Source organism: Anopheles merus, chromosome 2R (genome assembly GCF_017562075.2).
Source record: "Anopheles merus strain MAF chromosome 2R, AmerM5.1, whole genome shotgun sequence".
In the NCBI taxonomy this organism is placed as follows: domain Eukaryota; kingdom Metazoa; phylum Arthropoda; class Insecta; order Diptera; family Culicidae; genus Anopheles; species Anopheles merus.
The window spans coordinates 10673822-10933290 of NC_054082.1; the positions used below are offsets into that span (position 1 = coordinate 10673822).

A 259469-nucleotide genomic window follows, 5' to 3' on the forward strand; every position below is an offset into this window, starting at 1 on the left:
CTGACTAAAGAGCGAACAAGAGTTACATCATCCAGTGCATTTGGCCATTCCTACCAAACGCCCGGCAGGGGCAAAGTAATCCTTCGCTTGACTCAACCGCCCATCCGAACGTGATCAAATGCGGGATGGGATCGTTCGGTTTGTTGCCTTCGGATTGTCGGATTATCGGTTGCGTTCGAGCATTACGTAGCGCGTCTATAGCGGCCTAGCCAGGAAACGGCATAAAACAGACTCTGTTCTTCTCGAAATGCCGCCTAGCCGATGGTGATAAGCCTGTTACAGCTGTTACACTGTACGCGGTTGTGGAGAATGGGAAAATAATGGGGAAGAAGACAAAAAAACATAATAGCCGACAGGTCCGGGGCTGGAAGCTCCGGAAGAGGACCTTGACCTTCGACCCGTCGGAAGCTACGCCACGCTCCGGGTGGAATGTACCAGATGACGAATCGAAGGGTCGTTGGAACTACACGCCTGCCAATGAAGTACGCGGCACGTACGATTCCAGGCAAAGAGCAAACAAAAAAGGACTAGGAATCATTGTGACGTTTACATTTAAGGTTTAATGTCGCATTATCAAAAATTTGGTAATAAAAAAGATGCGAATGACGTAGTTAACGCGTGATGGAACACCTTACATACAATGCCTCTTGACCATACAATGAAAACGACAAATTGATTGTTTTAGGTGCAACCAAACTTTTCAGAAATAGTTTACGTAAATTGATAATTTTGTGATATTTTATATTGCATCAATGTTTCCGCTGCCTTGCTTTATGTTTCCATGCCTGTAATGTCAAGCATATGGTGCACGAATGCCAGTAATCTAAATGACCACCACAAACAGTTTGTTTAAAATCAAATACACGTTGTTTATTTATTGTCCAGATGCTTACAAACAAGCTCACGTATACAAAGCTTCCTCGCCACTAATCTCAGCAATGCAAATAGTCATCAATGTCATCCCGCTGCACGGGATGCAACGATGCGTGATCAACAAACGGCCCTTACCGCTGGGCCCTAACCGTAAACATTAGCCGGGGCTGAGTAAATGTCCCACCGCGTTACATCATCTTTCGACAGTAGCGATCTTCACCCGATTCCAGATGCATTGGAAAACCTGCACCCGAACCGGATACGATCGAATCGAGATCGGCACACGTGCCCAAGCTATCAGATTTCCGGCTTTTGCGCGTGCCCTTGCTGAGACAACACGTGACGCAGCGACCAATTCTCGGACCCGGTGCAATAACTCTACTATTTGCTACGATAGCGTCTAATAATCAGAATAAATAATGCCATCGGCTTCCGGCGTTGGCGTTTGTCCGAGTGTGGAAAATCACAGCGATGCGACGGATCGGAAAACAATCCGTTCTGCTACTGCCACCGGGGCCCTCTACGACGTCGGTTGGTTCAGCAGGGTAAACACGATCGAAGAGGGCGGCGTGCTTACAGCACCGTCCGCCACGAGCGGAATAGCGTTGGTGCTGATGCTGAGGTCGGCCGGGCCGAGAGACGTTCCGTTGTTCGTCAGCGGCGTAAGGCAGACGTCGTGCTGCAGCGCATCCGCCGCAATGTACAGCGAGATGGCGAGCGCGATCAGACATACGATCCAGCAGGTAGCAAAGCAACAGTACCGCATCTTGATCCACCAGGGGTCGTCAATGTACTTATTCAGCTCATCCTTCGTCAGTGCGTAGCTGTCGCTGAAAGAGAACGCAGAGAAAACAGGTTAGTTTATTTAAAGAGATTTTTTCGGAAAATAATTTCTGCCAATCGTACTGCAAGCAGGGGACACACTTCAACACGGGCTCCATCGTTGCTATTAATTTAACGCCAGTGGTTGCTACGACTGTTACGCATTTGCTCTCTGCTGTCGTTTGAGTAACCATCGGGTAACGCTATAAGCGTTGCAAGCGTTACAGGCGTTACGATAAGCTTAAACTCGGTGCTTATGTGCTTTCAGAAGCATAGCGACAGTGTATCTAATCGATAAGGCTTTCGACCCTAATGATACTATCCTTGCCTTTACTTTCATCGAATAATAAGGTTAATCTATTTGCTGTACATCACCGTATGGATAGCAATCTACAAACAGTGAGCGGAAATCCGGGTGGCGCACTAGAGCTGAAGTGGGCATAGCAGAAGTATACACACACACACACACACACGCACAGTTTAATGGGGCCATATCAACGAGGCGGTATTGCAAATCAATCTACCAGAGATAGGCTAATTGACACGAAAGGTAATACAACGACCGCCGTTACGCTGTTTACCTGTCGTATCATTGCCGCCGTTCATCGATAACGATCGACAAATGGTGCTTGCAATGGGGCGTGGTGGCAATGCGATTGTCGAAGCAAGGCGTGGGCATGTACCTCACCACACTTTGGTGTAAGCATAAGTGGTACAAGCGGTAGATCGTATCGAACGGTCATAACTACAAAGTAGCAACTGTTTTCACCGATATGATGCCGGCACCGCACCGGCTTGGAGTGCTGCCAGGCTGTTACCTAGGGATACTTACTACTCGCATAGTACGCCATTGTCGTCGGTGATGTTGCTGACATTGTTGTTCAGATCGTCCTGCGGGATGGCGATGCTGTACGTCTTCTGGTACTCCTTCGGCAGCAGCGTCGTACGCTCGTTGATCGTCATTTTGTTTGGTGTTGCTTTTGGTGTTTTTTTTTTCGTTTTCGGTAACGCTTCACACTGCCTTTTGGGTGCTTTTGTTTTGTACCGAACGAGCGTGCACCAATTTGTTGGAGACAAACCAACACGAACAACTGCACGATCGAACGAGAAACACACAGAGATGCTACGCTGCTGGTATAGTACCGGGCACTCGTAGCACACGACGCTTACGGGGACACGCTACGCTGCTGGCGCTGGTTACGATTCACACATGTCTACTGTGGAGCGGTAGGATCGACGCACTTTCATTTATAATAAGAATGAGGCACCCGCTCGATCGCTTGATTGCTCTCCAGGAAGAGAAAAACATGAAGAGAGAAAGAGAGAGAGAGATGAAGAGAGAAAGAGAGTGTGTGCATGGGAAAGATTGTTCCATTTGCGTGCAGCATCATCTCACGCTCGGTGCGTTATTACGTTGATAGCGGAGGAGAGCCGAAGCCCACATCTCGCGAGAACACAAACGACGCGATAAGAGCAAGCAAAACGACGCATGCCGAAGGGTTTTTTTACCGGCATGTACGGCGAACGCTTAAAACTGTCACTGATAACGACGCTGCGCAGACGCTCTCGTAGCGGAAGTTAGAAGGTGATCCTCGAAATTGTGCGCGTTTCAGGGTCACGATCGCTGGCGCGCACGTTTGCGCGTTCTTCCGCGTACACGGTGCAGCAGGGGGTGATAAAAGCTTTTCTTTTTTCTTTTTTTACAAGCCGATCGATTGTAACACGCGATTTGTTTGCCAATGCTTATCAGTCGGTTGACGTTTTTTTTGTTGGTTCTTCCCAGGTTGAGAATACTCGAGCAACGTACGTTGTAAGTGTTTTACAACCTGGAAAATTACACAATTGCGTACGGCTCAACTGGACCCATCGTCTGCTTGCGGGGATGCAATATGGTACGCGAAAATGTTTAAATTGGTAATGAATAAAAATGTCATAACAAATGTTGGAATTACGAAAGATTTTAGAACGTATTGATATTGTATTGCAATAAAGTGGAACAATTTATCTCTCGCTTTTCACAATATCGTGTTAAATCTCTTTCTCTCTGAAACATGACTCCTTTATTTATTTATTATTTTGTTTTATTCAGGGAAATGGTTCCATTTGTAGCAATACAATTGATTCATATTATAGTTTTTATTCTTTTACATTTGCATATTTTTATTATAGACTTTCTTTCAATTTGAAGTTTACCTCTACAAAGGATCTAAAGTGCAACTTAAAAAAATGTATGCAATTTAAAAAAATGCAATATTATTATACAACTTTATCAAAACTATTTTAAACGTAGTTGGACGAAATTGGCCAATACTAATAAAAGATAATATCTAATAATGCAGAAAGGGACAAAAAAACTTAATATCCACTAAGGTCTGTCTTGGCACGAGTCGAAACGAATCTACTCGAAGTCGAAGAGAATACTGTAATCGCAGCTGTTGTGTAATATATATTTGAGCATTTTGTTTGAGCTCTGAGAGATTACAACTTCCACACTACCTCAATTTGATGGAATCACGACGTTTGACGTAAAATGTTAGGGAAAAAATTGGATGGGATTGTTACTAAGCATATTCTAATCATCAGTCACTGTACTTTTTTTCCACTTCTTCTCAACTAAATCATCTACACTCCACGGTGCAACGCTCGCTGGGCTTATCAATGGCGAGGGGAGTAGAGCCAAGGTTCGTACGTTCAGCAACCAGTTCATCCCTTCAACTAACGTTCGCAGTCCACGCAATTTGCCAAATTACGCTGATAACCTTCAGCTATTCGAGTTGACACGGTCGCAGGTTTGGTGGTGTAGAAATGTTCATTTTTCTATTGCAGTGCAATAACGATGAGCGCACAACCACCACTGATCGTTGAGGGAATTAGTTTACGGCTGTTAATTTTCACCCGCCAATTCAGACAGACCCTTCCTAAACGATTGGATGTCGTTTGTGGCAAACAGTGGGGCAAAAATAGAGCCTAGCCTACACCTGATGATGAGCTCAAAACACTGTCAATGGTGAGTGGGACTGCTGCTATCACAATGGAATGGATGAATATCAAATACTTCTCTTGCAAACAGCTTAGTACTGTTCCCGCCCGGTTGAAACGCTCTCCATTGATTCACGAGCAATCATCGCCGTAGCGAAAATGTTATTTCCTTTGCAATTTTGCGTGACCAAACAAATTGCAAAGGTGCAAACAAGCAGTGCAATTTCGACCAAACACCGCCTTATCGCTTTTGTCCACCTTTAACGGATGTGCTGCAACAGTATCAGGAAAGGCCATAAATAAAAATCAGCGTTATTTTATGGCACGCTGTACTGGTGCCTCCTCTCGCATCGTGCCCAGTGGCAGTGTGTGTGTGTGTGTTTGTGTGTGTGAAAAGTGATGCCCAACCACTGTTTTTCGTACTAGAATTTAAAGCCAAGTGCAACACCAAACTCTTGCAGTGATATAATATTGCTATCGATTAGCAATAGCCACTCGATCGTAGGCCGAGCCACAACTCTTCAGAAACGCACCAGCTGGCTCGCCTATGATTGCACCGTGCCGCTAGCAATAACTGGGACACGTTGCAGCTGTGGGGAGGGTTTTACATTTTTTATCAGCTTCTCATCAAAATCCGGGTTGTACCCGTTGCCGTGTCCCGCAAAGTGATGATGCATTCGCGGTGCTCTACGCGCTGGATGGATCGATTTTGCGCGCCAGGGACGCGGAACCAAGGTTGCCCGGTTCGACCCGGTACTGTCGTTAGGGTTCCCACCTACTGCAAAAGTCCCTGTGACACCGTTCAGGGCCCTCGTGTGTCATCCAGGCCGCATACACGTACGGAGCAATATGGGAGATAAGACTAGCAAAAAGAAAAAAAAGGGGGCGAAACGCGCTTAAACGCATTTCGCGACATCTGTGCGACGGATGTGCGGGCGGTGTTCTAGGCTTTTGTTCTGTAACGCGACGGGCAGGGGTTTGGGTATAGGAAGAGTGGCCGATTCTCACAACCAACCTGCACTTTCTTCTCCCCCCTGTGACGGCAATGACTTTCGTCGGGCTTTATCTTAGACAGCGGAGCGAGAGCTTAGTCGTGAGTTTGATATCGGGAAATTGGAGGTTGGCGAATGTAACACCTCTTCAAAAGCCGCCTATCAATCGGGACCTGGCCGCAGTGTACTAGTGGCTGGCACGGCAGCAAGGTGCCTCTTTTGCTGGGTTGGTAAGGTTTTCCCTTTGAGTGATAGAGATCGGCGAGGCGTGTGGATTTCGTGCGTGATGGATCTTCTTCGTGCCGTGGTGTTGGCCGCCCTGGCCGTGGGAATGGTGACGAGTGGGCCGGTAAATGATGTGAGGTGAGGTTGACAAGCGTGTACCTGGGATCGTTCAAGGTCTCAAGGTGGTGGTGGATCGTTCTGGTGCGTAGACTAATGTGAAGTTTCGTTGTTGTTTTTGGATCGCTCGCTGGAAATTAGGAGTGGACCGATAATTATCGATGCTCAATTAGCAGCAGCAGCAAAGGAAGGTCATTTGATGTACGACGATGGTACGGTGCAAGCAGACGATGGTAATCTTTTTTGTTTTTGTTTTATTGAATGTTTTTCAAGATCGATTGTGCGCGTGGTTAGCAAGAAACAATTGTCTTTGAATGTAATCATGGTTGTTTATGTGCCGTTTGCATTGTTACAGGGTCGGTAGCAAACACTCCAGAAATAGGGTTTGACGATACACCTAGCACGACGACTGAGGAGAATCCTACTACGACGACGGAAATTACTACGACCGTCGACCCAACAACAACGACTCTTGAGCAGACCACTACTGATCTAACAACGACTCTTGAGCAGACTACTACGACAGCACAGCCAACTACGACTCTGGAGCCGACAACCACGACAACAGAGCTAACTACAACTACTGAGCCAGTTACTACAACAACTGTGCCAACTACTGAGCTAACCACTACTACTACTACTGAGCAGACAACCACGACAATAGAGTCAACTACAACAACTGAGCCAACTACTACTACTACTACTACTACTGCCGAGCAGACAACCACCACAACGGAGGAGGCTACAACGACGGGTGCGCAGAGTACCACCACAGCTGCCACAACTACGACCGCTCAGCCTGCCACGACTACCACAGCTGTACCGACAACGACTGTCGCGCAAACTACTACCACCACCGCCGAGCCTACTACGACGTCTACAGAAGCGGCTCCGTCGACGACGACCACTGCAGCCAGCACGACATCGACCACATCCGAGCCATCGTCGACGACTACCGACGCGCCGGTAACCGATGCACCGACCACTACCACCATCGAACCGGAAACGACAACGCAGGGCGCCAGCTCGGTTGCATCCTTCGGCGCTGCACTGCTGACTGCCGTTGCGCTAGCGAACGCGCTACGACTGCACTAGGTTGGCGGGTTACGGTTTCCAGGCAGGCAAAGTTGTTGTGTGAAGTGTAAACCGATATATTCATTAAGTGTTTTATGAGTGTGTGGGGGGTGCGAATACCGGCAGATGTGTATAGTGAGTGTGTGTTCTTTCTGTTTTTTTTTTTTTAAATGATTTGCTTAAAACAGACTAGAGCAGCAAAATAGTTATAGCAAAGTTTGGTGTATGCATCAAAGAGTATGAATTTGAATAGATTTACTTTTGCGAAGAGTGCGCTTTAGTTGTACACGTGTTGCGGATGAAGGTGGAAGAACGTACCAATACAGCGCTTTGAAGCCAAATATTGTAATATAATACAGCGAAAAGACAAATAAACGCGTTTGTTTGCCGTATCTCATACCGGATGCATGTGTGCTCAACGACTTTTGCTATACTTTTCTTCAAAATAAATGTGAAATTATAAAGGTGTTTTAAATATTATCGATCACTTTACTGGAATTTTATCTTAATTTTCAACATGTTTTACTCAAAAGAATAAAATAAAATAAATAAACAAAAGCTAATTAAAAAAAAAACAATCCAAAGAGACGTGTATTTTTTTTTAAATAATCATTTTTATTTACCTTTCATCTTACATTCAACGATTTGCATTAAATGTTCGCACTCCTAGTCCGCATTAATTATCGGTAATGCAGCACAACGAATCGTTTAGCACGTTCTCCTCAAGCAATGCCACTGTTGACATTGCCACTTAGTAAGTGCGTGTGGGTGTGTTCTTTTTTTCTCCATTTTTTGTTTCGCCTTTACACCTGCTTCTAGCGAAAAACATTCACAAAAAAACCTTCGTTTTTTCATAACAGAAAACTTTAACAGATTGTTATACACTTTAACTTTTTCTCTCTCCCTCTCCCTCTTTTTCTTTTGTTCTTTTTCGCTTGCTCTTTCTTGCATGCAATTTCTGCTATACTGGTTCTGGGGCACCTAAAACACACACACACAAACACAGAGACACACGTACACACGTACACACTGCCACCACCATCAACATCCTCGCTCTTCCAATCCTGCAACTTCTCTTTCCTACTTCCCCTGGGATGGTCGTTTCTTCAGGACGGCCATCTCTCTATCCGCTCCTTTCCTACATTTTGTGATGTACATGTTTATAACAGTGCAGAAAGGATTTGGTTGATTGTTTGTTTGTTTGTTTGTTTGTTTTATTCTTCTGGCACCGAGGACGCGTAACCGAGCAACAGAGTGTTGGTGAGATTTGGGAAGCAGGAAAGAAGCTGCCTCTTGCCGTGTTCGTTTCTGTGTGTTTGTGAGTGTGCGTGCATTTTGCTTTTTTCCGCTCAAGTGGCTCAATTTTCCGTGAGTCACACGCAAAACACACACACACACGCACGTGCACTGTGGAATTGTGTGTAATAAATACAGTTTTTAGTGCTTTGTTTTTGCATCCTGATTTTTCTTTCCTTCCCTTTATACAATTGCCTGCTGTACTGTTTGCCGTTTTGTGATTTGTGATCTTTGTTCTGCGGTAGCGAAAGAGTGCAATTCCATCCACACAGTCGTGTCTATTTTTGGTATCTATCCCTCTTTTTTTGTTCTTTGTTGGTTTTGCTTTTGCATCTTTTTGCACGCCTTTTTGTTTTCTAAATTGGTTTCTCTTTCCATTGAAATTGTTACGAGCACTACACAAAGAGAAAAAGGGTCGAAAAAGTGGGAGGGGAATAGTACAATCGCGTACAATAGTGCTAGCAAATAGTAGCAATGCAGCTGCTGTAGTAGTAGTTGTAGTAGTAGTGGTAGTGATAGTGGTAATGATAGTATGTAGTAGTTGCTGTAGATGTAATAGGAGTAATTCTAGTAGCAGTATTAATAGTATTTGTTTGTTTTGCCGCTTGTAAAGTGGTTGTGTGAGAAGCAGTTGTGAAAGCTAAAGTTCATTTCCGTTGCATGTGGTTTTGTTCCTCTTTTGTTTGTTCTGTTTTCTTGTGTCTTTTTTTTCAATTCTTTTTGCTCTTTTTCTTTCTTTACATTTCTCTCTCTCTCTCTCTCTCTCTCTCTCAATAATATCCAGACTTTCACGTTTCTTTATGTTCGATTTAAATTTTTAGTTTCATGTTTTTTTTTGATCCACATTTTCGTTTGTTTGTTTTTTGTTCGTTTTTTATATCTTTCTCTACTCTTCATATCTCTCTCTCTCTCTCTCTTGCTCTGTCTCTCCCGATTGGTCTTACGTTTAAAGATTTGCCTAGTGTGTGTACGTTGATATAAAGGGAGGGTAAGATTTCGATTCGAAAGATGGCCGAAAGAGTAAATAGTGGTAGCAAAGTACAAAGATGTAAGTAGATTGTTGAGTTAGTTTTAAATTTTGTTTTGGTTTTTTTTCTTTTCTACTACAGTTCGATTTATTCGTCCTCTGTTAAAGTTTGTTTGTTTGTTTTTTTTTGTTTCTAGACACATTTTTCAACATCGAATAGTACACTGGAAGATATTAATGCACGCTTGCTGTAGGTGTGAGTATGGGGACGTGTAAAGAGTGTAAATCGCGACACTTAGCTAGATGTAGTGGTATGATTTTTCATGCTTAATTCCCCCCCCCCCCACGTCACTAAGTGCTAGTTCGATGCCACACGTCTATCTAACGTAATGCAATATACCATACATCGCTCGTAATGGTCGTGGCGGTTGTTTTTTGTTGTCTCAAAACAGCACCATCCTTGAACGGCTTTCGGCTCAATTGGTGATTAAGGATTGGAGCAGGAAATTTTGATATGGGAGCTAGTGATAGAGCTAGTGAATAGATGGGGGAGGAGACTTGAAGGATTGGTACCGTTTCCCGTCGCTTACATCTACTAACGTCGAGCTTTCTACACATGTAAACTATTACTATTATGCACACGGTTGTGTTTCTCTCGTCTGTTCGTTGTTCTTTAATTTAAGCACATCAACAAACACACACACAATGTTTCTCTCTCCCTCTCTCTTTATGTCTCTCTCTCCATTCATATACTCACAACATAACATATTTCTCTTTCACATGGCGGGATGAGTATTGCGATCATCTTAACACCCAACGTGGCGAAAAACGTTTTGGTGGCTTAACTCTCTTAGTGTCTCACTTCCTGCTGCATCGACGGATGAAGACACATACACACGCGCACACACACGCGCGCACACACACACGCGCACACACACACACACACACACACGTACAAACACACAAAATTGGATGATGGTTGGTTGTTGCAACGAGCTTTATTTGTGTTTTGTTCAAAAACCCCCCTTTACCGCATCACTACACCGCGACGTTCCTCTCTACACGTCGCTTGTTCGCACACACTACCTACTACTGGCTAGCCCAGTCTTATTAGCTTAAACGCACCTGTCGCTATCTTTATGAAACGTCTTTTGTTGTCGTTCTGGGATTTTTGTGTCGTTAGCTAATTTTGCCATTATTTGTTTTGGTGGCTTTGTCTAGATAAACAAAAAAAAAAATCAAACCAATTCCCTGTTTGAAACGGCACCAGTACTGGCACTAGTACTGAGCAAACGGAGTTCGGACCTGTTGATTTGCTACCGATCGTATGGTGTTATTGTTTATTATACTATGAACCTGTACGAGTGGGTTGTATGTTTTGTTTGTTTGTTTTGATTAACACAATTTTCAACCTTTCTCTGTTGTGTGGTCGGCAATTTGGGCTTGATCGTACAACGCATCCACCCTTCCTAGAGGCGGATGTTGTGCTCCAATACAGCGGAAGGAAGGATTACTCACGCTGTAGACTAATGCAGTGTGTAGTTGAATGGTTTGTGTGAAGTAACATAAAAACAACGCCAAAACTAAAAACCCCTTCTCAAGCTCAACGGCCCGGGCTGGAAGGATCGTGGTGACGGGTGGCCTGCTCAAAATGATCGCTGATTAACGGCTAACACGAGGCTTACGAGGCTACAATTTAAATACCCCTAAAAACGAGACTTACGCGGTATTAGAGTCTAAGTAAATTCTTAAGTTTGTATGTAGGTTTTTGTTTGTTTTGTTTGGTTTGGTTTGAAATGGAAGAATGGTTTTTGCTTGCTGTGCCCGGTCGACCCGGTTGACCGGGCACCGTCGTTATGGGTTGCTGGGTAGTGGGCGGCTTTCTCGCGTGCGTAACGGCGCAACAGCTAATGCCGATGGGTGATCTTCCTTGCGAAGGAAGTCGAAAACGGAGCTAGAACTAGAATAACGCGGGGGCTTACAATTCGGTCGGGTGCGTCTCTAGTATCAAACATGTGTCAATGAGTATTGGTAGTACCTTGTTATTCTTTTCGTTTTGCTTTAACAAACCGCATCAACGCTTTTCTTGTTCTAAGAAGGTTTCGTACCTTTGTTTTGCTGTTTTGCTATAATGTTCTTTAAAATAAAAGATAAATAGAAACAATTTATTACCCTAATCGTAAGAGGAAGAAACGTTTCAGTTGCATTATCTAAACCCTAAAGCGATAGGAAACCATGGAGCTGGTGTGTATGATGAGTCTGACTTTGGTTTTTGCTAGACACACACAGACAGCCAAGGGGTGGCGTGAAATGGAAACCTGTGAACGAAACATCTTCTCTCTGCGTCGGTGTATAGAAAGAAAAACAACACGAGAAGCACGAGGGTTGGTGCATCCGTGCTGCTCTGGTCCGCTGCGACTGCTACTGAGAGCGATATGTTTTGCGTTGCGCTTTGAATACGCCCAAAGAGCAGCGTACCACTTGCGCGAGTTCGTACGCCCTGCGTTGGTTGGTGGGCTGGGAGGCCAGTGATTTGCAACCATGCAACCCGGAAGCGACACGTGTGCCTGTGTTTTAGTTACTCATGTTAAGCCACTCTGGTTAGTTGGCTTTCCGGCTGGGCGATAGGGCAGTAGCGATTATGCTACCGATCGAGCCATGCGTTCCCCGAGCGGTCGAGTCATCCGGGGAAAACAACAGGATACAAGTATGAAGGAAAAGTAAACGTAAATTCTTTGTAGAAGCGAAAAAAGAAGATCCTCACTGAATGGCAATTGTAACGAGTTCAACTAAGCGATTGTCCTGTAACCTGGCTCTGTGTTGGCGATCTACCGATCTCATCCGATCGTGTTCCTATTCGTGTTGGTGTTATTTTCTTCATTCCTCCATCGCGTCTCATTGCGTTCATCCCCTCCCCGTCCCTTACTGGGTTGTTAAAATATCATTATGTACAATAAAGCCCTTGCACCCCTTTCTTCTACTGGGAGTGCATAATCGCACTCGATTGCGAACGAAAAGCTAAACTTGAGCAAACACACTTGAACTGCTGGGGATCTTTGGTTAAACCGGGAGCTTGGGAGCTGTCGTTCGTGTTCGCTACCTCTGCCTCCGTTAAATACTACTAAATTAGGCTACTCGCTCCCCGCTGACCGTCGTAGTTTGTAATTAAAAACAGTTTTTCCAGCCCACTTGCCCCTGCCTCAGGCTTCGTTCGAATCGGAGCACTCTATAATACATCCACACGGTGACTAGAATCGGTTTCGAGGCGGATCTGTGCTTTCTTTGTGTGGAGCGGCATGGGCATGGTGTTGTGTGGTTTGTGTGAGAGTTTGTATGAAAACAATAAACTACTACTCTTACCAATTCCACGTTTTTCCCCGCAGCTTTTAAACTATTTGCCCCTTTCTCGCTGTTTTATTTTTGTGCATCGGCGTACCGATGGCTGCGGGATCGTGATCGTGTTCAAGATGCGCCCTTGAGGTGGTACAGCACGAAGCGTTTAATATTGCCTTCGCTCCCTCTCGATCTGGCTCTTGCTCAGTAAATATACCCTGCTAAATGTAACATATCCATTCCATGCCACGGAAACCCTTTACGGCTACTCACTCCTCTGTAACGCGTAACGCTCGTAACGCTGTGAAATGAACAATTGTGAAAATCAACATCAAACGCGCTCGCGCATCTGCTCTCGCCTTCGGTGAAACACGCGCTTATTTCTACCTTTGTGTCTGTGTGTTTAAATGTGTGTGTATGTGTGTGTGTTTAAATGTGTGTGTGTTTGTGTCTCGTTTATATGTATATAGATATACTCTATGTAACTAAGTTTCAACAAATTTGGCATATTGTATTCCGTGGTAGTTAAGTTAAGTAGAGCTTTGCTCGCCGCTACACTCTTTTCCCCTTTCGCTTGCTTTCTTTATCTGTACGGGTCATCCTAACCGTTTTATTTGTTTGTTTGTTTTTTTCTGGCGTCATATTTTTCTTTCATCTTCCATTTTCTCACCATGCCCACTTGCGCGTCGTACATCTGTACCGTGTCGTACTCCTTGTTCGCACCCATTCGATACTAGCGCGGCGCGGGTTTGCGGAGTTTAAATGGTTTTTTTTCTCGCTTTTTTTCTGTTGGTTTGCATTTTTCTCTTCCGTTTGTTTGCTTGTTTTTAGCTTTTCTCTTAACAACAACTAACTCGCCGTGTAATGTATAATAATTAGCTATCTCTAGTAAATATGCTCGCTAACGCTGCTCCGCTTGTCTAGCTCCTGCGGGTTGTTGCTTTTTTTCCTAACGCTTTTAAAACAAAATAATAATAATAAAAATAAGAAACATTTACAAACAAATAACCTAACACGCTGATCGTCTACAGCTCGAAGGAAGAGCTTTGTTTGTAACAGTGACACCGCAAACAAATCGAATAGAATTTCAACTAAAACAACATCAACAACAAAAAAAAACCCGTCATACAGATGATGTAGCTAAAAGCGATCGCGGAAAACAGATTTACTGGAAAGCAACAACATTTACGAATTACAAAACAAGCAAACAAAAATTACTGCATCAAACACCGAGGCTCAGCGGAGTGGTGAGTAGGAAGAGGAACGCTTTCGCATTTAAACCTTAAAATTGTCTTCATGGGTTTTGTTTTGCTTTGCAATTATTATTTTCTTTTTCGCAGTTTGTTTGCTTCAACTAGACGCCCCGTGACGCCTCTGAACGAACTTTTGTCGGTGAGTGTGTGCTTATTGTTTGCACCATTGTGTCCTGCGGGGAGGGGTGTCTCACCCCAAGCACACTTTCACACGCACACACACACACACACACACACACGCGCGCACGTGTTCTGCTTTTTTTTCTATCATACACTCGATACGTAAGCAGCTTAGTTGGCAGGACGCTGGCGCCACGCGTTGTCCTGCTGGGGGGGCGGGGGGGATTGGCAAAGTGCTTTGGTTGTGTTTGTTGGTACGGTCGGTCGGTGGCGACCCGCTTAGAAACCCTTGATGATACCGTAAGCCTCCAAGCTGCTGATCAGCAGGTACACGATCCACAGGGAGAAGAGGAAGATTGAGGTAACGATTTTGGCCTTCTTGGGGCCGCCGAGCTCGCCGCCGATTCTGGGATTTCTTCGGACCATCAGCACAATGATCGCGACTAACGCTTCCGTACAGAACAGCGTTACGGAGAAAGCCAACCTAGGAAATGGGTGTAGAGAGGGGGGTGGCGGTACCACGATTAGGTTGAATGCAAACCAAACAAACAAACGCGCCCATCCGGTAGCTGAAACCACACTTACGTGCCCGGCTCGACGTCGAACGACCGTCCGTGGAAGCTGTGATAGCAGGCGGCAATCGTCCAGGCGACACCGATACCCAGAAACACGTTGACCGCATTACTGCCCGTCACGTTGCCGACACTCGCATCGGCGTACTTGTCCTGTATGGCAGCGACCTTACTGGCGAACGTATCTGAGGAAAAAACAAAAATGAATGGGCCATCGCCCAATGTTAGTACCAGGTTTTTTATTTTTGGTTGGGCGCCATGTTTCGACCCTCTCGTACCTGGTATACTCGTTCCCAGGGCAACGAAGATAATGGCAGTGACTGAATCCTTGATGCCGAGCGTACAGCCGAAATGGGACGCCACATCGCCGATGATGGCCGTCACGACACCGATGCAGAAGATGGATACGACGAAGCAGAGATATCCTCCGGACATGTCTGGAATTAAGTAGGATGTGGCGTGGACAAAATGTAAAGCATGTAAGTAACAAAAAAAAAAACACACACACACACAGAAAACTGAAGCACCTTCACCGTTGCGCAAGCAGCAGCATAATCGCCCCGTGCCGTGCCGTGGAGGAAAGTCGGTCAAGTGTTTACAATGTTCAAAAGATCCCTAGTCAGCGTACGTCCGCTGGGGACAGCTTCGTTATGCTAATGCAACGAGAAAGGTGCGTGCATTGGCATATAGGAAGGACAAGGTTTTGTTCCTTGTCTTTTTTCCCCCTGCCCTCCTTTTGTTTGATTGCTGCTGTTGGTCATGTAAGCACTCTGGCAAACATTATCCTTTAGAGCACCCATGTCTTACTCCATGTCCTGTCCACTTGTGTGCGTTGTGTGTTGAGTCAATGATTGCAATCCTACAGCCAACACTTCTGCTCGAGTACTTTATTGGCTTGTAAAAGTCATCTTTTAACAGTGGTTTGTTTTATCATTTCTTACTATGGCAACCAGTTTCTATCAGGCCAACGATGCTTTTCGAAAACCACCAGCCCTGAAACACCTGTTCGTCAGCCGTGCAAAAGTGCATTATCACACTAGAGTGACACCATTTCCTCGGCATACATTGCCCCTCAATACAGCCCAGACCGTCTCCCGCGGGAAAGGTGACGCACTTTTGTTGTTCTTTTAGATAGCTTTTATTATCCTGATTCGATGTGGGAAGAGTCATCGTGCGAGAGAGAGGGAGCGAGTGCGAGCGAGAAACTCGGGAAGATTGATGCATTGTTAGGGTGCCACTGTGGAATGATTGATGGAGGACATTAATCCGTACCGTTAGATGGGAACTTTGTCACATTGAAGGATTATCTCCCGGTGGAAGGCAAACCGGATGCGGGATGCAGTTTGGCCGGAATGCAGCAAGACGATGATAATAATAATATTATTACCGATAAGCTGATAGCATGCCTCAGTTGGCACTTGGCTAGGTTATTGAAACTGGAAACACGCCGAGCTGGCAAAAGCTGGCGTGCGGATGATGATGAAGGAAGCTTCCGTTCGCTTGTTCGATTGTTCATCGTACATCCACACACTGGTGGTGAGCGGTGAGTGAAGGGGATGGGAGTAGTATGTGAGCTACGTCCTGTGATCCAAAACGACAATCAAGCCCAAAGACCGACTTGCTGTCGGCTACTGGAGAGCGAAATGCAAACCACATTGTGCGGTGTGCCGTAGTGCTACAGCCAGCAGCGCTAAGGGAATATCCATAAATTACGCAATGCTTCAGAAATTTCATATTTGTTTTTAAATGGATTCCAATTCCATTGCTGCGACAGTAGTTCGTGCACAAAGCATATACTGAAGAAAAAAAAGCTTGATTTCTTTGTTTATAAAATTCATCATTATTGAAAATACAAGTTATCTTTATTTTTTGACACCATTGTGGTGAAAAATTGTGAAATTAAAAATAAATAAATAAATGAAACAATATTTAATTAAAAAATGCTTGTGCATTGCATCAAAACCCTTTGTTTGGCGTTACGTTATTTATGGACGGTCCCTCGAGTGGTTCCGCTTGAAGTTCCTGTTCTGTTGCCACATGCATGTAAATCGTTTGCAAACATCGTTCGTTGCTCGTTGTCAACCTGATGTACCGTTTGCAATCCCTTTCCCTCCCCCTCCCCCCCCCCGCCACCCCTCAATGCTCTAAAACCAAGTGGCAATTTAACATTCCATTCTGGGCTGCAGTGCCTTCCCGTGCAAGGTGCATGATGCAGCTCCCACAGAGCTCGTGTGGAGCGGCAGTCGCACCACCACAGCATGATAAAGTAGTAATCCCACTTCTGGGGATCGTTTGTGCCGCTGGGCCAGTGGCAGGTTCACATTTCTGCCTTCCCTCGCGGGTGGTGGTTGCCGGTTGCACCAGACTGTGACTTTTGAAAAGTGTCCAGTGACAGAGTTTTGCCGCACAAACACGATACCTGCCCGGTGGTTTGGGTTTCGGTACCGGGCGTGGTTGTGGAATGCATATATCACTTTTCGTCCACATTTTCGTCCATTACAATTGAATTTTCTGTGTAATGGCCGTTCGAGCTAGTCCGGGAAACGTCTGGGCTATGCTGTAGCGTATTAGGTAGAAACACTTTAATGGACTGTTTGATTTCTATGTTGCTGCTTGTATGTAACGTGACGTTCATGGGAGGCAGCGTGGTTGAGGAATAATTCTGGGAATGATAATAACCTCCCTTTACGGCTCATAGGAGTGTGTAAAATTGAGATACAAGAATTATGAGGTTTTGTTTCCATGCTCCACGCTCACAAGTACATATGAGTGTGCAATATGTGCCAAGTGCTAGTTGTCAAACGTTTTTGCTGCAGCTTTTCAACCGAACTTTAACAATGCCTGGAATAGAAGATATGGATCCGTTTCTCGATGATAAATTCCACTGGCATTCTCGGTTGCTTCGCCAGAAAACTGTCCAATCGCACGCTTGAGTACAAACACACCGTTGCTAGTGAGTGGGTGTGTACTCGGAGGAAAGGAATTCTATTACGGAAGTAAATTCCTGCGTCCGTAGGTAGGAGTGCCGTACGCGACCACATCCAAACCAACTTCGGGTCACTGAGTTCCTGTGAAGTACCACAGGATGCAACATTCTTTTCCACCGCGCGATGGAGGAGTAGGCTTGATGAGTACAGCGAAGCGCTTCCTTAACATTATTATACACATACTTTGGTAACGATGGCATTCGGTGAAAGTTTGGCAAATATGGTTAACATGTCTGCCTTTCAACACTTCCCTATCCCCCCTTGTGTGTATTACTGAGCAGCTTTAACGAGACGGAATAGGGGTTTTTATGTACAAACGTTCTTGATTTGTTTGTAAACTGAATCTCTGTTTCCATTTATATTGATTTACTACAAATTATGAGATTCGAGGAAGTTTACAATATGGTTTGCCAACTTTGGTAATGCTATTTGGTGAGTTATGCTAGCTGTTTGTTGCGGCGACGTACGTACAATGTTTGGCGCTAGCTTTGCATTTGCTTGAACAAAAGCCATCCATTTATGAGGCTTTATTGGCGAGCAGAAAAGAGAAGACATGTCATTTTTTTTACAGCCCAACCATAACATATGGAACGTAAAATGTATGTTCCTTCCCCCATGTCGTGTTACTGCACCTTTAATACGTACACTTTACGAACCTAGTTCCATGTGAAAAATGACCCAGTTAGGCTGCCGAAACCCTTCCTGCCTTTCCAAACCCCTTTTGGGTATAATTAAGTTTCCCGGGCAATCAAAAGTTTTAATCAGAAAAGTGGGACCAAAGCTTTGCAAGCTTACTACAAGTTATGGCTGAGTGTGTGTGTGGGTTTTTTGCATGCATTCAGTTGTGCCGGATTATGTGTCTATGGGAAATAACACGAAGAGACGCAGCTCAACAGGACCCCACTTTGCTTTATTGCACTGCTTGCCACCGCTCATAAGCAATACTGCTGTGGGTAAACAGGAAGTGACGCAATCAAAACTTACCGGTTGGTGGAATAAAGGCAAAGATAATCTTCCAGAACAGGGTGACAAAGTGCATGATGTAGTCCATGCAGCTGGGCGTCGGTGGATCTTCACCTTCGTTCTCGCCATCATCGTCACCTGGTACAGGACACCCAACAACCGATTAGTGGGTCGTTTATGATGAGGGTTTTTTGGATTGTTGTCGCTTGCTAGCAACCATACTTACCGGCGCTGACAGTGAGTGCCTCAACGAACTGTTCCTTCCATGACGAGGTACCGATCAGGATGGAGGCATTTGCACGCTGTACTAACTTATCTACGGTGTTCTGCAAAGGGTAGACGAAGAAAGATGAAATGTTAATAGACGGACGGATAAATGAATATGAAGCGAAAATGTTTACTCCAATCGCAAAAAAAAAGCTTTGATCCTTGTTTGAGTGAGCGGAGTGAGTGAATGAGACTTACTAACTGTGGCGCCTAAATGTAGGCAATCCGCTCTACACTGACAGCGAGATTCAAACGCGATGGGACATTACACCACCACCAAACGCGAGTTAGGTGATGTACTTATGCTGCTTACGATACGTAAAAGCTATCTGCATCTGGCCGCCTACACAACACGGGAGCCAGCTTAAGAATGGCCCAATATTATCATTGGCGCAAAACAAACGACACACACACGTACAGCGTACATCGAAGGCTACACGCGTCTAGACGCGTCGAGAACTGGACCTCTGGCTCGCTAATTATGTTACGAATCGCGTCAACAGTACGCAAAACAAAGCCCCAAGGTCCACCACGACCATGTCGGCTGAGGCGGAGATGGTGGTCTAAGCCCGATAAGTCGTCCAAGATTGCATCCATTGACCCGATACGCTTCCGCTATCGATCGTACCGGGGCCCAATGGGGTGGCACACTAAGATAAGCAGCTTGGCAAGGCAACCAAGCCACCGCAGAGGGAGCACATTATTTCGGCCCGCAGTGCCCGTTCGTTATGGTCGCGTTTACGTGGGTGCTGGTGTTGGGTACGATTGTGCTGACCGGTGTCGCGGTTCGCGTGTTTCTGCGTAGACGCCAAACGTTCTGGCAGCGGCACGGCATACCGGCGGCTCGCCATCCCCACCCGCTGTACGGCAATGTGGCCGGGCTGGTGACGAAGCACCACACTGCCACGGTGCTGCAGCGGCTGTATCGGGAGTTCCGCGAGCGCAAGCTACCGGCCGGTGGATTCAACCTGTACTTCTCGCCCGTGCTGCTCGTCGTCGATCGGCAGCTGATCGAGCGGGTGCTGGTGAACGATTTCGCCCAGTTTCAAAACCGTGGCCTGTACGCGAGCGCCACGGTGAATCCGCTGAGCAGTGAGACGCTCTTCTCGGTGGCGGGCGAACGATGGCACCGCATGCGACAGCAGCTGCGGCCGGCGCTTGGGTCGAGCAGTGTGCGCACCATGTTCGCCACGACGGCGCGCATCGCCCAGACGCTGGCGGTGTACATTGGGGCGCAGAGCCGCCGGCGGGATCTGGAGTGGACCGATCTGATGGCACGGTACGCGACGGACGTGATCGGCAGCTGCGCGTTCGGTATCGACTGCCGGACGATACGCGACCCGGGCTCGGAGTTCCGGGCGATGGGACACCGTGCGTTCCGGTGCAGCTTGCGGCGGATGTGGAAGCTGCGGTTCGGGTACGCCTGCCGGCGGATTGCCGACGCAATGCGGCTGTGCGTGAGTGAGCCATCGGTGGAGCAGTTCTTCCTGCAGCTCTGCCAGTCGACGGTGCTGCACCGCGAGAGCTACCAGGTGGTGAGGCGCGACTTTCTGCAGCAGCTGCTGGAGATGAGGGCGAACGGGGCGCTCGACATGCGGCAGGTGGCTGGCCAGTGCTATTCGTTCTTCATAGCCGGGTTCGAGACGTGCGCCAGCCTGCTCAGCTTCTGTCTGTACGAGCTGGCCAAGCATGGGGCGGTGCAGGACAGGCTGCGTGGCAGCATTGTGGCAGCACTGGACGAAACCGACGGTCAGCTGAGCTACGATATGGTGATGGCGCTTGGCTATCTCGATCAGGTGGTGAATGGTAAGTGTACGGTGCAGATTGAATGTCCCTTCGCAGTGAGATAACACCTCCTCTTATCCCTCCTAACCCAGAAACACTGCGAATGTATCCACCGGTTGATTTCCTGTTCCGTGTCGCCAGCAATGACTATCCCATTGACGGGTTTGGGACCATCCCGCAGGGTACACTGTTGGTCGTTCCCGTCCACGCGCTACACCGTGATCCCGCCTACTATCCTCAGCCGGACGTGTTCAATCCGGATCGGTTTGCCACCGGTTCCAAGCTATTCGGCGCGTCGAAAAATCGCGCACCCTTTATGCCGTTCGGACTCGGGCCGCGGCACTGTATCGGGAACACCTTCGGGCTGATGCTGGTGAAGGTCGGCCTGGTGGCAATGGTGCGATCGTTCCGCTTCACGCTGGACGTGGATCGTACGCCGGAAAACGTTACATTTAAGCCGCGTTCGCTTGTCCTCGCCGCTGGCAGCGGTATGTACCTGAACGTGGAGAGAGTTTGACCGGCTGAGCGATAAGACGTGGGGGCGGTAAACCCGCTTTGCGGTAAAGCAGATAACGGGTGGGTCTTTGGATTGAGATAACTACCATGGCATCGATTATCGTATCACAGGTGTACGTACGGCAAAGTTGTGTGCCAACTCATCGTGTTTTTGTGGCCTTTTATCTGCCGTCAGAATAGGGTGGCAGCAATAGATATTAAAGTATGGGAGCTTGGGGCAATATTCTATGCAATTGGCCCTTCCCGTTTAAGACAAGAGAGAAGCTTAGCATGGGACACAAAGGGCAGAGCACTAGTACCCGCATGTGCAGCTGGATTTGAACCTAAAATAAAACTCTCTTGTACCTCAAGGATTTACTTCAACGAATGTAAGTGGCCCTTTGCCAAATTGTTATGCTTGGCAAAATGGATATAGCATCGGGGCAATGTATGCTATACGGAACAATTGTTTGATGGTAACCCTTGTACTCAATAAAGTTTTTTTTATAGCTATTTCGTATAATTTATGTGTAGAGCTCGCCTCAATTATGTTTTAATTATTGTTATTGTTATTATTGTTTTGATAAAAAATTGAAGAAAAATGACAAAAGTGCAACATCTCTTCATGTGTCACCTGCTAGAAAAATTTGACCATTTTGTCCAAAATTTAAATGTCTATATTGTCCCATACGAAGGCTTTTTTTAATGTCCGAGTGAAACATTTATAAAATGCATTTTATTTCATGGATCATTTACAGCGAATTACAAAATATCTTTACCGTCTGGATGATGCTTAAAGGAGCACCATATGTCGGCAAAATCTTGATTTGAATTTTCTTGATTATTAAGAGCAAATCCAGACCATTTAATGTACACGGTTTTGATATTACAATGCAAACATTTCAAACCTTTGGGTTCATTTTACCGATGGCAAAAGTGCCACAAGTATGTGTGTCCATTGTGCCCCATATTCCCCTATGTGTAATAGAAGTGTTTACGTGAGCATTGTTGTGAAAAAACACACACACATCGCTTCTATCCAAAGGTTAGCTTGTGCGCGACCGTTTAATATCACTGTTAGATTGGAGGAGGATGAGTTTGTGAATGAAATCATCATGTACCACTACCTCCCCGATCACGTCAGTTCAATCTGTGCAAGCGTGTATGTGTGTTGGGGCGTGCGATGGAGTCGTTAGCCCTTCCTAAAAGCATTATCTCTCTTATTCTATCTCTCAAACATCTAGTCTCTCAATTTCGTTGTCTCCCACCCGCGAAACGCACTAAAGTTGGCAAGTAGTAGAGCGGTCTGCTCAGTAACGTGTTAGCCGGTAACCAAGCAACACCTATCGAGCATGGAGCTCTTGACCTTGACTTTGTCGTTGCTGGTCGCGCTCGCGACCGGGCTGTATCTGTTTGTGCGCAACCGGTACAATTACTGGAGCAACCGTCAGTTTCCCACCCTGCCCAACCAAAAGCTACTGTTTGGCCACGTGAAGGGTATTAATACGGAGCGGCACGCTTCGTACGTCTCGAGTGAAATCTATCGCGAGTTTAAGAAGCGCGGTGATGCATTTGGCGGATTCAACATGTTCGTCATACCGGCGGTAATGGCGATCGATCCGGAGTTCATCAAAACGATACTCGTGAAAGATTTTCACATCTTTCACGACCGAGGCCTGTTCAGCGATCCCGAGATAGATCCACTGTCCGGCACGCTGTTCGCGCTGCAGGGCAAGGCGTGGAAGATCCTGCGCCAGAAGCTCACGCCCACCTTCACGTCCGGCAAGATGAAGCAAATGTTTGCCACGGTGCTGGAGGTGGCCGAGCGGTTGGGCCAGCACGTTGCCGCGCACCCCGGACAGATGGAGATGAAGGACGTGCTGGCCCGCTACACGACCGATGTGATCGGGACGTGCGCGTTCGGCATCGAGTGCAATACGCTGCGCAATCCGGACTCGGACTTTCTCAAGTACGGCAACAAAGTGTTCGAGCAGAAGGTGTTCACCATGATCAAGATCATTTTGGTGCTGATGGGGCGAAAGATTTCGAGCAAGTTTACGCTCAAAATTACCGACGCCGATGTGGAAACGTTCTTTATGAATCTGGTGCGCGAAACGGTCGAGTACCGGGAGCGGAACAATGTGAAGCGCAACGATTTCCTGAACCTGCTGCTACAGATCAAAAACACTGGCAAGCTGTGGGAAGGGGAGGAGGAGCACATTGGCAAAGGGGAGGTCGGCATGACGATGAGCGAGCTGGCGGCGCAGGTGTTTATCTTCTTTTTGGCCGGCTTCGAGACGTCCTCGACCACGATGAACTTCTGTCTGTACGAGCTGGCCAAGCACCCGGACATCCAGGAGCGGTTGAGGCGGGAAATCGAGCGTGCGGTGGAGGAGAACGGCGGCGAGCTGACGTACGATGTTGTGATGGGAACGGAGTACCTCAACTGGGTCGTGGATGGTAGGTGACGGCCTGGCTGCTAGCCCAATCCAATCACTGCTTAATCGAATGGGTTTTTAATGGATCCGTTTTAGAAACGCTGCGCAAGTATCCACCGCTGGAAACGGTTACGCGTGCGCCCGAGCATGATTACACCGTCCCCGGCACGGCGCACGTCATCCCGAAGGGCACGATGATACAGATACCGATCTACGCGCTGCACCACGACGCCCAGTACTATCCCGACCCGGAACGGTTCGATCCGGAGCGGTTCCGGCCGGAGGTAGCGAATGCACGGCCCGCGTACGTGTACATGCCGTTCGGCGAGGGGCCGCGCATCTGTATCGGGCTGCGCTTTGGTATGATGCAGACGAAGGTGGGCCTGATCACGCTGCTGCGTCAGTTCCGATTTTCGCCGACGGAGAAAACGCCCGACCGTATCCGGTTTATGCCGAACGTGTTTGTGCTGTCGCCGGACAGTGGGAACTATCTGGAGGTGGAGAAGCTTTGAAGCAGATGGCGTGTGGTGTCTTCTTTTTAACCAAATGCAGACGGTTGCTGCTGCCGTTTGATGGTGAAAAAACCGAGCTGTATTATATTTATAGCATGAATGTATGTGAAGTTTTCCCTTCCGACGATCGGCTGTCGAAACCTGAGCAGCGGAACGCGCGCGACCATTGCGTCATCGGTAGCAAATAGTATATGGCGCGCGTAACGCACTCCATATGGTGGATTGTTTATGTGAATAAAAGCACTTTTGGCGTTGGGAAACGATCCCGAACGTACACGTATCGAGCTGGTTGCTAGAATGTTAATGGCTTGTTTACACGAGATAGACCGACTCGCGAGAGTGTTGGGGATCGGGCAGCGTTCGGTTCCCGAACACCGCAACACAGTCCGATGCGCTGGGCGCATCAGTCTTTCCACGGCGCTTGTTGCGGTCAAACTTTTTCCGCCATGTCACTGCTCGGCGTGCTGCTGCTCGGTGTGGTGTTGCTCTTATCGCTTGCGTATCTGTTTCTGCGCAGCAAGCACAACTACTGGCGCAGCCGAGGCTTCCCCTGCAAGCCCAGCCCGAGCCTGCTGTACGGGCAGATGCAGGGCAACGGAACCACCCGGCATGCGGCGTACGTGACGCAGGAAATCTACCGCTACGCCCAGGACCGCGGCGAACGCTACATGGGCTACAGCTTTTTCTTCATGCCGATAGTGCTGGTGTGCGATATCGAGCTGGTAAAGACGGTGCTGGTGAAGGATTTCGCCGTGTTTCACGATCGCGGCATGTACAGCAACCCGCAGGCGGACCCAATGTCCGGCAATCTGTTCTCGCTGGAAGGACACGAGTGGCGTGCGCTGAGGCAGAAGCTCACGCCGACGTTCACGTCCGGCCGGATGAAGCAGATGTTCGGCACCATGCTGCAGGTGGCGACGGAACTCCACCGCCATCTGCTCGGGCAGGTCGACCGGGAGCTGGAGATGAAGGCGGTGCTGGCCCGCTTCACCACGGACGTGATCGGGACGTGCGCGTTCGGCATCGAGTGCAATACGCTGCGCAACCCGGAGGACTCGGACTTTCTCAAGTACGGGCGGCGGGTGTTCGAGCACCGCATGCTGGCGATGGTGAAGATGACCTTTGCGATGCTGTTCCGGGCGCAGGCCGTGAAGCTGGGCGTCAAGGTGACAGACGATGATGTGGAAGCGTTCTTCACGAACCTCGTCCACGACACGGTGGAACACCGGGAGAGGAACGGTGTGCAGCGGAACGATTTCCTGAACCTGCTGCTGCAGATCAAGAACAAGGGCTGCCTGGAGGAGCAGGAACAGGATGGGTCGGCGTCGGCCGACCGCACCGGGATGACGATGAACGAGCTGGCCGCGCAGGTGTTTATCTTTTTCGTCGCCGGCTTCGAAACGTCCTCGACCGTGATGAACTTCTGTCTGTACGAGCTGGCGAAGCATCCGCACATCCAGGAGCGGCTGCGGGACGAGCTGAACCGTTCAATCGATGCGAATGGGGCCGAGCTGACGTACGACATGGTGATGGGCCACGAGTATCTCGGACAGGTGGTGAACGGTAGGTCAGATATTATGGGAATGCTTTCAGCCAAGCACTCACTCAATTCCTCTTTTGCTTTCCTTTTTTCCGCTCCCAGAAACCCTGCGCAAGTATCCGCCGCTCGAAACGACGCTGCGCGTTGCGGGACAGGATTACACCATACCAGGCACCCGGCACGTCATACCGCGCCATGTCGGGGTGCAGATCCCGGTGTACGCCATACATCACGACCCTGCCCACTATCCCGAGCCGGAGTGCTTCGATCCGGACCGCTTCTCGGCGGAAGCGTGCCGGAACCGGACACCGTACAAGTTTCTGCCATTCGGCGAGGGGCCCCGAGTGTGCATCGGTATGCGGTTCGGCATGATGCAGGTGAAGGTGGGGCTGGTGAGCATGCTGCGTGCGTTCCGCTTCCTCCCAACGGCACACACACCGGACCGCATCGTGTTCGATCCGAAATCGTTCATACTCTCACCTGCGGGGGGTAATTATTTGCGCATCGAGCAGGTGTGAAGCGCAGCGCGAGTGCTTTGTTTTTGTGCGCGATAATAAAGAATGAGTTTGGTGCTTCGGTTGCAGGAAGTGAATTGTAACCGTCCGTCCATATATGATCGTTTCTTATCCAGCTGATTGTCCGTATATGGAAAGTGGATGTTTATCATGGTTGTGATAAGCTACACGCGCCTTCACAAATTATCACATTGATAGTGAGTCACCATTCTGGCAATGGGGTTAGATGATAGCAAGTTCCTTATTTGGAGCTCACCATTGCCGACAAATACTCCGCAGCTCATACTCGCTCATCGCCCTAGGTCAGGAACGCCCCTGCGCAAGATATCGTAAGCTAGCGTGCGGTAACATAATCGATTCTGTATGTGTGTTGGTATATGTTGTGCGATTTCTACAGATAGCCAAAAAAACACAAATCTACCGCAGACCGAAAACCGCAAGTCATCGTTCGCGAGCGGATTGCACTCACACCATCAAGTAGTCGCGGGTTGGGCGAACGAAAGCTAGGGATGGAGTCATAAACGGTACGCGAACGGCGATTGGCTCCATTCAGTTGCGTGGCATCGGCGAGAGCAGCAAGATGGATCTGTTAAGCTACGTGTTGACCGCGTTCGTGTTCGTCGTCTCGATTGCGTACCTATACCTGCGCAGTCGGCACAACTATTGGCGTGATCGGTGCTTTCCCTACACGCGCCAGAAGCCGCACCTGCTGTACGGGCACATGGAGCAGTTCCAGTCCAAGCACGCATCGTACATCAACGAGGAGCTGTACTGGGAGTTTAAGAACCGCGGCGAACCGATCGGTGGCATGAGCATGTTCTTCCTGCCCGGCCTGATCGTGGCCGATCCGGAGCTGGTGAAGTCGATCCTGGTGAAGGACTTTAGCGTGTTCCACGATCGGGGCGTGTTTAACGATGCCAAAGCGGACCCGCTGTCGGCCCATCTGTTCGCGCTGGAGGGTCACGAGTGGCGCGTGCTGCGCCAGAAGCTTACGCCAACGTTCACCTCCGGTCGGATGAAACAAATGTTCGGCACGATACAGCAGGTGGCGGGCGAGTTCCTGAAGTATATGAACGAGCACTGCCACCGCGAGATTGAGATGAAGGATGTGCTGGCCCGCTTCACCACGGACGTGATCGGGACGTGCGCGTTCGGCATCGAGTGCAACACGCTGAAGAATCCGGACTCGGACTTCCGCAAGTACGGCAACAAGGTGTTCGAGCAGGACACGCTGCTGATGCTGAAGTTTATGTTTGCGACCACGTTCAAGGGTTTGGCGAAGCGCATCGGCATGAAGCTGACCGACGAGGGTGTGGAGCGGTTCTTCCTGCAGGTTGTGCGCGAGACGGTGGAGTACCGCGAGATGAACAACGTGCAGCGGAACGACTTCATGAACCTGCTGCTGCAGATCAAGAACACGGGCTCGCTGGACGGTGGCGATGTGCCGATCAAGGGGGCGGCGGGCCTGACGATGAACGAGCTGGCCGCGCAGGTGTTTGTGTTCTTCCTGGCCGGCTTCGAGACGTCCTCGACCACGATGAACTTCTGTCTGTACGAGCTGGCCAAGAACCCGGACATTCAGGACCGTCTGCGGGAGGAAATCGAGCGTGCGGTGGAGGAGAACGGCGGCGAGGTGACCTACGACATGGTGATGAACGTGCAATATCTGGACAACGTTATCAATGGTAAGCATTCGGAGCGGGTGGCATATGTTTGTGGAACCTGCTTTGCTTACTTACTCCTTTCGTTGTAGAAACCCTGCGCAAGTACCCGCCGATCGAGTCACTTTCGCGCGTACCGATGCGTGATTACACCGTGCCCGGGACCAAGCACGTGATACCGAAGGACACATTCATCCAGATACCCGTGTACGCGCTGCACCGCGATCCCGAGTTCTACCCCGAGCCGGAGCAGTTCAACCCGGACCGCTTCCTGCCGGAGGAGGTGAAAAAGCGACACCCGTACGTGTTTTTGCCGTTCGGCGAGGGGCCACGCATCTGTATCGGGCTGCGGTTTGGCGTAATGCAGGCAAAGATTGGGCTGATTACGCTGCTGCGAAACTTCCGCTTCACGCCCTCATCGCAAACGCCGGCCAAAATCGTGTTTGACCCAAAGTCCTTCATATTATCACCGTCCACCGGTAATTATCTGAAGGTTGATAAGATATAGTGCCTGCGTGCAAGAGGGGAGAACTCATTTTTAAGGGGAGAAATGAGAGGTTTTTATAATATTTTACACCTCGATTTAGATAACTTGATTGCAATCATCCCGAAGGAATTGTAAGTGTACTGTTTGTGCGTTTAGAATTAAGACAATGTTTTGGGTGAGACAAATAAAACGAACACCTTTAAAAGAGAATGCGATATCCTTTTATGGGTCTTGGGAACTAAAATGTTAAATGTTTAATATATCACTGAACGGTTTATAATATCTCTTTGCCAGGGGCAGATTCAAAGAGTTCTTGTAAACATTGCATGTCGATCTTTAAAACACCAACAAGATATAAAGTTCTTTTTCCATGTGCAATAACAAACATTTTCGTTAAAATGGTTTTTTAACTTTCCAATGTTTTGAATCCCAAATGCATCCAGTTCACTGTTTGAAATATAACATATCAAAATACAAACAAACGATCATCTTTGATCGTTCAACCTTGAGTAAACAAAGATGTTTGTTGTATAGGTGAATATTGGAAACAGTGTAGTTTACCACTTTCATGTCATTGCACTGTGGATTTAATTTCACATCCACTTGCTAAAACATGAAGCTAATCTTCTGAAACGTGACAAACATATCGAAATCAGCATAGTCATTGCGTCAGTCATGAATACGCGTTGCGCCAAATTCCTCCAAGCTTACGTTGCATGTGCAAATGTTTATCTGACAGATGGGATTAGCCATCAATTTCATTTAGGCTATCGGTTCACGTGAGAATACTTTTGGTACGGACAGATTACAGCTTTACACAGTAAGTGATGAATAATGCTAACCATTGCTGCAGGTTGCATCATACGATGCAAAGCATCAGAGGCATACGCCGATACAACACAAATTTCATCATTCCATTTCAATAATTGGGGTTCATTGATGTGTGTATGTGTGTTGGTCCCTTCTTGTCGAGTATTTGCTGATCTACAACAAATGGATGTTATTCCGTTTGAAATGTTGCGTGGGATTTCAAGATTTTATCCTAGAGGGTGAAGAGTATGCCAAACTTTGTTGATATGTTTCTTACAATAAGAATTTTTTTACAGGGTTTCCCACGATTTATTGGTCAGTTCCCATGATTTTTTGGTGCGTTCCCACGATTTTTGACCGTATCCCATAGATTTTTGGTTCGTTCCCATAATTTATTGGTATTTTCCGATTGGATATCAATACAATTGGACCACAAAATTCTGGTAAACGGCCAAAAAATCGTGGGAACGCACCAAAAAAATATGAGAACCCACCAAAAAATGATGGGAACCAACCAATAAATCGTGGGAAACCCTGTAAACCAAGAAATTGTTCCTATTTCTACAACATATCAATACCATTGTTTGAAAGCATTTGAAGTCAAAGCCCCACTGTCGCTTGTGAGCGGGGGGGCAGGGTTTATGGCAACACGATCGATTTCACCAATACAACAGCAACGAATATTTCGGCACATGAGACAGTTTCGGGTGAGCTAGGGCGAAGCTTTCGTCAAGTCATCTCATCGATGGCAAGGTGTGTATGTACAACTCGGTGCTACGCACATTATCTATGCTTCAGCGCTTCGCTGCGGGTTATATATAGTGGACAGTGGCGGCCCGAAGCACGCTCAGTTTCGGTAGAACTGTAAAAACGTTAAGGCCAGCTGTGTCCGCAATGGAGCCCGTTACGATAGTGTTGACGGCCTTTATTTTCGTGGTCTCGATCGTGTATCTGTTTGTGCGCAGCAAGCACAACTTTTGGAAGGACCAGGGCGTACCGTACGCACCGAAGCCACACCTGTTCTACGGGCACGTGAAGGGACAGTCCCGGACGCGCCATGGTGCCGACATTAATCAGGAGCTGTACCGATACTTCAAGCAGCGCGGTGTACCGTACGGTGGCATCAGTCTCTTCATTATGCCGTCGCTGATCGTGGTCGATCCGGAGCTGGTGAAGACGATTCTGGTGAAAGACTTCAACGTGTTTCACGATCGGGGCGTGTATTCCAATCCGCGAGATGACCCATTCACGGGCAATCTGTTCGGGCTCGAGGGAACACCGTGGCGATTGTTGCGTCAGAAGCTTACGCCGACGTTCACCTCGGGCCGGATGAAGCAAATGTTCGGCACCATCTGGGCGGTAGCGCTTGAGTTGGAAAAGTATATGGAGGAGAACTACAACCAGCCGGAGGTGGAGATGAAGGATGTGCTGGGACGGTTTACGACCGATGTGATCGGGACGTGCGCGTTCGGCATCGAGTGTAACACGCTCAAGACGCCGGACTCGGACTTCCGCAAGTACGGCAACAAGGCGTTCGAGCTGGACCCGATAACGTTGACAAAGTTTTTCTTTGCCACCTCGTACCCGCAGCTGGCACGTAAGCTACACGTCCGAACGACGCAGCAGGACGTGGAAGACTTTTTCATGAAAATTGTGCGCGAAACGGTCGACTATCGTGAGACGAACAACGTGCAGCGGAACGACTTTATGAATCTGCTGCTGCAGATCAAGAACAAGGGCAAGCTGGACGATCACGGTACGGTTGTTGGGAAGGGCGAGGTTGGGTTAACGCACAATGAGCTAGCGGCCCAAGTGCTGATCTTTTTCCTGGCCGGCTTCGAGACGTCCTCAACCACGCAAAGCTTCTGTCTGTACGAGCTGGCCAAGAACCCGGACATTCAGGATCGCTTGCGGGAGGAGATCAACCGTGCGATCGAGGAGAACGGCGGCGAGGTGACGTACGATGTGGCGATGAACATACAGTATTTGGACAACGTAATCAACGGTTAGTATGAAGTGTTTGTGTAGGCGTGACCATGTTGGTAGTCGTAATACGAAGTGCCATAATTTCGTTTGTTTACTCTTCCCGTTGTTGTACAGAAACGTTACGCAAATATCCTCCGGTTGAAACGCTCACACGCAAACCGTCGAGTGATTATGTGATACCCGGCACCAGGCACATCGTACCGAAGGACACGGTCGTACAGATACCGATCTACGCGATCCAGCGCGATGCGGACCACTATCCCGATCCGGAACGGTTCGATCCCGACCGTTTCCTGCCGGAGGAGGTGAAAAAACGACACCCGTACGTGTTTTTGCCGTTCGGCGAGGGACCACGCATCTGCATCGGGTTGCGGTTCGGCATGATGCAGACGAAGGTGGGCCTGATAAACCTGCTGCGTCGGTTCCGCTTCTCGCCGTCCGCACGGACACCGGAGCGGGTTGTATACGATCCGAAGATGTTTACGCTGTCCCCTATCGGTGGGAACTATCTGAAGGTGGATAAGATTGCGTAGCTGCTATCATGAGGCGGCCGTGTGTTCTTCAACACACTTTTACTATAAGTCGCACTTTTACGAGATCAAATACATCTTTTTTTACGTAGTTTAAACCAACTATTGTTTGGATTATTTGTCTTCTCTGGGCGGCAAGAAACTTTATGGCTTAAAGGGCTGATTTGTGAAATAAAAGATGCTTTTTTAATGAGGACCAGACGTTATTATACTGTGCGTTTATGACGAGCTTGACAAAATGTGAATAGAATAAAATGCATGCGGAGACCGTGGAAACCTGTTCTGTAGCTGGTTTCAATCATTAGTATGTCTTTCACACACACGCCTCCAACGATACCGTGAATGGTGTAAGGTAACTCAGCCAGAATACTTCACACATTGAAATTTTTGATTCCGTTTTATGTATTTTTGAAAACAAAATTTATCCTACCAACGTTTTCCGTCGTGGATAATAAAATTTAATTAAACGTTCAAAGTCACCTGCAGCAAACGCGTGCCCAGCGCACAAAAAGGCACGTTTTTTTATTTAGCCAGTGTTAAGTCATTGCACTCAGCACTTTCTTCTAATGACCTGCCTGCCTACATCACGCTGTTGCAAAAAAGGCGAAAAAACCACGCACGCGCTGATACCAACACACTGGAAGTTGTTTGTAAATATTGCCTACCGATGACTAGTACAAATTATGCTTAGGAACATCTCAACGAATTCACGGCACCACACACAAACACACTGACAGCGTGTGCTGATTTATCTGCTGGCCACCGCATTTCGGGTAGGCGAGTCCGATTGCCTAGCAGTCTATATAACTTGCCGAGCAGCACCCGTACCTGCTCAGTTTGTCCCGGTGGCTCGAATTAGGCAAACGATGGAGCTAATTAACGCGGTGCTGGCCGCGTTCATCTTCGCAGTGTCGATCGTGTATCTGTTCATACGCAATAAGCATAACTATTGGAAGGACAATGGGTTTCCGTACGCGCCGAATCCACACTTTCTGTTCGGGCATGCGAAGGGCCAGGCCCAGACACGGCACGGCGCCGACATCCATCAGGAGCTGTACCGATACTTCAAGCAGCGGGGCGAACGGTACGGCGGCATCAGCCAGTTTATCGTGCCCTCGGTGCTGGTGATCGACCCGGAGCTGGCGAAGACGATCCTGGTGAAGGATTTTAACGTGTTTCACGATCACGGCGTGTTTACCAATGCAAAGGACGACCCGCTCACGGGACATCTGTTCGCACTGGAGGGCCAACCGTGGCGGTTGATGCGCCAGAAGCTTACGCCGACGTTCACCTCGGGCCGGATGAAGCAAATGTTCGGCACCATCTGGGACGTGGGGCTTGAGCTGGAAAAGTGTATGGAGCAAAGCTACAACCAGCCGGAGGTGGAGATGAAGGATATTCTGGGCCGTTTTACGACCGATGTGATCGGGACGTGCGCGTTCGGCATCGAGTGCAACACGCTGAAGACGTCCGACTCGGAGTTCCGCAAGTACGGCAACAAGGCGTTCGAGTTGAATACGATGATCATGATGAAGACTTTCCTCGCGTCGTCCTACCCGACGCTGGTGCGCAATCTGCACATGAAGGTCACGTACAACGATGTGGAGCGGTTCTTCCTGGACATCGTGAAAGAAACGGTCGAATACCGGGAGGCGAACAACGTGAAGCGGAACGACTTCATGAACCTGATGCTGCAGATCAAGAACAAGGGCAAGCTGGACGATAGTGACGACGGTAGTGTGGGCAAGGGAGAGGTCGGCATGACACAGAACGAGCTGGCGGCCCAGGCGTTTGTGTTTTTCCTGGCCGGTTTTGAGACGTCGTCCACCACACAAAGCTTCTGTCTGTACGAGCTGGCAAAGAACCCGGACATCCAGGAGCGGCTGAGAGAGGAAATTAATCGCGCTATTGCGGAGAACGGTGGAGAGGTGACGTACGACGTGGTCATGAACATAAAGTATTTGGACAATGCGATTGACGGTAAAAATCTTAGCTTAAGCCTAATAGTATTTTGTATGCCGGGACTGGGTGCTTATTGGCAGCTGTTTTCTTGTCTATTGCAGAAACCCTTCGGAAGTACCCACCGGTGGAATCGTTAACCCGTGTACCGTCTGTGGACTATCTCATCCCCGGCACGAAGCATGTGATCCCGAAGCGAACACTGGTGCAAATTCCAGCCTACGCGATTCAGCGCGATCCGGACCACTATCCCGACCCGGAACGGTTCAATCCTGATCGATTCCTACCGGAGGAGGTGAAAAAACGACACCCGTTCACGTTCATCCCATTCGGCGAGGGGCCACGCATCTGCATTGGGCTGCGGTTTGGCTTGATGCAAACCAAGGTGGGATTGATTACGCTGCTGAGAAAGTTCCGCTTCTCGCCGTCCGCACGTACGCCCGAACGGGTGGAATACGATCCGAAAATGATAACCATAGCGCCGAAAGCGGGCAACTACTTAAAGGTGGAAAAGTTGTAGTCCGCTATCAGTGCAAGCGTTTCGTTCGTTTGGGTGCTGAAGCTCTCCCGGGTTTATAGTTTTGTGTTGCAATAAAAGCAAAACAAAGCATCGCTAACATAGAGGCACAAAAAAGATACGCGCGAATGAGTGACAGTTTTAGCTGACAGAACGATGACGGACAGCTTTCGTGAAGAGTTGAAACAACAAAATACTCCAGATAAGATACTGCAATTGGGGACCATCGAGAGTGGCAAGCGAATGAAACAATCGACGCAAAAGGCATGCGCTTGAAGCTTAATTAAAGTTGTGGAATTCTAACACAAGTACACGCATACCCACACATCTGCGCAGATCTGCGAGAGAGATGATAAATGAAGGAAAAGAAGAGCGCTGCAAATCTTCCATGACTGTGCAAATCTTGGGGAATCTTTTGTTAAACGGGGGTTAAGGCCGGGAGAAGAACAGGGAACACTCTGAAAGGGGCAAGAGTACGACCAGATTTGGAAGCATCAGTTTTGGAGGGGTGTTAGCGTTTCAACACCGCTCGCACATACACGCCTGACAGCTCATATTCGGTCAAGCATCAACCGGTGACCTTCATCGTTGGATGAGAGGTGATTCCGGTTGTGCGCGATGGTGGCGGTGGGGTTGGTTTACAAACTGTGGATCTAATTTGATGCTCGAACGTTTTGTTGCTCTCGGCGACCTGCCTGCGAGGTAATATTGACGCTGGGGATGCTGGAGAAGCTAACGGGTGGTGCCCGTTCCCGACGTTGAGTATCTAAAGAGCGGTTCTTGTCTTGCCTATGAATATTGATGATGATTTTATGAGGCCAAGCAGAATGAGAAGTTATTGCTGGATACATGACTCATTCGATTCTATTTGTGCAGCAGTTTAAAAAAAATCTTATATCACAAATTTCGATGTGTTTTAGATCAAGCAGAACTTGTCATAATAGGAATTACGTTGGAAATTCGTGTGATCTTATTGTACCTGCATTTAAAAACGTGTGCATGGAATTTTACCTTTGGAAGGTAAGTTATCAAAAAGGTATCAAACATTGAATGTGCTACAACGGTATACATGAAGGTTTCTGAGCTATGATCCTAAATAATTAGGTGCCAAGTTCCCATTCTACCTACATTTCGAACCGTTAACCAATACGTTTTGTGAACAGAGCTCTACCCATGGTAAGGGTAATGGACTCTTATAGACTTGCCCGGACAGTGGTTCTAGAACCTTCGCCGAGTCCGGTCACATAATGAGAGCCGACAGAAACGATCCAGAACATTCCAATGGCAGCAACTAGAGAGGATTTCCCTGCATTTTGATCGAGAACATTCCGGCAATTTTGTAAAAAAGGTATTTTCCCTGGATAATAGAAGGCTGTAATTTGATTTATTCTCGAAGGCGAGGAAGCCTTCCCTTCAGCTAACTAGGCGTTCTGCAATGCGTGGTATTGCAGCGATTGATTCAACGAAAACCGAAGATCCACTGGGAGTTCATATGCGGACTTTCGGAAACTCAGTAGGCATAATATTCCATAGGTCAAACGATTGACGATCGAGGAATGAAGATAAAATTTCATCTGATCATATAGGGCTCAATACTATCACTACTTAGAATATTGCTTTAGCAACAGCGAAACTATAGAAGATCGAGATGTTAATGTAAGAAGTAGATCTGGGAATGGTCTATGAAAAGATTGGATTCATAATCTTTCGCTCATACCACGAGCCGCAGCTAAGAGAATTGCAAGTGGGTGGCGATAATTTGACGACAAACTCAATTCGGCATTGTAATTAAATTCAGTTGTAATGAGATGAGTTTACTACATAACATGTAAAGCTTGAACGAAAAATGATGGAAGAACAACAAACGTGTCACTATATAGCATCTCACCGTAGCGATGGTATTAGCGAAGACCCTCACCTCAAGCGTCACCACGGAAAGAAAAACCGCTTTTCTTGGAGGGGAATGAATGGGACTCATTCAACCATTAATAATGGACACGTTTAGTAGGTTCCCGTCCAGTTAACAAAAAAGAGAGTGATCAAAAGAAAATTGAGGAGACTAATGTTTGATTGAATATAGATAGAGTTAGGCCTACTAGATATCGGTGTCTGTGTCATAATCTTATCACAGAACTCCAAGCTAACCAAAGTGATGCTAATCGACCCACCAAAGGGCTCGACTTAGGTAGAGTTGTCTCGTGCTTCCCCCTCCAAAATTATGCAACACGCTTCTTATCGGCTTCCCTCTGGAACGATGATAACAAAAAAGAGTTCTTTCGAAATCTTCCCTCAGCGCTTCGTAACTTTCTCGAACCAAACTAATACCGTACCGGTTTCAGTGCCACATTATCAGATTGATGTCTATCTAGTCCGTCAGTTGTAAATTGTGTCTCGGTATAGTCCTACACCGGCAACATGCCGATCGTGGAGTTTTGGATCGCCCTCGGTACGACGGTACTGCTGACCGGCGCCTTTGGGTTGTGCCTGATCCTGGACAAACGGCGATCGCTTTGGGTGGATCGTCGCTTTCCCAGCACCGGACGAACCAGTGTACTGTACGGAGACTATGGAGCCGCTGGGCGTACCGAGCATCGTATATACACAACACAACGGCTGTATCGTGAGTTTAAGAGCAAACAATGGCCCATCGGTGGGGCGCTGATGTACCTGACGCCGTGTGTGATACCGACCGATCCGCATCTGATTGAGGTTTTGCTCAGCGAAGAGTTTGTGAAAAACAAGAAGAGCAGCATCGCTGGGAGTTCAATCTTCCGAAAACGGTGGAGTTCGTTCGAGGACGAGCACTACAACTCACTGGTTAACGTGGCTACGGAAGAAAGCGCAAAAGTAGTGGAGATGTTGTGCGCGTCGAAACAGCCTGTTGATGTGAAAGTGATCGCCGAGCTGTACGCAGTACGAATGATAGCAAGATGTGTTTTTGGGAAGCGTTGCACCGAAGAAAGTCACAACTTTCCCATCACGGAGAAACTGGCCAGCCAACCGGGTGGCATTGTTTGGGACGTATTTTCGACCGCTTTTCCTGGCGCAACATTTACCGCCACGCTGCGGAAACTGTTGGATCACTTTCAAAAACATCCCGCTCTTCTGGACGAGCTCGTTAGTTCATTTTTGACCGAACGGACCGCAGATGTGAACTTCTTGCAGCATTTAAAGCTTACGGAACAACGTGCGAAAGCGAACGAACGTATAGAGTTCGGTAATACAAGAGCGCTCATGCTCGAGTTAGTCCAAAATGTGTTCTTTGTAGCGTCGGGCACAATAATTGCTTGTCTGTTTGAGATGGGCCATAACGGAGGCATACAGAAAGGTCTGCATGAGACATTGAAACGATCGAATCCGTTTGCGGTCGATACACTGGAGAACGTGATCAGTGGTAAGCGAGATCGTTTGGCACCCCTGTGAACGTGACCTTCACCGTTTGTGACGCTCTTTTCAGAAACGCTGCGGAAATATCCACCAGTGGGTGAGATATCGTTTGTTACCGGTGCCAATACTAGGCTACCGAGCGGGGAGTTGGTCGTGCCGAAAAATACGAGAGTGGTTGTACCGATCTACGCTCTCCAGCGTGATGCTGAGCACTATCCCGACCCGGAGCGATTCAACCCGGAGCGATCTATTTTCAGCTCGATCGAACAGTCCGTGCTCTATCGACCGCTCGGAGTCGAGCCGCTTCCTATTGGATCCAGCTTGGGGCTGCTGATGGTGCGTGTAGCGTTGAGCAACATATTGGGCAAGTGCGCTGTGAGGTTGACTCCCGAAAGCCCGGCCACTTTGAAGATATCGCCAAATCAAGCGATGCCCTACCCTAGCGGTCGGGTTGAGTTGCTGATAAGCCGTGCATCGTAAACTGGGGCGAAATTCAATGGGGATATGGTAAGGAATTTGGGTGAGGAAACTTATCAGTGGAAGGATTATTGGCAGTGGAACAGATAACGTGCAAAAGGTAAGCAACATCTAAAGGTACTGATTATTTTACAAAAGATATGAAAGTTTAAAGCTAAATTTAAAATAAAAGTGAACTATGACGCGACAATGAGACACGTTTTTAAAGTATAATTTTGAAGTGCCGTTCAATGTTGAATACTACACAGTAATTTAGAACATAATAAAATGGAAATTTCTTTGTAAAACAAATGAATATCATATGATACGCCACCAAGAACCTTACTCTATTGATGGTACTTCCCCAGCGATTTTCGTCATTGCCTGCACGTGATTGTAGGGATACGACGAGCGATTGTGTTCCCAAACCATAACAGTGACCGTTTGGTCAATAAATATATCTCGATTAGAGTTGTAAAAATAAACCGTTCAGTATCTAATCGGAAAACTTCCGAAAACAATTACCCACCAACCGCAAGCGTATAAAAGCTTCTGCAATACGCTCCCGTGTGGAAAGACAGTTTACGCCGAAGTTTACGTTGCGCAACATGTGGTTCCAGCGTGCCCCATGGCTTTTGCTGCTGGCACTGGCCAGTGCCCGCGGCCAAAGTGCGGTAGGTTGTGGAACGCTCCAATGCTGGGTGTGGCCCAGTGTAACAAGCACGCAATACGCAATTTGTTCAACTCTCTGTAGGATCGTCCCATTATTGGCACCTCCAGCGGACAGGTACAGGGCACGACCGAAGATTGCGGCATATTCTGTACGTACTACTCCTTCAAGGGTATCCCGTACGCGGAGCAACCAGTCGGTGGCTTGCGCTTCGCCGATCCGGTACCACGGGCCGCCTGGACGGGTGTGCGCGATGCTAGCCAGCACGGAAGCAGTTGCCCGACGCCCGATGCACTACCGACCGAGGCAGAGGATTGCCTTTATCTCAACGTGTACAGCCCCTCGCTGGTGGGCACTCGGCCCGTGATGGTGTTCGTACACGGCGGCGCTTACGTTGGCGGCTCGGGCGATGACGCGCTGTACGGGGCGCGCCACTTTATGCCGGAAAATGTGGTCATTGTAACGCTCAACTATCGGCTCGGTGTGCTGGGATTCCTCGGTACGGGCGATCGGAGTGCATCGGGCAACTGGGCCATCAAGGATTGCGTTGAGGCGTTGCGCTGGGTACAGCGGAACATCGGTGCGTTCGGTGGCGATGCTGGCCGCGTAACCATCTTCGGCCAGTCGGCTGGCGGTGCGTTGGTACACTTCCTCACGCTGTCCCCGCTGGCGGTGGGATTGTTCGAGCGTGCCATCACCCACAGCGGATCGGCCCTTAACTCCTGGTCGCTGCAGCCAAACCCACGCCAGCAGGCGGAAAGGATAGCAGCCGAACTGGGCATTCACACAACCGACACGGCCACGCTGGTGTCGGCGCTGCGTCAGGTTCCGTACCGTGACCTGATCAAGCCCGATCTGCCCACACTGGATAAACTGATGATACCGTTGGAGTTCGGTCCCGTCGTCGAACCGGCCGATGCACCGGGCCAAGTTGCGCTCGATCGGCTGCCGATCGAACTGATCGAGAGTGGATCGTACCGGGCCGTACCGCTGATGGCGGGCTTTACCGATATGGATGCGCTGCTGTTTAGCGCCGTTGAGATGGTCACCAATCCGGGCATCTTCGATACGTTCAACAACAATCCGCACCTGCTCGTACCGTTCGTGTGGAACATTCCGGCGGGCAGTGCCGCGTCGAACGCGGTGAGCCAAGCCTTCCGGCAGTACTACTGGCAGGGTCAACCGTTAAGCCCGGCGCTGCTGGCTCAGTTCAGCGTGTATCTTACCGATCTTCAGTTCGCGTACCCGCAGCTTGAAATGGCCAAACGGCACGCCAGCCGGTCGCCCGTCTACCTGTACCAGTTTAAGTACGACGGTGACCTGAACTTGGTGAAACAGTTCGCTGGCATCCCGCTGCCGGGAGCAGTTCATGGAGACGACCTTTGCTATCTGTTCGATACGAAACAGTTTGGCGGAGGTGAGCTTCCGATCACTAGCCACGCTGCAACGGTGCGCCAACGTATGTTGCGATTGTGGACCAACTTTGCCAGAGATGGGTAAGCTGTTTTCCCGGTTGTTTGTTGCTGTGTCATTAATGCTGGTTTATGCGTTTCCCAAATAGAACTCCTACTCCTGCAACTGACGCCCTCTTGCAGGGAACCTTGTGGAGACCGCTCAGTCCGGGGATGATCGATGCGACGCTAAACATAGGGCATGATCTCACCATGGAGGTGAACCCGATTGCAAGCCGCTACAGCCAGTGGCTAGATCTGGCAGAGCGGTATGCAAACAATATTTTCCGAATTTAGGTTCGTTACCGACGTACTTTAAAATTGCAAAAGGAATATGGAACGAATAAAGGTATAAAGGCTTAACTTTCGTTGACTATACCCGTGTTAGATAATGATTGTGAGCAGCAAACGGTTATTAAAACAACGGCATGCTTCTGCGCACGAAACGTTGTAGCTGTTGATAGTAAAAAAGAACCACAACGCATATGCCCGGCGACGCCGTTAGATTGAGCGTCGGTCAGTGTTGAGCTAAGCTCTCCCTCGCTCACGGTGGGCACTCGTCACATTCTCGCGCGTTAGCTGTCGTTCGCTTTTAACGTTCGCGTGACTAGTCTTGTTTGAACGGTCGCTTAGTACGCATCGCCATTTTCGTCACGTTTTCGGTGTTCGCGCAGAATGACAGTGTGGTTGTTGTTGGTGGTGGTGGTAGCAACGCTACTCTATTATTACGTATGGCGCCGCTACCGCTACTGGAGAGACAGAGGCATTGCCGAACTCGACCCATCCTTTCCGCTCGGCGACATGAAGGGTGTGGGAACGACGCGCGGCTTTATCGACATGCTCGATGAAGCGTACGGGCGAGTGCGGGGCAAATCGGCAGCAGTCGGGGTATACTTTCTCATCAGCCCGATACTGATCGTGGCCGATCTCGACCTCGCCAAGCAGATACTGGTGAAAGATTTTCACCTGTTCCACGATCGCGGCATGTACGTGAACGAGCGGGACGATCCCCTGTCCGGGCATCTGTTCTCGATCGGCGGCGAACGGTGGCGCTACCTGCGCAACAAGCTCAGCCCCACGTTCACGTCCGGCAAGATCAAATCAATGTTTGTTACGATACGTGAAATTGGAGACGAGCTGCTCGCTTCCTTCGACAAGTATATTGATTGCGGGGACCCGATCGATATCAAGTTACTGTGCCAGTGCTTTACCTGCGACGTGGTAGGCTCGTGCGCCTTTGGGCTGCAGTGCAACTCGCTCAAAAACGGAGGCTCCAAGCTGCTCGAGATCGGCGACAAGGTGTTCCGGGCAAGCCCAATGCGTATGGTGTACTCTGTGGCGATCGGGATCTTTCCGCGGCTTTCGCGAGCCCTCCGACTGCCCGCCCTGCCCGGTGATGTGTCGGCGTTCTTCAGACCACTGGTACAGTCCACGGTGGAGCATAGGGAGCGAAATGCGATCGAACGTCCCGATTTTCTCAATCTGCTGATACAGCTCAAAAACAAAGGTACGGTGGAGGACGAAGAAACAGAAGAACTGCAAAAGCTGACGCTCGACGAGGTGGCAGCGCAGGCGTTCGTGTTCTTCTTCGCCGGGTTCGAAACGTCCTCGACAACGCTCTCGTTCGCACTGTTCGAGTTGGCCAACAATCCCGACATTCAGGAGCGAGTGCGGGCGGAGGTGCTGGAAATGCTTCAGCTCCACGACGGCAAGATCACGTACGACGCACTGAAGGAGATGACGTACCTCGATCAGGTCATCAATGGTAAGCAACCGCCTCGAACCGATTGAGAAGCGCGTCGCACTAACTTTTTCTTGTATTACAGAAACGCTTCGCTTGTACACACCAGTTCCTCATCTGTTCCGAGTGACGAACGAGTCGTACCATCTGCCGTCGCTAAATGTTACGCTAGAGAAGGGCACGATGGTGCTGATACCGGTCCATTCGTACCATCACGATCCGGCCCTGTTTCCCGAACCGTACCGCTTCGATCCGGATCGGTTTACAGCGGACGCGATCAAGGCGCGCCACAGCCACGCGTTTCTGCCGTTCGGTGATGGGCCACGGAATTGCATCGGCATGCGGTTCGGGCTGCTGGAGGTGAAGTTTGGTTTGGTGCAGGTTCTACACAAGCTGCGCCTGACCGTTAACGAGCGTACCGCACTGCCACTGCGAATGTCTAAGCGATCGGGCTTCCCGGAGGCGGAAGGGGGCATCTGGTTAAATGCGGCGCGGTTGTGAGCGTTTTTATTGAACTTGTGCACATGTTTAGGCATGCAGTTGTATCGTGCATTGCATTGGAGCTGCTCTCTAGGAAGTGTGTAAAGCACAAACGAACATATAAACGAACCAATAGTGAGCAAAAGGAATATACGTTCAATTCATCTTTCAAGAGCTCATGACGCGCGTCAAGCTGATGTGCTAACAATGACTTGCAGCAAATGGATCATATAGCGATTGTTGTTGTTGTATCGTGCAAACCTGAAATTGGGTGTGGTCGCCGAAAATTCAAATAAAACCAAAGTCTTCTCGGTGGCAGCGTTCGTTTCAAATTGAGCCAAAAGATTAAAATTAGTTCCGCGATAAGCGTGTCCAAAAATATCGAGCGATCTGCGCAGTGGCAATCGCGTTTTTTTTTCATTATGTTATATATGTCGTACACACATGTATTCGTACGTAGCTGTGGGTGGTTTGGTGTGCTGTTAGGGGACGAGATTCTGAATTTATCAGCAGTGGGGGAAGAAACTACTTGACCCAACCAGCGTGTTAGATAGCTTCGCACCAGTACAGAAGCGTTGAAAGATAAATGCGTTGGATGTGGTTGTGTGTTGGTGTGGTTGAAGCTGATGCCCATTAATGGTTTCTCCGACGCTCTGCGTTGAATAGAGAATATCGGAGCGTTCAGTTGGTTCCTGCCGGCGGTCGGGAGCAGATCGTATTGTGCTACTAAACTTCATCGCGTCCAGGCAACAATCTGTGCGCCATGGGTTACGTCAGTGTTGTGTTATTTCTGGTGGTCCCCGCGCTCACCCTGCTTTACATCTACTTGAAGCAGCACTACCGTCATTGGGCAAATCGGAACCTACCCCAGCTGGAAGCGTCCTTCCCGCTGGGCAACATGAAGGGCGTTGGGTCCGAGATTCACTTCAACGATGTGCTGAACGAAGCGTACGCCAAAGGTAAAGCACAGTCGGCCCCGCTCGTCGGGCTGTACTTTATGCTCAAGCCCATACTGATCGTAACCGAGCTGGACATGGTGAAGCGCATACTGGTGAAAGACTTTAGCAGCTTCCACGACCGTGGCCTGTACGTGAACGAGCGGGACGACCCCCTGTCCGGGCATCTGTTTGCGCTGGACGGTGAGCGGTGGCGCTACCTGCGCAACAAGCTCAGCCCCACGTTCACGTCCGGCAAGATTAAGCTGATGTTCAACACGATTTGCGAGATCGGTGACGAGTTTCTGGCCACGGTGAATCGGTTCGTCGAGCGGGATGAGCCGTTGGATGTGAAGCTGCTGTCACAGTGCTTCACCTGCGACGTGGTAGGCTCGTGCGCGTTCGGACTGCAGTGCAACTCGCTCAAAAACGGAGGCTCCAAGCTGCTCGAGATCGGCGACAAGGTGTTTAAACCTCCCGCGTGGCGAAATATGCTGGTGTTTGCGCTCATCTCGTTTAAGAAGCTGGCGAAACGATTGCGCCTACCCGTGCTACCGGGCGAGGTGACGTCATTCTTTATGCCGCTTGTCACCGAGACGGTGGCGGATCGGGAACGGAACTCGATCGAACGGCCCGATTTTCTCAATCTGCTGATACAGCTCAAGAACAAAGGTACGGTGGAGGACGAAACAACGGAGGGACTGCAAAAGCTGACGCTCGACGAGGTGGCAGCGCAGGCGTTCGTGTTCTTCTTCGCCGGGTTCGAAACGTCCTCGACAACGCTCTCGTTCGCACTGTTCGAGTTGGCCAACAATCCCGACATTCAGCAGCGAGTGCGGACGGAGGTGCTGGAAAAGCTTCAACTCCACGACGGCAAGATAACGTACGACGCACTGAAAGAGATGACGTACCTCGATCAGGTCATCAATGGTAAATAGTGGCCAGCCCCGGCAGTGACTGAATGGCACTCAGAGCCAACTCGACTGGAGTATCGTTCTCATTTAACCACTGTGTGTGCATTTTTTTGCAGAGACACTTCGTATGTATCCGCCAGTTCCGCAGCTGATACGCGTCACCACTCAACCGTACCAGGTGGAGGGAGCGAACGTAACGCTCGAGCCCGACACGATGCTGATGATACCGATCTACGCGATACATCACGATGCCAGCATCTACCCCGACCCGGAACGCTTCGATCCGGATCGGTTTGCACTGGCCGCGACGCACGCAAGGCACACTCACGCGTTCCTGCCGTTCGGCGATGGGCCGCGGAATTGCATCGGCATGCGCTTTGGGCTGCTGGAGGTGAAGTTTGGCATCGTGCAGATGGTGAGCAAGCTGCGGTTCACCGTCAGCGAGCGTATGCAGATGCCGCTCCGGATGTCAAAAACGGCCTCCATACTGGAGGCGGAAGGAGGCATTTGGCTTAACGCAGCGAAACTGTAAAGCTGTGCCAAGCTGTGCTGACCTATCGCGTCGGTCAATGTTTGATATCTGATCGGAATGACATGTCTATTTGGAGTCAGGGTTTCGCTTTGCCAAACAACTGTGGCCATATTTTGCTTACTCTTTTAGGTTACTTACTGCTGCAATGATCCCGTCAATATTAGACTGTTTGCAACCGAAGTAAAAAATAAGAAAACTGATAAAACTTCATGGAAATGAACAGGAATTACTAATCGACATAAAAGTGCAATGCTACGAAGCGAAGACAATTTCACAATTAAGGTGCAATGTACGATGCATATGGACATATGATCGCAATAAACAACCTAATCCATTACCAGTACGCTACGTTTGCGTGTGCTTAAGCAATTGTGATTTTTTTGTAGTAATTATAGTAAGCTTCTATTGTTTACATTTGGCGAAAGCATTGCCACACATCATATTTCATCTATTGCACATCGAAACGGCGGCAAAGATTAGAGAAGCTCGCTTAACCGCCTTCCCTTAAGCATCGGGAGGTTACTAATGTCTCGTCGTGTCAGCGTCTCCATTGTCAGCGTTTCGCGTTCGTCTGGCATGCTCGTAAATCAACAATCCCAAGCAATATGTTAATGGCCGCGCCAGCAGCCCACTAGGAAGTGACCTTTGCTCCGAAATCCACCGAGTGCCAGCTATAAGTGATGAGCATCACCTGTGCTCGCAAGTTCGGCGTTGTTTGGCGATTGTTTGAACGGGCAATAAATTACAATTAATTTCCCAGATCCCGTCCTATCGTCCCAACCCTGCTCACTCACTGTGCGGCCATTGTGTGTGTGTGTGTGTCTCACCGGAAGAAGAGAAGCCTATTGTTGCGGGGGAGAAAGCTATCTGAATAAAGGACATGACGTATGTCATTCGCTAGCGTGGGAGCGCAACGTTTGACAAATGGTGGAAAAGCGGCAAGAAAGGTCGAACCGCTAGAACAGGTGTGCGCTCGCGCTTTCCAATAGACCAGCAGAGCGCGATAAATTTGCCAAAATCAATGGCGTGGAGCGAGACAGCGTACTGGTGGAGGGATGTTCTTTGTCAGTATTCTATTTTGCTGACGGGAAATGACTTTCCATTCATTGTAGCGCCCTTCAGACACCTTGGGTCGACTGTTTGGTGGGGGAAAATTTGCAATCGGCATTAGAATGAAAGTAATATTTCTTGCTCCCTATTGTTAACGAATTCTATGCCTCTACGGCGGTGTGTGTATATATGTGTGTGTGCATGTGGCCGTTTCAGTTTCTATTAGCAACGGTAGAACAGCACCACGTTGAAACGGCATACCGAAATTGAATTAAATTTTATTCCTATACACGGTAGTTTGCGGTTCCGGCCTTCCGTTACCTCACTGTCCCCATTCAGCCCACCTAGCAGCTACCGTTTACATTTGTTTTTCCACTTTTTTTCATTCAATGCTACACAACCGAAAGTACATGATAAAGTTCGCTTACGGTGCCATTTAGCGTGCTGGGTCTATGGTTTATTCACTTGCGCTTTGTGTGTGGCCGCGCAATTCGGCACCGTTACCGGTCCGTCGTGCGGAAAGCATACATTTGGGCGCACACGCACCTCGGAACGTTTGCCCTCTCGTTCATCGATTCCGAGCCAGCAGGCGACGAACCGTTGCTCGGCGATTGTGTCGTAAAACAATAGTACAACAATTTGGCATTTGATTTGCTTGCTGGCGAAAATCACCGTGCCGCTACATCTGCTCTCCTTCCACATCCCCATTCCTATCGTAAAAAGTTGATGTGTTTGTTGGCTGTACGCGTACATCGTAGCATCGCGCAGTACCAGCACTGGAGTGCGGGTTTTGGCAGTGCTTACCGACCGAAAAAGCTGGACGTTTGACGGCCAACTGGCAGTGCCAGGATGGAAGTTTAACAGGTATCAGTTCGAAGGGGCCACAACGTAAATGAAACGAAACCATTCTGCCACCGGTGACGCTAAATGGTCCGTTTAATTACGCACAATTGATCAATTACGGTTGTTGTTTGCGTGGCGAAAGATACGCAAATAAACCGGCGAGCGTACCGGGGGGAAAACGTGCGTTGTTTGTTATGTAAATGAGGCACAGCACGTGAGACCGATGCCATTTGCTTTGCGGCTTAAAGAAGTACACAAAGTGAACAAAATGTTAAATTCCAAGTACAGTGCTATACGACCATATTAAATTTCATGTAAGGCACGAGCCCATAAGACTTTGTTTAATATCAGTGACCATATATTTTACATCTTGTTTTCCTTCTTACACACCAACGAAAAAAAAACACTGATCGACGTCTTAGGCTAGTGTGAAAATTCATAAATCATGTACCCTTCTGCCCGTCTGCCATATCCGTTCAATGGATGGAAAATTCGTCAACCATTCAATGCTCGATGCACCCATCCATCTATCCGTTCCCTGTGGCGCCATAAAAACCTTACTCGGCAAATCAAACCTGAGAAAGCAAACGCAAAAGGAGAGAGAGAGAGAACAACAACAACAAAAAACCTCGACACAAATATGTCGTCTACGCCGTTAAGCACAAATCATAAAGCTCTCGCATTTATCACAACAGCCAACCCCGTGACATTGTCGTTTTACGGAGATTGCACCCGGAAGCATGTCCCATCGCGTAGTAAAGGTTTCCCATTTTCATGCCAGCGTTTTACTGTGTATGTGTGTGTGTGTGTGACAGGTATGGTAGCTCAACAGTGTGAGGCCCTTGCGTAAGCCTTTCAAAAGCTTCATTGACAAAATAAACGTCTTCGTGGTTGTGGTGCTACTGCCGTCCGTGTACTGCTAGCAAGGTAGCCAAGCGGTTCACTCGTGCGCCGTTGTTTGAATTCGCTTATCGACATAGGACCGGTACATGGGGCGTACACCGGTACGCCATTAGATTGCCAATAAAGCTTTAATGTCATTACAGGTATCGTATGATGGAATATGTGCCCATATTTCCACGCGAAATGAATCACGCTAAATGATGCAACATTGGGGAACGGGAAAACGGAAGTATCATAAAGTTCGTTTTCGTTAGAGCAGATTTGAAAACTACTATTTACGAGAAATGTTATTTCGTGTGTCTTTTTGCTGCGTTTAATGCTTCAAAAGCAGATATTCTTTCCCCCACACGCAATCAACACAAAGCGGGAACATGTCAAACATCGCGGACAAATATTTGCAAAAGGCTTAGCTTGTGTCACAATGCAAACATCGCAAACGCCTAGCGTCGAAATTTTCGAAACACATTTTAAAAGAAACGACAAAACGTCTCGATCCATACAGATACGAATCCCAACGAGGGTACAAGATAAGCCAACGACACGGTTCGCAAGAGAGGCACGGCAAATGGACGCCCAATGGCTTACGAGATTGTGTCGAAAGAAAGTGGGAGCGAAACATAAACACAGAAATGAGCGACAAACGCCATCAGCCGAGCCATCAGGGTTTATTGAATTCGTTGCCATAAATATAACTTTGTTATCGAGTGGTTGCCGAAAGGCGAAGGTCTAGAAGTGAATGGAAAGGGTGTGCGTATTTTGTTGTTGTTGAGCGCTTTGCTTTCGGTGTGGGCACCGAGGTGGACGAAAAATTCGACTACCGAAAGAAGAGAGAAAAAAGGTAATATGGGGATTTATACTGCAATACCCGTCGAAGTTTGCCGACCGAGGTATGGAGATTGTTTTGTTTTTTTTTCTCGGCAGCAACCATCAAGCTTGGCCGGATTATCTGATGCAGGGACTTGAAGGCTGCTCCGACCCGAAGATCGTAACCGAGGCAAACAAAGAGACAAATACTCAACTTAACAATATCAATCTTTCCATTCTTCTGGCCCACTTGTGAACAAGGTCAAAATTGAAGCCGATGGATGAGCATATAAAATCGAAGCTACGGCACAGGGAATCCCTCGAGAGAGGGTTGCCGGAGATGGATGGCACAAGCGGGAGCGAAAATGACCATAAAGCTAACCTTTCGGTTGAGGTTAGGTTGAGGTTTATTCTGTTTCCCTCTGTCCGGTGCTGTCCTAGGGACAGTATCTCCTTCCGCTGTCCAGCAATGGGACCACATTGATTGGGACCAGTGACCCGTAAGATTAAAGTTTGAGAATTTTTCGTTTTTGGGCGCACAATTTGATGAAATTTAACATTTTGGTACGAGCGTTTATATAGCTAAAAGAGTAACGTTTTCTAAAAAAAAAAGTAATGCGGCACGATACGTTGTGGACTCACCCAAAGCTCCGCTGATAAAAAGGATCATAGCATACATTCGTGCAGATTAGTGTGTGAAGGTGAGTAATGGTGGTGCTTACCTGAAAAACGAGGAAAAGTACATTAGTCAGAAGGTAGTGGAAACCCCGTTAAAGAAGAAGTCAGCGACAGATGGAAGTTGCTTTACAGCAATATTAGTATTACAATGAAGTTCACTTTGCCTTTCGTGTTACTTTTTGCTCAGCAACGTTTTCCCCCCTACCAAACACACATTGCATGCTAATTTCATGTCTCGGAAGTGTAATAAACGTATCATCGTCTTTTACAAAGCATAATTTCGATTGCACTACTCCCTCTCCTGTCAGCCGGATGGCTTTTCATTGAATTAAACTTTCAAACGAGCACTTGTGGTGGTGGAAAATGGGTAGCTTCCACCTGTAACCGTTGACCTTGGGAGCTCAACCACGCGGTGCAAATATAATCCGAAAGCTCGCATTCCCTCTCACCTTAGCCACACCATGCCACAATACCTGGCAGAATGCCAGCCACCGGCACTGGGAAAACGGGAAAGTTTTAATGAGCAATGAAATGTTTTATTTCACTACCTCGCTCCTGCATCCAAAAACTCTCCTCCAGCAAAACCTTCCCCATGCAGTGGTCGAATCAGGTTTGTTGCGAGAAAATGGACGGCTTAGGAGTTGAATGTTAATTTGCGGTATCCGTTGCGTTTTCGGGGGACCGCTCGCATCGACACTTGCACGCACCAGAGGCGCAGAAGCATGGTCGCGTAAACAGTGGACTGTTTCAGATTCACTTGGACACTGCGTGACGATGACCGATTGCTACGGCACGGGCTTGGTTGGAGGTCGACTTAAATGGATGTATGTTAATTTCACTGGTTTTGCCTCATGGACAGCACGACCGATGGTTTGAGCGTGGAGAGTGCAGGAAGTCAACACGCTGTGGTGGTGATTTTTGTTTTTAAACAGGGAGACTCAATGTGAAGTTAGTTCGAAAGTTCTTTAAAAGAATTGATGGTTGGATAGGAAATGACTGCACACACTTGCCAGATAGATTTGGTGTTACTAATAAACGGTCAAACGAATCTGCAAGGCTTCCTGTCACACAAAAATCTTCCTGTGAACGAATTAATCCAATTACAGAAGATTTTATGAATGCAAAGCTTTCAGTGTGTGGCTCAACGCTCAACGCTGCCCTCAAAAGCTAGCGCTGAACGGAACGTTGATGGCAAACGGAGGCAAAACTTTTGACTAATTTATAAACGACATTTGAATTTCCATACTAATTAAGAGGATTATCTACTTAATCCGAATGAATGATGGATCGATTCGGGGACAGGTGTTTCCCGTTTGTTGTACGCTTCCCCTTGAATATTATTTAAACTTTAATTTGAACACCATTTGCGTCGTATCAGGACGTTCCATTGCCTCGGAACGTGCGGCAAGCTACCTGCCGTGCCGTCGCTTGTAAAAATATCATTTCCATACCTCTAATCCAATTTGCAGTGCCATCATTTTAAAGACCCCTCTGAAAGGTAAGACCCGTAAAGAGCTGCGCTTTCCCTTCAGCATCAAAGTTTACGACCGTGGGAAGCGTTCGCCCGGATGCCATTCCTTGCATGGTTCGAGCGTTCGCTTCCTTCCTCCTGGAAAAGACAACGTTCCACATAATGAAGCGGAAAAGCGCCATACAAGGAACCACCCATAGCGGTGCAGATCAAAAGCTGTCCTCTTCATCATCATCATCATCGTCATCATCTTTTTCTTCGTTGTCGTTGTCGTCGTTCGATTGCCATGCCCACAGTAATGCTTCCGCACATTCCGGAACAGACTTGCGCTCGGGAGAGGGGAGGGGCTTTGGTCGGGAAAAACCGCAGTAAAATTCCTGCTGACGGGAACATTCTCTGACATCGGCTACGACGAAGCGCCGAACGAAGCGGAATAACCACAGACAGTAAAATTACTTATCCATTGCAACGGTCAGTTCAGGCTGGTTGTGGTTTCCCTTTTTTTGCCCAAATCCAAGCCCGATGGGATGACTAGCCCGTTTTGCTGGCTTACCGCTCGTCTTGTTTCCGATTTCATTTGTATTTGTAGCTTGCTCGTTGGCCTTTGGTTGGAATCGAATTTTGCTGTGCAAGCGAGGCAAAAAGCACATTTTATTTACCTCAATCGCAAAGAACCTTTGTAATTCGAGTGGAACTGTCCGCATTGAAATTGCCAAATGAACCATGGTGTAGGAGCGAGAGAGTAAATACAAAAAATCTGCCTGCCAACCGCATGAAAAACCGTCCGTGGACTTCATTATTGCCATTATTGATTTCGAGGAGAGGCTTCTGAGGCTGTGTTTTTAAAGAGCTTTTCTGGTATCAACATTGTTCAGCGAAACGATTGCAAATGAAATAACGTGCTGCTTTTGGGTGGTGTAAAATCAGGGCGGGTTCTTTTTGTTGAAGCACGATCAAAAGCAGACACGACAAATACGGCACCAAAGCTGGTAAGTTGGATTTTCCCTTTCAACAGGCTGCGAGGTAGGTGAAGTGGAACGTGGTTCACTTTCCCATACCACTCCTAAGTGGCACGATTGGAAAACATCGTTTAAATTAGGTCATCTTGGGCGTTGGGTGACCCGTTCCCGTTAACGGTTGAGGGTGTGCGGTGGTTGGCAACATCCCACTAACGACAGCTCGCGGCTGCAGACAGTGCGAGGCGTCTATATTCCTAGCACTACCCCCTTTGCAGCGTCCTCAGCCCAACTGCATCCTCACCCCCGGGTCAAGTAAATTATCATCCCCAGCAGTACATCGACCCTTCGGCAAGGGTTTTGCGCTGTAGATGGAAAGATTTCAAATATTTTATTGACTTTTTCGACGCCTGCAAAGTCACTTCGGTTGAACGGTCCGCCGCGGGCTTGCCGGCAGCGTTCCGGATGATGATGCTGCTGCTGACATGGTGATGGTGCCTCCGTACCCTGCCACGAGTTTGGCTATTCATTTTCCAACTACTGGATGACGGCAATCGACCGTTCGCGAAGCTGACAGTCGCTGGAAAGTGTCTGCCACTTGGGGCTGTGTGTGGCAAGATGTTGACGATAAAGAAGGACCATTCGTAGTGGAGGGCTCTGATGAGAATTTGATGGTTTGTTTGTTTGTGCTTTGCCCTGCTCGAGCTGCTGCCAGTGTGCTGCGTTGAATGTAACTCCGCTGGAGTTTATTGGGCAAATTCGTAGGATGGAGGCGGGATGGTTGGCAAATAGTGATCGACAGTGCAGCATGCTGCACCGAGGGCTGCCAATCCCGACACCCGGAGTGTCAAGCAATCTGCCAGTGATTGTAGTTTTATCCGTTTGTATTAATGGATCTTTTAGCACTGTCATCGCAGCCGCGATTGCTTCATTTCAGGGTGAAGTTATTACCGCTCGTGAAACTGTTTAACATTAACCTACAATTGTCAAGAGGGCAAAGACTTACTCAGACGCAAAGATAGCGTACATTTGAAATGTACTGATTAAGATGCTGAGCGACTCAAAATTGATCACCCAAAGACGACTGTACTATTAGTTAATTTCGCACCCTTCAAGCAAATTGAACGAGGCGTGTAGCGTGAAATGAACTGACAGTCAAATGATGTCACTGCTCAATGCAACTGAAGATGCAAGCAAAATTGCTCTTGCATTATGATTCCCATTATTCGATACTCTTATAGTATTAACATCGAAAAGATTCAATAAATAAAAATAGATAATAAACGCCAAATAATAAGTGAACTTACCTTAAATTCTTTACTTTCTTTTATCCTAAGTTGTGCCCTAACAATATCACCAGCCTTCGGCCGACCGAGCAGTGCCATTTTGTCTTCTTCCGTCAGCTCTTCGGGAGCTTTTCGTTCCGCGGCCTCAATGATGCCTGTTACGTGGTCATCTGTGCGTGTCCGAAGCCGAATCGCCATCGATGGGGAGCAATAGGAGTACAAGAAAACGAATTAGAATCTAATCGAAGGTATCACTTTTTTTGCTTCTTCAAAAGGATGACTGAAAAAGTAGTTTAAAGTTTAAAAGAAAATGGAAACATATACATAAAAACTAACAACAGTAAATAAAACAAAATTTTGACAAAACTTATGAAAGTAAACAAATAAACAAAACAAAACAAAATAAATGTGGAAAAAAGGATTTTGAATAAAAACAAAATCAAAACACCTTATTCAAAGCCAAAATAAATGAATGAAACCAATTTATAAAAGGAACAATAAAACTTTCAAAAAATAACAGAAAGTACAATCACCATCATACAAAAAGAAAACAGAAATTTAGACAAATGATTTCACGCATGAACTTTGCAAGGTACATGGGACAGACGTATATAATCTAGGAGACAAAAAAACAGGAGCACAATGATCTGAAAAGTGAAACGATAGCTTGAGCGTATTTTTCGCAGTTATTGGTTGCTTTTGGCACAGAGTGTACGAAGGACACAATGGGGGTTTGGTTCGGGACAGAACACGGGAGCATTTGCATTTGCTTGCTGTGGCCGTGGCTGGTTGTCAACGAGATGGGCATAGGGTTGGTGGAAATTGTACTTGCAGTTTGCTTGTTCGCTAGACATATACGCTTTGCCTAAGAATAGCAAAACTCCGTTACGTGGCAATAGAGCGCCCGGGGACAGTGGTTGTATGCGAAACGTAAAACGTGAAGGTTGCAGTGGTTTTGTTTTAAAATGTTCGTCCCCAAACTGAGTTTGGAGTTTTTGGAGCCGTTTGTGCCGTTGGTGTTGTGATGGGAATGAACGAGGAGAATGCGGCTGTGTTTGTGTGTGTATGTGTGTGTGTATATATGTTTTCAATGTGGTAAGGTTGGTTGCATACAAGGTACAACTTCTGCTTGTCACTCGGACGTAGAAAGGACGTACCGGTCGTACATTGCAAATGAGTATCAATGCAAAACATACAATCGGGTGGAGGGGAACTCCCCTTGGTGCCATGCTAGAGGTTGTAGTTTTGTATGTTTTGTGGTTTTTCCCGTGCGGTGCAAGCGGCAGACAAGCAGTGCAGAACCAACATGTTTTAGAAACCCCCCGTTGAACGGCAGAAGGCAAGGAGAAAATTGTTGTACCATGTTTGCGTGGGGTTTAAATGCATTTTCTGTGTGCGTGTGTGGTGGTATGTGTATATGGGCAACCAGAGATGAAAAAAAAGCAAGACACGCCGAGTTGGTGGAATGTGGGATTTTGGATAAGCTCAGAATTGTGTGTCAGAAAAACGGCCAGCGTGGATTTTTGTTGATTTTTCTGATAAGCAAAGCAATTTGTTGCAACGACAGCGGGGAGAATGAAGAGAAGCGATAATATGTAAAAAAATGCAAACTCAAAAAGGAACGTATCTAAAGAGGGCAAAAAACGGATTCTTTAAAATTGCTCAAGCATTGAGCTAGGGCGGCCAAATGAAATGCAAAGGCTGGCACGGTTGCGTACCATGCAACGGGACCGTTTATGGTGGTTCGAAGCGGCTACTAACATTTGTGGTTAGTTTTTGTGACTCTTGTATTTACAAATGTTGAATAAATGAATAATTAAATAATAGAAATTTTCAAAAACCAACAAATCCGCACAACGGTACAAAATGAGCGAAAAACAACACAAAGCAGCGTACAACTGGAAACCAACAAAAAGCAAACCACAGCCAATCATGGCACCTTAAACTATTTACACGCGCGGTGTGGCTAAGCGGATGCGGTGCTGATGAGACACGTAAGCAGAATAAATTAATAAACGTTACCAGCTTCACGCTGTAACCGATTGCTTAAAAGTGTAAGCCAACCAAATTTACTAAGTTAAATTACAAGCTACATTAAATGCACATTTACTACGAGATACGCTTGGAACGTGCCGGCAAACAACAATAGTGCGGTCGGGTTTTAATATCAAAGGAGAAGGAACGTCATTTACCTGGGTTGTGATGGTGACTTTTAACATTCGTTTGTTTCGGAATTAAAAACTAATAGGCACTTTAAAAGTATGGATTTAGTAAGCAAGATATTCCACGAGAGGTGAAAAGTGCGCAAAATAGTGCGGCTGTGCATGTATTATTGATTTTAGGTCATCAAACGACCGGGCGTCTCCATTTACTAAGGCGTCTTAAAATAACTAGGCGTCTCCATTAAACTAAAATGTCCTCCAAATAATATGTAAACCATTATCAGACTGAATCCGTACTTCAAGAGCTTAGATGTTATAATAGTTGATTAAAATTTACCTATTGATTAAATACTATTTTCACTCTGGAGAAACGGCCCAACTATTAGACATGAATTGATTTTTTGAATACATTTATGGTAGCATTGCATTTCAAAATTTAATTTCTCTTTTAAACACGGTATGACAATCCCATAGAACTATTATACAATTGAACGTTTTATATGAAATAAACCGAACTTGAAACCTTTGCTTTACTTTAAAAAAGTTTGTTTTTTCTTTGCTTTGGCTTGTCATCCTGCTTCTTACACAAAGCTAAACATTAAGCTGCAACTAGCGATGATAATCATGATTAAGCTCAAAAAGAATGAAAAAAAAAAAAACATTGCAAAGATAAGGAATCAGTGCATTGTGAACGTAAAGGTTCGTGTTCGAGCTGGACTCCTAGGTCCACCGGGTGCTCGATATATAAGCCATCCTCAAAACAGGTGCTTGCGGCAAACAAGGAAGCGATAAACGTTCGTGCAGAAACGGTGCATCCGTACGGAAGAAGCTCAAAAATAAATGGCAAATAGGTAACGAAAAAAAAAAACAAATGAAAGACAGTATTACTTACAAAAAAACACGCCATCCATCAACATTGCGCGCACAGTGACAATATGTTTTGCGTACACATTTGTGTTCGAATTTGCAGTTTGTTTGTTTTTGTTTTGGTTTGAATGTTTTGCATTCAACAACATCGACACGTAAGCGATAGAATCCGAATTTCATCAAATTTGTGGATTTGTCATGTTTGGTTTTGTTTTCGGTGTTTGGGTGGCGCCCATCAAACATCGTTGATCGTTCGTTATCGGCATTCGTTCGGTGTTTAGGTTCGCGTTCGTGTTCGAAACCAATTGAATTACCATTACGGTGGTGGATTGGTAAAGATTTGGGTGGGGCACGTTGTGTTTAATTGTTCGTTGGAAAGGATTTTCGCATGTCCAACCCATTCCCAAGTCGAAAAAAATCATTCGGAAGGATTTGTTGAGCAACCACCGGAGTCATTTGTACATGCGTTGCGTTACAGAAGATGATGCCGGATTCAGATGCAGATGTCGTCGAATGGTTGCGTTTACCGTAGACATGTGGCCGATCATTATACAGTACAAGTTTTGGGTAAAGAAATTAAAGTACGTGCACAAATTGAAGTGATAATCGCATCGCATCAGTTTGATATTGTACCGAGGTAAAGCCGTAAGCAAAACAACAAGAAAGAATGAAATTAAGGTAAAGTAAGTACAAGACGGCGCAAGTGCAAAGATCAATCATTAGCATCGAGAACAGCCAGTGGATGTTTTATGTTAAGAGTAATGAAAAAGGATGTATCGTTTTAACAAACGAAATATTATTAATTAGTAAAAGCGTAATACAAAGTGAAGCATAAAGTATTGAAAGAACAGATTGAAAGTTGAATGAGACAATCATTAGTGAGAATGTTATTAGCAGCGATAGAATTTAAAAGAACCGCATAGCGGCCATCAGAGAAGTAACGTCCATGAGGTAGTTAAGTACGGTAGCAGTACAAACAGAGCAGCGTTAGTAGAATATCATTGGTACATATGTAAAAGAAAGAAAAAGAAAAAGAAAGAGAAAGAGAGGAAACCATATAATACGAAATCAACATTAATAAACAACGTATACTACGAAACAACGAAACAACGGTTAAGCCATACGAACTCTATCGTAAACACATATTATAAAGTAAAGTCAACTACGCGGGACATTATTGCCTACTCGCATCGGTACTACGTTTGAAGTAGATTGACTGTCGTCCTAGCGGGCTTGGCACATGTACATGTTCTGCTAGGTTGAAGGCTGAACTCTAACAAAACAGCAGCAACAACAACAACAATAACGAAAAAATCCAACAACAAACTCGAAACTACTTCTACGCGCCTAACGAACTACTAATGATGGGGGAAAACTATGGTAGAGCGCAATAGCGGGTACGAGCAGAGCGCAAATGTTGAGCCAAAGTACTCCCTGCGTAATCTAACCTACACCAAGAACTCGAGGAATCATTCTAGCTGCTGCTGCATTTTTCCGAGCACTCAACAGGGCAAACACGGTGGATGATGAAGACGGTCATGGTGGTAAAAGGGGATGAGACCTAACAAACGTTCACCTGGGCTACCTACTAGAATGGCAGTTCAGAAGGGTGTACTCTTTAGAAGGCAGGCGTTTTGTGCCGTAGCCGTAGGGTTTGACAACGGCTGTAAGCTTTTGTAAACAGAGCGAGCCCATGTTGGTTTTCTGTCCTTATTGTTGAGGCTGAGCCTGAGCAGGAGCCTGGAGCCTGGAGCCCGGATATGTGCCGATGACTCGATTCCGGCTCTAAAAAGAACGCTTAGCGCAAATCTGGGTGCGACAATTGACGTTGCTTGTTGATGAGATTTAGCGTTGTGTTAGCATGAGTGGAAGATTTTTGTTTAAATGTAACATAAATAAACATTGCTCATGTTTGGCTCCATCTCCATCACTTCCAGCCATCTCAGAAAGTTATATGCCGAAGCAGAGCCCACAATGTACGTGGCTAGACCATAGAAACGGGAAAAAATCGAAACACAAAACATGCTTGCGTAGTGTTTGCTTCGCAGTTAAAATTTATCACCCGTAACTATCACTTGAATCGATAAAAACCCAAATAAACACATTGTTGTATCGAATGTGTGCATCGAACGCCCACCGAGCACCGAGCAACTGCCACCCAACCTCGCCAACATCGTCAGCGATCAGATTGAGAAAATTGGTACAATCTCTCGTTAGCAGCTCCGTGCTACCAAAGGCAACGGTGTTTGTTTAGATTGTTTAAAAAAATTTTATGAAGTGATTATTTTCACAATCCTCCCTTTCCGCTGGATCCGCGAGGGTGAAATAAGCGAGATAGAGGGTGGATGTGGAGTTTTTTTTTCGCCGCTTGAAATCTCCGGCGAACACCGGGTGAGAGAAAGCGAGCAAAGATTATACATTTGATAGTGGAAGAGTTATGGGATGTTTATCTCTTCGCGAGGGAGCGTCGATTGAATTTTGAGAGTTATTTACAACGCCCTGGCCCTGTGCTGTTGGACGGTTGCAGTGAATTAACGTGAGGAGAGAAAGAGGATGGATAAGGGTAAAATTAATAGCATGCTTTGTTTACAATTGAACGGAACAATAACTCAATTGTTTGCTCGCGCAGGAAAAGGAAACAAGATTGATTTCCCGCACCGAGTTGTAGTGCGGTGGAATTTATTTAGCAAAAATGGCTCATCTTTATTATTGCTTAGAGAGAAACATTTTCTAATAAGAAAAAAAGAAATAGCCTGGATTGCTCACTAGCAACCTGTTGCCATAATTTCGATTCATCTATTTTCTGGTAAATAAATACAATAAAGAAACCGTCACAGTAAGAGTCCTATCGATCAATAATATGAGCGCTTCTTTTACTACGCAATTCACGGTCACAAAACGCACCTGCTTTCGTGGGGGGCTTCATGGCAATAGAATTTGATGACCCAACACCGTGACGGAAGGACATCTTTCAATCTATTGTTCAATCCAATCAAGACGTAGAATCAAGGCAGTATCCCGATCCTTCCAGCCCGAGCACACCGTGGGCAGGTGTGCTGGGTTTAATGAAGTTGTCTTCATGCGGTGAGCGGCCAAAGGAGATGAGCTATGCTTTCCACATGTATGTCACACCGAAGCGATCCATTTGACTCCCCGGCGAGGTGCCTGGGAGTGTTGGGTCGACGGTGGTATGGGAGGGGCAAAAATTACCATTCCATGCACGTCGTCCTCTTATCCACGCGAGGGTACGCCAGCCGTGAGTGTGTGTTTCGTAAGACTGGCAGTAGGGACGGGATGTTGCTTCTTTTGTGTCGACTAACGAACAAGAACGCCTTGGACGACATGGGATGTTTGTCCAGTGCCGAAACAGGTACACAACGGCCGTTTGGTACAGGGCACGTCCAATGTCTTGTCAACCGAAGCTCACCCACTTGCGCTGTGGTGGTACGGGATGAAGGAGGAAGTGGGGCTGGGGATAATGTATTCATAGCAAAACGATCCACGGCCAGCGTGTGAGATATGCCATGTCAAACATTCGAATGAGATCAGCAAGCAAGCCGGCAAAGTCAGTCGAAGAGAAAGGCATTTGCAACGCAAAATTTTACCATACGAATGTTTGCACGGGTAGCGACTTTTGTTGGGGCGCGGTTTTGGGTCTCGTCACATCTTTGGGACGTTGAGTTTTTGTGGAGAAAATCCTTTCCTAGACGGGAAGGCTTCGCTTGAAGATGGCTGTAATAATTCCGTGAGCCAGTGCCGGAAGAATTGATCCGTTTTGCTCACTGCACCAGTTGTGGCTGGTAACGAATCATATTGCATGCGGTGTTGCTAAGGCGAATTGAAACGTTTTTTCCGAAATGGACGCATGAAATGCAAAGCATATGTTTCGACTGTGCCTCAGGGCGCCTGGTGGAGTGATTTCTGATGAGGCAGCAAAGTGCCATGCCTTCTAATCGAGTACATTCTGATCCGCAGCGAACAACCGAGGAGCATGTTTAGAGCGGAGAGAAGTAAGAGCCAAACGGGGGGACTACAACTCTAATTTGATTCCAAAACCCTCTCAAACTCTAACTAGCCGTCGTGTATCTGTTCTAGCTGAACCGAGCAATATTAACGTACCGATAAGATCAACACAAGAGTAACAACAATACACCGAAGTAGCAGAAGAAACGAAGAGCATATTTCACACAGAGAAGATACAACAGAGACAGAGTGAGAAACAGAGGTAAAGGGGAAAACGAATGTTGCATTTCGGTTCGCGATACCGAGTGAAATCGAGAAGAGGGAAACCAGTCAAACGGTTAGACGATCAGGACTAACAAAAAAAAAGACGCAGAACAAGAGAGACAGAGGGAGAGAGTGAGAGAGAGAGAGACAGGGAGAGCGAGAGTCAAGAACCGAAAAACCGATGCCGAGCAGTGGGATCGAGCGACGAGCCATTTACCTCCGATTTGTTGCGGTTCGCCCAGGTTGACGTACAGCAGGACATCCTTCTCGTAGCTGCCCTCCTCAATGATGATGAGTTGGATAACTTTCCTGCGAAAAAAAAGTTGAAGAAAGGGGTATGTGTTAAATTGAAGGAGTGAAGTGAATTTAATTGCTTGTGGTACAAGTTGAAAAAAAAACACAACGTTTGATCAATTTAGACGTTAAATTGACTAGAAAGCAAACATTTTCAAAGGTTGTCTCAAAACATTTCTATATTTTGCTCAAACTTGTACACTGTAGTTCTTTAATTCTTGTCAACCCTCTCAAGTGACGTCACCCTACAGATTTTGAATGTTTTAAGCTTGTTATCAACCTGTTTGAAAAAAGGCAAAACCATACACCTTTTCCACTCCTCGGTGAAGGAGCCAAAAGATAAGACCAAAGTTTACGCACAATCAAATCACGAAAGCATGAAAACTTTCACGCCACAAAATAAATTATGAAACGAATTCGCAACTTCAATGTACTAAGGTTACGGACAGGCAAGGCACAAAAAGTGCGCAACTTCACACCACAAGTAAGCGGAGCCGGCAAGCAAGATGTGGGTTGTTTTAAGGCCGTTATTCCTTCGGTTGGCAAGTTGTGTTGATCATGATGCCCTAAAGGTAAGGACAGCACCAGTGTAATTTCCATCCCTTCTACATTCTTTCCCCGCTGCCCCTTGAATGTGCAAGCCATAACGCCAAAACCATGATCTGATGAACTGGCTTGTTTGTGATGCGAACCCAAGCTATGTTCCGACCGACGGAACCGGAACGGGTAGTTGGGAAACTTTTCCCCGTGCGCTTCCCAGAACACCGTTCATTGAAAATAAAATCATGTCATTCGGGCAGCAGAGAATCCATCCGTACCCTCAAGGCGATTGTGTTTGCTCGTTGGGGGTGTGATTGGGTCAGTAAATCCGCCATGTCCGAAAGCATGTCGATTAGCACATACCACGCGCCGAGACAGTGTGTTTGGAGATGGGTGGTTTTCACTGTAAACAAGCAACGCCCGTGCTGCGTGCACCCTGTTACGTGCTGTCGGACGTGATGTGTCTTCGGTTGTCAAAAGTGTAGCCGTAATGTTGCGACCACAGTAACCCAGAAGTTGAAATGATGATGATGATGATGATGGTGGTGGTGGTAGTGTTAGGTAAGCCGGAAGGCAGAAAAACAGGCATCAACTACCACGAACGCCGGACGCCGGACGGACAGGGTGGATGCTGTGTTGCTTGCGGTTGAATCGTTACCTCCTGGCCGGAACCTGGCGTTGCATATTTAAACAGATCCATCCATCGGTGTGGTCCATAAACACCGCAAACTAGCGAGGTTTGGTACAGAGAGCGCTTCCGCTTTCCCATCCGCACTGTCTGATGGATGGTGATGATGGTGCTGATGAGGAGGAAGCAAAATGCTGACGATGTCCGTTGAAAACCCATCGCAACCATCCGTTGCGCTGGGTGTTGCAAAACAGACATCGCAGAGGTTCGCGGGTCTGTATGCAGGAAAATGCAAGCAGCAAGGTGATGTTTGGACTTTACGATTTCATGCACCGCTAATGGGGTTTGGTGGGTTTCATCTCGCATTAATTTGGTTGATTGAATTAAATTCATAAAATCAAGCAGGACGAGATGGGTGAGAGGCTAATGAAGCGTTTAAACAGAGCAGTTGTGTAACAATCAATCTAGGTCACATTTTGTGTGTATAATTGTTGATACAAAGTAAATGAAATTTGCGGAGCCACAGAGTATATCCAAACGACGCTATGTCTCCTTTTAAGAGACGCTTCAAATAATAATCATCATTGTATTTTATACAATTCTACTCAAGTTGACCATTTGGTGACTTCATCGCCAAACCCTTCAATAGCTATAAACGACTTGCAATATAATGTTTTGCTGCTGGACCAAATAAAAACCACCGCCAACCAGCTGCTCATAGACGGATAGTAAATGTGTAGTAAAAAACGCACCAACTCGCCGGGCAGGAGATGCTGCAACCTGCACACTCATATGACCATCGCGGGTATCGTTATTAAACTTTGTGATCCAGGCACCATACACAAAGTATGGTCCAATGAAGCGAAACATTCGTGCCCGGCGGAACTGCACGCTTGTGACGTTTTGAGCTGGAGCTTACCCCATAACTTACCCCGTCGCGAATGCGAATGCAGTGCAATGAAGGAGCGTCAGTGGGAAAATAAAGACGTTAAACTGGTTTATGACAGCCGGAGCGGGCATTCGCGATCGTTGGGAGAATTATGATTCGAGTGCAGCCAGCATTGCATTAGTGTTGCCGACTACTGGGCAGCAAATACCATTACACTAGAAGCGTAATAAAAATTGCGGATCTTGTGATGATAAACTGCAGGTTATTTTGTTAGATTGTTTGGAGTGGTAAAAAGGAATTTAGTTTCATTATGCCATTTTCATCAATTTTAAAGTTTTTAAATGGACATAATTCAATATTATGCTTAGTCGGTATGCAGTAAATGGGTACGTTTGTGCTTTTCGTTAAGTTAGCAATTAAAATTAAAACTATCCAACGTGGTATGCCTTGACAAAACTCACAGTCTATATTTAATGTCCCTGGAAGGTTAGTTTTCTGCAGACTTACACGCTAAAATATTCACGAGCTCAAGGGGATGTTGGGTTGCCTTCGGTTAACCATCGTTTGCACATTAGGATTGCAACGATTGTTTTGTGCTTGGCTGCAGCAGCTCTAACTATCTTCTGCAATCAACGGTAAGGAGCGAAACGTATCACTTGTATTTCTAGAGCCAGGACAACAACAATTTGAGTTGTACTTTCCTTGGTGGTTGTAATTATACTCCACCAGCTCCAGCTGAAGCGACCCTACTATCTATGTTTTCAACCCAACCACCTAGCTCATTTATCATGTCTAATCGTTTTGGAAATTTGGCCCTTAATCGCTAGGACATCGTCGACCTGCTCAAAGAATGTTTCATGATCTTGATAAAATCATTAGACACCCAGGGAGTAAACGAAAACATTCAACGTTGTTGGACGCCAAAATACCCTCCGCTAAGTAAGTGGAGTGCACCGGACGCGTCGACGTGGCAACAATGCTAACAGCGACACAGCAGCGCACAAAGCTGACAGTGCCGTGACCAATAAATTTATAATGCTGATCGTTCCACGAAGATTTGCATTCGTGCGTGGTCTTTTGTTCGTACCGTCCAAGGAATGGTGGCATTTTAACTGCGCTTGCTTTTATTGTCACCATCCGCTTCCGGTTCGGTGAACAATTTTTAAGTAGGACAATAAATGATTTCTATTACCCGTGGCGGAAAAGCGGTGCTGGTTTTGGTTTGGCTGAATGCTTTCGGCAGCTGGAGCACTCGCTTAGCTCGGACGGTGTGAAATAAATGTGCTTCAGATTTGTCTTTTGTTTGGCCGTGGGAGAGAAGTGAAGTTATGCTTGAAAACGTAATCTTTGTGAAAAGAAAGCATGGAAATGAAACAATTTTTACTACTTTATGTACTATCGGTCATTTGAATGCAAAACGCCATTATTGGTCTGAGCACGTGTCACAAAGCTCAAACGAGTCATACTGGAGCTTAAAAATACATCACGCTTTCTCTCCCCGGGATGTCTTTTTCCACGCTAAACTGACTTTCAAGAAACGTAATTAATGCACCGCTAACTGACAGTGGCACTTCCACTCGCGTACAGCACCTACAAAAATCCTGCTGTTTCTATCGCAACACGGTCCATTAAATAAGTTATTTCTACCGAAGCAAATCGTCCCCGAGCAACTTCCGGCCGGACCTCCAACCATGGTCCAACCGTGCATTTAAACTCACTTTCACACCACGGGTTTAGCGGCATTTGTAAGCAGCACCTGGACGGAAATGCCTTCACCGGGTTGGTGGTGACTTTACGCGAAAATGTGCGCCCAAGCATCGCCGAAGCAGATAGGTGCGGACGATTCGGCGGCCCCAGACACCGACGGTGCCAGTTCCTGTCCTATGGGGGAATGAATTTTCTAGTCCATAAATTATAGGAAAACATCAGACAGCTGTCGGATTTTTCGCTTTTGTTTTGTTCGCTCGTAGCCTCGGCCACAGCATTATCGTGGGAGCGGAACTTGGCGTGAACTTGGCCCCGTATACGCGGTTACACTTCTCCGGAAGCTTTGACGTGTTCATCGTCGTGTTTTCGGCGCTGCTAAACCTACTGCTCTCGCGTAACACAAGCCAGCCAGGTATTGTTCACGCGATGTTTGGTCCTTTTGGGGAGGTAAATCCGTCGCCCGAAATTTGACGGAGCAGCCGGAGAAATATGAAGACGTGTAGCAAAAGTTTATAGTTGAGCTGTTGTTGCTTAAGCTAGCTCGGTGAAACTTCTCGGCTTTCGGTTGGAGGAGACTGAAGTTGGAGGGAAACGTGCCAAATACTTTTATTTTATGCCAAAGCCGGATAGCTTCAGTGTTTTTGAAAGTTTTTATTCGCTTACGTTTTTAACACAACCTGTGTAAGGTGAGATAATAAGTGAGTTTAAAGCACAAATAAGTCCAGGGAAAAAAGGCCAAACCTTCATTTCAATTTCAATGCAGCTCGCCACAATTTGGCTTCCATTTTGTAATCTCTTTTTGCAACAGGGAAAGTTTGCGCGTTAAAGAGGAAGCGAGCACATTATTTCTGGGAAGAAAATCAGGTCGCAAGGAAGGCGGGATGATCGCTCAAGGTAACCTGTCGGCTGCAACTTATCTTAATTTATTATTTCATTTAATATGATTACCAAGCGGAAAGAAACCCATCCACGACGAAGCGTGTAATTCAAGGGGCGTAAGGGAAAGAGAAAAAGGCACACAAAAAATAAGCACAGTATATGCAAGCGAACAAATGGAACCAACGCGGGGTGTGAAAAGAAAAATCAAAAGTAAGCTAACCAGTCACAACGAGTCTCTGTGTCTCGCTTTCTCTCTCCCTTTCTTTCTCGTTTCCTTTCGGACACATACACAGTGCGATACGGAAGGTCAAGACAAGGTTTTTTGGGCGTAAGGAACAAAAAAAAGGTCCCAGTCAAAGTGGAGCTGCTTGAAAAGGGAAATTTATGATACCGTGGCATGTTTTGAGTAGGAAAGGCCGGAAATAATAACGAGCCAGGCGGTAACAAAAGAAGCAAAATGTTGTAAGGTATAAATGGTATGACTCGAGCCACGTATACACTTCAAAGCCAACCCCCCCCCCTCCCTCTCCCTCACACTTTCTCTCTGGGCCTCTTCTTTATCTGCCATCTACCATATCATGCTGGGCACGGGGGAAAAGGAGTAAACTGCTAAGCCTCTAAATGGTTTGCACGATTCGGTGGATTTGTTGAACAGAGGAGACTGGGACTGTTTGTTTATTCATTTTCCTTTCCTGCTAATACCCGAAAGATTAGGATTAAGTTCGTCAAGAAAGAAGTGCAACAATAACAGCGACAGCGAGCAAGAAAAAAAGCCCACCGTACTAAGCATCAGTAAGACCGGCCGCATTGATTTCCTGACGAGTGTAATCGTGCGCTGTGTTTATTGTTTTTCCTTTGTTGTGACGTATTAACGAAGGGGAAAGTTTGCGTCTGCCGTTCTCTGGGGAGAAGGCTGCCACGGCTGCCGGCCACGGCTGTATCTGTAGCGGGCCGTTTTTAGGAAGCTGATAATTGTGCCGCACACAGCCCGCAGGCTGTGTAATCTCATTAATCATCGGCGGTTAATAAAAGCTTCGGTCGATCAGTCCAACTAATGAACTGGCTGTTTGGTCCCCGGGGGAAGATGAGATGGGAAAGAAAACACGCTCAACAAAAGCAGAGGATGATGATTTTCTCGATGCTTCTCGGGAGCTGAAACAAGGCGGCCCGTGTGTATTGGAACAACTTTATCCTTTTTATGGTGGATGATTGATACATGGATTGATCGAGCTGCTGAAGGGTGGCTGAAGGAGAAGTTTTGTCTTAAAGAGAGAAAAAGAGTGAGCTAAACTATTGCCAAAAATGGATAATAGATTTTTTTTATGGGAAAACTTGGGGCTCAATTGAATAAAGAGTTGCTGGAAGTTTGATAGTAGTGAAAGAAAATTTCAAAAAGCATTTTTAACTGTTTTAATATCTATTTGAGTAGTGTAGGTTCAACTTTTTTTTCCTAGATCATTTTTATTTTGTTTTTTATTTATAATAACCTTTATTATTTATGAGAAAAATAAAGCAATTTGTAAAACTTTAATCCTATGACTATATTTCAAACCACATGTAGAGATAAGAAAGTTTTTTTTGGCCTTTTTCTTCTTGGTATTGCATGGCTACTCTTGCTCACAAAAAAGTTTGAGTTAGGCTCTACTTTCCAAGTTCCATTATCCTGGTCACTTCCATTTGATGCAACATTTAGCGACAGTTCCAGCAGCAGCACGTGCACGTATTAACGCCTTGCACTTTCCCCAGCGTGTTACTTTGACTGTTGCTTCGACAGTGAACGAATTCTTATTACAAAACGTTCTCGTTTTATGCACACCACCCCAGCATTGAGCCAGCATCTTCTTCCTCTGCCGAGCAAAAAGAGCACCAAAGGAAGCGCAAAACGAAAAACAAAAACAAAAAAAGAAACCATCCCGATTTGGTACAATCTCATCATTGCCCAACAGTTCAGGCGGTGCCCGTTTTCGGTCTGCTGAATGTCATTATAGGTTCGGCCATCCCGGCGTTTTCCCATGGGTGTGTTTCCTTCGATACAGCTCCCCCACCGACCGTACCGGAACGGAAGAGGCAGATGGCCTCTTGTCGGGAATCGAAATCGAATGCCAGCCAAACAAAACACGTGCACCGTGTACGCTTTATTGGCAGAATATTCGATTCTCAGCCGGAACTGATCCTACCGTACCGACGATATGCACGATACGCGCTATCGATTGCAATTTCGCCCTGTCCCGTTATCCACCCTGCCCTGTTACTTCTCGGTTTTTTGTCGTAAAAAGTGATCACTTTTCGGGACAACTCTGCATGTGGCGGTATGTGGCTGTGCGGATACGGGGGGGCTGATGGAAAAGTTCGGATCGATAGCCGAAATAGGACACCGTCCCGGAAGCGTCGTGGGGCGTAAAGTCAAATTTTACTTGATGGAAAAGTTTTCCACCAACCAGCCGGCACGCCCGTGAAGTTCCGTGTCGTTGTTACCTGTTCAGAGGGTTTTGTTGGGGTTTTTGTTCGTTAGAATATTATTATCAATTCCATTCCGTACCGGAGAAGGGGCAGCGCACAACAATGCCAAACCCTGCCAATTTGTCAATGGCAATGCGGCAATCCTCCTGCGGTGTACTCTACCTTGCCACACCGTAACGGCGTGGCATGAGCGGTACCGAGGGCTAGAAAAGAAGTGGCCAATAATTACTGCTAATTACAGTGACCGGTACGGTTTCTGACTAATTATCGTCACCAGCGGATGGATGAATACTGTACGCCGGCCAGGCTGCCGCTTGTTGATTTGTCCCGGATTTCCGTTCAACCGTTCGGCTCGGCTCTGAAAGTGAATATGTTTGTTTTGCCTCTGAGCCGGCAGCATTGCATGCAGCACGCGATCGATGAATGATTAGCATGAACGATCCGAGCATGAGGGCAGTTGCTTTTTGTTTTGTGGTCCTCGCGGTCCTCGCGGTCCCGCCGATGGATGTGTTTGCTGTGTTCTGCGCTTTTTTTGTTTGTTTGTTTCGTAGGTACCTCCACCCCAAACAACTTACGACGGCTGGTCCAGCTTAAACGCTACCTTGTAAGTGGTAACAAGCGCTGCGTAACGTGACTGTCACTGTCGTTCGCACTTTCTCCTGCTACATCCTGGGGGAGGGAAAAAAAGGGGCGTGTTGGGAAGTGTATATGTGTGTCGCGCTATGGTGTAATCCTTTGACAGAGACATTTCCGATTTCCGGGTCAGGGACACTGCAAGCAACTCCAGTGCAAGGGGTGGAAAGGTTCTGTTTTGCTCCGTTCCCGCCTGCTCTGCAGCACTTTCTTGGGTGCGTTTTCGTTCTCAATTACAATCCGAACGATGAAATGTGTAATCTGATTATCACGAACAGGGGAAGCAAGGGAGCAGGAGGACGAAGAAGGGTTGCTGGATGGAGGAGTAATGAAAGGGTGAGTGGGACAAATTTAATTTGCATACATCTATTTCAGACTGCATTGGTGGGCGCGTGGGCAAACGAGCCATATTTTTTTTTGTTCTTATATTTTAAACAGCCCAGCCCTGTATGTGTATGCCTTGCCGCACTGACTGCGAGTATGGAAAATCAAGTTCAGCATGAAAAGCGCATGTAGCGATAATAGGTTCCACTAATTGGCTGCACGTGTGAGTGCGAGGATTTAATTGTTACTCTGTCGGTTGCATTGATTTATTAATGAAATCAATTTTAATTTCATGTAGATGTAAATAAATGTCGCTGTTTTTATTGTCAACTGCGATCCTAGCATATGCAACGTGTCAGTTTGTAATTTGGTTCATTGATTGTCTGATAAATTGAGTAAATCGCATATGCAAAGTATTCCCAGGTATTTGCTATTTTTTACTCTACTGACTGTTTTCTCTTTTGTTTCAGTTTTCTCGCAGATATATCATAGGTAGAATAGAGATTTATTCCAGGAACTCTCCCCTTTTGTGGTACCAATTGCTCGCTGACGAAAGTTTGATTACACTTTCAGGCCGGTTCACTTTCGTTTACTGTTTGCAAAAACTAAAACGATTGCCAGAAAGCACAGCGAAATGTTCATTTTTATGTTCACTTTCCTTTCTTGGCAACGAATCGCACCACTTTCACCACCCAACAAGGACGAAACCCCTTTGGATTGGGTACTTTCGCTCTAGCCTCGGATTTCCCAGTGCCACACAGGATCGAAATCACGTAGAGGACGAAGAAATTATTGCACCCGGAGGCACGTCCGCTCGGGCCCTGTCGGGTAGTGTCGCTTCCGTTCGATGCTTAAGTGAGCTGTCCCGAAACGGATGGCCAGTTTTTCCTGACAATAGGGATGAGTGGGAGTAAGTAAGTGGGAATAGGCCACAGTACAATCAACGTACCTCCCAAATGTACAAACACTTAGAGAACGATTCATTTTCAAGCTCCTTTTTCAAACTTTGACCCTTGGTGTACGAATGGTAAAGGCAACAGAAATGAGATTTTTTAGTTGGATTGTTTTTACGCCAAACTTTACTTAAAAGAAGTATCAAGAGGTTGAATCTTATCGAACCTGATTGTGCTGCTCATCTAAAGCGCTTTCATTTGCACACCTCCGGTGGTATTAAGGCGTTAAATGCATGTTTCCCTTTAAATGTTTTGTCCTTTCAAAAAGTGCGATGAAACCACTTAAATTTTGAACGGTCGTTTGTATTGTTTTGTCTTTCACTATCTGATTGGGTCGAGTTTCGGGTATGTTTCGCCCCTAGCCAAAGCAAAAAGACCCAACCACAATCACAACCGGAAATCGCTTGCAGAAATCTTGAAACCGTTCTCACTCCGAGTTTACAATGACAGCCAGCGCTAGACTTTTGCAAAGTTTTCCGTCCGGTTTGAACCAATGCTTAAAGGAAACCCCGGAGTAAAACAATATGGTACCACTTTGAAGCATGTTTCGCTCATTAAAACTACTGCAAGACGGTTGGGGTTTATCTTTCATCGAAATTATTCTACTTATTGGCAAGCCCATCAACGACCACATCCGGTTTTGGGGTGAGGCAGCCGAACGTGCCACCAGAAATAGAATACAGTTTCAGTTTTTGTTTTATAACACGAAAAACCCTCCATTTTCATTGGTCCGCTACGGAAGCGTTCGTATCGCTGACAAAGCGTTTGAATTTAACTGCAAAAAAAAACAAAGGCTGCCAAGCAAATGGCGAAGCTGTTGCGCTCAATATCCGGGCAATTCATGAAAAGAGGCTTTCAGCTCGCGGTCGATTAAAGATTCAAACGCGAGAAAAGTGGAACAATCGCTTCCGTGCGCTGCTGTGCCGCCGAGGTTAAAGCCACCCAGTGGATTGGAGATTGGTTTTTTCTTCCTACATTTTCATTCCCCTTTGTGCTTGTCGCGTCCCAAGAGCGGAAAGTTTATTTAATTTGATGAAACAGGATTAATTTCTTGAGCGTGGCAGGCTGCTTGACCCTCCTTTGTGCGACGTTGTGGTTTCCTGGCCTGGCTGACGGGCTTTCGCAGCGAATGGATCCGTAGAATCCGACACAAAAGCCCTCTTCACCCCATTCACTACCGACACCAGTTAAACGAAGAGGATAAGCCTTGCGCATCTGGAAGCGCTTTTGCGCTTAGTCGGGGAGTTTCCGTTCCTTGGACCGTTGGCCGTAGCTGTCCTGCTAATGTTTCTAGCTCCAGGAATACCTTCCCCGCACCGTATGCTGGGTATGCAAACAAACGCAAATTTCCTGAAAATTGGACACTAATAGCCGCAAACGCAATCACACCATCTTCGATCGGGATGGGAAGAGGCCACGACCAGTTACAGTTGCGGAGCGAGAGTGTGTCGTTGGGTTGGGCCTCCCTGCACAGTGTGCACGGTTTTTGTATGCGGAGAGTTTTCTCTGCCGACGAAGAAGCTGTCCTTGAATGGGTCGAAAAGTACCGAAAGGAGCGAAAGGTGAAATGTTTACCTTTAGCTTGACAGCAGAGGCGACGGCTTGATCGTCCATTTAGGGAACCATTTGTCTGCGCTAACGAAGGTGCAGTTGTTTTCGGAGGCGTCCGAAACACTGGTCGTTAGGTGGTGTGAAAAGGCTGCCACTTCACCACATACACACACATACGCACACTTTCTGGCCGGTCGGATCAATATCACTTTGAGCAGGTGGGTTTTGAGGTTTTATTTTTGCTGGATACGATGTGTGTACGATCCATTCGTGTATGTGCTGGGAAGGCAGTAGAAAGCTCAGGAAGTTTCTTTAGGGGGCACTGTTTACTTCGGTTTACACTGTACGGGAGATGTCACAGGCATAATTTATGTGTTTTAATTAGGATTATGAAGGGCCCACAGGGGTTGAAGCGTATGTGTGTTGACTTGTGTAAGCCATTGCAAATATGCCCTTTTGAGGTTAGAGCTATATGGCGTTGAGATTACACTCAAAATATGTGTAAAAGTCGATTAACATTGCTTAAATATTTATTTTTATACAATATTTCTACAATTAGTGCATCTGTTTTTGGATGAATCAAGCAAATAAAAGTGTACCACAGCTACCAACACACCACCAGTAAAGGGCACGAATCAAAATAGCCCTTTTTGCTCATTGCTATGGCTGTCCTCTCATTAGCATTCATCACTGCAAGGGGTATGATAATTTGCAGCAACCGATTGTAGCCGCCCGGGAGCGTCCTCCAATTAACCGTCTCATTTATTTCACGAACTGGCCGCCGGGTGGTCGGAAGTGTCGATTTTGGTTTGAGCACTGTGTGTAGCTGTGTGTTTTCACGATGGTCACGATCGAGCAATTAATCATTGTGATGAAACAATCGAAGATTGCACGCCCCATCCACGCTTTTTTCCTTTGCTTTCTATCTTGCTCTCTCTCTCTCTCTCTCTCTCTCTCTCTCTCTCTCTATCTCTCTCTGTTCTGCAGCCATGGAAGCCATTCATTCGAACACTCAGCTGTTGATGATGGGTAAATTTATGAGCTCCCGGACAACAGGGCGTGATGGGCGTTGTCGGCTGTCACAAAAATACGGCCACCGTAGTAAGCAATGACACAATCCACCGTTTTCCATGGTTGGGGATTGGTTGTTTGTGGTGCTGCTGTTATTGCTAGTGTTTGGTTCGGTCTCGCCACCATCGAACACTAATGATCTGTGTGGTGCCGTGGTTCGGTTTGGAGAACCGCGTTGCAGGGCTGGAGGAACGATAAGCGTATAAAAATGTCATCTGTATGAGCCGTTTATTGTGCGCCATGATTGAATGCACCGCCCATGCTGTATGAGCTTGAGGTCAGTGGTCAGGTTGCCAGTGGCAGCTCGTAATGGAAAGCAGTTTCATTAGTGTGGCTGCAGCCGAAGCTTCCAGGTAGAAGCGGGTAGATGTGTGACGAGCGGCGTTTATTGCCTTTTTTTCATCACGTGTTAAGCTTCATAAATTATTCATAGTGCCAACGAAAATATGTTTAGCGGGTGTTTGGAATACCGGCACGCACGGCACGGTTCCGGGAAACGATTTTCAAATGTAATGGATTGTTAAATAGATTTTGGTGACATTTCTTACATGCTGCAGTGCAATGGACTGGCAGCTAGCGCTTTATCGTAGCACCAATTGAATTTTGTCTACATCTATACTGAGACGTCAATAAAACTCATAGCTATAGCTTGAATGAGCCCATTAGCATCGTCGTAAACCCATATCAAATTTGAAGCGTTGTTGGTAGAAAACAAAGAATTCCACTCCGCTCGAAGGGTTTGAAAAACTATTTCCGTGGCAATAAAAACAACAGCAGCTCTTCACTATCGGAAAGTTACAAACGAAAATCGCATAAATTCTAGCCACACATTAAAGTTTGCCACGGTCTTTATCGATCGCCAGTGGTAGTGTGGTAAGCGACCATTAAAATACTTTCGATGCGGTTTTTCCCGATCACTTTCCACTTTCTCCCCTCTACCGGGGCTTTCGATTTTTGCACACGAACGGGTTGAGTGCTTCAAATATGTAAATAAATTCGATTAAATGAAAACCATAGCGCCCCCTTCCCCCGGGGGCTTTTGATAATCGCAAGCTAGCAGACTAAAGCCCGCAAATACTTCAACGTGTATCCCGGTACGGTACGAGTGGTTGCGTTTTAGCTCGCTTTCGAGAAAGGGATATCCGTCTCGGTTGTGCTGTTCCGATGCGACTTTAAATGAAGCATGGATTTGCTTTTGCCAGTTTTGTGCATAATTCGCAGCGTAACAACTCAACCGATAAACCGTGCTACACCGTACCGCGAACGGAGGACGGTTTACGGTTCACACGGAAAAGCCTGCTCATGCATAGCAATGTGGTAGGATCGTGGTGCGGTGTGCGGTATGCTTTTTTCTTCCTTCCGAGACAAAAGTAGTACGGTTCATACACCGAGAGGCAAGCAGCGCTCGTGGGGAGTGGTCGTCTTTTCATGTTTACACTCAAAACAGTCGCCTACGCAAAATGCATCTTCTCCGAGAAGAAGGGGGGGGAGTCTTAAAAGTCGGGCTAGCTTTACAGAAGAGCTGTTCAGCAGAGCGACAAAACATGGCATGTTTTTCTTTCGCTTTTGTTTATATGCACACATACACACACATACACACACACACACGGGCGCGCTTGTACACGGCTTAACAATCTGTGTCGAACTGACGACACGCTGGAGCGGCAAAGGTCGCCGAAGGTGGTCCGGCGGTATGGCCGTCCCACCGTGAGTGGTACCTTCGAGCCGTGTCGAACTAATCATATGTAAATAAATGCCGCGCCAAAGTGAGGAACTAACCTACATTCGGTGCCCACACGCGCCCCGGTGTGGGGCGCGCGGAGTGGAGCGTGGTGCGCCGCACTCGCGACGGCACTGCGGACGACCCGCGGCTTCCGGTGATTTCCTGCGTGCACCATTCCGGAAGGAAGTGGGATTAACGGGGCATCCCCGTCGTGTGTTGGCCTCGTCTGAAAGGTTGTGGGCCACTTCCGGCAGCGGCTTGCTTACACGTACCACCTGCGTCAGACGCGGCCCAACACTGCCCCGAGTGTCCGGCACTGTTTAGAGCGGCGGATGTGAGGTAGATGTGAAGTGTTTGCTTTCTTCTTGCATGTTGGATGGAGCAATTTACGGCAAACGAAAGGACGAGTGGGTCATTCTCCCATGCAAGCACTGTTTCTTTCTCTTGTGAAACGAGCACTTTCGACGTGCAACAACGGTCAAGTGGTAAGTGACGAAGAAAAATAAAACACACACACACACTAAAACACAATCCCACAACGTGCAATGCCTGTTAAGCTCGGAAGGAGGAACAACTTTGGGAAGGGGTTTTTGTTCGTTCGTTCGTTCGTTCGTTTGGAGCGGGTGGAAAATAATCTATTTGCGGAAATCTACCATAAAACGTAAAATTTCCATACAACCAAAACAGGGAAGGAAAACTGCTGGACGGAACCATTACTGGTATCGCCTTTCAATGTAAGACTTTGGTGAAGAAGCTATAAACCTTACGAAGTAAGCTTCTGCGCGGAAACCTTTCAAGTTTGGGCTTGGTGGCGGAATACTACCGGTGTGTACCTGTGCTTACCTCCCTGCAGTGGTTTCTCCCCTCTCCCCCCCCCCTCCCTTACGGTTCGCTCATTTGGATGTGACAGTTTTCCGACCCGTGTGTCAGTGTGTTGTCTCCTTGGGCGCGCTTGGCTGAACAAATTACGAACATTTTGCTCTAATATATTGTATAATAATACTCCGGTAAAGTTTCAACACACAACCCTCCGCCGAAGCACCTTTTTCCCTCCCCTCCTGACGGGAACAACATTCGTTTCGCATTCATTACCGTTGCGGATGGGAGGGGTAAATCGAAACGCCCGGTCAACCAGGGCGAGGGTGTGCGAGGAAAACTTTCCGCATGCTGAAAGTTTACCGTACGGATAGCATTTTGTCCGTGGTAAGCCTTGACCTTGTTCACCTATACTATTGGACACGCTGTTCCTCTGTGGGTGTTGCTAGAACTGCCCCTTCAGGTGGTGCACATTCGGGGCTGGAAGACGGTGGCCGCATGCAGAGTGTTTGAGTCGTGTACATCCAACGGTGCTAACGAGAAAAGCCCATTAATTGTGCTGATCAATCTTGGAGGATGCCTGTTTTTGATACTTTGCGTTTATCACGGTGGAAGAGGGAACATGTTGTATACACCAAATAGGGGAAAGAGATAAATCGCAACGTTCGAGAGCATGGAACATACATTTAAGATATCTTGAAAGTTTCCATTTCTTGGCGCTTTTGTATTGAAAAAATTGCAAAACAATGAGTGACTAAAACACGAAATATCTGAATCAATACACAAAGGCTTTAAACAACTTCGGTCTTTAGCGATTGACGTGTTTGCTTATCCCCCTTTGTTCCCTCTTTCGAACAAAAAGCGTTTCCTTTCCATTCTAGAAGACGATTAAATGTCCTACAAAAACACGGATTGGTCAACTCAACCGAATGCCACTTGGGACGATCCGGTCCAATGTCCAACGAGCCATCTGTGCAGCGAAAGACAAACATACCGATCGCTCATTGTGGTATTAAAACGCAGTTTGATTGTTCCTTTTAACAAAGCGTACAGCAGAAGAGATTGAAATGGTATTTCAAACAGTGCTTTTAAATGTTCATGAACGTGCGTACGCAACCGGCGAATGCGAAATAATCTGACGCACTCGCCATGGAAATATTGAAGCTGATGAATGTTGCAACTGAAGATTCGATCCGATCGAAATGAAATTGAAATGAGCAGTTGCAAAAGCAAACTCACCCGAAGTGCTTTCCACCTCGTCCGATTAGTTCCCAGTGGAACGAAAAGACATTGGCAAATGGAAAACGGTTGCGCTTTTTGTTGTTGTCATTGCTGTTCTTCTGCAACTTCCTAAGATGGTTGGCTGGTGAAGCAAGTGGCACAGCGATACACGTAAAGGAAATAACGTTTTATGAGCCACCGAGTCGGGGGACGGTTTTTTTCCGCTCTCATGGGAGGAGTATTGCAAAAGCTGGCAGCGTAACCGATTGCTTCAGCAAAAGCTCTCAGGAAGCAAATTTTCCTTTCGAGCACAAGCCGCCTTTTTTACGACCTGTACCTGCTCGCCACCGCGCAGATGGAACTACTTTGGCAGGAGTGATGGAATTGGTCCGTTGGTTTTAGTGTCCTTTTTTTCTTCTTTCCTCTGCTTCGTTCTGTTTCGTGGTGTGCTTCACCGTTCTGTAATCGTGATTGAACGGCATTCATTTACCCGGTGCACGTTCGTGTGTAGGAGGATCGCAAAAATGCGTGCCATCCTTTGCGACGAGAAGTGATTTAGGCTTTATTTACTTCAAATCGGACGGGCTTGAAATGAGCGAAGTGTGGATGAAACAATAAGCAATAAATCAACGGCGCGATAATGGGGACGCGCAGCCTGGCAACCGCTTTAGTATCTCTCTCAAGGGATACTAGGAAATAAAGCGGAATGTTCACACAAATTTGCAGTTAAAAACGTAAACCGTCCCAGTGCGCAAGGGGGCCAGTGGTACAATAAATCTTACCGGAGGCTATTTTTCATTTGGGGTTCATTATACTTTTTTCTTTGGCAAATAAAAGAGTACAACAAATAACAGTCGGATACAATTGCCCAAAGAGGAATTTTCTCGACAACCCTTTTTTTTGCTAGCCTACACTTATAGCTTGTCAAGGAAAGGTAAAAAAATGAGTCTGCCCTTCATTTTCGATGCAAGGATTGGGATTTTTCCAATCTCTTCCTTTGCCCGGCCAACGCATCGCTTACGCCACATTTAATACACTTAAGCGGTGAGTTGCTCGAAACATGATCATCCGCTTGCTGTTATGCTGCGCTTCGCACTACCCCGACATCGGGATCGGTTACGACCGGGGATGGCTTCTAATTAGCTTAATGCTTCACTGTTGGTTTCGCGGTATTTCAAAGTTAAAACTTTATCCAGCCCGCTCGTGCGGTTGGTAAGCGCTGCGTACTAGCTCTGCCCAAGGTGCGGAAAAGTTTGTACAGCATGGTTGTAATTTCCACCAGCCAGTAGCGGCAGGAAGCCCGGCGTAGTCAGTTAAAAAGCGGGTTGGCAAACTGCCAACGCAAACAGGACGTGTTGTGAGTGTTGCGAAGCGGCTGGCTGGATTGCACGGTGTGTTGAGCGCGGTTGGCGCAACAATGCGGCCCTAACGAACCGGGCCGGGGCTGAGCCGAACACATTCCAACGTGGCGTGCAAGGTGTGCGTGTTTGCACAAACATAAGTGTTGAGGTTCACGTCATGCCGTCTACAAGCGGTGCACTACAAGTTTCGATGAGGTTGAGTGAAAAGGGTCGAGATTGTTAACATTGGTGTGTGAATTCATATTTAGGTGGCGTGCGTACATTAAAATATGCCTTTGTACCTGGAGCTTCGAGGAAGGGCAGATTAATCTTTATCCTCAACGATTTTCCAATTAAATAGGCGCTATGCCTCAGCGATAAACTTACCTGTAATGAAAAAAGAGAAAACAATAGCGGTTTAGTTTTAAGTTGAGTTGAATATGTAAGTTTAAGATGGTACATAAACGTTCCAAATACTTTATGAATCACCCACTGTAAATGTGAGCAGCTTGTGGTGAGTATGTTTTCTGTACATTTCTCACGAATTATTTCTCCTGGCCATTGTCAGCTGACCAGGTATTAGATCAGATTTAACGGCAACCACAAAAGCTCATTCGCTTCGCAATGGTGCAACCGCAAAATTAGTAAACCGCAGCACAGTTTCACTGCCCCACGGGCACAGTTTGCCTTGTGGTGATTTAGACTAATTGCAAACAGGGAAACAGTACCCCGTTCATCATTTGCGGATGATTGATTGAAGGTAAAACCGCAGAACGACGCCCCAACCGCTGGGCGAAACGGAAGGAACCCTGCCCCATCGATTCGGCTGGTGCATGAACTGTGGCAAAAACGATAGCCACCCTTTGCAGCCGGATGCGCTAAATTAATGTAGTGCAAATTATTCATCATCGTGATGTCAATCAATCACACCCATTATGGAAGGCGATACATTTACACTTCGCTCGTCCGCCAGGCGGCCAGATTGACAGAACAAAGAGGTTTATGTGTTTTCAGATATGAGGAATATGAGTTATAACTTGAGATATTTGTATAAAGGTGTGATATTGAGGTTGTTGAAATAACCATGAATGTGTTGTTTGTGTTTTAAATCGAAAACGAAAAATCTTGGTTTTTAATAAATAATGGAAAACACATTCCCAGGTTACTTTTGGTCAAAAATTTTATTTTAGTTGGGTTTGTTACTACATAAACATAAGTTTTAACAAGAAAAAGGGACGATTGGTACTTGATTTGTTTGTAACCCACCATGCGCCTCCATGTCACCCAACAAAAATCATTAATCAATAACATTAAACATAGAATTCGTGCAACAACGATGGTTGCAATTTAATGAAATAAAAACAAACATGTGATTTAAAATTTCCGGACATAACCTTCATTCTTGGATGGAATCTGTCAACAGTCATTCGGGAAATATTTTGTTTGTTGATCTGTTAGGTACCATGCGCCTCCATGTTTGACTTGAAGCTAAATACTATTTTTATTATTTATTTTCAAGCAAGAAATTCAGTCAGACTACCTGCATCGGTCCATATGAAGTTTGAGCCAATGCCGGGCATGTGGTTAACTCGTGCGAGTCAAAGACTGCACCACGTAACTGGTAGCTCCTGTCTAACTTTTCAAAAAAATATCATCGACCTGACATCACAACAATATGCACATGCTTCGAACGCAAATGTGCGTGTCGTGAAAGCACGCATGTGTTTGTTAATCCTACATTTGAATGATAACACTCCCTGCTTTACATCGAAATACGCAAACCAACTCCCGTACTTTTCGTTCCACGAAAATATCGCATTCAACAGGTCGCCCGTGAATCGTGCCGAACGGATTTCATATTTTATTCAACACATCCGTTTTGGTGGGCAGCGGCGGTGTGCTTTATTAAAATATGTTTGTTTGTCCCTTTTCCCACCACCGACGGCCACCTGTCGGATTGCTGCACGAGCCGGGTAGCAAGGCAGAAGCCAAAACACCCCTTCTCAACCCTAATTATACTCATTGGTCGCATTAACCGTTAGCGCACCTAACGTGACCCCATCGTCAGTCGGGGTTTGTAAACCTTCCTACTTCCACTGTTGATGATCGTTGTTTTCATCGATACAGTTTGCAGCAGCCTGGCAGCGATGGTACCCGTTCCGAGCAACAGGTTTCAATTTGTGGTGTTTGTGTTTTTCTAGAAGTCTTCATCGATATCAGCGTTCAGTTCAGTGTTATGTGTTTTTAATGCAACTCATTCAATAAGCAGCTTTTGCAACAAAAAAGAAACGCTGACACCGGTAATCGAAACGTGCTGGCAACGCTGTTTAATACACTTTAAAGACATAAGCTATCGTCCTCTTTCATCGACACAGTACCGTGAAGGTAAATTTCCGCCTCAACCGAAGCATCACAGCGATGATGATGATCTGAGGTGACTGATGATGTACCGGGAAATAAAACGACTGATTAAACACGATGCGTTGCAAAAAGGCGAATCCAGCTGGAGAGGAAGATGCGAAGGAACAACCTCAAACGTGCTTAAATCTTCAAATAGACTTCCCACGAGCTACGTTTGTATTGCTTCATGATGATCTCTCACTCCTTTCCATCGCACTTTACCATTTCATCGACTTGTTACTCTTTCCCGCAGATGATAGCGATTCTAAACCCTGGTTCTGCCACGACCACGGTACTAGACGGTACCGCCCAACCCACACACACACACACACTGTCAACGATGGTGACGGCGACAGCGACAACGATGTTCGCTTCCGGCTGTTTCCGGCGAGAAAGTTAGATTACCTTTTGCAGAATCACGCGCAAACTTGACGAACTTACGAGGCAGAAGCAGATGAAAGTGCCCGTCGGCAAGACAGCGGCAAGGCTTCTTGGGAGAAGGAAATTTGCCAAACAGCATCAGCTTGGGCAGAGCGCTTGAAAAAGGTTTGCTGCGAACTTGGCATTGGCGTCACAAGCCTGTCGACTGGAACGTTGACACCTTCACAGCATTTACACACGGTACCATCGAGCAATGCCTCGAGCTGTAGGCCGAGCACATAAAACGAAACATTCGGTGACGGTGTAATCTGCCTTCCAGGAGTGGATAGTGACTGGCAACGGGTGGGATTGGAACGTAAGTTGAATTATGCTGCACGTAATTACAAAAGTGACAAATAGCGACACCTTATCGGAATGATGAACTTTTATTTGGGAAGGAAGATACTTAACGTACAGGTACGGAAAGTATTTTTCCATTGAATTAGTCCACAAAAAAGAGACGTTAAATGTTTCCTCTAACTTATTGTGGAATGTTCTATCCACCTTCAGTAGAGAGCTTTGCTAGCGCAAGGATAAACATCACCTGCAATTAACGTTAACAGCCTCCCACTGGAACGCTGGACAGAAAATCTGCACCAATCCGGAGTAGTGTGTAACATCAAAGGATATGTGCTGTAGAGAGCATGAGGCAAAGTAAATCCAACGTTTGCTCACTAAGTGAAGCAGGCTCATGCGTGTCCAACACGAACAAGTATAAGCAAGCTGAGAGATAGTCAGTACTAAACGCAACACCAGAAGATTAGAAAGCACAGCATACCTTCCTATCACCTACGGTTAGTTTTCCGTAATCACTTTACCCACCTTTCCACCTTTCTACTCGCACAGTGTGAAGCTATTAGGAGTGCTTTTCTACACTATTTGATTAACTATTTAACCGTTCGAGAAAGTGAATCAATGAATCAATGAATGGTAGCGACGGCGGCAATCAAAGCCTTATCGAATCCACGCTTTCCAGCCGACAGGCATGTGTCTGTGTCGCTCCGTCTGTGTCGATTGGGCGGCGTTATCGATAGCTAGCACCAGCTGGCGCACCTACTCGCTGTGCCGTGTGCCGTGTCCGTCTGGACTGATGAATATTTTATGCACGTGAGAGAATCCATTGGCCCGTTGGCAGCACGATACTTCTCGCACCGCTTTCGATGTTTGGCTCGATTTACCATCGTTCAATTATGCAGCCTGATGCTATCACCTGCCACCCTGGGATGGGTCGGAAGCGAGTGGATTGCAGAACAGAACCGTAAACTGGTGGAAGCAGCTCCCCACTGACCTACTGTCAGTGAGAGAGTGTCTTTTTCGATTTCGACCAAAGGAAATCCGATTAGGTAAGCATGACGCATCGGAGGGCCGGTCTATTTCCCGTTGCATCGAGTGCCAAAGAAATTGAGATACGTTTCCTTCCATTGCACATTGCATTGAACGTGTGAGGCCGTGATGCTTGAAATTAAATCGGAATGACTCGCTAAGTAACAGCTGGAGGAACATGAATTACTAATGAACTGGTAGATAGAAAACGGTGGTGAGTAAATTCTGCCACGAAAGTAACAGTTCGCTTACTGTTTGAAAAGATGCTTTTAAAAACAGGGCGTAACAACAAATGCCCCGATTGTGACAGTTATTTAGCATTTAAACTTTCGTTTTCAATTACAATCAACTGTGCTGTCTGCTTCTCTGCAAAAGTAAATAAACCCTTTTCCAAATCCAACCTAACACTCGCACCAACACTATCAACGCAAATGTGTTAATTCTATTCCCGGTAAAACTTACCCGAAAAGTCAACCATCGCACCACAACCACCTTTCTATTGAGGTCGAATATTGCGATGCAGCACCAGAGGAAATGGTCGTCAAATCAAAATGCCAACGCAGGCAAGTAATTAAACCACATCCAAATCGCAATGTGCAATGCTGATGTGCGTTGCCGTGCCGTGCTGCTAGTGCCGAGCAGCCATCACTACCAAAACCAACCCATTCACCCAGCCCAGGGCAGGCGGCACTTAGGTAAATTACTTCTGCACCGACCACCGGTAAACGAGACGAGGTCGCCTTGCAGGGTTTCAATAAAATGCCAATCAATGTCCTTCCGTTTGGCCTTTGCGGCGCGCTTTTGGTAGGCTGACAAATGGCGCCTCTGTTGGTAATGTTTGGATCAGGTCAGGTTAGGTATTTTATTAATACGCTCGAAGGGTTTGTTTGATCTCAAGGATGGGATTAATATTGTATAAGTATATTTTTTTATAATAACTATGCATTACAATACTTAGCTACACCACAATTGCATTCCAATGTTGCAAAACCCAAATTGCTGAAACAAGTGTCTAGTGAGCAGGGAGTTGAAAATGGTAATTTAATTTTCATTAGTGCCCAAACGACACCACCATCGGTGGTAGAAAACATTCGAACCTATGTAAATTGGTCTTTGACCAGGGGAAGGGAGCGCAAGGGAGAGCAGCATAGTTTTGCACCCTTTAACGTTCGTTAAGCGGCTAGAAAATGTTCGTGCTCCCTCGCCAGCAAACGGCAGCATTAAAAACTAATGACTTTTCTCAGCTAATTTTAACTGCCCTCCCCAAAAATTAAGCCCCCCGCGCTCTACCTCTTTCTTCGGTTTCCACAAATACTAGCGCGTTTCGATCTCGGGATCTAATGTCTGCTCTGGCCTCACCATCGTTGCCGCGGCTGTTCTCATTCTATCCCACCGTATGCAGCCGCAGACAATTTCGCTTTTGCGCTGGCACAAGTTTCTACTCCACCAGCAGTTGGTGGCGGCGGTGAGGTGCTGTCGGGAGTCGGGGGGGAAATTTCTCTCCCAGCACACTGTCGCTTGCCAGTGAAAGAAGCATCAGTGCGCCATCAGTGCTGAAAGACGTACGCCGCACGCTGGCCAGGTGCCATGTCGCGCAGTGGATCATCGCGCACGGTCGGGTCGGAGGTAGACGGCGGTAGAACAGCACCGAAAGGGTTACAACATCGCATTGGCGCCTCGAGCAGAGGCTGAGAAGCGTCACTTACAGGTTGGTTTAATCTCCGTTCGAAGCAGCACGCTATCGTCCGCCGCAACGATCGTTCTGTGATCGAGAGGTCAGCGGGGCGCATAAATCAGTTTCAGCTACAACATCGCACACGAGTACGACCATACACGTGTACGGTGTTGTGAAGCAACGAAACGAAGCCGTTTCGAAACAAAAGGATCGCATACACCGCGAGAACAAAGCGGACTAAAGATGCATTATACCTGCAAGAGTGTGTGTGTGTGTGTGTGGTAGAGAAAAGGAGAACTTAAAAAGAAACAAACCCCGCTTCGAACCACAAACTGTTACACATTCGCTCGCACATGGTCACCTTCCCCATGCGAAAGGTCAGCCAGCTCACCGACAACGAATTTTTTCACACCGCTTTGGCGCTACACCATTCGTTTAATGTTTTCGAAGTGACATGACGTTTCAATGGAAACGATGGGGTTACCGCTTCGCACCCCCATATCCGTGGCATGATCGTGCAGTGTGGGAGTGCGAAGCTGCGGATAACACACGGCACATAAGAAGGACCGGCAACGACACCGCACCAAAAAGAGACGCAGCGCTAGCGCTGGGTGGTAACCGTCAATGTCAGCGAGCTGATTGATGATTAGCATCTGATAGGCAGGGGAGAAGAAAGTGAGATCAGTCTGTACGGGTTCGCAGAAGAATGAATGTGTGGTAAGACGAGGTTCAAGGGCACTGGTTGTGTGGGTGGTGGTTACTGTTGCCGTTACGTTACGGAAAATTAGACGAACACGAAAACCCCAGGATCGTCCGGTGAGGGCTCCTCGTTATTTATAGAAAGGAGAAACCAGCGCGACCACCACGATCGCACCATGCTGCGTTTTCAAAGGCCGTTGGCGGCATGAAGCGAGCCGTGCGATGTCTGCTTAAACGGCGTGCCCAGAAACAACTCGGAAGGCAGCCGTTATGACAGGCGGCAACTGTGCAGCATGCAGCTCGGATTTTCACCCGCGAAGTAGGATGGTGTGTAGTGCCTTTTAACCAAACCCACACCACACAAGTGACGCTTCCTCCTAACCTGGCGCCTGCTTATGAACGCAAACTGTTCTCTGCGCCAAGCCCAAGCCCTCGGGAACTTCTCGGGGCTGCGAGATTGAAAATCACCTCTCGAGTATGTGAACGGGTATGCACTTTAGTCTCGCAATTGTGTGTTTCGACGATAATATATGAACCCCCTACACAGCCGCTATCGTACGACCGTGTTGCTGAAATTGCCCGGCACAGCATCATTTCCTTTTCGGAGCGGAAGCTGCAACTCTTGCTTCCTCCCAAACAGTAAGTGCACATCGGTCCATTTTGTAAAAAAATGTATACCGCGAGTGCACCAGCTAGTGCTATGTTTTCGTGTATGTCTGCGTATGTGTGAGTGTTACTAGTTTAGTACAGATGATGCTTCCTGCGATGCTTCTACCGATGGCTTCAGGGTAATGGATTTCGCAGCTGGGTGGCGTTAAAAGTTTTCCTTTTCGCTTCACGACAACAGCTGTGCCTTCACAAACTAGCACATCTGTACTTACTGCTAGTTGTATGTCGGACAACGTGTGTGCCTGAATTGCTGTAAATGAGTGTTACTTAACTGAAGTTAATTGACGACTAAAAAATGTAATATGAGTTCATTACAATTATTTAAATTTTTGACAAACGTGAATAAATCTTGCATTCATTTTGTTTACCAGTCGCGTGCGTTCGAAATATTGTTGTTAATAAGCTACTTTTAGGCTGCTGAAACGAACTGAATTGGATTTCATTACAAAAATCGAACACGTTTCAATTGTAGCTCTTCCCTGTAGCTGCAGAATAACAAATTCATAAAAGCTCATAAACCTTCTGTTCTCATTAAAACATTCCATCCGCCGCTGCGATGGGACTAAACAAGATTCGTCCTTTTATCTTACCCTTCCCCCAATCCTCTCTTCCTTCCATAAGCTTCCCCCAAGCATGGAATCGATCCTTGTCAGCCAAAGGATCCATCCCGGGTTCGATGGCCGCGGCCCAAAGTTCTGAGCGCTTCTCATTTTAGGCGATCGATACGTTTAACCGCAGCCGCATACCCAACGCAGGACACGTTTCGACGGCATTGGGGTACCGCTTTTTCTCCGAGCGGATGAACCAGGCTGGCTGGCTGGTGGTTACAATAAGAATGCCTAATTTTCACATCCTTTTTCCACGAAGATGCTGCCATCCTCTCCCCTTCTCTTCGTATACACCTACCGGAACCGGCAATGGCATCGCCTTCTTAGATGTGGCAGCGGTTCGAATTCTTATTTTCACGCTCCATCCTCTAGTGAGGACTTTTCGCTTCACGTTTCCTAGGAGCCGCAGGTCGAGACAGTTTGGCTAAGAAGCAGCACAGGACGGCTACGTACGCACAGCGGGGAGCAGTAAACACACTTTTGCTGATTAAATATCGATTGCCAGCGGAGCGAACGCGGTGGCCCGATTGCAAGGCCCTGTGCCGAGCGATACGCCGGCATGCGGATCTTGCTAGCGTGCGAATTTACTTCCGATTCCGGTGGTTAGGAAATGGCGCTATTGCTGCTGCTCTCCTTCGCTATCCGTTCGCTCGCTCGGTTTGTTTGGTTTGCTTGGTGTTGCGGGGTCAAAGTATGCCATTAGACTGCGGCCCAACATCGTCGGCCCAGTAATTTATGCCGATGTTTCCAGCGACCCCGACCGGAAGCCGGAAAACTTATTGCACCCATCACGCGGCGTTCGGCGAGCTCTTCGCTTGATAACCAGTCTGCCCGACGGGCGAAGAGTTCAAAGTGGTACTCCATCTTGCTCTTGCCTTTTCCAAAAAGCTTGTTTGTGTGCGTGTGTGCGTGCTTGTGCGAGAGAGTATGTGATTTAAATTGATATTTATGCGAGTCGGAATGGCGAGGAACGCATATCGTGCATCGATTTCTTTTCCTCCGCTCAACATTTGCCCTTGGGATGTTCCATCCCACATTTGCGATGGATTTCCATACAAACGGCCAGCGTAGGCTGGATGTGGTTGGATTTAGGCAAGCCTGATCAGTTTTGGGAGCTGCCGCGCCACGAACGGTCCCATCGTCTGCAAACGAGCCACGTTTAGCTGCTTTTAGGCTCATAAAAATTTATCACCACGCGTCTCCCGCTAGCGATAAGATTCATGCTGGCAGCCGACTGGCGAATGAACTCTGGTTCGGGTTCGTCATCGGGCCGAGCTAGCCAAGGAGCCTGGCCACAGCCGCCTTGACAACAGCTGTTCGGTGTGATCGGGGATTGGCAAGTGCGATGATTTCAGAGCGATTTTTTTTTCTTTCATTCTGTTTCAGATTTTACAGATAGCACGATAATGTCATAAAACACATCTTTTTCTCCATTTTGGTCTGCTCTCCCTTTGATGCTGCTTCTTCAACAAACGGTAAATGGTTTTCTCACGCCTGGTGGTTGATTGAGGGGCAGGGGTAGGGCATACATTAAGATAAATATTTAATGCTAATGCCGTTCGATTTACTGCGTGACAGAATCTTTGATTTTGACTTTCGCCTGAAGGGAATCATTTTGACTCGTAAGCGTGTCTATGTAAGCTTTAGGTCATGTTTGATTAGAATTAAATCCTTTTAATAAAAAGCAAGAATTCGTTGCATATTTAATGGTTTGATAGTGATTTTTACTGAATGCTTCGTTATTGTGTAATAATAAAACATACAGCTTAACTGAATCTGATCATAAAGTTTAAATAGCTTTGCGACGTAAAATAGCTATTATCGTGCTATAGGGTGAAGATGCCCAAAGAAAAACAGAAAAAACTGAAAATATCTTTTGCTCGTTAGGCTCGAGTACGCGACGCCAGAAATATAAACCGATGTTGATTAGATGCCAGCCATTGTCTGTCCCGCAGGCTTGCCCCGTTAACGATTGCGCCCACATATCGTCCTGACCAAGCAGCGGCACTGGCAGCCACACTGGCAGCATCCAGCATTAAGCAGTGGCGGCAGTAAACGCATACCAGTCTTAAAGTTTATCTCCGACCGAAATGCCTTTGACCTTCCATGTATACGTATACGCACACAGAGAGGAGAAATAAAACGCTACCACCGGTGAAGACAGCACGACGCGTACATTGGACGCCATAAAAAACGTAAGCTCATTTATGAGCGAGCCTAAATGGATAAAACCTATCTGGCTGCCGCTGTTTGCCTTCAGTTCGCTGCGTTTCGTTTCGAAAGCGCCCAAAAGCTCTCGACCACGCACCGGGCACCATGCGCCTCCATCGATGGCTGAACGCTGCGGATCGATTTTGGTGAGTTTGGTGTCGATTTCAATCCTTTTTTTGGGGTTAGTTTCGATCTACACCCGTTTCCGTACATCTGTGGAATGGCAGTGGTGGAATTAATCACGCATCCATTAAATGTATTGTTGGGTTGTGGTATTTTAAGAAAATGCTATCACACGCTCATAATGCTGAGCATCGTTAAAGTCATTCCAACGCCATCGGAAACCAGCTTTCACTGAAACAGCGCACAGCAACGCAGCACTGATAGACTTGAAAGGTGTACGAACAACCAGAAAAAAGTAAGTGTTTCTATAACAATATCCATAAAGCTCCCGAAGGGAAAAGCGCTTAGTAGTAATGAATTGATTTCACCATACTAATAGGACAATCTCCGTTTCAAATAGACTTTCCCCGATACAAAAAGTCAGTTCCCGGGCGCAGGAATGTTTACCCATTTCCCTCCACTGTTAGCAATCGCAATCTTGTCAATGGGAGCAACAACCAAAAGAAAAAAAACATCCCTCAAGAAAGTGATTCACTAAGCCATCGTTCGCAGAACACAACATCCATCCGAAACCAGCCTTCGAACGTTCGTTCTGTGAAGCAGCCGACACTCCGCTACTAAAGCCGTTGGCAATGGAAACGGCAAAACAGGGAGCGAGCAACCCAGTGATGACTTTCGGCGAAACCAGAAGCTCAGAAAATTGGGAAACATTTTTTTTCCCTCGTTTTGGAAAAGAGAAGCCCCCTTAGGCCGGTGCTTTTTTTATTCCTAATTCCTAAGCTTTGGTTTCCATCGCTGTTGCTGCTTCTGCTGCTGCTGCACCATTTCGAAGCGGTGCCGAAGAATGAGATGGGTTTTTATTTAGAAGATAAACACGGCGACGGCAAATAAAGCGAATGCCGAGGCGAGCGAATAACAGAGAAGGCCAAACTAGCTGATCGGCATCGGCACGACCTGGGAAAAGGTTTCGAAAACGATTGAATGTTATTTAATCTTTTAAGTGACTAAGACTCAAATCCACTTTAGGGAAGATTTTTTGCACTGTCAATCCGCTTGCCCGGGCGTGCGAGAATCAATCGAAATCCTTTGATGGGTAATATTTTAATGGGATGGAGCGAGGAAGGCGGCAAAAGGTTAAATGGGATTTTATAGCGCCGGTTTTGAGATTGAGTAGCCATATTGATGTTAAACAAGAGGAGTGAACGATGGCCAGGTGAGGTGGGCACTTTATACGATTATTTTATTTTATGAAGGCTTTAAACCAACGCCAAGAAAATGTATTAAAAAGAAAGATGTTCTCATGTACAGCAACAGGGTAAGAATGCAACGTTCTGATACTGCTTCCACAAATTGGTCCCGTTCGATATCTGCCTAAGAGACGACAGTCAATCAAAACGGTATTAGATACAGTTTGCTTTCCACTGTTGTCACACAGCTACAGCCAACCTATTCATTGATCGTTTACGATGTCAATGATTGAAGAAAAGGGAATTATGCTACCTTCAATTTGTTCCATCTGTTCGCCGCTGCCTCTTGAGCGTCCGACCGTCCGCCTCTCTACAGTGCGGAAGCGAACAATCGAAAAAAAAGGGAACTACAGCGGGCGGGGAGTAGAAAATCGATTTGAAACCAATTTAATAAGGATGATGTGTAACTGGACGATATGCAAGACGTCAGCGAACGTAGAACTGACACACACACAGAAATGGAAACAAACCCATTCCCCTTCGTTTCGTGCATGCTTTGTGACGCTCGGCCCACGGAAAGTGCCAGTGCAAGTAAGTTTATCCGGTCGATACGAGGGTCGCTACGTCAGTTTGAAATTCAATAGCGTTTTCAGTTTATTGTCTTCTGGTACTGGTCCTTCCCGAACGGCTTAATTCGATTTCCGACTCTGCCCCATCGCGCCGAGCAACTGTTTTCGCTCTCTCTCGCCCACACACTTTCTGTTTCTCCTGCTCTTCCTGCCTTCGTTGTTATTAGCTGACATTGTGTTTGCATCAGTGTCATTTCGCAGAAACTCCACTCAAACCGGGAACCGGAGTGTGGGCATTGTACCCATTGAATTGATGCTCATCTTTTGCCAAGCTCAACCCTCCAGGGCAGCGCTGTAAAGAGTCTTTCGATTGGCGTTTCCGAGCAACTCTACAGGGCCGCCGAATCCACCCGGTTGAATTGGAACCATATTGTGTGACAACTGCTCACAGTTGACACAATTGCGACGAAGTGCTGTTATCGTTTTCACCAGAACCCGTTTTTCCGCTTCGTTTTTTTTTCGATCCACCACTTTTGATCTCTTTTTGAGTGCGAGTTGCTTCAGTCATAACAGGTAAGCTCTTTGCCCTAACAACCAAACCTCTCCGTTAAAGTCAAAAGAAAGAAATCGAAAATTAATCATCCTGCACATTACGCACGAAAACGCAATTCGATCCGCACGCTGAATGTTTCGTTCATCCGTTTGTTTCGGGGGAGTATTTTTTTCGTTAGGACAAACCCATGACTCGACACATTGCAGGTGTGTCTGTGTGTGTGTGTGCTCTCGCGCTTGTGCGAAAAACCCATTAGCAAAGCCGGCAAGGAACCGTTTATTGGCAATATCGGTGCGTACTCGGTGGGCTTAGGTCACGTTCCCGAGAGAGAGAGAGAGAGAGACAAATGATTTGCTGCGAAAGTTCGTTCGTGTGGCATATCACGCGAAAGGTGCTTTGATTTCACACCCCATCGGCGGCGGTGGTGGTCGACCTTGCGTCAGCACCGGACCGGAACGATAATGTTGGAATTAACAGCCGAAAGGCGGGCTTTTGCTGACGACCGCGGTCGACGCTGTCGACGACAAAGGATATTTAATCGGGCGCACGGTAAAGCGAAATATAATGATGTTGGATGAGTTTCGAAACGTTGACATTTTCGGCTCGGGTCATGTTTGTGAGCGAACGGGAAATTGTTATTTCATAATCAGTTACGCGAATGAAAGGCGTTGGGGGGGGGGGATGGAATGGAACCATGCCGTGAAAGAATTTAAGACAAAGTGTACTTGTGGATGTACCCAGCCAACGCTAGCAGTGAGTGTGCAAATTGTGTAGTGTACAGCAATGCATAAATCTTGTTTTTATGTACTCCCGTTTACCGAGATGCATCCCACAGGTTCATGAGTTGCCCATCCCAAAAGGTAAACAAACAAGCTGCCACCAGCATGATCTCATCCGCCACAGCCGTACCTGTGGCTCCTGTGCAATACACTTACTGCGCCCAAAATTATGTCACGCATATTCATGAACCTGTTGTCCCGGTGAGCAAGTATTTTCGCAAATTAAACCCAAGAAACAAAACAACAGCTCGCCCCGCTCAACAAACACGAATACATCACCCTTAAAAAGGCTTTGCTGATTCATTCACTCCCGCACGGTATGGCGGCCCGATCGGCTCGGACACTCGTTCGCAGGCTAAAGAAAATGGTCACTCCCGGCCACCCACGGTACCGGATCCATTACCGTGGCGATTCCAAATACGTGGGTGTGTTTGTTTACGCTTGCGAAAGCGCCGGACTAGCGGACGAATTTTCCGACCCCGGTCCATCCCCTAGCTGATGAGCCTTTCTCCCTTTTTACTTGCTGTTGCTGCAACCCGTCCGCGTGAAGCCGTTCATTAACCGTGACGCTGTGGGGTCGTCAATTATGACGCCTAATGCTACTAATAAATATGGTTTATTTGATCGTCAAATGAAAGCGCCCGATCAAGGTTAGTGAAAATGGTGAAATGTTTCCGTGGACCGTGAAATGGACAGCAGAGAAGTTGATTGATAAACAGGCTTGATGCGGTTCAAGCACTTTCGATTAGAAAGGCGGCGTGGAAAAAGGACGACAAGTGGAAGGTTTAACGAGAACGGTTAGGGGGTAGCCCAAAGGCGAGGGAGAGGAGTGGAAATTGTACGCAGCATGCACGTGGCGGCCGGGTAAGCACGTCACCGAGGCGGTTGCGCTTCCGTCATTGCTTGCGCTAACGTCGTTAATAATCTCATTAAGACGGTTCGCCACCGAGGGCAAACGAAACAAACGAGCAAACAAGTCAGTCTATAAATGTGTGTGTGTGTTTATTAGAGAGTAAGAGAGAGAGAGTAAGAGAGAGAGAGAGAGAGAGAGAGAGAGAGAGAGAGAGAATAAAATAGAGCAACGGTTTTACAACGTATCTTCGTTACATCCTCGACGACAACCGTGATGAAGGTGAACAGGTATCGGTGAAGGATTCGTTCACGAGCGAACGACGTCAACGATTGCCTTGTGATCGGGCAGCGCTTGTAGTATGAAAACACGAGTTCAGGAAAATCGTACAGTAGGCAGTAGGTTCTTAAGGAACGGCCTCGTAAATTATCGATGACCCCGTTTTTTTTTTCGTGGGGAAACCACTCCCGCTGCAGGCGCACTAACGACCGATCCTTCAAGCGAAAGGTGGAAAATCGGCGGTGGCCATTTTAACGACCATTTAATGTCACGGTCGTTTACGTCGGGCGGAGCAGCTTCCAACCCACGTTCCTAAACAGCTGAGTGCTGGTGCTGCTGGTGATGTGTTTAGTTTTCCTTCGATAAATATTTTATAAACCTGCGTTTTATCACTTCATCGCATCAGGGCGGGGGAATATGGGAAAGGGCTCGCTGAGACTCGAGCTGGAGCACCGCCAACAAATCAACCACGCACGCGTAACATAATAAATCCAAATCCACGGGGCTCACATGGGGCTGTTTGGAGCTGCCGAGGAGGGGGGTGCGCTCATCAGATAAATCGCACTGCACCGTGCATCGATTCCAGATGACCGGTTGACTTCATTTTTGCACGTGCTTGCCCCAACAGGGAAGGTTTGGGCCCGTAGTTGTTCGATCCTTTGGTTAAATAGCGTGAAAAAGATAACATACCAGGGAACGTTGTTTTTCATCGCGTTCCGGCCGCGCTGTCGGTTGTTTTGGCATTGGTGTTTTGCTTTCCTTGTAGCTCCGACACCCTCCGAGATGCTTTCACCTTCAGTTAGGTTAATCGATTTTGCTTACACACACTAGCTGTGATGCAGTGAAACTCAACGGTGGTGGGGGGGGGGGGGGGAGACGTAATTATGGTGTTTAAAATATTCAAAAACTATTTTGCTGGAATGCGTACACAACCGCCGTGCAAGTGTGCAAAAGTGGGTATGCGCAAACGCTGGTAGCAATTACCGAGGCGAACGATGGAACGAGAAAAGTGCTCGGAACAGTGTGCACGGAGGCACAATTTGTTTCGTTAAAGTCATCGTACATAATTTGATGTAATTGTGCGATAAAAGTGTGATAAAGTGGAAGGTGCACGAAGGCTGAAAGGAATTACACTGAAATATAAAGTCAATACTCCTTATGAACGCGCTAGAGTGCTCCCATTTACTCATAACTGATCCTTGTATTACGGTGTGCGGTAATGTGGGTAAAAGCCACCCACATACTTTAGATTGTCCTTTATCAAATAACATGATATAAGCTGTTATTGCTTCCATCACCACTGCCAGTCACACAAGCTGACATTTAAATCAAATTTAGCGCATCCACCCAACCGCACAGCATTCAATTTATCGTTTAATTAACACGGGCGCGTTATTTACAATTAAAAGGCAACCGAAATGACGCCCATAAAATCCACTGACCTTAAATCAGCACACCAAGCGAACCCCATGCTGCTGCTGCATTCGACCGCATTTTATTGCACCTGATCGAGCGTAAAGTTATCCCGAACGTCCCAAATATCAGCACAGCCGGCGCGGCCACTTTCTCGGGCGCCACTGACTCAGCTAGGTCTATTTTCAAATTCGGTCGTTTGCACCCATTGTGCGGAAGGATGCACACACACACACACACACACACACACACACACACACACACACACACAATGGACAATTCGTTCGCTTAGTCAGTCAGCTTAGTCATGGGTTCGCTTAGTCAGTCAGCTGCATGCATTTTTGCATCATAAACTATTGGCCGGCACGAGCAACGGGTTCGGTTGGGTTTCGTTTTTCGGCTGCCCTCCCTTTGTGGCTGCCCGCCCGTAACCGGTAATCTTACACTTTCCAACGGAATGCACGTTAATTAAATGATCACTTCAAAACCGCATACAACACCGCCGAATGCCGGATGCCAGGAAGGTTGGCGTGTTGGTTGGTGTGCCAAAAAAACAAAAACGGCAAGCAAACCCCGTAAAAGCAATCGTAAAATATCGTGGCCGCGGTAAACTGTTGACGCCAAAGTGGCAAGCGGGCAAAAAATAGTACCACTGCAGTTGGAGTACTTTGGGCCGGTAAAAAAAGGGGTGGCTTGGGAGTGGGGTCTGGTTTAGGGTAGAGTGTTTCTCGAAAGTTTCTCCCATCAGGGTTTTCTAAAGGTGTGCATCGTTTAGTGAGCCTGTTTTTTGGTCGATGGCCTTGCAAACCGAGCGGAAGTGCCTTGGGACGTTTAAATGGAGGTTTCAATTATTCACTTTAATAAAATGATCGTTTGTGTTCCATTATTTTGCGTACCAACCGCAACCGTTGATAAGCCACATGACGTACCGCTGTATGTTTTTGGTCAGATTGCATTTAAAATCGGTAAATACACTCAACCAACCCTTGTCCAACCGTTGGACACACAAAATCACCACAAAACATACCCCACATTCCGTGATAAACTGTGGACACCGCAACATAAATAAATTCAAACCCATCACACACGCACCCTTAATTGTCCCGCTAAAACCAATACACCAATACGGGTGCGTGTCAATAAGTAAGCGACAACACTCTGCGAAACTCGCGCTGTTGCATCGTGTTTTCCATCCGTTTCCCCAGGGTGTGCTGGAGCGCGAGGTGGAAAAACGCTTTGCCAGCGAGCAAAAGCGTTACGTGAAAAATTGGATTTATATTTTATTCACTCGTGTGGTGCGGTGGTGATTCGGCAATCGTTCTCGTTTGGCATTGAGAACCCCTCGGTAACGGCCTTGACCTACCCGTTTTGCTCTTGAAAAAGGGGTCTAACTATCATCATCGTTGCGTACGTCCGGAGGCTTGGTTTTGTGACAGTAGTTAAGGTTAATGTATTTTTATTTGCTTAATGGAAGACACATTTTCGGTGTCCATGCATTGGTTCGTGCGGGTCGAACGAGGGAGAGAAAAAAAAAACGCCTGAACGGAAACCCTTCAGCTAGGTTCGCAACTGCTTGCAACAATAGTCCGTCGTCATTGTCTATAATTATCCCCGAAATGCTTTTTCCTCCGCGCGTGTGTGTGTGTGTGTGTATGTCGTTCGCTCGAGCAAATGGAGCACGGTAGCTGATCCCCGCGGCAGCACATTATCGGCCTAACGATGCCGACAGACAGACAGCCAGACGGGGCCCAAGATGACAGTTATAAAGGTGGATCCGATAAAGGGGAGTTTTCCCTTTTTTTTATTTTTTATTTTTTCGTTGTGATGAGTACAAGTATTTGTATGCGGCGGGAGGGTTAATTCGCTTGCCATAGCTCGCACTCGAACCCCGAGCATTGGCATCGGTGGTTGCGTTGACTGTGCATTATGAAACAGACCAAATCGATCGGATCGGAGGGCGGATCAAGCCCAGCCCGTGGGAAACCGGGGTATTGTTTTCGTGATTGGGAAAGCAAATGACAGTAATTTGCTCCAGAAGCGTATTGTGGAGTGGAAAATTGATCGTCCGATCGGTAGATAAAATGTGAATGTAAATTAATTTGGAACAAATTGACTGTAGAAGCAAACGTATTTTTTTTCCTACTGGATTCGTCTTGGAATTGCCACGAGCTTTAAGACAACAAAACCTTTAACGACCTTTACCGACGCTTCCCTGCCGGTGTAATAAAGTGGTAGCAAGCGATCCAGCATAAGTCTAACAATACCTTCGTCCCATTTTGACGCCTAAAGGAGCTTCCGAGCAACGGTTGCAAGCATGATTGTAATGTGATAACAATGCAGCATTAGTGCTAGTACATGGTGGTCGCGCGTGTGTGTGCGTGTGTGCACCTTATGCGGGTGAATTATGTAATGAAATTAAATTCTACCCCATCCAAAGCCCTACCACACCTGCCTGGTCGGCATCACATCCGCGCACCCAAACCGCAAATCCTCCTGGCGCTTGTCTCGTTCGGTTACGTTCCTGTCTGTTACCAACACTTTGGGATGTTACCCACCACTTATCTGGGCGAGGGGGACCTAAGGAAGGTGTAAAATGTTCAACCCACACCAATGAAAACGAGGCGCAAGGGGGAAGAAAATTTGGAAAATTTACCACACACACACACTCACACGCAGGGGAACGTGCCGGTGGAACCAGTTTCGCGCACGCCTAGCGTCTTCTATGCCTTGAAGAGCAGGGACGGGGACGGGGCGCGTTGCGATAGGCGCGAGGGATGGAAAATGAGCAAGAACAATTTCTTTCCATTGAAAACAGTGTATTGCGAATGGGTGTGTGACGGCTCGTGTGCTACGTGAGCTAGACTCGTTACGACGATGTTTCGCTGGTGGGCAAATCGAGCCATCGAGCGAGCATCCCCGGCGAGCGGTCGGAAAAACGGAGAGCAGAAAATTAAATTTAATACCGCGCATGATAGAGCCGTGGCAGGAGCCGGTCGAAGGAGCGCTGGCAAAACGGGAGGAGAGTTTGGTAGAATTTAATTAATCTTTACATTGCAAGATAATTCGTTAATTGCTTTGAAACGGAGGCGACGTTGTAATGAGTGTAAAAGCGGGAAGAATTTTGGGGGGCAGATTTAATCGTGCTGCTACTAGGCAATATTTGCACTTAATCATGTGTTCCTGAGGAGCGCCTGCGCTATTTTTAAACGCACAAAATGTTCAACTAAATGAGGTCGAATTTCTCAGCTTGTTCTCCGCCATTCCGCAGCGGCTTGATGCATCATGTTCCACAAACACTAAACCTCCATTTTAAGAGAATAATGTAACGCCTTTTCATCGAACATCCCTGAAAACAAGATACCAACCAAAGTTATCGACCACACACACACACACAGACACAAACAAGCAATCCAACGGGCTCGTGGCAAACAACTTACGACGCACCCGTTTTGCTACGCCCGTCCGCCCGATGGATGTAGCAAATTGATTTTGAAGAGTCTTTCCGCACCGTACCGTTGCGCCACCGACACCGCGCTGCACCACCTTGCCTCCATCCGGGCAACGGCCTAACCTCATTTAATCACTGATTAGTCGGTCGTCGGTCGATGGATCGTTTCCATTGAAGCGCGTCAGAGCGTACGGCTCCCGGCCTGGAACGGCGAGAGGAGCTCATGAGGATGAATTACTACCACGCGTGCTCCCCTACAACTGCTACGTCGCCGAATGTGTTCCCCATATGCCACCCCTAAATCCCACCAGCTCCACATTAAAACGTGCTGGTGTGTGCGTGGGACTATGGGTGTGTGTTTGAGAGAGAGAGAGAATAATTCCTGCTGTACGCTTAACGCCCGAAGGGCTTTCCGAAATGGCACACAGGCTTACGGATTACGGATAGGGCTTGGGCTTTGGCAGCGAGGGAGGGAGGTATGTGGCGTGTGTAGTCGTTAAGAATTGTCGGGCTGGCCTCGATTGGACACGGCACGGTCGGAGACGATCGATATCCTTACCGAATGTAAGAAAGTGGAGGTCGCAACCTCTTCCCGCTCCTGTTTTTTTCCCAGCCCTCGCCTCGAACGAACCCTGTCAGCCCCGGCATAAACGCCCAGGGCTCCAGGGAGGATGTACACCGTCTTACTTGCGGTGTTTTGCGGGCAAAACCGGGCAACATAAGGACTTGTTATGTCGGGTTCGTAGAATATACGACATCACCAATACACCGCTGCCCCTTGGAGCAATTTACGTTGAGCAGCGCATGGGAAAAAACAAGCGAGAGAGAACAGAGAAAGAGAGCGAAACAAAGAGAACATATTCCGATCCAAAGCAAAGTGTACCAAAGTGGTAGCGGCTACGGTGACCCCCTTAGAGATTCCGCCACAACAACAAAACAGTCCAAAGGGCATCGTCAAAAGTCCCCTGTGGTTCCGCCGGACCTGCCCTACCCTGGCAAGTATTTCGCCCACTTCCGGAGGCGTAAAATGCACTGTTCACCGGTGACGAAGGAAATGTCGCTGACCTCCAACTGTCCAGGGGGGGGGGGGGGGGGGGTGCAGCCGGTTGACCGGTACCGGGGGAAAGAAAAATGACCCCGCAGGAAGATGGGGGAAAATGAAGAAAAATGAACATAAACATGTCATAGTACATTTGCGGTTCACACCGTTCCGGTGCCTGTTCTGTTTTTTTTGTTTCTACTTCCCCAGGGGAAGAAGCCAGCCGAGAAAGTTGGGTGGCCAAAAGCAGGCGAGGAGGAATTTTCGGATAGAACAAGGTGCAAAACTGAATATTTAGATAAAAGTCAATCGGTCGACTATTGCAAGCGACAGCAAAGGTCCCAAAAATGTTGGATCAAGTACCTAAACAAGGCTCATAAACGGATGAATACGATCCCGGAGCAATAAATAGTAAAAACAGTACATGTAAAACAACAATCGTGCGCTCGCGTGATAACGTATCAGCGCAGCGCACATTCAACAGGTCCACGTTGACACCGCGCCAAAAGGTTAAATTAGGGTGAGAAACTCACCAAGGGCCCGTGGTGTGCATGGAACCCCCATTAACCGAAACAATCCGTATCATTTCACACCCTATTCACACCGGGTCGGTCACAATAAACCATTTAGCGGAGGAAACCTGTTCCCTGCTCAATCGAACGAGCCCCAATCGTGTAGTGTAGAGGCCGCCAGGGCCAGAAATTGGACCGGGAATGAATAAAACATGAGCTTCGTCGCTAAGCTCAAGCTGAATTATAATCCCACACACACACACACACACCCAGGACATCCAATTGATGGGCTCTATAGCAAGGGGAATAGTTAACGAACAATAATCGAAGGGAGATACTCAGACCGGAGCTGTTTATTTTGAGCGCACGTTGTTCGGGATACGATGTGATTGAGCCTTTTTGGCTTTTAATAATTCATTAGTGGCAGTACCACACGCTGGAGGACTGGGCCAGACAGAATGTCTGAGTGGTGGTGTTCACATAAATATCATTACGCAGCGTGTTTTGTTCTGACTTGCTTGCTGTGATAGCCGTTAACGAACCGTAAAATGTGGCCAGAAAAAAAAAACCAGGAACGTTACCAAAAGAAAGCGAAAAGATATCCACAGCCACACGAGCGCGTGCAGTAAAAGTAACGCCTGCCAGCAGTGCGAGACCCTGTTACCGGGGAGGGGTCTGCCCCACTGTACATAATTATGCTTTATTTTTATCAAATTGAATTAGTTCCGCCCGAGCGCCCGGCAACGATGCTAACGATTCACCTAAATAAGGGGACCGACGTCACTGAGGGGACATTTCCGCAGCAAAGTTAGCTTGCCGTTCCCCTGTGGAAACCCCGTGCATCGGCATAAGTGGGGGCTGAGTGCTGAGGACGCCGTTCGGTAATCCCGAACGTCCTCCAGTCCGTTTCACCCTGCACGTCAATATTTACAAGCGCGACAATTGTGCCTAGCTGTGTGTATGAGTGTGTTGGTGTGGACACGCTGAACATTAGGACGGTTTGGAGGATGCACAAGACCTCCGCCACCGACATAAACTAACCCACCCATGCTGTCCCTCGCTCATCGCTTCGCTCGTAATGAACGGAACGTTCTGCCCCGGGACGCGGTCTTGTTTGGCGGCAAGGAACACCGTACTGGCACACTGCCTGGTGCCTGCCTGCTTTGGTCTGTGTGGTCTACGTGTGGTCTGCCGGAAATCGTCGAGGAATGTGCGACCTCGAGAAAAAGACCCTGGCACGGTGGAATTTGTATCGATTTTCCGGTTTTTTAGGCCTCCGTATGGCCTCCGAGCAGCGCGTCGCGGCGGCGGTTGATAAAACATTCAATCTGTGCCACCGCACACAAAACGCAGGTCAGACACAAACACAAACCCCCGTCGTAGTTCGTGCCACTAACCCACTACCCGCTACCACCAATCGATACCGCGGGTAAGTTGATTTACTGTGCGTGCGTGGGTTAAGCGATCGTCACGGCTTCGGGAGGGACATCGATTAGTGCGACAGTGGCCCGGCGGGCGACACTGTTCGCCAAACAGCAAGACAAACAATGGAACAATGTGGGGTGGAGGTGTTTGACGTTTGATGTATACATTTTTTTTTAAATCCCGGTACACCCTCCTGCCCCACGCTCACGATCGCGTTGCTGCGGCCGCTCGGATGAATGGAATGTTCAATGAATTTTGCTAAACGCGCCCGGCCAGCGACGGTCGACCTACCGAACCCGTCGCTTCCTGTTTTGCCGTACTGCAGGAAGAGTGTGACCGTGGACCGAACTACCTGTCCATCCCACCCTCCCCACTTGCGGGCTATATTTAGTTGTCGAAGTTTGTTATTTTTATCAACACGTTCTTCGACCCACGCGCGAAACGAGCGTCGGCGGACAGTGTGTGAAAGACCACCCCCACCGCTGCAGCCAAATATCTTCGAACGTCTTCGAACATACGTAAACAAAGTGACGCCGACGACGACGACGACGATGCAGGCACGAACAGCGATAAGAGTTGTCGCATTCGTCATGTCGGTTTCACGGAATATCGGTGCGGCAGGGTTAGCTGCGGGGTGTTATCTCGCTGCAGTATTTTCGGTCGCTTTTCCTGATTTCAAGCCCGGCAGCGTCATTGATCATCATCAAGGGCGGCAGAGCGTTGTCTGCAGCAACGCGCAACGTGTCGTAAATCGGTGCGTTACCGTTTGGTTATCTGCGTTTGGCAGTGCAGCTTTATGAAGCGATGGGGCAGGAAGTGGTTTGTAAGATATCGCCCTGTCAGCGGCAATATAAATCAAGCAAAAGCACCCTCCCCATGCAGTGCAATGCTCACGCAAACATTTCCCCCCAAAAGGGTGGCCGTTTAAGACGTCTAGAAGGTAGGCGAAAAGGGAACGCCACCGTTCGTACCTTACTGTCCTAAAGAGTCAGATTCAACATACAACGCTTCGTACTTACTCAATTTCGTTGTTCTCGAAGATGAGCTCGCCGGACAGGGCCTCGTAGTCCTTGCCCGCCTTGGCCGTACCGTCCTCGGTCCAGAAGGGGACGCGCACGTGGCCGCGGGCCCCACTGTACCGCTGCACCTTCAGCTCGTACGTGCCGATCGACTCGACCAGCTCGTGGTCGCGGCTGGTGAGCGCAAAGATGCCGCTGTGATCGTCGTCCAGTATCATCACGGTCGCGACCTTCGGCGTCGATAGGGAGGCCGGCTCGGACGCGTTGCTCAGCCGGATGTAGAAGTGCTCGTCCTGCTCGAACACGTCGTCGTCGATCACCTGGATCTGGAAGCGCTGCTCGTCCACGCCCGGCGCGAACGTGAGCGTACCCTTCGCCCCGATGTAGTCCGAGCCGGCCTCGGCCGAACCGTCCTCCGTCTCGTAGTCGACCGTGACCGTGGCCGCCAGGTCGCCGCGGCGCACCACCCGCACCTCGAACTCGCCGACCGACTCCATCACCGTGTAGTGGCCCGGCTCGAAGAACACCCGGCAGGCGGCGTCCTCCTCGATCGGCTCGTCGACGTCGACGCGCTGCAGTTCCGCCTTCACCTCGCTCAGGTCGGACTGGGCGCGTTCGGAGATTTTTCTCATAATGTTACCACTACCCATCATCTTGCGCGTCGCCTGGATGCGGTAGAAGGCGCGCGATTTGGGTCCCTTGTTCATCAGCTGCTCCTGCGCCATGATCTCGAGCTGCTCCAGATCGTGCTGGGGGTACTTTTTGCGCAGATCCTTCAGGGCGGAGATGTACTCGCGCCGGCTCTCCTCGAAATCGCGCACCTCCTCCGTGATGCCGCCGTTCTCATCGATAGTATTCAGTTTCTCGTCCCGATTATTCATCTCCATCGCCGACTCGGCCTCGACCTGCACGATCACGCCCCGCCGGTTCATCCGGTACTGCTTGCTGATGTACTTGTACACCAGCAGGCGCCGGTCGGCCACGTACGCCGTGATGACGGTGGCGGGGAAGAACAGGAAGGTGAGGAAGCCCTCCCACATGTCGACCCGGCCGGGCGTGATCTGGGCGAGGATCAGGTACAGCCAGATGTACGCGAACACCGACCAGGTGGCGGTGACGAAAAACACGCGCAGATGCTTGATCTTGCGCACCTCCCCATCCGGTATAACCAGGACGCAAATTGCCATGATAACGAAGAGATTGTAGGCGGCCGAGCCGACGATCGTGCCCGGGCCGAGATCGCCGGCGTTAAAGTTTTTCGCGACGATTTCGATGATCGACAACAGAATCTCCGGCGCGCTGGACCCGAGCGCCATCAGCGTTAGGTTGGCAACCGTTTCGTTCCAGACGCGGACGACGACGATTTGCTCCTCGCCGCCCGCCTTCCGCACGCGCACCTCCTTCTCCTTCGAGGTTATAACTTCAATAGCCGCCATAAAACGATCGCTCACGATCGACACACCGATGAATAGGTACAGCAGTGAGAAGAAGTACACGAGACCGCGCGCGATTCGGTCGCCGGTGGTCAGATTGTCCTCCGGCTGCCAGACCGACAGTAACAGCCCATCTTGACACTTGGTATCCGAGTGGTGTCCAGCGGTCTGTATCGATCTATTGGCTGGTGAGGTCGCACCGTTAGTTACGGAAGCTGTTGTCATTGATAACGCGACTGATAGGAGGACGAACGTGCCCATCGCCAGCTTCGGTCGGAAATTCGTTGTCGACGCCATGGTGCGTGAGGGAGAGGGGGGTTGTTTTGGTTTTGTTTTTGTTTTGTGATGATGGTGGATGCGAAATTGGCGTTCTTTTGCCGGTGGATATGGTGTGCGTCTGTGAGCTTTACGAAACAAAATTTACTACAAGCTGGTGGTTTGTGTACTGTTTTCTAATTCAAATGTTGTTAACTTGGCCGGCTGCCTGGGCGGGGGCTAGCAGTGTTAGTGGTCCAGATTCGCGGCTTCACTACTTATTACAGCGTCCGACAGGGTGTGTCGCTAATGCAAATATGATCGAATCGAAGTTGCGTGCGTCCAATATTGATTTGTGTTGTAATTTGTTTTGCTTTTTAGTTTTTTTAAATTATTTTTGGGTTGTATTTTGACGTCGGTGTGCCTTAGATAGATGGGTGCAACTATGTTAGCGTGGCGAATTTGGCGTAGCTACTGGTTACTGGTCGCTCAAGGTGATCGTTGAAGATGTGGAGGGCGTGGATGGATGGAAAACGAACACTTTACACACGGCGATCTTTGACGTGCGGGTGGCAGGGGGCGGAAGAGATGTTTGGGAACAGACCAGACGCATATGCAGTGCGCCGTCCCGTTCGGTGTTAGCTGGCTTTTGATGGGACTGGGGAGGCAAACGTGTAGCCTGCACAAACGTGGTTCGCGTGGCACTGTGTCTAGCGCACGGGCGCTACTCTACACAGAACGTTTGGCACGTGGATTGTTAGTGTTTTTCGTATCGCAGTGGCAGAGAATGGGGCTTTGCTGATGATTCTAGCAGCTTCTACTATCGACAAGCACAACACACACACACACGCAATGGTGCTACGGATGTACAGAACTACGGGTGAAACGTGCGTTCGGCGCTCCTTCTTTCACGGCGCTCGCTCGATGCGGAGGGCAGTGTGTGGTGTTAGGCTGCAGCTACAACCGGAAGCTCTCGTCACTAGGCGGAGGGTTAGGAGGGCGATTGCCCCTACGGACGCTCACTTTGCAGCCGGAGTGGCAGGAGAGGATGAGCTAGCGGTCGTACACTCAACAAAAACACAAAAAAATATTGCTGATCGGATCTATCGGTTGGCAGCAAGCATCCAAGCTCGTGAACGCAAGGGACCTGGCGTAGCCAAAAAAAAAACCAAAATCTACTCAAATCTACTGCTCTATGCTCTTCTACCGGCACAAAGTACTACGCTAACGTCCGCACGGCGGATAGCAGCACATAAATTACAGCAGCACAAGGTGTAGGTGGAGGTTCTTATGAGTGCCAAAGCTAGGTACCGGTGCTGGTTCTCAGGTGGTTGTGAAAAAATCTCCACAGTCCGTAATTGCACCAGGAAGGCGGACTGCAGTGGTGTGCTGCGGGGCGCCGACACCTGCCGACACCCAGATCGAGAAGACCGGAACCGCCTGACCGGTTTGCGACGTTCCTGTAGAGAGCCGGGCCTGCTGCTGCTGCTGCCAGTACACGGTGAGTGGAGAGACGCGATACGCCGCGCACAAACGAACCGAACCGAAGGGCACGAAGCTGCGAAACACACGAGCACGATCACGATCACCACGGGGATTGGCGGTTCCACTGCCGGCGGCGGCTTAACGGGACAACCCGCATGGACACTTCGTCCCGTGCACACTTCTCCGTCGACGAAAGCACGTGCACGTTGTTGGTTAGATTGCGCTTTGCCGGCTTGCTCGGAAGTTTTTCCTTTTGGGGCTGCTTTTGCTTTGCTTTGCGGTGCGGTTTGCTCACTCGGACACAATGTATAATCACTGACACACACACACACACGCACAAACACACACGCACTTACACACGGACGCAGATCACGTTTCGTACGCGCAGGGTGCGTACTGTTTCGTTTGGAGCGCTGCTGCTAACTGCTGCTAGCGTCGAATCCGTTCCACCACTGGGCGCACCGTGGCCGGCTTAATTCCATATCTCGCACACAGCGCTGATAGCGCAGGAGTGAAGGGGTTGATCACACTCACGAACCAGAGCGAAACAAACTCACTCACGCACACTAACACACACACACAGACACAAATGCGCCGGTCCGATATGGACGCACGCCGCACGCACTTGTTTTCGTTTGACCGCGGGGTTTTTTTTTTTGCTACCGGTCAGCGGACACTGTGCGGCACGGGAGATTTCCCCGATCGGGTGTTACGGTGCACTTTGGCTAGCGCCCGTCGCAGGGCAGCTCGATAGGAGGCGGAAGTGTAGCGCGCACATAGAGAGCCTTGGCGTTGGCTTTGCTGGACACTTGCCTAATTGGGAATGAGAATGAAAATTAGCTACAAAACTGGAATTGATGAAATAATTGCAAGATTGTTGAACAATCTATCACGCACAGACACACAGGGAAACACATCACACTTTTGTGAGGAACAGTCATACCGTCACATGTATCGTCTAATGTCTAGCCGTGCAGTGGCGGACACATCACACTACACAAACTCTCACATGCTCGTTTCATTTCACTCACACGCACTCTTGCTGTCTTCATATCGGGGGGGATCATTATTCGCCTTTTCACACACACACAAAAGAACACTCTTTCCCACCCGCAAATTCCTGCGAGCATCTTCTTCACTCCAACCACCAGTACAGCCGGAACCGTTTTAAATGGCAATTCGCTTCGGTAATGTTAAGCTTTTAAAAAGACGCCACCCCGACCACACCACTCCTTCGGACGTACGTCTTTTGCAAAACGGGTAGGGTAGGTAAAGATCAAACGGTTTCCTGGCGGTGCCAGCCCGCGCCGGGGGTAAGCAGCACCAACAAAAAGGACGATCTTTCACTCCCCACTCGCCCCGCAAGATGAAACACAAAGCACAGACACGCCGGATTGAACGCTGCTCTAATGCCGGACACACTATTATTAGACCGGGGGGTTTCGGGTACGGTGCGCTTCACTTATTTACATTCTCCTTTCACACGCACACACACACACACACACATACACGTAGCAACGCGCACGCACGCGAGCGGTTTACACACATTTCGCAAGGGACACAAGTGTAGATGCGGACCATTTTCCCATCCCGATGTCCACCTGTTTTCGGTGCTCGCAAAACCCAAATCTCCGCCCGCCGTTGCTTGAATTTCTTTCGACACAGATACGGAACGGCGCGGCGCGGCGGTGATTGAAACGGGGGGGAGGAGAGATTTCGGGCAGCTCGAGGGTTTTGGTGACTTGGTGAAACACATGCAGAGGAGCACGCGCAAGCGAGAGAGAATGAGAGAGAGAGAAAGCAAGAGCGAGAGGGCAGCATAGATGTTCGGTTGGACAGGTGGTGCTCAGCTCAGGACCCCGGCCCCAGACTCGCACCAGACGCCAGACGAGCCAAGGGAGCGAAAGTAAAAATAAAAGGAAAGGACTTCTTGCGCTCACTGAGACACTTTCCGTGCGATCGGGTCACTGTTTCACAACACCATTTTGGAATGCTTTAACTTCGTCTTCCCATTTGCAAGATCCCGCTCGCTGGGACACGGATAAAACTAAAGGATAGAACCCCAGCCCCACCTAGGATCAAACCGTCAGCCGTAAGCTCTCCCAACACTTCACACGACGCACTAGCTCGTTTCTAGTTCCTCACTATCGACACCAAACGGGACAGAAGGCAGAAAGCAGCTCCAAATGGTAACTTCTTTTTGTTGCCTCGAGCCCGCGAACACGTTTTCTTTCGTTTTTTTGCTGAGGGCAATAATGCGCGGACACACACACACACAGACCAGGCGACACCATACACGGCGACGGACGACGACACTTCCTCACTCGACAGCACCTCGGGGTCGACTAAAAATAAAGTCTAAAAGAAGCTGCAGCGGAAGTTGTCTGTGTCGCGCGCGCGCTGGCCGCGCATGCCCCGAGCGCTCTCGTCGCCGGCTCGAGCCGGATTCTCTTCGGACCGGCCATCGGCGACCGGCACTGCACGGGAGAGAGCGATGTTAATAATAACCAGCGCCACCCGGCCAGCCAAGCCAAGCCAAGCCAACCAGCCAACCCCATCGCATTGGCGTCCTCCCGGGGCTTCGTTTCAAGGGGGGAAGCCAGTGTGGCCAGCCAAAACCAGCTGGTCGTGATCATCGCTACTGACTCTCTCAGTATCTCTTCATCTCTTTCTCTTTCTCTCTCTCTCTGTTTTCTCTCTCTCTCTCTCTATATATCTCTCTGACTCGCGTTCGATCTCACGATCAGCTCGATCGCGTTTTCCCATGGTCGTTGTAGACGCACACGCAGCACCGATCGATCCCTGCGTCTGCAAGGGGGAGAATAGAAGAAACATCCTCTCGCCTGTCTGTCTGGCAGGCAGGGTTGAAGATGCTTCACTGGGGGGGGGGGGGGGAGTATAGTGCCGGAGCAGTGAGCCTGTGCGAAGGGAGGCACAGATGTAAAACAAACCAGCGCCCGCACCGTCCGCCCCAGCCTCGGTCGGCCGATCGATAAATGTCAGCCTGTGGCAAGATTTTTCGAATCGGAAATTTATAGACATTCCTTCCGACGCGCCCCGCGTATGCCGCCTCGTGGTGTATCAGGTGTAGCTCGACCGCCGCGGTGTGCACGGGGTGAGCCCCTTCGGCGGTTTTGTAAAGTTCAACTCCGCTCCGCCCGTCCGCCCGTTCGCAAGGATAATGTTTTGCCGCCCCTAAACCGATGCGATGATGATTTATTGGCGGTGGCTACCAAAATAACGAAATATCAATATTGGGATGGTAGAAAATCACACCGCTCGCTGCTCCTGAACGGCATCCAGGTCCTGTCTCAACCGATTCAAGGTAACTTCGGGTAATTATATGCATGCGGCCGGTTGGGTTTTGCGGACCGCGTTTTAATTATCACAGGTTGTTATTTAAGCTTGTTTCGCTTCTTTTTTTCCGCTTACTTTCCAGGTATGTACAATTTCTTTGCTTTTACAGATTTTTGTTGACGTTTCCCGTAGCAAGGCAATGTTTCTGTTTTTTTTGGTCACTAATTTTAGATTAACGTGATCTTTAGCGGGCTAAATGGAGTCACATTTCACTCTGCCCAAATGTGTGTCGGTCGACGCGAAGGGCACACGATGGCCAATTAAGGGTGAGCGTTGTAGTTAAAATTAGAGGAGAAAGTTAAATATAGACTTCAAATTGGTGCCTTTTTTTTCGCGGTATCGTCGATAACAGCTCTTATTGAGACGGGCAGTCTTATGGCACTGATAAGCATCGGCGAAGGAGCTCGAAGAATCGCAATGCGCACATTTTCCAGTAAGAGCTGTAAATGATCGAAATTGAATCCCTTGAAGCTATTTACCAGCCACTACACCGCTCGCCAACGACGATCAAGTCTCGGTAAAAGCTTTCCCCCCCCCCCCCCAAAAAGACGAACCAAATAAAGAATTTTGTTTAATTTTATCCAACCTCCCCGTCCAACATCATCACTTCCGATGAACTGGCTACTGGAAACAAGGCTATTCACCAAAGTTGTACCATTTTCTCAAGAGATATTTGTCCTCCTCGGGGAAAGTGTGTTTCGCGTCATTTACACGCGAACTTGAAGTGCGTTTGGTTAATAGAGTGAGAAAGATAGAGACAGAGACAGAGACAGAGAGAGAGAGAGAGAGAGAGAGAGAGAGAGAGAGAGAGAGAGCGAGTAGAGTGTGCGCGCTCGTACAAACAATTCCAAACAACGGCGTGTTGTGGAGTGGCCTATTTCACTGCTTGGGGCCACTTCAAAATCGTCAAGAGGATTTCGATGGCTTCGGCGAAACAAAGGGCATTTCTTCCAATACTCCCTCCTCCTACCTACTGCCTACCTACCCCTAAAAGCCGAAAGCCAAACTTTTCGCATTAACGCACACTTCCAGCGGCAAAAGGACGCAAGAAAGGGAAAAAAGAACGCGAACTAAAGGTAAAGAAACATCCTTCTACCAAAGGCCTGTTGTTATTGTTCCACGAAAACCAATAAATTCGGCCCAATGCAAAAAAGTTTGCCCACCAGCGGAGCAACAACTGCAATGCATCGATTTTCGCCAATGGTTTGCTCTTTTATCTCCTGCTTTCATCTCGCTCTCTCGGGCAGGGCATCAACGTCGCTAATGCTTGCATTGCGTTCTTGTTTCCCATCCGTTCTCACCGATAGCCGCCAGCTGGTCGAACCCACGATCGAGCTCCCGCACTCCACCGATCCTGCGAACCGTAATTCAATTAACACTAATCAATCAACGATCGACGGTTGGTACGAGGGACGCCACTGCACTGGCGTTCGTCTCGCCATTCTCACGTGTTTGACTGGAACGGTGGGGCTGGGCTGAAGCACGCTGGATGAGGAGAAGCGAGTTTTTTTCTCCTCTTCCATGCCGTGTGGCAGATAATTGGACGTGGTCAGACGTGAACCAATTGAACTTCGGACGGTAAGTTTTATCATTAATAAAAAAACACACACAGAAAACATCTGCTGCTGATGCGGCTCAAAGTCGAGATGGAAGGGCTGGGTGGAGACTCTGTCTTAGAAACAGGGAGCAGCGGGACAGACGGTGGTCTAGAACACAACGAACACATGGTTTCGGCCATGAGTGATGACCACAGCGACAAACCCAGGACGCATTTGTGGCGCTGACGATTTTTAACGAGCCCTCAGGCACGCCGAAACGCCATACGCACGATAAACAGCGCGAAGCCGCAAACCCGGCACTGACCGCACGTTTACGCGCTGGGTGGCGTTGCGTGGTAAAGACGACCACTAAAACGTGGACCACCGGACGGACAGGATTTACAGCGGGGCGAAGCTGGTGCTGATGATGATGAAAGCGCTACAAAAGCACAGCAAATCCTACGCAAAGGCACACATGAAGATAAGATTTGGCTGCTGTTGCTGTCTACAGAGTGAAGGTTTCTACTATCCGTATCCGTATCCGTATCCGTATCCTATCTGTATCGTTTTAGACGCTTGAAATGATGAGCGGGTGATAAAGCTAGTGGACGCAGCCATCGCGCACACTGCCCACATTGCGTTTGGTTTGTATTTTGCAAACACGTGGCGCACGCGCATACCTCAAAAACCCCCCCCTTCGGACTTCAGCAGAACCGCATGGACGACGCATGGTGCTGGTAGCAGTATTTTGAAAAATGTCTATTTTTACCATTTACACCGAAGGCAGACGGAAGGTTGGCTACGCCGTGCGATCGTTTCGCTTATTTCGGGACTCGATGGGTTTGCTTCTTCTTTTTTTGTTTGCGGTAAGGAAAGTCCCAGCATCAGCGGGGACCCTTACGTTGACCATGCCGGTGTGTGTGTGTGTGTGTGCTGGGGCTCAGGCCGGACACTGCCGGGGCCCAGGGATCGCTGAGTGTGCAATATTTTCCGACCTCATCAGAACGCGCAGCGTCGTCATCGTCATCATCGCCGTCGTCGTCTGAAGCGTGAGGAATTTAGAAACTCGTAAAACACACCACCTCCCTCTCTCTCCCCGCTACGCCGAGCGTTTGGAGTAGATCACGTTAAAACAAATGAGCTCCCACGATGAGCAGAGGTGTTTATGTGTGTGGGTAAACCTTTCATCGGTGGCCCGTACGAGATGATTAAATAGTGCTGCTTACCTAGTTGGCGGTTAATTGTTTGCGCTGGTACTGAGCCGTCCTGACGTGAAAGCGTGAACCCGGAGTTGGGGGTAAAAGAGTTATATATCCCACCGACAGCTAGAAAGAATGGACTGCACTCTTGCTGTGACGCTGGTTCGTATCCGCATCGTGCCCGAGAGATATGCCAAGAGCAACCCACTCACAAAACTGGAGGGAAAGGTGCAGAAAACGCCAAACCTTACCAAACGGCCTGAATGGAGCAGTTCCAGTACGCTCAATGATATGTGTACGCTGTCTCTCAGTCTCGTGGACAGAGCGCTAGAGTAGGATTAGCAGGGGATCGGTTTTTGTCATAAGATAAGCACGCCGCGAACAATCGCACACTGCAGCATAGCCGGTGCGCGGGACAGTGAACGGTATGCGAACCGTTTATCGGTTTTGCTTCAGTGCTTATGCGCCAAAAAAAAAAAGTTATGATCGATAAGCTCTGTGACGCCCCTGGAGTGTGATTGATTGCCAGGGGACAGGGTAGCAGGTGACAGGCGTGTAAGGCTTATGTCATAATTGTGGCGTATCGTTTTTGGGTGTGGTATAGGCTACTTATGACCTTCTCTTAATCAGCGCTGGAAGGATGGGAGCGGAACCGAGAAGCACGTGTTTATAACATTGTGTGTAGGCGCCAACCTCGGTTACAGTTACAGCAACGGCATTAACCTTACAGGGGCTTTTATTTTATCTAAATTTTGGTGACGCTCGAGAATGACATTTTCCTATCGGATGCCTTAAGTTAACGACAAAAGAGTCGTTAGCAGGGAAAAGCGTCTCGATTGTAACACACATTAACCTTTGAAAACAGCGCCTGAAGTTAGGCAATAAGATACATTAATGGGTTAAAATAGTGTTTTTGCTTTTTTGCATTGGAAGATAACACTTGTCACAGAATGACAGGTATATAAGGAAGACAACTAGCCAGAGGTTCCTTTTCTCGCGTAGAGATGATGCCCATCTGTTTGTTGCGTTTATTAATAAAGCGACAAGATTTTCTTTACAGCGCCTAAAGCTATGCAATTACATACTTTGGTCGCTTAAATACTAGTTGGGAGGCAGCTTCAGACAGCTTATTGCAAAAATAACCGCTGACAGTGCAAAGTAAGCACGAACAAACGGCCTAGCATAAAGAACCTGAGTGCTACGCGGGATTGCGTGGCCATGCACCCCCTCTGGATACGGTAGCCAAGGAGTAAAAATATTACATCTGCAACCTGCTCACCCGAAACCACGTCACTACGCACTGCACAATAACGGGAAACTGTAACAATAATACCACAGTTAATCCCGCTTCTATTAAGTTTCCCTCCCCCAAAAGTACTGAACCGAAACGATCGTCTGTCAGGGCGTAGGGCTTTCCCGAAACCACAATCAGTAACCGTGTCGTGTGGCCTTGCGGTAAGCGTCCGTTGACACACGCGAGCCCAAAGCAAGAACGATACATGCACACCAACACACAAGGCATCCGAAGGCGGTGGGCAAAGCCGGTAAAGATGAAAATAAATCCGACGCACTATCATCGCAGGATTTAGGTGAGATTGCCATTGCCCCAAATGGGGATGCGAAAAGCGAAACACACAAACCATACGATAGGGGAATTAATGGGAATTGAAACGCTTAAAGCTGCGACACTGTCTTGCGCAGCCCAGCGTCTCGCTCCACTCGGCACTGGCCCTGGAACGGCAGTCAGTACACAAGCGGTACAAATCGAGGCTTACTGCACAAATACACACCACCACCCAGGCAAGGGAATCCTTCATCTGCCAAGTGGACCCATCCCACCCACAGCCTCCGGCATCTCGACCACCGACGCTGCCACGCGGGTTAGCGAGTGTCGCGCGAATAAAATTAAACTATTTAATTAACTGCTCTAGGGGGTGGTGCGGGCAAACGCTTCCGAGTCGACTGGCATTTCAATTGTTCCCTCACTCGTTGGCTCGCTTCTTTCACAATTTTATGAGGCAAACAGTCCCCATTTAGCAATCGTGTTCTGCCGCAGAGAGCGTTTTCTTTTCGTTCTTGTTCCGTTCGTTTGTTTGTTGCTGAGCTTCGCTCGTGTGCTGTTTGCAACATTATTTTTGTGCACCTTCTTCACCACGTTTGCTTTCCGGGGGCAGGGTGGGGGTTTTTTTTTTTCGCACCGTCAGCCAACCCAAAGCATACGTGCAACACATCTCCGTATCCGTATGTACCTTTTACCACACGATACTACAAAAAAAAACAGAAAAGGGACAAAGCACGACCCAAGTACAAACGATTCTTCGACCAACGCGTACGGGGTGCTCAGCGATCCGGTTCCGCACCGTGTGGGGATTTTACAGCTTTGCCAGAGTAAATCTGATTAAAAGCGGTCGTAGCCGCTTCGTACAGCTACTGGGCTGGGAGGGGGAACTTTTGTCACAACGATAAACCAGAGCAATCGGGGGGTGGGGAATGTACTCCCTGTGCAGTAATGATGGTGCGTGTGCCGTGGAATTTACCACCACGCGAAATCCCATTTAATTGCTAAAGCGCACCAGATCAGCGGATGGAATCCAACCCCGAGCCCCAACAGGGACAGATCGTGCCGCGGAATGATTAACTCCACTGTTGTGACGGAGCAGACGGCAACGTCATTGCATTGCTTGCGTTGCCCTTTGTGAGATGTGGATGGCATCGGCACTGTAAGCTTTGTCGGATAAAAGTGCACTGATAATGAAGCTGGAATGGTTGATGAGGGAAGGGGGGTTTAAAGGGCAAACAACTGGGTGGACATTTAATCCCCCGCAGACGTAAACACGTCGCAGATTACTCACAGCCTCACGGCGGCAATTTCATCTGCTATGGCTTTAAGCCAAAGCGTCACTTTGCACCGAGTTTGACTGTCTTTAAATTAAATTAGTTTAAATTACAAATTCATTTTAACTAAAGATAGGCTTTGTGAAATGTAATATTGAAATGTTTTCAATAAAATACATGCCAACAAAAGCACACCTCCACTAAGAAGACGCTTGGGTAACGCGATCCAAGCCCCATGCTGAACAAGCAATAAACACGACATCATCCTCATCCCTTACACTTTCACATTTTGAATTCGGCTGCGCGTCGTTACAGCACACGGTGTGCCAATTTTATTGGGATCACCACACACACAAACACACCCAGAGCACCGTTTCCCATTAGCAAGGTGACGATCTCATAATCGGCCCGCAATAAATCTTCCTGTTTTGGCCGCAATCTGTCGTCGCACCGATGTTTGGTGTGATAAAGTTTTGAGCCTGTTCAGGAACATTGTAACATCAAACTTCGCTGTTGCTATTGTTTATTTGCTTACAGCGACAGCGGAAATAGCAACAGCCGTTGTTTTTGATACAAGCTGAAGATCTCTGCCGAAAGAGATACATGTCGTCTCTTCGTTTCGTGCGATGGTAATTGAGGCAGCAATAAACGCAACAAACAATCATTTACCCGATTAGCTACACGTTCCATGCGTTCATCCTACATCCCGTTGATAAAGATACTCATGGTAACTAAAGAGCTCGGTCCCTTTGGGTTAAGATCGCAATCGTCAATCGTCACGTTTTTCGCCGTGCCAGCTGTACCGGCTGTACCGACGATCTCGGGCGGATTTTATTGGACAAATATTGACTCGGGCCTCGGGATGGTTGGTGTTGGTGTTTGCTGCTGTCTAGCGGACTAGCGATTTATGCATTCCGCGAGCGAAACTGTCCAACGGTCCCGGCCAGAAAGGGAGTATATAATTACATCGTCTCAATTCGCGCCAGACGCGCGACGAAACGAGCGGCTTAACTCGACACCAAAGCAAGTTAACTAGCTGCTTGGGACGTTGCTGCGGTGTATCTGCCTGCAGTGATGGGCAAGTGGAATTAAACGGTACACACTAGTACAATTTGTTGCGGACTGCACAACTATCGGTCGCCAGTGGTCGGCAACTTCTGCGTGGAGTTAGGTGCTCATAGGGAGTGTCTAATTTAAGCTACATCAAATTTTATATACTTCAGAGCTTTTTATTTCCAATGAACTTAAGACTTGGCATCGTCAAAACAGTTGTTGCAAATTAAAACAACAATGTGTTTCAAATTCAACGTAATCTAGTGAAAGAATGATCTGAAACCAAAGAAACTGAATCGGCACAAAACCGTGAAGCATAAGAATTTGTCATCCAAGCAGTCGAGAATTCACTACCAATGGGTTGGCCAATCTCTGGCCCTGGCATTGATGGTGCCCGGGACCGACCATCCGTAACCGTGGTGTGGCCGTGCACCATCGCCACCGACCTGCGTCAGAGTGTGGCGGATCGCCGGTGAAGGCGTTGCGAGCCGACGAGCGGCAATTAATTTAAATCTACAAGAAAAGTGACGATTTACTTTCAGGCGGCAAGATGTGGGGAAGGGCAGCAAAAATAAAACAAACACGTACGCACACTCGCGGAACGGGTTGACCGCGCACATAACCGCGCCTCGAAAACGGCGAAAGCAAACGACCTGCTCCGGGAAGAGGGCAGATAAAAATACACAATAATGGGTTCGGTCGTGTTGCGCCCCGGTGTTGCGCCGGTGTACGATGGTGCGAACCGAGTGACACAAGATCTGCCACAAAATGTGGCCGACTAGCGCACTAGGAGGCGGCCACAATCTTTCTCCTGACGCTCGACGGCACGCTTGGCACAGCTGGTGTGTACGGAGCGAATTTTGTAATTTTATCAACCATTTACGGGAGGTACGGGTTAAAGGAAGTCTCGGTCGCAGGTGTCCTTGCCATATTGCTGACAACAACAACAACAGCAACAACATGCACGACACAGCCTCCACCCGAAGGGGATGTACGTCAAGTAGCGACGGGAAAGGATAGCGTTACACGGGGTCTCAGCTCATCAATACGCTCTGGCGGCGTGGTGATCCTCGTAGGTAAATGAGCACCAAATGTCAACCGTACGTCAACGGGCGATGTTGGAGTTTTGTGTGTGTGTGTGTGTATGAGAGAGAGAGATACAGAGAGAGATAAAGAGTATATTAGAATGTGTCCGTGAACATCAAAACCAACCACGATTTTCTCGATACGCTGTCATTTTGATAATGTGTATGCATACATCACAGTGTGGGCATGGTGCAGAGGGTGGCAGGGGAGGACAGGCTCCAATTTTAGCCACATGCTGCCCGAAGAACGCTACACCACCACCATGCCATGGATACATAATTATCCACCAAACGGATCAGTGTGTCACGCTACCTTTGATTTGTTTGCTACATCAGTGCGTCTGGCCTCTGCTGCCTTACCCACGACCGTTAGCTGTTCGCGTGATAATTACACAACAAAGACGCGCTCAAGCGCGTTTCAGTGATTTGTTTTAGATTTCACTTTGTCACGAAAACAAAATGCTCTCTCGCTCGGTGTGTGCTAGTATTTTTGGCAGCACTAATATTCTACCACCGCTGCTGACAGGGAACGGTGTGCTGTGGATGGGACGGAGAACCGTTTCCCGGAGGGGGGCGGGGTGGTTTTAATTGCTAAATTAAACTTGCGACTTTTTCGTAATGCTGGCTTGTTCATCATGCGCTGAGCGGTGTGTGCGTGTGTGTGAGAGAGAGAAATGGCTATATTTGTTTGAGAAAAATTGCAAACACAACTGCTCAAATACTGACGGGCTTTCTTTTGTAGTGACATTAGCAAATAATGCAGAATAGTACGAACAACTATTTGGATCACTTAAGCTGCAGCCGGTCTCATGGTACAGTCGTCAACTCGTACGACTTAACAACATGCCGTCATGGGTTCAAGCCCAAATAGACCGTGCCGCCATACGTAGGACTGACTATCCTGCTATGGGGGGAAATCAATAAGTCACTGAAAGTCAACCCCACAAGTGTGTTGGCAGGCCTTGACCGGCATCGGTTGTTGAGCCAAAGAAAAAAAAAAAAAAAGCTGCATACAATCAAATCAACGAGTCAGCTTGATCGGTTCAATTATGATCACAATTTACTTTTAGCTACCCATTTACTCTTACCAGTGGCTCTCAAATGTGTGCTCTGTGTCAAAAGTGGTGCTTCGCGACCAGCGTACTAGTGGCGTAAATGTAGAATGAAATAATTATCACAACATGATTAGCTCGTTAGCTACCAACCGGACGCGTACTTCGAAAGGGTTTCAAACCCCCAAATCACGACCATAAATATCAACTCGGTGCTGCGGAAAGCGGATGGGGATTGCGTGGGGGGTACGCGGCTGCTCCTTGACGAGAGCACATTAATCTATCCCATTTCATCTTCAACTCCCATCCACGCAGACACCTTGTGGCGGCGAGAGCAGCGAGAGCGATCCATTGGTCGGTGAAACTAAATTTATCTTCACTACATTACTTTCTCATACACACACTCACACAAACACTGATGACATCAAAGCCAGTTTGGCTTAAAAATGTCCGAACCCACTCATGGTGCTGCGCTATTATGCTGCTCTATGCTGGGCGTCTTGCTCATCGCGCACCTTTCCTTCCTTCCCTCCCGAAGGTTGTCCTTTTCGGTGCGCTGAATGTGATGGTGGTGGCATTTGACAAATATTTCCGAATTACTCTCCCCAGCAACACCTTCAATCTTCGATCGTCCCTTCTAGTGACTCAAGCACCACGCAAAAAATAAGAAAAAAGAACATCGGGCATAAATTATGCAGCCAGACCAACGTTCGTCATCAAGGTTAATGTTGTGTGGCAGATTATTTCTTGTATCCCTCTCCCAAGTGGAAACATTCTTTAGTAATTGGTTGTAAAATACTGGGAATAACCAATTGTCATTTGATGTGTTATAAAGATGTTGATTGAATTCATACTGTTTATGGTGAAATTTGTTAACACACAAACAGGTGCCTTACAACGCATGCTCAAATGTCGAGTCGTTGCTCGGTGTGTGATGCTAAAGGCTCAGTATGTGGGACCAGAAAATCCATTCCCTCCTCAAAACGTTGACCCATCCTGAGTGACAGTTGGTAGATCGGTTACAGCGTTTGACAGCACGCTGCGGAACCAGACCAATATTTGGCCACCCTTTCCCCCGGGGGGGGTAAAGCAGTTGCCCAACAGGGGGAAGGAATGCGCGTTAACCACTCGGTGCGTTCAGCTGTTTGATCGTAAATCTCGCTCACCACTCTCAACCTTGAGACGAGTGAGGACGTTTCGGCAAACGTCCGGTTCAGCTTTTTCCGACCATGTGCTCTTGATGTGGTTCGCGCGTTCGCGTACTGATACCAGCGCGCCAAACCACGTGGTCAGGGATTAGCAATGCTGAAGGGAAACGGGGCTAATGGTAATGTTATTTATTTTCACACTCCAACCTTACACAAGTCAACCCTCCGGGGGCACCAAAGATTTGGAACAAAAAATAAAAATCACAGTGACACTCGAAATCTCGCAATGTCTGCCGGAGCGATTGCGACCTGACAGCATGCCAATGTCACAGCATCAATCGGGCACTGTCGTATCCTTCTCACAATTCTTAAATACCCATACACCGGACCGAACGTTCCTTCGGAGGATCGACGGGAGTGGGAGTGGACAACCGCCGGCGAAAGCACAGCCGTTCTGAGAAGTCCACCGCCACAACACAAGCTCCTCGCCGAACGGACGTGACGAGCACACATACACACACGCACACACACACAAGCTCCATCGCAGATGCGAAGAGCGAAGGAAAACGACCGTGCAAACAAATTATCCCTTTTTTCCCGAGGAACGAGACTGGTTTAATGGTCCATTTTGGAGAAATTGGTTCGTGTCACCCCGGAAGCTCGTGCCCACCGGAAACGTTTACCACGTACACTTGGCCCCATATTTGCTCCCTCCTGCCCAACGGGTTGTGCACGCCATCTGGTGGATTGGCCAACGAAAACGAAGAACAAAAAAATACAAACGCTCACAAACGTCAAACGAGGCGGCCCCCGCCTGAACTGGTGGACTCGTAAAATGGGCAGTTTTTCATCCACCATTTGCCGGCCCGCAGTAGGCGGAGGGTTCAGCGAATCACGAGCTATATCCCATTTCCATGGTCCCATTTCTCACCACTGTACGGTATGAGACAAAGGCAAGGCGGAAACTCGGCCACCCACCACCCTCGCCAAGTTGGGTTTGAGGTTCGGCGGAATGCTCCCAAGGTAAATGGTGCATAGCATAGAGTCAGAACAAAACAACAAAAAAAACTTTCTTGCGGCATCAAAAATGAAGCAAAACGGGCAGCCGACGACCCCTTTAACGTGTTTGAAGACGTGACAAAAATCAACATCGCTCGAAAGGGTGGGCTCTGTTCCGCAGGTCCATTCACAGCTGGCTCGATGAAAGTGATGACTTGCGCAAGGAGGCTGGGTAAACGGACCGCACAGTGGAACGCGGGCCTACCGATTTAATAGTAGGCTCACGTGTGTTTCGTGCGGGCGGATACCGGATATAGGAATAATTTGTTTGTCGTACAAGTTTTTGCCCTTCCTTTGTGGGCGCGTAGGAGCAGCATCGGAAGGATTTTCGGGTGGTTGTTGGACAATGTTTTACATCTACTAAACCACGTTTTGATGGCGGTAAAAATCGTTGTTTAAGCGGTGTTTAAGATCGAATACACTCCTTTTAACACCGATCAAATGTGTACCTTTCTGGCGCCTTTACATGCTTCTTTGCTTCTTGGCGTGTTTGATATTGAGTTATGGGATTTTGTTTTAAATCTTGTTGCAAATAAATGATCCCATCGCATGATGCGGTCAGTAATGAAGCGGTCGCTCCATTTTATAGCACAACTTTACGAATTAATTAGTTTCTGATGACCCGCCACATTAATGCTAGATTTGCGTTCGAATGATGAAATCATAATTTAAAATGTTGTAAATCCCTTCCCTCCGGTTATTAGCTTCGGGCCGTTGGGCAGTGTGATGTAATGATAATGTTTTAATGATTATTTAATTAAACTAATAAGACCCCGCAGCTCATAAAGTGTCCTAGATGGCATGGGTTTATAGATTGCTGGTTTAGGTGTTGCCCCCAAAAGTATTGCAATTGCAATCGTACTACTTCCCATGCAGTCTACTCGTTTGTAGGTTTATTACATCTCATCATTTTTTTGATAATTTGCTTCCCCAAACCTTTGTTTGCTTAGCGTCGACGTTGGCCAATATTACATTCCCACAGCAACTCCTCTCCGCATGGGCTCCGCTCCCTTTCGCGTGGCTTTCTTTGCGCGTGCGTTACAGTTTGCCCGTGATGTGACCGTCGCAAAACAATCAATCTACTGTGAGCAATGTACATGGAACATACCAGACACATATTGTGCACTGCGCCTCCGCGATCGGATTTTTTATGTTAAACTAATTTCCTTATATTTTTTAAATATTTTGCAATCACTTCATCCCTTTACATACGTCTGAGTATTGAGGAGAATATCAACAGTATAATAAATATTTATATAAATATAAATATTGGATATTCAATATCAAAATTCCACTTTCAAAGCGACCTTAACCATTGAACAAACCTGATGAAAATTGCATACATTCGAGCTTATAAGATAAAAGATGAATACTCAATGTTAAAATTATTCCATCCACCCTGTAGCGGGTTCGTGCGGCAGCTTACAAAAAAAAGATCGCATACCTACATTTACTCTCCATAATTGAGCCACTACCACTATACACCACTGCACCCAACCAACCCATCACTTCTATCCGGTGCATCAATGTTGTCACAGTGGCCGCACCATCAGCGTCGATCATCGTCGATATTGCGCGCGAGATATGCACGACGTCACCGGCACAACAGGGCGAGCGAATAAATAAAACAAAAACCTGTTTCCACCGTGTATCCATAGCAACGGTGCATCTACACCGGTGCATCCGAACGCATCAATTAGGGCGAATGAAACGGTTCGCTTTTGTTTGGCTTTATGCGCTGAGCTGAACTGGTCACTTTTGTAGTTGTTGTTGTTGTTGTTGTGACCCTGTGCTGCAACCACACCACACGTGCTAATGGCATCTTTCCGTGCGGTGCATATTTCCACCACATCTGACCGACCGGCCACGATGGCACAGAGTCGAGAGATCGAGAAATACAACGCAAAGTAAACAAACAAAAAAAAAAGCGATGACGATGAATTTAAGCAACCATGAAAAGCCATACCCATTTGCAGCCCTGGGGGGGTGGGGGAGGGTGGCCCATGGTGTGCACGTGGCCCTCGGTGTATGTGCGCGTGTGGGAGCTGGAGCTGTCGATGCCATGTTCGCTCTCTTCCCACTTTGCAGTGGCAATTTACTGGGGCCGTCCCTTCCATCGATTTCGACTGCGTGCGATTCTTCTTGCATGCCCAAAGCGGCCGTGTGCAAGGGGCCCGCGTACACGGAGCAGCCTCGGTGCAGACGGTGCCCCAGCAGGCTTATTTCCCTCTAAGAAGGTTCAGCCACCGAAGGCATTCGCCCTTGTTACACTTTCATTGGCAGCCAGGTCGTCGTGTGGCGTTGCTTCTTGCTTCTCTTTACCATCGCGACCAAGAAATGACTTTAAGGCTTGTGCTTGTGCTTGTGTGTGTGTCATAAAACGAGTCTAGACACTTGACTGTGCGATACTTTCATTCGCTCGCCTGTGCAGGGGGTAATTTGGCGATCGGTAATCTACATTGCATTGTCTCGTAATGAGCGGGTATCAAAATAATTCCCTTTAAAATATTGCAATTATAAAACCCTTTGCTCCATCAAACACCCTTTTAAGCGAAAAAACGGCTCCAGAGATCCATTTCCTTCTTATTTTGCAAAAAAAAAACACACACTGTTTTACCATAAATGTACCATAAATTTGCAGTTAATGGAGACACTAACGCTGCTGTATCACTTGCAGCGTGGCAAGCGTGGCCTCTCTTGCATCAGCGTGGCAAGAGAGCGGTTTGCTCTGGCGGCGAGGAAACCGCCACAAAACGTGCCCATCCAGCTCGGTACACCTTATTTACACAATCTATCTACGCTTCAGCCTCAACATCATCATCATCATCCTCGTCCTCATCGGCTGCTTAAGCGATGGCACCGAGGCACACGGTAACCAGAGATGCAGCATAAAACGTTGGCGTTGGTGGTACACAAATTTGCTCAACCGCTCCTCAGGTGTTTAGCGCGCGGGGAACCCGGTGCGTCCCAAACTGGTCGTTTGCGGCAAGGGCTCGAGATACGCCGGGACGGCCACAAACACATCCTTGCCAATGGGCCCTTGGATGATGACGTTATTCCCGGTGGAAGAGCCGGTCGTGAGGTTGTATTGCTTTTTCGTGTTTTTTTGTTTCATTTCGTTCCAGCGTGTTCATCGTTATCGTTAAGGACACACACCGCAATCACCAACCACGCAGGGCGAAGACATACATGTGTACGCAGACGACCTGCAGCCGTGACTGCTCGTTCGTACAATAATTACAAGACGCTTAAGTGTGTGAGTGTGAGGTTTCGTTTAAAAAAATCATGTTCAGCCGGGAAGAACCCCGGCTCCAGGTTCCCAGTGCAGAAGCGACAGCGCCAGACGGCTCGGTTGCTTTCATCTTTGGCCTGGGACAGCCGGCAGTGTTGATGGGAGTGCGGTGGAGGGTAAATGGATCTTAAGAATCGTTTTTATTTCCACTGCTGCATCACATCTGTTCTGAGCTTGTGGGGCAGATGAGGGGGGGAGTTCGCGCTTTTAAGAGCCGTGCATTTGATTGTCGACGGGGAAATGGTTCCATCGGCGGATGTTATTAGAAAAGTTTGAGCTCGCGAGCACAATAAAAGTGAAATTGATGTGGGTGTGAAATTTGCTTCGCCGGACAGCTTTATGGTTGACTTTTTCGCTTTGGGCCAGCGGAACCGTTGCCTAATTAATTTTGAATGTTATTCCATCAGCTAAAACGTATTAATTTCTACTATTAAAAAAACAGATTATGCTAAATTCACACTTTAATGGCCTGAACTTTTTTTTAATGATTTGACATTTGAACTAGTGATGGGAAAACACAAATTTTCGTCGAAATCGATGCCGGCTAGCTTCGTAGTTTTATGGAGTCGATTCCAAACAGTATATTCGGAAGCAGTTTCCGGAATCAATTCCGAAATCGGCTATGGAATTGGTTCCAGGAATCGGCTCAGGAATCGGAATCGGATCGAGAATCGGCTTTGGAATCGAAATCGGTTCCGGAATTGGCTCAGCAGTCGGCTCCGGAATCCAAATCGGTTTCGGAATTGCAAACGGATCCGGAATCGAAATCGCCTCCGGAATCGGGAATTGGCTCCAAAACCAGAATCGGCTTCGAAATCGGAGTCAGTTTCAGCATCTCCATAAGAATAGGCGTTTGGTTCCAATGATACTACGTATTGATAGACGCAAAGAATCCAATTTTACTAGTAAACGATCTATTCTCATGGTAATTCCCGGACTGATTTCGCTTTTGAAGTTTCTTTCTTCAATTCAAGAACTGATTCTCATTTCGGAGCTAATTTCAACACTGGAGTCAATTATGATTCCGTTTTCGGAACAAATTGTGATTATTAGGTTGATTCCGAATGCGGACTTCAAACTTTATGTTTTTTACATATTTTTTTAAATTAATGTACGTGAATGGCATACATAAATGCGTAGTCCAAATGAACTAAGCATGATATTAGACCAATAAAAGATATGAAATTTCATAAACCATATCTTTTATGTTTTTTATGTGCCTATTGGCTTTATTCATATGTCAGAACATATCCAAAAATATGTTTGAGTAACACTTTATTGAAAAGTTAGTTACATGAGGAAAGCTTATAAAGATTAGGCAGATATCATGATAAGATAATAAGCCTATATAATGGATCTGTGAAACGATTAAAAGATGTCTTCAAAAAACAAGTATGTGGAATCTTTCTAAAACTTGTTTAACTAATTCTCAGAAAATCTTAAGCAACACTTATAACAAAATGCACTGTCGCTTACAGATATCAAAAGTGTAAAATTGTTTAATAACAATTCAGCTCCCAATCAACACTTGCGAGCCAACTTTCTGATAATTTGAACTCTACATCTGCCAAGCAAATCGTGCAATGGTCACAGCCGCATTTGCAAACACCATCAGCCCAGCCAGTCCCGAAAGTCTACACCACCGGAGCAAAACCTTTCCCGCATCAACTTGGATAAACAAATAAATACTGTTCCGCTCATCTGCATCTGCATCCGACCGGTCTGATGATCTCTACGCTGCCGGTTCGACGCCTGCACGCTGCCCGCTGATGCTTTCCTGTTGCATCGGAAAGTGATTTAATTACAATCAACTGTTCGGGCCCCACCCACACCAGCACAGCCAACACCAGAGTGCCATCAAATCCCATGCTCATTCTTCTATTTCTTGCTCTCTCTCTCTGTGTGTGTTTGGGGGATAGCATGATAAGCTTAAAGTGGGCAGTAGCATCGGTCTGTTCCCCGCTTGTAGCGTAAACCCGGCTCGAAGGCTTAACTTTAAGCCGCCTTTGCTGTTGAGTATTGAGTCATCACCTCACAGAGAGAGAGAGAGAGAGAGAGAGGAGAGAGAGAGAGAGAGAGAGAAAGAGAGAGAGAGAGAGCTAAACTATCAGAATATGATTTATTTTACTAGTAGCAGCACACTTCCCGCTGTCGTACGATTTACGTATCGATCAGAGCAGAGGAAATAAAGCAAAATGTCCATTCGCTTCCTCGTCGGCCCCCGCGGCCGGATGCTCAATAATGCACCTACCTACCCTAATGGCGAGTGCCGAAGAGTGTGCCTTTCGAGTGGAATGTGAAACGAGCCATTGCGAGTGACTTTTCTTAGTAAAGTTTAAGCTCGATTTAAAATTAACATGTCAACCTTTTGTTTCTTCACACGGCACTCGGCCTGCCAGATGGGCATTACAAGAAATGTTAAAACTTTCTCCTCCCCTGCTTCACCTGTGTTGCCAACAAGTTTTTCGGTTGTTTTTGGGAAGGAAAAATTGCACCTTTGAATTTGCCCCGCCTCCCCATTGCTGGGCCTTTCTTGCACGGCTCTGCGCCGAACGCTGCCAATAGCAATGTTGGAAGCTGACACTGCGTAGCCCGTTCGCAAAAGGTTTCCCTAGCAAGTAGTAGCAGTGCAAAACCCACCGCCGGGTTTCCGTGGTGCCATCCGTCTCCCTAATTGTGACAAGTGTCTTAAGGGAACGGGTGACAAACTGACAATGCTCGGGACAATGCTCGATACCAGGAAAAGGAAACACTACTCTGGCAGGGCTTTTCCTGTCAATCATCATTGTTTTGTGTTTGGTGGCCCTTGGATACGTGCGATGGGGAAGGAGCGAGGAGGGATGGTGGTGATGAGAAAGTGGAGGAAAGACACGATGGGGCGGAAAACCCGTTCGGAGAACAGAGCAGCAACTTGATCGTGCTTGTTGGTTGGGGAAAATATGTATAAAGTCTTGGTCACGCTTGACTTTGTGCAGATATTGTGATCAATTTGATATTTGTATGTTCGACTCTCTATAATGATCTCTCTCTCTCCCTTTCTCTATTTTTTTCAAAACATCAAAATTAAAATAAAACTTGTGTAATTCAATCAACTTTACGCAAAAATTGAACCACTTTTCGCACACTTTCAGAGGCTTTTTTTTCTATCAAGAACCATGTACTACCGTTTTCCATTCTCGTTGTCTTCACATTCGCTAAGACGCTTGTACACCCACGGTCACTGGCAAAAGCTTTCACACACACATACACACTGTACAGAGGTAATAACGAAACCAGCAAGCAAAAAAAAAGGAACTACCGCACCACAATTCGTCTCGTTCCACCTCATGTTCCAAAGAAACCCGTCCGTCACGTTTCTTGCACTTGCTCGACAGAACACACACACACACACGCGCGCACACAGAAAGCCTAGCAAATACCCTTCGATATTGGACGCCGTTCCCGCGCTTCCTCTAATTACATTAACGAGATTAGCGAACCTCGGGCTTTGTCGCACTGTTTCTTCACTTTCTTTCGACTTCCTCTAGGTGTATGTCAGTGTGGTGGGTGGAGTGCGGGGTTGGAGGATTTGTGTCATAAAAGTGCTGGTGGGGGGGGGGGGGTCAGCTAGTATCGATACTCCTTTTCCACACACACACGCACACACGGCACAGGTGAAATCGATGGATTGCAGTTTACATCACAGCGGATCGCCAAACAAGATCGCTTCACTGTCGGCCTGCCTACTGGCCCGGGTTTCCATGGCGACGTATCTCGTTTGGCGTGTCGTACGGAAAGGCGCATTTAACACATCCCCCCGCCCCACTTTCCCACATACCGCACACCGCTACAGTTCACCGGCTGGAAAGGGGTTGCACTAGCGAGGCTGTAAAAATCGAACCAAGAAGGCACACAAACTCACCCGACAGGCGGGGGGGGGGGGGTGAGCTAGATAAGCGAACTTTTGGAAAGGAAACGTTCTCTGCACTCTTCCGTACAGTGCGCGTTCTTATCGTAAATGTAAACGGCCAGCGTTACTTGCAGCCCGAAACTGCAGCAGAACGGAGGGAACCACACACACACGCACACACACACGAACGATTCACACAGCACACGTTTGTCTTATTCGATAGTGAAAGTGAACTGTGATTGTGTACGCCCGAAGCATGTTTGATCTCCCCCGCCCCACACAGACACAGTGCTCCGCACACACAATCAAAAACAAAACAAAGCCCGTATCAATGGCCCGTCTCAATCGCGTATCGGGTCTTCCCTTTCGCTTGACAGTTTACTATCTGATTGACAGCGCGGGCCTACTTAGACTCGTTAGCAGTGCTGTTTGCATGTAAGCGTGCAGCACGGGTGTATGTGTGTGTGCGTGTGTTTTATTACAGCGTGTCCACCGGTGGTAACGCACGGTCGATACAGATGATCGATAGGCATTAGACGGAGCGATTGGGAGCGTTCGAGAATTTTGTGGCTAGTTCGGGGCAGCGCGGTTTTTGTGTGCCACGCGGTTTTTGTCAAAACACGTTCCGGTTGTTCGGTGAAGAGCGGTGCACTAACAACCCACCCAGCCACTAGACGCACCTCTTTCCACGGGGCTTGCGGCCGGATGTCGGGCTGGAATGGCCACTTGCGGTCCAGGCACACCAGCTTCCCAGCGGAACGAAAAACCCACAACGAGTACAACAGCCTCTGGCCTCTGGCTGGGGCTGCCACGAAGGAAAGAGCGGAAGGACACAGACTGACTGGTCGCCGTCGTCGACACGACACGCACAGAATAGATCGGGGGAGGAAAAAACAACGGAAAGAAACCGCACCGCGGGTAACGACGCCAAAACGCACTGTCGCACACACACGGTCGCTTCGAGCACTAGCACCAAACTGTCGGCTGCCGCGAGCGCGCTGACGGCGCGGGCCCCCATCATCATACGGCACCCGAGAGGGGGGGTTGTTGTAGTGGAAGGACGGCGGCCCCTCCGTTAGCCATTGTTATTGCCACTGTGCCACGGCCCGGCCCCGGTCGCTCGCTTCACCCGACACTCGGCAAGCCCGAGTCGGAAGCCGAAGTTCGCAAAACCCGAACCCAGCAGCAGCCGTTGGGAGTGCCGAAGCGGGCCCGATTCTCCGTCGGTCGTCTTCCGTGGCGGCATGGCATCATCGGCACCCATGTGTTTCCCATACGCATGTGTATCCATACACTGTGGAGCGGCTGGCCCCACCGTCCGCCTATCGTTCATCCGCTCGTGCGAAACACTAACACAACCACCGTACAAGCATGAGAGATAGCATTGGTGTGGGAGAGCGAGAGAGAAAGAGAGCTCCAAGGGCTCTTCGATGCGTGAAGTCATCGTCGTCGGCTTTGTGTTGTAAGAAAAGGGGTGAGTTTTGGGGGATTTTGCGAGAGGTTACTTCGGTTGGGGAACCACGACATGGCTCTCGCTCTCTCACGTACACACGCACACACACGCACACACATTGTTTTATCTCAATCTTTGCTTGGATTGCTTTTGCCATGTTTTCTTTCGCTTTTTTGTCTGCCTTCTTCGCATCGCAAGGCGGTTCCTTTTTGGGGAGGGGGGGGGGTTCGATCGCGGATCGTACTTTGGCGCACGGTGGCGAAATGTTGGCTAGTTGGCTCTTCCCAGTGATTCACGGTATCGAGCATCCTCGTACCGCGCCCGTCTCAAGCGTCCTTTTTTGTCGTCCCACCCGTCGTCGTTCTTCCCGCTCTTCCGTCGGCTCAAAAACAATAAACAACAACCGTCGGGGGTGAAGTTGGACGGCATGCGGTTTCACACAGGCCCTTTTTCGCATATTTTCCTTTCTGGCACGTCTGGCGGCCCGTCGCTCCCTTTAGCTTGGTGCGGCTCGGGTCTTGACTTTTCCGTCGCTGGCGCTGGGTGTGCGAAGGTATTAGCCGAAAACATTTGCTTGAACTATTTTGTGGAATAAATGTTTGCTTTGTCTATTTCCGTACCAGCTGTAATAGTTCTTGTTGGTTAAATTCATATATTACGTTCTTTCTTCTTATCTGTTATTTACTTTCTTTCTTTAGTTTGCACATAATACACACAGAAATGACTGTGTTACATTTTGGGGCGTTACTAGTTATGTGTGAACGAAGCACTCCCAGCCATCAACTAAAACCAATTTCGCATAAATTTGGCTTCGTGCGGTTGTAGTGAAGCCTTAATCTCCCACACTCTCCGCCTAGACGCAGCACGTGCCCAAGTGGCCGAAAATCGAAACCGTCGAGTCTCGCGCCAAACGGCGACACACCTGTATGAATTCCTCTCCCCTGTGCGCGCTTTCTCCATTCATTGTGTGTGTGTGAATACGTACTGTGGCTGTGTAGCTCGGTGTGGCACCGTTTGCCAAAATTCCTTTGCATTGAACCGTTGAAATGAAACCGAAAGCCTTCGCCTAGCGCCTTCGGGAAACGGCTGCTGCTTGCGCACGCTTTTCCACGCGACTCTCTAGCGAAACCGAGCACGATTTCCACGCGAAAGGCAACACTCTTCTCTCCCTCCTCTCTTTCACGAAGGTGGTCCCACAGGAGCACGCGATGGTACGGTTGCTACCGTACCGTTTGTGTGTCTGCGTAAGCTGTAGGGATTGGGCGATTGTCACCATTTGCCATTCACCGTTTCGAATGTCCTGTCGGAGCAATCCTATACATACATACACACTCACACACACCACCCATAAATGTATGCTATTGTGTGCGTCTGTGTACGTGTGTGTCTCTTGTGACATCGTCAGGCTCTCCGTTTGGGAGAAAGTGATCCCGCTGCTGCTGCTCGGCAGTGGGAAAATATGCGTAAAATTCGGCTCATCCGTTGGCGACATTCGAGCGTTCCTAGCGTTTTCACTTTCACAGCATATTTCAGTGTGTGCCGCCACCAATACTAACGGTGGCAAGCGACCTAGACAAAGGGGGAATGAGTCGCAGCATCAAACCGTATGAGTCAGCTCTTCGCCAGTGACTCTTCTCTCTCTCTCACTCTCTCTCTCTCTTTCTCTCTCTCTTTCTCTCTCTCTTTCTTTCTCTCACTATTATTCTATTATTATTCGGTAGGGTGCCACAACACGACCCTTCGCAAAACCCGTGTGAAGATGTCCTTGGTCAATGGTTGGTAAAGGGATAAGGCAGACTTTTCATTTTTGGCAATGAATACACATTTTTTTGCGTTGTAATATTTCTTAACAACAAAAGACAAGTGGACGAAGGGTCGTCGCTATTGTGCAGCGCTCGTCTGCAGACGGAAGTAGCGCAAAGGGGTTGTTGAGCTCGTACTCGCTTTCAAAGCGATGGGCGCACCAATCGATTTACGATGTGTGCATTTTAATATTTCTAAGAATTTACCAGAATAAACTGTTTTTGATTTCTTGAAGAGTATTGTTTTTGTGCGATCCTAAATAAATTGTACGACACTGTTATTGTAATAATTATAAAGCAATTGTTGAAATTGTAGAAATAATGGTCTGCAGCAGCTAAGCAGCGTTTGGTTTCTTCGTTGCCCCAAGCGCCTGTTAGTATGCAATGCTAAAAACGCACACGCAAACCAAGCGTTACAGTAAAGCGTTACACACCCTTGGAGGCGCAGTGGCGTAGACGTGGATCGATCGAAAATGTTTCTGATTTTTTGGTAAAACTTCAGTATTTTTACACAGTTTGGCGTTTTGATTTGCTTTTTGTATGCAAGTGCATTGCAATGAATGTGCTAAAACGAGCAGCTATAGAGTGAAAATTCCTCCTTCGGAAATTCCTACACCCTTATTATCGCTGCTACTGACCAATAGATGGCGCTAGTAAGCGTTACTCCTGGTCGGTTTGCGTACAGAATGAACGAGTGATGCGCTGCTCCGTTTTTTTTACCTTCTGTGCTTTTAATTTCCATTTTGTATCCTTCTCGTGATCCATTTAAATTAAAAATATATTTTCTTTCTTTTGAAGTAATACCTGCACATCTCTTAATGTGAAAAGTTTCAACAATCATCGCAGCTCGTTCTTTCTTTCCCGCTCGTTCAATACACACAGAAAAATCGTCGGCTTTGTGGTTTTGTATTTTTTTTTCAATACTATTTCTCTGTTTTATTTGACAAATCTTTCAGGTTCTTAATTTTCGTTTATTCATTCAGAAACTATAGTCCATTCGGTATATGATGGTTCTTTGTCGCAGTTGGTATCGGCCTCCTCGTACACGGTGCTACGTACTGCTACGTTTCACTGCCGTCACCCGATACACTGTCTCGCTTTCTTTCCTTCATGCTCTCTTGCTCTCACACTCCTCCTCCTCCTCATTCGCCCTTTGATCCTTCCCCACACGCCCAGAGTCCGTCTGGCCAGTTCCACCATGATGCTCGTGGATCGGATCGGATCACTTCCCCCCGGGATCGCTGCTGTCACACGGCCACAACGCAACAAACACCATTCCGTCGTTTCCCAGTAACCTTCATTCGGCGGCTGCGGCTTTACCGTTCAACTGGATTTTCTTACAATTTAGCTTGTTTTAGTAATTTAAACTCTGCATTCTACATAATCAGCATACATGATCGGCTTCGGCTCTGTTTTTTTTTTGGTTTCCTTTCATCGTTTCTTATTTCTTAAACTTGTTCACAATCTGCGCTTCTCTTTCTAGTTCTTTTTCCTTTTCCTTTTCTTCTTCTTCTTCTTCTTCTTCTTCTTCTTATCTCCGCTATCTCTTTATCCATCTTTTCCCCTTTTCTTGCTCTCTTTCGTCATCGCTTTACTTAACTTTCATGTCATTTATGTGGTTCATTGGTTACGTGTTACTCTTCCATTTTGGTTTTATATTAAACGTTGTTTTTTTATCTTTTAACATGTGTGAGTTTGTATGTTTGCTTTCTTTGTTTGTTTCTTTGTTTGTGTTACTTACTTTCGTACAAGAGCTTGCTGCAAATTTTAGCTAATAATAGTTTGTTTTGTCTTATGCTTTACTTTAACATTTCTTCGTTTTCCATTTTCTGTCTCGTGTTTACTTCGTTACATGTTTTACTTCCCTTTAATTTGCTGATTTCTGGATTTTTTTCCTCACGTTCCTGTGTTTGGCGTGTACTTGTGTGTGTGTGTGTCTCTCTGTGCGTGTCGTTGTGTTTGTGATAGAGAGAAAGTATGGTTTACGGCAGCAGTGGCGAATGGCAGCGAATGGCGGCGGCTATAGGACTGGCAATCTTCTATCTCCTTTTCTCGCTCCATCTCTTTCTCTCCTTAAGTCTACAGCTGTGTCTGTGTGAAAACCAACGGGTAACAAAACCTCGGCCTGCGTTGGGCACGTGCGTCCCACTACTGGACTTAAGGTAGGGTGCTGTTTATGAAAGTGTGTAAGTGAATATGTGTTTATTAATTGCATCTGTTTGTAATGTTCCGATTGATGTTTGCAAACAAATCCGCACAAAGAGATGTTTGGAAAGTTAATATCTAACAAAATATAGACTCATCATCATCATCATCAAAATGGTTGCATCGAATGTGTTTTTATTTTTATAATAATTGCTCACGACATAGTCGCATCCATGTTTTTCTTTTCAAACTACCCGGTTCCTATTCAGGACACCTGATTAAGAGCTTAAGCAGGAGCGATTTCGCAGTGTAATAGAGTGTTTGCTGTGTTTCGTTTGTTTAATCGTCTTTTAAATTACTTAATTACCTTTTTTTCATTTATTTTTACGAGCACTCGGTTGATTTGGTACCGGTTTTTTTTAATTTTATTTTTCCTTTACTATACTATTTAATCGCTCGCGTGTTTCCGTGTTTACTGTCCCACCGGAGCGAGTGACACACGCACACACATACACAGTGCAATAATGTAAGGGTTGTTTGTTTGTTTTTTGTTACTTTTATTTGTATTCTCTTTTATTAATATATCCATTCGCCGTTTTGTTTGTGGTAGTATCGCGTTATGAATCTTTATTATATAATTATTTATTCTTCATTTACAACAATCGGGCAGTTTTATGTGACGCGTTGCTTGTAGGGATGTGTGTGTGTCGGTGTATGAGCTTTAATGTGTGTTGGCGTGTGTGTATGGATTTATGATATAAATCTTGTTATTTCTCTTCAATTGGACTTATTTTCATTGACGTTTGAATCCGTCATTTCTATCATAGTCCTCCTCTATTGCGATAATATTTGCGATACACTCCTCACACTACGCACTCTGTCAAACATGTTTGCTGACGTTCACGTCTTGATTTGATTTCTTCGCTTTGCTTCTTAACTGTCTCTGTTTCTGCGCTCGTTTTAACGTTCGTTTGATCGTTTGATAATCAATTTCATAACACTCATAACAAGACTTAGGCTGATTGATTTACTAATTCTTTGTTTGGTTTCTCTTTTTTTTGCAGCAACACTTCAACGTTCCCTCCATAGTTATACTTACTCTCTCGCTTTACAAGCGACCAAAAGAAAGGGGGCAAAGAAAATGTAATGATAAAATGAAACTCTTAGGGAGACATTTTGCAACACGATACAATATGATCAATCTTCGTTTGGGGTTTCTTTTTCCTGGTGTCCTGATGACATTGCATATTTTGTTTACCACCAGTTTGTTGTAGAAAATTAACAAACAATTTCCAATTTGTTATAGAAATTAACAAACAATTGGTAAATTAACAACTGGAGTGCTAAAATATAGAAGGCAATTAAACGAGAAATGGTGAATAATTACTGTTCACAAGAAAGGGAAAATATGTTTCAGAACGCGTTACACAAAGAAAAACACATTACATTACATAAGTAGAAAATAAAACATATAAAAACGATTGTGACCATGGCGTATGAAGCAAACAATGAACTAATACAGATCCGCGTTTTTTGTTTGTTTATTTAATTCTCTACTTTTAACGTTATCTTCTCTCGGAGCCATCATCTCAACCTGCGCTCGCTCTCTCGCTTCCTCTCTCTCTCTCTCTCTCTCTCTCTCTCTCTCTCTCTCTCTCTCTCTCTCTCTCTGCACTGCCTTTGCATGTGTGTGAGTTTACTTCCTTGTGTGTGTATGTGTGTGTTTTTCGCCTTATTAACATAACAAAGTTACTGTTTTTTTCTGTTTCTTTTATTTGTATCTATTTGTAGCATTATTTCTGTTTTTTTTTGCTTGTTTGTTTGTTTGACTGTTTTAGCGCCGCTATCTGTCTAGCATTAATCGTTTTGTTGCATTTGCTTTGCTCCGTCCATTCCTACACCTTCTTGATCATCATTATTCATAGACTATTTCGCTTCTACCGGTGTGTTTGTGTGGGTGTGTATTTTGTGATTTTTTTTCTTCTCTTTTCTGTTTGCTCCGTAAAGATGTCAATGTCTGCATCCATCCTTGCCCGTATAACACATTATGCTGCTACCTAGTCGGCGCCTGTCTTACTTTATTCCTTACTGCTCCTTACTTATTTGTTCCGCGGGTGGGTAATTCTGTCGGCTTCTCGAACATTAGTTGTTTGCATCCTTCCAACACATATCTACCATCGAGTATGTTCCCGAGCGTATGTGAGGGTGTGTATGTGTGTGTGTGTGTGTGCGTTTTAAGTGAAGAGGACTTCCTTGCATCGACCAGAACGACGACGACGATGACGACGAAGACGACGACAGCGAATACCAAACCAAGATGATGACTTATCAGTTGTGTGTGTTCGTGTTCCATCCACAATTTCGCAATCTTTTCTCATCTACACACACACGCACATACATACATACATACAACATCAGCAGACAGTTCTTTTTGTTTGTTTTTGTGTTGTTTTTTTTTTTCTTTATTCTAGTACTATGGGTTTTTATTTCATTTTTAAATTATGTTCCGAGCGTATTATTTACTTTATTACCTTTTTTTTGTTTTCTTCATCTTCTTATGCTTCAACTTCTCTTCAGTAACTAACAACGAATTGATTTCAATCATTTTGCATCGTGTGGTTCTTCTTATGTTTTGTTTGTGTGTGTAATTTTCGCACGCGCGCGCCTAACTCGTGTGAAGTGTGACTCGGTGTGTAACGCACGCGCTGGGGGTGTGTTGTGGCGGGTACTATTATTCTTCGCTTTCTTCCTTTAAATGAGTGGCATGCGTATATTGTTGCTATGTTGCTTGCGCGCGCTGTTCTCTAGTTATTTTAATCATAAATAGAAAAAGAATTTGTCGGCCGACTGTTCTGCCGTGCGGCATTTTCTCCGCGTGTGGTTTGGAAAAGCGTTGGAAACACAACACAACACCGTCCCCTTCTTACCGTGGTTTGTGCGTCCCAACTGTCCCCCAATTGCCACTGCTCCCTATCTCTCCCCACGCCCCCTAAGTTTGATGTTGCGATAATGATTACTGGCTGGAGAAGGGTAGGGGAGGGAGGGAGGCTGAATATTTAAAATGGCGTACTGGTTGTATTGCTTGTAACGAAGCGATACGTTTATGCATTGCTAAGAATTTACCGCCTCGCGTCGAGGGGGTTCAAACCGGGTGGGTGCATGGGGCATCGCCCTCCCTCTCTCTCTCTAGCATAAGCAGCTGCTTCCCGCACTACTACACAACAGCAACATGGCCACGTGCTGAAACACCGCCTACCATTCGAGGAAGGTGTTGGAGAAAACGGATGGCTTTTCATGGCATGCTGGTAGGGAAACGTAGAAGAGAAACGCATTGCTACCAGCGTAATCACACGCAAACAAACGCACACACACTCACACACACACACGCTACTAAATCATGACACCGCAAATGTTGTGAATCGACAATCGACCATTCATAGAATAACATTAAAAACAATAGTAAAAAAAAAACAAACCACCAACCACACCTCCGGCTCCCCGTATATTGCACCCGCACTACAACAGACACTCATAACGCACCACACACACACACACACACACACACTGCTGGTTTACTCGTATTATACTCTAAACGGCTTGCTCTTAGCTTTACAACGCCTACAACGGAACGGTCAGCGGAAAAGCTTTTGAGAATTAATAGTTCATAATGAAACGGTATAGAAAAAAACTAACAAACAAAACAATCTTCTGGCAGGTAGTGGTACCAGTGGGGTAGGGAAAGTGCAACAGTTGAACTGTGTTCTTCCATCTTCCTGCCCCTCCTCTCTACACCACCTATACAACCAGGCCCACCAGTGTGTATGTATGTGTGCGTTTGTGCTCTTTTCAATAGAGTTCTTAAATCGCATTTTGCTTAACGACACATACACGCACACACAACGGCAATCAGGTGGTTTAATTTTGTTATCTCCTCTACTCTGCCCTCTCCTTCCTCAACATGATGTATATGTGTGTGTGTGCAGCATGGAGAGGATGTTTCGATTTAGATAAATGTTAATAATAATTTTCGCTGCTCGCTCTCTCTCTGCGTTTCTTTTTTTTTTTTAAACTTGCGCGGACTTCGTTCTGCGCATTGTGTGTGAAAGAAGCATGCGATTTGTTCTGCCGCACAGAACTGTGAGTTTTGTTGCTGTTTGTTTATGCTCAACGCAAATGGGGTTGGTGTTGCTGTGGTTTGAATATTATCCTTACTACAAGTATCCTAAAACACGCATACACACACACACCCACGCACACACAGACAGAATATTCGCGCGTGTTTGCTTCTATGGTGCCACCTGTCTTACTCTATTCCGCCGCTTCGGCGATCAAGGAGCCTGTGGTTTCGTGATTTTGCAACGAAGTGCGTGCACACACTCACACACAACCAAACACACGCACACACACACACAGACACCCTTACATGCAATGTTTTAAACATTCAGAATTGAATGCGAGCCAGGAAAACCTGCGCGCCGACGAAGGAGTTTTTTTGTTTTTTTTTTTTGCCGGTACGAAAATCGGCACGAAAAAATGTAACTTCCTGCATTGCGAATGGCAGTAGTGGCAGAGTGTGTAGCAACGAACGACAAACGACAAAGCAAACAAGACAACAACCAGCAGCAAAAACCAAACCTGCGACGCCGAACGTCGGCCGCGAAACAACAACAGATCTACAGCTTCCGTTCTCAACTATGTGTGTCACACCTTTGTTTTTGTTGCTCTCTCGCTCTCTCTCTCTCTCTCCCACATTTGTCAAAGCGTCGAATCGTGTGCGTGGTGGTGTGTTTCCGTCCCGCAAACACAGTGTTTATTAAGCGCCAGTGTGGCCAAAGCAAGGATGCCTCCGTTGTTTGTTTGTTTTTTTTTAAATGTTTTTTGATGTTTTACACTCGGGCGCGCGCTCTCGGGCCGGTACACATATACGGGGGACGACGACGACGACCCTACATTGCGCACTTTGTGCCTGTCTGTCTGACTGTCTGTCTGGCTGGCCACTTCGCACCACCCACTACCACTACCACCACCACCACCACCCACTCCGATTCCATCCGCTCACAGCGAGCACCAGAGCGCTCCGCTCTGCTTGCCGCACGCGCCACCGCTCTCCTGTGCAGGTGGGATTTGGAGCGGGCGCGGTTCCGGCGGAACCGGGAATGCCGCTTTACTGGTCTGCTTCGTGTCTCGTGTTACACTATGGGGCGGGTGGGGAGGATTGAGGTGAAAGTGGGGGCTAGCTAGCGTTCTCCTACCACTTTTTCTTTTCCTTTTGCTATTCCCTACCGCGTGCTCGTCCGGTGCTAAAACTTCACCTTAACCGTCGTACTACTTATATTCGTTTCGTATTAATGCTTATGCTTTAATCTGGGTTTTTTGTTTGTTTTGCTTTGCGCTTCGAGCTTGGTTTTTTGCTCGCAAACTCGGCCCCCACGGTCGGGGTTTTTTCTTCTTTATATTGGATTTATTATAATGTGTGTGTGTATTTGTGTGTGTGTGTGTGTGTGGGGATGGTGTTGTTGTAGTTGTTGCATCGGTACTAAATCGCTCATGCTCTCTCTCTATGTAGTGGCGGCGCTCGCACAATCTTTCTCCCTTCATCCGACCAGGCTCCTGGTGGTTCGTGGAGTGTTATTGTGTGTGTGAGGCTTGTGTTTCTGGGATTGCACATAATGTTTATGTGTATGTGTGTGTGTATGGTTGTTTATGTATAGAGTATGCATGTGTTTCCGTGTCCGTGTATTGTGTACGTGTCTGTGTGTTTGTTTGTGTGTGTGTGTGCAGGGGGCGGGGGAGTTGGTTTTTGTTGGTTTTGTTTTAATTAATCTTTTTAAATATAAATTTGTTGACCTAATAGTACGTTTCTTGCTCTAGCCAGCCGCCTGGATTGCGTCTCAAGTAGAAGCGACGAATTTCGTCATACACGAAGATGGACAAGCTGAACGGTAAAGCTGGTAGCCACCAAACGAATCTGCAGAGGAGGGCAGGGGGAGAAAAGGAAAAGACACAATTAGCACAAAACCGAACAGCTGCACCAGGTGTAAGGAGTGTACTTACTTCAGTGGGTACATGCGCAGACCCTTGTCCATGCCCGGCGTGTAGGACAGGATGGCAGCCAGCACCGTTTCGAACACGAGACCAAAGTTGAGGGCCCAGTTTCTCATGCCCTGGTGGAAAATCGAGTTACGGCGAGTCTTACAGATGATCAAATCGGCCCACTGTACGACGACGATCGACACGAAGAACGCGGTGTGGCAGGTGAACTCGAGGGTCTTGCGATCGCGGTAGGTCTGCGCGAAGGGGGGGATGAGATAAAGAACGGATTAGATTCGAGCGTTGCGCAAACAACTCTAAGCATTCACGGTTTGCCCATATAGTTCTGCTTACCCATTCCTGACCGTACGAGTCGGTGAGATCGTTGATGGCTTTCGAGTCCCAGCTCTTGCGGAGACCGAACAGCTTCAGCGGCAGGAATCCGTTCTCAGCCATGATGACGAAGTACACGAAGAAACCGGCCGCAGCCTGAATCATACCGATCTGACCGTAAGCCATCGAGATAAGTCTGCAGAGGCGAGGAGGCAGCGGCGGCAGCGTTGGTGGGGGGGAAGATAGAAATTGTGCACACGGCAAGGGTGGGAAGGAGTACAGGGAGGGCGGAGAAAGGGGAAGGAAAGAAAATCATTATTAACGATATGATCTTTACTCTTGCACGATCAATTAGTGTTTATGTATACGGATGAGTTATACGGTTACTACTAATGTTAGTGATCAAATGTAACGACAAGTTTACACCCCCGAATACTCAACTTGTAGGCGCGCGTGTGAAGTGCATTGAAAATGGAATGTTAGTTGCTTTTTTCTATTTCTTTTTTAGCCACTTTGCGCCCTATCAGTGAGTACTCGAGAGTGTTAAGCAAGACCGATCGTCCCATAAAGCCCCCGTAATTAGTGTAAGCATCATACAAGAGAGTACTGTGTTAGAGGTACTGAGAAAGCGGTACTTAAAGTTAGCTTAAAAATAATACTACTAATAATACCGTAACCACTACAAACTAACCACTACCAACAAAAGCAGCGCGTGCAACGGCATCAATAGTAAAAGCGGATTAATGTACATTACCAATATATCTACAAGCGTAAGCCACCACTCCGGACGCTTGCGGTAAGGTGTTTCGCAGGCGTGGCCTTTACAGTACATTGGTAGAGTAATAAGATTAAATAACGAACATGCAGACGGTTTTTTTTTATATAGGGATAGTATTGGAAAGCAATCAAAATGTTGGCAGTAAAATAAGCCAAGGAAGATATTATAAGAGATATAAGAAAATGCTCGAGAAGAAGGAAAAGAGATAAGTGGGGATAGAGAGAGAGAGAGAATAAATAGAATAGAAAGCAAATAGATAGTCTCCGCAGTATTTATTTTGAAAGCATCCAGAGAGAGAGATAGAGAGAAAATGTATAAGAAAAAAGGGCAGTAGAGTTGTTGGAAAGATAGAAAAAGAGTAAGAGAAAAGTAAAACGGAAACAAACACACACACAAAGACAACTTTTCTCATACCACATACTCACTGTTTTTGATCTGGATACATTTACTGTTTGTAATATATTCTGAGCATACAAGGAGAAGGGTTCAGGGTTCAGGTGGCATGGGGTTAGGTATGAATGAGAGGTGGATGTAGGTGGGTTGGTGGCCGAGTGGCAATATTTCCGGTTGACGAAGACGAAGCCATCCGATGCAGGATGGAGAGGGGCAAAATGGTGGTTTAGGGAAGGTTTATTCTTTGTTGGATGGTCTATAAGACACGATTGGAAAAATGTGTGGGGACATGTTTTTGCTCCAAAGACACGGTGGCACTGGTTATGACATCAACAAAACTGTTGCTTGAATGTCAGCGCAAAAATATACAATGGGATATAAAGATCGAAGGCGAAGGACGGACCATTCGGAGAAAAAACCGGAACCAAAGAAAAAAACAAAAACTTTGCGTAAAAATAAAAACATTTTCTAGAGAACAAGTGCGCTAACGGAGCTATAGGTACAGCTATAGAGTGTTTTCAAACTCACGCTACAACTAGTACGGCAAATGGAGTGGAAGCAGACTTTTGTTAATCTCCAATAGACATAATTTCTAGATCATTCTTCATCCAATATTGTCCTTTTTTTTTAAAAAAAAAACTCAACTAACAAACAGATAAAGGATTGGGTGCATTCAAACTTTTGCGTTCTGCACTTTCGCTGGAGGAGAAAAGGAGGAGTGTTCGTGGAGTATACAATCTAAGATATCACAACTAATGCTATATTATTTCAACACTGGCAGCTGCATTATCTAACAATACATAAACTCACATACAAACAAACACACATACACAACGAGAGAAAGGGACATACACACAACGAATAGATTACATTAATCGGGTGGATGAGCGCAATCATTGGGCAGACTGCAACGTTCTCGAAGGAAAAACACACACACAGCGCAACATTACATCTAAAGCGAAGGAACCAAACATCGCAAGGGATATGTGTCTATATATATATATGGATTTAACATGTTGCAGGAGGAAGGTATGTTTAGTTTATCGGGATTTTATCTCAAACCATTTCTCCCTTTCAAATGGAGGCTTCGTGGTTGAGTGTGGAAGTAAAATCAAATTCACACCAATTCCACGGTGCAGCATTCGGCCAAATAGTTGCACACCGTGACAATTCATTTGTGAAGAGTTTTTTTGGAGGGTTTGATTTGATTTTCAATTCCATCGGACCTAACACGTGCGATCAGCTAGAGATCTATTACGTGGCGAATCTTTAGTGTGACTAGAGGTGTGAAACTAGGAATATGGGGAGGGGAGCAGGGGCATGGTGAACCAAATCGCCCCTGGTTGCGAACAATGCTGCTATAAAGAAAATCATTCCAAAATTGTTGTTCTAACAAAACAAACGTGTTGTCGCAAACTCTACTCTTACTCAGCTCAGCTAAAACACAACATCTAGAGTGTATAGGTTCATGTGAAACAACGTACGTGAGAGCACTAAATCAAAAATCAAACAATCACTTTCAGAAACTCGAAAAAAAAAAAACGGTTTGACTTGGAACAGAAAAGAAAAGTGTTACAGAAGAAACAAAACGGAGAGTTAAGAGAAATAAAATTTCGAACACTATTTTCAAAAAGACTAGCAAAAGGACACACAAACACACCAACACAGAGATACTCCGGACAGTGCCGGCACTGTGTTGCAATAGAATAGTGTCGATAGAATAGGAAAGGAGAAAGATATACTAAAAGACTCGTTACTAATTGAGATCACACTATGGTGATGCATTCTAGGACGGCAAGCTCAACGCTAGTGATGGATAGAGAGAGAGAGAGAGAGAGAGAGTGTGGAAAGAGAGTATGAGAGAAAATAGAGAGATAGGAAGAGTAAAAGAGAGAAGAAATTCGGAGACAAAACTGGTTGTCACTTTGCACACAAACGCACAGTTTCGGCAACATTCGGGATAATCTTAGCGAAGAACGGATCCTTTTTCGTGTGGCAGTAGAGATTTTGGTTTTATCAACCAAAGTGCCTCCTAAGTATGTGTCCGTAGTTAATCTTCTTCTTTTACTTTTAGTGACATTATCAACATGTTACCTTCGAACAGGTTCAAGTGAGAAGGGCACACACAAACGTAAACACATACGGAGCACCAAAACGGATGTAAAGGTACATGGGAAATGCTTTTGCAAAAGCATTTTGAACGATGTACTAAAGTGTACTAAAAACACACAAACATGGAAGATCTTGTTACTTGGTACAACACTTTTCACAGGGAAGAGTTAGCGAGGGTGTCCTGGGGATTTTGTTTTAGATTTATCACAAACAAAGTTAAACAATACAAATATTTATTGCTTGGTTGGTACAGAAAACATGAAAACACAAACATCGATGTAAACGATTGTGAAAATGTTGTTCGATAACAAATAAGAAACAAACAACAAAACATAACAAACAACAAAAAACAGAAACATACAAAATAACAACAAAAAAACAGGAACATAGTGTTTCAATGAAAGCAGCAGTTAAAGCTACCTCACCATCGCAACACCATACACGCGCGCCGCCCATCGACTGAGCCGCGCACGCGCACGCGTGGTACGAGCAGAACAGAACCACAAGAAATGAAACAAAAAACAGAAAACACAAAAGAGCCGCAGCAAACATGTAACAGAAAAAAAACAGTTGTTTTGTTTGAAAACGTGTACATTATCATATTAATATATGTATATAAATATATAGATGAGTGTTGATGTTGTGATTGTTTTGGTGTCAATCAAAAAGGTACAAAAAAACACACGAGATGATGAGATTCGATTCGGTGGAACGTTTATACAAGAACAAACGAAGGTAAACGTATCCTGACCTGCGGTTGACCAAGTTGTCACGGTAAGGATCTCTCGGTCGGCGCTTCATAATGTCACTCTCCGGTGCTTCGTAGGCGAGCGAAATGGCCGGTACCTATTGGAACAGACGCGCACACGCACGACGGGTGTTGGGTGGGAGCGCAGTAGTGGGAGTTGCGCATCGCATGCACACACACACGCACACACACGCACACACAAATGGGCGGGAGGAGGGAAATGAAGTGAAGTTGAAAATTGCACATGTAGTAATTAGTATGGGATTCAGCTAGAACGTTACAAATTCTTAAGGTTAAGAGAGCAATAGACGACTGCAGCACTCGTTGATGGCGGCGTGCACATTCTGCACAAATGAGCGTTTTAGATTAGGCGATTTATGCGCGCGCTGATTGCAGTGAATGCCAGTTAATTATCGCGATGGCGATGATCGGAAGGTTTCAGAGGCTGCTAGCGATGGTAACTCATGATGTAACGTAACAAATCACACACCACACTCTCGCATTCATTAGGTGTTGCTTTGGCAAACTAGTACAGCACACGTCGCCCTACTGGTGGTCAGTTTTTATTTGCAGTTGTGTTAGCTAGCTCGTGTAGTTGGGTACTGTACTAATACTATCTGTAGAGCAGTCGTGCGCTAATAGATCGTTTTAGAGCCAGATAGAATAAGAGAACGAAACTATTTTGCTACACAGTAATAAAGTCCACTATTGGAACTAGCGGCCAGTAGTGTTGTATGAAAGACGAGAAGAGAAGGTGAACGCATACAGAGGATCACTTCAGGCTTGCACTGTTATACTCTTAGTATCGATAAAGTTTCGAAAATACTAGCAAAAGTTGAGTAAATATTGCAATCAATAGCGATCAAGAGAACGATCGGAGCAAAACAGAGTGACGTAGAGAAAGATATTTAGAAGGTATAGAGGCTGTGAGGTGTAAAGGAGCTCATTCAAATCTATTCTAGCACTCCGGATGCAACTAGAAAACACAAAAAAAAACTAGACAAACATATTGAACAGAAGAATTACAAATAAAACCGAAACCAAGTGTGTGTTTGTGGACTAATGGTTCACGTTCCAGCTATTTATGCGGGCAAGTGGAAATTCACGTGACCCAGACACACCCCGGACAGTCTTAAGAAGATCGAAACGGGCGGTGGAAATGTTCAAAGAAACGGGAACACACCAGATTCGCGGTGCCACGATCGCTCGCGGATAAAAGAACGATCAGGCAAACGTCCTCACACACAATCGTCGAACGCTGAGTGGTTGGGAGCAAACTGTATTGTGTACTTGAGTAAGCAGGATGATTGTTGTTTCTTAGGAGCGGAAAGGCGAAATATGTGTGAAGCTAGTTAGTGAGTATATGGCAGGACGAGGGGCGAGAGCTTTGGGACGAAACACATGAACGATCGATGAAGATGGCAAATGAAGGAGATGGACTGCTGAACTCTCCACTGACAAAGAGAACGACATGTCATGTGAGAGAAAGAGTGTAGAAACCAAGTAATCATGTAAACGGTGAACGGCTTTTTTTGTTTCAACGAACCCTGAGCAGCCATTTGGCATTGACATGAGATGTGGGGAGAGGGATGTACTGGGAAAGGGATCCAACTTACCTTCATGGTGGATTTATGGGTTGGTTCTAATCTAATTGAATCGCACCATTCAGCGATATGTTTTTTTTTTTTTTTTTTGCAAACTTTACTTTGTTTTCAATTGAAAAATATTACAAAGCGAATCAGAATAAGAAAGTAGTGTCCAAGGAGTGAACTTATCGAGAAAAGAGTGAGTTACGGTAATGTAAGGAAAAAGTTGAATAATATAATGAGAAATAGAGAAGAAAACAGAGCACTAGCAAAAGGTTCAAGAATAAAAAGAGTAGTGCACCGAAAAACAATCAACGATAGACGCAACATCGAACACACACACACGCACACAGACGTCCATTTTCATTGATTGTTCTTTGGCGGTACACAGGGCAAGATGGTTAGAGCTTGGAGCGAGGAAAAACTAAAAGTACGTTCAAATAGTAGTATCAAAAATCAAAACGGGGCTAGCCAATGTCTAAGTTTCAAACGATATCAAAATCAAACGCCCAACACCGGAATAGAAAATACGATCGACAAATTCGGATACGAGAAAGGATAGTAGTAGTAGTAGTAGTAGTAGCAAGAAGGATTATTACAAAACAACACGCGCACACACGAAAACAGACAGACACGCACACATAATATTAGACAGAGATAGAAAGATGGGATACAGAGAGATAGAGAGAGAGAGAGAGCGATTCAAATCTAGATAGGTAGGTTGGCTATTGCCTTAAGTAAGTCAACCGGTAACGGTAGACACCAAGATTATAGGACAATCAGTATACAAACAACACAAAAACACAAGAGATCACGATGGTATTTTATAACAGACACACCAAAGGATATGTTTACGAGAACACAAAAAGAAGTTGTAGTGATAGTAGTACTAGAAGAAGAAGTGATCGATACGACTGGCAAGCGTGCGCGTCATGAAACCCCGGCTGCATCTGCCTCCATCCCTCGGCTTTGTCAGCGTCAGAATCAGGTCCAGAATTGCGGCCCGAGCAACGCCAGCACGCTTGGCAGTGTAAATATACGCATATTTCGTGATTTGGGAGGAGAGGTTTTGTATGTTTGCATTTGCTTTTTTTGTTTTGTTTGGCGTGATTTACCAAGGGAAGAAGGGCACAATGGATTACCTTTCGTTGACCAATTTATCAGTGAACGGGTTACGGGGCTGGCGTTTCATGATATCGGATTCGGCTTCCTCGTAGGCAAGTGAAATAGCGGGTACCTGTGTACATGACATACACGAACACGCACACACACGCACACAAATTATAGTACAAGGACATCGTAGTGTGTGGTTAAGGGGTGGTGGATTAGTGCATGTGAGCGATGTGTCGTTTGACATTGGATGGCGGTGTGTATATTATGATCGCATATTCCAAGCCGAATGATGATGAGCAGTTCATCGGGCACAAAATGTTGGTTGTTTTTTGGAGCATGGGACAGCAGTTTGTGTTTTTTAGCACGATCGTACACATACACACACACATACACGCACAGGTACCGGACACGGGGGAAGGGCGCAGCGAATGTTAGCGCAGGAACGTACGGATGCCGATGATGCACAGGAATTAGGGTTTTGAAGGTACGTTTCATCATTGATTGGTTAGGTTTTAGAGGTGAATGATAGCGCGAAACGCAAAGTGTGTATGTGTAACGTTGAAGGATCGAAGTACGATTTTGCACGATTTTTAAACACATTTGCATGGTTAGTTAGTGGTTGATAAGAAAAGAAGAAGAAAAAGATGGTTTGATTACTAAGCAGGTTTTAGAAGGGAAACACGGTAACATGTTTAAAAAAATTGTCGACAGAGAAGAAGGACGACCACCACAGGACGGCGACGAGGACGGCGACAAAAAGGGAAAGAAGCTGTTGCTGTCATTGAAGCATACATATTTGTTTTTCTTTTTTCTTTTGGCGGAGGTTAAAGAATGCAAAACAAAACACGTTCACAAAAACGTGACATTTGAGGAATAATTAAAGCATAGAAACCGAGACTGGACACAGTACAACAGTGGGTTCATCGCTTGGACACCTTTTTTTCTGTGGAGAGAGGGTACCAATGTTCACCGCTTTCGAGAAGCTAAAGCGAAAGGCCAGACGAAGATGAGGTCCAAATGGTAGAGGACCAAACTCATGGTACAATGGTGTGCACATGATTGTGAGAAGGTTGTCTTGCAAGAAAGATGGATGGTATAATAATGGCTCTTGGTCTGGAACAATGAGTTCAAGCGAATGCGCGAATGATCAATAGCTGATTGGTTTGAATGAATAGGTTTGGCAGGACAGAGTTCGAGGGACGTTTGCAGGATAAAGAATAGAGTGCTTGTCTGTCATGATGTTGTTTGTGTGTTATAGAGTAGTGAGTGATTACTGAAGGAGGGGGTTTGCACTGTAAATCGAACGCACCACCATTGCATGGCGTTTCGAGAGTTGGACTAACACCGTTGTATGGTACATCTTCTTAGCTTAGGCATACGTTTTAGGGCCATATCTTATCAATACTATCTAAACCATCTTACGGACTAGAAGTTAATAAGATGCTTCTTAACTAATAACAGCATTCACAGCCCACCAGCTCCCTTACCAGCCGGGGGAAAAAATTAGCTTCCCAAGGGATAATAAATATTATGCCAGTCTTAAATTACTTTCCCGTTTTTTTTTTGTTTCTCGAGGAGGTGCAAAGCTTCGTTAGTAGAAGATTTAAAGTGCATTCTCAGTTGCGTTGGTAGGTGCGCTGCGGGTTCAATGTTATTTGGCGGCAGCTCATTCGGGGATAAGATCGTTACAGTTTAGTATGGGAAGATTATAAATTAAACCCAAGTTAAAGAAAAATTATAATCATAAGAAAAAACAAATAAGAACCTCTCATTGACAAGTTTATCGTTGAAGGGATCACGGGGTGGTCGTTTCATGATATCGGACTCTGCATGTTCGTAGGCTAGCGAAATGGCAGGTACCTAGAATAGGGTGGGCGCGTATTTTATCACAACAGTGGTACGACGGATGGACAAAAAACAGTTTAAGATATTAAACAAAATAGCCGGTAGAAGCTATGGTTGCGTTACATCCTTACATCGTATTCATTCTACAATATAGCAACGATCTATTACGTAAAACAAAATCAAAGAGACAGTGTCTTCTAGCGATTAAAATCGTCTTCCCGTTTGAAAAACTCCTCTAATCATCGACGCGTTGTTTGCTAATTGTAAAAATGCAAGTTTTCTACAAATGCTCCTCGTACAACGTACCTGCGGTTTGTTACATCGACCAACAGTCAACTAGCCTACACAACGGATGCTAGTTCCCCTGCTATGTATATGTTTCGAAAGCATTTCAAGAGCTTTGCTAGCATCTGGCTTGCATCATTGTTTACTACTTGGTGTTAGATAAGTTGTAGAATGCATGACATTTGTTCAATAGTAAAAATAGATAATAGTAGATATTGAAATGAAAAAGAGCAATAAAATAAGTGTACTCATAGCAGCAGAGCTTGATATTGAATAGAAATATATGTAAAGAAATTGTTTGAAAAAGTAGTAATAGTAGAGAGTGAGAAGAAGAAGGAAAGTAAGAAAAAGTGAGATAAAAAAATATACCCCGTATCGGTAGAGATCAAGGGTGTAAGTAAAAATAGTAGATATTATGAAGAGCAGAACAAAATGCACCACTAGCACTGTGACGCCAGGTAGCTCATTAAACTAATTGATTAACTACGTAAGTAAAAAAAAAAGAATTGTAAATACTTCGAAACAATACAGAAACAAAAAAGCAGAATAAAGAGACTTGAAAAAAAGAAATGAATCAAATTATTACGCAACCAACGTTGGTTACCTCTCGTTCACCAGCTTGTCTTGATAAGGATTACGAGGTCGTCGTTTCATAATATCGGACTCGGACTCTTCGTAAGCCAGCGATATGGCCGGTATCTAGCAAAACAGTAAGCGCACGTCGGTTTCGAGTTGGGGGGGAAGACACGTTGATTAAATTATTCAGTTGGTATAACGATTGCAGATTTTTCCCCCACGAAGGCAAAATGGAGGGGAGAAATGAAAATGTACAGAAAAGAATGAAACGTTAAACATGTCTCTTGATGTCGAGGCCTGGTTATACAAACAGCAACGCTATCGAGAGCCAAAGAACGCGCTTAACAAACCCGTCCTGTGTTGGAAGATAGGCTAGTGGTGAAGAAATGCTGAAGTACAAACTCAATGCTATTAGCCGTAACTGCCAACGCCGTGCATCGACGCAGCAAAACACTGGTCGACGACGCTATGCGAACATCATCACCTTTCATTGGAAGTGCTGCGCAATACAATTTGCAACACTTCATTGTTACACAACCACGCAGTCGCTATGTTGTAACGTTTAGTTCAAGTTTGATGGAATAAAGTGATCCAACAGTCACGGGGGGACGTTGGAATCGAGCAAACTTACCATGTCCGTGCCCAAATCGATACACAGAATAGTGACAGTGCCGAGCGGTAGCGGAATGTCGCACAAGATGAATGCCAGGAAGGGCGAGATTTCCGGAATGTTAGATGTCAGCGTGTAGGCGATCGATTTCTTCAAGTTATCGAAAATCAGACGACCTTCCTCGACACCAGTAACAATCGAAGCGAAGTTATCATCAAGCAGAATCATGTCAGCAGCCTAAAATGGGAAATGGGAACGTACGTAGATGTGAGCAAACTCCACGCTAACCCGAAGCATCGGCAAAACGGATGCACAGTAGAGAGGTGACAGTACCTGCTTCGACACATCCGAACCGGCAATACCCATAGCAACACCAATGTCAGCCTTCTTCAAGGCGGGCGAATCGTTCACACCGTCACCAGTTACAGCCACAATGGCACCCATGCGCTGGCAACCTTCCACGATGATCAGCTTCTGCTGCGGGGAGGTACGAGCAAACACAATTTCCGTATGGTAGCGCAGAATCTCATCCAGCTGGTCCGACGACAGATCGCGCAGCTCCGAACCGTGCACGACGGCGGCCTTCGCCTCACGCGGGTTCACTTCCGACACCGGGATGTTCAGACGCTGGGCAATGTCCTCCACGGTTTCGTTGCCCTCCGAGATGATACCGACCGACTTGGCGATAGCCTTGGCCGTGATCGGGTGATCACCAGTAACCATGATAACCTTGATACCGGCCGAACGGCACTTGGCCACGGCATCCGGGACAGCGGCACGAGGCGGATCAATCATGGACATCAGACCGACGAAGCGCAGATTATCGACCTGGAAGTTCACGTCGTCCGAGTTGAACTTGAAGCCGACCGGGTACTTGTCCGAAGGCAGCATGAAGTCACAGAATCCGAGCACACGCTCGCCGAGACCGCCCAGCTCCAGGTAGGCATTGTTGAACGCTTCCTTCATCTCTTCGTCCATCAGCTTCTCCTTGCCGTTGATGAAGATGGTCGAGCAGCGCTCCAAGATACGCTCCGGGGCACCCTTCATGACCAGCAGGTAGCGCGGATCGCTGGGATCCTCCGTCTCGTGGATCGACACCTGGTACTTGTTGGTGGAGTTGAACGGAATTTCGCAAACCTTCTTGTTGCGCTTGCGGATGCTCAACACGTCGCCGAGGGCCAGTTCCATACACTTGAGCAGAGCAGCTTCCGAGGCATCGCCGCTAACTTCCTTCTTCAGAATTGGAACACCATCCTGGCCGCCCTTGAATTCGGCACGGTTGCAGAGCGAAGCGATGCGCGACAGAGCCTTGAAACCGGGGCTGGTGCGGTCGTACTGCACGCCGCTCTGATCCTCAGTGGTATCGGCTTCGATGATCTGGTTGTCGAACCACATATGCGCGACAGTCATGCGGTTCTGCGTCAGCGTACCGGTCTTATCCGAGCAGATGGTGGAGGTCGAGCCGAGCGTCTCGACGGCTTCCAGATTCTTGACCAGACAGTTCTTCGAGGCCATACGTTTGGCAGTGAGCGTCAGACACACGGTGACGGTGGCCAGCAGACCCTCCGGCACGTTGGCGACAATGATACCGATCAGGAAGATGACAGCATCCAGCCAGTGATATCCGAGGATGAACGCGATGACGAAGAAGGTCACACCGAGGAACACAGCGACACCCGTGATCAGATGAATGAAATGGTGAATTTCCTTAGCGATTGGAGTCTCTCCAGTGTCCAGACCCGAGGCCAAACCAGCAATACGTCCCATGACGGTGAAATCACCGCAGCTGATGACAACACCCTTAGCAGTTCCTTCCACGGCGTTGGTCGAGAAGAAGGCCAAATTCTTGGTTTCCAGCGGGTTTTCATGGGTGAAATCGGGTCCACGGGACTGCGGCTCGGATTCACCAGTCAGGGAAGAGTTGTCCACCTGGGTGATGCATGGAATTGGAAATAAAAGGGCACATTAGTACTGCTCTCACACTTCTGAGGGACGTAATGCAATATGGGTCAGCACAAGGACACCAATCCAGAACCAGAAACTCTCTATCTACTATTATTCCATCTATTCGAACTGTGCATGTAGCTGTCCGTTTCAAATAAAAAAGCAATATTTTTTCTTGTTTCATACGACCCGTGCTGCAATTGCTACCAGTGCAAATAAACATTCAGCGCATACCATTTCTTTCCATTTTTTTTGCAATAGCTAACATCCCTCTTCACTCGCATTAACCAGCTGGATCCTGCCTCAATGCAAACCCTCGTACAGCCAAATCGTGGGGTCGCAGTGAGTATGTGCGTCCGTTGCACAATCAACTCATTTCGGTATGCACGATTCAGTGTGCGCTCTTCATTCATTCAACGGATTGGATTGACCATGCTCGCATGTGCGATACATCAAACAGAAAGGCAAGGCGAGGTGACGAAACCGCGGTGAAACCAATCAAAACGAATCATCATAAAACCCGACAATCGGGGTTTGCTGCCACTACAACACAATGACGTCCACCCTTACCCCCTCGATTTGTTAGGCACGCACGCACACAGCGCAGTCCCAACAGAGGCAGCTTCGTTCCTACCCTTCCGCGCGGTGTTGTCGAGAGCATCGCTTCAATTATTTTGTGCTCCACATAGTTTCCTAGCATGATTGGAACGTTTCGCGAATGCCGCAATTGAACAACTAACCTCCTCGCCGCCGCTTCCGAGTGTGCTGTACCCTTTCCATTCTTACTCACTATCCATTCTCTCTCACTCTCGTTCGTTTGTACCGAGGACAAATACGCATTCACTTGTTCTTCCTAACTTCCCATCCTTCACGAAAAATGGCCTCAATTCAAAGGAATTAAATTTCATTATTAACGAACGCGACTCGTCGGATAGATAAGTTCACCCGCAGCCTGTCATGTTACTTCATCGCACCGAAACTCGCGACGGTCTCTCATGGTCATCGCGTTTCGAATGGGGCCCCAAAGCCGACATCCAACCATCGTGTGACCTTTATGTGCTGACTGCCGGCGGTAGCTATTGTGCAACGATTTTACCTTGAAGTTACGCGCTTCGATGATGCGAATATCAGCCGGTATCCTGTCGCCGAACTTGACCTCTACGACGTCACCGATGACCAGATCTTCGGCGCGCAGCGTCAGCTTCTCACCCTCGCGCAGAACGGTAGCGAACTGGGGTACCATGTTCTTGAACGATTCCATGATTTTCGAACTTTTCGATTCCTGTAATAGATGCAAAATGAGTTAAGAACAACCGTGGCACACAGAGGGAACACTATGCACAGCTATTCATCGCCATTCCATACGAACCTGGTAGTATGAGAAGATGCCGGTAACTATCACGACAGCGGCCAGCACGATTCCGAGATACAGGTTATCGTCGGCCGGTTCCTCGACGGTACTGGCCTGGATCGAGTAAGCGATGAAACACAGGATGGCACCGATCCACAGGAGCAGAGCGAAACCGCCGAAGAGATTCTTACAGAACTTGACCCATTCGGGCGTCTGTTTGGGTGGGGTCAGGGCGTTTGGTCCATCGCGTTCCAAATTCTCCTTGGCTTTTGCGTGACTCAGACCCTGTTGCAAAAAAGGTATCAAATAAAAGCAGATTAGAAATAAAGAAACAGTAAAATAAACGATGCGTTTCAGCGTAATTTTCTGGTTAAGAAGTACTAATGCAATTATAATCAGCAGATTTAACGTCGCATGGTTACTACAGCAATCACGGTCGACCGGAGAAGTATCTTCTTCCTATCTAGTGCACGATAATGGCAGTCACCGCTCGTTGTAAAGCGGATGTTTAATGCAACAGGCTGTTATCTAAATGACCGGCAGTGTGTCTTGGGCGGCTTCTTCCCCAACGGTTTCACACGTACCGAGTGCGCCCAGTGACAACACATATTGAGATTTTACTGCAATTTCCGAGATAATCTAGTTTGTTTCCGCTTTCGGCCGGTTGACAAGGATTCTTACTGCCATTAACCAGGTGAAACTTGGTCCCTATCAAACACCGGATAGATTTGAGATAGGTATGACGGTTAAGATCGATGGAACACAGCAGTGGTTCGGTATGCTGGAGATAAGATGTTTTATACACAGCACACATAATTCAGTTTCGAGGTAGATCTTATATGCCATTTGTATACAATTTTTTTGTAGAAACTATCGGAACAATTCCTGTCGTCTTGTATATATTTGTCATCTTTTAGCGTATTATGTATCCTCAATCGACATGCAATTAAAGCATGAAAGTGGCTAACCTATACAGCCGATTATAATTGCACTTGATTGCTTTCTTAGTACATGTCCGATACCATGTCCTAAACACGGTTAGAAGGTTTTTCAGGGGCTCTCACTGCTGTGGGATACTTTTTGGCTTCTTAGTTCTTAGTGGAAATGAACTTTATAATAGGATGGGAATTTGGATTTGGATGGAATCTTTGGCACCCTTTGGACAGCTTATTGGGAATTCCTATTGGAATTGTTCAAAAAAGATGCTATAGAGTCCAATTCCTTGCACATAAAGTTCATTTCCTGTAAGAAAGAGTCATGAAAGTATCCCAAAAGTATGAGAACCCCTGGAAACCCCTGTATTGGTTCAATGTACTTACATTTTCCGGATGTGTCTGTAGTCGCTGGTACAGTTCCTCCGGTGTGATCTTGTGGTAATCGATGTCAAGCTCCTGCTTCAGATCATCTAAATCAGTTTTCTTTTTTGGCGGCATTTTGCGTCTTGACTGTTGGGTGAACCGGTTGGGTAAAGAGAAACGGGGAAAAAGATGGAAAAACAAATATTAGCACGGAACGTTCATTTACTAACACACTGATTTTTTTTTATAAATTCGATCGGTCCACAACACTGGTCTAAAGGGTAAATGGTGTGCGCTGATGCTGAACGGTACCAGTGATATTCTTGACCGATCGAACGCTGGCTCCGGACTGACGGTGTGCGAAGTGGTTCCGCACAGTCGTTACCATCCGGCGACAAGCATCATTAGCGCACGATAACCCTCCACAGATAGTTGCTCGTAAGATCGATAAGATACCGGGTGTGTCAATCAAGTTCATACGGTAGAAAGGCGTTAACGAGTCAAGCAGATCCGGGGAAGAAGTGGCAGCGATGGAGCTAGATTCCATGCGCCCTACTTACGCTTTCCAGCACCACCTATCTACACACCATTGATAATACTGCTACTAATACCACTACCACCGTTACTACAGTTACTCTTATGTATTAAACGATAGAAAGGAAGATTGGAGTGATACAAAATATAGAACACTTAAAATGAAACCATTTTTATACTGATGCAGATGTTATTTTGCATCGACAATTACGCATATTGTTAGATGTCTCCTGGGCCGCTGGGTAGCAAACAAGGAGTGACCCTTAATTAGCATGCCATCATTCGCGGGAGCTAGGTTCGCGAATTACGTCACACGACATGCCTTTGCAAAGAGCATTCTACCAAACGCCACCACCAACGAAATCCCCGCGGTGGCCTTAATGCTCGCAATGCTACAACACAACTAGCTCATCGGTACAGTTTTATACTACACTCTCCGCATACCACTACGCCTCCTCCTCTATCGTCGCATCATAAATGCAAAAAAAAAAACGCTCGTTAATGGATAGTGTGGTTCTAGGCGCAGGCCAGTTTGCACCGCGCTCTAGTTTCCCACTTTAGCTGCCACCGGCCACCGGGCCACGGCTCGATGGAAAAGAGTTATTTTCTGTTGCTCGTGTGCTCGGCGGCGCACCACTAATCCCATCATTTGCGTCTACACGTATCGGTAGCCTGCATGTACGTGGAAAGTGTACGGGTGCCGCCGTCGTTCGACTATTTCAAGGACTTTGGAGTGATGTTTACACCCTCTCCTCACGAGATACACGCTCGACGGCGAGACACCAATGAACTAGAACACACCGTGTTCATCGCACAGCGCGTGTGTTTGTGGGCCTGTGTGCACACGAATGGATAAGTGGCCACGAGCAGTGTGCAAAGACTGAAAACAAACTACCAAACACGTATTAGATTATTGACAGTAGAGAGTCCGCACTGTGAAGCGCTCTGTGAACTCATTACTTGATACGGCTGGCTGCGGGTCTGATAACAATTCCCGCAAGGTAACAATGGTTCAATGCGAACGGTACGTACACCACACTTTGGCAGTACACGGTTTACTTTCGAGTGTGTCCGCACTATCGCCATCGGCTCAAGTGGCTTTTTGACTTGAAACTAGACGGCAAATAAAACGATTGCAAAATTATAGGTAAGTGTTTGCACAGAAAAAAAAGACATACTTTGAAGGCTTCGTTACCGATACAACCTACTCTATATACTCTTACCATATACTCTTACCTGTTACATTGCTGAACATGCACAAACACACAACATTGAAGACGATAGACAATAGCACAAAAGTACACCAGCATGCATATGGTCAAATGATACTCTTTATGATTCATGCATGTATGAATGGAATGATGGAAAAGGGTTTAGTAACTAATATTAACGTCCATCACACACCGCTATGATAAGTCAGTAAAGAGAACAAAAAAAAAACAACAAAACAATGTCCAAGGGGTATGTTTTATCACGTTGAAAACGGCCAAATACGACAAGCGAGTGTCATTGAGAGAACCTTTGGTCGAATTTATAAATTACTCGCCCGAATTACAGATAATATAAACTTCTGATTGTTAGCCTAATCAAACACACTCGACCGGTCGGGTTCAATGGGCGGCCAAATTTAACGAGATGACTGGGCTGAATGAAGCCGGCGGCGGTGCCGTTTTGTCAAGCGTGACGTATTTGGACAAGGGCGATTGTTCGCGTTCAGTCGCGCTGCTGGGAATGTTTTATTACTATCATTACCCATTCAACCAGGTGCAGTAGAGTGTACTGGGAGGGCGCATGCACGAAAATGAACTCCGTACGAATAAATGAACCTACGTCATCAATGTCATTATAGGAAGAGGAAGTCTTCCACCACACATACACACACACCCCCCGAACACCGATGATGGGCACAGGGAAGGAAAAAAATACTCCATAAAATTGGCAGTATCATTGACGGTTATATAACTATCGCACATCGTCGCCACATTTATGGATGCCCAATTCATTGGGATTATATGTGCCTGTGTCAAACCTGTGCCCGTCGGCACGATAAAAGCGAGACAAGCAAAACCGATGTAATGTGCCAAACCTTACCGGTAGAGCGGCGCATTCATTTGTAACGTGTTAGACTTTATTTTTTTGTCTCGCTTTTTTGAGTTCCAAGTCCTAAGCCCTTCCACGAGCCGATGGAAAATGCATGGAGGGGGGTCGCATGTACACGATTAGGCACAAGCTGCCAGCATTTTGTGGCATTTTGTTACCAAGCCATGGTATCATGTTTTGGGGAGAAGTTTTTGGCACAGGAAAAAAACAAACAAGGGCACCAAACCAACTGGACAGTCGAACTTATCTTCCGCACAGCGCGAAACGGACCTGGTTCTTGGGGAAGGCATATGTGCTGAAGTACGTCGGGCGGCTTTGATGGACCCCATTGTGCAATGCATCATTGTATTACACATCGGTGGTAAGCACATTAGTTGAGCAAAAAGTGTTGTTGTGTGGAGTGGTGTCGTAACCAATGTGTTGAACAGATTCTTCGATTTTTTAAAGGTTGTTAGAGATAATGTTAGATATTAATTCTACTACAGCAAAAATGTATTGTTAGTATCCAGAGGGAACGATTAGTGTCAATGATACGATTAGTGTCAGCGTTTTTGTTTTGCAGCAAAAAGATTAAAGTTATGGTCGTAAAAAAATAAAACAAAATGTCGGTACTACCTTAAACTGGCCATCGGCTGTGCGATTGTCATCCTTAAGTGGGGCCACCGTGGCCACACGGTACGAGTCCGTCCTACCGGTCTGCACATGGGATTCGTGGAGGAGGATGATGATGATGATGATGTGTTTGTTGGTGTGTTTTTGTTTTGTTTGATCGTAAATATGAATACATAAAAAAGGATGCGCGTGTGCGTTTGATTTTATCCGTGCCACACGGCGTCAAACAGAAAAGGAAAAAAATTGATTGGAATATTGCGTGCACACACACATTTTTTTAACGATACACATAACAGAAGGAAATGTGTACAATGGACGCATGGTTTGGATGGACAAACGGTTTCAATTAGCAATGGCAAACAGATATGCAAACAAAAATGAGAACGAAATTTACACAACACACACACACACAACATCGATCGAAAATGGAATCATGCACACACGCACGCACGGTATCGCAGCATACGCAGAGATCATATACACGGGTACACACACGATATCCGCGAATGCGCATGCAATTTTTCGTTGCGAGTGTGTCGAAACGAATCGGGCAGGCATAAATTATTGGATGTACAGTAAACACACACACATAAACAAAATGAAGAAAAAAATGAAAAATAAAACATGATTAGCATACATTGAACGGCGAGGCACGGCACACTCTGGAAGCATGCACGACGAGCTGGCTGTACAATCGGAGAGAGCCTTACTGTTGGAGGAGACGCGGCGTTAAGAAAATTCTGAAAACCCCCAATGGAGGAGCTCGCCTGCTCTTTCCAATTCAACGAACATAAACGAACGAACCAAACAATACTTTGTTAGCGCATTTTCATGCTGAGATGAATTAGTAGAGAATCGATAAACAATTTATTTTACGCGCCAGTAGCAGCATTTTGCGCTAGCAATCAGCCTTGAGAAAATGTAACAAATTTTCGTTTTGGATCTCGCCTCTTAGGTCGCCTCTAAGGCCCCACAAGGGTGGGGGCTATTTGTGTAAATGTTTTTTTCTTTCTTCTTTTCTTTCGCGAATGGTTAAAGATACAAAAACTTCCTTTGACATTACTCTCTTCCTACTCCATTTATAGCTGAGTGCCGCAGTCACGTAATGTAACAATGATGTGCGGCCATGGGCGCTACGTACCATCATTGTTCTAGTGTCCACACATGCTCCATCGATGGAACGATAAATGCAGTCCCCGTAACTATGTGGCTATGCTTTTTTGTTTGGTTTCGTTCGACAAAAGCTGCATAGTAATAATTATAACCGCCATCGATCTCCCACTTGGAACTCACGCGCACCAGCAGGGTGAGCGGCTGAACGATTGGCACGAGTGTTTATGCGGTACCCCACCAGCTGCTCCACTTTTTCACTCGGTAGCGTTGGAATAGGAGAGAGGGAAGGAGGTTCGCGCTCGACCAAAAACAGGGCAAACAGGGCAAAATTTTCCGAGAGAACCCAAATTACAAATCGCTCTACATAACAAATAGGAGGCAACAACAAAAAATACAACAAGAAGACACACTAATACAGCTTACGTGCTCTGCTGCGCCTGCAAGAGAGAGGACATGCGCAGTCAGGATTTTCACGTTATATAATCGGGAGCAGTTTTTCTTCGATCGTTTAGCTGTGGCGGTCGAAATCGAATTTTCCCCTGGTGGAAATGTGGTACGAACCGCATGTAGACTATAAGCTACAACTGCGCTCCTTATGGAAAGGGAGCCACCAAGTAGGAAATATTTTGTAAAGTTCATGTACATATCTAAAGCTGAAGTGGGTAGGCTCTAGAGAAAAGAATCTTCTGTTAGCGGTGACCTTAGACAGGAAGGGAAACGATAAGGTACAACTAAGCGAAAGAAAGAAAGTACGAGCGAGAGCGCGTTCCAAAGAAAAAGTGACACCAAGGACAACCTCCACCACCTAGCTAAGGCTAATAGTTTTAAGCTCCTTAGGGGATGATGTTGTATAGCAAGTGACACTACTGGGAATAATATTTCACCATAAATCGTAAAATATCGGGTTGTGTTTTTCAACGCTAGCACGTGTCGCCAGAAAACAAGCCGTTGGTAGAGAGCGTCGTGAAAGACAGTATTAACGCTACGTACCGTTATATAACACACAATCGTGTGGTATAAAACATCAACTTACAGTAAACCTCATGCTTCAACAAACCATCGCACACACAAAAAAAAATACGAAAATGTTTCATAAGTTTGGTAATGCGATTCAATCGCACGGCGAGCGAAACGGGTTCTTCACAACCACTAATATTAGACACCTCACAACTACGTCCAAAGAGCAGCGCTTAAGGTCAGTGTCGTAAACCCCTTGCCGAACAGATGCACGGTTGAAAAATAAATAATAATAAAACAGCACACAGGTCTTCATGACCACTGCGCCGCGCAGCACTGTGGTGGGGTGGTGGCTAGATAGATGGGACCGATCTGTTTTGATTTCGTCTTGCTGTGCCGGACGACACACTTTGAAGCGAAGCTGCGGCAAAAAATCCATCCCTCACGACACGATCTTAATATCGGCTGATCGCGTGATGGCCTTTCACGGACTTACGGAACATGTTACGGAAAATGTGTGGCATGGGAGGTTTGACGAGTTTTACGACGACCACGAGACGGCGTCCGGGCAGGGAGGGGAGGGGTTGGGACCGATTGGCCAGGTGCCAAACGCACGGTTAGCGTACTAACAGCACTGGTACGGCGATGAAGAGGCGCACGAAAACAACCCCTCGCTCATTTCGAGCACGGAAAATTGTTTTCTTCTAATAATAAACACCATCAAAAGGGGGGATTTAAGCAGCACAGAATACGGCCGTACATTCTATAGTGTTTAGTTATGATTTATGAAGAGGTTTAATCATCCATTTATTCAATGACACATTTTGCGCGAGATATTGTTGATATCTGGCTCGTTTTTTTGATGGAGACGCCCAGTTTCTCATAACCGTTTGACGTTATGAACAAAATATCTTGCATGCTAGCTTAATTAGTGGTTCTGATAAATGGTACACGCACTGTTTGGCCAACTTCCCGAACCAATGTTTCCAATTTTAAAAGGAGAACCCTCGACCACGTTTAGCATGAGCTTTCCACCCATTTAACATCTTTCGCTGATTAACTTCCCGGATAAAGAGCCCCCCACTGTCAACAAACAGCAATTTACCCAACCGGTTGCAAACGGACGGGAGGGGGGGGTGGGGTGCTAATCCAAACGACAAGCAAATGGCAGAGCAGCATTTATATATAAATACCCACACACACCTCAAATGTACCGTGCAGGTCGCTGCTGTTGCTTCCCTTCGCTAAAGCCGGTTCATCAAAACAGACTCGCCCGTTGTCAAGTGCCAAACCCGGCCACACAAAAACCAACTCGACCCAGTTTAAGGGTAGGTGAGCTGTGTACGCTCCATGAGCTGCGCACGCGATGAATTTACGATGGGATTTCGCTCTTTGCCGCTCTAAATCTTTACGAGCACCACAAACAACCACACACACACGCGGACGGCCAGAGATTGATAAGAACACGCTTTCTCAACTAGACTCAAAATCTTCCGGGGCAAACCCTGACAGGCTGTCATATAAACTCTCTTTTCTTTTCCGCTCTACAGTCTTCTCCCCACCAAAGTGTCAGTATCAGACAGTATGGACGAGAAAGAGAAAGAAAGAGAGAGAGGGACAGCGAAGGAGGGAGATAACACTTTGCTATCACCGAGCACGATCAGCTTCTTGATCAGTGCTCTGGCGCGATCTTTGCTAAACCGGACGATGACTATTTGCCGCGCACGAGTACGTTCTTGTTTATGTTTCCTGGGTGCGGGTATTTCAACTGTGTGTTGGCGTTAATCGTGCAACGAACACACCGGCGACGAAGGGAGCACACGGGAGAGAGGTTGAAGCTTTAAAAATCACGTTGAAACCATAGGCCTCCATCAATCAATGGCCACGTGTGGAGCGGATTGTGCTGATTATTTACATTCTGTCGAATGTTTTCCATACAGCACTTGCCGGTTTAATGGCAGAGCTTTGGTGCCGCCCACACATTGTTGAGCTGCTCCCAGCCCAACCGCGGAGACGACAGCCAGACGAAAAGCCAGATGATCGGTGGCGTAATGTTTGGCGCGCGCGCGCATTGCTTACCCCACTTTTGGTAGCAATCCTCGCATCAGTTTCTGTCAGAAAAGCGACCTACGGACGCGCGAAATGCTCTTTCAACGCGCACTCCTGGGGGGGAGGAGCGGTTTTAAGATTAACTCCACTTGCGCCCGCCGATCGTTTGTTTGTTTTCCCATTTCACTAATAAAACCCTGAACACGCCACCGTTCAACGCCAGCAGCTTCGTTAATGAACTCCCCGGCGCGTTGTGTTTGGCCTGAAACAGTGCTCTGTTTCGCGCGATTTTCCTGTTTGAAATCCCAGAATTTGTCTTACGCAGAACGTGCAGACCGCGCCGAAGTGTGTTAATAGTGGGGAGGATCGTCCAGCCAGAACAAAACATCAATCAACTATTTTGCACGGGCGTTGAAACTTTAAACAAATTACTCTTAAGAATCGCGCAGTGTAAGATTTAATTCAAAAAGATTCCACTTCCTGTTACACTGTGTTTTTGCTCTTTGTTGGATCTGGCCAATCGACAGTTTTCGTGTACAAGAGCTGCAGCCTTGCAGCTGCCAAATTCTAACGTTTTCACATTTCGGCATTTCCTGTTCGCAACCGCAACAACGGTTTAGTGTTACGGCAAAAGTGACTGCAGGAAATTCCTCTTGAGGTCAGCGGAAACAGGAAGAAAAGAATTGAAGGGGAATCATTTCTCTGAATTGCTTGCTTCCAAACAGGAACTGCTAGGCAGATCCAACACCAGATATTTGGTTTGTCGAGTGGGTGGTGCACACAATATTAAACCGACTGAAGAGCAAAAGAAGTGCCCGAACGGAAGTCCGTTTTCAATCTGTTCTCTTTGGTTATTGACACACCTCAGTGTTTCAGCTAAACCGCTCTTAAAGGGAGTGTCATAGGTTTCCTTTCGCCCGCAAGCGAAAAGAGACTAAAATTTGAATGAACGCAACCTTTCGGAACACGCTCTCCTTCCGCTGCTCCAGCACTCAATCCAACTTCCGGAGGCACCATTAGTCCATTAGTTAAGTTTGAAGGAGAGTACAAGTATGTCAATATTGGAACAACTATTGCCACTGGATAGGCGAACACACCCATCGCACGAGAATAACTTCCAATATGCTCCTTCTCTCGCGTTATACGAAATGCAAAATTGAGCCAACCAACCGCGTACGCGGACTAAAACGAAGCGCGAAACCGCCGTATCACGTACAAATAAAATGCTACTTTTTATTGCCTTCTCCGGCTTGTCTCGGAGGGCTGTGTAATTACTTGCATCTGTCACCAACATCCCCGGTTCAGGTAAGTCCAATTGGAAAGGGGGTAGATATACCCGTGCACAAAAGTGTAAACGTGACAGTCAAAACGGGAGCGATAAACGCTCCCTCCTCTCAGCCACGGAATGGGATGGCCGGCGGCGAGCGTGGCGGTACTGTTTGTTCGGAAATAATACCACTTGGAACTGACAAACAGAAATTTTCCATTACCAACCCTCACACTTGGCCGGTGATTTACACCAAGTGTGAATAAAAGAAGGTGGAGAACCATTTCAAGATGATGCCACTAGCTAGATATCTCATACAGTACTTCTACTTTTGAAGCCTTCAAATAAGGCTCATCGGATCTATCGCGTGAGTATGGCATTCGCTTACAGTGCACAGCTGAAACGGTGTCACATAATATCACAATATATGATTCTTGTGCCGTGTTTAATAGCATCTGGTAAAACATTTACAATCCCAATCAATTATTCGCATGGGCAACGAGGGCAACAGCGGCCTCATTGCCACACGCCGTTAATACTTCATCCACAGTCCGCGTCAAGCGGTGCACATTTGAATAAACATGAGCGCGCGCGCGCGCGAGAGAGCGAGACAGAGGCTCAAATCTCGCAAACTAGTTTACTAGCTCCCCCCCTCCCCCTCTCGGCCGTTGTGTTTAGCAGGGCAAGGGAAGCAAGCTAACTGGCACCTTCCAGTGCGGCTAAGGCTCGGGGTGCTGCTCAGCTCAACAAACAAGATCAAGTTCAGATCAAGATCACCGACCAAGCCCCGTCGCGTACTGTAGGTTTATCCACACATCGCTCGGAATGGGTAGGGGTAAAAAATGGAAATCAAGCGAGCTGATCGTTTTAATGAAACCCAGACGCCATAAATAAAAAAAAGCCTCCTACTGCAACGCCAATGCACGCACATCCTTCAGCCAGCCGGATGCGGTGCAGTCCGATCCAATCTAGCACCATGCCCGTGTCGCCTTGGCTCGATTACATCGGAGGTAACAAAACCACATTCCGGGTGCAAAGCATACGTTCGTTGCAGCCACCACCCGCCTGCCCCACTTGGTGCAGCAGTTCGTCAGCATGTTCCTCCGCCAGCCACACGTGCCCAAAGGCCGGTTAGAAAAACCCGTGAGGTACGCGCGCATGGTTTACATCAAACCGGCGTCGAAACGTTACGAACGTATCCCACGCTGTCACATCTTCAAAGTGTGCACCCCAACACAAACGGGCAAATTTGTGAAATCGTAAATCTTTTTAAACCCCTCCAAATGCTCGGTGTGTATGTGCGCGTTTCAAACGCTAAAATGTATTAAAAAAGTGTTTGCTTTTGCAGCCACAGCCGGCATCGCTCAAACTAGCAGCCGCGGTGTTCTGGAGAGAGCGGGGCTCCTTCGTTTGTACGCAGTTCACTTTTCGGCAGTTACCCGTGCCGTGTCCTTCAGCAATTTTTTAGGCAATGTTTGAAGGGTGAAATTGTTCGATAATTTTGCTGCCACCGACCGTTTTGTGAGCGATGCTTTTGTGCGACTGCGGACCGCCGAAACGAAACGATTCGCGCTGTACGCGACGACACCGTGCTCGTTTATTCTACCACCACCACCACCACATCATTGACCCACAATCAAGCGAGAAGAGGAGGCCTCGACGTGACTGTGGGGACGGACGGGTAGAGGGGCGGGGGGGGGGGGGGGGGGAGACGGGCGCATCGTGTTACACAGTCCAATCAATGTCCATCGAATCGTAGCATCGTGGATCGTTTTGGCGAGTCGAAGGTGATTGATTTATTTCTGCTGGAATGTTGTACCTCCCCGCTGCGCCCGTTCGTTCCGTCGGCAGAGTTGATTTGCGTAGGCACACACACACACACACACACACACACACACTTGACACCATGAATGGGTATTTTTGTCCAACGCGAATATATGTATAAACAACGCCGTTAGCAAGGCTTTCGTGCATGTGTGCGGGGGTTTAGTGGATGTCTATGTATCGTGCGGTTGCAATTATTGCTTACTGTAAGGCACAACATCACAGCAGTCGCAACAGAACAACCACGTAGAAGTTCGACACAGCAGCAGCAGCACGTTTGAAAATCAATAATGTACCCCCTCCTCCATTTGCGACCTTTGGTACACGAGCGAAATACACAACACAGTGTAAAAAAAAACTCTTGTGTATAAATTCTCAATTTGTCGTAATAGAATTGTTCTCACTACTATTATATACTCAAAGCAATGAAAGCAGAGTAACTATATACCATAGGAATGCTTCAGGTGATTACGTTTTGTCGCATGATTATGTAACACTCGGGAAAAAAACATAAAAGGGCCGACCCCGATGGAAGCATTGAAAGCTTTCGCATCAACAATGCCGGAACTGAATTGTCCATAAAAAGGAAGAAAAAATATTCTCATAATAATGTTTTTGCATTTCTTTCGTTCAGTATTTCACAACTATTTCCAGTGCAATGCGCTGCCAGGTCCTGTCGCAGCATTATGTAATACGGTGGAGGCAGATGCCTGCGGGCTGGAATCTAATTTCTTGTTCAGTTCGTTCGTTGAGTTCGTTGATTGTGTTTGCTGCTCCATTTTCACGTCACGGTCTTTAGAGAACTTTTTGTCGCGTTCTGTGATACATGTTTGGAAAGAGCTAGGGTTTTCAGACTTTGTCTCCTCCGTCGTTGCGTCCCGCCCGAAACAAACCTACCTGAGGCATTGTGTGTGCCCTCTTGCTCTAATGCCTGGCGGGAAGTGAAGGACAAACACGGACAAGCAGCGCTACCAGCTGTAAGAGTATAGAGCCAGTGTGCTTTCACCAGCCACTTCTCGCACACTACTGTGTGTGTGTGTGTGTTTTTTTTTTCAGACCATGTGTGGGTTGGGGAGGGGACATTGCAGTTGGAAGCGTAAAGAAAAGGAAAAGCGAAATGCAATAAAACAATAAACAAACACACAACTCTTTTAACAGACATGTAAACGGAACCTTATGCTATGGGCAGAAATGTTAACAATCGTAAAGAGTGACCACTTTACATGTACACACACATACACATACACACGTGTCATATGAGCGTGAAATACCACGGACGGCAAGGAAACCTCCTGATTCCAAGACACATGCCGCCGGATCGAAACAGTTGCGCAACGCGACGTTTTCTTTCCACCATTTCTACCCTTCCCTCACTGCTCTCTCTCTCGGGTAGGAATGGGGCAGGAGCTTCACGGCACGGTGTAGTATAATTGAGAGATGGAAAACTGTGTACCATAGAAGAGAGCGAACAGGCCACCAGCAGCTGCTGAAAAGCTCTGTGGAAAACTCAATTCCTTTTCTCTCTCTCTCTCTCTCGAACCGTTCTTCGCTCGTTGGTCACTCATTAAGAGCACACTCTCTTCTACACGCCGTAATTGCTTCGCTCTCGTTCACTTAGGAAAAAGGAAAATGCTAACCCACCACACACCATTGCGTTTGAGCAGAAAGAGAATGCGTGCCTCAACGTGCAAATTGGGAACATTGTCCACAAGTAAGATGGCACCTGCCAAATGGTAATGAACAGGCAAAACACAAAATCACACCCGTAACAGACGAATGTGCTTCAAAATGTGTAACGTTTACCAAACAGGTTACAGAACGCAGAGAAAACTAAAACGGTTGTCGATCTAGCTTCTGGTCTAGCTGCTGGCTACAACTCGTGCTGCAATAGACACGGGACACAGCAAAACGTGGTGTGGATGGCCGCAAAACTGACCTCAAACCACGGGGTGGGAGGGTCGGTGGCAAAAACTGCCTCTTTTCATAGTAGAAAAAAGAAAAAAGCCCAAAAATAAATTTTCATCTCCCGCAGTTTGCGTCTCATTTCAATGAGAACACGAACGGGTGCGGGAACATCCTGCTTCCGCTCAGATAGATGGACGGATAGAGCGAGAGCGCGCAAGAGAAAATCATTTAATGAGCGACACGAAAATCTGTTAATGTTTGTGTGGTACACTTTTCTCCGTCACTGCTTCTTACCCCACACCCGAAGGGATATCATATGATCATTTGGGGTTGAAGATTTGTATCAACATATTTTAAAACGCAATCTAATTTCTGGAAAATATATAAATGATTAAATGGCATCAATGTTCCTCGCAGCATGAAACGTTCTTCCGTGTATAAACTGCAAAAACTGCAGTGATGGTGTAGTGACGGTGGTAATAGTAGTAGCAGTAGCATTCATCAAACCGTTGCAGGTATATGTGCGGAGCTGCTATCAGTGTGTGATGGCGCATACATCACAAGGCGCCAGCGATAAAGGATCACGAGTGGCGTTTCACTTCCGTTTACAATGGCACCTCCTCCTATGTAACGAACACACAATCCTTCCCTTTTACTTGGGCTCTCCCTTTCTCTGTACGTCAAAAGTTGTCTCCCATACGGTTAGTCAACACGTCCTCATCATTCAAAAGCACTTTGCAAACCGATTCAACACACGTTTACACACTTAGTTTTTTACACGTTTTTTCCATACTTTTTCATTTAAAAAAAAAGCTACGCACACCATAAAAGTTTCATCACACACGCACACACGCCAATCAACAGACGGAAAATTGAGAAAAATCCACCACCTAGACGAATCACGAAATACACCACCCTTCTCTCTCTATCTCTCCCTCCATCCTCTTTCGTCGTTCGCTCAACGTCATGTAGAGTAAAATTATATTTATCACATCGCTTCTTCCCACCGTAATTAACTATGTTCTTCAGCGCGTTGTCGCGTGTTTTTAGCACTTTTAAATACTTTTTTTGTTGGTCGCTTTGACCTGTGCTCTACAACAGCAGACAAATTTCACAGTTTTTTGCTTTGGTTTTTTTTTCGCTGCACTTCTTAGGCGGGAGACGGTAAAGACACCTCTCAATTGGCGGCGAATCTATTTTCTGCCTTCTGGTTTTTTTTGTTTGTCGTCTTCTGCGGTCTCACTTCCACGGCTAGCGACTGTCCGCGTGCCAAGGTTTTGGTCAGCTCAGAACCCGTAACCCGTCGGGACGGTGTTATTATTACGATTTTTCACCTTAAAATGTTTGTGGAACCAGCAGAACGACCAAATTCAAATTAATTTATTAATCTTATTGCTTTCCAATACGAAAACAGATCCTTTACGCCACTAACAAGACCCAGCGCACCAGTGCGCACGGGCAGTGTTACATAAAAGCAAGCCCATCTGACACCGCACCACAAAACGGCTCCTCCCCTAATTATGCCTACCGGGTTAGCAGCACTGCTTAACCACCGAAACCGGGTCTAAGTACGGACGGAGGATTTTGCACTGGAATTTGAAAAAAAAGAAACCGTTGTTCCTAATACACACCACACGCGCACGGAAGGGTGTTGTATATACGCTTTCGCTTAAAACGCTGAAGCGTATTGCAAAAGAATGTCGAGACTGGAATGAATTCCCGTACTGCAAGTGGGTACCGATTTTCGTCCCGATCGCGCAACGTCTTCCTTGCCGAGACGACGTCAAGACGACCGAAGCGCGAAGGATCAATCCGCCGTCCTTCAAACAGCGGGAGAGCGAGAGAGTGAGAGAGCGGGACTCTTTGCTCTCGTAACTCCCAAAGTGAGATCCTGCTCACTTTTCGTTGGCACTCATTTTTCGGAACCCATTTCCTCAATTTTGTTGTGAGTGTCACACTCCAAAACGGCGAGAGCGCTCTCTCGCAGATCTCGCTCGCCCGTATCCGATAGGAAGGATAACAGTGCTTTTTTTTGCTCCAGCGAACCATATTTTCATCCTCTGCTTCCTTGGAACTTTAACTCCCATGTCCTTGTGTCGTAACCGAATTGTTCTGAGGTTCAGAAGTAAAAAAGCTAACCAACCTAAGTGGGACCCACATTCTTGGGTACAGGATCCCCTGCAAACACGCACGCACACGCACGTAAAGCACACACACACACACATGTTTCAGTCGTAGGACGCTTTTGGAGGTCATTGGGTGGAATTTCGTTTTGGAGCTACCATATCGTCACTAAGTAGGCAAAAGTCACAACTAAAAATCGTTTTGGGCAGAAGAAGTGACGATTCTTTCGACACTGGTAATAGGGGAAGTCACACATTCACACATACACACTGCCAGAAACGCACACTTCAACCCTTCATCGCATGTGTGTCCTTGCAGTCCTGGGTGCCATCGTAAAAACGGGAAAATGGAGAAACCATCAAACTCTCACACACGTCCTCACGCCTACACCGTCCTTTAGTGCACCATCACTACACACATTTTAAGGGTTTTTTTTCCAATAGGACAAAAAAGAGTCCTCTGTAAAGGTTAATCGATCCACACACACACACGGTGATAGTTTGATGAGCCTTCTCGTTTGTTTGAGATTCAAATGAAAAAGGACATACACACACAGACACACCACCAGCACACACCCAAGGATGTCGTAATGTCGTCGACGACCAGGTATTGTGTACTTGTGACCAGGCAAGGCAAAGGGTGTACGTACTGCCGCCCGACCGAGCGATCACCGAGTGGACACACAACGCGCTGATTTACGCACCTATTGGATACTTCGGCTGAAAGACTTTTCCGCAACGCTGATGTGGTGCTTGGCTTTTCCAACCTCCCGCAAGTATCGCAGGAGGGAGACGACTCTGCTCTGCTGAGGGTGGGTGGCACTAACAGCCACACACGCACACAGACCCGCACACGAAGGAAGTGTAGATGTGTGCAAATCGCACACACACACACACACTCACTAAAGCACACACACACACACCCACTAACAGTGGGTCACTCCGGCTGCTATCCGGCACACAAACCCCAAGCACACAGACACAGAGCGCTGCTGCACGCACACACTCACGCCAGTGCGCACCGTACACGCGCACACGAAAGCCGCGACACACCGCACACACACACGCACAACGGGACGCTCACGGTCACGGCACAAACTGTGCGCGCTGAGGGGCGAACCAGTCCTGCAACCGGAAGGGAAGGGCTGTGGTCGGATCGAGTCGGAACACACCAGTTAAAACGCGACCTTCTTCGATCAGGCACGGCGCTCAACTGAGCAGCATCGGTGCGGTGGCTTTTCGTTTAAGCGCTTGCGAGCCGGAGCGCGACTCGGTGCTGGGCCCTGACGCGGGTCGGCCGAAGACGGCCGAGAGCGAAGGCGCAAGGAAGCGTGGAGTGGGGATGGAGGGGAGGAACGGTTCGGAGAAATATTGGAACCAGAGTTCGGAGAGCGCGCGAGAGCATGTGTCTACTAGCAACCATCATCCCCTTTGGTGCGATGGATGGGGGTTGGGGTGACCCCGTGTGGCAGGCGGGAGCGGACGGCAACATCCTTTACCGTTTGGCCACTACCTGCACACACACGAACGCACACTACACACGAAGAGCACAAATTTGCAATGCTCTCACTCTCTCGCGCGACAGTTTCCCTCTCCATCTATTAGCCCTTTCGCTCTCTATATCTCTCTCTCTCTCTCTCTCTCTCTCTCTCTCTCTCTGTCTCTCTTTTCTTCTTAGTAATCCTAGCCGTGCGAGCGCATACTCCCCCGCGTCCGCCGGCACAGTAAGCCGCCATCGTTTCACCCCCACCGCTTCACAAAAACCACCCTCTTTTATTCGCCCACTCGCTCTCGCGCTCCCACTCTCTATCTCTCTGTCTCTCTCGCGCGCTCCCATCCAGTTTATCAGTCGTAATCGAAAGCTTTCTGGAGCGCGCGATTGAACCATCGCGTGAACGACGCGAGTGCGCCAGCGGTATGACGTCATACTGCGTCACAAAACTTTGAACGATACACACACACACACATGAGCTTCCTCTGCCCTCACGCCCCTTCCCACAATTGTATTTATTTTAGTAATCAAACGCACCGGAATCGAACCGTTTGCCTATCGGGAACCAAAGATCTTGCCTCCAGACGATTATTGGTGCTCAAAACGTCAAAATCAAGTTTGGGGATGGTGCATAACCATTTCATTCGGCGTGTTGTAGTTTTTATTTCCCCCCCCCCGCCTCCTCCTCCTGCTGGTAGCAGCGTGTTGTCTGTTTTGTTGGGAGAATTTTCAAACACTCTCCCGCGCGCAATCGAAAAAAAGGAAACAAATCGGAACCCAAAAAAGCTCTCCGGGAGAGAAAAAGCTTCAAGCGCGAAGGACTTCAGGGCGGGGGAGGGTTGAGGTGGCGAGGATGTAACCTCTCCTGCATGGAGCTCTCGGTTGAACCATCGGAAACCAAGCAGCAGTCGAGCCGACCAAGGAACTGGTTAAGGAATTGCATAATCTCATTTTCCATTCTGACACACAAACACACACACACACACACACACACACACACACACCCGCTAAAATGGTTCTCAAAATTGTTAAGGATTTGACTGCACACACACACACACAAACACACAAGAAAAAAGATCCGAGTGCAGGTGCAGATCGCGTGGTGTATCGACACACGTTCAAGAGGAGCTTGACGATAACAGCAGCTCTGGCGTAGGGTGAAAGCTTCTACAGAGCAACTACCCCACCAAATAGCTGCTTAGCCCAACCGGATAAGGCACGCGATTGGAGGTGACACGGCTTATCGCCCCCGATCGCGTACCAGTGTACAAACGCTTCTCCCCCACGGTGGATTGCACACCACCGGACGAACCTCATACCATTACCAGTCGATTTGTGCCGCGCATGGGGCGAAAGGAGTCGTCCCAACAACCCCGTGGGTCCACACAAAAAAATAGGCATCGATTTGTGTTGTTCTATCAACCTGCAAGGATAACGGGAGGGAGGGAAGGAGACACACCAGGAACAAAAAAAAAACAAGGAAGACAATCGCTCAGTCCCCCCATAGTGAACGCTTTTCCCTTGACCATTTCCCTAAGCTTACCCCAACGTATGCATTTACGTCTTCACCTCAGAGGAAGGCGACCAAAACCCCGGAACGAACCGGAAGACGTACGGGGCCGCGGCCTGGGGTCGCCAAGAAGAACATGGGTGCTTACACAACACAACAAATTGCTACGTTTGCACAGCAACAGCAGCAGCAGTAGTAGTAGCAGCAAACAAATCCGAAAAAGAAGGCAATCGGAAACTGTCACCCTACCAATGTCCTTGCCCTTTTTTTTGTTGTTGCTCTATTCGCCGTCCCCACACCGTGCCATCCTTCACATTGCTGAATAGGGAAGGACACAGGCTGGCTGGCGGGAGCTGGTTGTGTACGGCAGCAGCCGCTGCCATGTTCCATTTACCGCATTATTTGTCTCGGGCCTTTTTTTTATAGCACACACACAGCACATATCAAATGTCATGAGGCAGGGATTAAAAATTGGATTTCGTCCCTTTCGTCTTACCGCCGCACCACCACCAGGCGGATATCCGTTCTGATTCGGTTCTTATGTAGCCTCTGCTGCTACTGCTGCACAGGAATGTGTGTGTGTGTGTGGGTGTGTGGAGTGGATGTATGTATTTTCGTACGCCCAGCACAATCCTTCGGCGTTTAGTCTCGCCAGGCACCGAGCGGAGCGGTGCGCGGAGGGAATAAGCTCTTCGGGACTCTTTTGCCTTCCCACCGACGACGCCACGCAAATGGTGAAATTGGCGGAAAGTTTTATTAGATTTCCGCCAGTTAGCTTCCGTACCGCAAAAGGGAGAAGAGGAAATACAGGAAAAAGACTACCAACTACGACCGCACCTTTCACAGCCTGAGACTGACTGAGCGGGAGGCGTTACGAAACGCAAATTTCTCAAGAAAATAATTGCTGGAAGCTTTACAATCTTTCGCTTATTGGTAGATTCATACAGTTTTATTGTAGAATATTATATTCCAGCAACTTGAATCAATTATTTCAACCCACTGGAGTCCTCGCGCGAGATGCTTTCGCAACATTTGCCAACGCTCTCGGACGTACACCCTACTGGAACGAAGACGAGCAGACAACAACAACAACAACAACAACAACAACAAATAGTCCCTCCACACAGTGTATGGTGGGATTGGAGGCTCAATTTTCACGTGCGTAATAATTTTCACAACTTTGCTCTCTGCCATTCGTGCGGCCGGATTTTGAGCGACGCGAAACGGCAAACAAACTATTAGCACCGGCACTCTGTAAAGCCACACAGCATATTATCGGCAGTATCACGATCGTTGGCAAACATACAACCTTCCTCGCCGCTCGCTCACACACACGCGCGCTCTCTCTCTTGTTTCCTACGGTTCGGTGTGTGCTTTGTGTGCATGCCAAGCCTGTCAAAATTGGCATAAGTTTAGCGAGCCGATAAACAAACACCCAACATATCGTTCGTTTCGGGTCGGGTGAAAATCGAGCGCAAGAATTTGAGCACGTGCGCTTGATTAAAACGCGCCTTTACTCCAACGGCCCAGGTGGACGGGGGTACGCCTTTTGTACCGTTCGATTAGCGCTCGATGGCTCGTGTAGTCACAGATTATTATTTGACCAGTCAAATTCGATTAACGCGCGCGTGTGTGTATCCCCGCATCCTCGTCTTGGGCAAGAGTGCTGGACGATGACGCGCTCCACACGAACGTTCCTTGATCGATAAAGTTTGCGTGAACCAGTATCTCCAATCAAGCTCGCTTGATTATGTGTTTTCTCTCTTCTAGAGATCTGTCGCACAAAAACAGGCGCTAATCTGTCGACGTGGCCCGTGTTCCATTTGTTTCGACACGCTGGAGTGCCCTTGAAGCCTAGCCACGACTCGCACCCGACTAATTTCGCTCGCCTTGGGCTGCCCGTTCCATCACACCTTCACCGCGCGGCGCGCTGTGCTGTTCATGTGCGTCCACTTAACACAAACCATCGGGGAAAGAAAAGGAAGCCCGCTCCGAACTTTATTAGACACGACCATGTTCTAGTGCAAAGTTTTATCATCAGCCAGCTTTTGCGCTGTGGCTGCTGATTACATTACAAAACGCGAAATTTGTCCGGCTCTAGGCATGGGGCCGGAAACCCGGCTCTAACAAGGAAGACATAAATATTGAATTTCACAACGTGTCTCTCCTGCGCTGGGCCTGTCACACGTCTTCTTGTGCATTATGCTCCTACCCACCCGATCCCATCCCGCTCGCCGCACGCGCCCTGATTGCTGCTGTGTGCAATTATTCGCGGTTGACCAGGAGAAGCCCACGAGTTCTGAAGGAAGCGGTTCAGCGCGTGTGTCCACCGGACAGTGGGGCAGCTCAATTATGCTGATCGCCCTGATTGACGGTGGCCGGGAGAACTTTATTCTGTACGTTTCCCTCACGCCCCAAGACGTTTTGGATTCGGGAGACACGGGGGAGGTTCGACACGGGAGAAGATTCACCCTAGCACACCACACTGTGGCCGCACCACCGCATACTTAAGCGGTAACGCACCGTCGGCGGAAGAAAGGTTGTAGCGCTTGCCTGTAGCGCGTCTATGTATGGTACTACCACGACTAGCCCCCTTCCCCCCGACATAATTCCACGACAACTCCCCGGCCAACCACCCACCCTCCATCCATGTCATGCAATATATACATCTGCATATATTGAGCGCAATCAGCAACCGGCCATTATTCAATTCCTGAGGACGAGAACGCAAAACGAATGCGACCAGTGGGCCGTGCGTAATGCTGCGCTGGTGGTACACGGAGTACTCGGACAGCGGGAGAAAAGAGAGAGAGAGAGAGAGAGAGAGAGAGAGAGAGAGAGAGAGAGAGAGAGAGAGAGAGTGAAAGCAGCAGTAACGTCAGCCGAAACCTGTGTCTCTTGCCATTCTAACACACACTCCATTGTGATATCAACACACAGAAGCGGGTCTTGCGAAACGAATCACAGCCTGCCTGTGGAAAACAATCGCTATGATGACGTAAGACCAACGCTTTACCAGCGAACGAGCGATTGATTGTACGGTTTCGACCTTCCCCGAGAGTGCGATACACATCAGTGTACCGTGTGGGGTCAGGTAATGCAGCAAGGATTTCATACTGCAGAAGCTTAGTGGTTGCGCCCGATAGCCGTACCTCTACCCCAACCTCTTCCCCAAGAAGCCGCATTAAGCGCGGTGGAGGGGAGATGATACCGCGCCGCAGTTATTACTGACGCAAACCACACCCGCCGCCGGAAGAAGATCGATGAGCAGCCGGCAGCGCCATTTGTTGCGTTTTTTTTTTTGGAATTGGCGAAGATAATGGAGTAAAAGTACCTATGCCACCTGCTGCAAACCCCACACAACACGACCGCGGTGGTTTGCCGCCTTATCTGACCCGCTTATCTTATCGGGTGGTGCCGCCCCACTATGTGTCACACAGTGCTCAGTGCAGCATTGCAGTAGCAGCAAAGTACGGGGACATACACGACGCACACACACACACACTTACATGCAGCAGCAACTACCTTCTCCTCCCACTAGCCTGCAGTCACTAGCGATTCCTCGTTGTACCACACCATCTACACCTGCTTCAAGCCTTCTTTTCCTGCTGGAGAAACGCCTCATGTTTTCTCTTCCGTTGGCCAATTAGATCTTTTCCGTCATACAAGCCGACGGCGGCCTCCGGGGGATAACCACCACCGAACAGGAGCAACAACAAAAATGCCAGAAGGAAATGACGTAGGAAATGAATGCTCTCATTTCGCGCTCGAGCATCCACCAGCAGCGATCCAACCTGTGTGTGTGTGTGTGTGTGTGTGTGGGCACACTGTGCATGCATCTTCTGCTGCCAGCGAAGTGGAAGTGGAGGCGCGCATTCCGGTGGTAGGAAACGATGCAAACCCCACCACACGGTTCCCACCCACGACGATATTGGGGAGTTGGAGACCGAGAAGCTGGATGCACATGCACAACACCATAGCGCCCCGGGACTGCCTAATGAAACATGCTCTTGCTCGCCGACCTGTGACAATAATCGAGACTCTGCTCCAAATATCACACAACCGTCAGTGTAGTAATCGACGTCAGCAGCAGCAATAGCATTGCACCGGTGGCAGCGACAAATGATAAACAGCTGCTTGGCTCCAGGACTCACTCATAAGTGCCCAGTAATTTCGACCATCACGGTGTCTGTGCATTGTATCAGATCTTTGTTTTAAAGAGAATAGAGCTGCCATCTTGTTTTAGTGGCTGTTTCAAATCGCTCATGTTCAGATTGTTATCATTCCAGCAGGATATTGTCGTTATTCGTACTTCGCCACGAATCCACTACCACTACGAGTCCACTCTACTGTGCTACGTCGTCTCCGTATGTTCCTATTTCCAATTAGTTCTAACGAAGCTTCACGGCCACCAACCACGTTCGTTAGCCATATACTATGTGTATGTGGTGGCTGACTTGTGACGAATGTAAAATATGTCTCGAGTTACACACAGACACACACTGCCCTGCAAGTCGGCCTAGAACACCAACCGGAGACGAGCGGGGCTCTTTCTCCACATCTCGGAAGTGTGATAAACGATCGCACTTAGATCCGTGCCATATCTGCTGTCCTTCGGTTTTGTCTAATACCGCCCCTGCCCTTAGGTATGTATGTGCATGTGTGTGTTTATGTCGATGGACAGCGGGCGTGCGCTAATATGTTTTACACCACGGACGCGCACACTAACATACACACGCAGTGTGTCTTATCCACCATAGGTGTGGGCCTCGAAGCTCGCGCACTGCTAATCACTAATTAGCTTCCATTATCTGTGGCTACAGTTTTTGCATAAACAACCAAACTCGCCCCTGCCCTTCTGTCACGCACCTACCACCCTTCCTGTTGCTGTTGCGTCGAAGCCGTTAGTAGTGTTTTTCGTAAGCTGCGGTAAGCTCGTGCGAGAGCACGTCCGTTTTGTCGTGGCGTGTGTAAATACCTGTGTAAAGATCAGCCTTTACCCCCTGGAACACAGTCACAGCTAGAAAAGGTGCTAGATTTCGAGCATGATCGAGTATCGTGTCATGGACGTATTAGTGGTGTGCTCTCTGGAGCGCACTCACGACTCCGATCCGGCTCCGGCTATTGTTAGAACGATTCCGACTCTGTCTAAATCGCCAAGAGTCTGGATGACTCCGGATAGCTCCGGATGACTCCGGACGACCCCGGATTACTCCGGACGACTCCGGATGACTCCGAACAACTACGGATGACTCCGGACGACTCCGGATGACGCCGAACAACTCCGGACGACTCCGACTCCAGAAAATTCCGGAAGACGCCGGACGACTCCGGACGAATCCGGACGACTCCGGACGACTCCAGACGACTTTGGATGACTCCGAACCACTCCGAACGACTCCGGACGACTCCAGACGACTCCGAGCAATTCCAGACGGCTCGCTATGATTCTTAATAAGCTGCGGATATTGCTGAGCGGACCTTCCTTCCGGAATCGGATCAGAATCGACTCCAGATTTTTGCCAACTTTACCCATCACTATTATGTATGCGTGACGATTATAATCATTGTCCGAGGCGGGTGGATCTAGCGTCAATTAGCATTCGCTTGAAATGTTACGCATCCGTTACTCGTCTGTGTCTGGCAAGCGCTGGCACACACTGACCAACTTACTAACAAAACTTCATTTTTAACGAAACTTTTCGTTCGAACCGGCAAAGCTTTGTAATGTTCTAAATTATGCCAACCATTTTCGCTTAAAACAAACCATTCGCATTCGAACCCCAGAACCAGTTTAGCTTCGATTTGGCAAACGCCTGGAGACAGCATCAAGAGGCCTCCCGAGTTGGCAAGATGAGCGGCCTGATTGACCATTTCCGGTGGCTAGCGAGCTGCTGGAAACGACTCCAAAGACCCTTCTCCTCCACCTTTCTACATCGCAATGAAGCTGCACTAGCTGCAGGAACTAGTGGGCTGTGCATATGTGTATCTTATCGTGTTCTTCCCTTCCCACTCACATTTATTCTGATCCACCGAAAAACATTCCGCCAGTGTCCACCACCGTCGTCGACCAGTGGTGATCATTTAAGACAATTTATTGTGCTAGATTTTATCAATTTGAGCATTACCCATGACTCAAAACGGACGGCACAGTACGACACGATTTGGAACGCCGCAAACGGACCATTCCCCGTGGTTATGCTTCGTGGTCGTGGAGGACGATCGCAAGGCTGCTACAGTATAGTGCGACATCATATCGCACCACCGACAAGGCAGGTGCGCTCTTGCACTGGTTCTGATCCACCCTCCCTCCGCTTCTCTTTTGATGGCTTTGTTTGCGATGGAAATTGTCATCGTCGCACCAGCATGCGAATTGCCGTCTTGAAAATGGGACTGTGCTAATAGGGGCTGCTCTCCGGTGGTGATGTTGAAACTATAACAATCGCTAATGATACCACCACACTGAAAAAGTGCAAGGTTAGGACCTGGGGGGTTGGCTGGAACTCGTCGTTCGAACGTTTATCAACAGCTAAATGTACATTTCAAAAAACACCTTTAACCCGATGCAGTAGCATCCGCTATAAACAATTAGAAACAAATTTCAACATCAAATGGAGGCGCCCAGCCGGCCGTTGGATTTGGGTAGAATTTAAACGGAGGTCAGTAGAAAACGAAGCAATAAAGGAATCCCTTTTTTTTTACTTTTTCCACTCATCACCACTACCTGTTTTTAAAACCCCATTATCGACCACGCGATAAATGCTCCGCTACAACCGACGAGCACACTTCGCTATCAAGCGCCACAAACAACACACGCGAGGGATATGGTTTTCGTGCTGTAGCAACAGCAACAACAACAGCAGAAAATCCCAAAACAATCAGCAACGGATACGGGTTCGATCTGGTACTGGGCAGATATATAAAATTAAACCCCAACCGGTTCATTAAACCACGCCGCCGAGCGATGATGGTCGATTTCATCGATGATGGCGTACAGCCCCCACACAGCACCGCAACGATCCGTGAACCGTAGCCGCGTCATTTCATCGTGCACTGCAGGAAGGGGAGGCGGCATGGTGCATGCAACACCAGATTTTATACGTTTTTTTTTTATTCCCACAAACGTTTCGAGAGCTTTTTTGAAACGATTTTATGGCATAATTTATTGTCTGCGCAGTGCACTAGGAGAGATAAACCGTATTATGTTTGTGGTGATTGCATTCTTCGAATTTTATAGATTTAAATTCGTGCTTATAAACACTTTTGTTTCGCTTGTTTCACCACTAGTAGCTCCACTGCAAAGGCAGGCATGATCCGCGTGCGCTAGGCGAGTGCATCGGAACGATCAACGCCACGCCGTCTGGCCCGAAGAGGCTAACAAGACGAGGTGAGTGGTAATGGTAATGCACAACACCCGACCACCAAAACAAAACATCCTTTCAAAACACATCTGCTTTCACGTACACAAACGTACCCCCAACCAACCAACCAAGCAGAGGCCGCACAGGGATCAGAGGCAAACAGAGGCGTACCAGTTCGAACCAGTACCCTCTGCCGGTCGCCGACGGCTTCCATGGCCGCCGGCTGTGCCTACCTCAACGACCGTCGACGAAGTGACTTCCTCTCCCCCCCCCCCCCTTGCTCCCCTTGCTAAGTACAGTGCGCGCGTCTTGTCTGCACTACCTGTTAGAGGCTCCTCCCTCACCCACGGGGCATTCTACTACGGGGCTATCATACCTCCTATCTGTGGCCTCCTGTCCTCCTGACTGCTCGGCCAGTTCGAACCGGATATTGCATCGCGCGTTGTTTGCGATTGTCGGTGGTCTGTCGAATTTGTAGGTTATCGTTGAACCAAAAATAAACCAAAAAAAAAAACAAGTTTCCAATCAGATGGCACCCGCCACACAACTGGACGAATCCGGCCGATGCGGTGCACGCCTCGGATCGCGCCGGTTTTCACTCGGTTCAGTCTGGACTGCACCTGAAATTAATCGCTTGCATTGCATAAGGCTGGCAGGCGATCGCTACCCTCCCGGACGGCATGCTTTTCGGAACATTTCAGAGATCGGTTACCGGCAGCCCTTGGAGCAGTGATGACGTCAATCAGGCTAAGGCTAGGAGTGTAGATTAAGCTAAAATTGTAAGAAACAGTCATCACCGCTGCCGCAACGTCATTACGGCGGTGCACATTTACTACTCAACGCCAACCCCCCTTAAAATGGGTGATGAAAATATAAAAAAAAAACTGCAAGAAACCAAGTCGGTTCCAATTATTTTTGGATTTTGTTGTTGTTGTTGTTTCATTTCCACAATCTTTCGCGCAACCAGCACCCTCACGCCGACCCATCCAAGAACGCGGTGACACTTCGCGGGCCGGCCGTCATGCCGGATGGACCCGCCGCGCTTGGGTAAAAATAGTCACTTTCTATCTCTTCTTCACGTGTTTGTGCAACTCGCGCCGCTCGCTTTCTCTCCATCATGTGCGGCGGCATGTCCTTCCCGGCATCTTCGGCCAGTATCGTCATCGATTTAACAAAACACATACACACACCATGGGCGACCCTGCTAGAAATCTAGAGCGCAAAAAGTATCTTCGTCGAAAGGGGACCTACGTCAATCGGTACCCCGGCCCGACCAGCTGCCCCCCCAAGGTGCCTGGGGGCCATGCGCGGTCCCATGCCGCCAGGTACGTACGTCACGCGTAAACGCCAGAGCAACCAACGCAGCAGCGCCGCAACAACACAAACGAGACGCTGCGCGGTGGCTGCGGGACTCTTCCTCTAAGCGCAACGGATTAACCTTGGCAGGTATGCTTGAGAGTAGTGCCGCACACACGCTCTGCCCCAAAGGGAATGTACTACACACAGCTGTGCTGAGCGGCAGCAGCAGCGGACGGTCCTTCCACCCAGGGAAAGCAAGATCACCCACTACTAGCAACCGTGTGTCGAGAGCTGGTTTGGTTCGCCGCTAGCCGGGTGTCTCGGGCGCAGAGCGTGATCTTCTCAGCCCCGTCCGGCTGTCGTGAGTGCGCGCGCGCGCTTTTACACTCTTCACAGGCCACGCTGCTGCTGCTGCTCCTCAACCTCAATGGAGGTGTTTTATTTTCGGTCTAAAATGGTACAACCTATAAATAGGATCGCCCTCGTCTGCCGGATGGCGTCCCAGCGTCAAAATGCTTTGGCCCCTCACCGATACCCCGCGGGGAGACCTTTACCCCGTCCCTGGCCACACAAAATGCAAACGCTCCAACCGCACTGCTCTTGCAAGTGGCCAAAGTACGTGGCCGACACGGGCAACGACGGGCAGGTTAATTCATGGCAGATGTTTAGCTTCCCCACCGGCCACGCGGCCTGACCGCCGGTCTGGATGTTGTTTTTTTTAGGATTGGATTTTGACGGCACGGCTACCACCGGTTTTCGATCGGCGATTGTTTCCCAGAGTTTTTTTCCCCCGCGTGTCGCTACCTGCTGCTTGCGCGATTGCGGATCAACGGTGTGTAAACCGTAGCCGACTTCATCACAGCGCCGGCTTTATCATGCCGTATTTTTATCGCCGCTTGCGTGCGTGTTTTGGGGGAGGGGGTGCGTAATCGATCTTGCAAATTGCAGCAAAATTCAACACCTCCTCCTACCCAACGCCTGACCGGTGCGTGGCAAAGTGGCCACTACCCACCAGCAAATGAGGAAACATTTATCAACGTGTCGGCGGCACAAACGCGGAATGTGTCTGTCTGTGGCGGTGGAAGGCGCCCTTTTTTTGCTGGTTTGGTGCCATTTATTGTTGTATTTTACACACACACACACACACACACACACACACACACATGGGGCCATTCCTGGCACCTACCGCGCCGACCCTACGCCTCTCTGCCGACGAAAGAAGACAGATCAGATAAGACGATAAGCGCCTGGCGCGCATGCCACTCTCGTTGTGGACCCCCGGACGTCGGCTTCTACCCGCCTTCCCAACCCTGGCCGGCGCATTTTGTTGCTGGCGCACGTTGTCGCAATCGTGTGAGCCACCCATCGTAACACACTTCGGTAGGAGAGCGGTACTGGAGCGAAAATCCAGTTACCGTTTGGGTATCCAGTTAGAATCACGATGAATCATTGTTTGCTCCGAAATTAAAAGAAAAAAAAAAAAACAATATAGGAGCGAATTGCGCAGCTCGACTTTGATGTACCACAGCGTACACACATCGAATTATTGTAAAACTTTGACTTTGAAACAAAGCCGATGACAGATTTGCTTTTGAAAGGCATCATTTATGCAGCGGAAAGAGCAAAATGTTTTCTGCAAAATAATATGTTTCCTCCCCGCGCCAAGTTTTTCACACTGTTGCCAAATGAATTATTCAAATCCACACCTACCGACCCTCGGGCCTGCTTATCCAACGCCAGCTAATACTTTGCCGCTCGGGTTTTCGCACTGCCACCAGGCGCACTGGAAACATCATATGACCACCTTCCCATGCAATCACACACACACACATATAGTTCACTCAAGAGCGGATGGGAAACGCCATCGCTCGCCCACACCTATACACGTTACCCGGTCCATGGCCACTCGAACGTACCGCAACGGTGGGGCAGGCAAGGCGGCTTGATGGTATATGCTCTCCCGGTTCGTAACATTACCTTCAATTTATCGATTTTATGAACAGTACTACACAGCGCCCCGCTTCTATGAATACATGTTTTTTTTGTGCACACAAACTCACACCAACACACACACACACACACCGGTAAAACTAGCAACTGCACTTGCGTTACATCCTTCTGCAATTTTTACCATGTATCGATCAGAATGAGAGAATGAGAGAGAGAAAGAGAGAGAGAGAGAGAAAGAGAGAGAGAGCAAGAAAGAGAAAGAAAGAGAGAGAGAGAGAGAGAAAAGAGACGAATAGAAAGAGAGATATGGGACCAGTGACCAGTGTGTGTGTGTGTGTAAGAGACATTTCATTGTGGAAATTTAACAAAAAAAAAAAGCATTTGCCGAGCGCAATGCATCCGGAACAGCGGGGGAGAAGCATATTTGCAACAGCCCATGGCAGCACACAGCTGGCGTCACAGTGGCTCCTCACACATATTGGCAAACGCAAATCGAGTGTAACAATGTGCATTCCTCGTCGTTTGACCCGTTGCACACCAGAAGCCTCCCCAGCAGCAGCAGCAGCAGCAGCGGCAAGCGATTATCGGTGCACCAGAACATTAGCCAGACGATTGGACATTGGTGTTGTACCTCCGATGTTGCTGGGGAAATAGGAGCTTTGTGAAATAGCGAACCTAGCAGCAGCATATCCGTACCGTACGCTTCCTGCCCCACCCAAGGCGGGGAGTAGGTAACAATGACACTACTACGCAACACACAACGAAAGTGGGGCGAGCATTAGCTGAAGCTGGCAGCAAATAAAAAGGCTTTCTTTCCAGATGTGTACACAGTGCTCCCCTTAGTGCGCGGTCTGGCACACGACCAGCTACTTTGCGACTAGATGGGGCGCAGAACAAACATGGAAGCAGTGGAGGGGAGACACAACAAAAATCCCCAACGACACACTCAATGCCACAAGTATACGCTTGTATCTTTTTTTTTTCTTTCTTTCTGTTTTCGAGTGGCTTCCAATGATTGCTGCTTCTGTTATGCTGCTGCTGCTAGCTGACTTTCCTTCTGGCTTCGCTTTTCCCAAGAGCGCACACCGTTCAAATGACCTGCCCTGATTTGTGTGGTATGTGTGTGTGGCAGAGTTCGGTGCCACCAACGGCGAGGAAGAAATCCAAAATTGCTATTTTTTCTCCATTTACTAAAAGCAATGTTAGCGAACATGTGAAACACATCGCTAAAGAAAAGCTTTACATAGAAAAAAACAAATTACCAGAAAAAAAAACATGGACGTTGTGCAAGGGAGGTGGCAAGTATACAACATCCTTCTTCCCTGTATGCCACAAGGAACATGTGTGCACAGCGTTGCAATGATTGCAATGGCGTCAGCCAGGAGCCCGGTTCCGGCTGTCCTCGGTGGTAATGCACTATTTATGCCACGACAACGTATACGTCACACCACAGGGGCGCGACAATGTTCGCTCCTCGACCTCCTCCACCTTCCCCTGATCGGTGTGTGTCCCCTGTGTGTGGCTCGGCAGAAAAAAAGGAAACAAGCCCCACTCGCGTAGATCGTAGGTTGCGGCGAACCTTTTTGAAAGGAACCCGGATACAGGATTGAATAATAATGATGGTTGGTGCTTTCCTTGGTGGCGGGCCGTGAGGAAAGAAAAAGAAAGGCCTAGCCATCTTCCACCACCGCTCTTTAAATCTACCTTTCTCATTCTCGCTCTCTCTGTCGCTCTCTCAAGGTTACCTATAGCCTATATGAGCCTTTTCTTACTCCTATCAAATGGACAGCTTTGCTTTGGGGAGGCTCGGCCAGTGAGAAGTTTTGCAAAAACTTTTTCCCTCCCCTGTCCTGCCTCTCAGGACACCATCGACAAGATGGAGCTGGCCCGCAGAGCACTGGGGGACTAGCGCTGCCGGTCGATTGCCACCAGTTACATCATCGTCCACGGTTGATGGTTGTGAGGCGAAAACTTTTCGACAAACACGACCGTGCATGTGGCGCGGCGGGAGATGTGATAGCTGTGTCCTGTGGCGAATGCTAGGCTACTTTTCCCATTACCCATAATGGGCTCACCAAACTCATCCAACCAGAGCCACAATAAGGCCATACAATAGAAAGCATCCCGGGAAGAACGACAACCAACAGGGCACAGGATAATGAAGAATAAAAAGTCAAAAACAATCGACTTTATCTTCAGGGGGCTTGGTCGCTCGGATGGCAGAGAGATGGTGGCAATAAAATGTGAAGTGAATAACGATAAAAATAACCTTCGACATCCCTTCCCGCCTTCTCGACTTTCCTCTTCACACTGTGTGTCACTTGCCGGAAGCTCATTTGATGACGTCAATTAGAAAAGCTTCCCACAGGACGCTACGGTACCTCTCCCAAAAACTCACGTTACTCAAACACACATAAACACACAAACATTGGTGGTTCGGAAAATCCAACTCCAATTTACATTCTACGAGAGCGCGCCTCCTCGAATCTGCCTCGAAGAGAATATGCACGAGAAAACAGGCCAGGAGAGCAAGAGAACCAATGATCCCGAATGGCATCGAAAGGCAAGGATATGCTTCAGTACGTGTGTGTGGGTGTATGTGTGTGTGTGTAAGTAGGCCATCCGAATTTGGCTCGGTGTTGGTGCGAGCCAAAAAGGGCCACAACATGGAAAATATTACATAACCCTGAACGGCAAGCTTTCACCCCTGAGCACGGAACAAACAATTGCCGGAGAGCAAGCATAGAAAAAGGAGCAGCAGCAGAGCAGTGTGCAGATGCTTACCCTGTGTCTACGAGTTCCCTTTTCCTATACACGCACACACAAACACACGCACACTGCCGCATTGGTTGGAAAAGCCGGGGAGAAAGCACCCACACCACGCTCAGAGTAGGGCATTGGAGCGATGCGAAAACTCTGCTAAGAGTAATTTCACCTGTCAGAGAGACGCGAACTGAGTTCCGAGCTAGAAGTGAGTTTTGGTGAGCTATTGTCCACCCTTCGTTTTCCATGGCTCTTACTCCCTCTCCTCCCTCCAGCAGAGAATTTCCCAAAAGCTCTACCAATCCATACAGGAGCTCACTTTTTCAAAGCTCCCAACACTCACCAGGAGATGGCTCTCTCTAGAGGGCTCTCCGGTAGCTTCCGGCATCAGAGAGCTAGAGAGAACAAGTCGATGCTCTCCATCGCAAATGGGATCACAAAATTTTCGGTTACATAATTTGTGCGAAAGGATGGCACCGTGTGTACGTGCCAGGATTCTCCCCGTAGTTCCGTAAACTTTCCACAAGAAAACTGCTTTCCAAAGAGTTCATTGCACAATGAACTGATATTGTTGTACGAATGAAATCAAACGGATGTCTCACTGTTTAGTAGACCATTTCAACGATTGAACTGTTCGAATTCAGTACGACCCAATGTTACTCCTCGATGGGCCATTAATCTTTGCGCTCCCGTTTTCCAAAATATGTTTACCCCGACGGGTGGCCTTTTGACCCTAACTGGGACTTTCGGTCAAAGCTGATAATTGTTCCTCCATCCCACCTCCAACGAAATATGGTTCACACCCACGCACCAGCCTATTCCCCATTCCCCTAAGCCCGAGCTTCGGAGTCCTGGAACCGGGGGCCATAAAAATGTGGGACATTTGGCATCCGCTCGGTTATGTCACCGGTGCCAAGAAATTTTCTAGGATGTATGTAAACTCTACGACGGGACCAACGCCACACATACACTCAAATAGGTGGTTCATGGGTGGTTCATGGCTCCAGGACAAAAACTAGTAGTCCACTTTTTCGTGCAGGCACACCGTATATATAGAAGAAAAAAACGATTGCCCCCGCTGTAGTAGAACTTTTCATCGATTTTAATTCCCCAAACCGCACCGGAGGAAAACAGCTTTTTCGAAGGTGAAAAGTTGACAATGTTCACACGCCGTGAACGAATAGTGTATGCGCGTGTGTGTCTTGTGTAAGTCGGATGGACTGTTACCAAGCGGAAACACACCGTGCTCCAATCCAGTTACCCAAGCCCGGTTCGGGTGGTAGCACTAGAAGGGAGAAGGGGAGACTTTCGGGCTCCGGAAGTACCGCCTCGACTTTTGCGTAACACCTTGCAAAGGAGAGCCTTAAATTAGGCAGCAATTCACATCACGCAAGTGTGAACTTTCCAAGCAAAACTTGCCTTACGCGAGTGTTACTCCGTTTATCGATTGACCTTATTGCCTGTTCCACGGCACAAACTTGCATCCTCTGCTATGCGAGTCTATCGGATACACGGCCGGTGTTGTTAATTGTTTCAACATGTTTCAAGGCTTTTCGGTGGACGATAACTTCCCGCAGCAGAGTGGTCAGGATTCTACGCACACATCCAACATTCTACCGAAACATCCTTGGAGCGTTCATTATTACAATTAGAATGTCTGTCCCGGGGCCATCCCGGGGGAGTAGAGGCGACCCAACAGGAAGCAAGAAAGCCAGCGACCATGTCTCGTTGCCAAACTCGCAGTCCCCGGCTATCCGAACCCCCAGCACTCTGCAACATCCGCTTGGCCAGAGGGTAGGCAAGCGTCGCAGTTTTGACATCATCGCGTTGATTAGTCCGGCAAACAGTGTTACACAACCGTCCGTGTGTCGCTGTCGATCTGTACTCTCTAACCAGCTGACGTATGCGCTCTATCTCGTATCTCTAATACGCTGACGTATGCGTAGAACGAACCCAAAGACGTCCGATCGGTGTATAGGCTGTATGTCTCGGGCTGCATGCTGAAACGACAACCCCTAAAACCTATCTGACCAAGATGATGGTGATGTCCGGCAGCAGCAGCACGCACGCAGGGCAACCGCGCGCTATCATTTATGCACACAAATATTGCTTTCAATTGAAGACATCCGCGATCAGCGCATTCGTCTATTGTCCCGGTCGTGCCGTCTTATTATCATCATCAGCAGCATCATCGCGGCTACCGAAACCCCGGGGACAAACACCGGGAGAAACAAAAGCAGCAAACTGTGACCACCAGCCAGCAAACCCCTTGGTGGGAAGCTTGGGAACGAGCGGGTAGGGCGCAGTAAGGAAAGGGACTACTGCCAAGCGTCATACAAACTCCAAACGCCCTTCAGACATCAGTTCAGCTACTTCAGCGCGAAATCTCCGCCGGCCGCGCGCCAGTAAATCCGGCCCTGATGCGCCTGCCAACGTGTCAACCCGGCGGCAATCATTCCACATGCCCACCGAGAGAGGAGCAACGTTTTATGGCCTTTTCACGTGAGCGCCTTCCCCGCCCGCCATTGCGGCATCTGCCTTGGACACTCGAAATTCAGAATCCGTCCCGTGCCGGAGAGCCCCGTAGCACATTGCTCAATTGCTTACTTTACACGTACACGGACAATCCGTTTTACACATTCATGGGGCGGCTGAGGGCCTGCTGAGGTGGTGGATAGATCGACCCTACCTATGAGGGAGGAAGCAGGGGAGTAGTGTCAACCGTCACACCTCTAACCCGTCCACAGCCCACCGGTTGAGGGCTAATGATAATTGTTTGTAAAGGCTCAACCTGCCCGCCACAGCCGGGAGTGGTGGAGTGGTGGCACGGTGTGGCGTAATTGGTCGTTTAAGTTTCGCCGTTCTCATTGTCAACATTTGCCCCACTTTATGTCCGTACCAGCACCTCCACCACCACTATCACCGCCTTCGTCACGAACGTTCTCTCGTCCAGTGTGTGTGTGTGCCCTCGTGGCTGAGTAATAAATAAAAATCAATCTTGTCCACTTATCCTTCCAAGAGGGTAGCAGCAGAAGGCCAGAGTAGCGCCCCTCCCACTGTCGGATGTTAGCCGGATTATAATCATCGATGGCGGATGATAAGGTAGGAGAGCAAACATTGCTTCAAATATTGGCGACAGTGAAGATTTTCTTTGGCTCCGCGGAAGATTTTATATTGCAATAAGCCGCATTGACACATTGAACCTACTCGACACTCGGCTCTCTAAAACCCGGGGCGCAACACTGGTGGCCGCTCTCCCTCCAGCAGCAGAGCCCTGTGGCCTTTCACCAGCGGCGAATAAATTGCCTAATCCGTGCTACCGTGTGTGCGAGATATACATCACAGCGACGCCTGCCTTTGATTAGGGCGAATTATCTCATCAGAATAGTGCGTTTGGGCGGACAGCCACAGCAGCAGTATCATCGCATCGCCTACAATATCCCGCTGGCCGCACTACTATGTTGTGGTGCGAGTGCCCCATCCCTGCGAGAGAGCTCCCGCGTCTTTCAATTGAAGCATCCGCACTTTTATCTGCTGTGCGGTTTGACGCGCGCACCGCGGTGCTAGGCAGGCGGCAGACACGCGCTCAGAGCATGGAGCGCGTTTTGCGCGCGGGCGTCCTCGAGGTAGTCCGGCAATCAGTGTAAGTGCGATCGTAAATCTCCCGGCGTTCACGATGCTCTATGGCCGGCGCGCACCGGGTATAATGCCATTATATTCGACAATAGCCCCTCCTCGCCAATATCGGGCAAACAGTTGGAGGGACATTGCTGACTTCGAAAAACCAAACATCCATTTACGGGCAAGTAGAAGCAGCTTGCTTTCCCAAAAACCTCCTCCTGCTGTCCCTGCGACGCTGGGGCGCATTGTACCGGAACTTCGGACACGTATCCCACGGACAGAGTGGAAGAAAGCGATGCTCTAACCATGCTGCGGTCTGCAAAACTGGAAAACTGCATCGATTCTCAAGAACTGCAGCGGATTATATAACCAGCGCCAAACGCGCAATAGCGTGCCCATACCAACATACACACACACACACACGTGAGCAGCAGTTGGGGGCTGATGAAGGTGGTTTTTGTAATTTTTACTGCTTACCCACTCCTTACCCCCTCTTCAGCCGGCAAAGCTTGTCGCCGCATACTGAGTCTTCCAGGTTGCGTCGAACCAAGACACGACCACCTGCCCAACGGCTCTAGCACGGTGCAGTGGTCACAAGTGGTGTCCTGATGCAATCACACTTTTCCACCCTCTCCTGCCCAAAGCCTACTTCACATGTCCTTTACCCCCTGACGCATGAGGGACGAAGGACGATGCGAAACAAAGGACGACGATCAATGCTGGTCGGAGCCATAATGGGGCATACGACAGCGAACGTGACAGAACGGCCGTGCGTGCGTGCGTGCATGAAGAACCCATCCCCAACACCAGACAGGTTGTGGGCTCGTTCCACACTCACACACACACACGCAGAAGCGGGCGAGCCATTGCGCACTTTTCATCGGTACAGGAAGGATGCGCGCGAGCGTACGTACCCGCTTCGCTCACACTCGTGAGTTCCTGCAGGAGCTCACATCACGGCTGCATCATCACGATTTCCCTTGCGTTCCCCACGCCTGTCCTATTGGTGGGTTTTACCGTCGAGCTGCTGAAGGACACGCTCGGGGTCGTCTCCTCGCACAAAACCGTGGAGGATCGGTCGGTCCCACGCACAAATCCATCGCTCTCTTCGCTTGAAATCCATCCTTCTCAAGAGTCACACACACCCACGAAACTCCCGCGGAAAAATCAAATGCTCCCTATCTCTCTCTCTCTCTTTCTCTCAGAAAGTTGGGAAAAGCTTTTCCAGCTTTCTCTTCTGCATCGCACATCCACTTCTGGCAGGGGCGACGGCGTGCCCCGTTTGGCCCCGAGACGCGCTCACTTCACTCCGCGCCAGGTTCGAGGAAGCAAACAAACGAAAAAAGACTGCGAAACCTTTAATCGCATAACGATCGACCCGTTGGGTCACACATTTGTGCCGACAGCCCTGGAAGCCCTGCTACGCAATGTGTGCGTATGTGTATCGACGTTCCTTGCTGGCCCTTTTCTCCCTCCAAAACTCCTGCACGCTTTCACCCCAAAAGGTTCGTGGTTCTGGGTGGCATCAGGGGGATGAAAAAAATAATAATGCAATTACGCCTACGCCTCTCTGAGGCCCGAGAATGAATGTATCGCACTTCGCACTAGAGCTAGGCGCATCCATTTCCACCCGCTTCCCTCAGATTAACAAGGATTGAGCGCATAGTGTTACAAGACCCGTTACGTAACCGGATATTAACGCACGTTAAGCCCTGCTCCGGTTTGCTCGGTCCCTCTGCTGCCCAGTTGCCCAGTCTGCCCTGTTTGCTCAACCCTCCGCAATCGTGTGAAACCGATCGATGAAGCGTTGGAGTTTTTTATCGCCTCCACGACCTTGCAGAATTTTCCATCCAGCCGTAGCCGTGTGATGTGTGTCTTTTCGTTGGGCCCTGATAAGCGACGAACGCGGACTGCTGGCTGCGCTAACCTGTCTGCATCGGAAGGGACGACACGCGATTGGGTGCGTTTCGATAAGCGCCTACAAAGCGTCCTGCAAGACCGTCGCTATTCCCCCTCCTCTACCATCCCACCACTAATGGGATCTCCCCATCTATTAAAAGGAACGTGAGTTGCGTGATTAAGGTTCGATGAAAAATCGATAACACCGACTCCCCTCTCCTTATCGCTCCCTGTTTGCATGAAGTAGTAGTAGTTGTTGTTTTTTTACCGGTACGACACAACCGCCCTGTTCGCCTCACCCCGCGATGGTCCGGTGTCTTGTTCAAGGCGAATTGTTTAATCTCCTTGGCCGTACGCCTCGTCGAACCAGTTCACCGGTTGCGCGCTACACCCTAATAATGTAACGCGCTCGCTGCGCCACCCATTGCGGACAAATCGATTGCAAGTTTTGGGGGGAGAGGAGGTAGGGGGGCTAAGTTGGGGGCTTTTTTCTGTATATTGACCCTCTGCCAAGGTAACCTTGCATGTACATGTCACCGCTGTCGGCAGACCGCAGCCAAACGCCCGCTTTAATGATAGAGTCGGAAGGAAAACACAGTCCAAAGCGAATCGTTTTATAGCCAGCACTAGATGGAGACGCACATGGATGGCAGAGGGGCGTACCAGGTGAAGGTATGGCTACTTAAGCGACGGACGAAGTCAGGGAAACCTGGGTCTCTTGTCAATAGCATAGTGGAGAGAAAAGCGAACCGAAGAATTTAAAATTCCTCCAAAATGATTGACAAACTCATTACGAGCCAACGGACGCTGCCTTCCCTAACACGAAATATGCATATGCAGCTCATCAAAGTGAAACCATGCAGGCGACGCACGTCAGGAATCGGGCTCGAGCAGCACACAGCCAATGGGGGACGACTTGCATGCCGAGCCACGTGAAAGCAGACACGAAAGTAGGCGAAAGCGAACGAAAAAAAAACCCCATCGCCCACGCGGAGACAGGTTGTCTGACGCAGGCCTGCACCCCTCCTGGCTCTACGCCACATCCTCACTGTCTCTGCGCCCTCTCCCAGCGATACAGTAAAGGATAATCGAACGCAAAGCAGAACACAACACACATACACAGATAGGAAAATGGGAAGGAAATTCAATCGCCAGTTAGCTCGAACAAGGAAGGGCAAACCCCATTGCCCATCGGTTGTAAAATGGTGCAGTTTGATCACCCATTCCTTGCTCTTCGAATCCGCACATCACACTCCCCTTAGTTTCCTCCAACCTTTTTTCTTTTTTAAATCGTGATGGGAAATAGTAATCAGAATACAACAACAAACTCTGTACGGCACACGAAAATAAACTATTTCGTTCGCCGAAGCATAATGCCGTCGTCGTCGTGCGCATAATAAATGAGTGTGTGCTTATGATGTAACACGGCGGTTCACACAATCGGTGGAGCCACCCGCCTTTACGTAACGCGGGTGGGTGGGGGTAGTACGGCTCCACGAGTACGGAATGAGCTACACACCGGAGACCGGTCGGCAGGTTCTTCTCGACCTGCCACCGGCCTGTCGCTGCGCGTGCCGAAACTCAACCCCTCCCGGTTGCAATCGCTTGGGTTTACTTTGTTTGGAGTACAACAGAAAAAAAGCAGCAAAAATCGATCGACCTAATAGAATAAAATGGCGAGCGAGCCGACGGTTCCGCAAGGTTCTGCCCGGGGGAGGGATGAAAACTGTACGCTTTCGAGTACTTTTGCAGGTACAGATTTGATGTTTTGGAGAAGAATGGTAAAATTTTGATCCCAATAATTGATGTGTTTTCTTGTTTGTTTGTTAAATTGAAATACGTCAGGATCACGTAGCCTCGTTCGAGGTTCGTGTCCTCTATCCCGTCCGCCCATGTACGGTAGAAAATAATCAACTAGTGCAAATGGAGGCTCACGTTCCACACTGTCAATCGTTTTCACTGTCGGCGCAGAGTTTTTTGCTGTAGCGTACCACCAGCAGGTTCATTAGAATGCAGAATAATATTCTTAATTCCAATGGACGTCCGACGTCCAGGGACGCTAGGGCACAGCCCGTTGGCAAACAACGGTGCAATTTCCCATCCACACGTTTTGTGCATCCCTTCACTGAACCGCACCCCCTCACACTAGTGATGGGTAAAGTTGTCAAAAATCCGGAGTCGACTCCGATCCGACTTCGAATCTCGGAACCAACTCCGGAAGGTAGGTCCGCCCAGCCATATCCGAAGTTGACCGGAGTCGTCAGGAATTGCCTGGAATTCTCCGGAGTCGTCCGGAATTGACAATAGTCGTCCGAAGTCATCCGGAGTTGTTCGGGATCGAGCGGAGTCACCCGAGTCGACTTCGAATGACTTTGACTCCGGTCGACGCCGGCCAACTCCAAACGACTCCGAGCGTCTCCGGACGTCTCCGGACAACTCCGGACGTCTCCGGACAACTCCGGACAACTCCGGAGGACTCCGAATTTAAACGCCTCCATGCGAATCCAGAACTCCGAACGACACCGACTCCGGACGGAACTAGTGGCTCGGATTTTGCCGGAGTGGGAATCGGACTAACAATAGCCGGAGTCAAATCGACGTCATGGGCGGGCTCCAAAGGGTACATCACTACCCCACACACACGAAGAAAGGCACCGGTGTCCCTGCACAGCCCAGTGATGACGTCATCTTTTTGTATGGATTTTTGCAATGTTTGCTTTTTCCTTTTTTTCTGCCGGGTAGAATAGTGAGGAAAACTCAAAACCTCCCATCCCAGCAGCAACTTCGACAGTGTGCATAGCTGTGTGTTTGTGTGTGTGCAAACTTCGGATCGAATGGATTGCCAGTACGGTGCAAAACTAAAATTAATCCAAGCACCATGAACATGCTAAGGACAGCTGACGGTGGTAGTTGAGAAGACGACAAGGTGGGGGGACTCTTTTCCAAAAGCCTCCATTTTCTTTGTGACGAAAATGCTTGCCAAAAACGCTTCATGCCATGCATCCATCCATTTGGCGAGTTCCCTTTTTTGGTTATTTCAGCGCCGTGTAGAATCCCCCTCCTTCGTCCCACCCCTATGAAAGTGCGATCGATATTGCGCGCTCTCTGTCTGTTACATAAGATAAACTACCGGAAGTGGTGGCGGATGTTTCAGCCCTAGCAGAACTTTCTTCGCAGAAAGCGACACAACAACTCAACCCACAATTTGGCAGAGACGAACGATACTATCTACGTTACATTCCGATCGAACACGAGAACCGGCTGCAACCGGGTCAGTTGCAGGTTGCGGGTGGTGTTTGCCGGTCGAAACCCCCCTGCCCGGGGCTGACAACACGCTGATAACGCGCGTTCAGTGATTCTTCTAACTAAAAACAAGCAAGAAGAGTATGGCAGCTTTAAAAAAAGAATGTTGTCCGCTCCCGACAGCACCCAAAATACGACATGATCGTCCCAAAACCCCGAACAGCATGTCAAACAACACCGAAAATTATCCTTATCGATATGCTATCATTTGCACATTATCTCTGTTATCAGAGCAAGAAGGAGCAAGGGGAATGTCGCTCGATTCGCTACCTTTTTCTAATCATTTGGGTGACACTGAATGTGTTTGTCAGAGCAAACCAAAAAATAAACCAAAACGAAAAATCCCCCTACTTCGTCATGGGAAGGGGAACCTGTTTTTGTGTTGGCTGTTAGAGAACACCGGTTCCAAATCGATCAATCATGCGGCTGGCTGCTGCAGCAGGGCTTCAGCTTCGTTTTTTTACCATTTTTGCAACGAACACATCCCAATTTGGTGCTAGCTCGGTGTGTACAGAAATAGCACCTCTATCATCGAGCTTTTTCTACTCTATCTGTATCATTTTTCTGATGAATTTCGATCCCTATCTTCGGAACGTTATTTCCTATACCGCTTTATTGTACAATCGCCAGCTCTGTAAATGCTGCTGTACGGCAATGATGTGGAAAGTTTAACTAGAACAGCACACCGAATAAAGGCGAGCATCAAACAAAATCCCAATGCTTTCGTTAAAGCTGTGTAAAACATACTTTATTATTAACATTAACCCTAACGAATAGGTGAAATAGTAATTCCCAGAAATTTTGCTCTATTTCTTGCGATTTCGTACCATGCTAGTGCCTCAGAATCTTATCAATTTTTGATAGCACTGACCGGACCGACCGGTATCTAACTGCGTACCGAATAGATTTCTAATGCTTCTTTCATTATCTCGTTAGCGAAAAACGATTTCGTTCCCAATACGATTACACCCATCTAATATCACACACATAACAACATTGGTATTTCTGCACGATTTACTACCATAACCTTCAACAACGCACCGGATCGGATCGGTGGCGAGAGTGTGTGTGAGAGAGAGAAAAGGGTGAAGAGATAAAACGTCACATGAACTCATTTAGAAGGAAAGGGTTTCTTCATCAGGCAGATGATGCCGATGATGGGCGATCGACGGAACGGGCCGCGGGAAATATGATCTTTCTTCACTGAAATGCCACCACCACCACCACCATCTCCATATCTAGCACCAGCAGGACTGGCGTGGGGCCGATGTGAAGGGCGGCACAGCATAGCACCTCCCGCACCTCCCCGAACGTTCTTGGAACGCACACTCTGCCCAATGACCCAATCAACAGGGCCGCGCGCGCTAACATCACGATCATCACGCGACTGAAACGCGTCATCACACACAGGAACGGTGTTTTGGCACCGGTTGTGAAACCCGTCCAATTCCAACCGTGTCCGCGCGACAACCACACACAGGGGACGACTACCAAACAAACACACACATACACGCAGCTTTGTAGCACAAAAAATCGACTCACCGTTGTTTTAATGGCGCACGGGAGAGGCAGGGAACGGGCATTAGTAAATATATTAATATTATATGATTGACATTTTATATTAATCGTAACAAAAACCGAACCCTTCCCCGCCGAGGGCTAGTTCAGTGATTGGTGACTTGTTTTTTTTTTAATATAATTTTCATCCTCACCCGTCCATGTGTGAGTGTCCCAAATGGCACAACAAATGACGGTACATTATTTATAGCTCCACTAGATCGTTATGACACGCTCTGCTCCTGATGGTAAAGGGATAAGAGTGAGCGAAAGACAGAGCTCTAGCATTGCATCCACCAGCAGGGCACATAGAAACAAACCGCCAAACACATCACCAAAACCCCAAGCTGACATCTTCAACTGCGGGATGCGTTTTGCGACCAGGTACACTGCACACATAAAACGTGTGACAAATGTGTGTTTGTGTCTGTCTGCTTTTATGACGATCGTGAAGCTCCCTCCTCTCTACTTTGCTGCTGGTTCTCAAACTTTTGGGCACATTCATTGGAGACTCGCACAAACGAACGAAATCTCGCACGGCGTCGGACGTCATCATCGCCTGTCATCAACGATAGCAAAACGTCATGTTGTTTACGTTATCACCTTTGCCAAACTTAACGAAAGGCAGTCAACGGGTAAGAAGAAGAAGAAGAAGAACACATACACACACATTGGTGTTACTAAAGTGTCAAGTGAAACATCAAACAATCGACGACATCGTCCCATGCACGGATGCATCCTGTCCGTGTGATACGAAACGTCACCCATTGCCGCGTGGCACTATGGATGGATCGGTATGGTTCGAACGTCTCTAGAGCTTGGACGTTCCATCATTTCCGATACACCTATGGACAGATTGATTGTGAGACTTCAGTTATTCATCACCGTAGTCTGTTTTTTAAGCAAGCGATCATCGAAAACGACCTTCACGAGTGGAATTTTGACTTACACTTGCCTTGGCTTGCTGTCGTTCTGCTTCTGTGGGTAGATCGCCCCCTATCTGGCAACGTGTCTCGTGCGGCTTTGCTGCTAACTTATGATTGCATGTTTGGTATATTCCCCCTTTCTGTTCCTCAATAATGCAATATCATCGTCAACGGTTGGTTTCGGTTGCGTATTTCCACTATCTGTTCGCTGTGGGTCTCCGTGGTAACAGAGCAAAGGACGGACATCAATATCCCTTGATTTTGGAGTTATAAATGGCAAAAGAATGTAACATAAGAAAACAAACAGGTACTCCTACGTAGGTAGCAGCATGCAAGGACAACTACGAAAACATCAATTGCAGTTCGATTCTGGCGCTCGAAACAGCATCGTTAATAATTCAACAAAACTATTCCTGTTGGAGCTGACGGAAACACGCATCTTCATACCGCTGATGTCAAGTTGTTTACAATACAAACATCTGATGCACTGTTCTGGAATTTACTCTCTCACCCAACTCGATTTATTTTTTCAAGTGCCCCTCAGTGAGTAATCAACGACCAATGGTTTCATATTTGCTCTCACTAAATTGGAAAAATACGTTCGCTGCAGAACACAGCAAACAAACACATCGCGACCCTTCACCATCAACGATGCAGTACAAACACAAAAAATTATGAGAAGCAAAACAAAAACCCCAGACAAATGGATTTTACATGTATTGTAGGTCCAGTGAAGTGCAGTTTACAATACGTCTAATTAAATGCAAACCTGGTACTGTTCTCTAGTAGAGTCGAGGGAATTTCCACCGTCATATAAATAAAAAAAAAACTCGAAGCGGTAAACTACCGTCACCCTGGAAGTAACGCGAAATGTACATAAATGTGTATAGTAAAGATTGATTCAAAGATAAAATCAGTTGAAACATTTGTTTAGTTTTAAAACCGAGCTCGAGATGCAAAGCACAAAATACGCAACGGTTCCTGCCCGTGCCACTAGCGCCATCTGTTGTTCGGCGCGCGAAGCGCACACTACGTGCCCGCACACGCACAGCGCGCTCGTCTTTGACGCGCTTCAATCGAAAACAATCGCGCATAGCGAGCAATCTAATCGGTTTCATTTCTAAACTGCATGCGTGTGTCTGTGTGTGTGAGTTAGTGAGTATGTATGTTTATGCAAAAGGGTGACTATATGGCGGCAGGTGGTTTCGCTGGTAGAGAGGGGTTTGGTTTGATGGACAGAGACAGACTTGTACGCTGGACCTTGAGCGTTCTTTACTCCGAGACGACGGCAACCCTTCATCTGACCCACCAGCGCTTCCCCGCTTCCCCGGTGCTCTACAACACCTACACACACATACACACACACACAGAGACAAACGGCTCGCTCGTGCTCTGGCAAAATTGACCTAAATAAAAGCTATCAAACGTGCGCGCACTAAGACGGCGGCGGCCTGCAACTGCGAACGCACACACCACAACCTAGGGCTGGCTAGCGCGCTTCTATCGCGAATAAGTTTTGCGCGGACCCCTTGCGCATCATGAAAACAGAAGTTCGATGGGGGACGAAGAAGGCGCCAGACCAATGGCTGTAATTTCGTGTCATTGCGTGCGGCGATGAGACAGAGAAGGTAAGCGCGGTCAAACATGTTTTTTTTTTGGCAAGTTTTAAACTTAAAGCACATAAAACACTTAGCATTCGGTTTGGTGTGACGCATCGCCACTCCCTGAGCCCCCCGTTGTCGCATTGTGACGATTCATTGTGGGGGCCAGAGCGCGTACAGTGGATTGTGAGCTGTGCGAATAAACAACGGTAACACGTTGATCACGACGACACCATCAATCGTATATAATCGTGAATGAGCATGAGGAGCATATTGGAGCTTGATTGATTGTTCAAAGGTACAGGCGCCAAAACCCCATTATCTACAATCACTGGCTCGTGATTGTGAGTTCACGCATATACAAACACACATTACATTGCATAAATATTTGATGAATAATTTGAGTCCTCTGTGGTTGCGTCAATTGTCTCAAACGCTGTCATTTCTCATTTCCTTCCGATCTCTAGGCCAATCGCTTTCCAGAGACCGATAAAACTGACAGATGAATTACCATTCCGGTACCGGTCTGTGTGTGTGTAGCTCAGATATAAAAAATAATAATAACAACACCACATTGCCATCAAACATGTTTTGTAAGCGCGGTCAAACATGTTTTTTTTTTGGCAAGTTTTAAACTTAAAGCACATAAAACACTTAGCATTCGGTTTGGTGTGACGCATCGCCACTCCCTACGCCCCCCGTTGTCGCATTGTGACGATTCATTGTGGGGGCCAGAGCGCGTACAGTGCATTGTGAGCTGTGCGAATAAACAACGGTAACACGTTGATCACGACGACACCATCAATCGTATATAATCGTGAATGAGCATGAGGAGCATATTGGAGCTTGATTGATTGTTCAAAGGTACAGGCGCCAAAACCCCATTATCTACAATCACTGGCTCGTGATTGTGAGTTCACGCATATACAAACACACATTACATTGCATAAATATTTGATGAATAATTTGAGTCCTCTGTGGTTGCGTCAATTGTCACAAACGCTGTCATTTCTCATTTCCTTCCGATCTCTAGGCCAATCGCTTTCCAGAGACCGATAAAACTGACAGATGAATTACCATTCCGGTACCGGTCTGTGTGTGTGTGTAGCTCAGATATAAAAAATAATAATAACAACACCACATTGCCATCATTCCCTGCCGAGATTATTCCAGAGTTGGCGATTACTTTGCATCAGCCCGTGCGCCCGACCTGACAAAAATGGAAACCGGCGAACGGAGAGCTTTGACAGCGAAGCGCAGGGAAGATGTGTGTATAGGAGCCACGGCGGACCCAGTTGCTAGGTAAAAGACCGGTTCCTGCTCCCTTGTACGTATTCCCTCCCCATTGGGCTGGCTCAAAAAAACCACACTCAACAGGTAAGCGCCGGGTTTGGCCAGCCACGGCCAGTTCCCGAACCGTCGCCTTTGCACTCACACCGCACCACACACGGTTTCCCCCGGTCGCGTCGTGTGTCTCCGTTGCTGCCGGTTGGAACTGGTTTTGCGATCGTTTACATACCCAGCGCACCCCTCCTCACCTCCTCCCGCCCGTCCGTCATCGCGCTACAACGCAGGGGATTATTTCAATTTCGCACCACTCATTTATATTTGCGTGTAAAACCCCCACCGGGCACACCGACGGTTGCCGTTCGGTGCTTTCGAACTCTCTCGTGTTCGCGCCTCAATCATCCTTCACCACCGACCGGTCTGCTGCTGCTGCTGGCCCAAACACTGCTGCACCGTTTGCTATTGTGTCTTCTAATACCTTCTTTTCTCAAACGGTGGGATAACAACCAGGGGGATATGGTAGGACCGGCTCAATGGAAGCGGGAGAGCAAAAATACCCGATGATCCAGCGCAACAACAACAACAACAAAGATCAAGTTTGTGTTAATACCCTCGTCGATCATGAAAAAGTGGGATTTCTTTTTGTTTTGCTGCGAGATAAATATTTATGACGTATTTTATGAATACGTGAAACAAACAACACACACACGCACACCACGGCAGAGCAGTAGTTTGGCAATAAGTATGTGTGGGGGATATTTTGTCCACCCAGCATTTCGGTCACGTGCCAAACACCATACCATACAAACGGGCAACATCATCATCACCGGTAGGGACGAGAATTTCAAACATGGTTTAAAAGTGTCGAACGGTGTTTTCGATATAAACAACAAAAAAACATTCCATAAAATGCTCCACTGCTGTTTGTGTGGATTCTGGAATTGTATGAACAGCATTCAGGGTTCATAAGTTCACCACCACCCGACAAAGAGAGAGAGCCATGCTAACAAATTGCGTGACCTTAATGCTATTTTTTGGAAGATTCCAGGCGAAGGGGCGAAACAAAAAACGGCAAACATACGATTTCTCTTTGCTCAATGTCAAAGCGCGAATGCATTTCAATTAACGACAGAGAAATAATAATAAAAAAACAGAATGGTCAATGTCAGCCAGTACACGGAGAAGCTGCTGCTGTTGTTGTTACGTTTGGCAGTGCCGTTGGTGTGAGAAGTGAAGGGAGACTCTTCTCGGTGGAAGAGCCTGAGGAAAAGGATACAACATGCCACTGATTACCATTATAATTGCTGTTGCTTATAGATACAACTTGAATTACTGACGTTCAGGATTGTTTGATTGGCAAAATTCCGAATGAAATGCAAAAACCAAAATGTTTTTGTGCCCTATTCGTCTTTGTTTGTTTCTTTACGATCGGACCATCTCTATCTCTATTTGTAATTGCCAGCATAAGTCTACCACAACCTAGTAGCTTGCGTGCACGTACACATCGCAGCAGAACGATGGCGTAAGAGAACCTCTTGCTCCTTCCGCCCTCCCAAATAGTGTAATCGACAGCAAGATTGCATTACATTATTGTCGCTGCAACAGTTAAAAACAGCAAAACAACGGTTGATTATCTCATAGCAGCAGCGCCGCGTTACATCGATCGTCCTCAAGGGGTTGATATCTCGCCACTGCCGGCCGAGACATCAGTTCAATCCGGATCGTGCAGCAAACCAACCCCGTGATGAATGGTATTGATTGAAGCATTGCACACTGGCATTGGTGGTGGGCCTGCGGAACCCCAAACGGAGCAGAGCAGAGTGTGTTTTTGTAAGAATGCGCAGACGCCGCACCCGCAGCAGAGCTCTTTCGCGGTTCGCAATGTGTCAAATACGGCCGCTTAGCTGTGTGCGTGTGTATGTGGTGGTGGTGATTGCGTTTGTTACTGCAACATGAACCTCCTGCTCGCACACTAGTGTACACACACACAAACAGTGAGTAGCAACCGATCTCGGACACGTGCGATGCGGTGCAATTTTGTATTGTGGTGCGGATTGCACGTTTTATTGTCTTCAATGCGTGGAAAACAATCCGATCTCTCTCACTGGTCGATCCGCCTTCCCCGTGACGCAACTCTGTGGCATTGATGATAAGCTCTAAAAAATAACAAAAATGCATGTTTGAAAAATGAAATCAATTTCACTACTCCGACCGGTGTGTGTACGAGTTCAACCGTGCACGGCAACCGACCGTCCATCAGGCCATGCCGCCGCATCCGGATCTGGTTCATTCTGGAAATTTACCGACCGCGTGCTAAAAACGATGGCAGAAAAAGATGATTCATGCGTGGTGTTTTTGCTGATAGGCGCACGGGCGCAATGAGCATGAGCGGGAACAGTATAGCGTCACATAGAACCATTTGGAGCGAACCGAATTGCACGTGAATCTTTGCTGACGAAGCTATAGATAATTTTTAACTCTTGTTAGGTAAACCAAAAGCAACCCAACTACTATACAAAGAGAAAGGGTTTATTTAGATGCCACAAAAATGTGTCCGCCTTTTGACAGCCTGATAAGTAGGGCGAGAAGGCGCCTACCATGTGGTTCGTAAATTATCAGATAACACCGTATCAGGTGTGTGTGTTGTGTGTGGTGCCCGGTGGTCGCCGGTACCGCAAGTATGACACGGTTTCGTGAAGTTTTTTTTTGTTTGTGTCACTTTTCAAGCATCAAAACCCGGGACTACCTCAATAAAGCACCATTTGCACTACCGGGGAATGGCGACGATAACGAAACGCGTGGATAGAACAACTACCACCAGCGAACGGCAGCAGTACCTGCCGTGGTACACCAATAACACCTGTGCAACAGCCAGAGGGCAATATGGCGCCACCAAAACAAATGCACTTTACGCATCGCAGTGGGCATAGGAAAATGGAAAAGAACGTCAAGCAGCGTGCATTCATCGCTGCTACCATTGCACGGGTGGGGCAGCGGCCGTTCATTCACAACGAAGGTCTTGGGAGGGTTAATGCGGCGGCTAATTGGACAGCCCGACCGCCGCCGCCACCACCCGATTCATTAACGGTCAGCAGACGGCAGGCGACCCCTTTGCTGATATGCCCAGCGTTCGGGTGTGTCACCTAATATGTTTGCTCAATATGTGCGCGAACAGGCCCCGAACAGTTTCAGTCCGGGAATCGGTATCGGCAATGGCAGGGCGCGATCGCCCTCCACGCCTTAGAGCGGGTTGTGTTTCCCTTAACCCGGTACACCACGCGACGTTAGAAAACATTATGTATTCGTGCTCTAACGACACCGTTCACGCACACACACACACGCGCGCGCGCTCGCTGACAAAAGCACATGAAGCGCGTGTCGCGGACATGGGCGTAGCCTCTCTCTCTTGCGCTGGGGTGGGCCCCGTGCGATCGGCGCGGATCGAGTTTTCTAATCGAGACCGTAACCCCGCACGTATCGCGATGGTAAGCAACTTTTTTGTTAACACCTCCGTCAATTAGAGGGTGCTATGCATACAGTGGTACAGTGTATGAGTGTGTTTTTTTTGTCTTCGCTGTTTCATACCAAAAGTGGTAATTAACAGGCGGTTGGAAATAATCATAGCATGCCTGTGCGATGCTGCGCAGAGAGAAGAAGAGTCACATAACCCGACGACGACGACGACACTGCAGTGGCGTGTATGTTTGTCCGTCATAGGGTGCCATGGCGCGGGATGGCTGTCCCGTCCTGACCTTCTACGCCTTGCTCATTCGCTTACCCAGCTCATCCGTACAACCCTCCACGGCACCTCTGCAACCAATCAACTACAGGTCCCCTCGTAGGCATAGTAGGCCACAGGGGAAGGTCAACAAGATTTGCGCTCTGTTGTCTGTCCGTCATCTCTCGTCCCGCAACGCAGTTCTAATCGTGGAACGCGGATTGAGCAGCGAGTCTCCATCGTACTTTTCTTACCATCCCGCGAAGGCTCCACCGTGTTTAGTAAGGCTCTCTCCGATTGTACTTCCGACAGGAAAGATGGACACTCCGTACAGCTCACGGCAAAGGGACAGTTAAAAAAAGCAACCACTTACCTCTTCATCCATTGACCGCGCCATGCTTCTTGACGCCAATCGGCTCGGCACGTCTTGCCCTGGGCTCCCTCTCTCTCTGACCCGCCCTTTGCGCTAGCGACTGACACACGCACGCACACGAGAAGATTCGGTACCTCTCGTTTCTTGCTCACCTTCTCTCCGCTGGCTGGCTGGCTGGCTGTACCAACGAGTTTCGATGCAAAAGGACACGGGCGCCCTTGTGTTTTAAGCTCCCCACGAACGGAACACGGCTCAGATGATGTCCTTCACGCGTTCAAGCACTGGGAAAACACCCACCGACACACACGGGCACGCGCTACCGAGAACAAACACACACACGCGCGCTATCGAGAGCGCGCGCACACACACACACACAGAATGGAAAAGGGGAGACGATGGTGCCCCGCACCCGTTCAATGGTACCGAACGGTCGAACGGACGGAGGAAAGGCCCGCTGCCCCGTGTCTGCACTGGTGAGGTGTTTCGCTTTTCCTTGTTACGGTACGCACTTTCGCTTTTCGATCGCCAGTTGGATTTTCACCTGTTTTCCCCGACCAGACCCAGACGACTTAAAAATCTAACAACACGAGCGACCAAACTGTGCGAAGGAAAGGTGCTGTCATGTCCGACACTGCGCCGAAGGTGAATAGAGCACGGGTGTGCGCTGGTAGCTGCGTGACAAATATTGTGGCAAGTGGTTTTTGATTTTTGTATTTCAAACGAATTGCTGTCAGTTTAAGTGTTAATGTTGAAGTAAATTTTAAGCTCAACATTTAAAATATTATTAATTTGCAAAATTGTTGCACTATGCTAAAAACAGAGGAAATTCAATCCTCGCAGCAAATCGTAGACACCTTGGGATAAATAAGAGCAATTTCATTCAAGAACTCAACTCGCCAGCTCATAAACGCAGCTCACAAACGTTTCCGAAGGGCTGACTGCTGTCGAAAACATCTCGGTGAATTCAAACTGGGTCAAAATAACGGTTTTCAAATATGCATTCAAATTTATTTAAATTTATAAATTATTTTATTATTAAATTAATAACATTTTTAATTAAATTAAATCTCAAAGGTTTTTGCATGTTGGAAATTAGTTTTTATCTGAAATTTCAAAACAATAAACTAATTTGAGGAAAGTTTATTGTTTCACATATTTAGTATTGTAAAAGTTTTGGCTTATTTTTATCTAATAACGTAAACATGAATACTAAAAACAAGTTAAAAAAGTGATTAGAAAATAAGATATAAAAAGTAATGTCATTGAATAACTTAAAATTATTAATTCTGTTGTACTAAGTCTTCGATTAATTCCTCTCTTGAACAGAGTAAGGGGTTGAGGCATATTTATTCATATTGGCCAATTTCCGATGCATAACGCAACATTCCACAAAGCAACAAAATGTGTGTTGAAACTTTCAACCTGTTAAAACAAATCATTTATCACATAGAACACATTCTCAATACTCAACTTCCTTAGCTGCCGTGAACCATTTACGAACCATTTGCCGCCTTGTAGCTACTAAACAAAGTACTATCTAGTACATGGGAGACACTACAAGCGATTATGTTCACTCTTCCGAGTGCAGATGCAGATCGAATCGAAGGTCGCGTATGCCGGAAAGACCCGACTGCTTCACGCATTGACTGCTAGTAGAAGCAGCAGCAGCAACAGATGACCAGGCGTTAACGTTAACACCTTTTTTATTGCATCAGAGTTGCAACTGACCGCCAAACGCACCAGAAGAAGGAAGCCGAGAAACATTCCAGCTTGGAGGTGTAACACCGCCGGTTCATTTCCGGACGCAAATCGAAGATGCGCACACCAGCACTGCCTTATGCTGGTGCGCAAACACTAGCTGCTAGTTTCGTAGCGTTTGGAGTGCGTTTTCTACGCAAATCGGTAAGTCGCTTACCTTGAGCGTCTCCCAGCATACGTACAAGGGGCCAATAGCGACATACGAGATCGCAGGACTGGAGAGAGAGTGTGTGGCCCCGACACGACACACCAAACAAGGAACTCCGGGTCCGGTTAGCCCGGTCAGTTTCTACGAGGGGAAGGGAAAGGTGAGCAGGGCACGGTGGATGTAAACATTTGACGCAAGGCTTTCTCGTCTGTGGGAGGAGTGGGGAAAAACCGAACCGACCGTACCAACCGAACCGGCCACAAGCTACTAAGCGTCTAGAGTTTTCGAACCCGAACCTCGGAAGCCTTCAGTAGCCATCGGACAGCGTCGTCGAGTGCAAGGTTTCGTCGTGCGACTTCATCGTGTTCTGCGTCGAGCGTAAGTGTATAATTTTGCTCGAGTGGGCTTTTTTGGGGGGTGTGTTGCATGTGATCGCGAGCATTTTATTCCCATCTTGCTGTGGCAAAGAAAGTGTTCCACTCTACTGTACTGCCCAGTGGATCGACTGGCGTATGCAGCGTGCCATTCGGAATCGATTTAACGGGGAAGTGTTAATACGTCTCAAGTTCACTGGACGTTCGCGCTCTACACGATCCATACTAATGAGCACCATTACGGTAAAATGAGACTGGAAGTTGGCTAACTATTCTTTTCACGTAGTACATCGTTTTCGGAGTGTGTGTGCGTGTGCGACTTCTGGAGTTGTCTGCAGAGTACTTCCTAGCGATTTTATAATTGTTTTCCGCACGTTGCACATACATTTGCAAAAGGCGATCTACGCACTCAGTCGATCGAATGCGCAACAAACTCTGGACAATTATCCGTGCCCTTTAGCCCCCCTGTAATGACCAGTCGGCGAAGGTGGGAGGTGATCTCATGGCATGCTCACGTGTGAAACTTGTTCGCCGATCATTCAGCGCACAAAGAGCACGAGCAAGACAAGTAACTTAGCTTCTAACAACTGTCTTCTTGCTAGCTGAAACCGCTTCACCTGTTAGACCTTAGCCTGTACCACTGCCAGGATAGGAAGTGTCCAAGTCCAGCCAATTGTTTGGCTTTCCATATTTTATTTGCGCTCACCAATTGCCTGACCAGCGAACCAACGCATCCGGCAACAAAAGCTGTGATTCGGTCGGTTGAACCTACCAAGCCGTGGTGCGTGAGGTAAAAGCTTTTTGAGCAAGAATCGGCCCGTCCCCATTGCCGCCCGTTCATTATTTATTTATCCGAAAGCTAGCTCAAGGTTGGATATGTTGGTGTATGTTTTTTATCGTCCAAAAATTGCGCTTCTTAAGACGGTGCCGTCGCGCAGCAATGCTATGGCCGTTGTTTACGCTCGGAATGGAATAATCAAGTCACAGACAGAGCATGTGAGTTGCCTCATTATGCACATCGGTCCGTTTGCTGCGGTGAGATACACCCGGGCAACAACCTGTGGCCGGCAGTGCTGAGCTGTCAAGGATTTTTGAAGTCAAACAGAAACAAAAAAACATTCTTTACCGTCTTGCCGATGGCTTTAATTTAGAAGACGTAACTTCTTGCCCCGAACCACGTCCCATATACCGGAGGATTAGCCATTTGAACGCCGAACGCAGTCAACCTCACAATGGAAACAATAACAACCCTCAGCATCCACGGGACAGGGACAGGGACGATCGATCATGGTATGCATTCGCTGCTGCGATCATGCTTCTCCTGCTCCTGTGGCGTTTCTTTGAATTATGCACCAGTCTGTGTCTGATTGCATAGCCCTCCCCAAGCGCCCGTACGGAAGTTGATCGTGTCGTTGCCGTGCCGGTCAGAATTGGGAAGAATAATCTGCCATCAACGTTCCGCTCACGTACGGGCGGGACACAGCACGCAGCAAAGCTTAGGACGACCTTCCCTCCTCTCCTTTCCTTTCTTCCCTTCTCTGCACACACACACACACACACACACACACACACTCAAACACGCATACCCTTTCGTGCTGATCGACAACACACTGCCACTGCAGGGGGTCGCCTCTGCGCCAACCCTTCCAACGGGCCTCGTGCCTTTATGTGCGTGTCGGACGATCATCGGCGGGTGGCGATCGTTATAAATTTAAAACGCGCTTTTCACACCGCCAGAACGATCATTCGCAGTCGTACAGTCTACCGGTGAGGAGAGTCCTGAATTTTGGTGCTTCGTCCCGCGAATTTCGGAGAGCTTCTCGCCCGTTTTTCTTTTTTCTTCTACCGCATCAGCCAAATCGCATCGCGTGTGAAAGTGAAATTGTGCAAAAGCAAAGAATAGAAACGCCAGCAAAAAAGTTCCACCAAGTTCCAGCCGTAACGTAAGTGTTCACAAGTGCGTTGTAGTTGGTGCTTGATGTTACGCTGATGACAGCGAAATTGTGCGCCCTTCACCTAGCCGCCACTGCAGCCGTCGCCGCATACCAAGCGATTGTTTGGGATGACGAGTGTCAGTTAGCGTGCTGCTGGTACTGCTGCCGTTCCGTTGCGTTATTATGTCATCTTTTTTTGGGGTACCCAAGGCCACCTTGGCTCGGTGTAGGGATGATTTGTGTCGGTAGAGGTCGGGAAGAAAGAAGAGAGCAAGCGGTGTAGGTCAAACGACGTTTGTATGCTTATTGTTTTTTCGCACAACATGGACGAGGTAGTTGTTCGTGGGAAGCTAAACCGTTAGACTCTTGAAGACCTTTTCAAACCATCAGCAACTGGTTTGCTGTGTTCAGATAAATTAATTGTTAAAGTAGTTAAAGTTAACTAGCTAATTTAGCTTAGAAGGCTCATACAAATCAAAAACCAATTGTCACACAGAGATCGCATTTGCATCCTAGAGTTACATAGACAGAATATCCCCACTGTGTTCACCCTTTGAATTGTACCTTCACTCAGCAGGGCTTCTAGGAAAGAAGATACATAATTCATACGTTTGTATAATAACGGTTTGCTGCATCAGCGAATTAATTGCCCCGTGCATCTCGATCGTTCATCTCGCGGTGCATCGTAAAGCTGTTGCACCCTGTTGGGTGCGTTTTTTGCATTATTGACCGTGCGCTAACCTGTTTGGCATGTTATCGGCTCAAACGGAAAAGTACCGATATCTGTATGTGTGTGTGCGTGATAGGGAGCTGATTTCTAAGCACCTACATCGTACATCGAACTTGGAACCGGGTCCGTAGCGCCCGTACGGGCCAGCTCTAATTATCGATATGCCTCTCACTCACCTGGATGCCCTTTAGTAGCTTGTTACTGCAATGGTTTACAGCCTCCAATGAGTGTGTTACGTTGGGAAATTAAATTGCTAAATTGCACAATATACAGCCTACAGGTTGGCCCGCGGAAAATGATGCTTCCCGGTCTTATGCACCTGTGCTGAGTTGAGATGTTAAACTCATTTTGTATTGATTTGTTCCCACTTCCCGCAGATTTTATCCCACGATCCGAGTGGCTACCGAGAGCGCATCCTATACTCCACCACCCAACATGAAGTCACTCTCTACCCTCGTTGTCGTCGCCACCTTTGCCGTGGTGTGCATCCTGAACGGTGTCGCGCACGCTACCGTGGTGGAATCGTGCGGAGGTAAGCGTTTCGTCACTTGACCGCCCGTTGCAGTCTATCGTGGTGCGTCGGTGCGCAGGAATTGACATTTGGTTCCCCTTTCCATTGGTTTCATTGCAGCCACCCGTAGCCTGGTGCCGATCGAGCAGAACACCGTCGACATTAGCAACTGCGAGAAAGGGCCCTGCCGATTGAAGCGCCGCACGACCGTTAGCATCAACCAGAAGTTCACGCCGAGTAAGTACGGTGCGATGTGCGTCCAGCGCGTCCAGCGATACTAATCGGGTATTGTGCCTTTCCTTACCCCCTCTCTTGCGCAGCGGAAGATGTAAAGAGCCTTAGTACGACCGTGTTCGCGAAGATCGTTGGCCTACCGTTGCCGTTCGTCGGTGTCGACGGTACGTCCGCCTGTCCGTATCTGTTCGCGGAGGACGGCGAAACCAAACTCGAGTGCCCGTTGAAGGCCGGCGTGCCGGTGGTGTACAAGCGTAGCTTCGATGTGCTCGAAATCTACCCGAAGATCCCGAGCATGACCATCCACTGGGAGCTGCAGACGAAGAGTGGCCGATCGATCACCTGCTTCGAGGTGCCGGCAAAGATTGTGTGAGCTGCGAGTTGCGGGCTGCGGGAGTAACGCGCAAGCGTCAGTGAATAGCATGCTGCTGGCCCGATCTTTTCGGGTAGCTTTCCGAGTGATAGGTGTATAGGTTAGCGTGAGCTGTTGGGTTATGACGAAAACGAAAACGCACGCAGTAAAGGGTGATTAATTTTTACAAAAAGGAAAAGTATTTTTTTAATCCACTGATATGATGACATTGAAAGTTATTTATGTAATATACAAGCTCAGAATATGATTACAGCATTACAAGATTAGATTATAAACATGCATGCTCATTATGAAATGGTTTCGTGCGTTCGATCTACGATCCAAATCGCATACAATATGGACAACCAACGACTGGTTGGAAACAGTTGCAGTGAGACCTGCTTGCAGAGACAACATGTTCCATCCAATGTGCGTCACGGCTCATACCGGCAATCTGTTTGCCATTTTGTTTCTAACATTGGCGATCAGCGAACTACACACGGCACCGGTTCATGTAATGTACGAACGATTCCAGCAGAACAATGGAACCGATCTGATCGATGCGGCAAACCTACGCATACGAAAGTTCAACCGCACGCTGACCGTGTTTGATGGAACGTTCGAGCTGTACCGTGATATGGATGACGACTACACTGTGAGTAGTATTTCTGGCTGAAGAAACCTTAGGCTTTGTTTGTATGTTTTTTTTTTTATCAACTGCAACTATTTATTGGCACTTTCAGTTCAGCGTGTCCCTTTCGTACAGCACGCTGGGAAACAATCAGTTTATCCGATCGCCATTCCGTCTACCGCAGCAGCACGTTTGCACCTTTCTCAACACAACCTACCGAGACTATCGGGAGTTCTACCGCCATGTGACAAACTTACCGGACGTGGGTACATGCCCGATGCCAGCCCAGCAGTACTATATTAGAAATAAGGTTCTGGACTCGAAGCTAATCAATAACTACTTTCAACCAGGGCTGTGGAGGTTTGATCTGTTGATATTAAAGAAGCATGTCGAGTCTCCGCTCTTGAGTGCTGAGGTATTGTTTAAGGTTTCGAAGGAAGATATTTTTTGAAAAGGGAAAATAAATAGATATCAATAACGCTACCTAGAAGTATCAGAGCATCAAATCATAACCAACGAAATCATAACCAGATCGAGCTTGATTAACGAAATGAATAGAAATAATGGTTAAGATCACAACAGTAACGTTCCAGTAAATATGAAAATAATTTTTAAAAACGCTTTTATAAATCACTATTAGATTCAAGCAACACAAAAGGTTTACATTCTACTTATACCATTGCGTTTTACCAGACTAGAATTGTTGTTCATATATCGTAGGAGACCTTTATCTACTTTGTATTACATGCTGCTTCCTGGACACATTTCATTTCTAACATGCCATCACAAATGTGACAACATGCTATCTTTATAGGAGACTATTAATACCCCTGCACGTCTGTGCTCTTCCAACAGTCATTTTCAATCCCATCCCTCAGCTCAGTCCCATGTGTTCGATTCTCCTGATAGTTACATTGGCCGTCGTCCTCTTCCTGGTTGCCCCGGGCGATGGACTAATGCGCGTAGTTCTCGACTTTGATCGCTATGAAATGTTCAATGGGACGGACTTCTTCAACATGGAAAAGTTTCGCGTGCGAAAGTTTAACCGAACGCTGTCCGTGATGAACGGTACCGGTGTGCTGCTGGTCGATCTGGACGATCGCTATACGGTAGATGCTGAAGGATGGTTTGCTTCTAGATCGTGGTATACACTACATTTTGTACTTGTTTTCCCCTCAACCGGTGCTTAGTTTGGAATAGATTTCGCACGCAGTGCACAGGGCAACAACCAGTTCCAGGCGTACCCGATGAAGCTGGCAGCGAAACCGTTCTGTGAGTTTGTCAACCTGTACTATCGCGAGTATCAGCACCTGTTTCTGAAGTACACCAACCTACCGTTCGTACCACCGGAAGGCCTGTGTCCGTTCCCGAAGGGCACATACTGGGCGAAGGATGCACACATTGACTCGTCCGTTATTCCGGTGGTAGTGCCGGAGGGGCTATGGCGATGTACGATCGATATGGTCGATACAGAGAACGGTGTGTTGGTTTCTCGTGGGATGATGTTCGTTCGACTGACCAAGGAGCTGGCTTAGAGCACTACTAATTCCTTTAATTGAAATTTATCAAATTAAGCTAACAAAATGAGTTTTACTATATAAATCAATGATGCCAGTCTGATTATTGCAAAGCATATTTTGATTATAATTCAAACTGCACAAACTGCAAATCTAGATCACATTAGTGCAAAAGGGTATGAAAAATAAACATATTAATTTTCGGTGCATTTATTATGTAAATCTAAGGCAACTCACGCTTTGCTGAAAGCTGTTTTTCGACAACAACAAAAAAATGCGATTTTGCGTTAAATTATGTCTTATTACTATGTTGTGAAATATGTATACCATACATATTATTACTTGTGGATTCTTATTATTATTTTATTTTCGCAGATCTAGTTGTTAGTAAAAATTTCCCGATGTTTATGATTATATCTAGACCGACTTAGATTATTGTTTATATATTGAACTGTTTATTGCTACTGTTCAAGTTGCAGTCATCAACAATTGGTGTTATATACTAAAACACCGACAACAACACTTTAAAACACCACATTTGGCACTTAGCATTTGGCATCATTAAAAACTCAACCACCAAGCTATAAATTACTATAATTAGCTCAGCACATGCGTGATATGATTGTACTAACTTCAGATAAACTCACACATTTTGAAAAAAAAAATACATTATTTCAATTTCCCTCTACATCGACTGTTCTACACAATCAGAAGACATAAATCATGTCAAATATCCTGTTTTCAATCTATAAAAACCTTCATAAAATGTGTGCAAACAGAACAAATTTTGTAATACATCTGTCACGTGCTTTCCTAACATGCAAAGCGCCATAGTAGCGCTGCTAAGCGTCCTGGTGTTCTGCTGCTACAGCGTGCAACCATGCAACGGGCTGCTGAAGATAATTCTGGACTTTGATCGTTGGGAATTGGCAGGTGGACAGGATATTGTCAGCATGGAATCGATTCGTGTGAGGAAGTACAACCGTACAGTATCTGTGCTCAATGGAACAGGAAGGCTACTCGTTGATCTGGATGATAAGTATGAGGTAGTTGCGATAGCATTCCGATTTCCTGACCCTTTAAGCGTTCACTAACAGTTTTCCCTGCGACAGTATGGATTTAGCTTTGCCCGCAGTGCCCTGGGAAACAACCAGTTCAATGCGTACCCGATGAAGATACCCTCACGCCCCATGTGCCAGTTTCTCAATACGTACTACCGCGAGTATCAGCATATGTTTCTGAAGTACACCAATCTTCCGTCCGTACCGGAGGAGGGCCTGTGCCCGTTTCCGAAAGGCACGTACTGGGCAAAGGATGCATACGTTGACTCGTCCGTCGTACCGCAAGCCGTGCCGGAGGGGTTTTGGCGGGTACGTCCCGAGCTACGGTTGGTGGAGACGGGAGAGGCGGTCGCAACTGGATCGTTCTACTTTAGAATAACCAAGGAGTGGTATTAGGACGTAGTTTTTCTTCGTCTTCAGGTCATATAAAGTTCATCATTATGATTTTTGTTTACAATATTGAAATGCAGTTGTTTAAAAGTGGTACTACTTTTTTATCCCTTTGATGTCGGTTTTGCTAATGAATGGACTAAGTATACTCTCAACCTTTTGCAAAACCTTTTTGTGTTGTTGACTGATGTTATGAGATGTTTATCTATGTTTAACTACAAGCTACGCATTGCCTTCCGGACTCAAAGTGCACCATGACACGCCACAATAAAATAAAAATCGCTGTATCTTTCTCGAAATGGGCATTACTTTTCGTGCAGTTTTGCATGATGCGTTCGATTCTTCTACTAGCCTGCTTTGCCGTGACCCTTATCCTCATCGTCCCAGGAGAAGGGCTTTTGCGCGTCATCCTGGACTTCGATCGATGGGAAGTTAATAACGGATCAGCTTTCTTCAACATGGAAAAGTTTCGCGTGCGAAAGTTTAACCGAACGCTGTCCGTGATGAACGGTACCGGTGTGCTGCTGGTCGATCTGGACGATCGCTATTCGGTAACTGCGATGCGGAATTAAGCTTGTGTAGTAATCACATATGACGGTTGTCTTACCTTCACCTCTCCCACAGTATGGAGTGCATTTTGCACGGAGCGCTCAAGGCAACAACCAGTTCAATGCGTACCCGATGAAGCTGGCAGCGAAACCGTTCTGCGAGTTTGTCAACGTGTACTATCGCGAGTATCAGCACCTGTTTCTGAAGTACACCAACCTACCGTTCGTACCACCGGAAGGGCTGTGTCCGTTCCCGAAGGGCACATACTGGGCGAAGGATGCACACTTCGACTCGTCCGTTATTCCGGTGGTAGTGCCGGAGGGGCTTTGGCGAGCCACAACTGATCTGGTCGATACGGTAACTGGTGAGCTGGTGGCCCGTGGTTCAATGTACGTTCGCTTAAGCAAGGAGCTGATGTAAATTCATTAGAAAGGTGAAGAAATCCTTCTCAAAGTGTTACAATGGGGTATAACAAATGAACATGTATTTAGACTAATAAATATGTAAAAAATACTTCTGAAAATTGTTAATTTATTAAATTGCCGAAGTGACCTTGTGGATGGATTAAAAGGACTTTACGCGCTGGGTTGTCCGGTGCCATGCGGTGGCATAACATGATCGCGGGCTGGTGAGCTTGATACGCTGCCTGCCAGTGTGGTCAACGTATATCTCGTGCATCTGAGGATTTTCCTCTCGAGGGTGGCTAAGAAGGTTCGGACAGGGCCTAACTGCTTTCTGAAGCTATAGAATGACCGGTTGGTAGCCAGCATCCCTGCGCGCCACTCAAAAACTAATACTATCCATCAGTATTGCTGTTTATTGTAGTGTTAATGTTAACAATGATCAATTAAAATGATAGTAAAAGATTATTTTTGATTTGGAGTTGTATTTTTTCTAATTTTTTCATACTCAAAATGAACGGTTGGGCTGTATTATTTAACGATCTATTATTCCGCGAGTGTCAGACGAGGGGCTTCTGTCTCTTCTGTCGTACCGGATGCCGTGCCGGATGTGTTTTGGAGGGTGTGGTTGTCAACACTGATTACATAGAGCTCACAAAATTGCACTAAAGCACTTATAAACCTATATTTAATACATAATGCGCAAGGACGATAAGTGGATGTTGTTGGATTCTTCTTTTATGACTCCATTATTGTAATTATTTATTACAACGCAAACTTGCTACGGGACGACAGTCTTGCTGGGAATCGTTTCAAATGATTCGCCAGCCTCGAGGTACCAACATCCTTCCATTCGGGGGCCCTTGTCGCTGGTGCTCTGTCCTCTTATATACATACTGCATACTACAGCCTAGCGATCTTCGTTGCTAAAAAGATCTTCGGCCCTAAATCGGCGGGGCCACAGCAGACCGCATAGGCCGCCTATCGTTAGATCCGCCGCTGTCTAACACAACAACTTTCTACAATACGAATACAATTTCCATCAGTTCAGAGTTTTTTTTTTTATTTTTAAGTTTGACTTAGATAATTCACTAACATGTTAATCATATGTTTACGATTTAATTACTTCTATTAAATCTATGGTGATTTCCGATTATGATTTTTTAATGGAAACTAATAAATACATGATATTGAAATAAAGCATTCTGGGCAATTAAATGATGTTTTCTGTGATAGCTTAAAATTACTGTAAATTAGATCATTAGTTAATGCTTTCAAGTCCCAAGGGTCATGGTAGTTTATTTTCCTTGAAATACTTCCGTTCGTTGAATGTTACAAATGCCACGCGCTTGTTGTACTTTATCAATCAAAAGATTATCTTGCTGGAAATTAACACAACTATACCATCCATGAACAACATGCACACGAGCAGTGGGTCTATATCATTATATATTCTCTGTGGGTAGCGAATATAATGATATAAAATGGATGAATCGTTTTTATGTCGCTTTCAAGCGGCCTCAACCATGCGCGGCGCATCACCGATTGCCCTGTTCGTGACAGTTACGATTGCATTCTATCTACTCGATCCGAGCGCAGGACTCATGAAGGTGATAGTGGACTTTGACCGGTGGGAACACATCAACGGATCGGACATCTTCAACGTGGAGAAGCTGCGCGTTCGCAAGTTTAACCGAACACTGTCGGTACTGAACGGTACCGGTGCGCTGCTGATCGATTTAAGTGACAAGTATGAGGTATTTTTTGGCGAAATCATATCGTTTTCTTGAAGTCCTACAGCTCTTTAACGTTTGCCTTTTTTTCCAGTACGGGGTCAGCTTTGCTCGGAGTGCTCAAGGTAACAGTCAGTACGATGCGTACCCGATGAAGCTTGCATCACGACCATTTTGTGACTTTGTCAAAACGCACTACCACGACTATCAGCATCTGTTTCTGAATTTTACTAACCTACCGTTCGTGCCGGACGGTGGCCTGTGCCCGTTTCCCAAGGGCGAGTACTGGGTGAAGGATGCATATATTGATTCGTCTGTCATACCGATCGTCGTACCGGAAGGGTTTTGGCGTGCTACGACCGAGCTGCGGATTATTGAAACAGGTGAAATCGTTGCCCGTGGTGCAATGTACGTGAAGATAACAAAGGAGTATGTTTGAACGTATAAGCTTTGTTCTATTGCTGAAGCAAGCAGAGGACCTGCTGTGAAGGCCCTTAATAAAGAAACACTATTTAACTCCAACATCATCAATCACAGTGATTCTTCAGGACCATCAATCACGTCTGTAAGAGTTCTTTACGTATTGAGGACACTCCAGGATTTAGATAGAGTAACGGGAAACTCTCGATCTCCTTTGAGCGTAAAGATACCCGCAAAAAGACTAAAACCGATATTCACCTTTCATTTCTAAAGTCAAATATAACTGCATCCCAACTGGATATACGATTACATACAGGATTACATGCAGGTTTATAGTTTCAGGGTTAGAAATTTGTTTTAAGTCTTAAATTCATCCATTTTCTCTTTCCATACACACACATTTGATGTTTTTTTTTGTACTACAATCGATTCAATCTTTAATCCGGAAATGCGATTACATAATACTAAAATCCCCAAGCATATTCACTGTACTACAATACGCAAATAGAACTTAACGAATCAAAGGTCGAAAAGCATTCCATCCACTACTCTTTCGGCTTGACCGTGTTCAATACCGAAATGCCGGAACACACGCTGTCCCCCTTCATCAGCATCATCTCCATCTTCCATCGGCCCTCGGACATCATCTCGCTGTACGGTTCGGTGTCCAGCACGTAGTTCTCCATGACGTAATTGGCCACGGGCAGCGGACACGTGTCGTAATGGGGGAAGTTGCTCACCTTTGCCAGCTCCTCGTAAAAGTACGTCTTGTAGATGGTGCGCATCCACTCGCACAGTGGCTTCTGGAGGTCCATCATCACCTCGAACTCGCTGCCATCTGCCAGATCGGCCCGGGCTACCAACGCCTTTACCGTGTAGCTATCGTCCAGCTCCTTCAGCTGCTGGACTTGCGCACCCATGTTGAACTTCATCTCCGAGATCTTCTCGTAGCTGTAGTTGTACGTGAAGTACTCTCCCGTGTCCCCGACCCGTTCCAACTTGTCGATATGAACGTCAAAGTTCTGCGAATGTAAAAAGGGTTAATCGGTACGCTTAGTACGCTTGGTGCAGAGCAAAATCCCCACCGTCACTTACCATGTTTGCCGCAGCTCCATACCCCAACGCGATGCAGGCAAGTGATATGTAAGCAAACCTCCAAAAGGCCATCCTCACCTATATTCCAGCTCCGACGCGAATCGGACCTGCTTAGGGAGCAATGCAGCGCTAGCTCGTCTTATGTACCCGTACGGTGAGCCGTATCAAACCGGAAACTACCGTCCGGAAGTTGCATGTTTTTCATACACAAAAACAACCGGTGTGGCCGGGTGCGATGTGCGTCCCTGTCCCCAAACGTAAGTGTCTACGACTCACGCAAAGCCAAACTAAACGTAAAAAATCGCCAACGTTTGAATGAAATGGAGTCGAGTGTAATCGTGATTGAAAACAATCGGCGGGTGGGCAATGCGTTGCCGGGTTGAATCGATCCTTATCTCGCTGGCGGTTCTGGGTGGGTCGAAAGAATACACCCCCCGCTTTGAACACGTTTGCACAGCAGGCTGGAGTGGTTGTACGAGTCGTGTAGCATCAGTCGCATTCGCGGTAACAAACCAAACGGTAGCTCTGCGTCATCTGTCTCGTCTCGCGCCCAATACATCCTTGTGCAGTTTGTTTTTACTTCATTACGACGCACCGCAAGCGAGAAAGTAGTGATTGTTTGAACATGAAATGGACTGGGTGTTCGTTCGCTGTGCTGTGCCTGATGTTCCTCTCTAGCACGGTGGTGGATGGTGGCATCCTACGGTGGTGGGATCGTTGGTGGAAATTCCATCGAAACCCATTCATCAGCTCTAGTCTCATCTTTGAGGATTGTGGTAAGTAGAAGCTGGAATACTCCAAGCAATGATGTACCTTCAACGCAACAACAGTTTTAATTCGGTGACCGTATTTCCTGGATATTCGTATCTGTAAACACAAAATGTCACGTCCAAAGATTGATTGCATGCTGTTTTTGGAACCGCCGTTCCACGCTCGATAAGTGCCCGTAACACGTAAGCTGCTGCTAGTGCAGGCAACATGAAGTATTTTTCGAATGATTCTTACAAGATATTTCTTAGCTGAGAATACCGCGTTACACTCTTAACATTCCTCGACATGGAATCAACATTTGTGAGATACAGCTCTGATTAATGACAACCAACTGCTCTTTATTCAGTGTTGTCCGTTGCTATGCATTTTCGCTTAATTTTTGAATAGATTTGTAATAACTACAATTACAAAACTACAACATCATTATTGTGAGTGTTTGATTGCTAAATTTGAGCGTATGTTTGATTGCTCTATTGCTTCACGGGATAACTGCAGTGTTGGACATCCCTGCTCTGCACGCAAAAGCCCGTGATTGATGGTTCATTAATAGAACTGATAACTCAAGTTCTTCGTTTCTGTTGTTCGTATCGCCGACAAGGTACAAAGTGCGCGGGTCCTAGTCAACATTTGACGTACAACACGTAGTACTGCAATTATTCGGAATATTAAGCATTCTAAAAACAAAACACCCAAAACACTAAATGAACCGCTGTTTAATTTCTCGTTTCCCCACAGGCACCAAGTACGATGTAATATCAATTAATCTGTCAAGTTGTGCAACGGCGCCCTGTACGATGCATCGCGGCACAAATGTTACCGTGAAGGCTGAATTCAGCGCCAACGGTAAGTATGCCTCGTTATGGTGGCGTAGGAACACTGAAATCACAACAAACACTCACACATACATGATACACTTGATGGTACAACAAAGCGTTCAAACCTTGCCCACCGCCACCAATTCTGTCCAATCGATATCATCCGTGTCTGTGTAAACCCATCGGCAATGTCCTTATTACCAAACGTCTCAAGTGGCGCTTTACCCGTGTGCCATAACGAAGCAGAACAATCGATTAATACCATACAGCACCAAATATTTACAGTAGTTGTAAATTGGATTGCTTTTTAATAAATTTATTACACTCCCCTTTCTCTATCCCCTCGCGTACCGCTAGGCGCCTCTACGGACAGTGTGCTCAAGCACGAAGCGTACTTTATACTGAACAGCGTAAAGACGAAAGCCGTTATCACTCCGACCACCTGTGAGGGCAGCGTGTGTCCGCTCCAGGGTACGCAAGGACTTCTGTTCTCCGCAGATATCTACGTTAATGCGGATCTTCCACCGGTAAGCTTTGGAGTGGACGACGGAGCTTACCGGCTTTTGTCTCCGGGGAGGAACAAATGGGTTGTTTTGCACCGTGCGTACTTACGCTAACCATTCCGTGTGTATCTCTCTATCCATCTGTCCACAGATTAATGGCAAGCTTCGCTGGGAGTTGAGAAATAAGTGGGGCGATGTGCTGCTTTGCTATCAGCTACCAGTTTGTATCGAGTGAGTGGACTCGTGACCATACCGATCGGCTAGCCAAACCGTAGCCGTTCGTTCTGAGCTGCATCAATGAGATTAGAAAACGTTTGAGATTGTAATGCTATTAGGGGTCAATAAAGATGTAGTTTTTCCGTTCTTTTAAAAAACTCATTCACCTAAAATAAGAAATATATTACTATGTGCTGTCCTAAGACCAGATAATAACTTCTTAAAATATATTGACTTTTATAATATATCGACTTCGAACGCAAACGAAACAAAGAAAGATGAAAATATTATTTTCAGTTAAAAATAAAAGGTCGTAGTTAAAAAGTTCAAAAAGATCAAAAAATATTAGACATACTAATATTCAATGAGTCTTTTATCAGTTCTCTTATATATAATGCGTTTCACTTGAATCGGATCTTCATTGTTATTGGTTTTTTAGTTAATTGTTCATGCCTACACTGCGAAAGGTTGAGGTTTTCCCATCTACACCCTTAACATTACCTACTAGCGCTCTCTAGTGGACAGTAGTCTAATCACGCTTCGAGTCGATGTACAGTACAGTACATACTATAGGTAGCAGGTACAGTAGGTAGCAATATATCTTTCTCAATGTTGTGAACTTTTCGCTTATTTAATAACCCGTCATGAAACAATGATTCTACGCCACGATTGTAGTGAAATTCGATTGCAAGATATAGATTAAGTAGAAGTTCAGAAAAACTCCTAAAATGTGCATATTCTTAAAAGTTGCTTATACTTACAGGGTTTCCACGATTTATTGGTTGGTTCCCATCAATTTTTGGTGAGTTCTCATGATTTTTTGGTGTGTTCCCACAATTTTTTGGCCATTTCCCAGAATTTTTTGGTCCAATTGTATTGATATCCAATCGGAAAAAAAACAATAAATTATGACTGAACTTATCAAAAATCCATGGGATACGATAAATAAATCGTGGGAACGCACCAAACAATCATGGGAACTGACCAATAAATAGTGGAAAACCCTGTATTGTAAAAATATTATTGTGTAATACTTCATTAAACGCCTTTTATTATAAAACACAAACAAACTGAATATCCCCTATACCAAACCCCCTAAACAATGGGTGCATTGTCCGCACACTATCTGTTGTTCCACTTGAAGCAACCAGATGTTCACCGAACAGGACGGTAACTAATCCATACCTATCGAGATGTAACTAGTCAATCCTCTAGAGCCGTGTAGCACATGCTTGTAGGATGAAGCTTGATTGAATAGCTTTCTTCCATTATTTAAGCAAGTGTGCCAGTGTGCCTTCTCACCATTCCGTACTTTCACATTCTGACACAAGATGCAGCTCCTAGTGGCAGTGTTGCTTTTCGTCAGCTTTTCCAGCATTGTGTTTGCTGATGTAGTTACTGTACAGAAGTGTAAGTCTTAAGCGATTGTGTGATAAATGCAACGGTTCACTGTTATCATTTAATTTACCATTTTTTATTTTACACAGGTAAGCAAGGACCGCTACCAGTATCGGTCGATGTGACCGGATGTCGGACAACACCGTGCGAACTACCCAAGGGGCAGGATGCGGCCGTCCTCGTCGACTTTACAGCCGATCGCCATCTGACGGCCCTGGTGCCGAAAGTGCACGCTAGCTTTGGTGGGGTGACGGTACCGTTCGAGCTGCCGGATGATCGGAAAGATGGTTGCCAGTGGCTTGTCGGGGGCATGTGTCCCGTGTCACAGGACGAAGATGTTACGTACGAGCTGCGTCTACCAGTGCTAGCTGTGTATCCTTCGATGAGTCTCACCGTGGAGCTGCAACTGGTCGATCAAGATAATACAGTTGCTACCTGTTTCCAGCTGGAAGCGAAAGTAGTCTAAGAAGCAGAACTCGTTCGAGTACTTTTCATTGTTGTTGAGTCCAGAGTGAAGAAATGAAACATTTGCCACTTGAGAATATCAGGATTTGCTTTTATTTCTATTAGTTAGCGGCAACAACACGGGCATCAACAACGAAGCAAGACACAGAGTTGCTGTCCTGGTCCACAATATCGATCTCGATGCTCAGACTAACCAGCGGGTAGATCGGGAGCACTGGGATGGTGAGACGGTAGGTGACGTCCTCGTTGGCGCTCAGCGGGCAGCTGGAGCCCTCGAGCCAGGCGCAGGTGTCGGCGAACTCAGCCGGCAGCGGGTAGGGAGCGGTGATGCCAAGAGCCGTCGCAGTCGGAACAGTGGTCATGCTGGTAACGGCACGATCTACAACAGCACAACGGGAGCACGATCAGCACTAAAGTCACAACGGAACAGGGCTTCCCCACAACTTACCGGTAGTGAAATCGATGTAAGCGATCACATCCTGTCCACGCACCAGATCACAGGGCGGAGCAGTGCAGCCCAGGATGTTCACATTGGTGGCCTGCGGGCGTCCGTTGGTACAGGCACGGCCAACGTTACCGTACACTACGGCCGGCACAAGGGCAATCAGAAGAAGTGCTCGGAACATGGTTGCTTGTTGGGAGTGTGTGTGTGTGTTGTGCCGGATTTGGAACTTGCTTCAGTGTTGCTACCGCTGTTGTGCTTCCACGTTTGACAAGCTATCCAAATTTTGGGTCCCATTTTATATACGTACCTCAAATCTGCTCACAATAGGGTTACAAGAAGCTGTAAATGGTCACTATGTAACAACGCACTCTAACGTACGTACATCGGCTGATAGGTGTGCTTTGGGACAAAAACTTTTTTTTTCCTCACCCACCCCCCCCCCCCCCCCCCCCCTTATTTTATGGAAGTGAATCTCATGATAACTAACTGCTGTAGACGATAAGCTGGCGCGATACCTGGTGAACAGGTGGTCCACTTGAGGTGCCAAATTGCAATAATCGGGGTTGGATTTGCCAAATCGACAGCTGCTTATTCTTCTTTTTTTCTCGTGTGCGCTTACTTGCTCTCATGACGGATGAGCGGATGAATGTGGACTTCTTCTTAGCGCACGTCCGTCGTGCGTCCGGGGTTCAAGTGCTTGCTGACGAATCTTGCAGCCGGCAATGGGGCGATCTGGTGATAATGCTAACTTCGTTACGTTACTGATACCATGCGGTTGCCGGGAGATTCTCAGGACGTACAAGTCTAAAGTTCCTAGGCGCGTTTTTGATCGAATGAACTGATTTTCTTCCCGTGGCCTGCTGTGGTATGCACCTAGTGAAAACTATGCCTATTTTCACAATGCTGGAATAGTTATCTCTAAACGTCAGCGTTTTATTTTGCGTTATTGATAAGCAAATAATATCGCAGATAAGCAGCAATTATTAGTTAGTTTTAGGATTTAGATATGATAAGTACAAATGGTAAAATTGAACCTTAGTTACTAATTCACTCAAACAGCTTTGTTCACCACCTCCTTACTGAAATGCCCATAAGTGAATAATTAATGACTAGTAAGTGGCACAGCTTAATGTATTGTGAACGTTCCGTAAATAATGCAATACTATTGGACGGGTACAAAAATACCAGCATAATGAGCAAACAATGAAATACTGTATAATTACTATCACAGAAAACTTTCAATAAACCTTCATAGCCGTCGTGCAGCTTCGTGATATAATGCTCATCTTAAACAAACTTTCTTCCAAATTGTAATAACTCAAAGACACATTTATTTTACCAAATCGAAACAAGCAGCATACTCCCTTAAAATGTGTGTTAGTATATTGACATCTAGATGGCGCTAACACGTGTAACGTTTACATTGATTTTTCACATAACGGTCGCATTTGGATTTGGTGACGGGTTGCTTTGAAGGGTTGTTTGATGCTTGAATATTTGGATATTTGATAATTGGTTGAATGGAGCCTAAATCTCCACAAAATATACCAATAACAACCAACTCTTGTCAATAGGGATTCTAAAAAATAATGTTTTAGATGACATTTACAGATGAATAAGATAATAAACATTGTTATTGTTATTCATCAAAGAAAACACTATATAAATTCACTCTCATTACAGTTTTAGCATTGCGGGTAGTGCACGTGAAAAGATTAGTTATTAATTTTTATTAATCATATCAATAATAATTACACTACCAACGACTGACAATTACGAGACCGGTTAATGAAACATACAGACAAAATAATCAACAGTATAATGACGAAAATCGCAATTGAAAGCTGTTTATTAAAGCACACATGAATCAATTGTTTAGGTATTCATCTTCATCGAAATATGGTTCAATCTAATGGCTTTGAATATTCATTTCCAACGTTATACAAACGACAACATAAAGAACATCGAAGTATTCACTATCATTCTCAGTAGAACATATTTCTTTACACGATACTTTACTCTTGGATCGTACGGTTGAATTGTTTGCTAACATAAAAAATAACACCAGTTTTGAATCGTTATAAATATATTCTATAACTTTAAAGCGTAGTTTATCCAATTAAATATCACGATTTTCTCCTCAAGCAACGACCACACGAGCATCGATAGCAAAGCACGTCTGTGTACGCGCCTGCTCATCCAGAATGCTGACTTCAATAACTAGGCTGACCAGTGGGTAGATTGGCAGTACCGGCATGCTCAGAGTGCTGATGATGTCTTCGCCCTGGCTGATCGGGCAAGCCGAACCTTCCAGCCAGTTGCAAGCGTTGGCACGGTCCGGGGGCAGCTCGTAGGGTGCAGTGATGCCTAGAGCGGTAGCTACCACACGATGCTGGAGCGTTTGGGCGGCAAATGCTGTGGAAATTTTGGAACCAAATAAAGAAATTATAAACTAACTGTCACGGCCAAGACAACACCCTCCCGCTTTACTTACGTGCTTCCCACTCAAGACGCATGGCAACATCGCTGCCACGAATCAGCTCGCAGGGCATCTGTGTACATCCGGTGATCTCCACGCTGGCCGGTTGCGGGCGTTGGTTGGTACAGGCACGAGTCTGCAGTGCCTCCGTGAGGCTACCGCTGGCAACGAGGGCCACTAGCAGAACGGCGTAACGATACATCATTCAGGCGATGAGCTGTTAACTGTTGTCTTGCTTTGCGCTGCTCTTACTGCTGTCTTCACACACGAGACTCGAACGGACTGCACGCTGGTGGCTCTGTACTTGACTGTCCGAGGATCGGGTACGCATGTTTTTATACCACGGTACATCTGTCGATGGTGCAAATCACCTTGATGCGGCGACTAATCTTATCCGAACCGGAGTGCAGGTGTTCGGGACACCTGCAAGAAGTTGTGGCCCAGTTATCGTGCAACGAAGATCTCCCTGTGCTTCTGATGCAAAGGTACGGCGGGGTTCCTTACGTTTTCTAATTATATGAACACCTGAGCAATGAGCTAATCAATTGTACAGTACGATAAGCTTCACAGCGTCGGCAATCACGTTTTTCCGATTCAATTTAACTTTAGCACTTGTGAGTCAACGTAACTCGCGTCTTTACGCTGTAACGGTGCGTAACAGCAGCATATCCTTATCACGAAACGGGTAGCGTCGATAAGCAAGCCTTGAAGCGTCCCTGCGAGCTGCCATAGAATTCATTGACGAAACAAGACGACGGCCATTCGTGTTTGTGTGTTGGTTTTCTCTCATTTTGCAGGAGCGTGAACCGTATTCAGCAAAGTCCATCGGGTTGCGTGTTCTATAATTAAAGGCGCAAGTAAAATTTAGCTTGGGTTTGATGGTTTTGCACCGAAGCTTCAAGTAGCTGGCTTTTTAGTACTCATTTTAGTACATCAGGAATTCAGGGGTAAAGCAAGACCTTCGATTGGGCGTTGTTATGAGTTTAGCTCTGAAATATAGTGAAATTTACAAAAAGTCCCGAACTTTACATATGAAACCATAACAGCAATTTACCTTTTCTAAAACTGCAGCTGTAAACTGTAGATTTAAAATGGTACAACAGCAGACATCGAAAAATCATATCATGCATTCAACTTTTATACAATCAATCATTTCAAATACCTGCATGCGGTTTTTATCACGTTTAATTTAATTGAAATTATTTTTAGAATCTTTGTTTAACTTAAATTGCATCACATTTTGGAAAGAGGGTTTGACGTCACATTGTGATTGTTAATTTTGCTATTGATGAGTGTGCACTGTTTCTGCGGGGGGTCCTATCCGATATTTATCTCTGGTTTGTTTATGACGCAGACAAATATATACACAATTTTTTTATTCCCAAATATTGCAAGTAATCCATGTTCGGACAAAAATACTTTTAATGACCTGATGTATGATGCGATATAACATCTGCTTTATTATCCTTGTGTAACCTTTGTAACGCCTTGCACCCGCATTACAGCAGCGTCACGGTGGCGGCAAAACAAACGGCCACCTGGCCACCATCGCCCGTTATTTCGAACTCCATCGTAACAGTGACGCCCGTGAGTGGCGCCTCGACCGGTGCCGTACCGGTCAGCGTTACGGATTGCCCAGCCGTCAGCGGACAGGAAGTGTTAATGTTGTTGCAGCCATTGCGCAGATGATCCGGCACCTCGTAGGGCAGGAACAGACCCAACAGCGATGCACGCACATCCACCGTCAGTGTGTTGGTTGGGAAGGTCGGTGCGAAGCGCACGCTAAAGTTAAAGTCCGACTGATTCGGGACCTGGCAGGGCAGGCTGGTGCATCCCGGCACGGTCACTTCCTGGGGCGTGGGCCGATTATTGGAGCCTAGACGGAGGATGGGAAGGGTTTGTCTTAATTCTTTTTCGTCTTCCTTTTTTTTGGCAAACGGACGCATACGATCGCGCACATCCACGCGTAGCTACTTACATTGAATAATTTCCAATCCTTGAGCAACTGCTGCGAACAACAGCACCACTGCTACGACTTGTTTGAACATCTTGCAATCCTTGCTATGGACCGTGCTGTGACTACTACTGCCTTCCACAGTCTACTGAGCGTGCTTGAGGTGAAGGTGAAGGTGATAAACCATTTGCACGGGTTTTAAAGCTCGCTAATCAGATAAGATAAGTCGATGGTATAATCGCGTCAAACACGAGGCAAGGTGCAAAACAGAAATTGAGGGGTGAGTTTTTTTTTCCAACCCAATCCAATCAGTCAATTTTATTACATTTGTATTTCTATTACACACATTAGACGGCTACAATCTGGGCAGACGAGCGGAAGCAGAACAGTGGCTGATCGTTGTCGTCGGTAAGCTGCAGCTGCAGGTCGACGGTGATGCCCGCGAACGGTGCCGCCGCCGGTGTGCTCAGGTGGTAGTTGATGAACTCACCCGCCGTCACCGGGCAGCTGCCAGCTTCGAAGAAGTTGCACGCATTCGTCTGATCGGCCGGCAGATCGTACGGTACGCGGAAATCGCCCAAAAAGATGTCCAGCGTCGCCCGGACCGTCTGGCTGGCACGGGGCGAAACGAAGTCACAGTCCATATCGACCATACCGCCGATCGGGATGACGCAGGGTTCCACCGTGCAGCCTACAACGCGCACATCCTGCGGGATGGGTGCATTGTTGGCACCTGCCAGAGAAGGAATGCACAGGGACAGGTGTTAAAGTACGGGGCTTTTTTTACGCTACACTAGCGGAGCAGTAGCATCATCGAGCAAATACTTACAAGGCCTCACCGCTAGACCGAACGCCAGGGCCGGAAGGCAGGCAACTACGAACAGAATGTTTCTCATCGTGAAATACTGGCCGGTCTTTGGTTACTGGTTAATGATACACGGTACTGCTTCGCTCGGCGCTAGGTGCCGGATATTTAAGAGTAAAATAGCCAATTACCAACTGATACATTTGTATCTTATCACGCCATGCTGTTACACTTTATCGCCTGCTCGTTATCCTCGGGCCGATGAACGTCAGCCAATCGTTTTGGATTAAACATGGAGATTACATAGATTAGCAGCCGTTCCGTTTGGCGGCACCACATTGCACACTTCCTCACGTTCGGGGCTGGCATGATTCAACCGTTTGCGAGCTGCGATAAACTTTTCCCATGACCAATCATTTTGGAACGTAATATTGCAAATAATGAAGGAGTTGTTTACTATTGAGAATATAGGTGCGTTGAACGCACGTTTGTTCCATTAAATACCCTAGATTTTGGTTGTGAAATTCGCTGCGAATAACTCGTTAATTTCAAAGGTTGTTATTGATGATCTATGTTTATTGATCATTAAACATAGGGCTAAATCCCATAGTTTAATTTATCGGGATAAATCCCATAGTTTATCCCGAAACAATTCTTGCCGATGATCGGAAGCAAATCAGGGCCTGTCCATCATCGTCGGCAAGCTGCAGCTGCAGATCAACGGTGATGCCCGCGAACGGTGCTGCCGCCGGTGTGCTCAGATGGTAGTTGACAAACTCACCGGGCGTCAACGGGCAGCTACCTGCTTCCAAAAAGTTGCACGCATTCTGCTGCTCCACCGGCAGATCGTACGGCACCCGAAACGTTCCAAGAAAGATGTCCAGGGTGGCGCGCATACCGTTAGTGGCCCGGGGTGCCACAAAGTCTAGATCCATGTCGACCAGCCCACCGATCTGCACCGTGCACGGTTCGGCGGTACAGCCCACCACGCGTACTTCCTGCGGTACGGGAGCATTGTTGGCACCTGCAATGGTGGGCAGCAGTGGGGAAGGTGTGTGATGATGCTTTCGAATGCTAGTACTTTCTGCACTCACATGGTCTCACAGCAATGCCGTAAACTAACGACGGTAGACAGACGGCAAACAGCACCGCTTTAAGCATTTTGTTGTATCCTGTAGTTAAACTATCCGAACACTATCCAATAGCCTACCTCACGCTCGACTGTCCCGAAAACTAGTCGAAAACATGTATTTATTTTCACCGATGCACTGCCTCGTGACGTTACAACACAAACTCGGTTGCTGTAGGTTATAGTTACTTATCTTATCGAGGACCGACACACGGCAACAGCACCAGCCGGATTGATTTTCGGTGAAACCTTCCCATTATTTGGACGATTGCATTGATCATCCCACACAATCGAATTCTTTCCTTACCTTGTAGCTTCCTTAGCGCTACCTTTGTGAGGGACAATGATGGAGGCTTAAGATAAGCGCCAGTGAAGTACAATCTTTACCATTTTATTGAATTATGGTTGCATTATGTTTTTGTTTGTGGACCTGTTTGGTATGTCCTTCTACAAAATCTTTTGACACTGTTTGGTTATCAAGCTCGCAAACGCGCGTTATTCGTGCCCAGGGGTGTGTGTGTGTGATCTCGTGATGCAACAATGTTTACTACCTTGAGGTGCCTGCGATAGGGAAGCTTTTGCATATCCGTTTGATGTGATATCGTTAGAATTAATAATGAGACTTATTGCCAATGAATTGCTCAACAAGTCCCGGAATCAGGAGTGAATGCAGTTAAAATGTGTGTATAATTATGATATATCATTCCATGTAGTGTTATTAATTGAGCTTTTACCATCTTGCGTATCTTATCAACGGCATCAAAACACGATTTAAACAACGTACGATCGAAGAATGAAACACGTCCACAGCGACAGCATACAGCGACAGCATATAATAAACAATCGTGCGTAACTGATACTGTTGGGTGGTTTGTTTCCAGAACGTTTCTACTGCGAAACTATCCGCCACGAAATAAACAATTTCGACGAATTTCTGTATGTTCGGCATGTGCCTTTTTTTGTGCGTAACATAACTGTTGTGTAATCGGACACGATAATGGTAATTACCACCAACTGCTCCGGCGAAGCGGAAAACCCCCGCGGAACGAGGACACAGGGGTGTACCGTTTACACATCAGATTTAGCGTGTAATTGATACGGTAAAATATTTGCTCAACTAAACCCACCGGTCGGTGGCAGGTATCAAAACGCTGCAGTATGTCGAACAGATTCCTTGCCACACACCTTGGTGCGCAATGTGGCAGAGGAATACCGCGCGGGAAAATTCTTTAGCCTTTGGTTAAGGGATTGTCTGCTATCCAGCAGCGAAACACCGGCTGGTGATATGCTAATGGACATGCTTTCATGTTGCAGCACGCAGCGTTAGGAACAACGTTTCCGGAGGAACTTTATGCTTCTCGGTGGTGAGTGGGGGAGCTTCTGAGTTGTGGTAAGACTTTTTCCATTAAAACATCAAGCGATGAACATGCATTAATAATGAGACATTTCTGCCAAATCTCTCAGGTTTTTTGCCGTTCTGCGGATAGATTGATGTTTGTTTGTGAATCGCACGCAGCTTCATTTTAATGAAAATTTGCTATTTTACAAAGAGAAAAATTTAAACAAACATTCTAGAACAGGACATTTTCTAATGTTTTTTTCTAATTTCTAAATTAAATGTTTTTTCTTACACTTTTCCAATACTTAAAACACACGCATCAGACTAGCGCATAGATTCGCCTTTAATGCTTCGAAGTGTGCAGTTGTGTCTGTTTAAATATGAATTTAAACACAATATGATCTTCTCCTTAAGCAGACAGTTTAATGCAATCTATTTATTTATTAACATTACATATTCCTACCAGCAACACATTACCATCAAGCAGTTAGACACAATCACTTATGCTATCACAATCACAATTTTTACACGTTTACGCCATAAAAAAACAAGTGCAGAGTAACAACAACAACCCTCGAACGCTGCTGGTAGAAGAGCATTGAAATCACCCCTTTCCAAAAAGCGCCCATTTGTTTGCTACGGTTTATGAATATGCATTGGCCCTCTCCACCGGTGGGCAGATTCTAGCTTCTGGCGTTTCCCTCCTCTCGACCGTATGGCTCATCGCGATACAGCTAATTTTCAATATTTATGCAAAACTGAACAAGGACGAACGAAATTAGCAGCACCCTCGCTTCTCACACAGCCCAGGGTAAGTGCAATTGGCCAAAAAATCATCCTTTCTACCGGCTCACCAGTAAGTGTGGCCTAGTCTGTTGCTTTTTCGCTGATCCCTTTACCCAGCCCGTGCGTAGCGGTAGATCGTTCCGGTAGAAGCGAAAACAAAAACCATCGAGGTAACAACACTTTGGCAGCAAACGGGTAGCGAAATAAAACAAACAAAACAAACAAACGCACCAACAACGCATACTTACGCCTCCATCTCAAGGTCCCTTTTTCTTGCATTTTTTTTTTCTTCTCAGCACCTACTCTTAGGCATTTGTGCACAGCCAGAAACAAAACGCAGTAATCTTCTCAGTCCACTGCTGGGCAGCGGTAAGCTTTCGGTATATTTATTTCGGTCATCACACACGCCCAACACACACACACACACCTACACAGGCGCACCCTGGTCAGGCGCACGTACACCCAGCCCCGGCTCGTGTTGTTGGGCTGCAGGACTCGCCCAAGCGAAATAACGGGCAAAACGATCGTCTTGGCGCAGGTTCCTGCTATCCGCCGAAAACCCCTCCCTTAACGACTATATGTACACGGTTCCGGCACGGCTCCAACGGCTCTGTCTTTCTTAAAACTAAACTGCTGCAGGGGTTTTTTGGCCACTTATCCGAATGTCAACATTAAGATGTGCGAGCTTAGAAGCGAGGGAGGGGAAGGGGTGAAGGAAGGAGTTTGGTATTTTTGTGTTTTTTTTTTAAATAAACGCTTAACTATACAACATCGCCACCGGCCGGAAAGCAGCACCCGCCCTCAGAAGGCGGGCGCACAGTCACAGCAAAAGTTGACGGCCCGCTCCTCCCACACCCACAGCTCGCGCAGCTCGCCCGGCAGCCCGTCGACGCCGATGCGCCGCAACCGGTCGCTCTGCACGCACTCGCCCGTCCGCCGCCGCAGGATCTTCACCGTGAACGAGCGCGGCTGGCAGGAGTAGTGGCCGTACCAGCACTTCTGCCGCGTACACTCGACCGTCCGCAGGAAGCGCGGAAAGTACTCCGGCCCGAGGTCGATCCACCGGATCTTTGCCTCACACTCCCAGGGCCGGGGCGAACCGCCGGTACCGGGCGATCGCGTGCGTCCCTTGCCGCCGAACGATCGGACCGGGCGGGCTGCTGCTGCCGGATTGCTACCATCGTCCGGCTCTGCTGCCGTTGTGTCCGCTGCCGGTTCCGCCATCGTCTCGAGGATGTCGTTGAACAGATCGCGCCGGGTTCGGACCCGTGCATCCCCGTCGCCGTGCGGGATCGACTCGGAGACGTGGCTCACCTCCCAGGCCGGCTTGTTGCTCAGCTCGAGCGAGTACGTATCGTCGACGTAGAACGGGGGGAACGGTTCCGCGTCTCGCTTGCCGGCCGGGTTCGCGTGGTCACCGCTGTCCGCTACCGGTGGCTCCTCGATGCTCATGTAGCGTGGATTGAACGCCGGTCCTAGTATTTCGGTCAGCACCGGCGGTGGCAGCTGCCCGCAAGCGTTCTCGCCCTGCTTTGAGAGGAAGCTGTAACCGTCATCGTCGTTGTCGTTCGATCCTCGCTTCAGCGCACGACCGTCGCACTGTAGCAGGATCAGTGTCAGCAGGAGCAACATTGCGGCCACCAGTGCTCTCCGCAACATGGTGTGGCTGGACTGTGTTTGGGGTCGGTAAATACAAACAAAGATGCGATGTGGCAACGACCAGTCGCTAGCGGAGGCTAATCATAACACACAGAAGCGCGTGCACACACTATCATACACACAGACAGACACTGTGGACACTGTTGGAAGCCAAGGGACAGACGAAGCTGTCAAACTGGTCACACCGAACTCAATACCACTCTTCCCGAAACTGGTCCCTTGATTCACTCGATCGTTTGTCGATTTACACTGTGCTCTATCTCTCTCTCTCTCTCTCTCTCTCTCTCTCTCTCTCTCTCTCTCTCTCTCTCTCTCTCTCTCTCTCTCTGGTATATCTCTTCTTTCCGCTAACTGTGTTACTAATATAGCTTAGTAAGCAACTCGTACGACTTTCCTGGGCATAACGTACCACAACAACTGCACCACACACACACACACACAGTGCGAAAGTCCTTCTTCTTTTGCTCGTCCGCTCGTCCTTACGGTCGTCCCGTGATCGTGATCTTGTTGGTGCCAAATTCGTTGGCAGACTGATGACACGCTGTCGTCGTGAACAAGGGGTAATGATAGTGTGTGGACAGTTTTATAGCAACCTCGCCGCTGCTCTCGCTTACACCTGTGGGCGCATCCCTGCGCCTTCCCTCTCTCGCTCGCTCGCGGCAGCAGAACGAACCATTCGCTACCTACCTGCCAACGATCGTCGACTGCGTTGTGGCAAAGTGGGCAGCGAGTGTGCGAGGCAGAGACACACCGGTGGTTACGTTTTTCGACAACCCGTCTGCCTGCGTTCCGTGCAGGCAGGTCTACCTGTCCCATTGCCCCCTCTCACCCCGTCTTGTGGCCGTCTTGTTGTGCACCCTGCACCCTGCCCGGGTAGCTTTCGCGAAAAGGGAGGGCGGTGTTTGTTTACTTTGCAAACGACTTTGACGTTTCGCTTTGAACTCGTGCCAGACCCCGTACAGCGAAGTAGGCTGCAGGTAGCTCATAGGCGGCAGGCCTATGTGGAACGGTAGCGATGTGTTGCTGCCAGTGGTGATCAAACAAATGGTAGCGTCGTAGACTAATTTTTCGCCAATTTGTTTTTGTGGTGCAGTGTACCCCTGGTGGTGGGGATCCCAGCACCAGCACCAGCGAGCAAGAGCAGAAGTACCACCAAGCGCGGAAACAATGACCAAGACATTAACTTTGTGGTAGTCAAAAGCGTGCGCCAGCCTTAAATCGGGGAAAGCTCCCGAAACTGCCGGGAAAGGAATACGCCTTCCCATTTTCATCTCGCCGAATCGCGACATTCGAACACGTTACGGAATTCAAGGCCAACAAAAAACCCACTGCCCACCATCCCTTTGCTACCTTCTAGTTTGCAGGCCCAGGAAATAGTACGCCTCCGTGATAATGTGATAACGAAACGGAATGCTGAGGGGAATTCGAGTCTTCTCTTTTGAAATCTCCCAAACGGGATTCGCACCATCATCATGTGATGTGTGGTGCCTGTAGGAACTGTCACCATAACGTCCGTTTGTGATCGGATTAGTGATCGGCTGTAAACTTCAGCGAACGCGGAGGGATTGTCGTCTGCTGGGAGGTTCATTGTGTCGTTGCAAAGGAACATGGTATCAAGCGCGTATCACAAAATATTGAATTTGTAGAATTTTCCGTCGATTTTTGTCGACGACCCCGGGAAGGAGGATGACATCGCTCTGCCGCTTTCACCCCGACAAACAGCGTGGAGGCATGCGAGCGTCATGTGTGTGTGTGAGGAATTATCGACAGCATTCGAGCTTCCCTCACCCACGTAGCGCGTGCCGAACGGGATGTGAGGAATGAAGGATAAATTTAATCTCACCAGCGTACCACCATTACCACACACACCCGATTTCCGGCTTCATCCGCGCATCGCGTTTGAACACCGTTCGTTTGATGCACTAAGCTATCAAAGAGATCTTTCCGTAATTCAATTCCGATTGCTTCCGACTCCATTCCTGTAAATGCGTGTCTTATAAAATCTTGCGAGTAGATGTGTGTTTTTTTATGTTTTATCCTCTCTTCCCTCCATATACTCGATACTCTTTTGCTTCTACTTACAGCCCTAGGTTGGATGTGAAATTGATTTCTTCGAAAACGGAGCTGCACCGACACCATCATATCGTCTTGGTTTTAATGCAATTTTTCAAATAATAATTTTCACCACACCCGCCACCACATCGCACACATTTTGCCGTGTTTCCCCCGCACGTTCGTGTCGCTGTAAAGAGCGCATCGAAAAGTTTTCATTAAATTCATTACATTTCACACGTGTCGACGGGTAGAAAACAACCATTTCCTCGGTACGATTGTGTGGACGTTTCCGCTTTTTAATTTCATTTCTGCTTCGATCCGATTTACAACAGCCGCACAAAAGAGCACACAACCTCCCCGGCACCTGCATGACCCAGGGGTTGGGTCAAACTGCTCAATCATTTCGAGTGCGAACGCAATCATAGAAATTACATCCGGCCGGCACGAAGAGCTTGTGTGTTGGCAATGAAATTAAAGTTTCCCAGTATTTATCTTTGGTGTAGTGACATTTTTAAGCAACCTTCTTTTGCTAGGAACGGGAAGTGGAAGATACTTTTGCATGAGCCCTTGCCCGCTGGTGATTGTTGTGTGGCGCTGGTTAACCACCGGTGTTGGCTAATTAAATTCATCAGCACTTCTCGTAGCTAACTAGTGTTTAAGCCAGTGTAGTAATTTGCTGCACGGCACGAACATGTGGTAGAGCAATGTGGAAGAAAGTTATAATTTTCGGGGTTGATTTGCAATGTCGATGGGCACACAAAAGGGTCGGCGTTTCTTAGCTGCATTTATTGCTTGTAACGGGTTGTTTGTATTTTTGTTAAGCGTATTGAATTCATTCTATAATTTTAAAATCTTTTTTTACCAACCATAATTGATACTATGAAGCTATGTTATAGATATCACAATAGACATTTAAAACAACTCCATATGAATAATAACATAATTCAAATTGTATATCATTTTGATCTACTTTTACCGATGTATAATTTTTCAATTGAAATCTTTTAAATATGTGCTTACTATTCAACTTTTAAGTGATGATAATGCAATATTATAATACTATTCTTTATATTATGATTAATCATTTTTTCTTCATTTCCAGCTAAGATCCATTATATTATATTTGATGGAATATCAATAGGTAAAAAAAAGATATTTGCTTAACATAATGCCAGTTATTTCCCTCCAGATAGTTGTGTTTTTTGAAGAAAGCTTTACTATATTATTTACAATTTTATGTATCGTTAGCTACATTTGCAGTAAAATCTTGACAAACTAACAAATATCCTCCAAGCAATAGCTTCGATGGGCGAAACCAACTAAAGCAGTACATGTTGACAAGATCGACATCTCTTTCCCGCCGAATTTCCCACGCCTCATCCTTCGGCTCCTCCTATCCCAAGCTAACCGAGTAACCCGTGACCCATTACGAAGTCATTTGTACAACATCGCATAATACACCGTGTAAACACACCCTTTGCAGCTGTAAATAAAATATCCGTCACCCACTTGAACACCCGAATCACGGCACACATCATCAGTTTGCCAGTTCGACCCTTGTTTACACGCAATGATTTCCGCACGAGCCAGCCATCCTCACCCTGCTCGGTCGGTGCGCTCAATTAGCCTTCTAAAACATCCTCTCCCAAAAGTCCCCTCCGGGATTGTGCTGAGCGAAACATCACCCCATTCCTGCGTTCTGCGCGGTGAACACGTTTGCTTGTAGGGTGGGTACAGTTGCCGGGGCTGCATGCATTACCAAGCCACCGAAGATACTTCCACACGCAACCCTCCTGAATTGAAATGGATTTTTTATTCACTTTAAAAACAGCCAAACATACACAGCGGATGTTCACCGTTGATTCGCACGCGCGCGTCTAGGGCTCTGTGTGTGTGTGTGCGTGTGGAAATAGAGTGTGGAAAGGGACACTTGGGCAAAAGGGAACAATCTGTTCGCGCGCAGGCCACCATCCAGATTTGCTGCAATCTGTTGCACCAACGCTCGTGCTCGGTCGGGGTCCACAGCAACCGATATGCAGCGATGTGTGACGTGCCTCGAGGAAAAGTCAATTGATCGCGACGATGATCGTGGATGACGATTATGCTAATGAGCTCGTTAAAAATTGGCTGTTTTGAAGGTACTGCTTCTGCTGCTGCTGCTGCTGCCGCTGAAGCCAAATTAGCCGGGCAGCGATGTCACTGTCAAGTGCAATCGTTTCCAGGGTGTTGGGTGGTGTGAATTAAACGAAAACAATTCAATGAGCCAACGCAAGTCGCAAAGCTTTACCTCGCCAAATTGAAAAGGATGTTAAATTACGGTGAGCAATGATAGAAATGGAATCGTGATCACATTCCACGGATTGCGACTGTATGTCCTTAAATGAGGGTTTTCTTAACGAAACGTTTCCCGATTCGTGTTCTTTCTATTGTTCCCTACTCTTCGTAAATCATTTTCTTTTTTTGAAGGTTTTACTCCTCAGCGAAGGAAAAGAAAACACTCTCGCAGTAAGAAAGGTTCCACGGCAAGTTCCTGTAGGTGAGAACAATGGTTGATTGGAGTTTCCCTTTCCGTTTCCCTACCGTTCAGCTGCAATCAATTGGTAGCGACGCTGTAGGTGAAGCTACACAATGCCAAAAGGATAATCGAACGGTCGGCCAGGATTAAGGCTTTGCGGTGACAGGATGGAGGTTTCGATTCTTTTCACTCCCTGTGACTCCCACTGCTGTGGCTATAATGTGCAAGAAGCCATAGTTGCCTCTGGTGTTTGACGTAGGAAATGTTATTATTATAGTCAGGCTACTTTAATATAGTGTGTTGGAATTTATCTAGCTTTAAGATTATTGTTATGTATAATTTAGGTACTTTTATATTAACAATACTTTGAACAAATAACTTCTTTTGCGCCACTGTTCAATACAAACAAACACGAGTACAAGTACTCGTTACTACGACGGTTCATACATGCCATGAAATTTGTAAGTAATATTGCAGCAATAAACGCTCCACCGTAGAATGGAACCTTCCGGCTTATTAAACTCAAAGTACCCCGGCTAATGATCTTCAAAGTTGGTCCTTGCCTGTGCGAAATGCATCATTTTTCTCGCGACTCTTCGCCCTTCGTTCACCGACAGCTTCCATTAGAATGTTATTAAAAATTCCATAAATCCCTTGCCCGTGTTTGCCCGTGTCCAGCAGCGGCGCCCCAGTGGTGCGCTCGAATAAAGCGCCGGTGCCGGACGGACCATCGTGTGCCAATCCACCTACCAGCTTAATGCCACACTTAATGTTGCCTTATTATTTTTTGCAAACCAGGACCATCAGGACCTACGCTGTTGGTTCGCATTTAATTTTTTTTTTTGTAGTTCTCTACTTCTATCTTCATTATTCACCATTATCGCCTTTGGCATTCCTGCCCGAGTTGCCTTGTGATTGGAATATCTAAAGCCCAAGCATATCGGTGATCCGTAACCGGTGGAAAGTTTCCATTTCGCACTAATTAATTACCGTACGCCTTGGACTGTTTACCGGCATCAGCCGCACGAAGAATATCGCTATCACAAAACTTCTTCGTGGTGACGATGAGGAAAAGCCACGACAGGGGCAAGCGTTTAATCTACGATCTCTCTATCTCTTCCAAGCCCAAGCGCACCTAACTGCCCCGCTTATTGGCGTAAATTCTTTTCGCGTTCCCAAATTAACCGCGCTTCAGCGATCTTGCGGAATGTTTCGCTGTACCCTTGGTCAGCTTGTCCGTCCCCTGGAAGATGTTATCAAATCAGTGCCCGATACCATTAATAGCAAGCTTGTGCTCTAGAGAGTCTCAGTGACTGTATATTTCAATCAAATCTGCACCCAATTTTGCGCGCAAATCGCCCGGCTTGAATAATGGACTACTACTCCCCACGGGAAAACGTTTACAATTCCCTGCGGTGCGAGCCAGGACTTGTTGGAATTTACCACAAATGTCACACTAAAAATCTAAGCCCTTGGACACGCAGCTGTGTAGATCTCGAGAGTAGGGAGGACGTTTTCGCTCGGGGAACTCAAGAGCAGGGTTGCGAAAGATGTTCTGATATTGAGAAATTCCCTGGATGTGTGTGGTATTGTAAATGTCCCTGCCGTTCCTTCTTGTTTTCTTACGTTTCATCCCTCACCGCAAGCATGCCGCCACCATGGATGAGCTCGCCCGCCTGTTGCCTCTGAACCATTCGTTACGGCTGTCCTTTGAAACTGTCCGCACCAGTGTCCTGTGGATTACGCACTAGTGGCTTTAACCGATCAGAAAACATCAAGGGGACACGGTTTTTGTTTGGTCGGAAAAGCAAAGTAAAAATTGTCACCATCCATCGTCACCTGCCCTGTACTGGGGTGGACCACATTGTCCGACCAATCAATTGTGAAAAGTTAATACACTCTCTACACACGTTAGATTCGTGGACGGTGTGGGGTAAACAATCTTACCAGGATTTGCGCGCGTCACCATGTGTGTAAGTGTGTGTATATGGCCGTGTTTGAACAGTGTGACACATTCCTTACTGGCGTGTCAAGAATGTCGTAACTAATTGAGATGTTATTGTTGGCAGATTATCGAAGCACATTGGCAGGGAAGGCACACATACACACAGGGTTCTTACAATGTACACTCTTCTCTTGCATCGTACACTTGGCGTGGTTTAACGAACAGGTGGCGTGAAGAAAATTCCCATTTTCCCAGTTGTCAGCTGAACATAGTCATCCAAGGTTTGGAAGAGGATAATTTCGTAATCTGATTGAACATTTTTCATAGTCTTTCATCGGAAGAAGAATTGAAGAATTATATCTTATGTTTGATATGGACTATTCTTACTATGTTTTATTAAAAATGTTGAAAAGAATTAAGAAGAAAAAATTGACATATTCAGGCGTATTCTATTCTAAGTTTGTTCATTTGTATGGAAAAGTTCACTTTGGAGTTCATTTTCTCGACTCGAATCGAATCGAGTTCATAATAGAATAACCCTGATTGTCAGAAAAGGATGTCTTTTTATGTAAATTTAAAGTGATACTCTTTAGGACATAAAAGAGAAGTACAATTATTGCAGGAATACTTGAAAAAGATTTCAGTTTTTACAGTTTTACTTATTCAGTAGCAGATAACAACTCTAGTGTACAACTCTATCAATGTTCTAGCTAAAACTTCCTTTAATTAACTCTTAGAATACAACAAACGCGCTCCAGATGCAAATGTATAATCATCAAAGAAATGCTACTAAGAATTTACATTCATAAGATTTCAAAGTTAGCATAAAAATGATAAACGACATTCCAGGGAAACCCATGACTTCATTCGCCCTATTCCATGTCTTTTACGTTCACCCAAACTCTTCCTACTCCTGCGCGTTCTGTTACAACCAACACGATCACAAACTTATGTAGTTCTGCAAAGATGTTGCAACCTTTTTTACCCCTTCACGTCCTGTATTATTTCTTTTCCCATTACAAACAAGCACTGCACGGTCGTTTGCACTGCTGACCACATTGTTAAAATGAGCACACTTCAGCAATCAAGCGCTTCAAGGATGTGTGTGCCATGCGACAAAAAGAACATTCATGTGTTTCACTTCCTGTTCTAGATAAATCCCGCTTCTCAACGATCTGTTTTCGAGTCAAAACTAAGGGATACTGTGCGGTTGTGGCAGTCAATTATGAACTTTTCCCTTGCACAACAGTTTTCCTTTTATCTTCACGTCCGGCCGACACTTACACACCGGATAATGAAAGATACGGGAAAACATTTTTCACCAATCGGAGGTGAACACTTCCTACCTGGCCCTTTCTAAAGGGGCTTCTCCCGTTGCCGGCATCCAGTTGGTTACGTTAGTGCTCACCGTACGGTGTACTTCATTAAAACACATTCCACAGGGATGCGTTTCTACCAGCGCCTGTCCTGTCGGCAATTGCTCATCACGCTGGCACGTTCCATCCAAGGTTCCGACAGTTTGCCGTCCCTTGACGGGCATTCCGTTTCGCTACGCACATACGGTTTTTCCTAGCACTGCACAGGATGTGCCATTGCGCTGGCAGCCGGTGTCGTACATCCTTTCACACGCGGCACTCCTTCGGGCGGTGGGTTGTGATTGAAGGGTTGAAGCAGGGATTGAAGGGATTGGAGGTAGGAAAATGAAGTTATTACTGTCGCAATTTAATTTTCACTTTACGCTTGTGTTTTCCCCGTAATTAACAGCTTCCTCCGTTCGGGCGTCGGAAAATGCGTGAACCGTAAACTGGAACGACCGTACGGCCACGCTGGGCAGGTCTGATGATGGTTGATGATAGCAAACAATGTGAAATTAATTGTTATTAAATTTGTGTGACCTTTGGCATCGTTTCTGCTTGCAAGGGGAGCTAGCGGGAGGTAGTACCGAGGGACAATGGGGACGCTTTATTAGCTGCGTTGGTTCATAAATGGAATGCAGTCGAATATTGAGACAGGGTCGCTAATGAACGTGATGACTGTGGAAATATTTCATTCCATTATGGATGGGTGGATACATTTTGGCATGGATGAACGATGACGATGACTGAAGTGTCTAGATTCTGAGGCTGGCTTGTTTGAGCAATTAAATTCACTGTAAAACGTGTGCTGCTTATTAAATGCATTCAACTGGTTCTAGTAATATGTTTAAATTTAAATGTTGTGATATCTGTAACCCAACTATTATGGATTAATGTTCATTTTGCTCTTTAAAAATGTAAAAAAAAAATAATTATAAACCATTGCAACCAGGTCCGAAATTGGGCTTTGCATAATTAACCACGCATTTGCAGGTCCAGCAAACACCCTTAAACGCCCCATTAACGTCACAGTGTTCATAGTATGTACTAAATTTGTATCACCATAATTTTTCCAAAACCCAATTGGTCCATTTATTGCACGCTCAATTTCTCCACTTCATCCTAAATTTATGCAAATGTTCAAAACCAATGCCCTAACATCAGAAGCATCTTGCCTTTGTCCCCCCACATATATTTAATTTCATTTCTAACTTCATTTTCCACACTCCGGTGCATCCTTGAAGATAATAGAGCACGCTAGAGGGAAAAGCAAAATTACCTTAAATTTCAATTACTATGCAAACAACGCGATTAAATTACGCCCACTTCATTATCGTTGCGCGTGAGTACACGACCGTCATTCGCGTCGATTGCGTGCTGTGACCAACCGTAGGCAGGAAGTGATTTAACATCCAGAAGCTGCTGCTGCTGCCGATGCTTCGGTCGATTGAGACCCTAACCCGAAACACGATCCCAGCCACCCGGCTTGATGCGACCAATCAAGACGGACACCGTGTGCCCACAGGGCTTCTGCTGGCTTTAGCTGGCTGTTGCTCAAATTTGCGTGGCTTTAAGCAGGATGAAAACAAATTAGTGGTTCCGGATCGGTGAAGCTGCTTTCAATTATCCACACCAGGTCCTAGGACTTTCTTTCCGCCGGGGGAAAAGTGACCAACGCCAAAGATGACCAACGCTGTCCAACCTTACAATGACCTGCTGAGCCGTGCGCTTTCCATCGCCGGTAATCCTTCAATGTAATCTACCACCCATGCGGTACGGATGGTACCGCACATCCATTATCCCTTGTGCGCAGCCAGTCGGCGAGTAGTCCCGCAACTTTAATAAATCATGCCAAAAGTGCGCTCAGAACTGTCTGTGTGAGACGAACGTTGGGGAGGATGCAAAGGGAGGATGCAGAAAAAAAAAACGATGTGAGTCCCCTCACCCACAACACCGCCACCCGTATGATAATAACAATAATAAGATAATCTTCTTAAGCGCAATATGGCATCGACGAATGGGACCACAGAGCAGGAAGCTGCTGGAACTTCCGAACCTACGCAGGGAAAGGGAAGCAGCGAAAGCGAAAGGGTCTCGTTTCGATCCCGCGCAACACGAACAAAAGAACAATCTTTCGCAGGCAAATGTGTGGCGTGGAGTTTGCGGAAAATGCGCTTATAATGGTGTTCCGATGGGATGTCGGCGTCGTCGCATAATGCCAACGGTGTGTGCCACTCGCTTACCCCTGCACCGTCAGCTCGCAGCCGTAGCAGTAGCGGAATCGAAAATGGAACCCGAGACATTGGTGAGCCTTTTACAAACCGGGTAAGCGCAGTATTTGCTGTGCTATCGATAAGAACAAGCAGCCGGGAAAGAGATGGAATGGGATGCAAAGGATAGAGATTTTCGGGACGGTTCGATGGAACAGAATTTTACATACCGTGTTATACTTCCTGTACTGGTCTATCAGGTGACGAGTATGTTGCAGCTGATCGATTTTTGCTCGAATCGAGAGACGGTAGGCCTTGCAAATGGCATCGTTTCGGTGTGTTCCGGTGGCAAGTTCGGTTTTCGAAGGCTAACACATCGATGGAAATATAGCAAAGGCTGGACAAGGATTCCCGGTAAATACAACAAAATAGAGTAAAGTTAGTAGTTGAATGTTAGCCACATTTGAGCTATCATAGGCAAATGTGTACCGTTGAAATGAATTGCAGGTCTCCGAAATAATTTAAGCTTAATTGTATATATCTTTGTTTAAAATTTAAAATAAATTATTATGTTTATTTATATGATTATTTTTAATTGCTATAAAGCTATAGCAATATTTTATAAAACCTGCAGCAGTAGCCAAACATATTAGTAGCTTGTTCCTGATCCAAAACGTTTCGTTAGAAACTAGAACAGTTCTGCTTTCATATATCTATTCAATTCAAGAAAGTTCAATAACAAATTCATTATCAGCAAAAAAATGTAATTTCAGATATTTACGTTCTAAAGTGTGCTATTAAAACAAACTGTAAAGATTTTATGCGCAATATTTCATCAAACACTCGACTCGTTCATAAAACCATCACTGTAATCCCACAGGAATTGAAGCTGGATGGATGCATCATTCTTCCCAATTGTACGGACATTACAAATTTCGTCACCTATAGTGGACAATCTTCTGGGCTCGCACCATACTCACCGCTCTGGAGCCATGTTTTCGGGGCTACTTCATATTTGTGCACTCGTAGTCGGCGAAATGACACAATCTCTCCCCCCTCAGTGCCAATTCCCGCCGCACAAACATTAAATGTTTCTTCCCGTTTTCCCGTAACGGATTACGCACACAATGTTTCCAGATTTTGTTCCCTTTACCAGGCACCTGTACCTCATAGCCTGTAGTTTTGGAAAAGGTTTTCGTTTCTTTTTTCATCTTTTTGCTCCATTTCATGTTCCACCTTTTACCCGGACAGCACACACTCACTCTCAGAACACTCAATTTACAAACGTGATGGATTTTTGATTGCGTTATCGTGGGATTCAAAATTCTTCGAAATTCTTGCTAAAATCTCCCACACTAACAGCACGGTATGGACGAAATGGAGACGGCGTGAAACGTTGAGGGGGTGGATTTTTTTTTATCTCTCTGCAAGGGAAAAGTAAACCCTCGCTATCCTTCACAGACAAGCTTCCCTTCACAGTGGCTGTGCAAAATTTTTGCAAGTCTTTACATGGGTGAAATCCCACACTGAATGGACGACTTTGCAAAAGCATCCCATTCCGGCAGGTGGTGTCGAGATTTGCGCACTCTATTAAATCTCGTGAAGGTAATTTCGTTTCCACAACCGTAGTCTGGTGAGATTGTGATTGAAAATGATTTGAAAATAATCATGCTATTGTGCGCGACATTGTGACCGGTTTGCAGTTGCAGAGTGAGTCTAAAAATTTCTCTAGCGTTTAGACACTGGATCACAACAGCAAGACATTTGTTTTTCTTCACTAGCTCACAGCAACACATTCTCTGCCAAACCAATCAATACAGATTGGCACAGTTCTTTCAACGATTACGCATCGTTGCATATGTGCCTTGGATATTTGCAACCTTACCCTGATTCCTTTTTTCCACTCCAAATGCATTGTGTTGTGCCAGCAACACCATTTCCTAATACCCACATCAAGGACAACGCTGTAACAGTCATCGTTAAGACAAGCCCGACTTTTCTTCAAATCCCTGCCAATCGGCAGTGACAAGCAGTGATGACTAGTGACAGAGTACGGCGGCACCTTTCCGCTCATCGCGTCGGCATCGAAAGGACAGTCCGTTCTTAATCACCACACAATGCACACACCTGCTGCAACCTAGCTCCCCACACCGCCAATGCATTTGTGCAGCGGACAAAGGGCAATGCCTAATCACAACCGATTGCGGGGCTTACCCGCTGCTAGGCTAGTGCCAGGTGTGAAGCCACAAATCCGCCTCCATATATTACCGAACGGAACGGCTTGGCGGTCGAAATGACGTTTCGTCATAAATCGATACGTGTATGCACCCGGGACGATATGTGTCACTCTCAGCCAGTGCTTGTAAGGTGTGTTGGAGTGGCGTTTAAATGGAGCAAAAATTATTGCAAGATACCAAAAAAAAAAATTAATCATACTTCCATGATCGTCCCACCTCTCTGGTGTGGGCACCCTTTCGCTATCTGTGCTGGTACGAGAACAACAGAGTGCGTTCAAGCTTTTAATCCGCTTTCCGATCTGGTGAAAAGGCGTGATACCGGTTCTGGAGTATACTGATTTTACAATCTAGCCCACCCTCCGGAATGGATTCCACTCTCCCGCTGGTGGAATCGGAATTCAACCAGCCAGCCAGATTGTTGTGTGCGGATCACGTCACGTCATCCGATGGTATTTGGATTGTAAATCAACGATTTTCAATCCTTCTGGTGACTACTTTTTGATTTCATTGTACTTTTTTGGAGATTCAATCGCGCGATCGCGCACGGCTAGACTAATTTTATTGATGACCAATTCTCCCTTGACTTTATGGACTGGCGGCTTGAACAGCGACGGTTTAGCAGATTACGATAAAATCAGAAGGCATGATGAAGGCTGATAACGAACTTCGTGACCCGATACGATTGTGCAGCACAATGAATGCAATCTTATTAGGAATTCATATGCTTTATGCTCACTTTCACTATCACCGTGGTTGAACAGCATTTTTATTTAAAAAACTATTTTATCCGCCGTGTTCAGGAAATTTTAGTTTCCATGTATTGGACAACTTGCTAAGCATAGTTTTTTACCAAAGAATATGTAATCCAGTAATGTGAGCATTGAACAAAAAATTAAAATTACTAAGTACAGTATATACTATCTTGTTTAGTATTTATTTAGATTGATTTTAACATCAAACACATTGAGCCCATCGATGATCTGAAACAAGTATCAACAATTTCAGTAGTAAGAGTACAACTCTCATACACAACGCAACGATACAAGATAGACAGACAAAAAGAGAAAGAAAAGCTATCACGTTCGATGACAGGATGGATTTATCTACAATTAACACATTTCAACCGAGTTTACATTGAACGAATCATTTTCGAATTATAATTATTTAAAATACAGTTCGGTTCAAGTTTTCACTCTAGAGTCGGCGTAGTGTGATGCGTATTCTGACTTTGTGTTTCATGATTTAAAAAATTCTTTCTTATCCTATAAAGAGTACAACAAGGTTCAACAAAGTACTGCTTGCATGCTCTCAAGACGAATGGTTCTTTTCACCGCTAAGAGTTAGATAGTAGAGTCCCTTTATATGTATAATGGGGTAAGTCTTATGGGTTAATGAAAACGAATCCCTATTATATGCTCATTGAATTACATATTTCACACCAACCGTGACAGAATTTGATAAATTTGAATTCAAGATCATGTAAGTTATGGCGAAAAAACAACGCTCTCCTTTAAGAACCAATACATTTGTATGGTAACGATTCGATAATTTACAAACGATTGCAGCTGTTTTTTTTTAAAGTTTGGTTTTTTATTCTGAAATGTTTGTCGATCTCTATATTTTACTCTTCTTATCGTATCACATAAAAAGCTGAACTATGTGTACCTGCGTGACAATGTACCAAACCGACAACTAGCGTGAATAATGCCGTTCCCCTTCGAACCAAAAACTTTAAAACCAATTGTATAACTATTTACAATTTACAACAAAACGAAAACACAAGCTTTTGCCATCATCTAAGTACATCACGTAGTAAAGTAACGCAACAAATTTACCCCAAAAAAGTCCATTCTTACCAACTCATGTGTATACGTGGGATTTGTTTTGCTCCCTAATCTTCACCCCTTGGATGTAACTAAACTCAGCCAAAAACCAGTCACTGCACTTTGTCTACCACAAAAAGTATCGTAAAACCCAACCATTCTCCCCGGTATGACCCCCCTCTCCCTTTTTTCCACCATCCCGTATGCGTTCCAACGGACCGGCGTCTGCATACCGGTTCGGGGAAATATCTCTAAAAGCATTCCCATTCTGGTGCCGTCCCCAATCCGATGGAATCGGGTTCGGGATCGGGCGTCCACGGAAGACGATCCAATGGAGCAATTCCACTGTGGCGTAGCGTGCCAGCTTCTTTTACGTTAAACGCATACACACACACCATACACTCATACACGTATGTATGTCGATGCCAACCCATCGCTCGAAAAAGGGTGGCCATGTTATTTCCGTCATTGCGCTCGAGCTCCTCGAGTATGTATGTATGTACTGTGGTTAATCCGGACTAGGATGCTCCCACTCTCGACCCTTCCATTGCCCGCTAGCCTGGCAACCGTACACTCCTCCCCTGCCCGTGCGCATTGCTCCAGTCGAGACAGTGCAATGATTTCCACCATAAAGTCCTTCGCTTGCTCCGTGCACACTGGCTTCTGGGTTCGTCTTTTTGGCTTCCCGCTGCGCTATGTACCGCTGTGTGACCCGGCGTCGGGCAGATAAGTTTAGATCCCAGCCGGGAATTACTGATCCTTTGGCAACTGGCAGGTCTTGCTGCTCAGATACAGCGGCGAGCGGCACCGTACAGCGAGGAGGGCTACGCTCTATGAATAAATAAACATCCTTCATGACTGCGAAACTGCCTCATCTTTGCAGGTTCTCTGGGCGTGACCAAGATGGCAGTGCTAGTAACTGCCGCGGGCAACATCTCTTGCGCCTGGATGCTCCCGCTTGGAGGTTTTAGCCAACAGAGGAAAAGAGACCATCGCGCTACTGTTGGCCGTAGAATCACTTGTTGCGCCTGGCATGCGCCTTTCCCGATAGGACGAGCTTGGCTGGAGCGATATACTGTCATTCGGTGGTAAGGGATGTACCGACGAAGCGAGGAGGTTTGCATTCACAATGACGTAGGCGTTGACGAGTGTGCGCAGTACTTGCAACTAAAAGGAGTCATCTTTGCTATTGGCTGCGGGTAGCTAGGAGTATCCTTGCATGAGCCTTGTAGCAAGGAACCGTTCAGTTGACGTTTTGCCGTGTAGTGTAGAGGACGCAGGCCAACAGTTGTGACTAAAGTGCAGGTGGTGCCTTGTGTGGTGTCGTTACAACTTCTATGAGGATTATACATTGTGTGCAACAGTGTTGAATGCTTTAAAGCTCCTAACGGTTGGGAACAGTGTGGTTACGGGTTGAGCGTGAATTTATGCATGTAATGAAGTGAAACAGTACCGTACCGCGGAACGATGAACAGCGTGGACATTTCCAACCAGAGCCAGGGAATCCTACTGCCTTCGTACAGTACCACACTCGACTATCTCCAGAAGCAATCGCACCAGCAAGACACACCGTCCGAAGTTACGGCGGTCAGCTCGCCGCCAGTGAGCTACTTCCAACAGTTCTTGTATCCTACCGACGGCGATCCGGCAGCCGCCGGTCGGACTCTTCTACCCCGTGCGCGGGAGTTTCCCAGTCCGCTGGATCTTTCCTTGCGCCCCACCAATGTTCCCATGACGCCACCCTCGACACCGTCTCCGCCGAGAAAGCGTTTAAAATCGTTCGACGAGTCGGCGGCCGTCATTCCGGCCACCGTACCACGTACGCTCGATGGCTGGCGAAGCACCAGGAACCACTTCTCGGACACCGTTTGCATCGACGACAAACGATACTACGCCAACACGACGCTAAGCGAACGTGCGGATCGGACGGAAGCGTTCCAATACTTTGACGACAGTGCGCGTTCGGTTCCGTTCAAGTATCCTTCCGTCGATGGTGGTGAAGCACCGGGTTCGAGGGAAGGTCCCGATGGGTCACGAGAAAAGCCGGACGAGTTTATTGATGTTACTCGAGGTACCGAACGACACCCACAGCAGTTGGAAGTTGAGAATCTGACCGATCACGACGAACGATCGACGCGCGATAAGTCCGATTCCTCAAACATTGACGTGGAGTCGCTGGACAACGATGATGCGGATAGTAAAGAATCGATCAACATTGTTGACAGCGAGGAGAAAGAGAACGACGAAGCGGCCGTGCTAAACGACGGTCAACGTTACTTTGCCGACGAGCGGCTTCACCTGCAAGCGATTGAAGGATTCGCGCGGCTGTTCGAGCGAAGCTTCCCATCGGCGAGCGGGTCGAAAAAGGCGCCAACCACATCCGGCGGATCCGGTGCACGCAGTTCAGCGTCCAAAAGTGAGCGCCGCCGGACGAAGGCCCGCCGCCAGGGGGTGATCGACGAGGACAACACTAGCCCCGTATCGGGCACGATCATCCGCAAGCTCCAGGACGGGGAAGAGCTCGTGGTGCGTAAGGGCGATATCGATCCAGCGTTCAACGTGGTCGAGATTACGGACGAGGCGAAGGAGATCCTGTCCAAGATTGACAACAAGATCGGGTCCTACCTGTGCCAGCTGTGCCGTGCGCTGTACGACGATGCGTTCGGTTTGGCGCAGCACCGTTGCTCGCGCATCGTACACATCGAGTACCGGTGTTCCGAGTGTGACAAAGTGTTCAACTGTCCGGCCAATCTGGCATCGCACAAGCGCTGGCACAAACCGCGCGGAATGGCGACCGATGGAAGGAAGGGGACCGGTACGAGGAATGCTACTGCCCGCCAGGAAGAACGTGCGGTCGAGGAGGAACCGATCGAAATACTCGACAACTCGAACGATAACCATCAGCATCAGCAGCCGGTGCCAGCAGGTGCTACTAGTGCAGCGCCGGAAGAAGAGTCGTATCCCTGTGGCCAGTGTGGGAAAACTTTTCGCAGGTACGTTCGGGATGATTTGCACAGCAGATTGTGGTTGTTTTTTTTTTAAATTTTTTTGTGTGTTTACTTGTTGTTTCGTTGTTGTAGGCAAAGCTATCTAAAGAAGCACGCCGCCTCACACCAGCTGGAGCCAGCGTTGCTGCGTAACATGGATGTACGATCAACGGCACTGAACAGTAGCACCTTCTGTGGTCCCGCAGTCTCTTCCAGCTCCGCCACAACCGTCACTTCCCTTGGTGCTCCATTCTCCACCGGTCATCATTTGTTGGCCACGCCAGGGTCTGCTGGCGGAAGCTTTGCTGCCGCGTTCGACAAGCTGACGCGCCCACTGGCAGCCCCGAGTTCCGTCGGAGCTTCGGCTCTGTTTCCCTTTGCCGCCTGTTACGGTGGTATGGCCTCGCTGGCCAACGGGAGTGCTGTTGCTGGTGGAACGAATGGTGCATCCATTGGTCCAAATGTTTCACCTTACAGTGAGCTGGAAAAACGACGCTGGCAGTCGCTCGGTGAGCTGTACCTGCAGCAACGGGAACGGCTGTCCGCGTTCCAGTACGTCAGGCAGCATCAGTACGAGGATTACTTGAAATGGTGAGTACACACTGTGTTTTGTTATGGGACATTATAATTATAATTTATCATTTTACGCATTGGGAAGCAGTTTTTTGCATTCAATTTATATGGAAATTGGAATGCAGTGTAACGGAAATTTGTACGATTTCAAATAGCTGTCCTATCTGAGCGTGTTTTTTTTTTTAAATTAAATGACAAATGGTATTTTATTATTTTTGATCACACTTGATTGTCTAATAATGGGTGATTAAATCATCTATCTAATAGACTGCCCCTTTCGAGTAGCACGGATAAACATACACTCATCTAAACAGTGTTTTATTGTCAATGTGTCTCATTGTATACATTGAAAACAACAGCTTTACTCTTTAAATAACAACAAAAACCATTTATAATCATGTTTGGGAACAGTAGATGCACGACGAATAAATTCGTTCTCGTTCTAATGGGTATTTCGCAACATTCGCTCGTAAAAGGGTTTAATTTAAGATCAACATAGTAGAAACGGATTTGCATCGTCACCAGGAAGCAAAAACACCGCTACCGTGGTTACAAGAAGTATCGCAAATATAAGCAATGCCGCCATGAGCGATAAGATCGTTACGCAAATAAAAATATTACTACTATAACTTTTTCGTGTGTCGCTAACTCATGTTTATGTAGTCTCTATGATAGATTATTGGATTTAATTCATTAATTTCGAATTATTTGTCATCCACCTAAAACTTTTATTTCCAATAAGTCATACAATTTTGACTAGAGTTTTTTTTCATGACTGAAGATCTTAGATCATGACAACACTTAAACGAACGATAATCGTTTTTGTAACAAACGTTCGTCATGAACTCAAATAATTAATGAATGAGGAATTATGACAATCAAACCCACAAATCCGTAAGATGTTGAATTTTTTAAGCAAATGTCAGAATTAAACCATATTTTATATCATTTATGTATTTTATCACTATTCCCGTTGAAGGAAAACAACAGATCAATAGATTTGTGAAATTTTAAGCGCCCCCAAGGCCACTAACGCCTAAAATTTGTATTCAACCATTGATCGAAAGCTATTATGTTACCAGATTCAAACCTTATCGACGCAATTATTTCAAAAGTGCAGCTTTCTAATGCCTTGCTTGCGGTTACAATCAATTTACTTTCATGCTTTCTTTCGACCATTACAGCTTTCATCCATTTCAGTTTGGCCGCGATAAAACCTGACCCAACATTCTGCGGCCAGTACCACGGCTGGCCGCAGCACCTCTCTGGCCAACGACGCATTCCAATCAACTTCCTGTGACTGCAACAACAACATCAGCAGCAGCAGCAGCAGCACCACCACCACCGCCGCCGTCTTTACCACGTACATCTCACCATCTTCATGCACCGATAGGACCCACAGCGTCTGGCATGTCGTCCTCCACCCAACCGACACCACCATCCGTTGGACCGATCGCAGAGCCTCCAAAACATAACGAACCAATGCATCTTAACCCACCGACCATCCCGGTATTAGCGTCTGTGTTCGGCACGGCGCAACAACACTCGGGAGCGGCCTCGGCTCAGCAATCCCATCAACTGGCGACGTTTACGCCGGCCAGAAGCATTCTGCAACATATCCAGCAACAACCGACGGCATTTAGTGGCGAATGAGTACGCACGACTTAGTGCGTGTTTCCGTTCGCTAGCATCTCCTTCTCCCCTCAGGATAAATCGTTACTAGCTAATATCTAGAGCCTAGAATGTCTGTTTTGTAGTTTTAATATCGTTTTGAAAAATGCATGACATTATGTCAACTTCCCAATCGTCTCTAACCGGACCGGAGGCAACAACAATCTCCGGTCGGAGCCCAAAAATCAAAGAATCTCCTATCCGCATTCATCGAAAGATGACTAATAAAGAGCAAATAAAAAACACATACAAAATAAACAAAAACAAAACTATTATACCAATCCCCTAGCTACTCAAAAGCACACACACACACATACCCACACTGATTATCTCCATTCGTGTAACGATTCTAATCCAACGGCAACAAGCTTCTAATGCTGTCAAAGACAATCGCTTACCTTCCATCGACAGGATACACAGCCCCTGTGGTTTGTCGTTCAATTTCCGGTCAGCGAACGATCGGTTTAGTTCCTTATGGGAAACATAAGAGGAAAAAGGTAATGATATCGATTTGTGATTGACATTTTCGATGTTGACCAGTTGCGTATTCGTTGGAAGAAGGCGGCGAACCGACCGCCAAACCCATCGGGGACAGGTCAACAGGATTCACTGTTTAGTGATTTGATTCGAACTGTTTTAGCCGTTTGTTTTATTCCGATTGCTCGTGTTCGGTTGCTTCCTGCGGGGAGCCGGAACGCGTGCAGTCTGACAGTGGGCAGGGAAAAGACTTTCGCCATACTAGGGGAACCCACCGCGAGTGTCACCAAGAGAAATCAAATATTTACCGAACATTAGACATCGCCTGGGGGACGAACAAAAAAAAAAGGTTTTTCCGGAAGGAATGCTTTGCGTGGTTACACGGTAGTGCTGAAGACGGAATCGGGCTTTGAATAACGGGCGGCCGGCCTTACTGCTTGGGTAAGTAACGTGGGAAGGTTGTTTCTTTTTCGTTTGATTTTTCTTTGCCACGAAGCACGAAGACGGGTGCGTGCGTGTGTGTGAAAGGAAAGGGATAATTGAATCACGTACAAATTGGCTTTTATAATGCATTTCCTATTCATTATATTTTCTTTCGGAAGCGTTCGGCAGAGTGTTGGAATGAAGTGGGGTGTTGATCAATATTGATACATTGAGCAAGTCTTTTAGATGTTGAATCTTTTTGCGTAACTGTCAACAGTGACTGTCACAAATAAAAGATACTCTTGTTTTTTAATTACATACGCATTATTTAATTTATCAATCGAATAGTTTAAATAAATGATTTTTGTGTGGTGTCAAAATGAAGGCTTTTATTTGCAAAAATAGGTGGGTAGCCTAAATTGCTGAGGTTCATATACCATGCAAGAAAAAAAAAATTTCGAGCATGTATTTAACTGCAAAAGCAAGCTTTAAGATTTGTTTTTTTTTTGACAGTAAAATATGTTTCAGCTTCTTTAGTATTAAATGTAACAAAAAAAGTACTTCGTTTTTAATATCGTGTTGATCGCATGATACAACCGGCAAGTCGTACGACCCAAGTCATGTTCGGCCAGGTGTCAAGCTCGGTATGAAACGAGCCCTCTATATGCAGAATTGGCTATCCGGTAACGATCAATTTAGCAAAGAAATAAGCCTTTTAAGTGCCATTTTGCCTAACATATTAGTCGCTAAGGCCGAGATTGGAGGAGATTATCATCGTTTCGTATTAAATGGAATTAAAAATAATTAACGCATTTTCCATATGTTTGGAGTAAAATAGAAGTTTCGTTTATTTTGGAGCAAACTTTAAAGGTCTCATCTCATGGACATGACCCAGTGAACTGAAAACTTTTGTTATCTTATGGGTTTACTAACTTCGTTTGATGCTGGAAAGGATCCGACTAACTTTGTACTCTAAACATTTTTAAGAATTTCTCGAATTATTTAATATGTAATATATAAAAACGATCAATCAATTCAAACGATTCTATGTTCATCCGTCTTTTTTGAATAGTAAGTCAAACATTTGTCCCTCTTTCCCAGTTTAGCCTTTAAATGGCAGTTAATTGTATCCCGTTTTACATACAAACTCTTGCATCAATGCAAAAAACAAGCTCTCATTCGGTGTGAAAAAGAACTACATCGATGAAAAATGCTAAACATATCTCCTCAACTAAATCAGCGCACGGCCTTTCAATCACACTGCTGCAATCCAACAGCTTACGACAGATTCCACACGTCCGCGTTAAAAACTATAGCGTAATTTATTGGCTTACCTGAATATTGTATGAAGCGCGCAAATGGCACAACGGTCGACCGATTCTCACGAACCACACTACTCAATCGATTGATGTTCCGCGGACCCTAGGTGGGCCTAGTATGTAAAATGGGCACAATAGCCACATAAGCCCTTTCTGTCGCAAACCTGTCACAAAGTTTGCGGTTTAGCGACCGTAGGGAACATCAACAACTGCAATAAAAAAAGAGTCAACATTCACCCTCAACCACACTCCGCCAGACTGTCATTCCATTAAAATGACAGTCTTTACCACCTCGCATACCTTTCCAATTAAAGGCGGTACAGAAGGCTGCCCTGCCGCATTTCCAGCACCGAATGAGCCATCGTTTGTGCATCGTTTGTTTTTTGAATATTTTACGAGCGTTGACATTGTGTTGTAATTTTTGCACAGTCCACTTTACCGTTCGATAGCTGGCCGCGTGCTAGTGGCTGTGACATCGCAGAGACGACACACGGAATTAAGTTCTTACTGTGCCGATGAATAGTTTATATGCCCGTGTTACAGCATGGTACGCGCGCGCGTACGAGTGCTGGGTGTGAGAGGCTTAATGACATCTTTGGCCAATGCCAAGCCGCCAAACCTTTTCCCGCTCGACTACACTGACTCCCCGTTTGCTAATTACCAACCAGACCTTTGGTGAGGGAGTAAAACTTTCGCTCTAAAGCCAGCGTGATGCACCGAGGACCTATGGATTGGTTCTGGTCGACCCCGAGCCGTTGCGGTGCATGGGTTGTCGCGACCGATTTGCATCCAGTAGCATAATTGGGGGGTGGACAGTACCCGTGTCAACCGTCAGGTGGCCCAAAGTACAACCCCTTTTGGCGAGTAGTTTCACGGAAAAGCTTGGCCAACTAGACGACCGTACGGGACGGTGATTAACTTTGATAACTCTATCGGTGCATAAGTGCTGTGATTAAACTGATGGTTTGTTTGTTTTAGGTAGCAGCCTGCCGAAAGCCACGAAATTAACATATTTTGCAAAAACTTGATGCCAGAGGGCAACAACGATAAAAGAGTATATGTATGCAAAGTAATTTAATGCTCTTTGGTGTTTACTTTCCAAAAGGGTGGTTCGATGGTCTTTTTGTTGCATGCGTCGCTAGATGCTCTTACGATTTCGGAGAGATACGATTGCCAATCTGGCTGCGATGGTCGAAAGCTTACGTTCTAAACAGTTGGGATAGTATGTAGTAGTATTTTTTCATACTGTTGTGATTTTAATCCTTATTCTTTATAAACTCCGTCGATCCTTTATAATTCAAACGAGATTCCTATTGCTTTTTAGCAATTAAAAATCAATTTTGATAGAAAAATGTCTGCATAACGGTTAATTTCAAAATTCAATTTAACGGCAATACTGTTAGCGCCATCTATTTGTAAACGTTAAGTCCAACAGCGTCATCTATATGCGAACGCTTGTAGCAACGCCATCTATACGTCGTTGCATTTCCAATTTGAAATTGAACGTTTTTAATCTCTAGTGCTTGCAGCTTATTGAAATTGAAGAAAATGCATCATTTTATGGTTATTTTAAAAAATTCAGTGCACAAACCATTCTATCAAAGCCAACAAAAGATTATGAAATGCAAAAGTTAATATTAAACATAACAATAAATATTCGAAATTTATCAAAAAATAACCCATAACTGAGAGGTATGCCGATAAACTCCACGACTTCTAAAATGGCTAGAAGTGGTTTTCGAATGCCATTCGGATCGCACTTCATTAAAGACTGGCTATATGATTGACCCACCCATTTTTATGTTTTTAATGATATTTGAATTAGGTTAAATATTTGCCTTTTTTACTCCATTTGTCACATCAACCCTACAAACAAAATATTTAAATTTAGTAAGCTTTTTATAAAACCCAAATGATCGGCGTGTGTCGTTTAGGCCGAGTAAAAAGATTATGAATTAAGAATGCGAAATAGAAAAGCAAATTAAAATTATTATATTCCTCAAACTTCAATGATCAATGATTAATACGCGAATAATTGAACTGTTGTGATTACTGCTACTAACCATCATTTGCTTTTAATAATTTTCATCAATGATACTTTCACCATTATATAAGTTTTAAACCGACACTTCCCTCTACGCACCACGAGGAATCGTTTTATGTTCGCTTTTCCATCCCATCTTTACTTTACACATGTTTAGTGCTAAACATCCAGCTGATTCACACAGTTTCGGCTAAAGAAGCTTAAATTCATAGCGCAGCATCCTGTCCTACCGGACGATAGCATTTAATTCCCCGAGGCTAAAAAAGCATACAAAGCATTTGGATTGTGAGCAGAAATTTGGATGAATTCCAACGCGCACCAATACGAACAGCACCGAGGGCTCTCAATTGCTGCTTCCCCGGATTCTAAAGGCCAAGGTCACTCCACACAAAAACACACTCACCAATACATGCTTGTTGGTTTCATTTTCACATATACATGCACACACACAGCCACACAGGGGCACACAATCGTGTGGAGAAGTAAAATTCGCCAACAAAAGCAACACGGAGGCTACACAGCAAATGTCTTACCATTTTCTCCATTTCTCAAACCCCTTCTCCACCCTGCTGGAAGCGGAAAATGCCCCCCCCCCCGCTCTCCTCCTCGTTGCGTTATCCAAGCGTCGCATCGGCGGCACCATAAAAACGTGCATAGAAGCAGCGAGATCTTTGCGTGTTTTCTTCGCTTTTCCTCGTCCGCGAGGACTGCGGAAAATGGGAATAAATAAGAGCAACACACCAAAAAAAAAGGGTTTGCAGTCCGTTCTTCACGGCCAGGGTCACAAACAAGGCATGGCCACTTCAATCGATCCCATCGGGTCGACCGCAACGAAGCCATCGTGCACGAAAAGATGGAATGAAGCATAAACTGTCAGCACAACGTGGCGGCTTGTCCGAAGCACAGGCCCTCATTTTTTGTTTACCCATTTTTTATCTTTATTTTCCAGATAAGGCAAACGATCGAGTGTGGTTCGCTACACCGATAAAACTGGCCAAAGGCAAACAAAGAGTATCCATGTTTGCAAAACGTATTACTTCTAACACGTTACAACTACATTACGAACCAAGCTGTATTTATACAATTGTTTGCTTACTTATCGATACGAGTGTGTTCCAACTCACCCCCAGCTCTCTCCAGGTCTGTACCAATACACATGATTCAAACGCATGCGTCCATCGATGGAAAGTGTTCATCTGCAAGCGAATTTTTCCAACCGCCCCGCTAGGGCGTATGGTGCACAAGTTCAGCTGCCCGTGAACCAGGGGAGGTAATATTTCAAAACATAAACAAACTTACTGAGCGAACGATAATGTGTTCGTACACTTCTCAAACTTATCAGGCTTGTGGAAGTCTGAGTCATTCTATTTCAGTTAAATGTTAAAAACCAAACTCGACAGGGATGACACAGTGCGGGAAATGATTAATTTCTTTCCTAGCTGCATCATCATTTGTCGCGTGTTACATTTACCTGGCAGAGTGGTAGTGGTGTGCTCTCCATGCCGATGAAGGTGTGTTACTTTTGCCTTTTTTTTTGTAATTATTTTCCCTCAGCGGAAAAGCAAGAATTCGTTCTATTCGTGAAGATAATTGCTGTCCCTATCGTACTGCCCATTTAGGGATGGTGTTGGATCAATAGTTTCGTGTTAGAACCGCAAGAACCTTCAGCGAACGTGTGTTACGTACAAGGGACGGGGTTTCAATGTGTTAAACGAGCTACAAAACATGAACAAGTAATAACATAATTCATTCATCTACTACTTAACGGGCATTGGACTGCATTTTAATTTCGACTCATCCACGTATAATTTCGTTTTTACCTCCCATGCAGCCCCAGATGCCAAGCGAACGCGTTCATGCCGGAATGCACAATATTGCACCATCGCATACCGAAACTATTTACATTACCAAAACTACGGCTTGCTCTCGTAATGGCGCTAGTACAACGTTAACCTCCATTCGACCCATGTTTATTCTAATTATTCGGCCGTGTTTCCCGTTGCTTTCTCGCAAACCAAATTGTAAACGCTGACCCCGAACCGAAGGTGCATTCTCCGGTGCATTCGACCAGCAAATGCAACTATTTGCCAATCGGTTACAGCTGATCCGTGCACCCGTTAAGCACGTACTTGCTTTCGTACCGATCTTGGCCCCATGGCTGACACACAGATGCGTACAATGCGGGAGCGACTGGGCGCATTCCTTTGCATGTGGCACCCATTTTCACGAGGTCAGCGAATAAGCGGAGATTGATGTGCATTTTTTTAAATTACTTTACAAGCCTTGAGACAGTTTGGTCATTGTTTTCCGGAGCATTTGATCGTAAAGAATTAATCATTGGAATTGATAATATTTACAATATCCATCCACAGCAAAGCTATTTTGCTGGAAGAAAATCCAACCCCTCCCCGAAAGCATTTCATTTGCTTTGCTTAGCTTCATTTGGAATCATTTTCCCTGCGACGCAATACGCCTTTCCTGCCATCGGAATCGATGTCCACTACCGTTCCCTCCTTCATTTCCTTGCAAACCGCTCAATCTTTCAAACTTTGGCAAGCTGCCACATCCGTTTCCGATGTTCCGAAAGCGGCGTCCATCATCCCCCCACCCAAATCCAGCAATTCTGTACATACGACACAACTACAGTAACACACTCCCTCCCCGCCGAGTTTGTGTGCCCTTTGTTTTCTGTTGGTCGGATCGGTCGGAACGCAGTAGCTTATCCCTCTTTCTCGGGCATCTTTCCTTCGAGCAACGCTGGGCATGGATGGGAAAGTTTTCTGGCACCGTTTCGCCCTCCATCTTCGCCTGGACAGGGAACGACCGATTCGACGGAATTGCGAAACGGCCACACAGGCGCATGGGCTAACCGTTGCCAAACGCGCCGTCTTTTCCCATCCCCCCGCACACGTTTGGGCCCCCTTTTCCCAGGGCACCTCAATCGACACCTATGAAGAGTGGGTGCATGTGTGCGTGTGGTGGTATGTATTATCCCATTTTCCAAAACAACAACAAAACAACCCGCCAACCCAACCCCCCCATTCGGAAATTATCGAAATAACAATCAAACAGTGCGCCAAACAGCACCACTACCACTACTGCACTGCGTGTGATGCTGACAAATGTTAGGCGAGAAGGCTCCATGGATACTTTCCATCCAAAAAAGGGCTTCAAACACGGACGAACACGTACACGTAGCGTGTGCTGGTATGTATGTGTGTTTATGTGCTGTTTCACTCACATCCACCAATCCAGCAGCAGCTTCGCTGGTATTGGTGTGGAAAATTTTCAAGCTCAAGTTCAATCGATTTTTCGTGCCGTGGCGCGTTGCACGACCTTCAAATTTCCATCCATCCCAATTGCTGTGTGCGTATCCTTGCTGGGGGAGTAAGGCACCACTATCGTACCAACACTAGCGCGTGCCCAGCTCGCAACTCAAACGGCAGCAAAGTTTCCCTGCAACGGTGGTACCCGGCGGCAGGCAGGCAGGCAGGTGGTGGAAAAATCGATGAAACAATGTCAAGTGAAGGGGGCGCTCTGTGCCAAAACGGCGTCGTGCATATACCGTACCGTACCGGGACTGGGTAATGTTTTTTTTTTTCAGGAAAAGCTTTCTGCGACGTGCGTGAGAGCGTTTCGTAGAGCGTTGTTTTGGCCGGAAAAACTGGTTTCCCAAATATCGTGCCAGTGTTAGAGCCGCGGGGTTACAGAGCTTGGTAAAACGGATCCTGCTCCAGCTCGAGCTAGAAGGTAACAACAGGATGTCCGGTACTAATGTGGTTGCAGCCGCGGAGATTGTTCCTGTTCGTAACGATGCACACTCTTAAGCGATGTAGCCAAAGGCAGTGAGTGGGAGCAAAATATAGGGATGGGTGTGTGAGTCTGTGTCTGTGTGTGTGTGTGTTTGAACGATAAAATAGTTCATAGTGTGCGGTCTCTCGGCAGCCAAGGTCACGCTGGCAAACGAAAATATGGTTTGTTCCGGAACGTTCTTCACTAATGTTTTTGATCATAAAGTGTTAGAAAAAGCTATTTAATATTTATTGTTGAATACCATGCTGTTTAAATTTATTTATTTTTTGTCTTTATTACTTATTGCCCATCTAAAACCCTATCTCAGCTACAAATCGATCCTGCCCTACCCCATCAGGTTGCACTATTAGTTGCTGCATCGTCGTAGACCTTACGTAACATGTAACACTCCTTCTCCGTTCCACCTCCCTTCGTTCAGTTTGTGGCTATAATAAATAGCGCAAGCAACGATACATCCAAACCGAAATCGGAACAAAACATCACGAAGAAAATGAGTACGTTGCAATACCCTAGAAAAAAAAACTGATCAACTACGATGATGACAATCGATCTCGCAAAGGGCCGACAAGAGAAGACGGATTGGGGGCGGGGGGGGGGGTTCATATAGCGCTTCTTTACTGATCCAACTCCAGGCGGGTGCATTCGACAACAGTCATTATTCACGCGTCATTCGACCCATTGATGGAGTGCGGTGAGGTTGCTTTTAATTCATCATACAAAAACAACACAAACACACACCCACACGCAATCAAAACTGACAGCGATGAGATGTACAAAATATGGCATATAAAGCTTGTATAAACTAAACACCAACACAAACCCTGATGAATAAATGTGTCATTCACTGTGGCTGATACACGGCTGTGCTTTGCGTTTGAACTGTGCCACATCATACGACTTGCAATGCTTTATCCGACATGCAAATGTACTCATCCGCCACCCTTAGCCACTGCCCTTAGCTCCAACAATCCTCAAACCCCCTCATCACCTCCCCCCTCCCCCCCTTCAGGCCCATACAAATACTAAACAGAATCGCAACTGAAATGCTTCGATCAGCACCATCATGCCGAGGCTTCGAGGCTGCTGCATCTCGCGATTACAAGCTTGTGACACTTAATCACAACCTCCTGCGCTCGCACCCGCACTACCCCAAGTCCTTTCAACATACACAACACCCCCCCCCCCACCTTCCTGCAATGTGTTTTTGCACTGGGAATTAAAGAACCTTGCGATGCGGTGCAATAAAGATGGCCGACGGGATGGAGCGGGAGTGAAAAAATAATTACATTTAGCAAAGTCCCGGGAACAGGGGGGAGAGGGAGGGGGGGGGAAATTTCACACCCCTTCCTTCCCACGCTCAACTCAACGCTCGTCGCTCTCCCCTCCACTCCCAGCCCGCGGGATGTGTCACCTGTTCTGGCGCGCACGTGCCCGCATATGCACGCGCACATGCGCCCATTGCAAGCCGGTGCGCCAGCGCACTGCCTGCAATCCTCCCGAATGCAACTGCCAGCGTCATCTTCCCGACCCACCCCCCCCCCCCCCCCCCCCTTTCTATTACCGCACACACCATCCGCATTCAAGGTTATCATTGACCGTGCACATTTTATTGTGATTTTGTGAGCCCTTCCCAACAGCTGGCCACAGTTTGCTACCGCAGAAAAAAAACCTCCCCAGAACCATTCGCCTATTGTTACACCGGTGACCGTGTGCATTCAGCTTGGTGTATTAGTTTTCTTCCCTTCTCGGTTATCCGAACTGTATTTTCTTACAACCACATGGACAGTAATAATAACAAAACCAATGGGAATGTTGCTCGTGTATGCAGAGTTAGCCAGCTACGCCCAGGCAAGTTCGTTACAGGACCAAACGCAGCAAAAGCGCCAAAAAAAAGGCTTGAAATGCACGCAAGTACCTTGAACTGATCGATGCGGTGCCTTGGTGCATGGTCAACTCTGTTACACCGTTTTACCAACGGGTACCGGGGAAAGGTTCTACGCCCGAAGGGGAGGGTGTTAGCTAAAAATAAGCAAATCCAGATGGGCGGCATCGGCAACCGTTTGTCTTTCGGCAGGCGAACGATTGGTGCACACTTTGACGGTTTCATTTGTTCCACTTCCTTTGTGGCTCATCGCTCTCCTCTTGCTTTGCTTGGCAGTGCCAACTGTGTTGTAATGTAATTTTGACCTTATTTCTGGTTGAGCATGGGCAGCATGTGGGTTGAGTTTGAAGGAAAATAATTTTTACCTTTTTCTTACCCAAATTTGCAATGGAAAGCCTTTCATCTACACTCGTTACATAAGCGAGCAATGGGAAGCGGGTGTGAGCATGTCCATTTTTTTGTTTATTGTTTATACCTTACCCTGCCCTTTGTATTTGTAGGTAGCGCCTGTACCTTCGGCCACTTTGAGAGGTATGAACCACCTCGGGCACGTTTACAGGAAGTGAAGTTAATGTGATTGGCTTTTTTTTCTAGTGCTAATCAATGGCATTGCATCTAGATTAGATTAAAATCACCCGCCGCTAGCACGGATCATGCCATTATCATGCCAAGAAAACGACTACAACCAAACTCGAAGCAAATGTAAGAAGATTACTGGAGCTGGCCTGTGGTTTCTCGTATCAGTTGCAGCGCTGTGCCATACACGATTAGATAATGTTAATTACTGTTACATAATGGAGCTCTTTGGAGTTTTCTTCTCTTCTTTTTAGTGATGGTGGCTAACTCGACCGGAAGCAAAATGATTTCTTACTGTAGCGAACTCTTACGAGAATACTTGGCAGTTTGGGGGTACAGAATGTCAAACAAACCGTTGCTTAGTATTTTTTGGTCGTCAATAGTTGTATTTAAAATTGTTTAACAGATGATAGAAACATAATCGTCTAACGTCAGTGTGCTCATCCCATTGGCAGTAATTGCATCAGAATGTGGTGCTGCCACTCTTCTCTGCTCTCCAATTTTGCTCCAATGTCAACTCCTCGATGGTAGGACCATTCAGCCCCAGCCACGGTTGGCACAAATCAACCGTAACGGAGCGTTACAGTGCCACACGCTCGCCAACGTTCTGACGGCCGT

The 259469-nt window shown here is 47.0% G+C and overlaps 28 protein-coding genes across 47 annotated transcripts; 19 read left to right on the top strand and 9 right to left on the bottom strand.

The window, feature by feature from the left end:
* Positions 1-844: 844 nt before the first annotated feature.
* LOC121589326 lies at positions 845-2931 on the bottom strand. 2 transcript variants are annotated; one of them, XM_041908135.1, is made up of 2 exons: positions 2528-2931; positions 845-1703 (listed from the first exon to the last, which is right to left on the bottom strand). In XM_041908135.1, exons 1-2 carry the CDS (start codon positions 2656-2658, stop codon positions 1394-1396), a joined length of 441 nt encoding a protein of 146 aa, XP_041764069.1. In that variant the 5' UTR covers positions 2659-2931; the 3' UTR covers positions 845-1393. The 2 variants fall into 2 exon arrangements, with proteins under 2 accessions (XP_041764069.1, XP_041764070.1); XM_041908136.1 differs by lacking the exon at positions 2528-2931 and adding an exon at positions 1780-2505.
* Positions 2932-5606: 2675 nt separating this feature from the next.
* On the top strand, positions 5607-7646 carry LOC121589325 (cell wall protein DAN4-like). The gene is made up of 3 exons (XM_041908134.1): positions 5607-6029; positions 6150-6241; positions 6364-7646. The coding sequence occupies exons 1-3, from the start codon at positions 5953-5955 to the stop codon at positions 7101-7103; spliced, it is 909 nt and encodes a 302-aa protein (XP_041764068.1). The 5' UTR covers positions 5607-5952; the 3' UTR covers positions 7104-7646.
* A 1476-nt stretch (positions 7647-9122) lies between these two features.
* Positions 9123-125785, bottom strand: LOC121590717 (sodium/calcium exchanger 3). 6 transcript variants are annotated; one of them, XM_041910624.1, is made up of 9 exons: positions 125712-125785; positions 100119-104104; positions 60106-60197; positions 52654-52802; positions 18800-18899; positions 18595-18711; positions 14902-15060; positions 14637-14808; positions 9123-14535 (listed from the first exon to the last, which is right to left on the bottom strand). In XM_041910624.1, exons 2-9 carry the CDS (start codon positions 101846-101848, stop codon positions 14331-14333), a joined length of 2724 nt encoding a protein of 907 aa, XP_041766558.1. In that variant the 5' UTR covers positions 101849-104104; positions 125712-125785; the 3' UTR covers positions 9123-14330. The 6 variants fall into 6 exon arrangements, with proteins under 6 accessions (XP_041766558.1, XP_041766556.1, XP_041766561.1 ...); XM_041910622.1 differs by having other exon boundaries at positions 125479-125760; XM_041910627.1 differs by lacking the exon at positions 125712-125785 and adding an exon at positions 105573-105675 and having other exon boundaries at positions 52654-52787.
* Positions 19486-21631, top strand: LOC121590725 (cytochrome P450 6a2-like). Its single transcript, XM_041910640.1, has 2 exons — positions 19486-20646; positions 20718-21631. Exons 1-2 carry the CDS (start codon positions 19569-19571, stop codon positions 21140-21142), a joined length of 1503 nt encoding a protein of 500 aa, XP_041766574.1. The 5' UTR covers positions 19486-19568; the 3' UTR covers positions 21143-21631.
* LOC121590722 (cytochrome P450 6a2-like) lies at positions 22410-24350 on the top strand. Its single transcript, XM_041910634.1, has 2 exons — positions 22410-23580; positions 23655-24350. The coding sequence occupies exons 1-2, from the start codon at positions 22473-22475 to the stop codon at positions 24068-24070; spliced, it is 1524 nt and encodes a 507-aa protein (XP_041766568.1). The 5' UTR covers positions 22410-22472; the 3' UTR covers positions 24071-24350.
* Positions 24445-26221, top strand: LOC121590719 (probable cytochrome P450 6a14). Of its 2 annotated transcripts, none has more exons than XM_041910629.1 (2): positions 24445-25633; positions 25713-26221. In XM_041910629.1, exons 1-2 carry the CDS (start codon positions 24460-24462, stop codon positions 26126-26128), a joined length of 1590 nt encoding a protein of 529 aa, XP_041766563.1. In that variant the 5' UTR covers positions 24445-24459; the 3' UTR covers positions 26129-26221. The 2 variants fall into 2 exon arrangements, with proteins under 2 accessions (XP_041766563.1, XP_041766564.1); XM_041910630.1 differs by having other exon boundaries at positions 24445-25414; positions 25658-26221.
* LOC121590723 (probable cytochrome P450 6a14) lies at positions 26542-28483 on the top strand. Its single transcript, XM_041910635.1, has 2 exons — positions 26542-27810; positions 27879-28483. The coding sequence occupies exons 1-2, from the start codon at positions 26706-26708 to the stop codon at positions 28292-28294; spliced, it is 1521 nt and encodes a 506-aa protein (XP_041766569.1). The 5' UTR covers positions 26542-26705; the 3' UTR covers positions 28295-28483.
* Positions 29927-31690, top strand: LOC121590721 (probable cytochrome P450 6a14). The gene is made up of 2 exons (XM_041910633.1): positions 29927-31088; positions 31184-31690. The coding sequence occupies exons 1-2, from the start codon at positions 29978-29980 to the stop codon at positions 31600-31602; spliced, it is 1530 nt and encodes a 509-aa protein (XP_041766567.1). The 5' UTR covers positions 29927-29977; the 3' UTR covers positions 31603-31690.
* On the top strand, positions 32406-34194 carry LOC121590720 (probable cytochrome P450 6a14). The gene is made up of 2 exons (XM_041910631.1): positions 32406-33579; positions 33663-34194. Exons 1-2 carry the CDS (start codon positions 32466-32468, stop codon positions 34076-34078), a joined length of 1530 nt encoding a protein of 509 aa, XP_041766565.1. The 5' UTR covers positions 32406-32465; the 3' UTR covers positions 34079-34194.
* Positions 36424-38438, top strand: LOC121590726 (probable cytochrome P450 6a13). Its single transcript, XM_041910642.1, has 2 exons — positions 36424-37469; positions 37533-38438. Exons 1-2 carry the CDS (start codon positions 36491-36493, stop codon positions 37940-37942), a joined length of 1389 nt encoding a protein of 462 aa, XP_041766576.1. The 5' UTR covers positions 36424-36490; the 3' UTR covers positions 37943-38438.
* LOC121590718 (neuroligin-4, X-linked-like) lies at positions 38476-40402 on the top strand. Its single transcript, XM_041910628.1, has 3 exons — positions 38476-38592; positions 38673-40084; positions 40150-40402. Exons 1-3 carry the CDS (start codon positions 38527-38529, stop codon positions 40334-40336), a joined length of 1665 nt encoding a protein of 554 aa, XP_041766562.1. The 5' UTR covers positions 38476-38526; the 3' UTR covers positions 40337-40402.
* On the top strand, positions 40577-45010 carry LOC121590724 (cytochrome P450 6a22-like). 4 transcript variants are annotated; one of them, XM_041910638.1, is made up of 3 exons: positions 40604-41338; positions 43660-44125; positions 44226-45010. In XM_041910638.1, the coding sequence occupies exons 1-3, from the start codon at positions 40715-40717 to the stop codon at positions 44639-44641; spliced, it is 1506 nt and encodes a 501-aa protein (XP_041766572.1). In that variant the 5' UTR covers positions 40604-40714; the 3' UTR covers positions 44642-45010. The 4 variants fall into 4 exon arrangements, with proteins under 4 accessions (XP_041766571.1, XP_041766573.1, XP_041766572.1 ...); XM_041910637.1 differs by lacking the exons at positions 43660-44125; positions 44226-45010 and adding an exon at positions 41866-42596 and having other exon boundaries at positions 40577-41804; XM_041910639.1 differs by lacking the exon at positions 43660-44125 and having other exon boundaries at positions 40584-41804.
* An 8480-nt stretch (positions 125786-134265) lies between the features above and the next one.
* Positions 134266-200960, bottom strand: LOC121603624 (sodium/potassium-transporting ATPase subunit alpha). Of its 9 annotated transcripts, XM_041932632.1 has the most exons (12): positions 166389-166916; positions 162554-162682; positions 154450-154530; positions 151222-151347; positions 149921-150187; positions 149648-149833; positions 146941-148536; positions 146629-146844; positions 145057-145151; positions 136583-136757; positions 136253-136485; positions 134266-136166 (listed from the first exon to the last, which is right to left on the bottom strand). In XM_041932632.1, the coding sequence occupies exons 2-12, from the start codon at positions 162560-162562 to the stop codon at positions 136046-136048; spliced, it is 3105 nt and encodes a 1034-aa protein (XP_041788566.1). In that variant the 5' UTR covers positions 162563-162682; positions 166389-166916; the 3' UTR covers positions 134266-136045. The 9 variants fall into 9 exon arrangements, with proteins under 9 accessions (XP_041788566.1, XP_041788563.1, XP_041788564.1 ...); XM_041932629.1 differs by lacking the exons at positions 145057-145151; positions 162554-162682; positions 166389-166916 and adding exons at positions 140596-140690; positions 200345-200490; XM_041932630.1 differs by lacking the exons at positions 145057-145151; positions 162554-162682; positions 166389-166916 and adding exons at positions 143321-143415; positions 200345-200490.
* A 3265-nt stretch (positions 200961-204225) lies between these two features.
* LOC121589909 (ecdysteroid-regulated 16 kDa protein) lies at positions 204226-206517 on the top strand. Its single transcript, XM_041909165.1, has 4 exons — positions 204226-204567; positions 205666-205820; positions 205920-206036; positions 206120-206517. Exons 2-4 carry the CDS (start codon positions 205724-205726, stop codon positions 206404-206406), a joined length of 501 nt encoding a protein of 166 aa, XP_041765099.1. The 5' UTR covers positions 204226-204567; positions 205666-205723; the 3' UTR covers positions 206407-206517.
* Positions 206518-206643: 126 nt separating this feature from the next.
* Positions 206644-207499, top strand: LOC121589908. Its single transcript, XM_041909164.1, has 2 exons — positions 206644-207040; positions 207129-207499. The coding sequence occupies exons 1-2, from the start codon at positions 206687-206689 to the stop codon at positions 207465-207467; spliced, it is 693 nt and encodes a 230-aa protein (XP_041765098.1). The 5' UTR covers positions 206644-206686; the 3' UTR covers positions 207468-207499.
* A 389-nt stretch (positions 207500-207888) lies between these two features.
* LOC121589886 lies at positions 207889-208697 on the top strand. Its single transcript, XM_041909114.1, has 2 exons — positions 207889-208125; positions 208207-208697. The coding sequence occupies exons 1-2, from the start codon at positions 207904-207906 to the stop codon at positions 208549-208551; spliced, it is 567 nt and encodes a 188-aa protein (XP_041765048.1). The 5' UTR covers positions 207889-207903; the 3' UTR covers positions 208552-208697.
* A 654-nt stretch (positions 208698-209351) lies between these two features.
* On the top strand, positions 209352-209990 carry LOC121589915. The gene is made up of 2 exons (XM_041909171.1): positions 209352-209579; positions 209646-209990. The coding sequence occupies exons 1-2, from the start codon at positions 209352-209354 to the stop codon at positions 209988-209990; spliced, it is 573 nt and encodes a 190-aa protein (XP_041765105.1).
* A 327-nt stretch (positions 209991-210317) lies between these two features.
* On the top strand, positions 210318-211008 carry LOC121590133. The gene is made up of 2 exons (XM_041909542.1): positions 210318-210535; positions 210609-211008. The coding sequence occupies exons 1-2, from the start codon at positions 210443-210445 to the stop codon at positions 210951-210953; spliced, it is 438 nt and encodes a 145-aa protein (XP_041765476.1). The 5' UTR covers positions 210318-210442; the 3' UTR covers positions 210954-211008.
* A 1427-nt stretch (positions 211009-212435) lies between these two features.
* On the top strand, positions 212436-213175 carry LOC121590132. Its single transcript, XM_041909541.1, has 2 exons — positions 212436-212691; positions 212762-213175. Exons 1-2 carry the CDS (start codon positions 212461-212463, stop codon positions 213104-213106), a joined length of 576 nt encoding a protein of 191 aa, XP_041765475.1. The 5' UTR covers positions 212436-212460; the 3' UTR covers positions 213107-213175.
* Positions 213176-213494: 319 nt separating this feature from the next.
* LOC121590245 lies at positions 213495-214419 on the bottom strand. Its single transcript, XM_041909728.1, has 2 exons — positions 214183-214419; positions 213495-214109 (listed from the first exon to the last, which is right to left on the bottom strand). The coding sequence occupies exons 1-2, from the start codon at positions 214252-214254 to the stop codon at positions 213633-213635; spliced, it is 549 nt and encodes a 182-aa protein (XP_041765662.1). The 5' UTR covers positions 214255-214419; the 3' UTR covers positions 213495-213632.
* A 222-nt stretch (positions 214420-214641) lies between these two features.
* On the top strand, positions 214642-216633 carry LOC121590246 (NPC intracellular cholesterol transporter 2). The gene is made up of 4 exons (XM_041909729.1): positions 214642-214958; positions 215689-215796; positions 216126-216295; positions 216423-216633. Exons 1-4 carry the CDS (start codon positions 214808-214810, stop codon positions 216504-216506), a joined length of 513 nt encoding a protein of 170 aa, XP_041765663.1. The 5' UTR covers positions 214642-214807; the 3' UTR covers positions 216507-216633.
* Positions 216634-217716: 1083 nt separating this feature from the next.
* Positions 217717-218489, top strand: LOC121589463 (NPC intracellular cholesterol transporter 2-like). The gene is made up of 2 exons (XM_041908408.1): positions 217717-217897; positions 217975-218489. Exons 1-2 carry the CDS (start codon positions 217819-217821, stop codon positions 218349-218351), a joined length of 456 nt encoding a protein of 151 aa, XP_041764342.1. The 5' UTR covers positions 217717-217818; the 3' UTR covers positions 218352-218489.
* Positions 218421-221599, bottom strand: LOC121589917. The gene is made up of 4 exons (XM_041909173.1): positions 221290-221599; positions 220945-221210; positions 218799-219021; positions 218421-218729 (listed from the first exon to the last, which is right to left on the bottom strand). The coding sequence occupies exons 1-4, from the start codon at positions 221477-221479 to the stop codon at positions 218452-218454; spliced, it is 957 nt and encodes a 318-aa protein (XP_041765107.1). The 5' UTR covers positions 221480-221599; the 3' UTR covers positions 218421-218451.
* Positions 221600-222709: 1110 nt separating this feature from the next.
* Positions 222710-223400, bottom strand: LOC121589467. The gene is made up of 2 exons (XM_041908411.1): positions 223253-223400; positions 222710-223150 (listed from the first exon to the last, which is right to left on the bottom strand). Exons 1-2 carry the CDS (start codon positions 223320-223322, stop codon positions 222774-222776), a joined length of 447 nt encoding a protein of 148 aa, XP_041764345.1. The 5' UTR covers positions 223323-223400; the 3' UTR covers positions 222710-222773.
* Positions 223401-223501: 101 nt separating this feature from the next.
* LOC121589464 (NPC intracellular cholesterol transporter 2-like) lies at positions 223502-224192 on the bottom strand. Its single transcript, XM_041908409.1, has 2 exons — positions 224058-224192; positions 223502-223961 (listed from the first exon to the last, which is right to left on the bottom strand). The coding sequence occupies exons 1-2, from the start codon at positions 224122-224124 to the stop codon at positions 223576-223578; spliced, it is 453 nt and encodes a 150-aa protein (XP_041764343.1). The 5' UTR covers positions 224125-224192; the 3' UTR covers positions 223502-223575.
* Positions 224193-224588: 396 nt separating this feature from the next.
* LOC121589466 lies at positions 224589-225272 on the bottom strand. Its single transcript, XM_041908410.1, has 2 exons — positions 225128-225272; positions 224589-225057 (listed from the first exon to the last, which is right to left on the bottom strand). The coding sequence occupies exons 1-2, from the start codon at positions 225192-225194 to the stop codon at positions 224672-224674; spliced, it is 453 nt and encodes a 150-aa protein (XP_041764344.1). The 5' UTR covers positions 225195-225272; the 3' UTR covers positions 224589-224671.
* Positions 225273-227671: 2399 nt separating this feature from the next.
* On the bottom strand, positions 227672-229198 carry LOC121589506 (protein trunk). The gene has a single exon (XM_041908472.1). It carries the CDS (start codon positions 228944-228946, stop codon positions 228089-228091), a length of 858 nt encoding a protein of 285 aa, XP_041764406.1. The 5' UTR covers positions 228947-229198; the 3' UTR covers positions 227672-228088.
* A 15159-nt stretch (positions 229199-244357) lies between these two features.
* On the top strand, positions 244358-247965 carry LOC121590630. Of its 2 annotated transcripts, none has more exons than XM_041910458.1 (3): positions 244358-246079; positions 246167-246664; positions 247831-247965. In XM_041910458.1, exons 1-3 carry the CDS (start codon positions 244554-244556, stop codon positions 247865-247867), a joined length of 2061 nt encoding a protein of 686 aa, XP_041766392.1. In that variant the 5' UTR covers positions 244358-244553; the 3' UTR covers positions 247868-247965. The 2 variants fall into 2 exon arrangements, with proteins under 2 accessions (XP_041766392.1, XP_041766391.1); XM_041910457.1 differs by having other exon boundaries at positions 247847-247963.
* The last annotated feature ends 11504 nt before the right edge of the window (positions 247966-259469 follow it).

What these genes read in the sequence shown, in the direction of transcription:
- LOC121589326 (XM_041908135.1), bottom strand. Translation starts at nt 2,658, where the DNA reads ATGACGATCAACGAGCGTACGACGCTGCTGCCGAAGGAGTACCAGAAG. An exon ending in AATGGCGTACTATGCGAGTA is followed by an intron (nt 1,704 to 2,527) that starts GTAAGTATCCCT and finishes GTTCTCTTTCAG; the next exon opens with CGACAGCTACGCACTGACGA.
- LOC121589325 (XM_041908134.1), top strand. Translation starts at nt 5,953, where the DNA reads ATGGATCTTCTTCGTGCCGTGGTGTTGGCCGCCCTGGCCGTGGGAATG. An exon ending in GGGCCGGTAAATGATGTGAG is followed by an intron (nt 6,030 to 6,149) that starts GTGAGGTTGACA and finishes GCTGGAAATTAG; the next exon opens with GAGTGGACCGATAATTATCG. An exon ending in TACGGTGCAAGCAGACGATG is followed by an intron (nt 6,242 to 6,363) that starts GTAATCTTTTTT and finishes GCATTGTTACAG; the next exon opens with GGTCGGTAGCAAACACTCCA.
- LOC121590725 (XM_041910640.1), top strand. Translation starts at nt 19,569, where the DNA reads ATGGTCGCGTTTACGTGGGTGCTGGTGTTGGGTACGATTGTGCTGACC. An exon ending in TCTCGATCAGGTGGTGAATG is followed by an intron (nt 20,647 to 20,717) that starts GTAAGTGTACGG and finishes CTCCTAACCCAG; the next exon opens with AAACACTGCGAATGTATCCA.
- LOC121590722 (XM_041910634.1), top strand. Translation starts at nt 22,473, where the DNA reads ATGGAGCTCTTGACCTTGACTTTGTCGTTGCTGGTCGCGCTCGCGACC. An exon ending in CCTCAACTGGGTCGTGGATG is followed by an intron (nt 23,581 to 23,654) that starts GTAGGTGACGGC and finishes GATCCGTTTTAG; the next exon opens with AAACGCTGCGCAAGTATCCA.
- LOC121590719 (XM_041910629.1), top strand. Translation starts at nt 24,460, where the DNA reads ATGCGCTGGGCGCATCAGTCTTTCCACGGCGCTTGTTGCGGTCAAACT. An exon ending in TCTCGGACAGGTGGTGAACG is followed by an intron (nt 25,634 to 25,712) that starts GTAGGTCAGATA and finishes TTCCGCTCCCAG; the next exon opens with AAACCCTGCGCAAGTATCCG.
- LOC121590723 (XM_041910635.1), top strand. Translation starts at nt 26,706, where the DNA reads ATGGATCTGTTAAGCTACGTGTTGACCGCGTTCGTGTTCGTCGTCTCG. An exon ending in TCTGGACAACGTTATCAATG is followed by an intron (nt 27,811 to 27,878) that starts GTAAGCATTCGG and finishes CTTTCGTTGTAG; the next exon opens with AAACCCTGCGCAAGTACCCG.
- LOC121590721 (XM_041910633.1), top strand. Translation starts at nt 29,978, where the DNA reads ATGGAGCCCGTTACGATAGTGTTGACGGCCTTTATTTTCGTGGTCTCG. An exon ending in TTTGGACAACGTAATCAACG is followed by an intron (nt 31,089 to 31,183) that starts GTTAGTATGAAG and finishes GTTGTTGTACAG; the next exon opens with AAACGTTACGCAAATATCCT.
- LOC121590720 (XM_041910631.1), top strand. Translation starts at nt 32,466, where the DNA reads ATGGAGCTAATTAACGCGGTGCTGGCCGCGTTCATCTTCGCAGTGTCG. An exon ending in TTTGGACAATGCGATTGACG is followed by an intron (nt 33,580 to 33,662) that starts GTAAAAATCTTA and finishes TGTCTATTGCAG; the next exon opens with AAACCCTTCGGAAGTACCCA.
- LOC121590726 (XM_041910642.1), top strand. Translation starts at nt 36,491, where the DNA reads ATGCCGATCGTGGAGTTTTGGATCGCCCTCGGTACGACGGTACTGCTG. An exon ending in ACTGGAGAACGTGATCAGTG is followed by an intron (nt 37,470 to 37,532) that starts GTAAGCGAGATC and finishes CGCTCTTTTCAG; the next exon opens with AAACGCTGCGGAAATATCCA.
- LOC121590718 (XM_041910628.1), top strand. Translation starts at nt 38,527, where the DNA reads ATGTGGTTCCAGCGTGCCCCATGGCTTTTGCTGCTGGCACTGGCCAGT. An exon ending in GTGCCCGCGGCCAAAGTGCG is followed by an intron (nt 38,593 to 38,672) that starts GTAGGTTGTGGA and finishes AACTCTCTGTAG; the next exon opens with GATCGTCCCATTATTGGCAC. An exon ending in ACCAACTTTGCCAGAGATGG is followed by an intron (nt 40,085 to 40,149) that starts GTAAGCTGTTTT and finishes TTTCCCAAATAG; the next exon opens with AACTCCTACTCCTGCAACTG.
- LOC121590724 (XM_041910636.1), top strand. Translation starts at nt 43,024, where the DNA reads ATGGGTTACGTCAGTGTTGTGTTATTTCTGGTGGTCCCCGCGCTCACC. An exon ending in CCTCGATCAGGTCATCAATG is followed by an intron (nt 44,126 to 44,225) that starts GTAAATAGTGGC and finishes ATTTTTTTGCAG; the next exon opens with AGACACTTCGTATGTATCCG.
- LOC121590717 (XM_041910624.1), bottom strand. Translation starts at nt 101,848, where the DNA reads ATGGCGTCGACAACGAATTTCCGACCGAAGCTGGCGATGGGCACGTTC. An exon ending in GGCACTCACTGTCAGCGCCG is followed by an intron (nt 18,712 to 18,799) that starts GTAAGTATGGTT and finishes GTCCTGTACCAG; the next exon opens with GTGACGATGATGGCGAGAAC. An exon ending in TGCCTTTATTCCACCAACCG is followed by an intron (nt 15,061 to 18,594) that starts GTAAGTTTTGAT and finishes ACTTAATTCCAG; the next exon opens with ACATGTCCGGAGGATATCTC.
- LOC121603624 (XM_041932629.1), bottom strand. Translation starts at nt 200,368, where the DNA reads ATGGCGCGGTCAATGGATGAAGAG. An exon ending in CGCGGTCAATGGATGAAGAG is followed by an intron (nt 154,531 to 200,344) that starts GTAAGTGGTTGC and finishes TCCCATGTGCAG; the next exon opens with ACCGGTAGGACGGACTCGTA. An exon ending in CTGCGCATGTACCCACTGAA is followed by an intron (nt 136,167 to 136,252) that starts GTAAGTACACTC and finishes CCTCCTCTGCAG; the next exon opens with ATTCGTTTGGTGGCTACCAG.
- LOC121589909 (XM_041909165.1), top strand. Translation starts at nt 205,724, where the DNA reads ATGAAGTCACTCTCTACCCTCGTTGTCGTCGCCACCTTTGCCGTGGTG. An exon ending in CGTGGTGGAATCGTGCGGAG is followed by an intron (nt 205,821 to 205,919) that starts GTAAGCGTTTCG and finishes GTTTCATTGCAG; the next exon opens with CCACCCGTAGCCTGGTGCCG. An exon ending in CAACCAGAAGTTCACGCCGA is followed by an intron (nt 206,037 to 206,119) that starts GTAAGTACGGTG and finishes TCTCTTGCGCAG; the next exon opens with CGGAAGATGTAAAGAGCCTT.
- LOC121589908 (XM_041909164.1), top strand. Translation starts at nt 206,687, where the DNA reads ATGCTCATTATGAAATGGTTTCGTGCGTTCGATCTACGATCCAAATCG. An exon ending in ATATGGATGACGACTACACT is followed by an intron (nt 207,041 to 207,128) that starts GTGAGTAGTATT and finishes TGGCACTTTCAG; the next exon opens with TTCAGCGTGTCCCTTTCGTA.
- LOC121589886 (XM_041909114.1), top strand. Translation starts at nt 207,904, where the DNA reads ATGTGTTCGATTCTCCTGATAGTTACATTGGCCGTCGTCCTCTTCCTG. An exon ending in ATCTGGACGATCGCTATACG is followed by an intron (nt 208,126 to 208,206) that starts GTAGATGCTGAA and finishes ACCGGTGCTTAG; the next exon opens with TTTGGAATAGATTTCGCACG.
- LOC121589915 (XM_041909171.1), top strand. Translation starts at nt 209,352, where the DNA reads ATGCAAAGCGCCATAGTAGCGCTGCTAAGCGTCCTGGTGTTCTGCTGC. An exon ending in ATCTGGATGATAAGTATGAG is followed by an intron (nt 209,580 to 209,645) that starts GTAGTTGCGATA and finishes TCCCTGCGACAG; the next exon opens with TATGGATTTAGCTTTGCCCG.
- LOC121590133 (XM_041909542.1), top strand. Translation starts at nt 210,443, where the DNA reads ATGGAAAAGTTTCGCGTGCGAAAGTTTAACCGAACGCTGTCCGTGATG. An exon ending in ATCTGGACGATCGCTATTCG is followed by an intron (nt 210,536 to 210,608) that starts GTAACTGCGATG and finishes CCTCTCCCACAG; the next exon opens with TATGGAGTGCATTTTGCACG.
- LOC121590132 (XM_041909541.1), top strand. Translation starts at nt 212,461, where the DNA reads ATGCGCGGCGCATCACCGATTGCCCTGTTCGTGACAGTTACGATTGCA. An exon ending in ATTTAAGTGACAAGTATGAG is followed by an intron (nt 212,692 to 212,761) that starts GTATTTTTTGGC and finishes CTTTTTTTCCAG; the next exon opens with TACGGGGTCAGCTTTGCTCG.
- LOC121590245 (XM_041909728.1), bottom strand. Translation starts at nt 214,254, where the DNA reads ATGGCCTTTTGGAGGTTTGCTTACATATCACTTGCCTGCATCGCGTTG. An exon ending in ATGGAGCTGCGGCAAACATG is followed by an intron (nt 214,110 to 214,182) that starts GTAAGTGACGGT and finishes TTACATTCGCAG; the next exon opens with AACTTTGACGTTCATATCGA.
- LOC121590246 (XM_041909729.1), top strand. Translation starts at nt 214,808, where the DNA reads ATGAAATGGACTGGGTGTTCGTTCGCTGTGCTGTGCCTGATGTTCCTC. An exon ending in GGCTGAATTCAGCGCCAACG is followed by an intron (nt 215,797 to 216,125) that starts GTAAGTATGCCT and finishes GCGTACCGCTAG; the next exon opens with GCGCCTCTACGGACAGTGTG. An exon ending in TTAATGCGGATCTTCCACCG is followed by an intron (nt 216,296 to 216,422) that starts GTAAGCTTTGGA and finishes ATCTGTCCACAG; the next exon opens with ATTAATGGCAAGCTTCGCTG.
- LOC121589463 (XM_041908408.1), top strand. Translation starts at nt 217,819, where the DNA reads ATGCAGCTCCTAGTGGCAGTGTTGCTTTTCGTCAGCTTTTCCAGCATT. An exon ending in TGTAGTTACTGTACAGAAGT is followed by an intron (nt 217,898 to 217,974) that starts GTAAGTCTTAAG and finishes TATTTTACACAG; the next exon opens with GTAAGCAAGGACCGCTACCA.
- LOC121589917 (XM_041909173.1), bottom strand. Translation starts at nt 221,479, where the DNA reads ATGATGTATCGTTACGCCGTTCTGCTAGTGGCCCTCGTTGCCAGCGGT. An exon ending in CTATCGATGCTCGTGTGGTC is followed by an intron (nt 219,022 to 220,944) that starts GTTGCTTGAGGA and finishes CACTGAAGCAAG; the next exon opens with TTCCAAATCCGGCACAACAC. An exon ending in TTACATCGATTTCACTACCG is followed by an intron (nt 218,730 to 218,798) that starts GTAAGTTGTGGG and finishes GTGCTGTTGTAG; the next exon opens with ATCGTGCCGTTACCAGCATG.
- LOC121589467 (XM_041908411.1), bottom strand. Translation starts at nt 223,322, where the DNA reads ATGTTCAAACAAGTCGTAGCAGTGGTGCTGTTGTTCGCAGCAGTTGCT. An exon ending in AGGATTGGAAATTATTCAAT is followed by an intron (nt 223,151 to 223,252) that starts GTAAGTAGCTAC and finishes TCCTCCGTCTAG; the next exon opens with GCTCCAATAATCGGCCCACG.
- LOC121589464 (XM_041908409.1), bottom strand. Translation starts at nt 224,124, where the DNA reads ATGAGAAACATTCTGTTCGTAGTTGCCTGCCTTCCGGCCCTGGCGTTC. An exon ending in CGGTCTAGCGGTGAGGCCTT is followed by an intron (nt 223,962 to 224,057) that starts GTAAGTATTTGC and finishes CTTCTCTGGCAG; the next exon opens with GTGCCAACAATGCACCCATC.
- LOC121589466 (XM_041908410.1), bottom strand. Translation starts at nt 225,194, where the DNA reads ATGCTTAAAGCGGTGCTGTTTGCCGTCTGTCTACCGTCGTTAGTTTAC. An exon ending in CGGCATTGCTGTGAGACCAT is followed by an intron (nt 225,058 to 225,127) that starts GTGAGTGCAGAA and finishes CCACCATTGCAG; the next exon opens with GTGCCAACAATGCTCCCGTA.
- LOC121589506 (XM_041908472.1), bottom strand. Translation starts at nt 228,946, where the DNA reads ATGTTGCGGAGAGCACTGGTGGCCGCAATGTTGCTCCTGCTGACACTG.
- LOC121590630 (XM_041910457.1), top strand. Translation starts at nt 244,554, where the DNA reads ATGAACAGCGTGGACATTTCCAACCAGAGCCAGGGAATCCTACTGCCT. An exon ending in TGTGGGAAAACTTTTCGCAG is followed by an intron (nt 246,080 to 246,166) that starts GTACGTTCGGGA and finishes TCGTTGTTGTAG; the next exon opens with GCAAAGCTATCTAAAGAAGC. An exon ending in TACGAGGATTACTTGAAATG is followed by an intron (nt 246,665 to 247,846) that starts GTGAGTACACAC and finishes CATCCATTTCAG; the next exon opens with TTTGGCCGCGATAAAACCTG.